This window comes from Pseudochaenichthys georgianus, chromosome 4 (genome assembly GCF_902827115.2).
Source record: "Pseudochaenichthys georgianus chromosome 4, fPseGeo1.2, whole genome shotgun sequence".
NCBI classification, from domain to species: domain Eukaryota; kingdom Metazoa; phylum Chordata; class Actinopteri; order Perciformes; family Channichthyidae; genus Pseudochaenichthys; species Pseudochaenichthys georgianus.
In genome coordinates, this window is record NC_047506.1 from 6,761,485 (window position 1) to 7,049,842 (window position 288,358).

Sequence of the window (288,358 nt, forward strand, 5' to 3'; positions counted from 1 at the left end):
ACACACTCTCCAGTGTTCCTTCAATGTAGCCACACACACCTCCCCATCTTTCCTCCAATCCCTCCCCTCGTCCCTACCAAACTTCTCCCCTCCCTTCTCTTTTTAATTTCCTTTTTTGTAAATACTGTATAATGCATTTTGATATCATTGACATGTTTTGATATGTCAGTCACTACCAATGAATACAGTTGAAAGTAAATTATAAATAAAACTGTCCATGTTTTTTCATAGAGAAAGGATGACTATTTGACACATGTGGCTACATTTCCATTCAAATGTATAGAATACAGTCGACACAATAAATGCAGACTGTATGCTAAAGACTCGTAGGTGGGGAGGACAGGACAGACAGAAGCAAACTGTGGCGTCCTCACTCTGCCCTCGTCTCCTTGTGTTTCAGTTTTACTATTGGCCTTGTTCATCATTTTTTTCAAAGGGCATCTTCTCCCAAAAAAAAAACATGTGACCTCTTACTGCAGTTTTTAATATGAAGGATTTTTATCAATTTAAGAGAACTTTTAAAAAGGTAAAAGTACTTAAGAGAACCTCATTTTAAATTAAGAATAGATCAAAAAGAAACTGTGTCCTTTGCTATTCCTGTTATAGCGTTGTATAGATAGAAGCTCTCTCACTGATCCTCTCTCAGTCCTCTGTGTATATCGATCGTTGGCCATCTCTGTACTTCTATTGTGATGTATAATACTGTACCATTAGGAAGATTTGCTGGTCGGGTGCGGGTGGTTATGTTGAGTTGGGGAGGGGTGGGGGTTCAAGGGAATGGGATATAAATGATTCTCCTGTACCATTCATGGTCCTTTCTGATGACACGGCAGTATTCAATATGAAGCAGTCTGTCTCTTGGGTTTGCTTTGTATTTTCATGGTAGGATAGTTCAGAAATCTTGTCTTAGGGACTTAGGTGTCTTGTGTAGGTAATAAAGATGTTCTTTGTATGTTTCTTTATATTGTAAAGTTTCTTTAGACTGAAAGAAAAACAGATGATTTGCTTATCAAAAAAGAAACAATGCATCAATAATAAATGTAATTTGATTTTTCCTTGTTGTCTCAATCTCTTCCTCTGAGCTCTCATTTAGCTTTCATCCGCTATCCTATGTAGTACACAATAAGAATTTAGTGCAAAGGAAAGGGCCAAATATTTTTTTTTTAAACACGCTTTTCACAATGTGGAATAATATATTACTTGGTATGTCATTATTGTCAACTAGACTAAAGCTAAAAATCAAATCAATTCTGCTATAGATTCAATAAACCTGCATGATATTCCTATAAAAGGTATGGGTTAACTTCCTGCAACTAAAAGGTTCCCTGATTGAATTTTTAGCTTGTTACTATTTCTTTTCGGGCCTCAACCTTTGCACACGTTTCAAAACAGTTATTATCACTGTTTGATTTAGGCTCTCAATGTTATACTTTTTTGTATTATACCAGTTGAGTTTTGACTTTAAATAACACTCAATGATTCTGCCACACATTTTGAATTTGCATTAAGGTCCAAGCTAAAAAATATATGTTAAATATAAACGATAAAGTCATTGTACATCCAGCTGCTACACGCCTACACCATTGGCATTTTGCTATTGTTGTGAGATAACAGCATTAAAAGACACTCATGAATCCATGGTGGATGTAGTCACAATTAGGCTGAGTGTATTATATACTTGAGATATAAGTACAGAGGTTTTTTATTGAAATCTATTTGCAGTCGTCGGAAAGCCCATCCATGAGGTCAAACATTAATATGCATGAAAAGGTCCAATTGAAGTCCACGAGCTCAAGGTTAACAGGAAGCAGATTGTTGGGATGAGCTAGAGACAGCAGCGAAGTCAGTTTGAAGTTGAAGCCTAGCAACACATACGGGTCACGTTGATCTCGCATTGCCCAACAGCAAGCTGACTTCATCAGTGTAACCTGGAGGGGAGATTGTACAGGACCAAAACAAGCCTCTGTACAGATTGTGCTTGAAGGTAAAGTGCCGTTTCTATTGTTAAACGTGGTTATCAAATATGTCGCTCTGAATGACTCGCCCTATCTGAAGTCGAAGTAGGCACTGGTTTATTGCAAGATGAGATAAAAACAGTCCCTTAATATCTACTACTTACATTAGCTAGATTACAGCTAATGCTAGTTTGCTATTGTCAACTTCCTCGGCTAACGCCTGTTAGCATGCTGCTAGCCTCTTGAGCTATGCTCTTGAGGAGCCGTTGTATAACTTGACAGAAACTTCTGGAAAACGTTGGCTTAGCTTGGCTTCTATGTATCAAAAAATAACAAACATACTGCTGTTGAAAAACTGTTAACAGGTGAGTTGTTATGTGTGTAATGTGTTAGCTAGGTGATAACAATATGCAACAAAGTGCTACATTGTTTGTGATGGCAGTCGTTTTTATTTTAAATGCTGTGTTAGAAGCTCACTGATGTATTATTATAGACAGAGGTGAATGAAGTACTCACATTATTTACTAGAGTATAAGTAGCAATACTACACGTAAAGTCCTGCATTCAAAAGTATTGGCATCAAAATATGCTTTGAGTACCAAAAGTATTAATTATTTTTTAAAAGGCACATTTAAACAACATAATTATTGTATTAAAAGTATTGCTGTAATGCTGTACCTCGGAAAGATGGGGTTATTTAGATAACTATATAGGCTATTGTTTAGCTCAACCTATAATAATATATGATGATGGATGTGTCGATTCAGATTTTGTATTAATGACCTCAATTTGCAAAGAACTAGTTACTAAATATCTAAAATAATTGTTGTGGAATTAATAGTACAACATTTGCCAACAAATCGTAGTGGAGTAAATGTATAAAATGGCAAAATACTCAAGTAAAGTACAAGTACAACTTTTTACTTATAAGTACATTACTTGATTTAATGTAATTAGTTACATTACACCACTGATGATAGAAGCGTTACATCTTTGGGAAACACTGCAGTCATGAAGTCAATGAAGTTGCATTCTTCCTAAGTTGTTTTCCTTTTTTCTCATAGTATTCTTCAAATGACGGAAATAGAGGAAAGCATGGACTCCTCGGACAGCCATGACAGTGCGACATCAGGAAAGAAGAGCGGACGAACCTCGTTGCTGGACAGCGGGGAGGACTTTGAGGTTTTAAATGAAGAAGATATTGACGACGAGCCCCCTCCTCTAGAAGATGCTGGAGGTGGGAAGGGGAAAAACACAGATGAGAGGACTAATGCAGACACAGATTCTGATCCTCCAGGTCCAGTGGAAGAATGGCTGGATGTATTAGGTAGGTGATAAAGCCCCATGAGTAACAGGTTAGATTATAGCTGAACATATTCCTGTAGTAATTGTCGTGTCTCTTGGTTTACCATTTAATATTGATGAGCAGCTCACCTCAGCAAGAGCGGAAGTCGTTGCGATTCTCTTTAACAAGGCTAAAGACTCCCTGGAGAGTGATCAATGCTGTAAACAAAATAAATATGACTTTGTTTGTCCCCAGGTAATGACCAGCTGAAGAAAAAGGTCCTGGAGGAAGGAAAAGGGCGAGACAGTCGCCCACAGAAAGGACAGAATGTCAAGATTAATCTCAAAACATGTTTAAGCGATGGGACACTTGTAGAGGAGCAGTCTGACCTCTCTTTTACTCTTGGAGATGGAGATGTCATCCAGGTAAAATGGACCATACTTTTCAAATGGAAAAGTAAAAATGGACTGATTTCACAGAGTCACAAAAGGTTTTACATAGTTTGCTTTATATTTCTGACCTCAGTTAGTTTTTCTTACTCAATGAAATTGTTCTTTCAGGCTCTGGATCTCACAGTCATGCTCATGGAAATGGGAGAGAAGGCCCTCGTCCAGGCCAATGCAAAATATGCATATGGTGAACGGGGGAGGTATGGACGTATTTTAAAGTAACACTGCTAAAGGCTGTTTAAACTGCAGTTTTCATGCAAACCAACAAAACATGTATGTATTGTATGCCCCTTGTAGAATGTTGGGATTGCTTATAGTGATGAAAGGTGCTTTACAAATCAAATGTATTATTATTATTATTATTATCAACATTTCCCATATATTCAACGAATTTCCACCATTAACAATATCTCTTACAAAAAGGCAAGACAATGGTATTCAATAGGCTCTATATACCTACACAACTATACATTAAACGTTGCTTTTCCTCTACCTGTTCAAATCTATTGCTTGTTATTTCCTACTGAAGCTTCTATTAAAAGACAAATTCCCTGTCTCTGCTTGCTCTCCAAGCTCTAACAATTCCTTGTGTCTCATCTAGTGATTGATGCCACTTAATTTCTGAATTTGACTGTGTTTCCTTATCTTTTCAGTCTTGAACCCGAGGTTCCCCCCAATGAAGAATTGTCTCTAGAAGTGGAACTGCTGGAAGCTTCTGATGCCCCGGACCTGGAGCTGCTGCCCCCTGCAGAAAAAACTGCCTTGGCCATTCATAAGAGAGAGAGAGGCAATGTTCATTACCAGCGTGGGGACTATGCTTTCGCTGTGAATTCATACAGCATTGCCTTGACCATAACAGAGTCTAGTTCTAAAGGTGAGAGAGCGGGGGATTTGGGTTTAGGTGAAACGTTTTCTGTCACCTAGCATTGGGATAAGGAGGCGACTAACAGGTGGGGGAACTGAAAGAGTTGATACTCGTGCATTTTTTCGAAGTTTTTGAATCCCCCCCTCAAACAAAGAAGGGCTGTGTGTAGAAAAAAACAATATCAACTACCTTAGACGGTGATAAGCAGGGAATATAACTATTCTTCATTAACTTTTATAATGCATTGATTGTCTTGATACCTTATAACAATTATTTTAAAACTCTTTGTTTGTGTGGTTTCTTTTGCTGCAGTTGACATTACTCCTGAGGAGGAGAGTGAGCTGATGGATGTAAGAGTGAAGTGTTTAAACAACATGGCTGCCTCTCAGCTGAAACTGGACCACTATGATGCAGCACTTAAATCCTGTGTCTCAGCACTGGAACACCAGCCAGAGAACATAAAAGCACTTTTCCGCATGGGCAAGGTAAACATCACGCTTTTTATTTCACTGTCATTATAAGTCGGATTTTTCTTGAACTTTGTGTTTGTTTGTTTTTTAATCAAGGTACTAGCCTTACAAGGGGAATACGCAGAAGCCATTCAAACTCTGAGGAAGGCACTGAAGTTGGAACCAAGCAACAAGGTACTATTGGGCTTTTCACATACTATTTTGGTAAATCAAACCTTTTAGTATGGAGAATTTGCAGTTATTCCCTATCACCAGTAGATGGTGCCATTGGCTAATCATCAAATCTCTTAATTTGTTGTGCAAGGTCAGGTAAACTGCTGACTCATCATTTCAGGGGATCTGTTTTCATGTTGTTGCTGTAAATAGGTCTGCCCTGCACCCAGCCATATCTAATACCTAGCTACCGTTCCTGCTGCTGCTGCTATTACAGTCGGCTGTATGCGGTACTTTGGCCAAACAGGGCCGTTTGACAGAACTGAGCTCAGTGCGTGGGCTTTTTGGATTCGTTTTGAGCTGCAGCAGCATGGTACTCGTGCCCAGAATCCCCCACTTGAGTCCTACACCAATCTGTCAAACAACACATGGTGTGGCCACCACTTAAGCTTTATTACATTTTGCAATAATGCATCCTAGGTAGATTGTAGTGTTGCCTGTGTGGAGGCAATAAAAAGATGCATGTCATTTTTTCCACTTTCTGGCTGTTGTGTCAATGCCTTTTATATACAGTATATGGTCAATGCATAGCTGTACATGTTGTGTATGTGAGATGGCTCTGTGTCAACACGCTTTTAAACCTATAAGATTAGCTGTTTAGCCATCCAACTGGACTTACCTCTCAGTGCTATTATAATGAAAGCTCTCCCTTAATTGTATTCCAACAGCAAGAACAGTGGGTGTGCTTCAGGGACAATGCCAGAACTCTCCCATTATAATCAATGAGGCGGTCTCAAACTGAAGCAGTGACAGAAAGACACTCCATCTCTCTTCTCCAAGCTTTGAGCAACATGCTGTCTGAATTTGTTACTCTGGTGTCGGCTGTTTATACCCTCAAGCTCAAATTAATGAGAGAAAATGTATTTGTCTGGGGTTTGTTTACTTTTTGGCATGACACGCAGGCTTGACAGTTCCAGTTTAGCCTCAGATGCTGCTAGGACAGGATGTTATATGTTTTTTTACCCTATTTAGTCCTTGTCCTTGGGAGTCAGTGTTCTGTCATGTTTGTCTGTTCGGTGGTTAGCTTATTGCATAATAGTGGTGCCAACTGTTCAAACACTTTGCTGAATAAAGGGGAACAATGAATTGGATCCTTATCAAAATGACAATGTGGAATAGTTAATATCAAAGTTGCTGGGGGCACACTATTTGTAAAAGGCATGAATATGTGTCAAAGTATCGTGGTTCTGCAGAGATGTCTACAACATCATACAATCTGTTCTGTACAGACAGAAATAGATTTCTGTGTGGTACAGGTCCTCCCAAGATATCACAGCATGCTCACTTTAATATGTTCTTTAAAGAATATGACGGATAAATCCTCAGGGACACGCATATTGATTAAAGGTAGACATTTCTTAAATACCACTTTAGTGAACATTACTGTAAACTCAATGTTATAGGGCCCCATCACTGGGGGGCATTTTACAAAGCATAAACATTTACATTGTTTCTGAAAACATTGGTTTGCTTAGTCACTCACCAGCTTTAAGAGCGAAGTGACTCAGATCGGAGACAACGTTGGAACAATAATTGAACCCATATACTGGAGTACTTTGTACATGTCGTGTCAATGGCAGGCTATGTTTGTGATTTCTTGTAAGAACACATAATTTCCCAGCATTTATTTATACAAGTGTTTAATCGATGCTTCATCCATCAACGCCTCATCCATATCTTGAAAAGCTTTCCTGATATGTCATTTGTAAAGCTTTCCAGAACGCTTCTGTTTGTTGATGTAAGTGTATTGTTATTTCACATATTTCCATTAACAAAGAAATCATACCTAGGTTGTTTTACAGCAGCAGGACTTTCAATTCAAAACCTTTATTTATCCAGGTAAAATCCCATTGAGATCAATGATCTCTTTTTCAAGGGAGACCTGCAGCAGTAGGTTCCACAAGAAGACATAAAAACATAAACAACAGAACAACAGAAGGACATCATGCAGCAAAATGTACAGGGATTACAATTTACATATTTAACCACATGTACAGGGACCAACAGCATCTGATTTTGTAGCATCCAACCGAGCTTTAAAAACATGTAGTGGTACTAGCTTGGTAATTTTCCATTCTTTTTGCAGACTGTTCCAAGTTAGTGGAGCTGCACATCTAAAAGCTTTCTTCCCTAAGACAGTCCTAGCACTTGGTACATTTAATAAAACCACAGCATGCGATCTCAGGCAATAAGTACTTTCAATTCGCAGAGAGATCAGGGAGCAGATATAAGATGGCAGTTTATCCAACATGGCTTTGTAAATGAAAAAGTACCAGTGACTGAGCCTCTGTACAGTAAGTGATGGCAAAACCGCCTTGTTATACAGGGTACAGTGATGCGTAAGTGCTTTACAATTTGTCCAAAATCTCAGTGCGCTGTGATACGCAGCATCTAACTTGCTCAGGTAATTGGCAGGTGCCTTCATATATAACAAATCACCAGGTAAAAAGGTCACAGTGACTAGCCTTTTCCTGGCCTCAAGCGAGAAACAGGACTTATTTCTGTCAAAGAAACCTAGCCTAACCCTAAGCAGGTTATTTACATGAAATTTAAAAGTGAGACAATCATCAAGCCAGATACCCAAGTATTTGTAACAGGTAACCACTTCAAGTTGTATTCCTTGCGTAGTTACAATATCCAAAGCAGTCTCCGGTGTATTTTTAGCTTTAGCTTTAGAAAAGAGCATTACCTTGGTTTTATCCACATTTAAAATAAGCTCAAGCTCAGAGAGCTGAGCCTGAATAATGTTAAAAACAGCCTGTAATTTAACACCAGCCTCGTTAATCGAGGGACCTGCACAGTACATAACGGTACTTTGTTCCTTTCATGTCGGGATAGCTAGGTTGGTAGAGTAAAGCAAGGTTTTGAGTTGAGGTTTTTTATTTTACCTGTAGGTATGCAGTAAAATTACAAGGTATCCATCATAAAACAGGTTTAAAACAACACAGTCAGACACATTTTTAAGAAGTACCCTGTGTACAAACAAACAAATGAATATGAAAGCATTGCTTCTGCAGCACCTGAGCAATGCTGCTACAACCTGTTCATCCGAGTGATTGCTGTTTTTACGATGCTTTGTTTTACACCTTAGGATGTCGATCTGAAGCCTTTGTCTTGTCTCTTCTGTTCAGACAATCCATGCTGAGCTCTCCAAGCTGGTGAAGAAGAACTCGGAGCAGAGAGGAGCCGAGCAGGCGCTGTATAAGAAGATGCTGGGTAACCCCGCTAGTAGCAGCAGCAGCAGCAGCAGCAGCAGCAGCTCACAGAAACACCGGGCCAAGTCTTCATGGGTGAGAGTCATTGCTGGGGAAACAAATCTGTTCACGTGTTTAAGTGCAAATGGCTCTCTATCATCATATGATGCTCATGCGTTTACATTGGTGGTTTTGAATTGATGTATGTAATTATCAAGGGAGCCTTTGTGCAATAACAAGTTAAGTATACAAATGTTAAGTCAAATTCATATTTTACTTTAGATTTTGACTTTTGACAATTCTTAACATTCTTTCTCTAGTCTTATTTTATTTTCTGCTACTTCCCTAGGGTCTCAGCTGGAAATGGCTCTTCGGTGCCACTGCCGTAGCCCTTGGCGGTGTGGCGTTATCCGTCGTCATAGCTGCTAGAAACTGAACCAAGTCTGTGCCGAGTCTGACCAAGCCCCTGCAATACGAGCCTCAACACAGAAGCACATCTCGCAGCCTTCTGATCTTTGGTCGAGGGGGGGAGGAAATGTCTGTTGGTTGGTCAGATTCCTCTCCACTGTCATTTGTTTCTCTGCTATGTTTGAGAACGAGTTGAAAATGAATAAAACGTCAATATTTGCATATGGAAACTTTCTAAATGTGTAGGTTTATGCATAAACACGCTGCCAGACACTGCTTTCTTTTGCTGCCATTGTTTTCTTTTGCTGCCATTGTTTATGTTGTTGGTGGTAGGAAATTGCTTAATGATCATCAAAGTGTAAGATACTTTACCATAGATTAAGATAGGAGCTATTTAATCATGTTTTCCCATTAAGGAATAGCTGTTGTGATATAGTCCTTTTGTTATGCTATAGTTTAAAGATTGTTTAGGTAAATTAATATTTACTATCCAAGAGAGAATATGTGATTTCACTTTGATTTTAATTATGGTACAATGTTTAATCTTGACTGATGTTAATGCAGATGTTATATTAGAGGTCCACACAATGGCATTCTTTCTGACTTGTATGCTAGCTCTTAAACACTCTCTACAGACTCTATTTATATGTTAAGTGATCAGAAAATAGAACGCACCGGTCCTGTAATGCAACACAACAGCACACACATTTTTTGTTGACTGATGCCAAAGTTTTTTGTGTGTTTTTAATCAATCTTTGTGTTTTGATCTGAACATTGAATCTAACTAAGAAAAAAACTATGAATGCAGTAAAACACAATACAACAAACTGGAGCCCTAGAACGTACCAAGGAATTAAATCATTTCGTTTCTGACGCTGTCAACAGTAACAAACAAACATAAATCAACATCATTGCTCCAGTGTTTCTAAATGCTTGGTCAGAGCTTAAATAGATGTTCTGTTATTGAGGTACAGTTTTAACACAGAACAGAGGAGCACATCGTTTCTCTGTGATGTGGCTATGAGTAACGCTAAAGGAGAGTTTATTTATAATAATTCAGTTTCTATCAATTATACCTCAATTTTTGATGATTAAGACCAAATGTTGAAGGATGACCATTTAAGTACAATGTTGGCTGTTTATTTGTTCTTTCTCTCTTTTGTCCTCTACTTTTTTGCCTGTGAATATTTTTTTTATTTTGGTGTTTATTCCATTTCTTTTGGTTATTGTTTTCTAACACAAGAGTTGAATTGACACTGATGGATCTGTGGCTTCTTCAGAGTAGATTGCAGGCCTAAAGAGCCAAAAGTTGCATACAAATGAAGTAGTTGTGAAAGTTCCCAGCATTCCCTGTATTTGTTAATTTTATATTCATCACAATAAAATATATCTGTTATCAAACTACAGCCTCTTTTTTGTGTCATAGGATAATATATGCAGTGAAATTATGACAATGTATGTTGATTTTAACTACATCCTGAACTGATATCATGTAGAATCCATAGCCCACAAGATGCGTGGCGTTTATGCCTCATACAACTGGCAATAGAAGACATATAAAAGTGAACCAGTTCCAGGTAGACACATCTTTCATTTAAATACGTGTTATATTTATACAGAAACTCAATAATATGTGTTATTAATAAAGACAAGATAAGCATTTACATTCCTCCTATTATTAGATTACAGGTGGACATTCACAAATGTTGTGGATATTCCCAAACTGGAGTTTTTTTCTTTTCTTCTTCAGACATTGACGTTTCGCTGACGCAATTAGATGACCTGTCGTTTCCCACTTCCTATGCATCACTGATGTGAAATGCCCATTCTTAAAAGCTGTATAATTGTTTTTATATTTGTTGTCATCCATAAATAACTATAACATATAATTAGAAAATACAATGCTAGTATATATTTAAATGGTTTTCTCCAAATTAGTTTTACATGTAGGCTATACAAGACAATGATTATTAGTACAACATTTGTTTAGGTCCATTCATTTAGCATACATGTCATAGTATGTATACTATTCAGAAATGTAAATGTAGTTGATATTACACATGTGACTATATAGGGCTTCATTACTGCTCGGTGACTTCATCATCATCATCATCATCGGGGACCAGCCACTGAATATTCATTAGAAAAGCAACGGGAGTTCTCGCTTTACGACAGTACGAGTGCGTCCGTGCGCATGGTGGTGAACGGTAGCAAAGATGGCGGCGCTGAAGGAGGAGCAGTGCTACGGACTGTCCTGTGGAAGAGTGAGCAACGGTAGCAATGTATCCGTCTTTCACGTTAAACTCACTGACAGCGCACTGAAAGCGTTTGAGGGATATCAGGGCAGCAAGGTAAGTCAACATTTTCGGTAACCGTGGTGGTTTAAGTGTGTCTTGTCTCGGCTGTGACAGACAGAGTGAGGTCAGTAGTCTGCTGCGATACATTACACAGCAGGCTGGTTAAAGCTACATCTAGTCAGGCTTGTTAAGTGTTTTACCCTAGCCGTTAATATGTCTCAACTGCTGGGCCTGGTTGTTAGGATGGTTAGCTTTACCCTGACCGATAGTTGAACACCATACTCGGTCATTTATCAAGCTCAGGCAGTCTCACTCAAAATTGAGCCCTGGTAGTTAAATCGTTGTGGGTGTTTTTCTGTAGTTAGCTCTTAAACTGTATATATAGAGTTAGCTCAACAGTTTTAACTTAGCTTAACAGTGTTGTTCTTATACTTAAGTAAAAGTAGAAGTACCAGAGTGTAGGAGTACTCTATAAGAAGTCCTGCATTCAAAATGTTACCCAAGTAAAAGCACAACATTATTAGCATTAAAATATACTACTGATTATAATTATTTATACATAAAAGTGTTATTAAAGGTGGAGCTAGTTTTATTTACTTTGTATGCTGTGAGGTAGATTGAAAATGTTATTCCAGGTGTAACTAAAGTCTTTTTTTTAAAGTGTGATTATATTTCACATCGTTAATCCAAAGCTGCCTCTAGTCCGGCTTCTTAAGTGTCTTACCCTATCCGTTAATATGTCTCAACTGCTGCTGTTAGGTTGGTTAGCTTTACCATGACCGATAGTTGAACACCATACTCGGTAATTTCTCAAGCTCAGGCAACACTACACAAAATGTAGCCCTGCTAGTTAAATCATTGGGAGTGTTTAGCTGTCGTTAGCTCAACAGTTTTAACTTGGTGTTATTCAGAGGTGGAAGAAGTACTCAGATCTTGTAAAAGTAACAGAGTGTAGGAATACTCTGATACAAGTAAAAGTATTCAAAATGTTACTCAAGTAAAAGTACCAAAGTACTTGCATCAAAATAAAAGTACTCATTATAGAGATTGGGCCATTTTATTAAAATATGTATTGGTAACTATATACTGGTGTTGTTGCTAAATTACCAAACCAGAATGTATATACATTTCAAGTGAAAACAGAGCAACTTCTGCTGCGTGTTAATGTTTCCAGAATGTTTGTTAAACTGGCAATCCTAACAAAAACTAGCCGGCAGCTGCCCACACATAATGTTAACAGCTAGTGTTACCGTTGGCAGTGGTGTAAAGTAACTGAGTACATTTACTCAAGTACTCTACTTAAACAATTCTGCTTTTTAGTTCAGTATTTCAATTGTATGCTGCTTTGTACTTTACTCTACTACATTTATTTAATAACCTTTGCAGATAATATTGTGAAATATGAACCACTACACTCACTGTAGTAGTTCTTCTACTACATTACTGAGTACTTCTTCCACCTCTGACCGGTGGACACACAATCACTGTCTTCTCGATTACTCAATTTTGTTCGGTTGTTAAGTTTAAACATACCATAGCTTTGGATAAGAATCAAATGAAAACATAGTGAATAATTTGGAAAAGTACCCAGTTTTCAGAGGAAAGATGGCCATCTCCTTTTCCAACCCCCTCACTGCCATTACAGGTTCATGTTCACTTGACAGCTTTATAAGTGTGTCAATGTTATTTAACAGTGGATTAACACATTTTATGTTCAGAAGTAGTTTTTCAATGAGAGCTTTGGTCCCTGAAATGGCTCTGCTGCTTCTTGTCTGGCTTCTTGTGTAGAGAGCAATAAGTCTGATGTCGGCATCTAGTGTTTCAGCTTCTATAAATATTTGACAGGGAAACCCTGGCAGGCCATGAGGAAAGGGCCTTATCCCCAGCTCCTGTGGCTGTTTACAGCAGCACTGTGGCTGATAAGTGAGAGCAATACAATTGTGAACTGGGGACTAGTAGTTTTAGGAAAAGTGTTGGTGTGACAGACAGAAGATATTAGAGAAATTGCTAAATTGTCATGGTAGCCAAGGTAGTCAAATATCTGAATCCATAGGGCCTTCTTTCTTTAGAGATGTAGTCTGTTCTCATAATTTGAACATTTTTGCAAGAATTAACGTTTGTAACTTGTGTTTTTGCTAAACTGTGTTCAGCTATTGACTTATCAAATCAAAAGAGGCAAATGTTTTGGTCCAATATGTAAAGCATGCAACCCGGGAGTGGACACCTGTGTCAAACTTGCATTGCTGATGTTTAAGGGTAACTATTCAAACGTAGCCTTGATTATAACATCTGCCCCTGCACAAACTGGACTTGTCTTGTGTAAACTAGCTACTAGCCTTCAGGTAAAATTGTATTCCTTTTTTTATTTTTTATTAAAGCATACAGTCGAGATCATTTTTCCACAGCTTATTATTAATAGTGATTCGGATTAACTTAACAGACATTTTCTCAAGCATCTTGGGCCCTATGGAGTTTATATTGGCTGGGCTTTCCTTAAGGAGTAGAGTGCTGCCCATATTTGTAGCACCATTGTTCCACCTACACAGTCGTGTTCGATACACACATGTTCCATTTTATATTGGTAATATCTATCACGCACATATTCAGGAACACAACCTAAATAGTAACTCACCCCACTGGGAATTGTATTCCCGCAGTTAACGTGTACATTAATGACGAAAGAGGCCAGTTGGAATCATGTTTTACAGTTTAGTTGAACATTTTATTGACAATTGACTCTTGTACAGACTTGCAGTTTCACAAACTCTGAATTGCTTATTGTATCACCTTTCCCTACCATTTGAGTTAAAACCCTTACTCACAGTTGCAGAGAAGATATAGGCTATTGAGTAATCAAATGTCTGCATGGTATAGCTGTGGGTGCTTTGATTTTTCAAGGAGTTTCATAGCACTAGGGTGATGCAAACATGTGTTGCACCATTTTGGGGACGTTACACCTTGGCTGCCACACATTTAGGCTGTTTGATTAGGTCTATTGAAGTAAGCTTTATCCAGTTAAACAGACATATTGGTGATACATGAATGATGATACAGTGTACTCTTCTTCTATCGGACACATATGAGGACCACACACCGGCACATGAAGGCTGTTGGCATCTTCTGTCGCAGCTTACTCACTGGATCATCACACGATCACAGATGATGAGCATACACCAAACCGCTTGTGTGATGCAGTGTAATCATGCACAGGTGCTCCACATGTGTATATGCTACAATATGACTACATAAACAGAAATGTCCTCATATTTAAAAGAGGCATATTGAAATTCAAACAACCTACAACCAACAATACGAACACTTAGCAGTGCAAATGCGAGAAACTTTACTCTGTTACTTTACCATAGCTTCACGGTTATAACCAAAAGGTACATCGCGTTTACTTTGATCTATACTGATATCCAGTGGCGGCCGGCCCATAGGGGCGATAGGGGCGCCGCCCCACCTCTTCCCACATACAAAAAAAAATATATTTATTTTTAATGAACAAGGTAAATATCATACACTTGGTATCAGTAAAATGTATAATCTACAATAGAATCTCGTTTAAAATTACTATTAAGTCACATGTTTCCTGCCTTGCCCGTGGCATTAGTTTATCATTGCCGTGCAAGGAGCCCCCGAGCCAAACGGCAGCAACCAGCACGTTGCAAAAGTCTCAATTGTAAACTGTGCCGCCGAAACATAATTTCAGCCAATCAGCACCGTCAAATATTTTGGTCACGAGGGCGCCCACGTTGGCGCCCACGTTGGCGCCCACGTTAGCGCTTACGTGCGTTGACGTGAGTTGTTTTTTAGACTCGTGAGTGACCAAGGTGACTCAGTAGTTGGATGAGAATGGCTTCGTGTGCAGTCGCCGGACCTCGGTCCGCACCCAATTCCGTGCAAGAGCTACTCTCCAATCCTTTCGAAAGGAGAAGTTTGGGAGATAAACTTTTGCTTAAAGACCTTGGACCGGACCAACCCGATTTGTATATATCGCAGCAAGCTCGTGAAAAAGACAAAACGTATCAACGAGGCTTCTCACGTAGCTGGTACACCAGAAAGGCATGGCTAGCTGGATGCAAACAGGTAAATGCTGTCTTGTTTCCCATGCTTGCTCTTCAAACAGCTGGGGACAGATACGATCTGTTCAGAAACTAGACAAAAGTTAAACAATACAAACCACAGACTGTCTGTGTCATGGAGAATACAGTCGCTGGTTTATTTATGTCTGTATAGGTCGTTGTTGTGAGTGTGGACGGTCGGAGCATAACGTTAGCTTAGCCAAGCTCCATTTAGAAAACACGCATTTTAAAAGGGTTTTTCGCCTGCCGTCTGTCTGCAGACTTGTCAAAGTGTTAATTCATGGTTTTTACTAACCGTTATCAGTATGTTGTTAATTCGGCATCATTTTGAAACGTGTATTACAATTAAATCACGGTAAAATATGTTCATCTTGTTGTAGTTGTAGCCCCCTTGCCAGCGGTTCTCTCTAGTTTAGCATACTCAGCCCCACTCAGCCTGGGTGTTCCTGGCCCTAGAACCACGATTTTATGGGGCCAGAAAAACTGTGAATTAGGACCCGCTAGCCGGTACTAGGCCAAGTGGAAACGCAACCAAAGACGGGCGCTGCTCGGCACGCTTAAAGCGAGCTCCGCGCTGCATTGGAAACGTGCCATTACATCACCAGAAGTCCTAATTTAAGGGGTAATTTCTCCCAAAAAAAATGTTTTACTCACTATATCAACAGCCCCACCAAAAATATTTTCCACTAGCCGCCACTGCTGATATCATGTTTTATTTATCACAATTATTAATTGATTTGAGTGAATAAACAAAGTTCTGGTTTAACATGTTTTGCTACATTTCTGCTAATATGCAAATTAGTGCTGCATTCCGATTTCCTGAAAATGTACTCCTAAAAATACGTCCTAAATTCTGTAGGCTACATTTTAAAGTGAAATGCCTCAACTTGGCGCACTTTGACAGCAAACTAAAGAAGGCAGAAAAACCATCTTGTTAACATCTGTTTGCTCTAGTAAACAGTGTTGAATATCAAAACATTGGTTGTTCATGTATGGTAGTGGTGGTGATATGACCTGGCAGAAAGAAAAGTAAAAACCGAAAGCCATCTTCACCGGGTCATTTCCAAGACGCCTTGCTATATCCTGTTGCGGCAAACATGTAGGCATTGAAGAAAAGTGGAGCCAGCTGGCTGCAAGTGAGGAAGAACTTGATTTGATATGCCTCAATTTTCTATAAGTGGTGCACACAATTTACAACTCAATATTGCATGAGATCATGTCAAGTTGTAGGAAATGGGGAACGTGATTAATATTCAATTTAATTTTGCAGCCTTAAGTTCAGATCAGCTTCAGTTCTCCTGTGCTTTGAGAAATAGCGTGTTGCTCTAACATAGAAAAAATAACCACTGTAAGGGTTGAAATGTCATTCCTTATTAAAATTAGGGGTTGACTATTAGCTTTTATTGCTGTCAGTGTTGCTCCGGTATCTTTTTAAGGGGAGCTGTGCCCCCTCCGGCGCTTCCTCATAATTCAGACACTGGCTGGCACCCAACAGCAGCTGTGTGCCGGGAACTCGGTAAAGGAAGAGGAAGAGAGCTACAGAACGACACACGCCTTTTCAATGTAAAAGTTGTGGTGATGCCAAGGATTTAATTAGACTGAGATTGTAATGTTTACGACCCAAATGTAGCTATTGTGTGACTGGAAAATGTGTGAACTCTGGCGGGCCCCTTCTTTTAAAAGGAAGCTTAAATCCTGCCTGGCATATGGCATAATATCTTTAAAAGAAATGTAGACTTAAGCTAACGACACAAAAGTATAAAGCTGGAAAAGTTGAACTCTTACTCATGTCATTGTTACTTCCCCTACATTGTTAAACAACAAGATGCTAAGCTAACAACATCTTGACTCTTAGCTTTTTCAGTCAAGCAATCAATATTATTGTACTAGTAGTTGATACAACATTCTGTGAATATTTCTTATTGTGTTTCTGTAAGTAACTTGTGCAACAAGTCATCAAGTCGCAATACTTCCTGTTTGAGACGTGACTGTCAGCTGTTTCCTCTGTTGGTGCATCTGAGGACAGAGAGAGAACTAGAGCTCCTGCTGTGGGACTGGCAGTCCAGAGACTCGCATGTTCTTGTTTCTTTTTTTACCGGCTGTGACATAAGCAAGGAAATGAGTAATGCTACTTGAGCGTCATCAAGCTGAAGGTTATGGAGAGTACAGATAAAACGTTTATAATGACAAAGGACAAAGCTTCTTTTTTTTAAACAGTTGAATTCTTTTTTTCTTATAATTATCTAAATGGAAAGCCCACAGAATGAAAACTTAAGCAATTAATTAAAGTATAAAATGAACATGGGCAAGCCATGAAGTGACAATACATGATGTGTGCTGACACAGCCGTGTTACCGTGGTGAGAGATGAGTAGTGCCATTTGAATGTTAACATTTTGTTGGCCCATGTCACGCCTTGTGTTTATGTAATTGATCAGGGATTATAAACTGGGAGTATGAGGTTTTACATTCTTAAGGACATGCATCACAGTAGTGATCTTAAAGTTGGCAATTGATGCTGTGTGTTGAGCTTAGATTGTAAGGCCCATTATGATCTTTCCTTTAGCCAGTACTTTTAACAATAACCTGTTAAAGTAAATGTCTGAGGATTTGGTAAAAGACGATATACATGTCAAATGATGGCAGTGGATGCCAGAATTAAATCTTGTTTTATTTCCCGAAAGTGTTCTCAGGAAACCCATTGTGTTTATTTGAAATGGGTTGTTTGTCTTTGAACTACATCTCTACATGTGGGGGTTTCCTCAGTACTGTTAGATGAGTTTATCACACCGTCACCACAGAAAAGTGGTCTGATTGCAATTTGATAGTGGATTCTCTCATTTACTCAGCTTGCACTTTGGTTTCTTTTCCAGGTAAATCTTTCATTACTGGCCTTTGTCTGTTTTCATAGATTTAACGTTGACCCCCTCTCCATAATCAATAAGCCTTTCAGATTATAAATTATAGTATACATTTTTCTAAAGAGTCGAATGCAAGAGGTTTTTGTCCACATGGAGATCAATCCTCAGTAATTAGCTGTGTTGACAGGCTAGATTCATCACTGTGGAGGTCAGTTGTGTTCATGTGCTTGGCTGCACTCTATAGCTCCTATCTCGGCACCTATAGAAATAGTATGGGAAGTAATGGAGACTGGTTGGTTTTATTTTGCTTGATGCTGTTCAGCATGTGCCAGTGCTACGGTTATTTAAGGCATGCTGACCCCTCACTTTTAGCAGATCACGTGACGCAGCATGAGATGACCATAACCACTAAGGCCAAATATGACTCTAAATGTCATGGTGTTATTCTGCCCTGTGACAGGGATGCCACAAGTGACCATGTCAACCTGGTGTCACTGCACTCGGGACAGACGACATGACTTGCTCTGTCTTTTCTAATAGGTCAGTCAGTCAGTGCAGTGTAGTGTTCGATCTTTGGCAACATGCGTTGTGCTGGTGGTATTTGACCAGTAATGGAGCACTGTGATGCTTGAAAATTAGGTGTGTCAAATAATTACATTTTGACTAGAGCCAGAGGACAAAAATTCAAGCACACATAAGAATCTTCTGCGTATAGCCTTTACAGCTTTGAGGATGTTGTATCTCTCAGTAGAGGAGTAATGCAATTACACAGATTTATTTCCTGAAACTTGACTGCATCAGTTCATAAAACTTGAACTAGGCCATGAAGGATATCTCCTAAGTCAATGAGGCCTCTCCTCTTTTGAAATGACTGTTTAAGTAAGGAGATTTCTCTTTTTATCTCTTCATGCGCTCTCTCCTTGTGAATTGTCACGTTTATCTTTCATAGTGCTGTCAGACAGTTCATTTGTCATGAGAATCTCACTAAGAAACTGCCATGTCAAGACTACGTGACAACATACCAAAGGCCTATCAATGACAGATCTATATATATATATATATCAACCTGAAGTTGAATAATTTAGTAGGAGAGCGTGATAAAAGCATATCAAATTGTACAAGAAAATGTCCAGCTGCACTGAAATATTCAGGTAGCAGTAATGAGCCAGAGACACCATTGACTCGCTGTGAATGTCCCGTCGTTACCTGCAGTCAGTGCTAACACCAGTAGTATAAAAGGCATCATACGTGCTTGGCTTTTATGCACGTCTTTGCAGTAAAAATCAATGTACTTAAAACAGTTTTACGTTAGATCCTTTCAATTAACCAGCTTTGTACAAAATGCTTTGGATCTGTTCAGAGTACAGTTGATTGATTTTTTTTTATTTTGTAATGGAAGGAAATAGGTCTCCAAAAAATAGTTTTTTCCAGTCGTTTAAATGTGAAGCTGTCATAAAAATTGTGAAGTGCGCTTTTCAATGTAGTTTATTTGTTTATAACAACTTTATTGATCTGTTCCAATACGTGTAAGTATCACTGCAAGGGGTTATGTGGCACATCATATTCTGTCAAAACTCAATCATTTTATTGGCAGTTTAGTAGTGTTAAACTAGGGATGTTGCAGATATAAAAAACAATACCTCAGATCCAAGTCTATGGTAACGGGACCCTGGTAGTACATTGGTCAATACACATGGAATATCACTAATATTGGTTTTGAAAACAAAATGTCTAGTGTGTCCCTAGTTCACAACAAGCGCAAACAAAATGTCTTACTACACAAAGCGTGAAAACAATGACCTCCTGACATTGTTTTAACAAGTTTACACAGCCTCATTCATGCCAAACCTTTTTTCAGTGACTTTTTTTTTTTATGTTGATCCACAATGTTGGCCCCATCGCACAAGTTTAAATCTTCATAAATCATCCTTATGATGTAGGTTTTTCAGCATCCTTTTTACACGTTTATAATGCAAAATCAGTTTTATGTGTTCATAGTTCACTTTAGTTTTCTGAGAGTCTCTTTTTTTGATAAAGCTGTTAGTGTGTTACCTAGCAGTGAAGAGCCAGTTACAGTATGCACAGTAGTGCTGGGGGGAAACGATTATTTCGAAAACGATTAATCGGGCGATTATTTGATCGATTAGTCGACTAATCTAACGATTATTTTTCTGTTGTTCAATTCATAAAAAACTTAATGTAAAAAAAAAAAAAAAAATTCACGATACTGTGTCTCTGGGGATCTTAATATTTAACAGACTATTAATGTGTTATACCAGATTAACGGAAATAATCTCAGCTAACTGACGATACAAACCATGTTTACCAAAACAAAACACAAGTCTCATAAGAAGCATCTAAATGACCCATGAGCGAAAAATGCTAACGGACATTGGCACAGAACTCAAGATAAAAGTACCCTTATCACTTATCGTAGCTGCACATACAAGATATCCGATTAAAGCTGATACTCCACAGATTATGTAGGTATATAGTATCATCACTGAGTGATCCGGACTCGCGACAGCGGAAGCAAATACAGTCATCACAACACGTACCTTTACAGAGCTTCTAGGGAGATCGTCTCACCACCGTAGCTGTCAATCTGATCAAAAGACGTGTTCAATGGCATTAAAACGAGAAAGAACGCGGCTGAATCGGTTGATCCATAGGTTTTTAACGTCTATGTATAAAAAAATGATTGAATTTATAATCCATAATTCCATTTTTATGTAAAAATCGGAGAGCAAATGCTAGCTGCTAATGGTAGCCACCACAGCTAGCTGCCGCTTTAAATGTTCCAACATAGCCGTTGTGCTTGTGTGATATGCCAACTCCATTTGGCAAAGACTGCAAATGACAATATCTTTGCGTTTTGGACTAACTTTAAAATATTCCCATGCTTTTGAAGACCTAGGGCGAGATGTTTTCGTTTGAGGGCTTCGTGCGCAATCCTGTGAGGAGGAGGTGGCAGCCGTTTCAGTCTCCATTGTGTTTGAAGTGCGATTGCGAACGGCTTGTTGCTTTGTTTACACACCCACGTGTGTGTAGCGACGCGTCGACGCGGAAATATGTCGTCGACGATATTTTGAAGTCGACGCGTCGCTCCAGCACTAATGCACAGCAATCAAAACGTACAATATAGTAGCGTGTTTCAAAAACGTACCCGACAATAGGGCTGCTCGATTATGGCAAAAATCGTAATCTCGATTATTTGGGTCAATAATTGATATCACGATTATTAAAAACGATTATCCATTTACTTTGAAAACATCAATTTATTGGAGAAAAAAAATGTGAACAGTATGTTTTGAACAGTTGATTACCCTGAACTTTAAGTATAATTCAACTGAAAAACCAATTAAAAAGAACATTTATTAAAAAAAAAAAAAATCGTTTTAGTTCAATTACGTTGTTTTCGTAATTGTTGCAAGCCATAATCGTAATTGCGATTTAATTGAGCAGCCCTACCCGACAAACACACTAGTAAACTTGTACAGCTAGTTTTACACACAGGATATGCCCAGCTATGACTCATGCAAACTGTGCATTGAGAGCGGGGACACCCAGTACCATTTCAGACGTGCCCAGTGCTTTTTCCACCTCTGAAATCCTAGACAGGTGGAACATCTCATCAGTGTGACAGTGAGGCAACTAAACACCTGACAATTTGGGTGCCACATTCATACCCATGGAGATTTAGATGTGGCTATTCCTGTGTGCATATACTACAAAACATAGAAATCCTTTAAGGAGTGCAACCTGATAGAGTAGAAGATAACACATGTATAAGGATATGGTTTGTATATAAATCTGTATCAAGAGGCTGGGGATTGTTCATGAGTTTTGCCACATTTCATGTAAGCTTGTATGTTTTTCATTTTTAAAAGTGAATTTGTACGCTGCTAAAACGTATCCGTTGATGAATGTATTATTAATGAGTCAGCTGAAAGCCTGGTGCTTGTTTTCAGTAAGGCTTCATTAAGATTATCTGACAAATCTCTAACTAAACATAGGCTTGTTTTTATATCAAAATACCAAAGTCTGTTTGCCAACAAGACTCAAGTAATTGTTTTAAAGAGTATACTAGAACAACATCTGAGCATGTCAAGGACTTCTTTTTTTTTTTAATCTTTCAAATTTTATCCGTGTCCTTTGCTGTGAAGCGCTTTGAGATTTGTCTTGGCAGATGAGAAGTGCTATATAAAAGAAATGTATTATTGTCAAAAAGGGATTAAACTTAATCTACTGTGGAACATTGTGTATCATCACTAATAATGGACTTCTCTGGTGAGATTAGCCGCTTTCACACCAAGTACTTTGCCGTACTTAGTGCCAGCACTTAGTACCCCCATGGAACTAAGTACAGATCGCGTTCACACCGGAATAAGTTCCCTGAGGGAAGATTACGCAAATGAAGCCGCTGACGTCACTTCTTCTTCTTCTGCTTTGGATTTACTGGCAGGTCGCAAACCACTTCACGGCATATACTGCCACCCGAAGTTCCCGGCCGGAAGTCCCCAGAGTTGGGGACTCCCAGCAGCTTCTACTGAAGCCTTCCGAGTAAATCGCCAGAACGCCATAAGTTATTCCCTCTCCGTTGATCCGCGGGGCTAATGCTAATAATGCTAATGCCAGCAAATACAATGGCGGCTTCACAAAACTTTTTAGAGTTTTACGAGGCGTGGTTTGCAATTTGCCCAGCCAATCGAAATGGGTACTTTTTTCTCCCCAGGATAGTACCACCTCTCTAGTAGGCACTAAAAATGGGGGTAAAAGTTCTTGGAACTAAGTACTCTTTTTGGTGTGAACGCAAAATTCCAGGCACTCACGGAACTAAACAGGAAAAGTACGGGTAAAGGTACTCCGGTGCTTTGCCAGTTCAAAGGTCAATATTTTTAACTTCTAAAGTTTAGAAACTTGACTTTTTCATAACTCTAAGATCCCTGAAGTGCATTGGTGTAAAGTTAGATATACAATGTGGTGGTTGTTTGTGTGGCTAATGTTGGGCCATGAAATAATGTACGTGTTACAATGTGAATACTAATACGTTGTAGATTCTGTTGAATAGTTAAAAGTAGGGATACTCCGATCGCCAATTTCGGGGCCGGAATCAGTATCGGCCGATCTGATCGAGTGGGCGGGGCCTAAATGGAAGATTTAAACATCACTTTAAATCTTCCATTTTAAAGTGATGTTTAAACTCAGTTAATGGGGCTCATTCACTGGAGCTTCCACAAACAACAATCAACTTAATTATTACATTGAAATCATGTACATTATTCAAGTTTACATTCACTTTGGATAATAACAATAACCGCTATTTTACTGTCTTTTTCGGACACCTTAAAATAATGCCAGACCGGCGAAGCCATTTTGGCGAGCTTGTTTTTGCTGCACACAGAGAAAAGTGTCATGTATTTTACGTCATGCGATCGGCTCTCGCGATCGGCATGTTTAGAGAGCACCGATCGGTAGAGAGTGAGTATCGGCCGATATCGATCGGTGACCGATCGATCGGAGCATCCCTAGTTAAAAGCTTAACTCCAGGTTGAAGAAATAGTTGAGATCCATGCTGCTTAGATTCTTTTTATAAACATTTGCTTTGTCAATACTGCAAATGATAAGGTAATAGGAAACAGACATAAACAACATTGTCATCAGTTCAGTTTTATCGCAGGCTGCTGGGCAGAGAGTCCATGCCATGTCCAGCTGACCCTCATGCTGTTTCTGGTTGGCAGTGTGTGTGTGAACATCCATAGCCTTGTCATCGATCCATGGTCAGGACCTGCACTCTGTCCCTTAGGTTAGCTCTGTGGAACATTCTGGGCTCAGGTCCCAGAGAATAGTGACATGTCAGCAGCCCATTCAAATGAACAGGCTGAGGGTAGCACTATATTAGCAGTGCTGGGATGGGGGATGGGGGATGGGGAGGGCTAAAACTGGTGCTGTGTCAAACATTGCAGGGGTAGACCAGGGAGCGTGGCTCCATGAAAGGTCTGGTGTTCCTCCATAGGCTCTGAGCTCAGGACACAGTGAAACAATATAATACTGTTGGTAAGATAAATGAAACGGCAGCTTTCTTCTTTAAGGTTGTATTTGTTTATGCCAAGAGGGTAATTGCAATGTGAATTACTGTCCCAGAGTACACCGTGTCCTCAAACCAAAATCATGACATTGACAATATGGTGATATGAAGTCATGTCTGGCGGTAGCAAGCCTTAGTGCTCAATTCTGATTTATTGCTCAAACAAATGTTGTTGTTATGATCTTAACATTGCGTTTTAAAAATCTCGACTATCAGATAATTTTTAAATGGTCACGGTTCCTTACTGACATCACAGGCAACACAACGTTGTACAATAATAAACGTGCAGTATACTGAAGTCAGCTTTCACAAATTCATGTATGAGTCGACATTTTTGAGCTAATGATGACAACGTTAAGGATAACATGTCCTGTTGCAGTGGAGCTACCTCTGTCAGGAGAAGTTTGTGTGGATCATAAGCCATCCAATAGTGCAATCGGTTTGGTCACAACTAGTGCTGCGTACCGGTACGCCGAACCGGTACTGGACTTGTAAAAAGTTTCGGTTCAAGTCCGGTTAAAACCGGAACGTCGGGAACCGGTACTTGGACTCGCTAAAAAACTAGCACTTACGTATATTCTGGTGTCTGTGGTTATTTAAACATTCCCTGATGAACGTTATTCAGCGTCAATAAATGAGTGCTAATCCCAGTGTGCTCAGTGTAAAACATCACATGTCATTTCACCTTCGATTCACGGTTTGAAAACGTAGCATTTCGCCACATGCTGATGCTAACCGGAAGTGAAGCATTTTCAGAATAAAAGTAGGCCATTACGTTAATAGTGTGAACTTCTGGTTTTTTCAGAATAAAACTGATTTAAATTAAATAGTGTATTTAATTCAAAATTACGCCATATCAACATTGATTTGAATTTCAAACAGTATGTATGTACATCACTATGTATGTAGTATGTACTGTATAATGTACACATGTAGAGTTCAGGGTTTCCGCTAGGATTTTTTCTCGCCGGTCAAATGTCCGAGCAGAATTTATTTTACCGGACAAATGTGAAACTTACCGGTCATATTTCAATAATAATAATAAGAGTTGTGTAGCAGAGTTTCCGTTAGCAGGTAATTACCGGACTATGAGCAGATATGCTGATGTTTAAAACTCAGTTCACGGGGCTCATTTTTATATTGCTTCAGTTTATAATCGTAACAGATCGAAAAATTCAGATTCATTTTTCAATAAATGATTCCACAAACAACATAATTATTACATTCAAAGAAACTACTTGTAGTAGATAACGTACATTATTCAAAAGTTTACATCAACTTTGAATAATAACACGGGAGAAACGGAGCCTCTCTTTTCCCCTCTCCCGCCCTCTCTCCTGACAGCACGTCAGTCTCTCAAGCAGCTCCTGCAGCTCGCTAAACAGAGGGCGGGGCTTCAGGTGATTATGCAGAGCTGCGTGTCTCGGTCAGACTCAGCAGCTGATCTGATCTCTCTCTCGCGTCCGGTTACACTTCACTCGCGTTTATGTCCATATCGATCAGATCCAGCTCTCCTGATCGGCCTTTATAGAGAGCACCGATCAAACTATTAAGAGTGAATATCGGCCGATAATGACCGGTGGCCGATCGATCGGAGCCTCCCTAATTATTACCAGACATTTTGACCGGCAGGTTTTGAATTTACCGGTTTTTAATAAATGTTACCAGCTAAAAACCGGTAATTACCGGCTAACGGAAACCCTGGTAGAGTTGTAGAAAATACATGGTGTACAGACAGTACCGTACACTCTGACTGTACAGTCACTGTAGCCTATACTGTATAGTAGGTGTGTAATGCGTGTAGTCTACTCTACACTCTACCTTTCAGCAACGTTTTAGGGATTTAGGCTCAGTCAGCTCAGGGACTGTTTGGTTACTTTAGTTTGGTAAATGAAATAAATGTTTGAACTTTGTAGTAGTTCACTGTAGTTGCTGTCATAAGTCATTTGTAGACTAAGTGGCAAAAAGTGTTTTTTCTACATTTGTACTTTGTAGAGAAATGTAGACACAAGTTGGAAGGGAGCACAATAAACCTGATGAGTTTGAATTTGAGTTGATTATGAGTTAATTTTCAATTGATAATTAGCTCACAATAAGTTCACTTTAGTTACTCACACAACTTGACACAAGCCATGGGTTCACGTCCGGACCTGAACCTCTGGACTTGAGTCCGAACCTGCATGTGAGTCCAGGTACGCAGCACTAGTCACACAACACTGTAGTTGTAAGCAGTGACCATTTGCTACCAATTGAAACTTTCACTTATTGCAGGGGTGAGTGAAGGGAAGTGGCTACTACTTCAGGTTATGTTAAGAGTTTCTCAGATTCTAGCATTTCTAGCTAAACCGTTAGGCTGTAAACAGACTTTGTGATGGTTTGGGTAGACTTTGCATGCATCCACATCTCAGAAAGGTTTGGTACATGATCATAAAGCTAAGAGTCAAATCTCCCGATAAATAGCCATATTTGTTCGAATTCCAGAGTCTAGCCAGCCCATATTTGGAGCCCAGGGGTTGGTTGTAAATACTCATTTGGACTTTTTAAGTGGAAAAAGTGTGCTTTATACATTTCAGGACAAAAGGTCACCAGTCTTTGTATGCATGCTCCAAATCTCTGGGTCAGGATCAGTCAGGATTTATACAAAGCGCGTTGTGTCTTTTAATGGGCTTGACCTCCCTTAAACGTTATGCTCTCACTTGATCAACTGTGATCCACTAAACCAAGGAAAAAAAGTAAAATACCTTCCTCTTTTTAATATTCAGGTTTACTTCCTACTGTCCTCTTATACTTTACAATCTGTTTCATGTCGGTAGCATTTTCCAATTTAATGTTTCCAAACAAATGATATTCAACACTGAGTTACAAATCCTTAAATCAGCTTCTGGTGTCACAAACACTTCTGAATATACAGATTAAGTCAACTTTTCAAAAACACATTGTTTTGTCTCGATGTGTTCTGTGTGTTCAGTCTCAGCACATTAGCGTAGCAACAAGGTTAGCCTTATTTTTTTTTATTCTGTGAAATGCTCGATTTCTTTGTAGAAGTCATCTTACGGAAATGAAAGTGCTGAGTGCCTCCGATTTAATTGAAATGGAGAAACTGAAACCAAATGTGGAGTTATAAGAAATTCTGATAAATCCATAGCATGGGGTATCCCCCTGGACGGTGGATTTGATAGTGAAACGGCAAAGAAAAAACCCTGATCAACCCTTCCTCTTCTGCATTTCCAAAACAGACCTATCTTACAGAAGTGTATTATATTAAACATGCCATCTTAATTTGCACATTTGACGATCATAAATATATAAAGTGTCTTTGTATATTTGTCATAGATGTAAGGCAATTGTATCTGTTTTTAAATAATATCATTTTGAATAGAAAATGGGAAGATACAAACTTAACTTGGATTTTTGTGAATGATCTAAGCAAAACTTGACAAGCATTTATTATACTCGGTACTGAAATCTGGCTGCATTTGTCTTCATGATGTGAGTTATACGAATGCAGATTGAAATTGCAATAGCAAAGCTTTGAATAGAATCATATTAAAGTTGTGGTTTCTCTGTGGCTAACATCTCCTTTAAACAAATGGTTGAGTGTGTTAAACTGGTTTTTATGTTGGAGCTACATTCAGCTGCCTTTTCTTCGTTACCCTAGTTGGAAATAAAGAAACAGGAAATGATGGTGGATTTAGCTCACAACCATTTATGAACTGATATTGCAGTGCTTGCCACAAGCCTATTGCAATGCTTTGCCTTTTATACATTATTTTCATCCTGTTGTAACTTTTATCCATGTATTTTTCCTTTTTAATGTTTATTTTATTAGCTTTTCTTTTTTAATGCTTAATATCTTTCATTTTTTGTAAAGCACTTTGAATTGCCTTGCGTTGAAAAGTGCTATATAAATAAACTTGCCTTTTTGTCTTTTTTAACTCGTAAACTTCTCATATACAAATACATTTGTAGGCAGTTTATTGTTGGAACCTCAACCTACAGTATAAGATGGATTCTCATTGTGAATTCTTTAATTGTGGTTATTTGAAAATGATCTAACAATGCTGTTCTTGGTCTTTTATAGGTCCTCTCATCACGACCATTGATCAGATTTAATGGAAACCAAGGGGTAAGAATACATTTTTCTCTCTCGCTCTCTCCTTCCAGGGTGTCCGTGGGGTCTTAAAAAGTATTACAAGTTGATAAATCAATTTAGCGAAAATTAAGGCTATTAAAAAATTAAACTGCATTTTCCAAGGTATAACATTTTGTAGCTTGTTTTCATTAAGTATATGAATTGTCCAAAGAGTTTGTATTCTAAAGTGTGCCTGAATGTAATCATTGCGTAGTGTGATTCTGTGTAGTTTATTTATGGCATCCCGTTAGATTTGACGTCATCTGAACAGGACATCGCACGCTCACTGCTTGATAGCGCGCGATGGTCCGTTTACGCCGGTTGTTAAAGGAATGGTCCACTCATTAGATAATTAATCAAAACTTCAGTATTTAGTGAAACGTTATGTTTAAACCATACCCTGAAGAAATCAGCGATATTCCCCGGTAAATAATGATTTTATAGCTCTTTTTTATCAAGACCTGTATATTCCGTCTGGCCGCCGCCATGTTTGCCATTTTCAGTAGTCACGTGATGGTCGTGACGTCATCCATGCGTTCACTTTGTCAACACACGGAAACATGGTGGAGTATTTCAGTTCGGACTCGTCAGCAGAGGAACAAGTTTTGACCAATGTGAAGAGATTGGATGGGGGAATTCAGCCATACATATCAGTATGACAATACGACACCCTCTGTCCTAAGACCCTCACATCGTACAAGGAAAAACTTCCGAAGAAAACCCCCAGTTTAAAGGGAACATGGGAGAAACCTCAGGGAGAGCAACAGAGGAGGGATCCCTCTCCCAGGACGGACAGACGTGCAATAGATGCCGTGTGTAAATTGAAAAGATAATACATTTGCAACATAGGTAGTCCAGATGTTTGGAAATGCATGTGTGTATAATGGGAAGATGATATAAGATACTATATGTATGCATGTAGTACCACCCTTGCTAGCGATTCCCTCTCTAGTTTAGCATACTCAGCTTCGTTGTCCCTGGCCATAGAATCACGATTTTATGGGGCCGGAAAAACTGGGGGGAAATGCACACTAGCCGGTACTACGCTATATGGAAAGGCCACCAAAAACTGTCCTGGCCTGGACGTTAAAACGGGGCTAGCCGCTGCAATGGAAATGCGCTATAACATACCTTATTCTTACTCCGAGCACTACTTCTGCTCCTCCGTCGCTTCACACTTGCAGAGGGCGATTTCTCAACTGGCCGAACTGGTGTCCTGGTCGGTGATGACACCAGAAAGACCGATGGTACTGCATCTCCATTGAGTAATGGTTGTTCTTTAAATCCCATGTTATGTTTGATCATACTCTCAGAGTAGTCGTCCGGAAATGTGAAATGTTCGCTGCATACATGAGCCTGTAAATCTCTCGGTTCGGGCCGGCCACATTTCGCTAGCCACTGCCTCCGAATGTACTTCTTATGCTTACCTTTTGGCAACAGATGGAACCGAGCATTCCGTGGATTGTTCCTATCCGAATTATGGCAATATTTCGCGATACAGTGAGGCATATTTGAAGAGAGAAACTACAGTAGATAACATGGAGATCAACGTGTCTTCGAAAACCAAACGCATGGATTACGTCACGTCCGGGAAATGGCGGCGCCCACAGTGTTGTTATTTCGGTATATAATCAGTTTAAAATCACTGATAATGTCATCGGATTAAAAAAAAAAAGAGAGACTGGCAGAGACTGGTCTGTTTTATCGGATGATAATTTTTAAAAAATGAGTGTCATGAGCATACCATTCCTTTAAAGAACATCATTATGGGGAAATGCAAGTTTGCATCTCTTCGGAACAATGCCTAAATCAAATGCTACTTTCTAATGGTTTATTATTCTAATATACCTTGCATTGGGTTGGTCACACAATTCATTCTCTTGTGCTTTGTTCTATCTGAATTATGATAAGGAGTTATCACAAGCTGTTAAGTTGTGCTATCTTACAATCAATACTGTATATAGTAAAGTGTGTCGCCAATGTAAGCGGTTGGAATTCGAAGTGGGGATGAGGTCTTAAAATGTATGGAAAGTAGGGATGTAACGGTTAACAAACATTTCGGTTCGGTACGTACCTCGGTTTTTAGGTCACTGTTTTCGGTACAGCAGAAACAATTGCCACAAAACATAAAATATTTTTAGTTTTTTTTTAATTATTATTAAACTGTGAATAATGTATTCACTCAAATAAATATAAAATAAACATTAAGGTGCAGCATTTCGATGAACTGAATTAATCTATATTTTAACTGTACTTTACTAGTAAGCAGCCAGTTTGACATCATGACTTGCTTGTCATTGTATTTTCATCTTTTTTTTTTAAAGAGAAATGAACTTGTCCACATTGCTTGCCGAAAGGGCAGATCTGCTGGCACTAGCAATGTCTCCTGCTGTGGAGAACACCCTCTCGCTAGGGACAGAGGTAGCAGATACAGCCAAATGGCGCTTTGCTAACATGGCAACATAAGGATATTTGGCGTTTGTAATAGCTTTGGATCGGTCTGAACTTGTTGCGAGTGGTTGAGGCTTAAATGCTAGCGGGAGTTGGGTTTGCACTTTAGTCTTTTGGTACCGGTGATATTCACGTTCGGGTGACGCCTTTTCAAATGAGTTTGCAAGTTTGATGTATTGCCAGCCGCGTGACCAATTGTAGTTGAACAATGCCGACAAACAGCTTCGGTTCGGTCCACCTGTCGTTGGCCGTCATCCTTGTACGTAACTGCGAAACCAAAATGTTCCCAAACTGGAGACTTCAATGATGCTGGAGGATTTTCGAGCTCAACTTTATCTGCGGTCGCCATTTCGACAGTTCCTCAAATTACTGACTAAATCTGAACGCATCCCTGTGACCAGCTCTCATAGTATGCCTCTCGTCCAATGAAATGACTTGGTCGCTCTGACGCGTTGAAATTGCACTGAACCCACTGAACGCTGCGTTCCTGCAGCCCCGCCCGGAGCATGGGCTGCAGGAACATGCTACTCAAACGCTGCGACGCACCACCTGAGATTACTTCCAAGAAGTTTTTCACGTTCTCAATTGTTTACGTTTAACGTTATATTCGTTTGGTACACACATGTACCGTACCGAACCGAAGGGCCCGTACGGAATAATTTCGGTATGGGTACGTACGTATACCGTTACACCCCTAATGGAAAGGGTCTTAAAAAAGGTCTTAAAATGTATTACATTTGACTTCAGGATTCCTGCATTCGCAATTTCCTAATTCATACGGGCAATATTTTAGTTGGCCAGATGGATTTCAAATTACAGGTGTCTGAGCCAGAAATGAATTTAAATTTAACATGACCTGCCTCACAGAAATTCTGAACTTTCAGAAGAGCATTTTGAAGTTCAAACTCCAACAGGCGTCTTTACAAACGGGCACGTGATCATGCCAACATGGGTATCATTTTCAAGCTAGCTATTTCCTCCACCAACATGACACTCCAGTGCCATGTCTTTAAAGTGTCTTCAAGAGCAGTAGGAAAGCTGCTAGCAAAGCTGCTTCGGATTTAATGATGTTCTTTTTGCCATCATGTGCATTGTCAACAGAACTTTTTATAAGGCACTATTTCTCAGCCTCTCTTGGCACAAGATTTGTTTTATTTTTGCTTTGGTTCCTAAATGTACAAAATGTCAAGTGGGCCTTTTTTGCATGGCAGGCAAAATACTCCCAAACCTATTTATTTTTTAATACATAAGTTCTCACTTGTTAGGTCCCACTGTGTTAAGTGCCTCCGATGTATTATATAAAGCTAAAGGAAGGTTTGTTTGAATTCTTCGTAAAATATTTTTAGATGATGATGATCTTTATCTTTATGCGTTAATCTCTCAGAGTTCTCTAGGATCCAGTATGATGATATTTGGGACTTTTCATATCTTGGAAATCAAATTGGATCAAAGGCTCTTTTGATGATGGGTGGCTGTTTTGGTGGCTGTCAATAATTGTGCTATCATCAATATTAAAGGGCCCATGTCATGCTTTTCTGGTTATTACCCGTCCCCTTGTGTTATGTAGCTTTGTCTGCATGTAAACGGTCTGCAGAGGCACAAACCCTCGAAGTACACCCTATAGCGAGTAAAACTCTAACACAGAAAATACCTGTCTATGCTGCCCCAGAACGCCTCGTTGGAGATTTTTCTTTTTCCATTTGTTTCTTCCGGGAACCAAGTGACGTAACGACGACCCAATGGACCAATCCGCGGAGCCGTTACGTAACACATTGTAACACTTAATCACTGATGTTCCGCTGTAACGGTGGTGGACTCATCAGAACAGAGTGGGCGAGCTGACCAATCGGAGCACAGTGGGCTCACAGGGAGGGGGGGGTGCAGGAGCTCCAACAAGGTATGTAGGACAGAGTGCATACACAGATGCTGTATGAGAAACCAATGTGAGTTTGGAAAATTGCACAAAGTCAATCTATTCTAGTAGACCTCAACAATGGAATTATGATCAGTTGACATGGGACCTTTTTAAAATGACTAGTGATAAAGCGGCTTTAGCTAGAGCACACTAAAAGCGCAGAGCTGCTATTATTCACTACTGCAGCAAAAGTAGAGTTACATCTGCCTGCCACTGCCTCTTTGCTGTAATAGGGGCAAGTCAATAAATGCACACGGTATGCTAAGTGTAGGAACTAAACAAGTTGCAATAAAATAGATTGAGGATCCTTATTTCCCACAATGGAAGAAACTGCCTCCTTTTCTGCAACTGGATTCTGGTTGTTTATGAGAATGACAAATCTCACACGAGGGCCAGTACTCTGAGTACTCTATGAGCAATTGTCTCCTCAAAGACAATAAACTGTGTGTGTGAGCTAAGTTGACATCCACAAATATTGTTCATTTAGTGACCTCCTCTTATGTCCAAAGATTATTTGTGTGGTTCATCTTTGTACAAAACTTGTTATGAGCGGCTGTTTGTAGGCATTACTGGTCACAATGCGTCCAATAGCAGGATTTCTAGCAGCTCTATCCTATGTTTTGACATATATCCTACTCCTCTCTTCCGACAGATTCACTTTCAACCTTACTGCCTACTCTGCATCCTGTGAAGGGGTTGACACTATAGGTTATCAAAGGTCATCAAATATGCTGCAACATGATTAGCACCATATCCAGAAATGCAGGTTGAATGTCTGTCCTTCGGGTAGACGGTTGCTAAATGATTAACCTTTTGTTTGACCTGTTCTTCTGCACATTTCTCAATTTTCTGAGGAGGATCTCAGAGTTGTTTACTCTAAAATGCTTCATGGTGAAACATTAGAATTGCCACATCCTCAGATCTCAGGAAGGACAATGTTATTATTGGCCAAAAGAACAACACTTAGATGAGAGACTCAGCACTTGCTTCATTTTTTTTTAAATTGTTTTGAAGTTGTTTTTTTAATTATGACACGGCAAGATCATGAAGCTGAGTTCATCGGTTTCCCCCTTATTCATTGTTGAATACAGTGTGAGTTCCCACTCTTGGAAAAGGGTGGACGTTTAGGTGGGTGGCAGGTGGCCATAACTATAACATTGGCTTGTTTGTATTGTGACCAAGCAGTTTTTTCTTAAACTTGACACTCATGTCTAAGGACAAACGAGCAAAAACTGCTTGCAGACAGCTGCACTCACATTATAGCACAAAACCTGCCAACACCTCATCTTGTCCATGCTGCAGTGTCATGTCATGTCATGTCAGAGCGAAAAAAGAAGGGGCATCTGGCTGCATTTCAATGATATTGGAGAAAGCAAAGCTGAGTACAGGATTTGTAAAAATGAAAATAACCTTCAGAGCAGGGTTTTTTTTTTTGTTAACCAGGATTTATTGTCAGAGGTGGGAGAAGTTCAGATCTTTTACTTGAATAAAAGTACCAGAGTTTAGGAATACTCGGTTACGATAAAAAGTCCTGCATTCAAAATGTTACAAGTAAAAGTACAAAAGTATTGGCATCAAAATATACTTAAAGTAGCCTACCACCTGCAGAGGGATCTAGATGCAGGTGTTCTTTTCCCCAGAGCCCGCCTCGCTGCACATTATCCCTTGCATAAAGATAGATTGTGTGTCCCTCATAACATGTTGTACACAGTGGAAATAAACATTCTGGTCACCTTAACACCAGGAATCTTATCCATTAAACTCCTTCTGAATCAAACCGTCACGGTAGCCTTACCTTACTGATCCCTCTTAAATTCGAAAAAAACAGAGAAAATTGATTATTAAATTATGAATGTGACTAATAAAGAGCAGTTTGATTATTAAGTATTATTCTGTAGATCGATGTCATTACATTACATTGAGCTGATGCTTTTATCCAAAGCGACTTACAGTAAGTACATTCGACCAGGAAGATACAAACTTGAAGAAAACAGAATCATATAAGTACATCAGGTTTCATAGAGCCAAACATTTCAAGTGCTACTCAACTGGCTGTAGATAAGCCAGTCCTTTATTAGTATACAAGTGCTCTGTTAGCAGTTCTTTGTTAGTAATTCTATCGCTCGAAGTGGAGTCGAAAGAGATGAGTTTTCAGTCTGCGCCGGAAGATGTGTAAGCTATCTGCTGTCCTGATTTCAATGGGGAGCTCATTCCACCATTTTGGAGCCAGGATAGCAAACCCACATGTTTCTGCTGATGGGAACTTGGGTCCCTCTCGCAGTGCGGGTGCAGCGAGCCGTTTGGCTGATGCAGAGCGGAGTGCACGTGCTGGGGTGTACAGTTTAACCATGTAGGAAGGGCCAGATCCATTCGCAGCATGGTACGCAAGTACCAGTGTCTTGAAGTGGATTCTAGCAGTTACTGGAAGCCAGTGAAGGGAGCGGAGGAGTGGCGTGGTTACATTACATTTGGTGAAAAGCACTTAATGACTTGTTTAAGACTCGTTTTGTCAAAGTTTAGGACTTGACTTGAACTTGCCCATCCTGACTTGTGACTTGACTCGGACTTGAGCGCAAAGACTTGAGACTTGACTCGGACTTGAGCGCAAAGACTTGAGACTTGACTCAGACTTGAGCACAAAGACTTGAGACTTGACTCGGACTTGCAAAACAATGACTTGGTCCCACCTCTGGAATTAACTGAATGCTTTCCAGACTCATCATTAAACCTCAGGTAGCAGTAGCAGACAATTTTGTCCAAAATAATTTTTTGGGTGTGCAGGTTGTCTTGAAGAATTTGTAAGATGTTATATATCATATGATCCTTTGTATAGCTCCGAGTATTTTTGTTATGGTCTATGATTTCTACTAGGGCTGCACGATTTTGGGGAAAAAATCTAATTGCGATTTTTCTGACAAATATTGAGATTTCGAATTGCGATATTTGTTTTTAAGTAACCCAACGGAAGTTTATTGTAAAATGCGGCCATATCTCCGACTAGGAAGGTCGTATCAACATACTCCCGTCTCTAGCACCCCCGCAGCCCGAGCTACGAGTGAAAGAACTAAACTTACATGAAACCTCCGTTGGGTTGCTTTAAAGTCAAGCTTCAGTTTAAGACTCACCCTGTAATAGATGTAAAACATGTGATGGAGCATTACTAACCTGACTCAGGTGGTTTGTTTCACCAAAGCATCTAAAGCTCCATTGGAAGCCATTTGGAAAGGGCAGGCACTTTCAAAAATACTTGGCAGGTGATTGGATCAATCTGTCTGCTATCATGGGCCACTTGTGATTGATTAACAATCGATGGTACATGTGGAGCACAGCACTTCTGATTGGTGTGGATGACTGACACACAAGAAAAAAAATTGTAAAAAAATAAAAAGTTTTCAAAAAAACGCAGGCTTTGCGATTTGATAATCGCATCATTTCAAATTTCGATTTAAAATCGATTAATCGTTCAGCCCTAATTTCTACATTGGCAATAGAAAGATGGATGGATGGATCCGCTGTCAGTCTGGTAGATGTTGGAGAGGGTGATAACAGTTATCCATAATTGAAAACACTTTGTCCAGTGTCGTCCTCTTCTCGGATTCTTAAAACGAATCATGCTGCCACCCTGCTTCAATTTTTTTTGTATGAAATTTTGAACAGTTCTGTGAAATTCTACACAGAGCCAGACCCACCATCAATTGTTTCAGTGTCCGTTTTTAAATCTCCTTTTTTTTCGCAGGCATCGAAATAGCACATGTATACAAGCATTACAGGCATATGTGTCGTGTTTGCACAAATCAGACGGTAAACCTGACGTTTAGTATCCAAAGTTCTAATGCTGAAGAGTAAAGGAAGGCATGTATTTTTCTGGTGCAGCCGGCTCGGTGTGTGGAGGAGAATCTGTCACTGTTGTCAGAAGGGAGAAAGTGGCTAAATGACAGAGCAGATGGCCCGGCTGACTGAGCTCACATATATTCATTCACTCATATTCATTCATCTGGTGCTGCTCTCGCTGGGCTCTGACTAAGTGCACACTCGCATAACAAGTTTCCTACATGTTTTGCAAAGGAGAGTATTTAAAGACACAAAACAGGCAATTTAGCGAAAAGTCGGAGTTCAGACTTTAAGTGACAAAAGATGGTGTTAACAACAGCTACATTAAACACGTATGATCAGTAATAACTCAACACGGTCGATGAAGCTTCTGTTAACTGTCTAGTTGGAGAGTTAATGGAAGCTTCAGAACCCAATCAGCCGTCATTGACACTAGATGAGCCTCATCCACAACTGATGTCCATTTAGCACGTTTAATTGTTGGCGGAGGCAGTTGGCTCTTCGGCCGAGCAAATCAACAGTTTACAATAGTTTTACAGCCAGTTTTAATCTCCAATTATGTTGTCTCCCAAGCCAAAAACCACATGACGACGAAGCCAACAAGCTAAATCTTTAAATTCCAGCTACAAATGTTATCTGAAAATTAGATGGAGAGATTGTGTGCGTTTAAATAGTTGTATAATATTAGGCTATTTGAGTTTTTCTTCTGCACCATCAATTTGGGATAACAAATGCAGACTGCGGATAAGTTAATAAACAGAAGACAGAAATTAGGCGACATGAAGCAAAGCTTAATCTTTGATGTCGGCTTTGTGTTTCTGGCCTCTATCAGTTTTTTGTTCTGCCTCTTTGCTCCTTTTCTCTCGCCTGTTCTTGGAGAGAGGACAAGGTGAAGTGCGTGGGGGCATTGTGTGCTAGCTGCCATACAGAATGAGAAGATGAGGCTAGCTGCAGGCAGATTAAGGAGGAGGTGGTTGAACACCTGTTGAAGATCCACTTCCAGCCCTAGAAAAGCTTTCCAAAGGTGATTATTACTTGTAGAGATAGTGTTTCATTGTCAGTCCCTGCCCTTCATCCAGTGTTTAAAGTAGTCTATTTAAAGTGTGCCTTTTTCCATTGCTCCCTTACTTTAGCTTTTGTGTCAACAGCGGGCTAAAGCTTTGATAAACACTTCAACCGATGCTGTTGCATGCGAAGTTTTTAATTTGCAAGTAAAACCGATTTAAAGCTGCGGGTTTATTTGTTTCCTTAGACGAGAAAGCGGTTGGGTTCACACTAAAATAATGTCCGTTTGAGGTTCCCCTGTCCACAACTAGATATTACCTGTTTCACCTCAAACCCCTCGAGATGCACCCGCTACTTTCCAAAAGTCAAAAACATTGACATGTTTCAATGCTCAAGATTGAACATGACAAACATCACATTAGAACAACTCTTTTATAGTCCAGGTGCGCTATACACTAGAGAAAGGCCCAAAAAAAGGAGTGTCAGCTTCCACCTTGTGACCCGCTTTGTAAGTTAGTGTATGCATATAGTGGCTTTCAACACTCGTTACTTAAGCCGGAGCCATTTGGCGTGCAGAGGCGTCTTTTATCCTCTACAGCGTGAGTCAATAGAGCCTCTCCTTTTTGTTGGTTCCTCTGCCTCTTAATCATGTCTGGGTTTACACAATCGATGTTTCTGCAGATCAGCTGTGCATGTAGGTGTCCTTAAACACTGGCATAGGACATGTTGGCATATTTAATGTGTTCAAACTGCCACACGTTTTGTCCTGTAAACTCAGGAATAGAATCTGACTGTCACATTTGACGCTGGGCATGTCCTCTAATACACAAGGAATTGATTGGTCTGTATTGGTCCTGGAATAAGCCATTTATAAATGATGCATTGGGCTTTGTGAGTAACCGGAGTTGCTTCTGGTTGTAGCAACAGTGAAAATATAGAGCAAGAACATGCAGAACTTTTATCATTTTTAACATATCTTTCTTGTTGCCCTCAGGACGTTCTGCTCCTCAGACGTTTCAGATTGTTCTTTGTAACAGGATTTAAGTGTCTTTTTACATCTGCGGCCAAAAATGTCTCTACATCCTGTCATTTAAATGTGTACTACTACTAGCCTGTGTAAATTGTTGGTTATTGTCATAAGGATGATAATAAGAAGTACCGCTGAAGTTGTATCGATTATTGATTTATCTGTATGAGGTAGAGTGCGGCAGATGCAGTAAGTGCGTTATGTTATGGAGCATTATGGAAAACTAAAAGCAAAGGTCTTCCAGGGGATACAATAATCAATACATAATAGGACAGGCACACATAAACGGATATTGTAGTTATTTGTAGTCAGCCATATTATGCAACCTACATGTGTTGGGATTTGAGTAAACAGAGCTGATCTGCCTGCAGTCTGACGGCACGTCTGACTCCCGATGAAGAGGTCAGTGAGTCACCGGCTGAGCCTCTGGTGGAGGCTAGCTCAGCGCTCACTGGTCAAGAGGAGCTGAACTGGGGAACCATCTAATTCAGCATCTTTTGTTACCGTGTGATGCACAGCCTTGATGCTCATGAAAGCAGAGCTGAGCTGGGTTTAGCCTGCCAGGGCCTCGTGGAAACACAACCCTCCGCCTGGCCTGGCCTTACCTGCTCTTAAACTACCTTTCCTGCTGAACTTATCAAATGAATTCACTTGTCAACCCTTAATGATAGGGTGTGAAAATAATTTTGAGGTGACATCAGGTAGACTTAATTGCCTAGGCAAAGTTTCAGTGTCACCCTCGGCTCTCTCTTTCACATTTCTCAGATTACTGACATGCCTCTGTGCACCGCATTCAAATGTTAACCAGTTCACCCAGTGCTCAATGCAAGATGTATTTTAAAGCAGAAAACTAAGCGTCTGCATCATAGTCGTACTTGTCAAATGATTTCCTCAATTTAACCAAATTGTCCCGCAGCTGTCTGATTACTGGTTCGCAGAGTTCGCAGGGAGGAATAAGATGTGCCTAACTATGTTGAGGCTAGACACTGCAGAAATACCTATCATAGTTCTTCTGTTATAGTCATTTACCTGCGGTTCCTCCAATCGCACGTTTGGAGCACTCTGCCGTGCTGGAGGAAGACAAGGCAGCTGATTTTAGCTGCGTTTTTCTGAGGCTTTCAGTGTTTTTGAAGCAGGCGAGAAAATGCCTTGGGCTTACTGACAGATGTACATAGTCTGAGCCAGGTTTTCAAAGAATGGCGCACTGGCATTTGCTTTCTGAATGCCTCAAAAAAGAAAATAATTGTTGCTGTATTGTAGAAGGTTTTAAAGGCTCTGTGGCCCCTTGTTCTGACACTCGTTATTAAAAACGGGCATAGCTCATGGTGATTTCATATTTGAATGTTTTATTCTTCTTTTGTCTTCAACAGAAAATTTCAATACCACGGTCAGAAAATTCCAGTGAACTGCAAACGTTTACTTTCTACTTGTCACATGTGGGCAGAGATAACCCCCAGGGCAGCTTCGACTGCATCCAGCAGTACATCACCAGGTAAAACAAGCACTGACTTTCACTCACTTTTACTCCTTTCTCATCCGATCTGCAACAAATCTTCTGCAAAAAACTGATTTTCTGACTAACATTTATGTAATGCTGTCTTTGAGGTCTTTGTGAATAATCAGCAGTCTTTGGAAAGACGATGAGTGTTTTCGGGTAGACTTTATTTTTATTTAACATTTCTATAACGTGAGCGGAATCCCTGATGCTTAATATCAGCTCTGGTGAGCACAGTTGGGATTGTGGCTGAGCATAGCTGCTACTGTGTGGAAAGGTGCACACATGATGACTACAACATTGCATTACACCAGTATCATGCACATGCCTTCTTTACTTTCAGTACAATAACTTGAAAGGGAAATAAAAGTTTAATACCAAATAGTGCTCAATTAAATGTATAATAGATCTTGCAATAATTGTAAGTTTGAGGGTTGCAAAAATAAGAACACAGTTGTTAAATATATTTGTGTGCATGCATCTTTGTTTTTATGCATTTAAGATCAATTGAAAAGTGTTTAAAAAGATTTCAACTTGGTGCTCTTGTTGCAAGTGTTGTGTCCTTTTAATAGCGTCAGGGGCCGTCCCGTTCTATGCATAAAGCTTGTTCTGCACACTTTCTCTGGCATAACATGCGCAGAAATGTGCTTGAAATAAATAGGACCAGATGTTTGTGATGAGGGGGAAGGAAGTAGAAAACAGAATTGGAAACAACAAAACATTTCTGCGTCTCTGACTCTCAATGACCCCATTATTCATAGAATATTTGTATCAAGTGGGTCAGGTGGAGTTCATCCACATCTCCGACTGGATCCTAATCAACCTTGAGTTCCAGTCTAAAGCCCAAATGACGGAGCTCAGCTTCCACTGACCGCTCCAGCGCCATCTCATTTTCTGCCAAATCCCCATCGGAGTAGAGGGGAATCAAAGAGAGCCGGGAAAGAATGGGATTTGATGCGGCAGTGAGTCGTACTGTGGGAACACACAGTTGGATGGAAATTGTAAAAATAATAGTTGTTCCCTCAGGGTGCTTAATGGAGCTCATCTGGGAGGAATGCACAGAGAACAGACGGGTTATTACAAATGGGGAGAGATTCTAGGTTAATGCCTAGTGGATTTATGCTTTATTTCCCGTCTATTTCAAATGACTGTCAAACTTATCAAGTTGCAACTTCTTAAAAATAAGGATATCCAATCTTTTCCATCCTATTTCTATTGAAGCTACTGGTCACTCGATCCTGGTCTTCCTCTCTCACCGTCTCCTCTTTGTCTTTGCAGTGAAGGGAGCATTCAGCTGGATTGTTTGGGTGGGATCCAGGACAAAATTACAGTTTGTGCCAAGGACGACTCGTACCAGAAGGCCAGGGAAAACATGGCCCAGGTCGAGGAGGAGACTCGCAGTCGGAGTGCTATCGTCATCAAGCTCGGGGGGAGATACGTAGGTGAGGAAAAACGGCACGGATGCAAGCAGATCAACTATCACTCACTGACGTCCTAGTAGTATATTAAACTCACTTCTTCATTTGCTTAATCGGGAGGAGGTATTTCCCAGTGGTGGAAGAAGTATTCAGATCTTATATTAAATAAAAGTAATGAAACCACAGTGAAGACATACTCTGTTGCAAGTTAGAGTCCTGCATTCAAAAAAATGTGTACCTAAGGAAAAGTACAAAATCTAAAAGTACTCATTATCCAAAGTGGCAATTATTTATGTATATATATATATATATATATATTAAATCGCTCGATGATGATTAGTGAGCATTAATGTGTTCATAATTACATTTTTACAGCTAGCAAAGGATGAGATAACATTGATAACTTATTATACTGCCATTAAACTCCATCCATAATGGCATATCATAATGTATTATAAATCATAATGTCCAAATAAATGTGAGTAAAACATTTAACATTTGCCTCTAATATGTTGTAGATTAGAAGTTTAAAGTAACATGGGGAAACTCAAGTAAAGTACATGTACCTCAAATGTCTTGAATACAGTACTTAGTTACTTTCCACCATTGCTATTTCCATTTTAAACTCCATAAGGTTTTAGGGAGTTGACAGACAAGAATAGACGAGAAGAATATCCGAACCGTGCGAAAAGTCAAACGGCTCATGTGTTTGTGTAGCCTTTCTCTGCTGGTGAATGGGTTCATGTTGCAGTTTGAGTCTGGGGCCCAATGGCGGAGGGCCAGAATGCCTCATCTGTAACCAGGACTTTATTGAATTTGATGGTGGTTTGCTTTCTAAATGCTCTAGCAGCTAATGTGATCCTCTTTCTCCCCAACCCCTGTGATTGTAATTTAAACATGCAGAGTTTCTGACTTCTTGTTTTGCTCTCGGACCTGCGCCATAAAACAAACCGTGCTGCAGCAGCAAACCACAGCAGCACTGCCTCATTGCCTGCAAAGAAAGAAATCCAGTGTTGGCCTATTCACTGTTCAGCAGTGAGTCAACACAAGTCTAGTCCCTGTGTGCTGTGGAGCCAAACGCTGTTTCAGGCTCAGAAGAAGGCAACACAATATTAAGTCTAAATCGCCTGAAAAAGATCTCCGTGGGATAAGGTGATAAAAGCTGATGTGTATAATGGAAGGTGAGTACGGGGACGTGGCAGCACTAAAGATCAGTGCCTGATGCGTCTTATCTGAGTCATCTGCAAGTTCCCAAAGCCATTTTCAGTCAGAGATAAAAGATGTTGACAGAAATGTATTTCTTGCTTTGATCTTTGTTATTTCTGTTCTTATGAAAACAAGCAGGCATTGGCTGCCAGCCCACAAGTCACTCGGGTCCTCTGCCACCAGCACTTTTGTTTCAGTGCTAGATTGAAGTACTAAATGACTCCTGCCATTTATACTCAGAATTATGCAAGTCCTAAAAAAGTAGTTAAGATAAATTCAACCTTTCTAATGCTCCTACTTCCCTTCTGTAACTTCTGCACTCTGAAGGTAAAAAGGTTCAGATCCGGAAACCGGCACCTGGCCTCTCAGACGTCGCCCCGCTGCGGAGGACGTCCCGGCCCGTCATCATCTCGAGCAGCACGCTGAAGAAGGGCACGCCTCAACACAGGCCGCTCAGAGAGCGCCTCACACACCTGCTGGCCCTCAAGCCTTACAAGAAGGCTGAGCTGATCCTGAGGTTGCAGAAAGACGGCCTCTTGCCATTAGACAAGGACTCCCTGGATAGCTACCTGCAACAGGTTAAACAAACACATTTATTGCCTCTGTTTTCTCTCAAAAACTGAGGAGTAGACTCACGATTCCATCTTTCTGCTCCCCAGGTGGCGATTCTGAATGGGAAGGACAACACCTTCACATTGAAGGACAATTTGTATAAGGACCTCCAGATGGACTGGCCAGGTTACACTGAAGGAGACCAGCAGCTTCTCAAGAGAATCCTGGTTAAGTAAGTCAGAGATGTGGACCACTCGCTTTAAACGCCCTCATGATGATTCTCAACCGCCGTATATCAGTCAAGATTATATCAATCACATCAGAAGTTTAATTTTATGAATTGTTGCTTTGTAAAACCTAAAATAGTTGGATAAACACTAAAAACCCTTTTACCGAGATTCAGATGGCAGAATTTCTCAATTTATTTTTGAGTGACATTTTAAAAATGTATTAAATCTAACTTGCCTTATGCTGTATGAACCCTGAGTAGAGTTCAGTATTGTGGCAAAGCACCTTGTGTTATTGTTTGTGGTCACTCTGTGGAGAAGGCTAGGCTGCAGGGTGAGTGCTTCTGGTATGTTGGGACTATAGAGCTGCCAAGCTTTGGAGATTTCTGTCTGAGGTTAAATTCTGTACACTTGAAATATATGTGAAAAACCCACCTTTTTCTATTTATTACAACGGCCGGTGTGTCCCACTCCCAAGGAAGTTTTCTGTTTGTTCTACTGAGGACCGTGTTGTATTTGTTGACAGCGTGAGCTACTGGCCTTCTGGTTTCTCAGGATCTGGGACACCAAGGGAAGGCAATCTTCCTGCTAACTATTTATAGGCAGGCAGCAGTGCTCCGGAGCTCAGTTTGTGTTGACGTCAGACTCAAGAATAGCCATAATAAGCTCAGTTTTACCTGTGGTGCACCTTTTTTAAATGCAGTGTCAACACTGAGTGACCAGCAGAATGTAAACACTTAATGCAATAATCCTGCAACATATACTACTTTATAAAACGTAGCTGATATGTCCAGCTTTTGTTGAGACTGCTAACATAGTTGTATTTTTTGTTTTGGGCTGTTGAAAGGTGTTTCTACCACATCTACATGGATGGAGAGCAAAAACGACCTGGCAATATAATAAATGTAACGACACAATCTAGCCTTTTCAAAGTGGCATTAAAAGTGAAAGATGAAATAGACTTTTACAATGTTAGTTTGTATTACAGTTCTACATTTCTTTAATTCCAGTGTATTGTGTTTAGTTTGTAAAGGCATGAATACTTCCCGTGTCCCTGTTTTTACCGTACTTTGAGCTCCGTTTGTGAGTTAATCAGCTGACTAACAGCCACAGCCTCCAAACTAATACCACCCCCATGTCCTCCAGAGTTTTGAGCTAATGCAGGCAGTCACGCAGGAGTAGCACAGCAACACGATAGGAACGCACATGATGCAACGGTGTTCTAGCACATGCTGAGCCGTGCGTGAGATGGCTGCCGGCCAAGGTTCAGCCATATCGGTCAGCGTGCCGTTTCACGCGTAGCTCCTGCCTGTCTATCGGACTGTCCCAGCACACACCCTGATTGAACTAGGGTGGGGCATTGACAAGACTCGCTGTTCCCAACTGCCCCCTTCTGATGCAGTTGTCAGTTGTGACAGTGGCGTGTCTGCAAAGTGCTCTTTAACATGTCAAGTTATGATGGCCTGTTTATAGAATGTATTTGTACTTTAAACCAGTCTGTTTGAGCAAGTATACTGCGCTCTAGCTGTAGTGGTGGAGTTGGCAGTGCTGGAGAAAGAGTGTTGAATTACTCGGGGCTGTCAGGACATCAGATTTTCACGGTTACAAGAACTCATGATGACCATGTTTTCATGATGTTTCCTGGAAAGGGTATTTATTGTTCGTTTGGGGTCTTTTAATGGCAAATCAATTACTACATAATACAAGTATAGGGAGTTGGAGAAAGATTCTGTTACTGTACAAAAGTGTATATTAAAAAGGCAACCAAATGAACTGATTAAATCAACTAATGAAAATATACAAAAGCTGTATTTGTATAGCACTTTCCACACAGTAGCTGCTGCTGAAAGTGCTTTAACAAAATGGCACACATCACAAATTTAAAAGACAGCAATTGATTCAAGTCAGGTCAAAAGTGTAAACCTTTTTGAATAGATGCTGAATATCATGATTATATATCAATTCAAGGAACAAAAGGAGGTAAAAACGGTATTATTCAAAAAGTAAAAGACCACAACCCTCTCAGTCAAACAAAGGAAGACCTAAGCTAAAATGAATAACCCATGCCTAACATCTGCCAATATGATATTATTATGAATTATATCAACATTATGTGTATAATAAAAATGTTTTAAAAGTATTGTGGTCAATATCATTATAACCGGTATATTGCAACAGCCGGAACTCCCTGAATTAAATGAAAGTAAATTGGATTAGACTGCATTTGTTTAAACAAGACTGGTGTAGCAACTTCTTGCCCTAGTTCCGTAGGCGCCTTTATCTTGGTTAAAAAAAAAATTATTTGGCACTGCTCTCTTGTTTTGACACTTCTACTGTGTGCCACATTAATCCGATACATAATGAGGTCTGAGTTCAGTGCATCATAATCAATCTGGGGCCCTGTTGTTCACACCTGACACTAAGATGGTTTTTGGCTCCAAGTACATTATAGAGTTAAGTCGTCTGTATGATATATCCATGTTGCATCGAGTGCATATTGCATTAAGACAGACACACAACATCTATACCCAAAATGAGCTGCAGCACCATATTCTGTCTCTCTCGCTTTCACGCTGCTTTCTCACTCATCCTGAACTAGCTGCCAACATTGTTCAACCATTAATAAACACGCAGCATTGTCTGTGAGGTTACACATGTTCCTCTGTGGAGAAGAAAGGAAGAGTTGGACTCATAACCTGCTATAGAGCTTGTAAGCAGATGTAATGATTGTCCATTTTTCAACATCAAGGTTGCGGTTATGACCAAGTGCTGCTTTTGTCAAGTAGGCCCTCATTTGCTCTGTTGTCATAGCTACCCAACTGTTGGAACTTGTTTTTAATGTCCTCATGCGTCTGTAGAATTAGTGACTGAGGAAATGGTAGCCAGTGCCACACAGTTTGTTTTCAAGCACTTAAAGAGGACATGTGCTCATTTTCAGGTTCATATTTGTCATTTTTTGCGTAATGCCACTGCTCTGATTGGTAAGCTGGGCGGCTCTGTTGTGATTGGACAACCACTTACAGATGTCCTGCCCTTTAGCCTATCATGTACAATGTGCTGGAGTGAATAGAAATGCCATGTCACCTCAACATCTAGATAGATAGATAAATGAGTGTTCCTGTAGTGCTTGTATGCAGGTGGATATATAGAATATTCAGAAATGATATTGAGTGTTTGCGTGTGTCGTCATTCATGCTTTCATGTGTTCACACTCTCTTACAGGAAACAGAACCAGCCCCCCCCTCTGGAGAGCCCGCCCAAAGAGCTGGCCGGCACTTCGCCATCTCAGGTGAGCTTCCTGTTTCCTCGTCTCTCACTTCCTCACACTTCCTTATCCCTAATCTACTGTAGCACTCTCACGTTCCCAGTGGGCTAGTGATGGATGATATTGTAACTGCATAAAACAATTTCAAGCTAAAACCCAATTAATCGTTTTGCAATGCCGGTTTTTATTGTACAATAATATGTTTATCGGCTGTTCAATGCTGAGCTCTCAAGGAGCTTGATGTTAATTCAGTCGAGTGTGAATACGCTCTGCATAGCTCATCTTTAACCAGAGCTTGTTTGCCTGACACTTTTCTGGCTGATCCAATGTAAAGGGGAATCGGGGACAAAGATGCGTCTCAAATTGTTTGTTTGTTTTACATTTACCCCAGGTTTCCTACATTCTGGTTTACTGGGTCGTGCCTGCAGTCTTTTAGCTTCTGGTATTGTTTGCGTTTCCTCCCTGTCTTTCGAGTGGATTTCCTTGCGGCGTATGTTTTCTAAACTGGATCCAGTTCCAGCTTTACACACTTATGGGCTATTCAATATACATTGTTTGTATAAGAACTAAACCAAGTTGCTTCCATATTTAACCTCATTTGACTGAAGCTCTTTTACCCCCTCCTCGTTGCATAATTCATTTTTCATTTACCTTGTCCTGCTGCTCTCTTTTTAAGGTCATTCGTGACTCCAGAGTTTAGCCATTGTTTACACTTCCATTAGGTAGGAGGAGGAGCCGCTCGGTTTATATTAATAGCTCCTTCCTCTCAGGTTCTGCTCACCTCAGACACCTAGTGTACGGCCCTTCCTTTCCGCTCCCTCCCTCAGTAAACACTGTGCACAAGCAAACAGTCCCCCGACTCTCGTTTAGAATTATTAGTATAAAAAGAGAGCAGCGCAGCAGGTAAAGCCGTTTGTAAAACGTCAGATATGTGAGGGATGGAGCCGGGAGAGCTGCAATGCAAACAGAGGACATCCACACAAACACAGATAAATGCCTTGATCTACTGTTAGTGGAAGATGTGTTTATCACAGCCATCTTATCAATTTAACTTTTCTCCGGCACCTCATTCTCTCAAAGATCCCAAAAATGTGTCCATCTGAAAATACTGATGTATAGCGCCTATCTGCATCCATGAAAATATACATTAGAGCCATGTGTTCCCTGTCCAAACTACAACCTCACAGCCTTTTCTCCACATTTCAGTGTCTTCAGTTTTTGGGTGTCAAAAGATTATAAAGTGAGAATTAATGGTAGGGTAGGTAAAAATGGAGAAACCAGCTCGAGTGCGCTAGAATTTGAAAATACACAGCCGAAAATAAATCTGCCCCTTCCTTCAGACTTCCTTACAGAGCCCCTCCTCCAACACACACGAACGCGCACATGACCAATGAGGGCACGAGATGGGTTTGTGCACGAGATGGAAGGCTGACAGGCTGGTCGGCCATCCAGTTACTTTAGCCGGGCCGGCTCAGATGATTGGTCGTACTTTTTACAGCACCACGGCTTCCACAGATTACATTTTTGTATGTATTTATTGTCAAAGCATTTACTTTATTCATTGCTATCGGGATGTTAAGAGCATTCCATGGAATATAACAAAGTGTTTCTGAAGTGAATTACCTACCCCACCTTTAACCTCAATAGCTTATTGTAAAGAGTCTTATTGGAATCCTCCCCGTTTGCCATTACTGTTGTTGTTGTTACAGCAGCCTAAACCCTAAAGTAGTCGTGGTGGGTCGGCCACTCCCAGAGACTTTAGTTGGGCTGGGTCAAACGGAACCAGTCACAATACCAGGGATTATATCAGTCCTTATATTCTCAGTGCTGCTGTGAATACAGATCACCTTTCTTTATACTCTTTCTGCTTCCTCCATCTGTCTGCGTGCACTAGATACTCTCCTCTTCACGCTTCCTTTTGACATCCTCTGATCGGAACATTTTATTATCACGGACTGTTCTTTACCTGCTGCTCACTTATTAATGAATGAATCGACATTTTAGAGAAATGGGCAATATTTTTTCATTTCATTTCAAACCTTTATTTAACCAGATTGGTCCCATTGAGATCATAGATCTCTTTTTCAAGGGAGACCTGCAATATGGTGTAATCTAAAATCACAGGAAGAAAAAAATGTCTTTAAGCCTAAATAATGATTTTAAAATAAGAATTAATTGTGGAGCTGCAGAGATATTTTGTATTGCTTTATACATATCTGCCAGGCTCAATCAATAACAATAACAAACATATGTTGTAATATTAATTTTTAACTAATAACTCAATGTATAAACACATGTAGTAGAGCAAAAGGTACAACATATGTATCCTGGCCTACAAATTATATTCTACAAACTTTATAAAACAAATGTGTTGGTGCAGATCCTCTTAAAAAATCACACCTAAGATATTTATCAATGATAAGAAAAAATGTATATGTTGGAGGGATTATTTTTATGCAGGTCTTGAAACAAAGCAGAGAAATGATGACCGTTAGTGGCCACAGGGCCGAACCACGCCCCTTAGCTGTGATATAATGAGCATATACCACGGCCTGTCGTGAGCTATTGCTTAATCATATTGCAGTATCAGTTAAAATATTTCAAATTATATATTTTTTCTAAAATGTGCAGCCATATAATTGAACTCCTATTGAACCATATATAAGGGTTCAGCTACTTAAACTGTTATTTCTCCGACAGAAACGGCCGGCTGTTGACTTCACCGACCCTCTTGCAAACAAGAAGCCCAGAATATCCCACCTGGCCAGCAAGGCTCCAACAGCCCCAGTGAACGGCAAACTGAGCTCCAACGGGAGAGTGGAGACGGGCAACGGGAGAGTGGAGACGGGCAACGGGAGAGTGGAGACGGGCAACGGGAGAGTGGAGACGGGCAACGGGAGAGTGGAGACGGGCAACGGGAGAGTGGAGACGGGCAACGGGAGAGTGGAGACGGGCAACGGGAGAGTGGAGACGGGCAACGGGAGAGTGGAGACGGGCAACGGGAGAGTGGAGACGGGCAACGGGAGAGTGGAGACGGGCAACGGGAGAGTGGAGACGGGCAACGGGAGAGTGGAGACGGGCAACGGGAGAGTGGAGACAGGTGCAGTGCCTGCAGCAGTGGCGGTTTCCATGGCGGACAGCGGCATGACATCCAGCTCCCAGCAGCTCCCGGTGCTGGACATCCCGCGGCCTTTCGAAGCACTGTCAGATGTCAGCAACGACTCCAGCCACAACGGGAGAGACTGCGACTCTCAGGAGACCGCCATGTCCGAGAGGCTCAGCCAACCGCCGCCTTCGCTGTTCACGGCCTCAACAACGCTCGCAGCGCCCAGCATCGTCACATCATCTCCGGGACACACGGGCCCGGATGTCCCCCGGGACAAGAGTCCTTCAACCTTTATCAACAAGTCCAAGAAGAAGTCAAAAAAACATAAAGACAAGGAAAAGAGCAAAGACAAGGAAAGGGTGAGAGAAAAGGGGAAGGAGAAGAAGAGTCGTGGGGAGCGAGTGCAGCTAGTGCCTGAGCCGAAACCTGCCTGTGACATGAGCCCAGCAAACCTCAAAAGCAACAGTATTCCACACAAAAGCACAGGTGGGAGCAACACACACACACACACCCCCACACACACCTTCTTCTTTTCTACCAAATTCAGTTTCACAGCAAGAGATTTCTGAATAAAAAGTACTACTTTGTATGTGGATGAACAACACTTAGTCATCCACTGTGAGTAGGTGATGTGTCATGTGACCAGTATGTGACTCACTGATTAAACGGAGACCCCTGCTGTTCATCTTTATGCCTTCAATAACCCCAAATACACTTCTGTGAATCCAACTGGAAGCTTACATCTTTAGAGGATATTGTTGTAAACAATAACAATAAAAACCATAATTATCTTTTTGCAGGGTAGCTTTTCCACGGCAGATTTCACACAGACGCGACTTATTCAGATGAATGCCCTTTTATAGCGAAGTGTCTTTGTTTCAGATCTGAATGAGATGTGCAACAGTACCAGTATTCCTACGTCATCACCTGAGGTGCCAGACTATTTATCGTGAGTATTTAACGCAGTTGTTTTCATATTGACAGTTTTAGTCTTTTGAAGTTAATGAATTGTTTCATTGTTTTGTGTCGGTTCCTCTCATAAAGTCTCCCCTCTGAAATAATACATTGCGAACCCAACTTCTTTTGGAAATAAATATTGCCACAAACCTTTTACAGAGGGGCAAAACACAACTCGACGAAGGGTGGGATTATATGGATTAATAAATATGTCCTGCATGACATGTGGGTTTTTGGTTATTGGGTTTATTGGACAGCCAACCTAGTTATTTGAAAGGGATCCTAAAGCTTTTTTTATTTGTTTTTGTGTGTGTGAGCTAGTATCGTCATGTCCTTAATCTGTATCTCTTGCTTGTCTCCCTCTAATAACCCTTATTTCTCTCTCTTGAGCTTTCATGTAACTGGATAGCTCCTCCCTAAATCCCTCAATTATTTTCCTCCTAGGAAGTACATGGTGATCGGCTCTCCGGAGCAGCGTCAGAAGTATAAAACCGATTTCAACGCCGAGTACAGCGAGTACCGGGGTTTGCACGCTCGGATAGAAGGCATCACCAGGCAGTTCACGGTGCTCGACAACGAGCTCAAACAACTCAACCAAGGCACAGACAAGTACAAGGTACATCCCCTACGCAATGTCATTTTTAGCACTACAACGATCCACCAATCAGTTTTATTCTTACACTTTATTCTGTGTTTTCTCTCTCTACAGACAATCCACAATCAGATACTTCAAGAGTATCATAAAATAAAAAAGGTAAGATTAAGTCCGGCGATAACATATATTTCTGTTTTAAAGTACGTAAATAGATGATCAGATTGTGACTGTTTCTCATGTCCCCTGCAGACTAATCCAAACTATAGCCAAGAGAAGAACCGCTGTGAATATCTACACAACAAACTGGCACATATAAAGAGACTTATTGCCGAGTACGATCAACAGCAGCTTTAGAAGTAGTTATTGCACAGTGTTTACCTGTTGTCTCTGGAAACCACGCAGATAAAGGAAAACTCTGGACTCCGCCTGTGCTAAAAAAGTGTTCTCATGAAAGATGCCATGAAAGGAGTATTCCCCTCATTGGGGCCAAAGGCTCTAATGAGGAATAAGCAGGACACACAATCTTTTTCTCTTTAATTTTATTATTTTTGTTTTATTTTTTGGAAGATGGGGTTGTGCCTAGTGTGGCCAGGTCTGTCTGTGTAGTTGCAATGCATTCAGAAAAAAAAGTTCTGTGTGGCTTTGTTTTTCTCAACGGCCCACCCTGAGGTCTGAACGAGACAAACGTGGAAACTTTCCCACTTTCTCGGGAGAAAATCCCCCAAAATCTTTCCTGCTTTTGAAACTGGAGGGAAGGGGGGGGGGGGGGGCAGGGGCGGGGCGGGGCAGACTGTATGCCAAATGCAACTAATTTGTTTTTGAGTAATGAAAGGATTCATCAGTTTCCCCCACATCGAATGGTTATGACGTTGGAGTCTCCGTTTTTGTTATTTTTATTTATTTTTGACACTTAAATTGGGGGAACGAATTTTACACTCCTTCATATCAGTACTTAAAAGCTGTCTCTTCTTTTCTGTCCTCACATCTTGAATGTCCGCCAGTATTTTATTCAGAAGCTGCCTTGCTCATCTAATTGTCAAATCTGTTGGCGTTTAATATATGATTTCTCTTCTAAAGAGATGCAGATATACCTTTTTTGATTAAATCAAGCATCCAAATGCACACAGTCGGACGCCTGTTTGTGCGCTCGGCTTTTCTTTTCTAAAATATTGTGCAGATGTCTTAACGGAGGGGACATGTGAGAAAGTGTCCCGTCACTCTTTAGCGGTTTCCTTCTCCGAACACTGTCCTCCTCACTCAGTCGTTACAAGCTGCAGTGCTTGTTCATCGGTTACTACAGCGGTCTTTAGTAATGGTTCATCATAATGCATCATTGGAAAACTATAATCAGCTCTTAATTGGTTGTCTTTCCACTTTAGGTCATGATGGCTTTTGTAGCAATATGAATTATCCGAAGAGTTTATCGCCAGGCCTACTCTTCATCATGCTTCAGAAGATCCTCGAATTGTAAGGTGATGCAGACAGGGGAGGCTTTTTTCTTTCATCTTTAAAAAGTGGTTTATATCCACAGATTTGATTTATTTCCTAAGTTAGCATTATTGTCCCCTTTAGTTATGTTGAAATGGCGTTTACAGTTTCTTTAAAAAGATCATAATTTTAGTTTTGTCTGCTCATCGGCCCATGTGATAGTCCATCGAGACGACTGTTAAGACGAAGTCATCCTCCGGGGGGTGGGGCGTACGCTCACCTGCGACCAGTTTTTGCCTTTTTCAAATGTGATGTCAGATTTTCACGGACCTGAAATCTATTTCCTGGATAAACTCTAAGAAATGCCGCGTCAAGACGTATCCATGCCGCGTCAAGACGTATCCGCTCGGCGTTTCCGAAAGAAAAATTAGACCTGCTGTATCAGAACTTCCCCTGATGAGTCGAGTTTGGTCAGCGAGTGCATTTCTGATATCGATCTTTTTATGTGAATATGAAAAATCTGCACTTTTCTCCTGATCTTACCGTTACCTGGGGGTTTTGTCCAAATGACACTTTTCTCTTTGTCCATCAGAGTGCATGCTTTATGAATGTGTTACAATGAACAAGTCTTTGTATCTTTACTTGAAGAAGAAAAAAATAACTGCCCAAGGATATCAAAAGCCAAGCAAAGGCCTAGCCCAACTGAATTCAGTTTGTAATCAATTCGACTTGGCTCTGACCAGCATGTATACCAAAGTGCTTACCGGGTGGGATGAAACAAAAACGCTCTACCAAATGTTGGCAAAGGAACATGTCGCAGTATTCTCAACTTCCTGTTATCATTTCAATGTTCATCATTTATCACCCAGTGGACTTTTTCCTCAGTGTTTTTCTTGTGAGAAGTCAGAGGAGGCTCCTTTGCTTCTGATGAGATTTGCATGACTGTACGGCAGGTTTCAGATTATATCGCTCTCCTTTTGCAAACACTACATTTAGGCCAATGCTCCGAGGCTCATCACAACGATACTGCTGAGTCTGGATCTGGGACTTAGTGTATCTGGAAAGGCGTTAAGTTTGTAAAGGGGAATGTCTTGTACAGACACTTTCCACCTCTCTTACTGTATCGTTTCTTCTGTTACGGTCAAAATCCATTGTGAATGAGTTCATCAGTAAAAAACCGTTTTGCACCACAGAAAACTGTTTAAGAGTAACGATATGCCAGCACAGGAGTACCGTTGTATGAGTTGATTGTGCCAAAATGACCTGTTGTATAGGTTTTTTCTTTTCTTTTTCTTTGAGTATATACATGCTGCTGTATAAGCAACGAGGGCTTTGGAGAGGAGTCGTGAAATGTTGGCGCTAAAACCCAAAGCACGCCTTTTTGAAAAACCATAAGGGACTGGGACTGAAATTGATCTTTGTTTCAATAAAAAAATCTTTAAAATCCTTATTTGTGAAATTCTGAACCAGTTGTTGCTGTCAATTATTATTACACGGTTACATTTTATAAGTGGAAGACTTTCGTTGTTTCGAGTATATCTTTTTATTAATCCTATATATTTTTAATGGAGAACATTTATCGTCTTGAACATGGATAGCAATACCGTGAATGACCGTGGTTTTTTTGTAGGAGGAAAAGACAAAAATATGTAACACCTTTTACTTTGGAGAGTACGTAGATCAGCTTATTTCAGCCATAAAACCATTTTCTAAAACAAAGTAAGATGGAGTCTGGTTTCTCCTTTCCATAAAACTATAAAAAAAATTATAAAAACTCGGTAGGCCTATTTGATTATTTGCTTTACTCTTTTCTCACTCTTCTAACATTTGTTTACAATTACTGCAGCCTGTATTGAAAAGGCTGTCCTGTAGATGGCAGCAGTGTCTCAGGTTTAGTCCGAAATGCCTCCACACATGGTGCAGGGACACTTTGTTTTTGTTCCAAAAAAAAGACAAATTCACTAGAAACATTTGGATCGCTCTGCTATCCTCAGTTTAAATTGTTTAACCTGAGAGTTAAAGTGTTACAAAGGGTCAGCGCCAGCCTCTAGAATCTATTTTACTCCAAGGAAATTATGGAAAATGTTTAGTTGACCCACTCCTTTGACTATGTATGGTAATTGGGCAGTATTATACGTGTTCATAGAGACCATCCTGTTATAACCATGACAGCATGCTGTTTACTGCCAAGTCTGTCCTTGCACCGAAATGCAGATCCCAAAATAGGCCCTCGGCATGTGAGTGTGAGCAGAAGATCTGCAGCGGTGCGAAGGAGAGGACAGTGCTGCTGTAATCCGACACACTGTGAACAATCCCAGAAATCTACATAGCGACTGCGCTCCACTTGGCCCTGCTTCGCCTCGCTGTGCTGCTACTGGCTGCTGTCCTAATGCTGGCCTCGGTGCTGCTCAGGGAGCTGGAGAGGGGGGGGGGGGGTCAGAGGGTTCATTGTGGCAGGTTGCCACCTCCCCTCAACATACAGCAGTGCATACATGTATACACACATTGAAAAGAAACTGAGAGCTCAGTGTTTCCAAGGTTTTGCTTTGATTTTATTTGTCTGGGCTTTCAATTTAGATGGTATGCTAACAGAGCGGGTTGGTGCTCTAATGGTGAAATGTAGGCCACGGTTGAAACAAAGGTCAGTCAATTATCCGAGGTAATTGGTTTGTGAATTGGACATGAGGGTATTTCATAATCCATTCTAAAATGGTTCATTAGTCTATATATGTAACCTGCACATTGTACATCCAAAAGACAGAATAACTCTCACTGGCATCCAAACATATCTGACTCCCATCAACTAATTTGTTGACATAAAATATGTAGTCCAAAACAGTCATATAGTCAGAATTAATACAGATCAGTTCATTTAAAATTATGCGAGCTAATGTGATTTCTTCAACATTAAAAAACGAATCAACGTTATCGTATAATACAGAACGACATACATGTACAGGTTTTTTTTTGCCTCCGTTTAGACATTTCAGCGATAGGAGTGACAGTTGTTTTTGTTACTCTGCCTCCTGTAGCATCCTCTGATTTTGATTAATTGTGTGCTCATGCTGCAGAGAATTGAACACACAACATCAGTCGTGCACACTACTGTCCACAGACCTGTGTGCAGGCGAGGGTTCAAAGCACAGCAATAACCAGTTCTGCTGATTTACAGCCAAACAGCTGCAGGCACCTTTTGTCATTTTAAGTGCTGGGAAGGAAAAGTTCAATCAATCTCAGTTCCCCCTCTGGCTTTCTTTTATCTTGTTATTGCCTGTGTTCCTAGTCCTCACAATAAACATGTAACCAATCAAATCCCTATGTTTACCTTATTTAAATGTATCTTCTTGAATACTTCCTTGTGCACTGTTTGTGTTACTGAAGTTGCAGCTAGTTGTGTCTTGCCCTTGTTGACGATGCGTCAGCTTCATATGAATGCTAAGAACTAAGACAAGTGTCATTTTAAAGAGGATTGATTCCCCTCACCGCTGATCTTGTTGTATACACTATATTCTCTTCTGATTACATTGGCAATCAGAAACACACAAAGGTGCAGAGTCAAATGACAATTTTAGGATGTGTTTTCCTTAAAGTTGTATGCATCTGTGATACTTAATAAAAAATATCTTGGTAATGAGCCATTTTGTAGCTGGTCGAGTTGAATGAAATTGGTATGAATATTATCTAAACTACTATTACAACTTTGAGGCTGAGGGGAATATTCTTTTGATCTTGTTTTGCACATGGAGAAGAAAATGCAGTTCAAGGGTTCAACCCGTTTAGGACTGATCAGTCCAGGTCTATTGATCGTGATTCAGGTTTAACCAGCGTTATGCTTTTCGTTATCTTTCACTCTTTCTCTGTCTGTAAATATGTATCTGTATTAAAGGTCAGTTGCCGTCTCTGATGAAAGGTTTATTGGTTCTTAGTTAATGATTAAGCAACATTCATACTATTGATGAATGTTGTCAGTAGGGGCTTGGACTGCGAGCTGTAGGGTCGCCGGTTCAAGTCCCCGACCAGCCCTAAAATATAGAGTGTGGACTGCTACTTGGAGAGGTCCCAGTTCACCTCCTGCCCTGCCGTGGTGCACTTGAGCAAGGCACCGGACACCCCCCTCCCCCCCCCCACTCCCATTGCTACCCGGGCGCTGTACAATAGCTGCCCACTGCTCCTAGCACTAGACTCCTGGTACTAGGATGGGTTAAATGCAGAGAACAAATGTCACTGTGTGCTGTGTGCTCTGCATGTGTGACCATTAAAGAGGGTTTCATCCCTCCCAATTCTATTCTATTCAAACCAAACTTAGCAACATGTTCAGGTCTTTGAGCATGTGTGTTTTCAATCCACTTTCTAATTCTCATCCTTATTTGAGCTTCTTTAGTAATGGCAGTGGATGCATGGGATAATCTTCTAATCCTGTTCAAACCTACTACACTTCCACTGAAGTTATATTACATCTGTAGCACTTCATTTAGCATAACAACACTGTGAACTATTACAATCAGCTCTTTTAAATATGAACAGTTTTGAATCATTAAAGTTTTATTTATTTTTCTTTGTTCTCTTGGATTCATTATTAATTACGTGTATCATTGCATTTTGTGCTTTATTTTGTTCCAATGAAATGGGATTCAGCCCACTTCTTTTACATCCTCAACTCTTTAGGGAACTGCATTTCATTGTGTGACATCTGTGTGATATTAATAGAACGTCTTACTTGGCAATATTTCAATTACCTTACTGTGTTTCCAGCAATGTATTCTTTAACTTTTGTTTTCAGCAATACTGTGCAATACATAAGAGCTTTAAGATGTTCAGGCAATTCAATTATACATTACCAGAAATGCTTTGCAATTTGTTTTAGTTGTTAGCATCAAAATGCATCTTCTAGAGTGAATGCCTTATCTTGTTTACTTAAGTGCTCTGAGTTCAGTATTTACTACTATGTCTAATTGCTTTCAAAGAGAATGATTACAACTTGTATTACAGTCCTAACCAGGAGTAAACTCTCACTGATACACAGAGCTGTAAGAGACTGTGCAGCCCATATTCAGTACTAACAGCTGATATTTTAAATTAGCTCACATCCAAGTGTAATCAACATTAATAAACTTGTGCATTTCATATAGACGTGCTAGTTCTAGGACCCAGGTGTTGAACTGACACACACTGCTGTCTGATGCGTGACCGAAGGTCTGCAATGAGCGAGGGAGGGAAATTTAGATATTATATAACATGATAGATATTGTGAATATGTGTGTTGAATAGCCTAGTAAAAGCAGCTTTTAGCCAAATATGTATGATTTTGACAATACATAAACCTTCTCAGATTATATCATGTGGCCTATAATTAAATTGTAATTTTCTGTTACATTTGTATTCTAGTAGTAGCCTACCTTATGTGATTAAAACGTGCCTTTATAATAGCAGAAGTCCGCATTGGTCACAGTTTAATCTCATGATGAGCACTCTAAATGATGTTCAATAAAGTTTAAGGTACAGAGAGTTTATGCTGGTCTAGTATTTATGAAAGGCTGATTAGTCTTAGTCTTGTTTAGATGTATTTCTTTATGAGAGCCATGTCCACCTGACGTAGCCTATAATATATAACACATAATAAACATGAATTGCCTTTATAGCCTATAAAAACATACAGTTCAAACCCAATGCATACACAATTAAGTGGAATATTTATAAAAAATCTTTATATTAAAACAATGAACATTAGCTATATATATATATTAACATAACATCATAATCATATGATTTAAAAAAAAAATGGTATCATTAATATGAAGACTTTTTGTATCATGAATGTGGATACTGTATTTTAACAATACGGTATTCTGTTTTATGGAAGCCCATTTCCGCCACTTGAAAAAAATAAAATCCCCATGAAAAGTCATGAGATAAAAAATGTCGAAATAATGAGATAAAAAGTCATGAGATAAGAAAGTCTAAATTATGAGATAAAAAGTCATGAGATCAAAAGTCATGAGATAAAAAAGTCGAAATAATGAGATAAAAAGACATGAGATAAAAAGTCATGAGATAAAAAGTCATTATGAGATAAGAAGTGCGCATGCGCTGTAGTGGCGCTGTCTTCAAAGGTCCCTTCATCACCTTGCTGCTCTCCACCATGCAAACGGCATCTAGTCCTAAATAAGGTAACTATTACAGGTGACTTTTGTAAATGTTAGATGTTACATATAGCCTATATTGCAGCTACACTACAACAATGCAGTTTATAGCTTTGACATTACCTGTTATGAATATAATATATATAATATATATGTCTATAGTTGTGTGGTAACGTTCACGGGTTAGAGTTAGAGCAACTCACAGCAGCAGTATGCCTACACTATTGTCATTAGTGGCGTGAACGTTACCACAAAACTATAGGCATATATTATAGTTCATAACAGGTAATGTCAAAGCTATGAACTGCATTGTTGTAGTTTAGCTGCAATATAGGCTATATGTAACATCTAACATTTACAAAAGTCACCTGTAATAGTTACCTTATTTAGGGCTAGATAGATGCTGTTTGCATGGTGGAGAGCAGCAAGGTGATGAAGGGACCTTTAAAGACAGCGCCACTGCAGCGCATGCGCACTTCTTATCTCATAATTATGACTTTCTATCTCATTATTTCGACTTTCTTATCTCATAATTATGACTTTTTATCTCATTATTATGACTTTTTATCTCATTATTTCGACTTTCTTATCTCATAATTATGACTTTCTTATCTCATTATTATGACTTTTTATCTCATTATGACTTTTTATCTCATAATTTCGACTTTTCATGGGGATTTTATTTTTTTCAAGTGGCGGAAATGGGCTTCCATACTGTTTCTCACATTTGTTATTTTTTTTTTTTTTTAATCTGTTCGAAATAAAGATTGAAATGAAATCATTTCCTCAAGGCTTAAATTATAACTTGCAAAATTAAACACTAAGCGTTATCGTCCAACTCAACATAATTCTATCTACATTTAGCTGACAGAAAGTGATTTAACGCCACCTGGTATCACGGTCTCAGTGACGTCATGTCGTCTCTGCCCCCAGTCGCCCCCTGCCATATTTATTCATGCCGGGCAAGATGGCGGCGATACGGACGATGTGTTATTGCCAGTGGACGTAAACAGGCATTTTAATCAAAATACAACCCCTAGTCGGATACAGTTATCAACTTCACCGTGTTGTGTGGGTGTTTGCCCCGCAACCAGTGCCGGCGTCTTTTTTTTTATTTCACGCGTTTCCACGTTTCTTTCTTACAACATGTTCACGTTGTAGCTCGCTCGCTAAACGACAGTCTGGCTAACAGAGAGCAGTAGCTAGCTAGCTAACCACAGCCAAGCCGTGAAGTGGAGAATGGGAGAAAAGCTGGAGCTAAAGCTCAAATCGCCGGTTGGAGCCGAACCTGCTGGCTATCCGTGGCCATTACCAGTATACGTAAGTGTTGAACCTCAAATCCATACAGGTTATATATTGAGATTTAGTGTCTGTTTCTATGGGCTTTGTTAGCTAGCTCTTTGCTAACATTGGCTAGCTGAAGGGAGCTATGGCACGCTCGTCCGGGTAATCACTCATACTGGTCGGGACAGGAAGGTGACATACATGAGGCAGCTCTCATGACTGATCAGCAGAGGTGGGAGAAGTACTCGGATCGTGTACTTGAATGAAAGTAGAGTTTAGGAATTTAGTAGCAAACAATAAAAGTACCTCAACATTGAACACACAGTACCAATGTGTCTCTGTTATGATCCGCCGTCATGTTCATACTGAGACACCAGGTCATGTATTTTATTTGACATGTATATGGTGTACTTAGTCAGCATTACTTGCACATTGGTCTTGCAACATTATCTTGCACTGTTTTAAAACACAGTTTCAAATAGAGCATTAACAACATAAAGCCCTCTCGCAAAGTCTCATTATTTTCATCTTGCAAGAGAAATAAACTGGGGCACATAAGCCCCACATAACATGGATATGCTAAAAACACATGTAAGTGTTAGTACATTAAAAGGTCATGCCTGTGCTCTCGGCACAGGTCCTCCATTCGGACACCAGTAAACACTGTGTGTGTGTGTGTGTGTGTGTGTGTGTGTGTGTGTGTGTGTGTGTGTGTGTGTGTGTGTGTGTGTGTGGTTTTGTTTGTTGATTTCTATACATTAGTGTGATCCCTGATCTGTCATTTCTGAAGTTACTCATTACAAACCATGCTTGCTGGTAGTTCTTTTCTTTAAAGTTGTATTTGATGTAAAATGCTGTCGGCACGTGAGTTTCTGGTTGCAGTTGACTCATTGAAGACAAACGGAAAGGGAAGCCGTTGTCTGTTCTGTGATCTTTTTAGTGTTGTATGGTTCACTTAAAATTGTGCTTTTCATTTATGGTAATTGTGGTGACACATACAGGTCTGACTGAGAGTAGCTGTATTTCTGAGAATGTCTGAGTGGGGTCTGTCTGAGCGCTTTCTCCACCCACACTGAACCCAGATAGACTGGCAGTCTTGTCATCTCGAGATTTAGTTTGTTTTGTTGTTCATCACATCATGATCTGAATGAGTCTCAGAGTTCCTTGCTGATGTGATCAGCCGCTCCACTCTGTTTGGCTGCTGGAGTTGAACCTCCATTTTACACCAGGCCACAATCTGATATCACTTACAGTTCCTCCCTCCTGGATTCACTGCCTCACCCATTTCCTTAGGTTAAGCTCTTTAAGGACACACACAGAAGCAGGCATGTCAGGAACGTATACAGTTTAATCTAAGGTCCTGCTTAATAACTATTTATACTGGGACTCGCTGTATGTGGTGCATTGTATTAAAACAACTGATAGTCCTGCGTTTGGAGTCCTTAGCCTTTTCATGGAGTGCTCTCCTCCTGTTTTCAAAGAGGAAAGACTTCCTCTCTTCCCCCTTCCTCTCATGTCCATATGGTCAACTCAACAGGGAGGAGGATAAGAGACTGCTTCCCTCTAGCAACGCTTTATTAATAGAATTAAAAAACGCATTGTGTAAACTGCTTGCTGGTAACATTTCATTTCAAACCTTTATCTATACAGATAAATCCCATTGAGATCATTGATCTATTTTCCAAGGGAGACCTGTAGCAACAGATCCCACTCAGTAGATGTATTCTTCCCTCCCACAGAGCATTACGATTGCTTATCTCACCCACAGAGAATGCACACAGTGCTGTCAGTGTTGTGATGCACACAACATGGCCGTTGTACAGGCTGTTGCAATATAAGGCGTGCTCTTATTCTAATCCAGCTCCAAGAATGAAGCCCATAAAAGTACTCTTTCTTTCTTTAGCTCTGTGTTTCTTCCCGTCTCCCCATTTCTCACTAAATCCCCACATCTGTGCATCAGTAAATGCTTCCATATGAAGGACACTTCTGGTGTGCTGCGGCTCTCTGTCCATCTGGTTCTGGGTGTGAGCACTATCCAAGCCTATACAACACTTAAAAAACACTCTGAGCTTAGAAACTGCTGAATGTCTTTGTTCGATCTCACCTGGGAAATGTCGCTCCTTCTATTTACAAAGGCGTCTGACTGTCAAATGAATGTCAAAACAGTTCCTCCGTATGATTGTAATCATCAGATACTACAATTGACTGTTGTAAGAATCTCTGTTAAAGAGAGATAGATTTGTGTCTTGTTTTAGATAGTGCTGTTGTGTGAGTTGTATTTCCTGGTTAGAGTAACAGGGTGTGAGTGGCACGCCTGTCATTTGTTTTCGTAGGCTGCTCAGGGACACGTAGCGGAGCAACACGTAGTGGAGCAACACGTAGTGTAAAACCCCGTCTACCACAGAGCGTCACAGTGACGCTAGGAGAAATTGACTTAAAAGGTGATGTAGTAAGGAGGAGTCGTTCATGCGATGGTGTAACCACATTGGGGAGAGAGGAAGGTCTCCTGTTCTTTATGTCTGACTTTCGCTTTCAGTCAGTTTATTTTTAGCTCCAGCCCTGTGCTGGTGTTGCTGTGTGCCGTCTTTGTTTGATCAGATGACACCCCTTCAGCTTCTCATTCGCTCGCTCACACAGTCTCTTTCATATACTCGCACACCTTCTCCATATTTAGCCGAACACAAATATGCTAGTGAAGATTTGTAGGTCATGGTGCTTTTTAGGAACACAGCAAGCAGTTAGCTTGATCATGTAGCTGTAGCCAAAACTGCTCTGTGCTGACACAATTAGTAGATTTCCTTGTTGCCATGCATTTCTCAGTTTGCCCGTGTATTTTTGAGCTTTGGCGTAAGTTTGCGTCGTGTTGGCGGGGGTTATTGCGCGGGAAGCCGTGAGCTCCAGGCAGTGAGCGGTTAGCTTTGGACGCTGTACAGGCTTCAAACAGCTGCCCTCCCCTCCTCTCTCCTGCGCCCTCACTTTCACCAGTTTGTTCCAGCTTTCTTCCTTTCACTTTCTTTCCCTTTCTACCCTCTGGTTTTTACTCCTCTCGTACTTTCCCCTCTTTTCTGTTCCCTCTACCAGAGGCATGGCAGAAAGTGGGTCAGTGGGTCAGCACACAGGCTCAGGCAGGCTGCGCTCTGCCTGTAACTCGATTCCTTTAACTCACACAGAGCTGCTCAGCACACTCTAACTTAGTTAACTAACACACACACACCAGTGTGAGAAAAAGTTTTTAGAGAGTACTTGTCCATGGACAAGTGAGTTTGGCAATGTACTTGTCCGAATACATTTTTCACTTGTCCAGAATTGACAAAAATTGTGGCCACTGGAATCTTCTTCTTCGTCATCGTATTTTTTACATTTTCCCACGGTTTTTATGACACCGCTAACGTAAGTGAGCGGTAACATTTGACTGCATCACACAAAGGGTTGGGTATCGTTTGGATTTTAACGATTCCGGTTCTGCTTTTCGATTCCGGTTATTTTCGGTTCTCGATTCCGGTTCTTTGAGAAGGTAAAAATAAGTCCCATGACAAACTGGGAGGAAAATATATTTATGAAAACATTAAGTCAAATCTGTATTCCTATTTACAAATCACTTCATACTGTTTAATTTCTTACGGTTATTGAATACAATTATATAAAAATAATCTCTGCATTGTTTAGTTAGTTCTAAGTGGTGCAGTTTGAGAATGTACAAAGACTCCAGCTCATTAAAAACTCTGCAGCTAGACTACTAACGAATACCAAAAGGAGGGAACACATTAGTCCTGTCTTAGCTACTCTACACTGGCTTCCTGTAACTTTTAGAATTGATTTTAAGGTGCTTCTCCTCACATACAAAGCTCTAAATCAGGAGTGGGGAACCTTTTTCCTCTCAAGGGCCATTTCAATTTTTTCAACATCCTCCGAGGGCCGTACAAATTATTGACCTCTGCTTAAAAATCACAGCCCATTCATTTGGCCTTTCTTTCATGCTGTGCAAAGAAAAAGCAACCTCTTAATACAGATATCTTGCCATGACTTGCGTATGCATGCACGTGCACGGTGGAGCATGACCACCAAACAGAAAGATATGGACACAAGATGTGTGCAAATGCATTTAGTTTCCTATCCATGTGGACATTATTTAAGTGGGGGGTGGGACCTAACCTCCTGTCCGGGTCGTCCGGGAAGGTTTTTTCATAAATGTTGAAGTTAAAAGCATCAATCTGGTGCACTTTGAGAGCAAAAATGAAGAGATCTATGGAAACATCTCTCAACACCCATATGAAACAGAACTGTAAACAGATTTACTTTTTCTTTATGGATATTTTACAAATCACTCTCCTTTCAAACTGTATTCTTATTTATTAATAACAACTTTTGTTTACTGTCATATAGTATTTCATACCTGTTTACTTTATTCTCTTGTTTTTTTATAACTATAATGATCATATAAAGATGTGCCTTTAACTCACTGGTTGGAGAAAAAGCTTCTTATATTCGTTAGCATAGCTAGCTAACCAGATGCTAATAACAACAAAGTTATTGACTGTATGATCAGAATGACAGATGAACAGATCGCCACTAGGCTTTCAACTAAAGACACAGCCATGCAAAAACTGCGGCATGTGTACGGATTTATGGGTAGGTCTACTGCAATTTTTGAAGTCCCGGAGCGGCGTTCTGGTGCTCTCCGTCAGAACTGCACCCCACGTGATGACACGTTAAGCTCGTGTTGTGTTCAAGGACCATGACCGTTGCCAGGAAAAACAGGCACTCTCTTGTTTAATTATTTTGCGGTCTAGATTTCTTTAATTTTTTGCGTGTTTATAAATTACCTCGAGGGCCATACCAAATGGTCTCGCGGGCCGTATACGGCCCGGGGGCCGGAGGTTCCCCACCCCTGCTCTAAATGGACAAGGACCCAGCTACATTGCTGACTCTCTAATGAACTACACACCTGCCAGAACACTGCGATCATCAGATGCAGGTCCATTAGAGGTCACCAGAAAGAGTCATAAGAAGATCGGTGATGCAGCCTTTGTAAACTACGCCCCAAAACTGTGGAACATGTTGCCCAACAATATTAGGGAAGCCAATACATTAGGCATTTTTAAAAGGCTTAATCTCTTTACCAAAGCATTTTACTGATTTTACACTATTATACTGCACTATTCTCTGGGATTGACATTGCACTATTTCTCTGTTTTATTCCCCATGTTTTTATTTTTTATTATTTTATCCCACTTTATGCTTTGCTCTTGCTGCTTGTTTTACACTGAGTTTATGTCTTGTTTTTTACTGATGTAAAGCACATTGAACTGCAATCCCCTGTATGAAAGGTGCTATACAAATAAAGTTATTATTATTATTATATTTATAGCCTATCCTAGCGCTTTTCTACAACTCAAAGACACTTGCACGCTTACACATGTCCTGCAATACACATGCTGCAGCTGCCCAGCTGCTCACTGTTTGTAAAAGTTAATAAATAGTATAAATAGCATTTCAATAATGTACTTTCTATACCCTGCTTCATAAACAATACTGACATTCCTGTGCTCCTCCGAGTCTGGGGGTCCAGGGATGTGAGGACAGCGCGAGGACACAGACAGGGAGGCTGCTTCACTTCATAAAGGAAATGGCGGTCAATATTAACAACACAGGAGCTAAAACGCTTAATAACCTTCATTACGTGTTCGAGAAAGAACATAAGAAAGTTTGACAAAGATGAGGCTGTTAAACGGGCAGCGGGTCCGCTGTGTGTAGAAAGAGAGGGAGACGCTGGGCTGCTGCACGATCAGCTGATACGGAGCATAGAGAGAGAGCTGCGGTCCGCGGGGCTCGGCCTCGCCTCCTGTCCTCACAACTCTTATTAATCCCGGGACCGGACAATTGTTATTTGTTCCTACTCGGAACCGAGTTTTGCTCCCCAGCCCTGCCACTGTGCTACACTTCCCGCCCCGCCCCCGTCTAACTGTACAGAAAGCGGCGAGATGCATTTCCTTATGAATCGACAAGCAGAACCGAAACTAACATTTCTAAACGAACAATGGCGGACACGGACAATTTGCGAATGAGTTCTGCCTTTTGTAAACTGAATTTATCAATAATTTGTCAATAAATCGGGGCGAAAAACGTCACTTGTCCGCCGGACAAGTCAATTGAAAGAACTACTTGTCCGATATTGTAAATAACACGTCCCGGACGGTGGGACGTGTACTTTTTCACACACACACACACACACACACACACACACACACACACACACACACACACACACACACACACACACACACACACACACACACACACACACACACACACACACACACACACACACACACACACACACACACACACAACACAGACTATAACACCCCTTGCTGTTAAATGCCAACCAACTATGTGCTATTTGTGCACTATATATACCTGGCTGCTAAATCCTAAGAACTGTTACAGGATGTGTATTTTGTAAATTGTGTAACATTTATTTTATTCTATTTTTTATTATATTATAACTTTTTTTTAACTTGAATACTTTTTTATGCATGTAACATCATGTAACATTAAGCTGTCTTTGGCTCTTTTTCTGCTGTAACAATGTGAACGTCCCCTCTGTGGAACTAATAAAGGTATTCTGATAGACTTCCTGCAGGAGATCAATGTAAATATTATTTTATTTAGATTTCTTTTTTCTAAAGTGCCATTATGAACCAGTCTCATTTAAATCTCAGAAATGGTTTGGAATCTTCAGTTTGTGCTGAATCCTTAATCATTTTTCCTTGGTTAGGTGTACTCCAACTTTTATAAAACTTTGAATTAAAAACACAGCATGCCGTTTTAAAGGGAAATGGAAACACTTTTCAAACTGCTTTCCATGCGACAATATTACCATTAGGAAATGTATTTATCTAGTCTATTTCCAATGTAAACGATCGAGATACGCGAATTTACTTTTTGAAATACGTGCCTAATGACCATGGGCGCTTCCATTGCTCCGGGACTTTTCCAGTGACGTCACTGATTGGGTGCGGCTTCCTGGGCCAAAGCTCAATAACAAACAACATGGCGTGCAATGCACCAGTAGTTTACATTACAAGAAAACGGTCGTCGTCAGGAGTTTATTGTATTGCCCCAGGCTGCACAAATGGATTTTATACAAAGAAGGAAGAAGTACATTTCCATAGGCTGCCACTAAAGGATGAGAAGCTGCTCAAAGTCCAGTCTGGATGCCTGGTTCAATACAAAACATTGGATTTGAAGCCAGGATCTGTTCCCACAATATTCGATTTCTCAACGTATGCAGTCGGGAACACCGACCGTCCCAGCACGTCGGCCGCGCAAGACAATGACAGTGTCAACAAACGTGAAGTTCGAGCCACCAAACGAGTTGCTTCAGCTGCCGAGAGAGAGGTACATATTGCAGCACTACCAGATTACTAGCTCACACATGTATTTACTGACACAGTGTGACCTTATTAATTAACGCAATCGCGTCCAAACTAAATGGTAGCTATTATTATGACGCACAATAGAGAATTGGGGGTGTTCTATAGCTCAACTAATTAAACTGGCATACACACGCTCATCTGTCGAAAACAGCCCTAAAAAGGCTAGTATTGCTATTGATGGATGGTATTGCAGGACCCAGAGCGCACGGAGCACAGAGCGGACAGCAGATAACGGAATTGCAGTTGTATTGCTTATAGATTATCAGAACATTTCAAAGGGGACACAGCCCCATTGGATATTAACCTATGGATTAACTACATCATCGTTTTTATCGTTGTAATGCCATTGAAGACCAGTTTAGACCAGACAATGAGGAAGGTAAGCCGTTAGCCTGGCGTATGTTAGTACCTAGCGCCACTTGTTTTGATGTACGTTTTGGTGGATAACCTCGCGAGTTTGTATCTTTCAGTGTTGAGGTGGGCACCGTTAGATTCTGTGTCTCCTTGCGATCATAAACGATGTGTTGGATGTGCGGCTAGGATAAGTAATAAGGGAGCTAGGAGTGATTTTCGGTGCAGTAATAGGTTGGCATTTTCGCTCGGGGCTAATTCAGAGGCTCACTGTTAGCATTGTGTTTTTTTAATTTTTTTATTCCGGATCGTATGCCACTCTATTCGACCGAATCGGTTCATAAGCATAGGCCATGGGATGCCTGGTAACTGTAGATGCTTCCACATCAATGTCATCTCCCGACGAATAGTCAAATTCATCGTTCAAAACGTCGATCTCATTGCAAAATTCCTCCATCGCTACCATATCTGCTACGTTGTGTTGACTTCAGGTGGAGCGAAAACACAGCCAGTGACGTCACCATTTGGGACTCCCCTAATGGCGGCGGCCTGGTCCCGGAATTCCCCACCCGGCCGGCGGATAATTAATTTTCTTTTGGCGAGTAATATCATATACAATAAATATTACGATCAATATCCATTGTAAAATGAATAAACTACCGGAATATTATAACTGTAATTGGTGTTTCCTTTCCCCTTTAAGTAAGGGATAATGTGCAGCGACGCGGTCATTATGGGGAAAAGCACACCGACAGGCTGATCAGGAGCCCGACGCGAAGGCTTATTACATGGCCACATTCTCAACGAAGTAACGACATGACTCCCAATATTAATTGAACTGCTTTTATGGATTTAGAAAATTATTTTATTGATTTAAAAAATAGTTTTATGTAGGGCAGTGCAATTAATCGTATTTTAATCGCGATTACGATTATGGCTTGCGACGATTATGAAAACAGAATAATTGACAAAATACGATTATTTTGCTGGGTGCGCTTTCGCCCCTCCCTAAAAGCCCACTCGGCCACGTGGGAGTGACATGTGTTGTGAGTGTTCAGCGCGAGCAAAGATGTCAGAACCAGAGCAGCAACTCGTTAAAAAGAAGGGTAAAACTTGTTCCACTATTTGGAAGTACTTTGGTCCGACGTAGAGCAAAAACAAAGTACAGTGCAGGATTTGTTACCAGGTTGTGTTGGCACCACACGCTAACACAACCAATCTCTTTAATCATCTGAAATACAACCACAAAGTGCAATACGACCGGGCAATAATACAACAAAAAGCAGATGCCCGCTCGACTTCATCCACCACATCATCGATTCAGGACGTATTGTCCAGAGCAACGGCCTACGTGACGAGCTCGCAGAGACACAGAGATATTACAGGTGCCATTACATTTCACATCGCTAAAGATATGTGCCCAGTTAGCACTGTTAGCAACCAGGGCTTTAAGCAACTTGTCAACATGTTGGACAAGCGTTACGCAATGCCGTCTCCGTATTATTTCAGCAGGTCTGCGCTGCCTGCACTATATGACAAATACCGGGGAAGTTGAGAGAGATGTGGCTTCAGCTGACTACTTTGCCACCACAACGGACCTATGGTCTAGCCCAGGGGTGCCCAACCAGTCGATCGCGAGATGTGTCTAAAAATAGAACAACAATATTCTGTTTTATCGTTAATGTCCTATAACATAATCTTCCTGTGCCAGAATAATGCACTTGAACGCATCAAAGCTTTGTGATAGGCCGGCGTCACCCCATGTGTCGGGGCGTGGCTGGTGGGCAGTGCACTATTTCGCTGATGTTGTCCGTGTCAACAGGAGTGACAGTCCGCACACACACAAGACCGCAATTATGGCAGAAGCAAAAAAGCCCAAAATATATAATTTTCACTCCGAGTGGGAGGATGATTATTTTTGTATCTATTCCAATTCAAAGTCCATCTGTCTCATCTGCAATGCGAGTGTGGCTTTATCGAATAAGGGTAATTTAGGAGCGGCATTTCAAAACAAAATAAATGGTCAATGAATAATCGTGATATCAATTATTGACCCAAATAATCGTGATTATGATTTTTGCCATAATCGCACGGCCCTAGTTTTATATATTGATTTAAATTGACATGCATCCGCTAAGAAAAATAGTCCGTTGTTACTGTTTGAACTAACGTAGCAACGGCAAGAACTGCTTCGATAGCGTTTTTGAGGAGCTTTTTGATTACAGATTTGAAAACATCGTTGCTTGCTTTAAAAGTAGCACAATTCATTATGTCAAACCTTGGGAAGTATCTAGATATCCCTGCCCTAATGCAAAAGTAACTGGCAACTGAATATGTGTCGCCGTCTGATGTATATGTCTGGACCGCTGCTTAAAAAGGAGGGTTTCTGCCCGTTATTTCTCCGCTGTTTTCTTGTCGCTGTTTTCTTGTCGCTCTTGTCTTGTCGCTCTTGTCTTGTCGCTCTTGTCTTGTCGCTCTTGTCTTGTCAGTTAGAAAAGCAAACTGCATGCACTGCATGCAGTTTGCTTTTCGGCCAAACTGTATACAGTTCAATCGAACGGACTTCTTTGTGCAGATGTGAGCGTCCCTAACAACGGTCAATACGTCCTTGACAGCGGTCTGTCTGTTCTGGATTAACAACGTGTTCTGAATTGACCAATCAGAATCGGGTATTCAACTGAACCATGTAATAACTTGAGATAAATGCTGCCAGTCAGGAGATTCACATGGATTTTAGGCCGACAAGCATTAGGAGACAGACAAAGATGTATTGTCTGGACCCCATGAATAATTATTTAGTAATGTGATTCCTAGAATTACAATTTACAACAAAATTGCTGTGGTTTTTTGAGCCCACACTTGCATTTGTTTCCACAAAGCAAGAAGCCAATAGCATTACAAAGACTTGGGCAGAAGGTTATTCCACCCCGGCAACCTGAAACATAAATCCAGGTGTTTCTGAGTGCTGTGTCTACACACCCCTGTATATATGAACACACTGAACGTACATGATACATGATAATTATATTAGAATGCTACATTTCAGAGCCGGCTTCATACATACTGAGAACAATTTGGTGTTAAACGATGAGTTCCTGAGAAGTCTAAACGGCATTCAGGGACATTAGTGCTCATTGTTGTGTCTGAGAGATGTTACTGCCACAGGAGGACCAATCTGATAGTTGTGGTGGCCATGGCACTGTGTTAACAATAACGTGTAATTAAGTTATTTCAGTGGGCCTGTGTTTGTAATTATGCATACTTTACATTAGTTACATGATATGCATAGTAATTAGGGGTGTTGAAATTAATCGTTTCTACGATGCATCGCGATGCGGACGTGGACGATTCTGCATCGATGCAGTGACGGAACATAATCGATTATAGCGTAGTAATGTTGCTTCCTGGTTTTACGGCCGCGGCTTTACAATAAAGTTTTTTTTCTGTCACTTTAATGTCAAATGGGTCGGCGACGCAGAGATCAGGGAACAGACGTGACAGCGACACCAAACACGGAGCAGTCTGCTTTATCCACCAACACAAGAACACCAGTCCAGAAGCAACAGCAGAAGGACCCGCTCTGAATCGGTCCGTGTCGCTGCGGCTCAGAGACACAGGGATTTATGTCTTAAAAAAATACTCGCGTTACAATCTTGTCAGGTCTTTGGTGGATTTAGATAAGTCTTGGATTGCAGAGTATGAATGTCCTCTTGCTATTTTCAGATGATAAATACGTGTGTAAAGCATAGGTGTAAAGTTTGTGAAGGCAGGAGGAAAGCTTCCGCGATCACCGTCTCCTCTGTTCCTCCAAACCCTGCCCCCCCCTGAAAATAATGAGTGACAGGCTGAGTAACCTGATAGAAACTTTATTATTCACTTAATCACTGATTGAGATGATGAAGCTAACTGAATCTCCTACATTCATGGGATTCATGCAACAGTAAGACAGAGAATGTAAGTGTGCACCCACATGCAGTATTTTAGTTTTTATATGCTGTTGTAGGGGTGGGCGATATGACGATATATATCGTCGTGACGATATTAGGTCTCCACGATATGCTTTTTCAGAGATATCGTATCTATCGTGATAAAAAAAAAATATATATATATATTTGAAAAGAAAACTATATAAAAAAACAAACTTTTCCCTTCAGTTATGCTAAATTCTTTTATTGCACTTCAAGTCTAAAGTTTACATTTGAATTGTTTGGCACTGACCCTCCTTTTCATGTTTATTGATGTTCACTGCTAGTGCTACCTCAGAAAGTTCATTTTTATACTGAGAAACTGTGCCTGAAGCCATATCAAAATGTTGAATTGTTCATTCAGGGATTCATTTCAGAAATAAAACTTGAAATGCTATTTTGGTCTGTTACTCCTTTTTGTTTTAGTTTCTGTTACCTTGTAGGTGCTTGTACTGTTAAGTAACTTGAAAAATAACCATAATAACCGACATGAAAAAATATCGTGATATATATCGTCTATCGTGATACTGCTTGAAAAATATCGTGATAATATATTTTTCAATATCGCCCACCCCTATGCTGTTGTAAATACTCCTGTTGTCTGCTGAGTTCAGACTCAAGTCATGTTTGTGATGCCACATGCAGGACATTCAGTGTCATTCAATATCCTGCATTATTATATTCATTTCTTGTTTTCTGGGACACTTCTGTTTTCCATGATAGCAGTAGGAAGTTTAAATGACATTTTACACTCGATGAGGAATATCACAAAAAACAATGCATACCATTTTCCTCTTCCTGGTGCTGTTTGGTATTCTTTATTTTCGGTAAAGTGCTTCCTGTTAAATATATATTTCACGGGGAAAATATACAGACTTTCAGTTTACACTAAGCTTTATCCAGTGCAGCGTAATAAAAAAGTCCTGCTATAAACCCTACTGTCATGAAGGTTATAATGTTTAGTATTTATAGAGATGAAGATTAAACGTCATGGTAATTTTTCCGGCTGTATTATGTCGTGTTTAAGTTTCATATTTTGTTCCCTCTCTCTGTTTTCAGGATAAACACCATGATGCTGCCAATGAAATCGTCGAGACCATTCGGTAAGTGACCTTTCTCCCGTCTCACTCAACTCCCACATGAACAGCCAGTGAGTGACTGACGATGATCTAATTATGTTTGCATGCGTGTTCTTTCTGTAGGTGGGTGTGTGAGGAGATCCCAGACCTCAAACTCGCCATGGAAAACTACGTACTCATTGACTACGACACAAAATGGTCAGTCTTAGGTCACATAAACGGTTTGTGTTGCTATGACTGTGATTTAAAAAGAAAAAAACTGGGAAACATACTAAAGGTACCACTTAATCCCGTCAGGCTAGCAGCTTATATAACAGCTGTTCTAGTATGTCAATCTAAATATGTCGGTTTTCTTATTTGTCTGTTGAATTTCTATCAAAATTACAATCTTAAAGTGTCTGTAAAAGTAAATATCTCTGCCACCAATGACACAATTATTAGTGTTTTTAGAAACATATGAGTGAAACACTGAAATAGGTGTTGGACTGGGATTTTGGAGTTCATCTTGTACAAAATGGTGGTATTCATTGTGTTTTGTTATTCTCACAGCTTCGAGAGTATGCAGAGACTTTGTGACAAGTACAACAGGGCCATCGACAGCTTCCACCAGCTGGTGAGTCCGTATGTGTGAAGGGCCTTCAGTGCTCTGTGTGTGTGTGTGTGTGTGTGTGTGTGTGTGTGTGTGTGTGTGTGTGTGTGTGTGTGTGTGTGTGTGTGTGTGTGTGTGTGTGTGTGTGTGTGTGTGTGTGTGTGTGTGTGTGTGTGTGTGTGTGTGTGTGTGTGTGTGTGTGTGTGTGTGTGTGTGTGTGTGTGTGTGTGTGTGTGTGTGTGTGTGTGTGTGTGGAGTCTATCACAGCTTTGAATCATTGCTGCATATGACCTTCCACTGTCTTACAATAAATACTTTTAATGATCACTCTTGCTACAATATTTGTGTCACAAATGATCTCATTTATGGAATCTTTTTAAAACAAAACAAATCAAGTGTATTCATTTGTCTTTGTCCTTGAACGGCCAGCCCCACTGTACAATATGTGACTCTGATGTGTGGGAAAAGCCATTACGGATTGTTTCGAGTGTGTGAATATGTAAGGGACAATGTCCGTTGTTACTGTTTGAACTATGTTGCAACGGCAGGAACTGCTTCGATAGAGTTTTTTTGCGAACCTTTTTGATAACAGATTTGAAAACATTGTTGCTTGCTTTAAAAGTAGCACAATTCGTTATGTCAAACCTTGGAAAGTATCTAGATATCACTGCCCTGATGCCAAAGTAACTGGCAACTGAATATGTGTCGCCGTTTGATGTCTGGACCGTTGCGTAAAAAGGAGGGTTTCTGCCCCGTTACGTCTCCGTTATTTTCTTGTCCCTCTTGTCTTGTCGGTTTGAAAAGCATGCTTTTCGGCCAAACTGTATACAGTTAAATCGACCGAACTTCTTTCTGCAGATGTGAGTGTCCTTAATAACGGCCAATAAGTCCTTGACAGCGGTCTGTCTGTTCTGGATTAACAACGTGTCATGTGTTCTGAATTGACCAATCAGAATCGAGTATTCAACTAAGCCATGTAATAAATATATATAATCTGCATTTTATAGTGGAAAGGGACGACCCAGCCCATGAAGATGAACAAGCGACCTTCCAACGGGCTGCTGAGACACATCCTGCAGCAGGTGTACAACCACTCAGTGACCGACCCCGAGAAGCTCAACAACTATGAGCCCTTCTCCCCCGAGGTGTACGGAGAGACCTCCTTCGACCTGGTGGCTCAGATCATCGACGAGATGGAAATTATGGAAGACGACACCTTTGTTGACCTCGGCAGTGGTTAGTCAGCTGTTATTTTGTGAACTCAATTATGCTGTATGCAGTGGAGGAAATAAGTATTTGATCCCTTGGAGATTTTGTAAATTCACCAAGTACATTTTCGTTTTGATACTCTCACTGTTAAAAATAAACCTACAATTATAGACTGTTAATTTCTTTGTAAGTGGGTGAACTTACAAAATCGGCAAGGGATCAAATACTTATTTCCTCCACTGTATCTGCATGATGCAACTTGACACAACTTATTTTAACACATTTTTGGTACCAGGTCCTTCACTTTGTTTGGCTTTCCCACTTTGGATAAACCATTGCAGGCTGAGAGCTGAAGCGATGATAGCGGAAACTTCTGTAACATCATCTTCATGTGCTGAGCCTTTAAATGGCAGCAAACCTTCTGTCTGCAGTGTGCTGTGTCCTTTCGGGCTGCCATTTAAAAAGAATCTTAGTGAATTGACTGAATAAAAAAAAATGTCTATTGAGCGCAGCTTGACTTTTTAAAATGACAGGTTTTCAGGGCAATGATTATGTTTTGAGTTGTAGGAGTTGGTCAGGATGCCAATGCAGGTGGGAAAAATCGTTTTCAACAGAATTATTGTCAAGATATAAGTAATGCCTTTTGATGCAAGACATGACCCTATTGTTTTCCTATTTGCAGGAGTGGGGCAGGTAGTGCTCCAAGTTGCAGCAGCAACCAACTGTAAACACTACTTCGGTGTAGAGAAAGCAGACATTCCAGCTACCTATGCAGAGGTGACCACATAATTATGGCAGGACCAGAGGGCTATTCCAGAGAGACAGCGGTGTTGGCGCAGTGCAAATCACCTCTGGAAAATAAAAGCGAAGCCGAAAGGTTTCCGCTGTGTGTTGCCTTTTGCGTCCAATCCGTCTCCAAAGTGGATTTCCTGGTTCATTCTTTATCTTCTTATCATTACCCTGTTGCAACACACCAACACCAGCATTGTGTTGGATAATAATATGCAAATTCTTTCTCTCAGAGCATGGATAACGAGTTTAAGAAGTGGATGAGATGGTACGGAAAGAAACATGGGGAGTACACAGTAAGTTGAATATTATAATACACACTTTCAAAACCTTTTAATATTGTTGTGCAGAGCCACGGGTATTAATTATTGTCTGTTGTGTTGCTTTTAGCTGGAGAGAGGGGACTTTCTCTCTGAAGAATGGAAGGAAAGAATTGCCACCACAAGGTGTTACACCAAACCGGACCGGCGCAACCGTCTGCAAGACACATTTTACAATAAATATTAATATAAATAAGACTATTTATAAGCTGAATTTATACACAGAGGGACTGGGTGTGTTGAACATGTAATGCAAAAGCCCAGTCCCCAATAAAAGCTACTAATTTAAACATATTTACTTATTATTATTATTATTATTATTTATTATTAAATCTAAGTTTATAAAGGTCCAGAGTTGAATGCCTAAAGGTAAAAAGTTAGCAAACGGATCTTCAGGAAAAGTCTTAAGCTTAAGCGTTCGTGTTGTTTGACATGGCCGAGATATATTAGTGAAACTAGAGAAGTCACCTTTTATAGATGTGTCTGCAGAACCTTGCCATAACATTCATCTCTCTTTTTTTGCCGACTGTCAATCTAAAATGTTTTCTTTTCTGTCTGTCTTGCAGTATTATTTTTGTGAATAACTTTGCCTTTGGTCCAGAGGTAGATCACCAGCTGAAGGAGCGTTTTGCTAACATGAAGGAAGGTTAGTATGTAACGGCTAAATACAAGATATGCGTGTGCAACCATGATTAGATTTTCAAAAGGGAATATTTTGTACTTCTTACAATGTATTCACTCAACCATAAGAGCAGTCAATACAAACTGGCCTTTCCCAATCAATTAAAAAAGATAGAAACATGTGGGATTATCATTCTACTGATCCTTTATTCTCCACAGTGAGCTATGTGTAAGTGTGTGTTTTTACATGTCAATCATTGACGTGTACAGAGGAAAAGATCAGCCACAACAAATGGTATGAGGCCTATGGAGTAAACTAATAAAAAGTTGACAAAAAAAGCTTTTAAAGATCAGGTGACAACATTTAATTTGTGTAGAAAAATTCAAGGCCTTTTGTTGGCCTCACTTAAAGAGTGGCTTCCTGGAAACATTTATTCAGCTGTTCTTGTTCATTAAAACCACAATGGCTGATAGAATCCAGCAGACGCTTTTCCCCGACCCTTCGACATCACTGTGTTACATTGTTAGATGTATCTAGTGAGCCATAGATACTATCTGTGTCAACTGTACAACAGTATCTAAAATGTATTTTATATTCCAAATATTATCTATAAATGTGAGTGAAGGAGTTCAAGTATCTCGGGGTCTTGTTCTCGAGTGAGGGAACAATGGAGCGTGAGAAGGGCCGGAGCAGCGTGAGAAGTGCCGGAGCAGCGGGAGCGGTACTGCAGTCGCTTTACCGCACCGTTGTGACGAAAAGGGAGCTGAGCCAGAAGGCAAAGCTCTCTGTCTACCGGGCCATTTTGGTTCCTACCCTCACCTATGGTCATGAAGGATGGGTCATGACCGAAAGAACGAGATCGCGGATACAAGTGGTCGAGATGGGTTTTCTCCGCAGGGTGGCTGTGTCTCCCTTCGGGATAAGGTGAGAAGTTCGGTCATCCGGGAGGGACTCGGAGTTGAGCCGCTCCTCCTTCACGTCGAAAGGAGCCAGTTGAGGTGGTTCGGGCACCTAGTTAGGATACCACCTGGGCGCCTCCCTAGGGAGGTGTTCCAGACACGTCCAGCTGGGAAGAGACCAAGGGGTAGACCTAGGACCAGGTGGAGGGATTATATCTCTTCGCTGGCCTGGGAGCGCCTTGGGACCCCCCAGTCAGAGCTGGTTGATGTCGCCAGGGAAAGGTTGTTTGGGGCTCTCTGCTGGAACTGCTACCCCCGCGACCCGACCACGGATAAGCGGGAGAAGATGGATGGATGGATTATCTGTAAATGTATTTACTGAATCTGTTTTCTCTTGTTTTTTTTATTTCCACAGGTGGAAAAATTGTATCTTCCAAACCTTTTGCACCTTTAAATTTCAGAATAAACAGTCGAAACTTGAGCGGTAAGTAGCAACATTTAGTGGAAACACAGATTTAATGTCTTATACTTCCTTCGATGTGTATCTGACATGCAGCGCTTTGTTTTTCCTCTCCTGCAGATATTGGTACGATAATGCGCGTGGTGGAGCTCTCTCCATTGAGGGGCTCTGTGTCCTGGACTGGGAAGCCAGTTTCCTACTACCTGCATACCATAGACCGCACTATAGTAAGCACTGACGCTCCTGAAGAAGGATCCAAATGCTGACACTAGAACGTCTATTAGAGGAGATCTGGACAAACCAATCAAATGACTGCTGAGGCGGTACAAACACATTATGCATCAGAGACAAAAAACGCACCAAACTCCTGAGATGGGCTGACTCACTGTCTTAATGAGCAGTCAGTCCCAGGAGTGATTCACTTGAGGAAAACAGAGGATAACACATGAGATCAGAGGTCGCGTTAACCGAATATTTCCGATGACGGAAAAATCTGAAAGCATTCCGTCATTTTGACAGATTAGAACAAACTCAGAACAGCACCAAAGTTTCCCCGCAGCGAGGCTCCGGTGTTATGCCGTGTTATGCATGCCCGCCAAAAAGGAAATGATATCGTTTCCAAACCGTTTCAAATCATTGAAATGTCTGAGTGTTTGCTTTACACTGTGCACGTTCCCGTGAGGTGCAGTGGGCATGCATAACCCCGTTGACAATTCACGAGCGTGCTCTCTTCCCCCCGCCCCATCCTCCATCAGAGTTATGTACAGACCGACGGATAATAATGGATTTTGACAGACATTTTACGATCCTGTCCGTCAAAATGACGGGCAAAGTCTAGCACCACCACTGCATCAGATGCATCAGATAACACTGATGTGTGTGTTAATTGGTTAAATGTAATCCCTGTTTACCAGCGTGAAACCCGGTGAGAGAGCTGGCACGCTAACTACAGTGCCAGTGACATCCTTGTTCTGTGTTGTCACCTGAAATAGATGAGGCTGCTCAAGCTTTAATGTCTGGATTAAAGTTAATAACTGGTCAGTAATCATCATAATCCAAAAACATCTCATAATCACGTCAGGTTGGAGGCAAAAGTGGGAAATATATAGATATTTGATCGTAAACAATTTATGAAAATAATATTCTCACATTCACATTTTCCTGTTTTTCAGCTTGAAAACTATTTTGCTAGTCTGAAAAATCCTAAACTCAGGGTAAGTCATGTTCTTCTTCCTCGTTGTATTCAATCATTGTCTTCACTTTATTTTCTGTATCAGACAATGAAATCGTTTCATCTTGGTTTATCAGGAAGAGCAGGAAGCAGCTAGGCGACGTCAGCAGAAGGACACGAAGGACAGTAAAAGCAATAGCACCACACCTACAAAACCTAAAGAACAAAACAAGGTAGGACATGCACAAGACTTTGTTTGGAAAGCATTTCTCTGGGCGAGATAGACGAAGTGCAGGGCTCAAATTATTTGTTGTGTTTATATCCACGAGTGCTTTTGAGCTTACTTGAACCTGAATTTCTTCACCTGCACCAAAACATTTGATTTATTACACCAAGGCGGGATCCTACTGTCAAGATTTGCTTAGATAGGAACATTGTCAATGTGTTGACAAAAAACATCCAACTTGTACATGGTCATAGTGATTGATGACTTTAAAAAAGAAAAAACATTCATTCATTGAATTTACGAGAGTTCATAATTAGATTCACAGCTGAAATGTTCCTACCATGTATCACCGCTTTTTTGTCCTTGACTTTTTTCTCTTGGTTTGTATACGAGGCGATCAAAGGTCACACAGCAGGGCAAGCTTTCTTTCTCCTTGTATGAATATGTACGGTGTGTTTGCCATGCGTATCGCAGCAGGACTCCTGCGGTGAGGACGAGCGTCCTCGCTTGGTGGCCGTGGTCAAGCCCCCTGCCAAACCCCGAAGAGCCCGACTCCTGCCCAAAGTTCGCAAGTTGAACAACAAGAAACGTGGTCGACCCAAGAAGGCCGCCCCGGCTGTGGAGAAGAAAAACAAAAAGAATCAGATTGCGCTGGATCTGCTGCACGCCAAGACCCTCTCTGCAGCCCCCCCTCAGGGTCAGACACACACACACACACACACACACACACACACACACACACACACACACACACACACACACACACACACACACACACACACACACACACACACACACACACACACACACACAATGTGCCTCAAAGTACAGAAAGCTTAGAGATCTCAGTTTTAACAATTATTATTCTCCTTGTGTGCACAGAGGCTTACCGGCCCCCTCAGAGTCCGTTCTACCAGCTACCTCCCAAGGTCCAGCACTATCCCTCCTCTCAACTGATCCTGAGCCCCACTCCTCCCGGGCTGCAGCACCTGCTTGGTGAGCTGAGGAAAACTCACTTCCATTATTTTGTCTGTCAAAATATGTCATAAATATTATACCAGACTCTGTACAAATCTGTATGTAAGATAATAGTGTTAACTATTGCTTTTAGTCTCACATTTAGGCTTTGATATGAACAGTTGTAAAATTATTATATTGAACTCCTTTTTTCCAACCTAAATATAATCCCTGTGTTTCTGTTCTCTTCCTCTCTCTGTGTCCCTGACCTACATCTTCTTACAGATAACATCAAAGTACAATACCTCCAGTTTATGACCCACATGAAGACTCCTCAGTACCGCTCCAACCTGCAGGAGCTTTTAGAAGAGGAGAAGGTGATGAACACTTCCTTTGCAGGCACTATTGGCTTCTGCTGCAGTTTCACTTGGGCATTTAACGGCCATATCATGACAACATATATTAAGTTGCATTAACTAGTGCTGCTGAATTAATCGTATTTTAATCGCAATTACGATTTTGGCTTGCAACGATTACGAAGACAACATAATCGAAATAAAACGATTATTTATTTTTTATTATTATTTATAAAAAATAAATATATTTTTTTATTGGTTTTTCAGTTGAATTATACTTAAAGTTCAGGGTAATCAACTGTTAAAAACACACTACACCTTTTTTTTCAATTGATGTTTTTAATAATCGTGATATCAATTATTGACCCAAATAATCGAGATTATGATTTGCCATAATCGAGCAGCCCTAGCATTAACACAAATTAAACCTTGTTTTTTAACTTTTTTACGCAACCTCTTACATGTAATCTTCTATTTTTCTGTCTCTAGCAAAAGCACAGGGACCTGTCAGGGCAGGCGGAGCAGCTCCACTCTGTTTGTCAGACTCACAAGGACAAGATCAAAGGTCTCTTTCAGACCAAACTAGACGAGGTAGGAGCCGTTACTCAATTTTTCTTCATATACAGATACAATCGGTAATATTACTACTAACTTCTTGTATTAAATAGCAGTTGTATGCATCCATGCTTATAAAGTTATTTTACTTTAAGGTCATTCATAAAATGAAGGATACAAATAAAACCCAAAAACGGTATCATGTACTAAGATTAGCCCTTAATTACAGCTGTTTTAAGGGACAGCCTGAATTACTTATATCCCTTTCCAGGTGAACATGGTTTAAGCTAATCTTTAATGACAGCGAGGCAGATCTTATTTTGGGTGTTTACCTGCAGCGTTGTGTTGTAATGAGAATAAACTTAACACTAAGCTCGTCTGGTTAAAACTTTAAGTCTGTTAAAGCGCATAATATCTCACGCGTTGGGTTGATCAGTGCTGTGTTGAAAGCTCTTACTACACCCAACGGTGATGTGAGGTTACAGTGATCAGAAACAGTTAGGAAGTGCTTTAACAATGAACACAGGGAAAACACAAATGCACAATGATGCTTTTCTTATTATTGACTTAGAACGGTCAGTGGTGTCAAAAGCCCCCTTTGCTTTGTCACTTTATTCCATAAAAGCGTAGTAAAGAAGAACCATTGCCACATTTGCTTTGCTTTTTTACGCTATACCAAACAACGGCTGCATAACGCTTTAAAGATTTGTACTGCTAAGTTGTTGTTTAGGCATTGTGTTTGCTTATATATGATGTGTGTATGTGGTGATCAGCTGGGGGTGAAAGCCCTGACTGTGGAGGACCTGCTGCAAGCCCAGAAGGAGATCTCAGCCCACAACCGTCAGCTGAAAGAGCAGACTAAGCAGCTGGAGAGAGACATGGTCTTACTGAGAGACCATAGCCTGCTTCTGGTGAGCGCTCAGGGCTTACTATGTTGTTGTAACCTCCACCCTTACTACTACATCATCCCCAGAGGCTCACACCTGTCACCATTCCTGCTGCTCTGCATTTGTGTAATGGTGGATGCAGTCCCAGTTCAGCTGTGGTTTTCACTCCACAGCCATGCCCTTCAGGCCCATATGAATCTAGATTTGACTTTCCTTCCCGCTCTCTCTCACGATTCAATAACATCAAGCGTGTATGTTTGTTGTTTTCCAGCTGAAGTCTCGATGTGAGGAGCTGAAGCTGGACTGGGGCTCTTTGTGTCTGGAGAATTTGTTGAAGGAGAAGCAGGTGCTACGCAGACAAATCTCTGAAAAGCAGAGACACTGCTTGGAGCTGCAGGTACACAGTCCTCCTCAACTTTTTGGATTCATTACCTAATGCTTCCATCTCTCTTCCACCTCTGAAATACTCCCCCACAGTTGCTCTGTTCTCTCTTCTATCTTTTGCCCATAAAACTCGCTCTTCAAATAGGTATTCAAGAGGAATTATGCTTGTCACCTAAACTGTATAAATGATAGCTTTCAGGAAGAGCTGAGGATTTCCTGTCATAAACATTTCTTGACATATCAGGAATGTAATGCAGTGCTGTTTCTTTAGTGTAATGGCTCCCCCTTGTGTCTGTTTGTAGATCAGCATAGTGGAGCTGGAGAAAACTCAAAGGCAGCAGGAGTTGCTTCAGCTCAAATCCTACAGCCCCTGTCACGGCTCCCCATACAGAAAGAACCTGGATTCCCGCTCTTCCATGGACATGGACCCCTCTAAGCACGGCATGTGCTCGATCCCGGCTTTTAACGGCGTCAGCATGGAGATCAACGGCACCAGCTTGCCCTGTTTTGACCGGACCAACACCAAGGGGGAACTTCTGTCTCGCTATCTTCCCATCTCTCCATACCATGAGATAGCACCCGCCATCTCTGATGCCCGGCAGAGGCAGCTGAGTTCGTCCTACGCTCTTCCTGATTACACACGCTTCTCCCCCGCCAAGATTGCCTTGCGGAGGCACCTTAACCAGGACCCCAACGCTCACTTGAGAGGTCCAGGACTGAACATGCACAGGTTGGTTGGCACTAAAAGCACCCACATGTCTCTACGTTGCTCCCCAGGGTAGCAAAAAGCTAACCTGTTTCTCCTTTTTCATTTAGGGAATTGGGAGGTGTTTACTCGCCGCTGGGAGCCAAACTGAACTGTCCTTCTCCCAATCCTTGTGATGCCCAGAATAAAGGCTTCGAGAGGGTAACATTTTATTTTTTATTTTATGTACACCTGCACTGTTGATCCGTTTTTTTTAAAAAACCTTTCTTGCCGCTTCTCAATGTTAACCATTATCTACTCTTATATTCTCACATAGGGCAAAGAGAGGAGCCCATCTGTTCAGGGTGACAGCAGCATTAAAAGCCTTCCAATCAGTATTCCTCTGAGCACGGTCCACCCGAGTAAACTACCGGTCAGCATTCCTCTGGCCAGCGTGGTGCTGCCCAGTCGAGTTGAAAGACTGGTGAGTACATCCAGTGTAGTAGTATAATAGGTACTGCTATAGTGCCTTTATATTACGCCCCCTACACACGGCGGCGTGCGTTGACGCTTCAACGCTTCTGCCCGAACTGCATTGTGGGAGCAAAGCGTTGCTCGCTGCAAAAGTAGAGCAATGTTCTACTTTTGAAGCTTCGACGGAAGCGTCAGCCAATCGAATCATATGCCAGTACAAGCTCTAGCCAATCATACCGCTGCTTGTGTGTCCTGGGAGGGAGATAAAGGTGATTGGTTGTTGGTCTAGCTTCAGACATGCCCGCCGGCAAGTGACAACGCACACGCCGCCGCGTGTAGGGGCCGTTAGTGCCTGGCTGCTCCAAGGTTCACTTGTGAAGAATTGGTGAGCTCAGTAGGATGCGCAGGTTAGAGATATGGCGGATATAATTGTAGTTAATTCACCTTAATATACATCGATTTTAGTTTTTAAATGTAAGATTTTGTGTGACCTTTATGCCTCTGCATTCATATGTCTGTACATACGTCCATTCTCGTGAACACAATATCTTAGAAAATCCTTGAGGACACTTCTTTAAATTGTGCACAGATTTCCCTTTTTAGACTTGGAGTTGAACTCAGATTGTCAAGGTCACTCAAAACACATTTTGGGCCCTAATTAAATCATTCATATGCCACTTTTTAGACTTTCCCAGTGGATAAAGTGATGACACTATGTAAGGACATGAATATATATATACTGCAACTTTATCAAACTTAATAGGAATACAGGAATACAACCCAGTTGTAGTCATTTAAGTTTGATATTGTTTCTTTGGATTTTAATTGATCTTTATTTTTTCAGAGGAGTACTCCGAGCCCTGTATCTCAGTCGGGTCAAACCAACGGTAAGGATAACGTTTAATTACTTAATGTATTATATTGACCACACAATGATTAGTAGCTTATTTTTTACTAATAAAATGCATATCATATTTTTATTTTTGACTTCATGTTCTTCCTGTGCATCTTTCTAATTGTCTGTTTGTTTCTGTTTAGGATATTTATCGGGCTCAGGGCTGATGAATGGCGGTCCCCACCCTGAGGACCATAATGGTGCTTCTTCATCACCTTCGCATCCCAACGCTCCCTTGACAGGACCAATGGGACGGGGTGGTCCCATCCAGAGCCCTCCACTGGGGACTGGGGGGGTGCTCCAATATGCAGACGGACCTCCTCGGATTCTTCCGGAAGATGGACAGGATCGCCACGGAGGTGAATCCGACACGGAGCCACAGGACACTGAACTGCGGAGGAGAATCTTCTTTTCTTCTTCCTCCTCTTCATCCTCGTCTTCCTCTTCGTCGGGCAGCAGCGCGGCCGGAGGATTACGCCTCCACCATCACACTGGCAACAAGCAGGGATACCACAGTAACCATGGAAACCATCACCACCACCACCACCAGTCCCCCGGCACACAGCACACACACACACCCACACACACATCGTCGTCACACTCCTCTCACGGCCTCGGCGCTCAGGAGGGCCGTAAGAGGGGGAGACGGAAACGCAACTCTACCGCGTCAGTCACGGCGGGGGGGTCCCCGAAGAGGAGGTCCTTCCCCGGGCTCGCCTCCAACCGCTCCTCAGGGTCTCCTCTCAACATTAACTCCATGGTGAGTCCCCAACAGCATGAAGAGAGAACACACACAGGGACCTGACATGATGTGATATAATATTTATTTTGTTTAAACACCGACAACTTTACAGTCCATGACTAAAGTAAAGGTCAAGACAATACAAAACAGGAATGTACACTTACAATGAATTGAAAATAAACATCTACTGTCCACACGCCAAACCAGAAAGCCTCCCTATTCTTACTCGTTAGCATTAGCCGCTTTTCCACTGTCGCTCCGCACACAGGCCAGCTAGTGCTAAGAGTGGCCTGGGGCAAAGTCGGGGGGCATAGGCAGCGCTTATCTGTCTTTTGGGGGGAAGATGGGATTCATCACTAAAGAATAACAAAAATAAATACGTGTTAACTGTGAAGCAGAGCGTTTTCTTGCGAGCTAAATATGATGACAGAATAAGGTCGAATGATGTTTTCAGAACGAATTGCTGTCTGTTTATGAGTCATAAGAAATCAGCAACAGTAGGAAACATTTCAAGCCTTCATTCAGTCAGTCAGGCATTTTAAATGTAAATGAACTTACCAAACAGACTTTATACCGTCCACTTCGGATTCATTTGCCATGTATCACAAAACAAAAAGAACATACATTATAAAAATCTAGTTGACAAGCAGTGTTTCTGGAATCGCTGAGCAAATATCAAACCTGTGTGACACATCTTACTTTTCTTAATTTGACTTAGTTTACAGAAGAGCTGTGATATCCAAATATCATCCCAAAGTATGTGTCCAATGTCAATTAAAGCAATGTATTTATGGAGACTGGAAAGTAGCTTAGATGGCGGCGGGACCTCAATGTTTACTTTCAGGATGTTCGAGTCGCAGGAGGCAGATTCAGGCGGTGAGTTATTATTTTATTTTGCAAATTTAACAGTGATAGTAATTCAACTGACCCCATCATGGTCTACTTTTATTATGCAGTTTTTTTTGATGGTGCTACTGTAATTCCTGTATGTCAGGTGAATGACAAGTGTGCTGTTATTTATTTGTGTGTCGTATACTAAGAGGTTGCATATAATAGGCGGTTTAAGGGATCAGCTCGATAGAAGTTAAGCGAGTGGTTTTTGTTCTCGTGGCTTGGGGCCTTGGCAGATTTACAGCGGCTGCTGGCTCGAAGATGCCACTTGCTTTCGATGGCCCAACAGTGGAAAAGCGGCTAACCAGGACCTGAGTAGGGTATAAATGCACTACAATCTTCATAAAACTGAAAAGGATCCTTTCCCTATCCACTGTGTGATGTGAGGGTGTTCCTCATACAACCACTTTAATAAATTAATATCATAAAACAGAAGAAAAAAGATTTTCAAGAGTTTAAATGTATTAAAAAGGAATATTATCCAAACCATGAATGAACATGAAGAAGACATTTTGAACAAATAATTAACGTCTTACAAGAATTAGTAAATATGTGTACACATTATAGTAAACAGTGAACATATGTAATATTACATGTATCACATTACTTTGATTAATATGGGTTAATTTGACTGCCTGTATGATAATTTATTTTATTTGTAGTTCAATCATGAATTTTGAAACAATATTTCTAGCTTAGATTTTGTAACATTTTACTCAAAAATACCTCTTTAGTGCATTACCACCATTCTTTCCCCATGGATCAAGGACATTGGATTGCTTTCACATTACTCGAAGCCTTTATGTTCTTTGTCCCTCAGGTGAACAACATCAACCAGCCCCTGGAGATCTCTGCCATCTCCTCTCCAGAGCAGTCCAGCCGCAGCCCCACTGGGCCTGACATGGACCAGCCCCCCGTCCTGAAGAGAGAGTGCCCCCTGGAGCTCAAAGGAGCTGGCCGGTACTCCTCGGCCCCCAGCTCTGACGATGACGACTCAGGATACCCTGCTGACAGCTCCAGTTCACGGTAAGAAACTCGTCATTAATATGACGACGGGGGTAACAACGTGTCCCTGCTGAACTGCCTTTATAAAAGATGACTCTGCTGGTCTCCACTACAGCTTGAGGCTTTCCCCACTTTTTGTTAAGTATCCTAGTGACCAATAAAACTAGTTGCATTTTTTTCTTGACAGTTTATTTTTTTCTTCTAGAATTGAAAGAAAAATTGCCACTATATCTTTGGAGAGCAGAGATGGACCTGGTAGAATAGGGGACGGTGAAAGAGGTAAGAAAAGAAAATGTCATTCCAAATACAAATATTTTAAGGAAATAAATTCCTCAGTGTTTGCTATATTTATCAAGAAGTAAACTTGCTCGTAGAGGCATGGAAATAAATACGACTGAATATCGTGAGTCGGACAAAACTAAACTGTAAAATGTATCCTCATCCATAATCCCATATACTGCTGGTGGAAACATAACTAGTTTAAGAGATTGGATGCAGAGATAATTAATACATTTACTCAGCTTTTTGGTCAAATTAGCTTCAATTGACTACCTTCTAAATTCTTATCTCGAATATTTGTTTTTTAATCTTGCACTTCTTCTGCTTAATGCCAATATTTCTTTCTCTCCTTCTCTCTTTTTTTCCACTAGTCAGGAAGTCTGGTAGCAGCAGCGGTAACAGCACAGGAAGTGACGCCTCCTCTTCCTCCTCCTTGTCCTCCAACAGCAAGTGGAAAGCCACCTTCTCGCCCATTTCTGACCCCAAGCAGCCTCACTCGGACCTGAGGCAGGGGGGCTCCCCCTTCGGCATGGGGGGGTCTGGCCGGGGCACGGACTCAGATTCAGACCACAAACAACAGCATCATCAGCAGGGGAGGAAAGGAGGTGAAGGAGAGTCGTCCAGCTACATCAATCCCAACCCCTTCCTCAGTCAGGAGACAGGGCCCCGGGGTGGAGGCAGCGGCGGTGGAGGAGGGTCCCAGGGAGGAGGGGGATCGGACCAACGCCATACCCTCCACAAACAGAAGGGCCCTCGAGACCGGGAGATGAAGATGAGCAGCAGCATGGCCAGTCAGAACCTCTTCATATCTGCCGCTGCCAGCAGTGGTGGAGGCATCCTGAGTGGGAAGGTGGGGGGTGGTCCCGTAGCCATTTCCTCCACCACAGGACCCTCTGTGGGTCAGTACCTCGGGTCTCAGTTCCCACTCGGAGGGGCCTCAGTCCTGCAGTCCTTGTTCGGGGCCCAGACGGGCGGATCCACGGTGAGTGGGACACCGAGGCTCGTCAACGGAAACTCCGTCCTTGGAAGCTTCTCCAGTGCTGGGCTGGCAGGTGGAGCGGCTGGAGGTGAGTCAGATCAAGCTGATCACGTAGAGTACAGAGGGAGGGTTTGTTCTTAGCCTGGGGTCGATTGATAAACTACGAGTCCAAGATCAGGGAAAGGGCCTGCTGATAAAAGCAGGTAAGTCAAGGTCCATTGCTGCCCGCTCCGTCCTGCTGACTCACTGACTGACTGACTGACTCGCTGACTGACTGACTGACTGACTGACTGACTCGGTGACTGACTGACTGAATCGGTGACTGACTGACTGACTCGGTGACTGACTGACTGACTGACTCGGTGACTGACTGACTGACTCGGTGACTGACTGACTGAATCGGTGACTGACTGACTCGGTGACTGACTGACTGACTCGGTGACTGACTGACTGACTGTGCTACCTTGCTTTGAGATGGGCTTGCTGCTTAAATGCTGAAACACCCTTGGAAAATGTTGCACTTTGAAAATAAGAAATGCTTGAGAATTTTTTTAAGAAAAAGTACAAATCTGAACAAATCATTTATTTTGACATCTGTGATTGACCATGAATTAAATACACATCATTAATACTTCACTATATTGTCATTTTCTGTGGGTGTATCTATTGGAGTTGTATGTCAGAGTCAGTTCACCTGTAAGCAAAAAATAAAAAATTAAATTTTTACTACAATAAGAACCGCTTTAGTACAATTGGCTCTAATTGGCTCCCACATGCTGGGTGACAGTGTCCTGACTCTTGCTTTCTGTGTGCTGGTCTCAGACCTGCTTGCTGCTCTGCACAACCCGGCTCAGTCCTTGCTTCTCTCTTTGTCAACCCCCACCCCTCTTTCTCGCTGTCTTTGCCACCTCTGCTCTGTCTCCACTCTCTCCCCTCTCTCCCCCCTCCTCCGTTTCTGCATTATGATTTGCAGGTATATTTCACCATGTGGGGCCCACAGTGTCCTCCCATCAGTTTGGGGTGAGGCTGCCTTCCTCTGGAGGCCTCGGCTCTCTGCTCAGTCTCTCTTCCTCCCCCTCCTCCCAAATCCAGCATCACACCACCCCCCAACAGGCCTGCACCCGCCTGGTGTTGTCCCCTCTCCCCCTCTCCCTGTCCCATCACATTCGCACCCAGTCGGTCCTGTACAGCGCCTCTCCCCCCACCCTCACCCTGCCTCCCCCTCCTCCCCTGCACAGCACCTCCTCAGCAGCCGCCCACTCTGACGCCTCGCCTTCATCTCGATCCGACTCCTCCCGTCTGTCCCACCACCAGAGAGCCTCCATCTCCTACTCCCCCTCTGTCTCAGTCGCTGCTGCTTCCTCCCTCTCCTCTTCCTCCCTCTCCTCCTCTCGTCCATTCCCAGTGCACTACCCCCCCCGGCTGCCTCCTCCACCTCAGGCCAGCAGCTCAGGTGGAGGCGGGGGCATGTGGAGGACTCAGGGCACGCATGGCACCCACACCACCTCCCAGCCTCCTGGCTCCAGACCTAGATAGGGTTTGGGGAAGGGGGGAGGATGGAGAGGGTAAGAGCAAAGGGCAATCAGAGGAGGAGAGAAAGTGAGACTGATAGGGAGTGAGAGAGAGACAGGATACCTGTTCTAAAGCTGCCTTACGCTGTTGTTCTGATTGAACAAGGTAAGTCCACTCTCAGGTTTTAAAATGTCGGTTTCTGCAGTGAAATGTCCAAAAGTTTACCTGACCTATTCATTGCTATTTTGCTCCATTGTGTACTTTCAAAACAACAATATTTTTCCAACAATTTCAAACCTAGAGAACTTTGAACGGTTGTGTTGGTGTCCTGTCCCCTTAAAGCATGGGTCGGCAACAGGCGGCCCGCGGGCCATTGTTGGCCCGCCAGCAATGCTATTTGGCCCGTAATTATTATTTTTGTTTTTACAACATAGGACCGACAGTCGCACATCAGGGTTTCCGTTAGCCGGTATTACCGTTTTTTATCTGGTAAAATTCATTAAAAACCGGTAAATTCAAAACCTGCTGGTCAAAATGTCTGGTAATAATTAGGGATGCTCCGATCGATCAGCTGCCAGTCAAATTCTGTCCCGACATATCCGCTTACATTCATAATGTCAGCGGAGGGAGGGGAAGCGGCGCTGTGGAAGAGCAGAGTGGCGAGGGAGAGCTGTCATCTTCCCTTTACAAGCTTCAAACATGTATTCATGTGTTTTGGAAATAAACGTTTCATATTCTGAAAGCCAAGACTTTGTTTATTTAAAATCAAACAAAACACCCGAACCCCGAAAAACTATTTTTTTACGCAAATCCACTTTTTTTTTTTTTTAAATGAGCCGTTGCGACTTCCGACTGATTTCGATAGAGCGGGTCACATATGGCAAATGTGTGGTTGGGGGGGAACCAGGTCAATTAAAGTACTTTAACTATTAAATACATTGAGTTTGAGTAAAATACTTGGTTACTGATTAATTTAGGTTATAATATATTAAATTGCAAAGCAAAACATGCTGTATGGGCTAATTGATTTATTTTGTCCTTTGATATTTTTTAAAGGTTTTCAACCTGAAAGAATCCTAATGTGTCCTTGAAAAGTTGAAATAAAGAAAAGGAAAAAGGATTCCAGTTGTCCATGCGTCCTCTGTTGCCCCTCAAGCCTCTCAAATGTGGACAAACACTCAAATAAATGCCAAAAACCCAGAGAACTTGACAATACTTATTAAAATAAAAGTATGTTAAATAACACTGCTAATTCCTCTACTTTACTCGGTGGAGGCTCGTCCATTGAGGAAAGGGAGGACCGTCCTCCCTAAAATTTCAGAGAAAAATAAACTTTGAAGAGAACAATAAATGCACCTCAATTTAAAAGATATGTCTGTTAAAATACAGATAATAGCCCTGGCTTTGGGACTGAAATGGGGCGAGAGAGGACGAGCCTCCCTTTGGGCGGGTCTAGCCAGAGGCTCTGGATTGGGCGCCTATATCATCAGTGAACCAATGAGCGGATCTGACTGCGCATCAGAGTGTTGATGGGGAGGGTCATCAGCGATATCAGAGTTTTTTCTGAACCGGGGAACAATTCCTTGAATTAGGCTTTGATTATGTTCTGGCCCACCATCTTGTGGCTCAGCAAAAAATTGGCCCACGGCCAAACTTACTTGCCCTGCCTTAAAGCATGTGTCAGCGTTGTGATTATCTAAACTGATGGTCTAACCAGTTTAAACGATCAAATGTTATACCGGTTTTACTCACCGTGTCTGTTTGTTTTGGCAAAGAGATAACCTTTCAGATTATTCGGTTCTGTAAAAATCTCTGTTGATGAATAATGAAATAATCATAACAGGGACAAGATGATTTCAATGACGAACTCCCACGACTCCACGCTACTTCACGACGCCACCGTCTCTTTTTAAAATAGTTTTGTGGCAGATCGAATTCCGTATAGCGTTGGTTGGAGATAAATGGATTTTGAAAGTGACAGGATTTGACTTACTGTGTGTCTTATTTGATGAATCTGTCCCCTTATAACAAACACTCATTATCCTCTGTTTCTGTCTTCTTCGATGTTTCAGGTCATTGTTGAATACTACCTCAAAATGAAATAAACTATGCAAATGTCAGAGGTGTGGACCGAGACACTCTCCTCATCACTGGTGCTTCAAAACGTCTGCACTACCCCAACCGCCTCCATGACTGGCTTCTGTACTGGGATCTCACACACACACACACACACACACACACACACACACACGCACACACCACTTACCACCGCTATGGTCACCTTGAGCAGAATCGGTACTGGTCGTGTTTGTGTGATTTTACAATATGGAAATCAGTTCTAGCTGCTGCTCAGCACTGGGTGAACTGAGGCATTAGGCTGTCTGATTTTAATTAAAGGTGCTTCATAGTATGACAGTGTCAGTTTTGTCTTGGCCACTTATCATAGCAACTAGCTAATGAATCTGTTTACTTAAGCTTTCTGATCTGTTCCCTCCAAAGTGTCACTTTCTCCGAGTGCACTCACACACAGACAGACACACACACACACAGACCAGTTAATTGAACTCTGCTCAGATGTCATGCAGTGTTCCTGCTTGCACGCTCTCATCCGTTTTCTTCCTTGGGTGAAATTGTGTAGCATACACAAACATATTTGATAATGAATTTAAGTTAGGAACTTAGTATTTTGGTCTAACTTCACACTGGATGGTAAGATAAAGTTACTCATGTAGCAGAATGTGCTAGTCCAGCCTGGTTTGTTGACACCCCTTAAACTCTGCATTTTTACATTTTCTAAAAATATGATGTACTGTTCAGTCTCTGTTTAAAAGCAAAGAAACACATATGCCATTTCTTTGTTATTAACTTGAGAAAATCCAATTAAATAATTCTCAGGTGTGATTATCTTCAGTATCAGATATTTAACAAATCAGTGACAGTCATTTTTTTATTAAATTACTGTTGTGACGGTAAACAAGCATATTAAGCTCAATGAATGTAAAATATGGACATATGAAGTCCATTCATGTTTTGAAATCTGAAAAAACTTAAGATTTCAGCCTAGATTTGGAAATATTGTGAACTAGCAACTCTTTATTGGGTGGAGATAACGCTGAGCTGAGTACATTTTCATTATTCTTTGAAAGACCCCATGACATTCGATTGATAAAATGGTGCTATCTTGACATTTTTAGCCACTTTCTGTATTTATTCACATTTATTCTCCTTAGTCAATTTGGTAAGTTACACTACTTTGAGGGAACACAGCTTAAAAAAGCAGAAATGTTTTAACCCTTCTTAAGCTAATCATATTCATATGTATCTCTGCTGTTGGGAAATGCAGGTTTAAGTGATTGTTTAGGGCATAAAATGTGGACACGTTTGTTTAACTATACTGCATATAGTTGATGTACACACACGTACACACTCGTGCATGCGAATCCTCACACACTGAGAAAACCATAACCACAACAAACTACTGGACTCTCTTCACACCTTTTTGTTTGCTTTTTTGATTGTGTAATTAGTTTTTTTGTATAAAAAGATTTGTACTGTGAATGTGATTCATTCTCCGACTGTATAGTTGTGTATAATTTAGATTATTATATTTATGCTGTCGGCCTCCATTTGCCTTGGTATTTGTTTTGTTGTTCTTTTTGTTTGATCCTGAAATGTGTTGGCATTTTAGAATACAATGGTGCTTGACTCACAGTCTGAAAACAATGGTGCTACATTTGGACTGTATCTGATGTATCTTATTTATTCTGTGGTGAAAACATCAAAAACAAATCGAATACTTGTTGCTGTACACGGGGACACTTTTAAAGCCTTTTTCTGGCACTTTCTATCTGATATTTAATGTCTGGTTCTTGGAATTCCTAATGGATAGCTGTAGACCCCAATCCGACAGAACGACTCTGCAGCAGCTGCTCGGAGTGAACCGGTGCGAGGACGTTTCTCACGCCACAGTTTCAAACATCAGTCAGCCTCAGGGCGAGCTGCTTATCTGTTAGTGAACATACTCACTGTTTCTGTGCATAACATTGGTTTTCCTTATCATGAACAGAAAGATATACAAAATATGTATCTATATACACAGTCTAAATATATAAGTATATATATATATGTAAATATATATATGAGTGAAAAGGGTTGTTTTGGCATTGTGACCTTAAACTCAGCCTGTTAAACAGGAGGCTTGAAGCCAATGAGAGAGGAGCTTTGACATCACTGGACCTTGTGATAGAAATAGAAACTGAAAAGCTGTGCGTATGTAACGCAGGCAAACAAAGGTGCTGTGGCTTAAACACGACTAGATTTCACTTTTATCAGATGTTTTCACCTCTTTGGTATATTTTTTATTTTTACCAATGCAATTTCTGCAGGAAAAAACGGTGCTTCTGTTTCCAAACAATCGCAATTCTGTTCTGAAAAAAACTTCACTGGTGCATACAAATCCTCATGTCCACACAAACTGTCCGTCGCTAGATATCGCACCACACAAGGCCCTACCTTGTGATGTGAGCGTATTGTGTCAATGGAAAGATGTAAATCTCTTGTTAGGATGTATGTGTAACACTTTGTTGGGAGTGAGAGCATCCAAGCTTCCCTTTTCTCTGATAGTGGGAAAACACTCGGTTTGTGTGCTTTTTGTCCCACTCTCCGGTGCATATCTAAGGGAAGATTAGATTAATAATCAAAGCTTTATTGTCCGCCTGTCCTGTGCACTCAATGTGTTTCTCACCTGCGACTGTTACCAGCACTGAGAGGTATTTTGTAATTATTGTTGATGCTGTTTTGATTTTCTTATTCTTGGTGTTTGATACAATTGCAGTCACATGTTATGCTTTGAATGGTGTCTTCAGATTCCTGTCAGTTTGTAATACTACTATTCAGACCGACAGCACGGTGCTCTCCTTCACTTAAAACAAGGACATTGCAGCTATTGATAAATACTACTCTCCTCCTGTTGTGCTGCAGGGTTTTATGGTTTAATAATCTTCAACACGAGTTTACCAGAAATGTTCTCGAATCTGGAGTGTCGGCGTGATGTATGTGGAAGTGAGAACAGTTTATGGAGACGGCAACAAATGTACAATCATTACAGATGTCAACCAGTTTTATAGCTGCTTATATAATCAGTCAAAGGGATGAGGTGCTGTTATTCAAGTCCTTTGGTGTAAGCATGGTTTAAATAAAAGCCTCTATGCAGTTCTCCCGCATGCTCCATCCTGATGCATTATTAATAATCTGTGAGAGCTCTGCAGTGGAGGCTGTTTACTCTAAATCCTGCCAAAGGTCGTAACTCAGGAACTTCCCACATGGCTTGAAATTATGTAAACAATTCTCTTAAAACTACTGCATGTCATAAACGTATGCTCCATCTCGTGGCATGATTGAGTCCTATTTGTAACCAAACTCAGGACCAGGACAATGCCTGAGTAAGCGAGGTACAATTCAAACCTCAGATGTATTCTCGCTGTCACATACATCCAGCGCCTCCGGTTGAATCCAGCTTTATAAAGCTTTAGAATCCAGATGCTGTGAAATGGCTTTCAGCTTCTTCGTCATCTCACAAATGCCTTCGTCTAAATTTGTCAAACAAAAGGGGTTCACGGTCCTTTTGTTGGGACTCTTCCCATTGTTTGGTGGGCGGACATGTGACAGGATGTGTACAGCGATGTCTGATGGGTGCAGCCAGGGCAGGTTTGAGGTGCAATAACGCAAACCTACTTCCCAAAAGGCCCTGCATTTACATGAGTTCTTACTGTTCGATGTTGGTGCTTTTATCCTAAGATGTTATTATAATGAAACGAATGAAAAACATGGTTCTTTTTCTCCCCTGCGTTTTATGATTATTAATAAAAATGTTTCTTCTAATATTTGAATTCATTGTGTGTTTAGTGGGATTTTTGTCTGATCGAATTGTACTTATTTTATATTTTTAAATGTCTAACAAATATTTTTCAAATATTCTAGCCACTATTAACGATACGATTTGTTATTTGATTAGTTTTGCAAGCAAAATGACACCTTGTAATGAGAATTCATCTGTATATTTAAAAAAGGCTAAAATGTGTTTTAGCTGCCAACTTAATTAGCTTTCATTGTTTTTGATTGAATGATTCACAAATAGCCATACCTGCCATAAACATAAGAATATTTGCACTCGTTCGTACCAAATGTTCCTTATGGAAAAAAAAAAGTTTTCGTCAACACTGAAGATAAATTAGTATGGTCCAAATAGTGCTGTATGTAGATGAGACTAATTAATTATTTTTTACAACTGGAGCTTTTAAAAAGTAAGACACTTTACATATGTTAAAATTCATAAGTAAAAAAACACACAGGTATAATATAAAACACACAATTACATTACACATTCAAACGACACTACAAAAGTATTGATTATAGATGTGTGTTTTTAATGAAAATCTGTTGAATGATTCCCGATTCCCACAGTAGGCCTACACACAACCAGACAATACCCAATACTGGCGGGTGTTGCAGCCATTAGAACATAATGAACTGTTCTTTTCGTTCCACAATGAAGGTTTGTGATGTACAAGAAAGAGCCTTGGTGTTATCTCTCGGGATACACGGCTCCTAAACATCTGAGACCTTGACTGTCTGCACAACAGGAGTGCAGCTGTGAGAGAGATGGTGGGAATGACGACTATGAAAGGAGTCGGGCCTCATGTCTACGTTTTTTATGGGAGCAGGACTTTATTCACTTGTTTTCCAACTCTAGCATGAATAAGAGCAGATCAATTAGACCCATTTAAAAGATAAACATGTTTTATTCAGCTCTGTTATCACCTAGTAGGATGAGAAGAGTGATCCACTCCCACAGCCCTGAGAGCCCAACAAGAGGAAACGGTTGGCTTAGCTCCGGCTAAAAGTGAAAAAACAAAATGAGCCTACCAACACCTCTAAATCTCACTAATAAACATTTTATTTATTGTGTACACAAAATAATGCAGTGTTAGATTGTTGTGGTTTTACATAGGGTCATCAACATTGAATATTTCTTAACCAGTAAGCAGGAACTTCCTGAAGTCTCTACTGGTGGCCTTCAAGACTTCAGAAAGTCCCTGCATCCAGTCAAGAAATAGTCCTGTTAATAACTCCATGTACAACTTTAAGTCCTTGTTGCAGTCTTCAAAATAACGAGTTGAATAGTGAGACGTAGACTACTGGTAGACACATTTTTGTAAACTATGGACAGAGCCAGGCTAGCGGTTTCAAACTGCTTCCATATGCTTAAACTAACTTTCATCTGGCTCTATGCAACACACAGCTATTTTTTAAATCTTTTACACTTCTGTATTTTTTATTTGATTTAAACACAATAGAGTTTGTTGCTGTTTTTTTAATGTAGCTGCTCAGCTCAGGTGTTTTTATGAAAAACAACATTCAACTCATCTGTGTCTTTTCTACATTCAGTTTAAATGAAGCTTTGCTACAATCATGAAGGGTTAAAACACCTTTGGCGCGTTCACACCGGAGTACTTTTCCCACAATAGTTCATCAGAAGAACTCAGATGTATTTGCGTTCACACCAAAAAGCCCCCTGAACTAAATTAGTTAATCAGAACCATTTTTACCCCCCATTCAGTCCCTGCTAGAGAGCAGGGACTTTCGTGGGAGAAAAAGGTTCCTATGTCTGATTAGCCCAGCGCATAAACGTAGACTCTAGAGAGACTAATTTATGGCAACACAAAAGAAAACATGGGAGCGGTGGAGATGAGGAGGTGTCGGCGTTCTGGCGATTTACTCGGAACTCCCAGCAGCTTCTACTGAAGCCAGTCCCCAACTCCGGGGACTTCGGGTGGCAGTCATAGGTGGCAGTATACGCCGTGAAGTTGTTTGCGGCCTGCCAGTAAACCCAAAGCAGAAGAAGAAGTGACGTCAGCGACTTCATTTGCCTAATCCACCCCCAGGGATTTATTGCGGTGTGAACGCGACAGGCCCGGTTCTACGGGGGTGCATAAGGGTGCATTGCACCCTCAGTTGAGTCGTTATGCACCCTCATTTGAAAAGTGAAAAAAAAAAAGAAAAGTGAAAAATATTACATATATAATAATAATGATAATAATAATAATAATAGTAGTAATAATAATAAGTATAATAAGAATTGAGTTGAAATAAAATAAATTGGAATTGTGGTTAAATAACATTGCTGCATTTATTTGGTCAATTTAAACGGTAAGTAACGTTATTATGTCAGGTGCGTGTGACCTGTGCCGCTGCGCGTTCGTCATCCGCAAGGTTCTTACAAAGCTATCAGTGTCAGTGATGGACATCAGAAAATGGTTAAAACAACCAGCCCTTATCGCCAGCAGTAACACTGCATCTACTGTAGGTAATAACAGTTCAGATCATGGGGACATTACGTTACCCGCGGCCATTGTCGTGGACAATAACGCCCGACTCGTCGGCTTTGCCCGCCTCGCCCACGGAGGCGGAGCAGCCAGTCTTTGTTGCCCCAAACACCGCCACCCCTCAGCGGCCCGCAAGTGCCAGAGGACCTCGGCAAAACAGAGCCTGCCCAGGTATATTTAAAAAAGTGCCCAACTCGCCTGTAGGCTATACTCATTTTGCAGCTCATGGTTTCAAAACAGAGATTGGCTGGAATATTCATGTAAAAAAGATGCCATCTTCTGCTATGCATGTAGACATTTCGGTTCAAGTAAGTCAGATGCCTTCACCACAACTGGCTACAACAACTGGTCTTACTGCTCTTATAGGCTACGTGATAAGGGACTGGGAAGGCATGAATCAAGCAAAGAGCACATAGATCCATAGATCTCTTCATTTTGCTCTCAAAGTGCACCAGATTGATGCTTTTAACTTCAATATTTAAAAAAAAAATCTTCCCGGGGGAGCATGCCCCCGAACCCCCCTAGAGGAAGTGAGGACCCTCCTAGAGGAGATGAGGACCCCCTAGAGGGTGTTAGGTCCACTCCCCACTTATAAAAATAGCACTTTACCACTGCACCCTCTCTAATCTCAGATGCACCCTGAGTCATTTTGTGCTGGAACTGGGCCTGGAACGCGATCTGCTTTAGTTCATCAGAACTAAAAGAGTTCTCATGAACTGAGTTCTCATGAACTATTGTGGGAAAAGAACTTGGTGTGAACGTTCCTCTTATCTCTTTTGTGTATAATATATACTTGGATATGCATTTCAGTTTACACACATTAAGCTCCAAACCAACAATATTGCCTTTTCTTTGCCTTTCATTCGCTCCCATTATCAGACTTCAACTTGCCTTTGTGAGGTGAAAGACGCATTTTTCTGTGCAGCAAACAACTAAAAAAAGAATCCACCGTGATATGATCAAGGCCAAATATTTGACAGCACGTGACCACGTTAGTGAGAAGAGAAGGTGGGAGCATATACCTCCCTACCTCCCGAGCTTGAAACATTCATAACATGTGATAAAGATAGGTCTGACCAGACATGTTCAGACAGATAGAATGAAGATGTTTGTGGATGTGTTCTGTGTCGCAGCGCTAATGCTCTGCTGCTCCAGGCTCTCCCACGGACGGCCCCCGGCCCACAGCCCCTCACTCACAGGTCAGACTCTGCACAATGATGAGCGGTTTGTAATAATGAATGCAGTTCTCTGCAATGCCTTTATTTTTACGTTGTGGTGTTTTTATCTGGTCAATAAGTGTGTTTTGGATTGTTTGCATGCCTTAAGTTCTCGTTTATTTTTCAGAATCAGAATTAGAAATACTCTTTTTAACCTCAGCGGGAAATTGAATTTATTAAAAGTTGCTCCATTTTAATATGAAATTGCAATTAAAAGAAAACCAGACAATATATTATGTAAAATAAAATACAATTCTATGTTTCAAAACAATTAATCTAAACGTAAAGAAGTACAAATGTGCATATTGTTCCATAATATATAACAACAATAAACATGTAAACATATGTTTAGCACAATATATGTTTAATAATGTAATTGTATAACAGTCGCTTCATTTGAACATTTCAATCAAATAAAATCATTTATAGAAATGAGAGAAGTCCAAGTAACAATGTGCACATTTGTCCAAAATATAAAACAACTATATATATATATGTAAAAATATGAATAATACAATAGCAGTTTATTAATAATGGTAATGCTGAAAACCAGATAATTGCTCTAAATGTACATTTTAGTATGTAAACTTGATGTAAATATTGCACAGTTGAATAATCTCCAAGGATACATATTATTTTAGTTTGTAATGTTGTTGTATTTTTTCTTTATTCAGAGCACACCACAGTCTCTCATCCCGCCCCTCACTATGCACCGTGCCTTGTGGATGACATATTTGCAGCGCTGCGTGAAAGTGTTGGTAACGATGATGAACTCACAAACTCCAGTGTGTATCAGTTTGGAGTCTGCACGGCATCTGCACGCTCATCAGTCTTACTGCAGCTTGCTAAGGAAACACGCAGAAACCATAGGGATGGATTGGAGGTTTTGCCTCCAACTGGAGGTATTATTGCTCTCTGAACGCAATCATTTGTCTGAATGTTGTTGTTTTTTTTATCTTTACAGCATGTCTTGATTTCTCCATCAGTGATTTTGGCAGAGGAAAATGAAAGAGGAGCGCTCTTGTTGACCTTTGACCTCCCACAGTCTCCATCGCCGAACCCCATGCTGCTCCTGGTGTTTGAAAGTCCGCTCACAGGAGGAAACCTGGACGTCACTTTCTCCAGTCCGTCGCTGCATCCTAACACACAGGTACAGACAGGCCTTCTGTAAATATTGCCTGTTTTAAAACTGTCCTGATGTCCCTAAATCTTTTGTAGATGATCATGGTTGTCTTCTTCTTTCTTTTCTACTACTGTTCTCTTCTAGTCTGTGTGCATTTCAGAGAAAACACAGTACATAATGCTTACAGGAAAAGCATCAGAGGGCGGCGTTCACCACAGATGGAGGATGTCTATTGAAACAAAAAAGCCTGATATGAGTAAGAAGTAACATCAGTAAGACATGTCATCAGTAAGATATGTCATGCGTAGGAAATGGTAGTAATAAGATAAGACATTAGCAAGATATGACCTGTGTAAGATATGACATTTGATATCATTTCTTTTTTCATGTGCCCTCGCCTCACATTTCCTCTCTTTGCAGACCAAAGCCTACGAGACATTCTTATTGGTGGAAAATCAGGAAGTACCACCAGCATGACTCCACTTCTGCTTTTCTCTGGGGAAGGAGGAACAGAAACAAGGTTTTCTTGGCTTTCATGTTCCTTATTGACATGTTACTCAACCATTGCCAGAGAGATGCTCAGCAACATGTTTCACTCTGTTTCTCAGATACCACACTTCATCCCCGGCCTCCTCACAGACCCCTTTTCTCTGTGAGCTGAAGAGGTTCCTGGGTGACGTCCCGCCTCAGGACACCCCTGAGTCCCCCGTCCTGCAGCTGGACTCCTTAGACTCCTTAGACTCCCTGCCCCCCCTGCCGCTCGATCTGTCCTCCAGTGACACCCTGCTTGCTGAACTGATCAACTCCCCCTCCCCGACCATCGTCTCCTTCACCAGCCGGGGCCCCATGTTTCAGGTGCATCTTGGGGAGTTGGCCATGTCTCCTGCTCTGCTGCAGGAGGTGAAGCAGAGGTTGCAGCAGACTGTGACGCAGGTGACGGAGGTCATAGAGACGGAGGGGGAGGTCGGCTGCAGAGCCACAAAGAGGCTGCGAAGGCTCACCGAACTCAGTGCGTTTCCAGAGAAGGAGCCTGCAGCAGGTGATGTGCTCAAGAAAACTCCTAAAGCAGATGTTCCCAAGCTTTGTTGTCAGAGCTACAGACCCTTCAGATGAACTCAAGTACCCCTAATCAAGCCTCCTGTCAGATTCAACAGTGTTAAGTTAAGGTGGATTTCATTTTACATTGAATAATATGATAGCAATACAGTATGTTTCCCATATATTTGGTCTATCAATGTTTGGTCGGTTAAGGTTTTCATTCAACAACTTAAGGTGGCAGATGGTGGATATTTGAATCATTAATGTATTACTTTAAGCTGACATGTTTTTTTTCATCCATTTCAGGTATTTATATATTACCCTTATGGTTAACTAACTATTTCATCGAATCCACACCTTAAGTTTACTTTACTTACTTTTTTAGTAACTAAATATACTCAGCCGTTGCTTTTATTTGCATGTATCCATTGCTCTAGCTTTAAGCTAGACATTTCAATCACTATCTTAAGCTTACTACATCAACTTATTTTCAATGTATCCCTTGGTTTTAGTAATGCTTACTCAACTAGTTTTTATCAATCAATCAATCAATCAATCAATCAATCAATCAATCAATCAATCAATCAATCAATCAATCAATCAATGTTTAATTATATAGCCCAATATCACAAATGTTACATTTGTCTCAGTGGTCTTCACAGTGTGTACAGAATATCAGTATGACAATACAATTTTATGGAATATTTGATTTGATTGGATTTATTTCGAATGTGTAAAACATTAATAAAACATTTTTACATGAGAATTGTTATACAATACAAAACTAATCAGTGTCAAATTAATATACAAAAATATTACTGATTCTAAATTATGTATAAACAAATAATCTACTTAATTACACATCCGAAAAGGAAGAAGTTTACACTTATTTAATCGCACCTCTTCTCTTTCAGGATTTCATAGTTTTTCTTTTTAAAGCATAATTGTTTTTAATTATTGTTCATGGAATATTGATATGCAATATTTGATATTTAGTTTCATAGCTCACTCAATATGTGGATCAAATGTATTTTTTTCAAATGAGTTGAGCTTCTTCAGTCTTGTCACATGCAAAATAACTAAAGCCCCTGGAAATCATAGTCCTTAACAATGTAGACATGTATTCAAGTACTGTTCTGTACTTTTTACTCACCTACATTTATCTGACAGCTTGGGTTACTTTGCACATTCATATACTAGAAAATAAATGAAATAAATAAATAAATCATCTAATAGATAAGAAGCACTATAATTAATAAAGATACCTGGCAGTGTGAAACTCACTTTGTAACTGGTGCTTGTGTTCCCTCTAGAACAGGAGTGAGCCAGTACCGTGCTTTCCTTCTGCTGAGGGCCCTGCAGACGGTGGCCCGTGGATACGAGATGCAGAGAAGCCTGCGATCCACCAGAGACAGCACTGGCAAGCCAGTGAACGCCAACACGTGCGGGCTGAAGAGTCTCACCGTGTCCCTGTTCAAGGCATTCCTGGGTCCCAACACGGCTAGAATCAACAACTGCCAAGGCCCGTGCGTTTTCCCCCTGAGCAACCCCACCTACCACGCCTCGCTGCTCAACTCCTACATCGAGAATGGGAACGTGGAGGAGCGGGCCCCCTGCTGTGTGCCCACAGCCTACGATACCCTGGTTGTGATCAAAGTGAAACCAGAAGGGACTTACATCTGCCTCCAACCAAACATGTTGGCGAGTGAGTGCGGATGTCGCTGAGTATGTTTTCATCTTGTAGTTTTATTAAGACACAAAATATGTTTTGCATATTTAACTTTAAATATCACACGTTACTATCATTTATTTATTCCTGGGCAAATGGGCAATTGCAGCAGAATGAGTACTGTCCAGTTTTGGTGTTTTAAATATACTTGACTATTACTTTTGTAATTTTACGGTCAAATTACTATTTTTATTTCAATAAGGGTTTTGAGTTCTTTGTCCACCTCTGCTTTTAGTAAATGTGCGTGTTCATTCACAGAGGTCTCTTAATGCTATATGCTTTCACATACAGTATAAAGACAATGTATTATCTGCAGTTAAATATAAGTATCACCATATTTTTCTGTAAATATGTTTTATTACAATGTTTTTGAAGGCAAACTTTACAGACAATATAATACTTTGTTACACTGTGGCAGTAAATTACAGTTCTAAATCAGTGATGCTAAAAGGTAGATTTAATGTTTCCTGTCTGACAAATGAAATAAAAAATTGATTAGCATTCTGCATCTTTATTTTATTAAATTCAAGGTACTGTATAATGAAGATGATTTGTGTTCTCAATTTGGAAACATGCTGTTGTGAAAGTTATTTTTTCAAATCATACTTTAGGTTTGGGTTTCAGGATCGACTTGTTGCCAATCGGCTTTTTTCTTCTTCTTATCGCTCCGAGTTCTTCAGTTCCCCACCACCCCATGAAATTGTCCCATAGTGAGATCTGCAGACAGGCAACAGGAAAAAAACAGTCTGAGTTCACAAGTGATTCCTCAAATACACACAATATACCACCACATGAAAGCAGAACATATCTTTATGAATTCACTTCAGTTTTGTTCAGTTTTTTTTTACTTGTACCCTTTAAAAATGTCACGTATATAGTGATGCAATGAGGTGCAGTCATACTTGCAATGCAGTGAGACCGATACTTACCAATAGTAAGTGTGTATCGCTAATGCATTGAACTTATTGGCCTAGCAGCATTGTTATAATTTGTATTATACACTTTTATCCAAAGCGATTTACAAACACTTCAACACTGTATGCATGTCTACATTTCTAAATGATGGGCCTAAGAAGTGTAGAAATGTTGTATGTGAGGGACTACGGATGGAAATTAGCTCAAAGCTAAAATCCAGCATGTTTACATTTTAAAGCATTATTTGTTTTAAATGTTCATCAATATGCATCGTCCCTCTTCAAATAAACGATTAAATGAAAATAAATGAAGTAAATGCTTTAGGGTCTCTTTTTATTTCCATATTTTGACAATCTTTTCTTTAAACTTCTGTAAGCTTGATGATAAAAAGGTAATAGCTTAGTGCTGACTATTGACTGTACGGATCTCATTCACATCATGCAAACGGGATAACATCAAGAAGTCTCATCGTTCAGTATAAAGTATCTTTAAACTGCACACAGAGATTCAGTATAAACAAGGCCTCTATTGATTTATACCACTGAGTAGATAAGAAATATAAATAACATCACAAAAATCTTACCCTTTAAATCACTCAACATAGAAACCAATAGGTTTGGGTAATCTTTGCTAAAGAGAAAGACTATACCTGAAATATTGAACCATCCTGCAGACTTCCAACAAAAGACCTTATTCCTGTCTCCTCAACAAAAGAATCCATTGCATCTAGAAAAAAAAGATATATAAAACACAACAAATTCCTGCTGAATGTAACAGAGGAGAAAGAGTTTGTTGTGTAAAAAATATTAAAATAATACACTGTAACAATAATACATATATGTCGAATAGAGAAGTATCCATGCAAGTTGCATACTGTATTACTGCATAAAGACGAAACAAACAGTACTTAGATCCTTTACTTTATTCAATAAGGTTAGAGTGCAACAACTATCAAAAAAGAACCCGGTTAATAGCTCTTTTCATGGTGTTGTAGAACATTATAATTCAGTTTTTAACACAAACAAATATATATTGTTTTAATGTTACAGTTTGCCAATGTTGAGCCAAATCTAGATACTTTTTTAAATACTGGGTAGATTGTACAGTGCATTGTATTATGTAAGTATATGATGTGTTTTTATATGTACAAAATAGCTAAAAGCTATGAGTGTTACATAAATGTAAAAAGTCCAATATTTGCCTCCAAAATATAGTAAATCAGATGTATATGAAACATCGAATAAAAACACTAGTAAAGTAAAGAACAAGTATGTCAAAATAGTAACTGAGTAAATGTACTTTATCACAGTCCACCACTGAAAACAAACATATTTTTAACATATAAAACGTTGTGTATCATGACTCACCGTGCAGTTCGCTGACTCCTGAGCTCACCAGCAGAACAACCAGAGCCAGCACTAGGCAGCGATTCATGGTAAAACCTTTCCATGGGTTAGGAACATCACTCAAATGTTCGATGGACAAAATACGGTCATAACCCGACACTGTGGACAAACACGAACAAGTCAGAGGCTTGTTGCAATACAATTCACGATGTATTTATTTTTAAATTATGGATATTTGTCTTACTTATGGTGTTTCAGACACTCCAACTCTCCCTCCTTAATTCCTGTACTCCTATATTAATAGCTGGTCACAAAATTAAAGTAAGTAAAGATAAGAAATTTAGTTTTTGACATGCATAAGGACAATTGAAAGTCTAAGTATATGCGCCTGTATTGCTGTGTGCACAGTCTTAAAAATGGTCCAGTGTCTCATAGGCTTAAATAAGCCAGCTTTAAATAGTCACTTGGCTAATCACAATAATGATATTAAATGAGTTAGGTTATATATGAGCATCTTGATACATTAAGAAACGTACCTGATTTGAGCCTTCAGTTGTGTCTCAGTATTGAAGTGAAGGAGGTTGTTTTGACAGTGTTTTCAGTTCTGCAGGCACCAGAGACGGCGTTAAACACAACCTGCTCCTTTGCTCCTTGATTGACAGGCACAGATGACAGTTGTTGAAAAAAGGAAAATGACATTTACAGAGACTGTTTATACTTACCAGGCTATGGGTGGACAAGTTTAAAGAGCATTAAACAGCATTAGCCTATTATACTAATTAATTGCATTTAGTTAGATGCCTAATGGTATAAAAATAATAAAACTATTGCTCTTTTGAGAACATCCAAAATAAGGCTTCTTTTTTGTACCTTATAAGTCTGTTTAGTACCAGTAAGTGACATGTGGAAGTACTTTTACTCATGTACTACACTGTATTGAGTTGCAAATGTGAGGTACTAACATTTACCTGTTTCCATTGTGCGCTATACTATACTCAATTAGATTTCAAAGGGTAATTTTGTATTTTTATATTTGAAGAGTTAGAGTTACCAATATATAAAGGAAGATATTACTTTTTAACAAAAATGATGAGCTATTAATGCATGTTTGAATCGTTAAACTCAATAGTGTGTGGAATAGCTCAAATTAGCTCCACTCCAATAAGCTCCACAATACTTAAATGCTGCATATGGATAAATAGGTTATCCAAATCAACCTCACTAAACACAACAGTTTAATAACAGTTTTGTTACCTGTAAAATACAAATATTTTTACAATTTTGCACGAGTCCTACAGTTAGGTAAAGGAGTCAGGCAGATTATCCAAAAAAAGTATACATTATTATTTAGGCCTACTAGAGATTTCCTCTTACAAGTTAACTATTTTTTTGTTTAATAGTTATGTATATTTAAGACTCAAATAGAATGACTTGTTTCACATGTACTATACGTAAAATATACCATATGATCAATAGGTGTACCAGGAAATTTAAGATTAAATGCACACAATTTTATAAAAAAAAAAACCCAATGTTGACATAATGATTCGTTTTACACAATGTATGTTAAACTAATAAATGTGCTTAGTTTTACGAGTTATCAACGCTTTTAATTTCCCTGCTGTCGGACAAATAAAGGAGTTCTTATCATTACACACTATTTGTAAAATTAATAAATGAGCCTAGTTTTATGTGTGCCTCTCATCCACACTTCTAATTTCCCACAAACAAAGGATTTCTCATTCTGATGCTTTCTTAAGATAAATGTGCTTGTTTATTTATTAGTGAAGTGGTTCATTATGCGTCATATTTTCAGAGCAGTACGTCATTCAGGGCAGGACCCTCCCCTCTGAAATACTGCAGCCGGCTCTGCGCGCAGCATTAGGGTAGAGGAGAGACAGAGAGCCGCTGGTGTGGACGCTGGCCTTATGGTTAAATCTAACCTACAGACGATTTTGAATAGTCATTGTTTTGTTAGAGAAAAAGAGAGAAACTTAACCGAAATGCCTGTTATTGAACAATCCAGTAATAAACCTGAAAGTGGAAGGTATGTTGTTGTAGTCGTTGTGAATTGTTGTCATAAGCTAGCAAGCTAGGATACATTTAAAAGCCGCGGCCTAGCTAAGGGAGCCGTATATTTCCTGGAGTACTATTACTTGGGCTTCTTGTTTACATAACAGCACTATTTATTCAGGTATCCAAATTACATCGTCAACCGCGTTTGGTTTAATACCTTTTTATAAAAATGTCTTAAAATATCCACTCTTCATTCCTGTCATTTATCCCGAATGTTTGACATTCAAGTAACATTGGTATTTATCTAGCAAATAGACACAAATATAATCATCACTGCTGTTGATATCCATGCCCTAGCTTGCTAGCTAATGTGAAATGCCATTGACATGCGTTACCTAAAAGATGAGATGCTAGTTAGCTAACATTTAATGTTGCCGTCTTATACATTCATGACATTTTATCGATGTTAAATATTTAAAAATCTTATGTGTAAAAAGTTTTAATAACTGTATTGTGTCGGTAATGTAGTGTTTGTTTATGTTTGATCTGAACGTTAACGGTTTTAATTGCTAGCGGTGTTAGCATACGGCTAGCGCGAACGTTAGCAGTTACATCAGAGGGATGTTTTCATCTCAGCCGTTGCAGTAACACAAACAACAATACAATATTTCACAATTGAATTAAAAGCATACAAATAATAAAGGCACACTACAAATGTGTATATAATGTTATGTACATGAAGCTTGTTCGTAGTTAAATTATGGCTGAATTGATTATTTGTGGTTTCATGGTTTTTTTTTTCTTCCCATTTTGCTCTCGGGATCAGGTGCTTGCAAGCGTTGCAATTTTGCATCGACGAAATGTTAAAATGAAGCAATTTGTTTCCAACAGTGCAGATAGTTAATTGACATATACAATAACCTTTGCTATGTGCTATCTTAACGTGGTATTATATTAACCATTGTGTGAGCCTCTGTCAGCCATTGGACTCCAGCCGGAGACTGCTTATTTGTTGGGGAATTTCCAATTGAAATGTATTCATTGACTGGAAATAAGATTATAGAGTGGGGTTGACCCTACTGCAAATATGTAGCATAATTGTACACAACCTGTGAGTTATTACCTTTGTGGTGTTTTAATCTATTTCGTGTCCTAACATGATTTTTTGTCGAGGCTGTTTGTGTGGTGGACTCGTAGGAAATTTCCACTGCACTGCGAGGGGGGGTGGTATGGGTAATTTTGAGTCCAGCGATGACTGTTACCCAGGAGATTTTTTTTGCAATAACAGCATAGATGTTATAGATTTTGTAAAATATGTTGCGATCATTTGATACAGTTTTCTCTTTTTATCCATAGTTTAAAGAGCAGGTGCCCTTTTATACTTAAACTGATTCTGTGGTTTATTTTTAGATGAGGCCAGCATGTTGTCCATCTGAAGCAATGATGCTTGCATTATGATATCCCCCCCTAGAGATAAGTGTTTTTGTATGATATTCATACATGACAAAGGTGCTCTTATGCAGCAGCAGAAGTTGAGAGAATCATCGCTCATGTGACCAGAGCAGCTGCCTTAGCCAATACAACATGGGTGTGCATAATGACTTGGTTAGCCTGAGTTATGTGAGTGACAATGTTTTTCACACATCTGCTCCACATATAGCATGGAGGTGACATTTGCGTAGGTGAGCATCAGTGAGTTTGTGTGAGAGCGTTTGCATCGCTGTGGTAGTGCTGCTAATGGGATAGGTTCCCGATATGAACCCTGAGACTAGACCTACCCACAATGCTGTAAATGAATGCAACCGTACAAACAGACATCTGCGCCGGTAAGCCAAGCTAATTCTACAGAGCTCGTTGTCTGGCCTCTGAATTAATATAGCTCATCTCACCTGCTAAATGGTTGTTTGTCTGTGGTAGCCTGGGGGGACATTGTTAGTGCAGCAGTACTAAAGTAGGCAGATTTTTAGACAAATAAGAGCCTGATCCTCTGGCGGCCTTCCTCTAGAAATCATGTGACAAGCTTAAAGTTACCCCACACAAATCTGGTTTTGGAAGTAAAGACGTCAAGCTTCTTACGTGAACAACTAGCCTATTTTTCCAAAGGTTACAGGGATTAGGATTGGGACTTTGTGAAATGGAAACAAAAATGTCTTGAAGTGAATATTTTACCTCTTGTTGACATTCACATGGGTCATCTCAAATGTGGAAGTGTTACTCAAACTATTTCAGCTTCCTGTCTGTGCTGGCGATGAGGACAGTTACTGATTGAACTGTTCCCACCTGCCTTATGTTTAGTTTCTTAGGACTCACTCAACTTTAGCCACTGTTTAACCGTAGTTTTGAAGATGAGTAACTCAACAGTTTAATGTCTAACCCCCGTTGTTTATATCGAGAGTCGGGTAGCAGAACCTCCAGTGAATGCTCCATTTAATAATGGCTCCTTCTGTGTGTGTGTTTGTTTCGCACTCCAGTATCTCCAATCCCAGGAGGTGCTCCCGCTGTTGCAGTAACCCGTGTCCGGGGCCTCTGTGGTGCTCCTGATGCCCCTCTCCCACCCCTGAAGATCCCAGGTGGGCGAGGGAATGACCAGAGGGATCGCAATCTTTCAGCTAAGCCATTCTATTCTGTGAGTTAAAAAGCACTTTCTTAATATTTTTAGAAATGCAGAGAGCAACCTCTTTGAACTATCAACGCAGATAAGTTAATAATACCACTAGGAGAGAGACAAACAACTTATTTGCAGTTCTGCTATTTTCAATCTTTTCAAGATTAATATTGAAGTTAAAGCATCAATCTGGTGCACTTTGAGAGCAAAATGAAGAGATCTATGGATACATCTCTCAACACCCAGATGAAACGGAACTGTAAACAGATTTACTTTTTCTTTATGGATATTTTACAAATCGCTCCCCTTTCAAACTGTATTCTTGTTTTACTGTCATATAGTATTTCATACCTGTTTTGCATGTATTACTCTTCTATTACTATCTGACATCACATACATCGTAGCCTTAAAGTTCACAGTTTATAATTAAAAAAAAAACGTTATAAATAAAATAAAACGTGTTTATTGGGGGAGGGCAGGAATGTCAAATGGGAGGGTCTGGGAGCAGGGGAGCACAGGTTCAAACCCCACTGCAGTCAGCATGTCATTGTGTCCCTGGGACACTTCACCCCAAAGCGCTCCTGTGGAGATTGCCCACAGTATTGAGTATGTAAGTCACTTTGGATAAAAGCGTCTAACAAGTGACATGTAATGAAATGTTTAGTGCGTTTGATTAATCTGGTTCAATACACTGAAATCAACCCAAAATAAGCAACATTTGATATGATTGTGATGCAATAAACTGATCAAAAGGATGCAGAAATAACTAAACCATAATGCTGATTTTTTAAAAGTTGGAAAGATGTGAAGCCGCTCTTCACCTGAGGCTCATCCTGTCTATCAAAGCCACCAATCTACTGTATGTGTATGGCTCTGAAGTTGATTCGCCTGATTGTTTTTATCTTTACTGCTTCTCCCGTTCAGGCTTTCAGCACAGCATTTCTGTAATTTTCATCAAGATTCCTTAACTGCATTTATTTGTAAGGCAAGGCAAGTTTATTTATATAGCACTTTTCAACACAAGGCAATTCAAAGTGCTTTACAAAAAATGAAAGACATTAAGAAAATGGCATTTCAAATCAGTCATTAAAAAGAAAAGATAATAAAATAAACATTAAAAGAAAAAATACATGGATAAAAGTTACAGTGCAGTTTAAGATGTGAATAGTTCAATTAAAAGCAGCGACAAAAAGAAAAGTCTTCAGCCTGGATTTAAAAGTAGTCAGAATTGCAGCGGACCTGCAGGTTTCTGGGAGTTTGTTCCAGATACTTGGAGCATAATAACTGAACGCTGCTTCTCCAGGTTTAGTTCTGACTCTGGGGACAGAAAGCTGACCAGTCCCTGAAGACCTGAGAGATCTGGATGGTTCATAATTTAGCAGGAGGTCAGAAATGTATTTTGGGCCTAAACCATTCAGTGCTTTATAAACCAGCAGCAGTATTTTGAAATCTATTCTTTGACACACAGGAAGCCAGTGTAAAGACTTCAGAACAGGAGTGATGTGATCCACTTTCTTAGTGTTGGTGAGGACTCGAGCAGCGGCGTTCTGAATCAGCTGCAGCTTTCTAATAGATTTTTTAGTGAGACCTGTGAAGACACCATTGCAGTAGTTGAGTCTACTGAAGATAAAAGCATGGACAAGTTTCTCCAAATCTTGCTGTGACATTAGTCTTTTAATCCTAGATATGTTCTTTAGGTGATAGTAGGCTGATTTAGTAACTGTTTTAATGTGACTGTTGAAACTCAGGTCAGAGTCCATGACTACACCTAGATTTCTGGCGTTATCTGTTGTTTTGTATCCTGCATTCTGCAACTTTATACTCTGTCCTCTGAACATTTTGTCCTCTGTCTTGTAGGATACTCAGTTGCTGGTTCTTGAGGAGCCCCCCCCTGCCAACGGCAGAGTGCGCTTCTTGCTCTTTGAGCCCCGTCGCTCGGAGGGCAAGCACTGTGTCTGGAGGGCGGCGCTGAAGGGAGAGAATCTTTACGTGGAAATCCCTCCTGGAGCTTTGCCCGAGGGCAGCAAAGAAAGGTCCGTGGGCTTTTCAACATTTAAAAGAAATCTCTTGTACAAACATTTAAACTTGTTTCTATCTATATGATTGATGGGCGACGAAATGTACATTATGTACTAATTCCAAATAATACGGAGAAATTGATAGATTGTGTCTACACCTAAGGGAACAACAGACCATTAAGGTTTTTTTTAATTCGTTCAGTAGATTACCTAAAACTTGAATGTTAATATAGCAAATAAATGTGTAAAAGATCATTTGATGAGCCTGATTGATCAAATAAGTATTTTAAGTCAAGTTAAGGTTTAAATGCTTTGGTTTTCTTGTTAAATGTTACTCTTGTGCTTCGACCATAATGAATACATATTTTGTAACTTCATTAACATTCCTCCTGTGAAACATTCACCCGTCTGTTTGCTTTGTTTCTCTAGTTTTGTTCTGCTGCTGGAATTTGCAGAAGAGCAGCTGCAGGTTGATCACGCGTTCATCTGTTTTCACAAGAGCCGTGACGACAGAGGTGAGACTTTTGTTTACTGGCTTTTTATTATGTTAGACTCTTAATTTGAATTGCTTTGTTTACTCAAAGCCTGACGGCATTTTGAAGGTGCCATTTCTGGATCACGGCCCTTTATTTACATCCTCTTGTCCCTCCCCAGCTTCCCTGCTGCGTACTTTCAGTTTCCTGGGCTTTGAGATTGTGAGACCGGGTCATCCCCTCGTCCCCTCCCGCCCCGACGCTTTCTTCATGGCTTACAGCATCGAGCGAGACTCCTCTGATGACGATTAAATGAGCAGTTGCAGATGTTTTTTGTTCTTATTTCAATCCATACGCTACACAGCTTTATGATTCTTACGAGAAATGAATATATTATCTAAATACAGTTTGCTTGAGGTTTCCTTTGTTTGCTTCGCCTGTGTTTCAATTATATTTGCACTAGGGTAAGATGTTAATGTACCAGGAATGTAGAGTAAGCGCCCACTTACTATCCGGGCATTGTGTCCTCACCTGTATCCATGACGTGTAGTGCCAACCCCCCCCCCCCCCTTCTCCGATGATCATCTCCACAGTGTGATATTTATGGTACATTTAAATTAATCCTACTCCTGTCAGTAGAAATGTTTCAATAGCAAGTACTAGTTGATTCCTTTTTTGTGTTAAACGTGCGCATGATTCTCATTTGTTGCTTTAGTTCACTTGATAGAAATCTGTATGTTGTAACAACTAAATAAAAGTGCTCTCCTAAGAAAGGGGTGTCTGTGGTTTATCTAATCCTATAAGGTTTCTGACCACATTGTTTACACATGGACACACGTCTGCTGTCACCTAGCCTCCCTGGGGCTGCATTCATGGCGTCAACTTATTTTACAACATAGTAGTGGGTGTCTGAAAAACTCCCATCTTCACAACTGTTGATCTGATGCAGAGGGCATAATCGTCTATTTAGTCAGATACATTTAATGACTCCATCTTGGTGTTTGAAAGAGGTTTGTGGTTGCATATCGGTCTGAAAGCACTTCCTTTGATGCATACTGAGACCTTAAGTGTATCACTAATCTTGATTTGATTAGGAATAAGCATACAATGGAGTCGTTATGGACAGTCATGATCACAATATTGTGGGGGAAACTTCTGTAGCAATGGAGAGTCAGGACTCAGAGAGACACGAGGAGAGCTGGAGCTTTCATGGCAAACACTGACGGTTTATTTGGAGTTACGGCCGGAGAATATACAAAACAGGTGGTGTGTCACGACGAGTTGACACAGCGGTTACCAAATCAATTCTGAATAACTCTTTCTGTAGCTCGAGGTTTTAACTAGTTCGGAGTGTAATAATGAACATTCTTTATCAGTGAGACTAAACATTACGGACCCTGAATCTAACTAGAGCTCTCGTCCATAGAAAATAATGTGCGCCAGGGAACCTACGTCCCTGAACGGTAAACTACCTCATGGCGGCTGTGCTCTGTCATAGACTGGCAACAACAATGTGCCCAAGCTCTTTAAGAGAGATAGCAGCAATACCCAAGGCCGCAGACCTATGCCGTGGGAAAGGAGACAGTGAGAGGAGAACATTATGAACTGTGTCAAACTAAGCAAATTATTCCCTAACAAATATAAGTGTGTGAAATCTCATGGACTCAACATCTATTCAATTCAATTTCATCTAGAGGTATTGCTATGTATGAGTAACTATAACTGATATTTAACACCAAACAAATGTTAATATTACATGTGATATAGAGCTAGCATGTTTCAAATCAATCATATTTTGAGTGCAATATTTAGCGCGAAAAATACACACAAAAAACGTAGAGTAATTTAATTATTTAATTATTTTTTACAATACACCTAATTCCTTCACTTCTAGTAAAAAGCTGCTTGGGAAATACAAATGTAGCCCACTTAATATTAAATATTACAGCAGAAATAAGTGCAGCATTTTATTAAATCAATGTCACATGAAGATGAAGAGCAGTAAGCTATATGAAGAATATCGATGTTTTGTATTTTTAAAGGATGGATTGGAACACCTTTCTCAGTGTATTTTTGACTATTCTGCATAATACAGACTGACAATTGAAATGATCTTGGACTGTCAATACCCGAGAGTGGGCAAAATAATGATTTAACTTCACGATGATCCATCCAGTGACAGCTGACTGGTCACACTCAGGACTGTCTCCGGGTCTGTGAACGACAGATACTGCAGGCACATACAGTCCTCCCAACTCAGTGCAGACTGATCCTGGATCAGCCCTCTCTCTGCCAGCTTCATCACCAGCAGCGCTCGCTTGACTGTCAGCCAGTTGTGCACGGCGGTGGTCATAGAGCCGCTTTGATTGAAGAGCGAGGCTCGTGGCCCCCAGAGGAGAACCTGAAGCAGGGCCACCATGTCAGCCATCTGCGGCCCCCTGCTGTCAGAGTGGAGCAGAGACCCCAGGAAGAGGAGCCCTCTGCGGTACGAGGACTTGGCCAGGGCTGAAGCCAGGCTCTCTTGTGAGTGGAGGCAGTATTCAATCAGAGCTGCAATCTGGGTTTTTATGTAGGTGGAGAGGTGGGGTATTGGAGCAGATGATACCGGGGTTAAGACCACACGAGGGGAACCGTGTGTCCTGCATAACATCTGGATCCCTTTTTCCGTCTTTCCTTCTTTGACCTTCCTGTTGGTAGTGAAACTGCTCTTCATTTCAGAATCATCCTCGTCTTCTCCCTCTTCATTATCCCTGTAGGGCCACACTAAAAAGATGCCCTGAGGTCTGAGCTCAGCCGCGGTGGCTCCGATGTCATACAGATGTTGTGAGCCTAGTAATATCTGCAGCAACAGAGCACATACCTGTCTGTCATAGGCCTCACAGTCAGTGCTCTGCAGTGAGCTGTTAACCTGGACAAAGTCCTCTAGAGTGGCGTGAGGAAGGTCTCTCTCAACACCCACTGAGAGTCCTTTCTGCAGGAGAGACTGAACAGAGGGCAGATGAATGTTCACATGAACTGTGGCACACTCAGTGCTGCCTCCACCTGCTGGTGGAGCAGCACTGCAGTCTGACTTCAGAGGATGAGAGGGAGCTTGAGTTGGTAGTTTACTGGAATCTTCCCTCAGGGCGTTGCTTGCTTGGAAATAAGCAATCATATCTTGAACGTTGACATGCTGGTGTTTGGTGTGAGCTGAGGAGGCTTCATCAGGCTGTTTGTGGACCTGCACAGAAAGACGGAAAAATCCATAGTCATAATAAAAAAACACATGCATTGCAAGAAAATGTATTGTGAAATATGAAGAAAAATATATCTTCTCTCGCCTTCCTGTTACAGTTATGACACCTGATGACAGTTTAGACTAGAGGAAGTGTTTCGGGTACCGCAAGTCAGTGTCACATTTGCTAATCGTGATAAAGATCAAGTTTGTTTTACTGCTAGCAATGTGCAAACCACTTCGCTTTGCAGATGACCTCAATTGCAATGTGACCCAAAGTGAACAGAGAATAATACAACAGAACATTTGACCTTTTTTTATTATCATACAGAACGTACAGTACTCTATTTAAAAGAGTTGTAACCTTACCCTTAAACCAAGCGTCCTCCCGGGTTGCTTGGGGCTGTGCAGGCAGTAGAAACGCGTGTCTCCGATCTGCTTTGGCCCGCTGCCCTCACACAGCAGGAAATCCTGAGGCTGGTACGAGCTCACGTTCCTCTCTGAGGCCTCTCGCTGCAGCAGGATCCCAGCCTCCACACTCTGGGCCACGCTTCTCAAAAACAGTAGATGTCGATTCTGAATCCCCTGAGAAACAACCCTCTGGTCGTCAAATCTACCGAATAGGAAGGGCAGATGTTCATCCGGGGTGTCAAAGGACAGCTGGGATAGGTGCAGTAAAGAGACGTTACTCCCACTGACAGGTTTAAACTCTTCTGTCTCCTCTCTGAAAAACATGTCAGGTATGGGTGCCAGCATGTACAGGGGGTTGTCGAAGTTTTGAGGGTGTCTTTGCAGTGGAGACGGGGGACACAGAGGGGAGAGTGGAGGCAGATTGGAGCAAGGGAGGGAGAGGGTGCGAGCTAACCTCTTCTTTGGGACAGGCGGCGGGGTGCCATCGGAGAAACATCTCACCTGGTGTTGGGAGGGATCTGAAACACAGAGATTTGGGTCAGTGAGCAGAAGCAATACACATGCACACGTTTGAGGAGTGTGTGTCAGCATTAACAGTCTGCCACTCATTATAATCTGTCAGAATACTAAATGAACGCTATTGAAAGTAAGAGTTTCACATTTGAACTTCCTCTCTTTCATTTCTCATGAGAAACACGAACTGAGAAGACTTCATATTATCGTAAGAAGTTTCTCTTCCCATCGCTCTGAGCTGTATCCGAATTAGAGAACCACGCACCAGTAGATGATGGATTTGTTGTTTCAATGACATTTAGAACAATGGAGCACTTTCCCACGCCCTTTAGTCACTGTACCTTCTGTAAACCTACCGTAGTGTATGGGGCACTGGGCTGAGTGACAATCGGTGGGTTCAGGGAAGACGTCGTTGTACGTGTAGTTCTGATGCTGGAGTCCAACAGGGCTGAGCATCAGGCAATCAGACCCAACACTGGAGCATCTGGAAGAACGGCTACTGATGCACAGAATCACAAAAACACAGGTTTGGCATAAGCAAATTAGGGTCCTACCTAATAAATAAGGATCTTATCGAGGATTATGGACTAGATCTAAAGATAACCCAATAACAGGATCTTTTAAATACTCATAAACTTCTATTAAGAGTCAGTGTGTTCCTCTTACCTGTGCTTTTTGACAGGCAGTGCTGGTGGCTGTTCCTCCGCTCTGCTGCCAGGTTCAGACGCCATGAGGAATCTATAAAGTTACAACCTCACCTCCACCTCTCTCACAGTTCACTGCTGTCACTGAAAGCAGTGTGTGTGTGTGTGTGTGTGTGTGTGTGTGTGTGTGTGTGTGTGTGTGTGTGTGTGTGTGTGTGTGTGTGTGTGTGTGTGTGTGTGTGTAGCTTACATGTGGCTAACTCAGTGCCTCTCCGAAATACTTCCCGTTTAGCTCAGTAACTCCCTCTGACACTTTTGCTCTGCCTCTCGTCTGTGTAGTTGAATGTAAATGTTCTGCCCTTATTATCTTTTGCACATATTTTTCTTTTACTTCTGTACTTGAGGTGGGTACCGGAAAAGTGGGGTCTGTTTTGAGGGCACAGCTGTTCTCTGTGCTAACCTCAATTTGACAGAACGAGGAAGAGCAGTTGCAGAAAGCCCCTTCATTTCGCTCTGACGTCTCGTTCTCTCTCAGTTTATTCGCCATGTGTGTGCTCAGAGTGAACTTCTCTCTTTTGTATGACGCAGTTTTAAGTCTCAACAAATGCAACGCCCTCTTCAAGACTCGGTGCTTGCATTTAGGAGTGTTTGCTTTCACTGAATGTAAAGGAAAGGTTACATATTTTAGCAGATAAAGTACAAGCAGCTTAACCTTGACAATATATGGCAACAATGGGAGATACATTCTGCTATGACCTATGATGACATGAGAGGAGTAGTTACACACTATGAAGATGGAAAGGGAAGTCTTTATGTTAAAGGGGCCTACTATGCTTTATGGGTTGTGCTCCTTTCCTGCAGTGTGTAATATGTGCATGTTAATGGTCTGCAAAGGCTATAATCCAAAAGTTCCCTTCAGAGGGAGTTTCACGATCCCCCCCCCCCCCCCCCCCCCCTTGTCTGAAACGTCTCGATTGGACCCCTTTGTTTAACATGTAACACTTGTGCTTCTATTGGCTAGTGCTCCAACACATTATACTTGATAGGATAAGGGGCGGGACATCTCTAAGCGGTTCACCAATGACAACAGAGCTAACAAATCAGAGCAGACTGACCAGGGCTCTGGTTTTGGACAGAGGGTGAAAAGAGCTGCTGCAGCGCAGGCCGTATGAGAAAAATAAAGACCTTTTTGAATATTCAACATTACCATCTTTAATTTTGTAGCACAGCTCTGGAAAATCAAATCAAAACAGCACAAGAGACCATCTTGCGATGATACAACACCTTTGTGACGTCAGCGATCCACAGAAAAACTCCCACGCATGTGTCTATTATACATTATCTGCCATTGTGTGTGCTGTTGCGCTGGAGTGTACATCCTGTGTTCTATTGAAGTGCTCCCATCCTTCACATCCTCTAAGGGTGATAGTCTCTCAAAGGGTTTTCCACAATCATTTCTGCTATATTTATATCATAACACTGTCTCATTTAAATCACAATGACAACGTGTCAAGATGTTTGTGACTGATGTATTTACAAATCTCAAAATATAGAGCTGAAAACAAGCTTTGTGTAAATCAAAATGTCAGCTGCAGTGATGGGCCATTAACCTCCTCATTTTGAAAAGGAAGCACTGGATGGACTTATATTTACAGAGGAGAAATGAAAAATGGTTATGGTCATTAAATAAGTGTCAATCAAATCCAAAATGTCACCAGACCTCTTACAATCCCTCCGGAGGGAGACGGGAATGTTTGAAAAATATTTCATGACAATGAAAAAGACTCTCCTTGATTTAGATTTCTCTATCAATATACATTTATTAAATTGATCGATGTATTGATTGATATTGATTGACTTTTGTTATATAATAAAGTAATTTTCTTGGCTTCCAGATATATACTCAGTAGCAAGTTTATTTGGTAAACTTAGTTAAAACAAATGCAGTTTTAAACATGTTAAGATTTTAATTACATTTAAAGTGTGTGTTAACAGGTTGTACTTTTTTTAAAGAATTATTAAAGCGAACCTCCTCTCTATCCCCCCACGAACCAAGCTCCGAACCTGGGGGGACAGAGCCCTCTCCATCGCTGCCCCCACCCTCTGGAACTCCCTTCCACAACACATCAGAGACTGCACCGACCCCCCCCACTTTCAAAACACTGACCAAAACACACCTCTTCAGACTTTGTGAATTATGCTGTGTTGCTGTTTTAATATTTATTTATTTCTATTCTTTATTCTATTTTATCATATTTTATCAAACCACTGTAAAGCGTCTTTGAGCACCTGGAAAAGCGCTTTGAAATAAAATGTATTATTATTATTATATTACCTTTTTATCTTATTTCTTTTGGTCTTGACGATTTTTTCTTTCCATTATTGTTTTGTAGAATCGAGTGCCTGTTGCATTTTATTTCCTGTATAAATACATTTAACAAATCCATAGCTTTCAGAAGGTTTGAATTTTCTGCATTTTGTTCACCCCATTTAAATGATTGGGATATAATAGCCTGGGGTAAATTCAATATTATAAACACAACACAATACAGATCAAAGATACAGGCTAAATAAAGCATGTACAACTATAATACTTGCTTTTGGGTTTAAATGTGGACTGTCTTATTGCTTAATGTTCGGAAAAAAAAAAAAAATCATCAATCTCTTTATCTTAAGTGACTGAAATGAGCTGTGAATTAAATGGTAGCGGAAACCCTTATGAGGCCCACAATGTGGATGTAGAATCGCTTATATCATGCAAATAAACAAACCTTATGGCGAGTGATTATCATTTTAGATGTTCTTGTGTCCACACACCTATTCTTGTATTTTCATTGCCCTCCACTGCTCCAAGTGCAGAGCACTCTGCATCATAATGATATTTACCCACTAAATCTCAGTGTGTGGGAGTGTGGAGTGCGCAGGGCTCCTCGAGGATGCATTAGTTGACCATCATTAAGGGTCTCTCCACTGACGCACTTCGTATGCTGAGGAGCAACAATTGCCCGAGGGACGAACCAGCACACACTCATGCAGGTTTAGAGATCCAGCTAAGCGTGGAAACTACACAGACGTATTCAACAAGGGGCTGAATAGGAGCCGACAGCCCGAGAGCGAGTGACATTTAAGATCCTGAAAGCGGTGGAGGAATTCATTAACCTTAAACACTATGGTGGATCTGAAGTACTCACTCTGCCCGGAATGAGAATCTTAAAGGTGATTCTCCAAGCTACTCAACACATGAAACAGGAACTTTAAATAAATAAGATATTAACATAGTACACACAATATAAAAGCAGTCTGTTTATGTTGTTTATTATTTTTTAAGTGACATTTTTCACAAAGTTTTCACAGCTTTATCATTCTGACATTTTTGTCAACTCACACAAGACAAATGCTTTGTATTTCACAAGAACATTGGTGTACATTGGCATGTTTTTACATGAATAAATACACAGTTTAAACGTTTAAAACACACTTTGCATTGTTACAAATCAGTCCCAAGATTACATTCTAATGGTGGGAGATGAAGTGTTTCCGTATAACATTGTAGAACCGCTTTTTACGCTTGCCATCTGGTTGTTTGGGTGTAGAAGAGGATGAAACTGTTGTGTTGTTGTTAGAGGCAGCCTTTATCTCTGAAGAAACTGATTTTTCTTTGTTCTGTGAGTCTGTTGATTTTTTTAACACTCTCTTCTTGTCTTCTGACAGGTAAAGGGAGTTGCCTTTGTTGTATACTGTCCTTGTCAGTGGAGTTTTGCTATAAGCGCATGCAGTCTCCTCGCCCTTGTTTAAGCGCCGTAGCCCAGCTTGGCAGAGAAGTGCCTCCTCGCTCGCCATCTGTGGGCTCTGGCTCAAGGTGACGAAGCCGTACGGGGTGGTGACTTTGGCTAAGTGTGGCAGGGAGAGGGCGGCTCTGCTGGAAGGGTCCAGGCAGTGCTGGGCCTCGGAGAAGCAGCAATCATAGGAAGCCTCCCTCTGAAGAATAGATTTCCTGCGGGAATACGGGTCTGAGAGACTCCTCTCGGCCCTGCGATCTGACAGAACCAAAGTGAGGCTGTTGGAAGATGTGGTTGATGAGAGCGTGGAGCAGGCCAGAGACGCAGATAAAGATGACTCCAGATCAGTCCCAGAACTCCCTAAGCCATCATTTGTCTTTGCACTATCCTCGTCTGTCTCTTTGTCGAATGATCTGAAGCTGTTCTGCACAGACAGACTTGGTATAGTGAACTGTGGGATACTGTCAGGTGTCAGGATATTTGGATAAATGTTCTCCCGGCTGGTCTGGAAGTCCGATCCTAGTGAACACCCGAGGGACCGTGCACTGCTGGTAGCCCACAGGAGTGCACGGATCCCTGCGCTGCTGTGTCTGCGTGATGTGGACCAGTCCTCCAGAGCTTCAGTCCTACTGCCAATAGCTCCATAACTGAAGGTCCGTGTGACTGTGTTGTGATCCATCGCTGAACGTCTTTCACTGTCTTTGCAAACAGGCTCGGTTGTATACTGCAAAGGGGGGACAACAGGCAGCTTTTATACATCTCCACTTTGCACATTTTGTCCTCCACCAAATGCATCAACAAAATGTGACGAAAGCCAGAAGCGGAAACGGTTACCAATTAGGGAGCTTGAGGGAGCATAATGGTGGGCCTCGCTCTTAAACCTCTTCATATGCAAACAAGCAGACAGATGCATCATCTCTCTACCTCTCAGAACGTCAGGACAGAACATGTTACTAATTTTAGCCAAATAACCATTTTACTTTTCATGGTTATGTCTATGTTTACGGTTGCAATAAGCTAAATCTATTGACTATGTTTATTAGCAGTAATCTGCTGATTATATTTTCAATTATAGTCAGGTTTGGTCTAAACATTTCTGAAAATAGTTGATAAAGCCTATCGCTCAAAGGGTACAGTTTATTTGTATAATAGTCCATATCACTTGGACTTAATCAATCAATAAATAAAAACCTTATTTATACACATATATAAACCTTTTGTATACACATATAAAGCTGCAACCTGTGGGAAAGGAAATCCTACAGTAAACTGTTTTCTCATCTCTTAAAATGTTTTATCAAGACAAGTTTTGTTTTACCAACATACATGTTCAGTGTTTCCCACAGATCTGAAATATACTTGGGCGGGTGGTGGCAGCGGGCGGGCGGGGGGGGGGGGGGGGGTGGTTGAGGTGACGTGCAACAACATTAACATTAACCTTTCTGTTGGTCGCTTGTTAGCAGACCCTTCACGCGATGGCAGAGCGAACAGGTACAGGCAGGGCCCATAATGATAGCCCTATAGTTTAAATCTACTACCCACACATGATTATATGGAAATGGGTTACTATTTAAAAAATAAATGTATTTATAAATGTATTTAGGAACCTATCCATGTGATTTTTAGTGGGGGTCGACCTCAAATCTTCTAGGGGGTCCAGGGGCATGCCCCCCGGTAAGATTTTTTTTTTTTTGGAGTTAAATGCATCAATCTGGTGCATTTTGAGGGGGAAATAAAGAGACTAGATCTATGGAAACACCTATATTAAACAGAACTGTATACATTACAATAATCATAAAATCATGGCCATAACCAATAACATACCTTTTCCAATATGATAAAAACACTGAAACTTGTTTATTAATTTATTTTTGGTTCATTTATATTGTGAGTGTGTCTGTGCTCCTGAATCAGCCTCTCCTGTCTCCCTCCTCTCCCCCCTGCTCCTCTTTGAGGCAGCAGCAAAGACTAGTTTTCTCTCAACAAGTTTTAAAAGTGTATCTTACCTTTTTTCACCTAGTTAACTTTTTATTTATTTATTCATGCATATTTTACTAATCACATTACATTTCATTTAGCTGACGCTTTTATCCAAAGCGACTTATAATGACCGATTACAGGGACATTCTCCCTGGAGTAACTAAGGACTAAGTGCCTTACTCAAGGGCACACTAGTGGTGGTGTTCCTGGCGGGATTTGAACTCACAGCCTTCCGATCTTCAGCCCACCTCACTATCCATTAGCCAGGGGTTCCCAACCTTTTTTCCCAAGAGCCCCCCCAAATGAAAATTATACATTTCTTTCTTTTTATGCCTTTAATACTAACTTGAATTTTTATTAAAATGTATTAATCAATTGTTTTTTATATTTTATTGTAATGTAGAGACAAGGCTTTAGTGACAATCATGTATTGCCTTACAGGTTGGGAACCACTGCATTAGACCAATCACTACCCTCTCAAATGGAAATATGTGTTTACATAAATGGTGACCACACCGTTTGAGACCCACTGACAACTTAGACTAAGTTAACTTTCTAAACACTCAGAGGGTCCTTTACCTCACCTGAGCTGAGGTTATCCCGAGCTTGAATGACACACAGAGAACAATCAAGGGCTTTGATTTATGATCTGTATGACAGTGGCCATGTCGGCAGGCCACATCATGTAGACATCCAGTCACCCTGTGTGAGGCAGGCCACTTAACAGGCCAGAAGGAGGCGAGATCAGAGCAAGAGAGCAAGGGATCATTGTCCACAAGTTAATCGATCGGAGGTGGCGTCGTGGTCACGGACGAATACAATTTTTTTTATAAAATTTAAAAAATAAATACATTTAAAAAAAACTAAATGGGTCGCGAAATATACTTGGGCGGCCGTTAATATACCTGGGCGGCCCGCCCAAGTATAGTCTATGTGTGGGAAACCCTGATGTTTGTTTTCAAGTTTAGATAATTTAGTTTAATTCATTTTAGAACCTTTATTCTTATCTTAGTTGATAGGTTTTATAGTTATTTTTGCAGAATGTTCACTATGCATTTCTGGGATGATGTGACCTCTTTTTGAATTCAAACCGGTCATGTGACCACCATCTCTCTGGCGGTTGCAGCTTAATTGGCGGGATTTCTCCATTGGTCCTCTCTGATTGCGCCAGGTGCATTCGTCCCTGTTGATTGGCTAAACAGACGCAACTAACCTACATATTACCCTCCAAAACTCACACACACATACACCACCCAGTACTCCCTTTAACGCCTTTTCATCGCAGGCCGGCAGACCCACCAGGATGACTTGTGAAATCCGCACAGAAACCGTGGAGCTGGAGCAGGTCGAAAACAGTCTTACTGAGGTAACGTAATGGTGGAAAGACGCATCAAATCTCGGTGTTCTCCACAAGTGTTATAGATGCTACTCCTAGAGAACATATGAATTAACGTAACAACTCGTATATGGTAGTTCTCACCTGTTTTGTCTCTGCAGGAGGACAGCGTGGTGAGAAGCGGTGGCGTGTTTCGCTCCGTGCTGCGCGGCCTCCTCTGGCCCTTCGGCATCGTGGTAAGAGCTGCAGCTAAGTCACCGTTGCATCCAACTTAGCTTTACATGCACTCTAAAATGGCTCTTACTTACAGGTTTACACATACCGCGGGTTTTGGTGGGTGTTGGGTTACCGGCAGCCGCAGGAGAAGGCCGTCCTCAGCCCCTCGGTCCTCAGCCCCGGACGCCAGAGCCTCTCCGGCCGCAAGCGCCTTCACCGGGTCACACGCCTGCTGCTGTCCGTGCTGCCCCGCTGGGTGCAGAGTAAACTGGGATACCCGGTGTCTAGCAGCATCGGGCTCTCCCTCTCACCAGGTATCAAGAAAAAAAAAGCTTACTCTGTGGAAAGCAGGCCTTGTTTGTTGACCACTAAATTACAATACCAAAAACGTTGCCCCATTTTTATTTTGTTAAGCTCTTATGAGTTGATTCTAATCCAGAGGTGGTAGAAGTTATCCTATCTTGTACTTCAGTAAAAGTAGTACCTAGTGTAAGAATAATCTGTTAGAAGTAAAAGTCCTGAATTCAAAATGTAAGTACCAGAAGTAAGTGTACACTAGTATTTACCTCTGAATTGAAGTTCAAAGTAGCATAACATGGAGATTCTCAAGTAAAGTACAAGTATCTCACAATTGTACTTGTGTAAATCTACACCACTGCTCCCAACTCATGCAACGATAATGTATTGCTAATTGTTCTCATTGGGAAGGATGTTTCCTTTGGCCTCATTAAAGCGTGTTAAGGTTGTTGTTGTTTTTACCAGCTAATCTTAAGTGTCCTGGGGAAGCTGGCTAGTGACTTGAACCTACTGGCTATTTGGCTAGTAATGTTGCTAATTGTTTGCCCTGCTACTTGGGATGATCTTGGTCTATCACTGTTGACAAGTGTAGGAGAAGTTAACATTTAACTAACTACTCAGGAAAACCAGTGCTTGATTTCTGTTCCCTGAAAAGTGCAGCATTTTCTGACTTTGAAAGAAAGCTCAGCTGTCAGTTTTTGCTTTTTTTTTAACATGGCAAATGTAATCGTTTTGTTAACAAGGTTCCCCTGTCAAATCGAGTTCAAATCAATGTTGGTGTAACAGTCATGCTTGACCTTTGGTTTGACCTTTTGATGGTCATGCAAGACCATGACTCTCCCCAGGCACCTTCTTAAATATGCTTGTTTCCCCACAGAAATCAGAGTCTCTCCTACTAAACCTTGTGGAAAGGGCAGCAAGAGAAAGCAGGCTGAGTTGGATGAGGATGAAGAAGAAGAGGAGAGTCAGACCTGGGTGGAGGCGCTTAATCAGGAGCTCGCTGATGACGAGGACCTCGAGGTGGATCCCGACTATGAGGTTAGTGCTAAAGGTCAAGGCAGCGCATGATCTCGGCTCTTTCCAGTTTTTAACTGAGCTGCAAACTTGTGTTTGAAGGATGGTAAACATTTAATTTTCCTCCCATTTCTGAGCGGAAATGAAGGTGTTTCAAAGTGGCTGAATTTATTGCTACAAGTACCACACCTGTGAAATCTATACCCTTTTTATAAAAACAAAAAAGCCTTTAATGGAGCAAACATTGTCCTAATGCTGATAAATCTCTCAGCCCAGTTCTATCGATACTGAGAGTGAAGAGTACTGCTCGCACAATGACACGGACATGTCGGAAAGCGACATTGAGATGCAGGGGAAAGCAGTGCTCATTGAAGACGTGAACACGGTAAGATCGGTGGAGGCATAATGTTTTAACCAGCATCTGAGTGTTTCATTAATTTAATTTGTGTTTACAGGGTGTTGAGCTGTCTACTCCAGATGAAGTGTCTTACCCTGCTGTTTAAATGGGTCATCTCGAAGAATGTTGTATTCAATGCTTTTGTATGTTAATATATTAATTCAATAAAATTGTTATTTGCCTTGACATTGCTCTGGCCTCCCACTAGATGGCAGTAATGAGTTTTCTATTTCACAGTTGGGCAACACGGTGTCGAGATTAGTGATAACATGTTCCTTTCTTTAGGGTGTGTTTAGACAGACATCACATTGACTTCATCTTAAAACCTTTCATAAGTTGGTATGTCAATAGCCCTGCAGTTTACAAACATGTTGAGGTTGCTAGTGGTTTTCTACAGCTTAGAACCAACCACTGTGTGTTGGTGGTATAAAAGCTGCACCAGAATAGTTGCTCTCGGCTTACTTTAACATAATTAAACCTGAGTCTGGTTGCTGGCCTATTTCAGATTTGCCTGTGATCACTGCCACAAACAAATGCATTGACTTTTTGCAAAGCGCACAGAGCCTCATTAAGCTTTAAAGTATCAATATTCAGATCGGGGTTTCAAGGATGTCCGATTCCAAACATTTGTCTCTAAAGAGTCTCGGACCCCTCTTACATTTTCATAATATCACAGTTTTTAGTCTAATGTATAGCATTATTCTTAAAACAAGCACTAAATGTGAAATTACATGATCAAAATGTATGCTAAAGGTAAACAAATACAAGCTTTGACAGGATGACATCAGGTACAATTCTGCAGGGAAAAACAATGGTAAAAGATGTGACGAATAAAGCCTTTACAACCGCCAGTCACTTAGGTTTTAAACATGTCAGACAAGAAGCAGAGCCAGTCGGTGATTCAATAAACGATTATAATTAGTTCGGTGACAGACTGGCTACAATGAAAAGATTTTGGGATCGAAGCAATGTGGGTTCTACTGTTTTTTTTCTTCCGTCGGAGCACTACAGTATGTTCTGTACGAGTTGTAACCTGTCCAAAAGCTTTCCTCGACAGACAAATGTGTTGCATTAGTCCAGCCTGCCGGAGATAAAGGCATGTTTTAACTTGTCTGCCTGTGAGATCCTCTGACACTCGCAATATTCCTTCAATTTAGGACTGCAAATTAAGGTCAGTCAATAACACCAACATTTCTGACCTGTAAGGAGTTATTCACAGATTAATGTCGGATACAATCGATGATCAGATTGTAAATTTACCGAGATTTACATGGGAGGGCATCATTATGTAAATTATTCTCAGTTTTTGAATTCAAATGTTTTCACTTTCAATAGTGCAAATATGATGTGGCAATGGTGTTGAATCTTGTCAGCCAAACAAAAGGAATGTTGACTACACCGCATCACTACCAGTGGATGAACCGGTGCTATTTTTGACTTTAAACATGTGAACCTCTATTGTTTGACCCAAGTGTATCCAAGCAGAAAACCAGTGTTACCGTGAGCTCACGCTGCCTCTGGCTCGCTCACGCTGCCTCTGGCTCGCTCACGCTGCCTCTGGCTCTCTCACGCTGCCTCTGGTTCTCTCACGCTGCCTCTGGCTCGCTCACGCTGCCTCTGGCTCGCTCACGCTGCCTCTGGCTCGCTCACGCTGCCTCTGGTTCTCTCACGCTGCCTCTGGCTCGCTCACGCTGCCTCTGGTTCTCTCACGCTGCCTCTGGTTCTCTCACGCTGCCTCTGGCTCGCTCACGCTGCCTCTGGTTCTCTCACGCTGCCTCTGGTTCTCTCACGCTGCCTCTGGCTCGCTCACGCTGCCTCTGGCTCGCTCACGCTGCCTCTGGCTCTCTCACGCTGCCTCTGGCTCGCTCACGCTGCCTCTGGCTCGCTCACGCTGCCTCTGGCTCGCTCACGCTGCCTCTGGTTCTCTCACGCTGCCTCTGGCTCGCTCACGCTGCCTCTGGCTCTCTCACTCTGCAGGTGAGGCGTTAGCGGCTGCCATGTAGCTCTGTTGTGGCATCGGGAGAGGATTTGAGGACTTTGCCTTTTATGTTTGGTTAACAATTCCAGTAACAGTGGCCATCGTTTTATTACATTCCCCATTTTCAAAAATGTTTACAGCTTGGTTTAAACAATACTCTTTATTCTCTTTCAAGCTTGGCTAATAAGATCTGATTTAAAAAAAAAAGAAGCAAGTCAGTCATCCAGCCAAAATAAATAAATCAGCCTAAATGGTCATTTTATTGAAAAAAGTACATCTCTTTGACTTGCAGACAGGATTATAAAACCATGAACCTCATTCTTAAATGCACCTAGCTGATGGTCTCTTGAGTGTGAACACATCCTTGTCTTTTGTTTAATTTATCCCTCAGATAAAGCGGTTTTGGAGGGTAATATTGTGCTGCCCACAGGGTTGTTCCTTTGCTGTCCACTTGTACACATGCAGTGTGTCTCTTCGGGGCTGAGTGTGTGTGCTGTGGTTATTGGAGTAGGTGGGTGGCTACGGTGAAGAACCCAATGAACCTCTTGAAATGACTGAACTCGTCCTTTCCAGCTCGCCCACGCTGAAGCTGGAGCAGATCATAGTTGGAGGTGTGCAAATGTTGGGCTTTTGTCTATTAATCCTGTGCACGGTTTTTTTTCTTCTGGTTTTATGCACATACCCTTAAGGTTTAAAGTGAGAGGAAGCGCTCATCAACTTGGAGCTCTTATCCAAGAAGCTACAAGGGGTAAGCTACTGATCTTTTGCATAAAGTTTAGTTTATTAGTCAGGAGAAAAACAGCGTTTCCAATCTTAAAAGGGCCCTATTATGCATGTTCCCTTTTCCTGTAGTGTGTTATAGGTATTGTGCACGTCAATGGTCTGCAATGGCTAAAATCCCAAATTTGAGTTTCTCTCCCATACGCTAATGAATAATTTCCCTTATGCTTAGATTACACAGGAGGGGCTGGTGTCTGGTTGAACCACAGCTAAATGATATACTGTGGCAAAGGGCTGTCTCAAAAAGTGACAAACAGGAAAGTTACATTATTATAGGCTTCATTAAACAGCTCTGCCCCACATATAATGGTGTCTGGGCTAATTTGTCTAGTTTGTTAGGAAAGTTCAGAGTTTTAAAACAGCCTAGATCAGGTATGAATGGGAAGTGATTCATCTGTCGACACCGAGATCTGGCTGCCTTCAATTCAATTCAATCCTGAAAGCACATGACGTTGTTTTGATGGTGAACTGTGTGGCTTCTCTCTTTCTTCTCCTCTCAGGTGTTTTTCACCTCTTGACGCTCAGGTGCGAAGGCAGTCGGGCCTTTTACTGAAGCAGCACACTGATATGAATTAAATATTAAATGCTCAGTCTGTGTGTTTGTGGGAAGGGAAGCAGCAGTGAGCGCCAGATACAGAACAGAAACGTCTCTGGGGGCTCTCATGGCTGTCTGAGTGTTTGAAGGGTAGACTGCTCAGCGTTAGAGAGCATCGACCTCTATCTCTGCTGTTTGTAGCCAGCTGGAGACCGCTTCTAAACCTAAAAGCTCTGTTTTTACCTTTCAACAAGCAAGGTGACACACATCGTCTGGAAAGGGGCTGTAAACCTCATGCACAGTCCCAGGTGTCGCGCAGAGCAAAAGCTGCCTGCCTCATGCAGTGATTGCAGTGCAGGTGTTGTTGTGTAATGGCTGGATGCATGCAGAGTGATTTGTCATGTGAGTTAATATGCAGGGTGGGTTTTACAGCTGGGGCTTTCATTTATAGTGGTGCAGTAATTACTATCTTTCATAGGCTGACCTGGCAGTTGAAAATTGTTTTTTGTTTCAACAGGATAATCTCAACATATTAATTCCACTTCTCTCTAAGTAAAAAGCTAAGGCTATAAAAGAATAACATCAAGGTCAAATAACTTCACGTAACCCCTGCTAAGCTAAGGGCAGCTAAAGCTCTTTGTGATGATGCTAGTCTCATTGAGTCGTTTCTGAAATGTACAAGTGCGTTGTTTGCTAACGTGGTTTATGTCGTGGAATAAAACGTGAACGTCTCTAAAGCTTGTGTTAACCACAGACCTTATTTCAAGCATCTGAAACAACATTTGTATTAAAAAGAGTTGACTTCAAGACGACTAAACTGCATGTGGTAAAATGCTGACTCACTTCAGGGTTTTAGGACTCATTCCTGCACCACCTTATGACACACACACACACACACACACACACACACACACACCCCCCCCCCCTAGAGGCTGGACACACCGCAGAGCCACAGCAAGGTGGTGACATCAGCTTTTTGTCACCTTGAATGAATGGCAGCAGGTGCCGGCTGCTGCCCCCCCCCCAGTCTGACCTGCAGGCTATTATCTGCTGCATTACAATGTGCCTCTGTAATGTCAGCAAACAAAAGTGCTCCAAGTCACTCCCCTGGCTCTCATTTCTCCGCTGCAACCTGCTTTACTGCCCCCCTGCACCCCTTTCAACACGGTCATACAGAGAGTCTGGCTTTACCTCGAGCCTAATGACCAGCTGTCCTCATAGATTTCAAAAGTATCCATCATCTTCAGAGAAGTAGATCAGGAAAAGAGGCATGGAAGTGAAGCGGGCAGATCGAGCCTTCAGTAACACTTTGATGCTGAGCACAATGAGGGTTTCTGAGTTCAGACATCCTGCATAGGAATGAGATCGTGTGTAATCAATGTTGATTGAAGCGCTCGGGAGTGAATGTTGTTGGTGGATGAGTAACTGCTACCTCAGGGCGCTGTCTCTCAAAATTAAGTCAATCTTTCACTATAAGACAGAATCGAGTACATTTGTCTTAGAGGTTTTGACACGGCAGCAATGTTGTTGTTGTTGTTGTAGGAGCCATTCGTGTCACCAAGTGGTTTTGATGGTTTATATTTTTGGTGTTTGTTAGGGAATAATTTGCTTAGGTATTGAACCTTCGACCCAGTTCATCGTTTTCTCTCTTTACTGTCTCCTTTCCCACGGCATAGGTCTGCGGCCTTGGGTATTGCTGCTATCTCTTAAGGAGGAGCAGCTTGGGCGCATTGTTGTTGCCAGTCTGACAGAGCACGAGCCGCCATGAGGTAGTTTACTGATCGGGGACGTAGGTTCCCTGGCGCACATTCTTTTCTATGGGCGAGAGCTCTAGTTAGATTCAGGGTCCATAATTGTTTCGTCTCACTGATAAAGAATGTTGATGATTACACTCCGAATTAGATAAAACCTCGAGCTGCCGAAGAGTTCTTCAGAATTGGTTTGGCAACTCGTGACACGCCACCTGTTTTGTCAATTCTCCGACCGTAACTCCAAATAAACCGTCAGTGCCATCAAAGCTCCAGCTCTCCTCGTGTCTCTTTGAGTCCTGTTTCCAATTGCTTCAGAAGTTTCCCCCACAGTGTTGGTTTATTGTTTTGTGATCATAATGGGTTGGACGAGTTCAGTCACATGAATATGGGCAATTGTGTGCCTCTGCTGTGACATGTCTCCATGCTTTAATGTTCAAAAAGGTCTTTATGTTTCTCATACTGCGTGCTTAGTATCACATACAATGTGTTGAAGCAGCCAATAGAAGCACAAGTGTTAAATACTGATGTCATTATGTTACAGAAGTAAACAAAAGACTCCAATGGAGGCATTTCAGGGGAGTGTGTAGGAGAGGAACTGGCATTTTATCCTTTGCGTACCATTTACATGCACACAAACCTATATAACATTTTATAATCACTTTTTTTTATCTCGGAAATGTGTGTTTTGATAGCTCACAGACAAAAGCAACCAGGCCTGACCTCGGCCTCTCAGATATTATTTTGTCCCTTGAAATTGTTTTTATATAATAATCTGACGCCCCTATCACAAGCCAGCTTATCCTCAGAGTCCCTTTTAGAGTCACACGGCAGCATCACCTCAGCTTCTCATCTGGATGAGTGTATTATACGTCTCATCTCTCTCCTTGATCAAACGAGCAGGATTTAAAGGCTTTGCTGCTATCTGTGATTGTGTTTGTCCTTGTCTGCTCGAAGGTCACCAACACCTCGGACTCACAGCAAATTGTGCAGCGCTCCTGCTCAGAAAATCCATTCACACATTTATGAAGCTATTCTGAGACACAGCCAAGAGACGCAGCGAGATTTCTAACAACCAGACGAGAAAGGGTATTCAGAGAAACAGTTCTGAAAGTCAGACCGCTTTAAAATCTTTACTCACAATTAGGAGGTTCAGTGCTTCTGATTTCTTTGACCTTAGACTCTCTCTCTCTCTCTTGTTTAATTTGTTCACAGCAGCTGGAGGTCTTCTGTCACTTTGTGTTAACTACAAGCCAGACTGAATGTGACAGACTCTGAGAGGTCAAATGTCAATCATGTAGATCTCAACAAAACGCTGTATGTCTTAAAGCTTCTTCTCTCTGTTTGGTGCTGTTAGTTTTTGATTGCACTGTTAGCATCGGCTTATTACATTTATTTTCAAGCTGAGAAACATAATTTATGGCACATTGTTGTCCTCTTCGAATGCCTGTTTCGAATGAGCAATTAAGTAAATCACTCGGCATGGGAAAAAACGACTGTAGCTAAGTACAAATTGGAAATACTTCGGATTTCTCTTTTCATGTCCCTTTAAACATACTGTAATGCATTTCTTACAACATATTTGAAAACATTAGTTGCTAGTTACTTTACATATTAAAAAATATTCCTTACAAAATGTATGCAAAAAAGCTATTAAATATTCCTTTATGACATCCCTCATTCATTGAGAAATGGGTAATAATAATGCTATTATATAATACACAATAGTTTAAAAATCATATACATTTTTCTGCATCGAATACTTTTACTCGATTAGTTTTTAAATGCTTTTATTTAAGTAGCATTTTTCAGTGCTAGACTTTTACTTGTAGAATAGTACTTTTTACATGATATTATTATTATGTTTCATTAACTTCACTAATTTCTCTCTGCTTATGCTTCATTTAATGTGTGCCCATTGTGTGAAAAATCAAATTCTAGTTATGTTGCTTTTTTGTGCAAACTTTATTGGACAGGAGAAAAAATTTGACACAAATATGATCCTTTATTTATCCCCCTAGAGAGAAATTCAGTTTCCGCTCTGTTTTTTATATACACATGCAGTACAAGTATATAGATGCAAACATACAAAAGCAAATACCCCATCGTTTTAAACCTACTTGGTAATAAAACCAATTCTGACATTAACATGCATTTTTTGTTATGCAAGACACAGTACAATACACACAGGTGAACACATGCACATGCATTTTGGAGACAACAAGCTGATGAGAGTTTAAAGAATTCACATCCATCATACGGACGAACAAAAATGACTTACAAAATGAACAAAAATGAAATGGAAATTCTTACTTAAAGGTGGGGTAGGTAATTTTGGAGAAACCAGCTCGAGTGCGCTAGAATTTGAAAATACACAGCCGGAAAAAATCTGCCACTTCCTCACAGAGCCCCTCCTCCAACACACACGAATGCGCACATGACCAATGAGGGCACGAGATAAGTTTGTGCACAGGTGGAAGGCTGACAGGCAGGTAGGCCATCCAGTTACTTTAGCCGGGCCGGCTAGAATGATTGGTCGTGCTTTTTACAGCGCTACGGCTTCCACAGATGACGTTTTTTATGGATTTTTTGTCAAAGCACTTCAGATATTCATTGGGATGTTAAGAGCATTCCATGGAATATAACAAAAAGTGTATCTCGAGCCGGTTTCTCAAACTTACCTACCCCACCTTTAATCAGAAGCAAATGATTCCAGGACACTCGTTAAACTCTTTACCTTATCAACTCAATGACACACTTTCACCTGATCTGCTGGTGTCTTATTCCTGAATACTGAGCAGCACTGTAAGCTGCTTTGTCTGATGATGTCTGCCAGAGGAGTAAATGTGAAATACTTAATATCTACATTTATAATGGACACATTGCTATAAAGAGCTTTATTCTCAGGTATATTTTCATTCACAATCCTCTGTTGGAAGGAATCATTGGTACAGAAATGTTCAGTGAAAAATAAATTGATAAATATATTGATAAGATGTGATTTAATTTATTATATCTAGTTTGACTATGCCTTAAACTGTACATTATAGAACTTTAAAGTATAACAATGCACAACATGTCACAAGTAAGAGTGGCACAACGTCTCAAAGTCAGAGCTATAAAAGTATAAAATGTTCTAACTTGGAGAGAAAGTGTCAAATGTCAGCGTCTCAACACGGTGCTGACAGTTTGTGCAGCTCTTGAATAAAAGACGCTTTGGCAGGTTTCATCCCGTGTTATCTTCAACTGTAGCGGAGGTTGGGCATACATACATGTACGTGTTGCAGCTTCTACATTTCTCAGCAGGGTTTAAAATCTGGACTTTTCTTTACATCTGCAGTGATGAAAAACAGGAAGGCATGGCTGAAGTATTCAGAGGAGCTAATTAAGTCATAGTAGTAATTCCTAAAATGTAAAAAGGCTCTCTTAAAATAAAAAGTCCTGCCTTCTAATAAATGGGTAAAGCCCCTGTCACACTGTCCCGAAATTGACATCCGATGGACACACGAATATGGAATTGTGAATTTCGCACGAAGATGGCCCGAACCACACACGAAGGCAACATTTACATTACATTTAAAACATACAACTACAACGAAAGTACGAAAAACAATTATGTTAAAGTACTATGATACTGTACTGATATCTTCAATCAATCAATCAATCAATCAATGTTTATTTATATAGCCCAATATCACAAATGTTACATTTGTCTCAGTGGTCTTCACAGTGTGTACAGAATATCAGTATGACAATACGACACCCTCTGTCCTTAGACCCTCACATCGTACAAGGAAACACTTCCAAAGAAAACCCAGTTTAAAGGGAAAAATGGGAGAAACCTCAGGGAGAGCCACAGAGGAGGGATCCCTCTCCCAGGACGGACAGACGTGCAATAGATGCCGTGTGTAAATTCACTTCAGACTTTGTTCTTTACTTTATCCGTCTTTATATGTAGAAAATATTACGTTTTCTCCGTCATGTTGTTTCCATAACAACAACAACTTCCTGTCAACTGTCCTTCAAAATAATATATTATATCCTTTTTAGTTTCACAGAACACAAATTGGGTTATTTACATAATATGTTTACATGATTTTGTTGTGCAATAAAACAACCCGATGGACACACGATAAAGGAAATGTTCAAATTCGGCTCTGATCGTAGCAACATCGGGCCATTCGTGAGGACATCTTAAGCCATCGTATGATCGCTGGTGGAGTTTCTCAGGCAGCAACTTCGTGAGCGGAGGGAAAATCTTTGGCATGTCAAAAAACAGCCGAAGGACCTTGCGAAGGTTCATTTTCCTGTTGAATTCGTGTGTCAATTTTGCCCTTCGTAAGGCCATCGTTGTTATCATCGGTGCCATCGGGCATTCACCCCGATCAGAGTGAGGGAGAATGCACCGATGATAACACGAAGATGACACGACTTGACAAGATGCCCTCACGAGTGCCTTACGAAGTTGCCGCTCACGAAGTTGCTGCCGGAGCCTGAGAAACTCCACCGGCGGTCATACGATGGCTTAGATGCCCTCACGAATGGCCCGATGTTGCTACGATCACAGCCGAATTAGAACATTTCCTTTATTGTGTGTCCATCGGGTGTCAATTTCGGGACAGTGTGACAGGGGCTTTAAGTAAAACAAAAAAAAACCTCAAATGGTCAGTTTTATATTTGTTCATATCCTATTGATTATTGACTATCAATACAGTAACATCTGAATTCAGAACTTTATTTATCTGAGGGGAAGTTGGGTTTTGTGACAGTTAATCCATTTTAGAATAAAATACAATGAAAGATAATACAAATGTAGATTAAATAAACCCATATAAACATAGTAAGTCTAAGTATAGATGTCAGGGTTCCTACGGTCATTAAAAACCTGGAAAAGTCATGAAATTAAAAATGCTAATTCCAGGCCCTGGAAAAGTTATGGAAAACAATATTTTTCCCAAAGTTTTGGAAAAGTCATGGAAGTGTAACTAAAGTTGCATCAAATATAATTAAATTAAATTAACCGAAATAGTAATACTATAATGATAATAAATACTGTATCGTATAGTAATGAAATGTAAAATGGCATTTAACTGCCGAGGTATTTTGCTGAAGAGATTTTAGTTGCTTTAGCCTGTAGAAGCTAGTAAGCCTACTATTTGATTTCTTTTAGAAACATGTTTCACATTCAGACCTTATTTTCCTGTTCCATGTTAAAATAAACCATTTTCAGTGGTACCGCTGAGAAAGAGTAATTTATTTGGTCATGGACAATTAGGTAAAGGTCATGGAGAAGTCATTGGTGAAAAAGTGTATTACCAGTAATAATCAAATAAATAAGCAACATTTTAATGTAGCTGGTCGAGATAGAGCTTATTATGCTGCTTGGTTGTTAGATACATAATAAACATTCTATTAAGTAACTATACTGTGTAAAAGTTACAGCCCCTGCTCACCCATTAGTCCGCCCACACACACTCTTTCACATAAGCTGTAATTCCTCTCAGGACAGTGTGTGGGCATCTCTGCTTCATGGACACCTCCTCCATGCATCAATTCATTTCGTTTTTTAATCATTGTTTATCTGTGAGGCAGAGCCTTTCATTTGCCCTGTAACTATACAGCTCCCAGTGTCCGGCAGTGTAAAGGTTTATCATTTGAAGTTCAGTAACTACATTACGCTTATTATACCCAATTTATTTAGCGGGTTGTCTTCTCCACAATTTGTATGGACAGTTGTTGTCATTTTGACTTCAAAGAGAAGAAATGTGACTTCAGGGTTCATTTTTATCTTTTGTTTTTGTTGACATTAACGATTTTATATCCAGGTATTACATGTTAATCTGTTAAATACAGTACAAAGCAATTGAAATGTGTCTATTTTCTCATGTATAACAAATCAACTCATTATTGGATTGGGTAGGAACATGATTAAGGAGGAGATTACTACTTTATCCAATGCAGACAGCGACACAGGTAAAGTGCTGTTAATGCACACAAGTAAGTTACTTCCAATAGTTGGAGAAAGGAAATGCTGTATGCTATTTGTAAATTGAATTGAAGGATACAAAAACATGCAGTGGGAGAGGAGCTGCAATTAAGAAAATAATGGAAAATGAGAATGAGCTTTTGTGAGTGAACAACAAATAACGTGATACGAGGCGACATTAGAAGAACATTCCTCAAAAAAAGGTGCAAAAAATAGTGTTTTCCGTTCTTTCTCTGATGTTTCTGTTTGACAGTGAAATTGTAGTGCATGGACCAGTTGGTTCTTTGATGTGATTTATGGGATTGTGATTCTCAAAGGAAGTCCTTCTTGAATATTTTACATCACAGCAGAGTGTTTTTAGGCCATGAAGATTCTACCAAATCCCCCACTTGACTGTTTCCACTGATTACTGTCCATGGCAGCAAAGAGACTAATACGCTCCAACTTCCAGCTGTCCAATTAACCCATATCTCTGTGCTGTTTCTTGTTGTTGTGGAGAAACATTTCTGCAACATGAGAAGAGTTTGTGATGCTGGTAGCAGAATGTAGGACAGATAAATAAAAGGATGGGGGCTGTGATGGTGAAGACTTGTGATGGGGGGGGGGAGGCTGCAGAGAAAACATCCGCTGCAGAGAAAACATCCGCTGCAGAGAATTTCACTCGAGCAACATGTTTTCTGATTTATAAAAACAGTATTTATTTTGTGGTTTGATGTATCTTGCAGGAATAACACATTGTTGTTGTCGCTGCTAGCCTGTAGTGGCATGTTGTCTGTGGTTCGCTGTCTGCTCGCGTTTTTGTTCGTCATTATGTTTTTTCCCCGCAGTGTAGTCCTTTGCTTTTTGAGAATGTGCCAGACACAGCTGAATGACAGTAGTGATAACATGCAGAGTGCATGTTAAGCTTCCCCTTAGTTACACACACACACACACACACACACACACACACACACACACACACACACACACACACACACACACACACACACACACACACACACACACACACACACACACACACACACACACACACACACACACACACACACACACACACACACACACACACACACACACACACACACACACACACAGCGAGGGAGAAAGTAAAATCCTAAACCTGAACATCTTTGATGTGCCCACTGGCACTAATGAGATTTGTCATCTTTTTCCTGACAGAATAATGACTACAGACCTTGTTCAGTGTGTGCATGTATCTCACACACACACACACACACACACACACACACACACACACACACACACACACACACACACACACACACACACACACACACACACACACACACACACACACACACACACACACACACACACACACACACACACACGCACACACACACTCAGGAGGTAAAGGTGCGTGCTGTCTGGCTGCAGCCGGAGTGACTGTAGCTTGTTTGATGACTTCCTATCAGTTATTCCATCACCTATAAATGAAGGTCCCTTGTGGCTGCAGGGCAAATAATGATATAAGACAAAGACGGGCCAGCCTTGCTTTTGAGAGGAACAGATGGATGTCGATGTGTAGGCAGGAAGTGAGGCTGCAGGTGCGTGCACACTCTCTGTTATCGATTTTAAGTGTTATATGAATGTTTCCCTCAGACCTCCTCCGGCTGCTGTCGGTGCTGATGATATCTGTGATCGGTGAGCCAACAGGAAATTAAACCAGGGAGGTAACACCTCATAACATCAGCTACACTTCAAGGTTGAGACAACTCAAATGGCTCCGGGCCACAGAAAATAACAATTCCACCAAAGACGTGGGTTTCTTTTTGGTTACATATTTCTTTGGAGACTCCACTGTCTGGAGACCTCGGCGTTTGTTTTCATTTCTCCTCACCTTGACTGTCTGGCTGCGGTTTATGACCACAGTGAGTTCATACCTCGGATCCTTCAAAAGGGTTTTCAGCTGTGATTGATTTAACTGTAAAAGGTCATGAAGGGCAAACGCCTGTTTAGCCTCTGCCGCCACACTGATGATGTCGCTTTAGAAAAGAGCCTCTGTGTTTTTGTGAATTTGAAATGAGGACAGAAGTGAGGCATGACACACTAAAAGACTAAAGCGGAGGCTTGTCAGGGATGAGTGTGTGTGCTTTAAGAGAGAGAAGCAGTGATGGAGAGTGGCGTCAGAGTAGCTTTGTAGCATTAGGAGCAGGAACAGAACCTGGCAACTGTAGACTTGGCTCCAGCCTCCTTACATAACATAAAAAGCAGGAGGAGAGTCGCATGCGAGCAGGACCCGTGCACTGCTGGGCACGAGTCGCTTCTCATACCTGAGGGCACCAAAGCAGAGGCCACTTGACGGCTCTAAAAATGAACAAGAACAATGTGGTGACAGAGAGAGTGATGGGAGAATTATTATTTGTCTTTAGTTTATCCCCTTTCTATGTGAAGTGTACTCAGGGGCTAAGAGTGGCCTTTTGTGTGGCGTATAGGAGCTGAATATAATCATCAAGCCGAGTTAAGTTTGTCGCAGCGCCCCGCTGTGATCCCTTTTTACCGCTCAAATGCCGTGTTGGAAAATACTTCCGTTACTCAACCTGCGTACAAATTGAAGTATACATAGTTCCCTTTTATGTGACTATATTCCGACTCGATTGCATCTCAGAGGGAAATATTTTAGTCTACTGATCTGACGGAGATGTGTATAAAGATGTGTATAAGGTTAAAATATTTTTAACTGTGAGAGATTAAATCACCCATTATACAAAATGTAAGCTTAGATGAATGGACAATTATAAAAAGATTAACTGGCAGATAATACAAAAAAGAGGTATGACACCATTTTGTATTCACACATTAAGAACATTTCATGGTAACAGCTTCTCAAATATGAGGATTTGTAGATTTTTCTTGATTCAGATTGTAGTTTACTGAATACTTCTGTACCTTTTAGTGATTAAATAACTATTTATTTACAGGGATGGACTTTTGTTTTACTCTGTAATCCCCCTCCACTCTCCCCCTTGCTTCCTGGCATTTGTAGTGATGTTTGTGTGTGCACATCAGGGCTCAGCTTAGCTCCACTGGTCACCCATCCTAATCGGCTCTCCTGGCCTGAGAGCTAACAAAACACAGCAGTGGTCAGCAAGAAAAATCCAGCTGTACGGATATTTTTACCGTGCCGTTTACCCTCAGCTCCGTACATGTGCATGTTATGCAAATGCACAGCCATTGTGTGTTTATAAATCCTTTTTCTATTGCACAAGACATGCTGTAAATCAATATACCGGTAGCTATGGTAAAAGCACTTCATATATATAGCGCCTTTCCACCTTACAGAATCATTTCTTTAGGCAGAGCTGCCTTGCAACCCACTGGCGGGCCCATTGGGACAACTTGGGTTTCAGTGTCCTATATATACATACACCAGCTGCAGCTTCACATTGTGCAAGTGATGAGCAAAACATCCGAGGCCAGAGACAGAACACAATCTCTCTGCTGCTCTCTTATAGTCATTTCAAAAATCCAATTCCTGAAATGTACACTTACTGATAACATTTTTTTCCACTTCAGCAAAGCGCCATGCATGGAACATATCTCCTTTTGTGTTGATCTAATTGTTTTTTATTGTATCTCCCATGGTTCATTCGCTTGTATCATGCGCAGTGAATTGGACTCTTCCTGTCTGAGCTGTTGAAACAGGCTGGAAACCGCAGTAAAGAGAAACATAACCCCAGAGCTTTCTAATCCACCCACCATCCTCTGCTCTGCTCGATATGCATACAATGTGGGAGGCTATTGTGTGAACTCACTGATCTGATGCCACATGAAATATGAGCAACACGCACACACGCACGCACACACGCACGCACGCACGCACGCACACACACACACACCATGTATACATCACTTCAGGGGACATTACATTGACTTACATGCATTTCCTGGAGACTTATCCTAACCTTAACCATAACCAACACATGCCTAACCCTAACCCTTACCCTTAACCTTACCCTTACCTTAACCAAGTCTTCATCCTAAAATGAATGATTCCCCTCATGGGGACCTCCATTTTGTCCCCACACGGGAGGCGAGTCCCCACACGTGACTATGTAAACAGATTTAGGTCCCCACAAGTATAGTAATGCTAGGCCACACACACACACACGCACACACACGCACACACACACACACACACACACACACACACACACACACACACACACACACACACACACACACACACACACACACACACACACACACACACACACACACACACACACACACACACACACACACACACACACACACACACACACACACACACACACACACACACACACACACACACACACACACACACACACACACACACACACACACACACACCATTTAAAAATATACCAAAAGTGTAATCAAGGCCCTAAATGAAGTGCAGTTTTTCTACAGCCTGGAATATGGAATTAAATATGCAGTAAAATGTTTCCTAACTAATAGGAAATACAAATTGTTATTGCACATGTGATGCAAATATGGCCTGAAGCAGATGATACTCCGGGGATGTTGTAATGTAATATAGTTTGGGAACAATATTTGATGCAGTATGTTTTTTTCGCAATAAGATTAAATGGATGGGAAGCTCAGAGGAGTCTTTATGAGCATTTGTTGCCTCGAGCTGCGTGCCTGATTTTGTCTGTATTTATTTATCACGCATGACCTCACTGATTCAAGTATGAGCTGCAAAATAGCTGAGAGCAAAGTTGTGACAAAAATACTGCTTTTACCCTTTTTTTTGTACCCCCTCACTAAGATGATTTCTTACTTACTGCTCAATATCGCTGTGACCACGCTCCCATAATCCCCTCCGACACGTTCCACAGGCTGCATATTTAACATCCGAGAGTTTAAGTTATTTTTGTCTTGACTAAGAGGTTGAAGTCAGTGGCATCACATCTGCAGCTGATTCTCTGAGAGAGGAAATGCATATTCACAAACCATGAAAGGAGGCAGAATTCAGAACTCACAATAATCCACATTTAGAGTTTTCAACCATAGAACATTGTATACGGCGGATCCATATATTTCTGCAGGCTTATCCTCTCTCCTGCTGGCATTAAGAAGTGTAACGTCTCACACTCTGCATGTGTTAGTAGTAAAGGTGGAAATGAGCTGCAGCAGCGCGGGGAGTAATCCTGCCCTCGGAGCCTTCCAGCCACACACTCCTGATTTACTCCCGACGGCTTCAAATTGAAACTGTGATCACATTTTCCCCACTCTTCCTCAGACACGCTCACTTTTAGAGTCGGCCACTGGCCAAGCTTGCACAAGGAAGTGAGTTTTCCCCCCCTGTTGTTTCTCCCCCTGTCTCTCCCTCCTGATGTCTCACTTTCTCCTTATCTCGCTGCAGCCTAGGCTTCTTTCAGGGATTCATCAATAGCCGACCCTGGCATCGTTTTTGTTTTCTTTGAGTCCTGCAGCCTCTCTGTCTCTGTCTATCTCTGGAGATTGGACAGTCCATTTGTTAAGACTGAAAAAGAAGAAGAGGATTTGAGATTGGATTAGGAGAACAGGTGGATTAATCAAAGCCAGTGTGTTTCGGCTACAGACAGTTCTTTCATTACGGCCTGATAGGTGGGAGCAAAGGCTCCTGCATGGAGAGTAAACACTGTCTGTTTGTCTGAACTCCCTCTCTCCTTGACTGCTTCAGCGATTCATCTTAAGGATTGCCTCCAGGAAGACACATTATCAAGAGTAATTGTTGGCTAAAATCTGCACATACACTCCCTCAATTTAACCCTTTACATTGAATTCAGTTATTCTCATCGCCATGGTTGCACATGACAGACTTGGAGACTCCAGTGTTGACACTAAGTGGATAATACATTACATTTTTAGACTGGAACTGATGGCTCTGTCTGAACACACACAGAAACACTTAAAGGGCACCAACATATAAATCCAAAAAGAAGCTAAAAATGCATCGATATCTCCCTCCCTGGCTTTTGTTTATTCCCTGAATAACAGCGGTCTGATGACACACGTTCAGAATAAGAATCAGAAGATTTGTATTGTCATTATACTCAGGTACAACCGCAGGCAGCTAACCAATCAGAGCAGAGGCTGAAAAGAAGTGCTGCAGTATGAGAAAAATAAATATCTTTCAGAGCAGTAGAGGCATAAAATACAAATATGAACCTGAAATGAGAATTATAGGGAGCCTTTAATCTTCAACATCTGTATGATTACTGCCTGACAATGGTCACAGTAGCACCATACTGTCTGTCAAATGCTAATGACATGTGCTTAAGACATGTGTATTACAACTGTGAGGAAACCTTATAGGGTCACAGACATAATGAGGCCAGAATCACGAGTTAATGTAGTCAAAATATAACTTAAAGAGACTACACACAGTAGTATGTGTAATGTGTTTTGCGGTCGGGCAGTGATGGATGCGTAAAGTTTAAACTCGCACACTAATGTCGCTGGTGTCTTCACATCCTCACTCTTGAGGTGATGACAGGAAGCCCTCCTAGAGCCTGCAGACCGAGCATTCACACAGGGCGCCGTGACAGCCCGCGCTTTGTTTGAGTTCTGGCTCCGTGCCCAGACTTGCCCTTGCATGATGTTGTGGACAGCAGATCGAGCGCCTGGCTGGACTTCACATCGCTCATTAGCTGCCCCGTGGCACACAGGTCAGCAACATGGGAATCCAGGCTCAGGCCCAGATGGACTGCAGGACTCCTCATCTGCACACTATCACTCACAGTAATCAATAGAGCCACACAATACAAATGAAGGTAGAAAAACATTTGTTTCGACTTGGAAATGTATCAGTATCTCTCGGTAGTCTGTTGTTGGGATGCAAGTGGTGAGTGTAATTATGGAGTGTATTTAACTGAAGAGGTGGAGCGTACATCTCAGTGGAAGGCCTGTATCAGCGAGAGCAGATGGTGCAAAAAACACAATAATACAAAGATTAATTTGCGTCGTCAGAGGCCAAGATTCAGGCATAGATGTGTCCAGAGGTGGAACAATATAAATAACACATTGTTATTAATGTTAAAGGCTGTTTTATTTGACTTGGCAGCCGGGAGTAACTGCGCTGCTAAAAGTGAAGCACAATGAAAAGCTTGTTGCTTTAATAATGAAAGAGGCTTGTGTTGCTTCAGGCAAATTAATCATTGTCCTCGTCACCCGGCAAAATGTGCATGTCAAGTAAAGAAAGCAGCAATTAAAGGCGACTCACACCGACTATACCTCATTAACACCAAACAGGCATGTTGACGATATTTCCCCTGTGTATAAACAACATGCCATTCTCTGATCCAGCCGTGCTTCGTGGATCAAAAAGCTCAACATCTTTATTGATTGAAAAATGAGCGCTCCAGCAATTGATATTATTTGTATTTTATTTTTTGTGTATTCATAGTTTTTCTGTATCGGGGCAATTATAAACCAATGCCACACTTTACAGCATTTATAGCCCAAGCTAATTTGCAATGCCTGTCTCAAGGACGGTACAAAACACCAACCCGATACGCACTTTAAAGACACATAACTCAGCAAGAAAGGGCAGAAAAAACGTTACATGACACTAACTGATAAAAAAAAGCAACATAATACAAGAAGCACAGATCATTCTCGACAACATGACTGGCCCTTACTTATTTCATGTAGCCTGGAAATAAACAGCAGCGCATTGTAAGTGAAATGTGTCTCAACAATATTTGTTTACAGTCATAGCTTTGCAGTAATGTCAGAGCAGTCTGTTCCGATGAGTGTGAGAGAGAGACACAACACAAAGATGACCTGCAGCTGTCACTTTGTTAAAGCACTGGATGAATAGTTGATGACGTGACGTTGTGTAATTTAATATATTTGGATTTGCTCTTTATACTAAGGGCTGTTTATTCTGCTGCTCCAGAGGTCTTCCTGCAGCTTACTGTATGTTCCTTCCTTCACCTCCTCCTCCTCCTCACTCCTCGCCTAGCTCACTTAATTTCTGCCAACATCAGCTTTATTGAGGCATGAATGTGTGACTGATTCTCACCTGCACCTCCATTTGCTGGCTCAGCTTGTTCGGGGCTAAAAGCATCCCACTTGGATAATCCCAGTTGTTGTGTATTATCCTTGAGCTGCGGACATATTTGTGTAATATTACATTTCATTTTCCCACCAGTTCTGTTTGGGCTGGGTCAAACGTTCAGGACCTACAATGGCAGAGGCCAGATGGATTCAGTCTTTTAACAAAGTTTAATAAAAAGGAGCAACTAAAAAACAATCCACAAAATGAAGGTGGATCAAGTTCACGCCGGTGGCGGCGGCGGCAGGACTCGAGCAGACACTGGAAAAACAGAGGAAAAAACAAGGTTACTCTTCAACAAAAACAGCAAGAGAAAATCACACTAAGCTAGGATACTACGACGTTCAGCTCTACCGAGTGAGACGGAATTATCTGGCACTGGAGTGTGAACATGACCAGGGTTTTATGGAGGAGTTGATTAGATGAGTACAGGTGCTCCGCATTGTGAACCAGCTGAGCCTTCTAACGATCACCACACTGCACAGGAGAGAGAGAAGAGAGAGAGAGAGAGAGAGAGAGAGGGGAGGAGGAGAAAGCAAAACACCTAAACCATAACCAGTTCAACCTTGTATGGGTTATTTTTGTTTCTCTTCATTGTGATAACACATTTTAAACAGGCCCTATTATGCTTTTTGGGGTTTTCCTTTTCCTCTACTATAGTATATGGGTTTTTGTGCATGTCAATGGTCTGTAAAGGCTAATATCCCAGTGTTCCCTCCAGAGGGAGACATACATACAGTACTTCTGTTACATAATGACAGCACTATGCTACACCCATATTGGTTAGCGCTCCAACACATTCCACATGATAGGCCAAGGGGCGGGACATCTCTTAGCGGTTGCCCAATCACAACGCCGTCCAGCTAACCAATCAGAGCAGACTGGGGTCTGGTTTCAGACAGAGGGTGAAAAGAGGTACTGCAGGCAGTATGATAAAAATAAAGACCTTTTTGAACATTAAAGCATGGAGACATGTTACAGTCGAGGCACACAATACAAATGTGAACCTGAAAGTAGCATGATAGGGCCCCTTTAAGCTTGGACTCTCCCTCCTTTCTATAAGATATCTTTCCCTCACATGCTCTTACATATATATACTCATCCCTATATTCATTTTAAAATTAAACATTCATTTAAATTAACTATGACTGTGTTATAAATGATTTCTGGAATTTAATTAGCTAACCTAGCAGGGGAATTACTCTCATCCACAGGGTTTCGTTTCGTCCCGAAGCCTTGACTTAATTAACAAATGCATACGGTGCCTGAGCCGGGCGTTTACTATGTGCGGCATTATACCTGCTATTTTCATATTGCCAGGCAACAATCAATTATTTAACATTTCATTGAAGCCGCCTGCATGGCTCCGGATCTGTGGAGCTCGGCTCACCCTCCCGCTGTCAGCTGCAGACTTATGTAGTTATGCAGAGGAAAAAACTAAACACTATTTGTTCTGCATCTGTTTAATCAGAGATCTGTCACAAATGTGTCCTTGTGTCGCTCTCGGTTCTTCTCCCTGCTGTCGCTGTGGGTGTTTATATGCCCTGTGTGTCTCTGACATTGGCAGGAAGCTGCTGGGGTTATTCATGTGACGCAGTGATGTGTGCAGAGTTTGAGAGATATTCCCAAGTCCCTTTTGGGAGGCATTGACCCTCAGCGGCAGAGGGACTGTCCCTCAAGTGCAGCGACGACCTCCCTCTGTAGCACGAGTCGACTGACATTGACCCAGAAGCATGCAGTCTGTTTTTATTCCACTATTTCATGCATGTGTTGTAGTAGAACATAGAAAGTGTGGGCAGTTCAGATTTCATCCTTGAGGGGTTGAACATTTTCATTTCCCATCCCTGCAGGCGCGACTGCAGCAGGGAAGTGAAATGTGAAAGTTGGTTTGAACGATTTCTCTGCTCGCTCTCTGTTGCTAAATCTATTACTTCAATGGATTTATTTCTAAATTAGTTTTGGTTATTCGCGGTTGCCCAACTCAATTAAAATTGAGCAAGAGGAGAGCGTCCTCAGATAAGTTAATTTGCATGGCTTTCACTCGAGATTGTGGTTCCATAAAAAGATTTGAATGCTCTTTTTAGGGTATAGGTATCAAAATCATAACAGAGCTGAACTGGTGCTTTCAGTGACGCCATTGAAGATATGTATTTATTTTGTTGTGAGTCGTACCTGGTCAGATCAGATTTATTTGTATTTCCAGTCATTTTCAATCTGCACAATGCATCTTTTTAAATATCAATATAAGAAGAGGAGAGAGGTTAGTATACTGTGCTACTTTATCATTTCAAAATAGTCAGTTGTTGTGGGGAGTATCTAACCAAGTGGAATCAGCTCTGGATGTAATGCAGGAAAGGAGACCAGGTTTTATGGAAGGAGGTGAGATTGTCATTTAGGGTTGAAGAAAGTTTTTGCCAGGTTTGAATGATCTGTCTTTCTCACATGTTGGGCAGACATCTCTTTAGGGCCGGAATGGACAAAAAGATTATGGCAATAACCAGTAACTCTTTCAAATAACATATGGACGTGCACATATTGTATTCCTCTGAAATAAACTGTCTTTAAGGCCTTACAATGTGCATGTTTTCATTATGTGTGCTCAGTGTTACACAGGCCTCTGGTCATGTTTCTCCTTCTTGTAAATTAGGACCTCCAAATGATGATTTTTACTCCATACCTCGGAGATATACACTCATCAAAACTCTGCTTTTCGTGTAAAGCAGAGGTCAGAACACCACAGGGTGCCTTTGAGAAGATGTTCAGACTCCACAGCACTGAAAGTAAGTGTTGTGGAGTTAATGATTAATGATCACGCTTATTCCCAGTGGAAACAATTAAACTGCGTTCCTTTCTAGTTTTGTCCGTGCTGATCTGCAAAACAGTCTGACATAATGTAAGAAGTCAGAATCTGCTCGAGGCCCCCTGCAGTCTCTGGTTCCTGTTTATGTAAACACTGAAAGAAAATATAGTGTACACGTACACGTACATGTACGCACACACACACACACACACACACACACACACACACACACACACACACACACACACACACACACACACACACACACACACACACACACACACACACACACACACACACACACACACACACACACACACACACACACACACACACACACACACACACACACACACACACACACACACACACACACACACACACACACACACACACACACACACACTTCAGCCAGAGAGAGCCGTGTAGTCTATTGACTCGAGCAAATATGCTCTCCTGCCCACATCCAAAATAAGTTGTCTGTCTATAGTCTCCAGAGCTCCTCCAAGCTGCCTCTCTTCCTCCTTCTCTCAGAGTCCCACTGGGTGCAGCTTAGCCTCGCCCTTTTGCTCTCTATCTCTCTTTATTCCCCTCATCCTTCATCCTTCCCTCTTTCCCCACAGATCAGTCTCCTTTCCTCTCAGTCCTTCTTCTCTCTGCTCACACATTTCTCCTCTCCCTCTGGGTCTTTGGACTCCCTGTAGACCTCCATCCTCCCCGCCCCTCCTCTCAAAGTCACCGCTAATCCAGTCCCTCGTCTTCTCTATATCACTTTGTTTTTCTTAATGCTTCGGCAGAGCTCTTGGTGAGTCACCAACCTTTGTCCGAGCCGGCGGGTGAGGGACTGTCCAGCCTACACACACAATAATATGTCAAGCAAACACTGAAGCACCAGCATATTACTCATCCTGCCTCTGCCTGGCTGCAGCATGGGAATCCTCACGCAAAGTTATCACATCATATTAAGAAGAAACATTTCAAAAAGCCCACACACACACACACACACACACACACACACACACACACACACACACACACACACACACACACACACACACACACACACACACACACACACACACACACACACACACACACACACACACACACACACACACACACACACACACACACACACACACACACACACACACACACACACACACACACACACACACACACACACACACACACACTTCAGCCAGAGAGAGCCGTGTAATTGAGGAGACACTCCAGTGATAAGCATATCAAGCCACAGGCTGAATTAAATGAAAGTTACATTTAGCAGAGACCTTAATAAAACATTTTTGAATGCATCATGTCTCTAGCTTGTGTGTTACATTTCTTAAATGCTTCATTTGGTTTTGGCTTGTTTGGCGTTGTCACTTAATTTCTGTCCATGTTTTCCTAATCGCTCCACAGATAGCACAGAGGAGAAATCAGCAGTTTACCGCACCAGCTGAGACAGGTGTGTGTGTGTGTGTGTGTGTGTGTGTGTGTGTGTGTGTGTGTGTGTGTGTGTGTGTGTGTGTGTGTGTGTGTGTGTGTGTGTGTGTGTGTGTGTGTGTGTGTGTGTGTGTGTGTGTGTGTGTGTGTGTGTGTGTGTGTGTGTGTGTGTGTGTGTGTGTGTGTGTGTACATTCATGCTTGTGGTGTGATGAATGCACTTGCTGCCGGAATATGTCTGCACTGTCCGCGAACACATGTGCCACCTCTGAGCTCGTCTCACCCGCAGGGAGTCCAAGACGAGCTGAGCAGCAGCGATTACTCACGCAGCCTTTTTCACGATTGCAGTTCAATGTAACACGGTGGTTGCATGCCTACTCACGCACAGACACACACTCACGAACACACTCATTTTCTGTAAATTGTACGATGCTCTTCTTGACAGTGGTTCACAGCTGCAGCAGTCTGGCCGGTCCAACAGGCAGATGGGCTCCGCACAGCACTCAGTGTGAGGCTGCAGGACACACTCCTGAACACACACTCTTGAACACAGACTCCTGAACACGCACTGGTGTGCATGCAAAGCAGGTAGGACACACATGGACACACAACAATTTGATGCCTCATTGCACACCAACTTAATAATATAATGGCATGTTGGACGAGGTCAAATAAACATTATTGTTGTTTAATTATAATGAGCTGCAGCACAATAACCATGCATGATAACCAGTGTATTCTGTAGTTAAGAAAGTGGCCGCTTAAATGTAGTGGAAAGATGAGGAAAGATAAAGGAATGTGGGATGATAAACAAAATATGAAATACATTCAGATTTTCTTTCTCTGTTTCTAGCCAGGCATTTGATGGCAACAGATTACATTTGAAAACAGATTCATTGTTATTTTATCTTATCATATGCTTACCTTTCTTTTCTTTTGTATACCCTGTAACCATATCATTTCTCAAAATGAAAACAGAAATCATTCATGTCCCCCTCAAGAGAAATTATAACACATTCTAGGGCTGCTCGATTATGGCAAAAATCATAATCAGGATTATTTTGGTCAATAATTGATTTCACGATTATTAAATACGATTAGTCATTGACTTTGAAAACATCCATTTATTGAACTTTAAAACAAATACATATAATAATTTGAACAGTATCTTTTTAACTGTTGATTACCCTGAACGTATAATTCAACTGAAAACCAAAAATACATACATACAAAGATACATTTATATTTAAATTAAATACATAATATCAAAAATAATAAATACCAATAAACAAAATCAACAAATATTTTGGAGCGCACTTCCACAAGCTACTAAACATATATTAATATGGTCTAATATAAATTAGATCAAATATGTTGTCACAACCAAGCAAAGCAAAATAATCGTTTTTTTGATTATGTTGTTTTCGTAATTGTGGCAGGCCAAAATCGTAATTGCGATGAAAATACGATTAATTGCACAGCCCTAACACATTCTCTAACTTTGATGAGCATCTAACTTTTCATCTACAGTAGTGTGAACATTTCAGCTTGTCAAATGCTTTGACCAAATGCCAGCAAAACTAGTGATAATCCTATAATCCTATCAACTGCAGCTTCACATTGTGTTTAGATTAGATTAGATTAGATTACTTTATTGTCATTACAAAATGCAAGAACAGTGTAACAAAATTAAGGAGGAAAAACAGTCAGTTATATACACAATTTATCACTAGTATGTACAAAATAAATTATACGAAAATAAACGTAAATAGATGGGAAATGTATAAATAAGAATAAATACACAGATAATAATAAATACAGTGAATACAGTACTGTATAATTGCGCTTCAGCACAGCACACGACAACAACTAGGCAGTATGGGACAGCGTAGGGTTCATTGTCAGCAGTCTGACTGATGAAGGGAAGAAGCTGTGCGTAGTCCTGTTGGTTCTACCCGGGAGGCTACGGTAGCGTGTCCCAGAGCGGGTGCCACGTAGGGGGATAAACAGTGTATGGTTGGGGTGGGAAGAGTCTCTGATGATGTTTTGTGCCCTTCGCAGGCACCGCTTTTCATAGACTGAGGCTATGGAGGGGAGTGGCATCTTGATGATGCGTTGTGCGATCTTCACCACCCTCTGCAGTGATTTCTTGTCCTTGACCGTGCAGTTACCGTACCATACTGATATGCAGGTAGAGAGAATGCTCTCGATGGTGCAACGGTAGAAGTTCATTAGCACCTGGGAGGATAGGGCTGAGGTGTTGGTGGTCCAGGAGAGGTCCTCCGAATTGTGGACTCCCAGGAACTTGAAGCTGGTGACCCGCTCAACCTCTTCTCCACTAAGATGGACTGGGGAGTGCGTGCCGTCTTTGTTCCTTCTGAAGTCCACAATGACCTCTTTCGTCTTCTTGGTGTTGAGAGCCAGGTTGTTGTTAGCGCACCACTCTGCCAGATGCTCAACCTCTTCCCTGTATGCCGTATCGTCATTGTTGCTGACCAGCCCGACCACTGTGGTGTCGTCTGCAAACTTAACAATGGTGTTTGAGCCATGTACAGGTTTACATTGATAAGCGAATATTAGCTTTCCATTATGGTGGACTCTGGACTGCTCACCATCCTAATCCTCCTTGACCTCACAGCTGCCTTTGACACCATCTCACACACACTGCTTATCGGGCGTTTGGCGGACATCGGGATCACTGGTACTGCACTCTCATGGTTTTCGTCCTACCTCACAGACAGGGAACAATATGTCCGTCTCAGCACCCACCGGTCAAGCTGCTCCACTGTCTCACATGGTGTTCCTCAGGGGTCAGTATTGGGTCCACTCCTGTTTATTGTCTACCTGCTCCCCCTTGGCACTATCCTCCGTCATCATGATGTCCATTTCCACTGTTACGCCGACGATACCCAGGTCTACATTTCCAGCAAACCCAACACTGCCCTCCCCCCAACCTCTCTCACCAACTGCCTCCAGGACATCAGGAGCTGGATGAGCAGGAACCTCCTAAAACTCAACGGCAGCAAAACCGAAGCCCAGCTGGTTGGCACCAAAACCACCCTCTCCAAAACCTCATCCTCCCCTGCCTCCAACCTCATCATTGATGGCCACTCCACCCCCTTCTCTGGCCAAGTTAAGAGCCTTGGTGTCATCCTGGACAGCTCCCTCTCATTTTCACCTCACATAAATAACATCACCCGGACTGCCTTCTTCCACATACGCAACATCTCCAGACTCCGCCCATCCCTTTCTCAATCGAACACTGAAGTCCTGGTCAATGCATTTGTCACGTCCCGCATCGACTACTGTAACGCCATCCTCTCAGGCATACCCACCAAGCTCATCAATAAACTACAAATCATACAGAACTCCGCAGCCCGGATCATCACCGGCACCAAGGCCTCCGAACACATCACCCCCATCCTCATCCAACTCCAATGGCTCCCTGTTCAATCCCGTATCAACTTCAAAAACCTACTGCTCACTTACAAAGCCCTACATAACCTGGCCCCCCCCTATCTGGCTGACCTTCTTCAGGAGTACACCCCCTCTCGCTCCCTCCGCTCCTCCTCTGCTGGTCTGCTGACCGTCCCCACCCCACGCCTCGTCACCATGGGTGCTCGGGCTTTTAGCTGCACTGCTCCCAGACTCTGGAACTCCCTCCCCCCGCACATCCGACAGTCAGACACAATCACCTTATTCAAATCCCAATTAAAAACCCACCTGTTCAAATCTGCTTACTCACTGTAGTGCTCCCCATTATATGTTTCATTTGTGTCCACTTGACTGTCTCCTCCATGATTTCCTGTTTGTGTTTTTATCTTGTTCTGTTGCCTATTAGCTTTTATCTTATTTATTTTTTATTTAGTTATTTTTTTTATTTTTATTTTTAAATTGTACGGTGTCCTTGGGTGTCATGAAAGGCGCCTAAAATGTATTATTATTATTATTATGGTAAATTGAGGTGCTGCACATTAACAATAAACCTGCCTCACAGAGCTGCTAGTATGGCTGTCGATTTCTCGGTTTTGTTTATTGGGAAAAAATAGATATTTAGGCGTGTAAAAGCTGCTCAAATTTAACAAGTTAAAGGGGGTACCTTATATTTAGCTATAACTGCTTGCACCTTATAGACATTGCTTCATGATTAAAGGCAACTGGCCAAACAGTTGGGATTCAACAAACCAAATACTTGCATATCTTAATCTTAAGGGTTATTTTAGCCATAGTGTCAAAATTGTTCTACCACAGAATAGCTTGTGTTCAAATACTGTCTGTAACTTTCTCTGAAGTTTGTCAGAATTACGTTTAATGAAATGTAAAATCCCACTGCTGTGTATCTTTGTCCTTCATTTACGGAAATCTGCAGCGTTCCTCCTTGTTGTGCGTTTAGTTTTGAGTGAGTGGGTGTGCATTAATGGTCCAAATGGCTTTAAGTTGCCCAAGGCCATTAGTTTGTTTTTTGTCTCGTTTGAGTGGGTGAGTCTGAGAGATACTGTAAAACTGTCAGAGGGGTTCAGTCAGTATTTACTAATGGCCCTTCAGTAAATGTGCTGTGGTTGTTGATGTTTTAAGAGCAATAATACTGTAGTATTTACTGATTTGTGGAGCTCATGTTTGTTTTCCAGCTTTGACTGTGTGTTAAAGTGTTGATGCTTACTTTAGAGGCTGTGAAGTGTTACATGTCTGTCACTAAGTGCTGATAATGGTTTACTTTTTACTACTGTAGTTTTCTTTCTTTTTACGACTCACTTCCAAAGTCTTTTGCTAGTTAGTTATTCAAGCTGACAGACACTGTACTGCTGATTATAATTCAACTAAATATGACTCCCTTTTGCAGCTGCCCTATCGATTGTGATTTATTTGAGTTGCAGCTTAAAGTGCTGGTTCGCTAGTCGCAAACACTGTAAGACTGATGTTGTGCATAGAAGATTTTTACTAACCCAACAAACTGCTGTGGACTCAAATGATAACCCTTTTATTGAGACAGTGTTTCAGCAAAGTAACAGTTTATTTGACAATCCATTCCTATGATGTGTCTGCCTGTATACAAGGAAGACATCAACACCGAATCAGAAGATCCAGTAAGAATACAAGTGTCCTATATAATATTCACATACAGGTATGCAACATTTAGAAATGCACTTATCCACTCAGATGCATCTTTGATCTGTAAATGGAAGAGTTGAGTAAACTCCTTTAGAAACACACTTGCTCTTTGCAAAATTACAAAACTGTAACTTAATGTTAAAATATTAAATTAATTTAGATCTCTGCCTGAGTGCTACCATGTTTCAATCACAGCACTTTGGCTTTTTGTTCAGCCTCTCACACCCACACAGAGAGAGCAAGCATAAGCAGTACGTATAATTTGACAAATTACTATCGAGCCCTGGAGTTAATGCACTGCCTTTTCGACCTGAACAGTAGGCAGGTACATTGCCTTCATGTTTTATGTATAATGTATTTATCAACACCCGCCCCCTCAATTCTCCTGCAGAAAACCCATGAAAATATTACACAAGAAACCCAGAGCAGACTTGGTTTCACTGCTTTCCTCAGGTATGAAGCATGGTGATTATTACTCTGCTGTGTTGTTATTGTGAAACTACTGCAGAGCTACAACACCAACATTGTGTCCTCCATCTCACAGCAAAGCTTCTACCTTGAAATGGTTGAGGGGGAAATGGCATTCATGTGAAGGTCATCGTAACACTGGATATTGCAGAACAGCAGCTTGGGCGAAAGTTAACAAAACCAGTGGCAAAATTGAGATTCTGTAAAAAACAATCATTCAAATGAAGAGACCACATGCACAGAGACTGCAGCATGCTCCATTGTCTCTTTGAGGACCACACCACAGACCTCAGATCAGATGAAACATGGCACAGCCTCCATCTTCACCTGGATATGACACTCCTGCACGGCCTCAGGCGCTGATTTATGCTCTGAAAAAAATAAGTGGCAGAGAAATGTAAAAGATGTGTGAGGATGCCTGGAGGAAGAGCGTGAGTCTTCCCGTCCTTGTCGGCGTCTGAGCCCATTAAAGAGACTAGCACTTAAGTTAAGAATGAGTGGTGTGGGAATAGTGCCCATATATTCTTTAGTTCACACCTACTTAATAAGGTAATGTAGTCATATTGACTGTCTTTGTAGGCTGTGGTGTATTTTATAATTGTTATGTAGTCGATAATAAAGCCAATATTCTGAATGTATATTTTTTCTTGTATGATAACTTAATTTTGAATCATTTTTGGGGATTCACAAATGTCCTATTGGTTCAAACTGAAAATGTCCTTTAATAATAATTTAGCAGATAACCTGGATGTTTAAAACAAAATCGTAAAACTTTTTCGTCCAAATATATCCTGAGATGCCATTCCCACAGAGATTTAAAGGGCAAGAGCTTCTTCCTCACCATTAAATGAAATTCAATCCACCCTGAACGACCTAAAACTGTTTCAACCACCTGACACAGCTCACCACCCTCTCTCAATTTTCACTGGCGTAAGAGCAGCTGTCGCTCAGTTTGTGGAGTTGGAGGATCTACGGCTCCATCTTTGTGTACTTGAGCAAAACACAGAACCCCAAATTGTACCCGCTGTGTGGGTTTCATTGATCCAAAAAAGTAAGCTACATTTATATAAAATAATATTCAATCATTATTTCCATGTATTGAGATGTCTTTTCAATGCTAGTTTTGTAAAGTTTTGTAACTTTGGGAATACAGTAAACTGAATTGATCCAGGCAGGTCGAGGAGAAAGTCTGTTCAACACTTCCTCTCAACTCTGTGGAGCTCTTAGTATCTTTCGGGTCATTGATTTTGGTTTTACAACCCACAACTTTTCTATTTTGGTTCACTCTGAGCTGCAGGCTACCGATTTCAATGAAAAAAAATAAAAACTTTGTATGGTTTCTGCTTGTAGCTCAATTGTGGTATGTGTAGTATTGACCAATCAATTTTAAGCTGGCTTTTTTTGTATGCAGGTAAACATCCAGTTAGGAGTTCAGAAATGAAATCTTGTAACTCAACTCAAAAATAAAAAATAAAATATATATGTTAGTAATTTAGTTTTTGGGAGAAGGGGTGGGATTAAATAAGTGTAAACTTCTTCCCACCCCTTTTTGGATGTGTAATTAAGTATATTATTTGTTTATACATAATTTAGAATCAGCAATATATTTGTATATCAATTTGACACTTTTACATTTTGTATTTTACAATAATTCCCATGTTAAATGTTTGTATTATTGTTTTACACATTAGAAATAAATCGAATCAAATCAAAAAGCCTTATTATCAGGTGTTTTCGAGGGCTGGTGTAAAGTATTTTAAAGGGATATATTCTCAAAAATGAAATGTGATTCTAAAATCACCTGAAACTAAGAATCGTTGTGTTTTTGGATTTACATTAGGAGTGGGTCCTCTTCACTGAGTCCAGAATGGACAAACCAAACACATGTGCTCTAGACCTCTACATTTTTTGCTGAATGCCACTGTAGTTTTTTACAGTTTTTTACACTGTTAACTGTGCAGCCTGTCCTCCGACAAAAAACGACCATATAGGCCGATTGTTCATGCCCTTATTACAACCCAGAGACACGTTTTAAAGTGTATGTTGTTTCTTACACGACCACTAGAGGTGCTCTAGTGGTCGTGTAAGAAACAACATGCTCCCGGCCCGTTCATTGCAAACGCTCTGGAAAATCCTAAATTGTGGAATAGTTTGGCCATTAAAATGCTTTTTGATTCGATTTCTGGCGAGAAGTGTATATTGTACTCTTAGAATCCACATCCAGTCGATGTGTAGGATCTATAGTTTGATAGATATTACAAAGATGATTTGAGGTCTCACCTGGATAATGTGTATGCAGCTTCCATGTAAAGTTAGCGTGGGTGAAAACAGTTTTTCCGGTCTCGAAGTTTTCATAATAAAACCGGATATATTCCCCTCACTGTCAAATGATTACACAGTGATATCTGCATTACTCATCCACTAAAAAACATCAGTTTATCCTTGTTAATTACACAATATTGATTGGTTTAAATTGTGTACAATGCTTTTGTGTTTTTAACCTTCGATTCATGTTTTTTTTTTTATGAAACCCGCCGCTGCTGCGTCTGTAAAGCCGGTGTGTCCTTGGGCAAGACACTTCACCTGAACTTGCTCCTGTGGGTATTGTCCACAGTATCTGACCATTGCATGTATGATATATGTGTAATGTGTGTATATGTAAAAGCACATTTATAAAATCAAGTCACCGAATGCAAGTAGTTGCCTTAGCTTATTTTGTTATGAGATGTGAATCACTGTTCAATTTAGTTGATGTAAAAATCGTTTGGTTTCTTTTACATTAAAAACAAGTTACAATTTTCAAAAGGTCTTGTGTTTTCTTCGGGGGGAGGCCCTTTTCCAGTTTAGAGCAATAGCCCCTCCAAATGTCTGTGCATGTCCCTGTAGCTAAGGTCAGAAGAGCTTTATTTAACAGCTTGTCTTATGTCTGTGACCCCTCCTGTTGTTCATTGATAAGCCTGAAACATGCACTTGTCAAGGTTCAGATGCACATTTATCAAATATGGCAGTAGCCATCGATCATCTTAAGATAAGATACTTTATTGATCCCAAGTTGGGAAATGCTTTTGTTACAGCAGCATACTACTTTGTTCTACAATTCAGAGGTTAACCTGGTATTTTTACTTCACTACATTTATTTTAGTTACTTTTCAGATTCTGATTAATGATGTGAATTATAAACAACCCTTAAATCAGACTTAAATTATACCTGAGTAAAATTCAGGGAAAGGTGATTGTCAAGTGCCAAAATAAACTATGCAATATATTGGATGTTAAGTACTTTGTCAGACTTCATATTTATCTGTGGATAACCCCAACATTTTTTTCTTATTCAAAAGAAGACCTTAACTTAAAGTATTCTTTAATGTTTAAATAAAGCCTTATTAGTTTGTCTGTTTCGCACATCCTCCTGTTAATATCTTTGGATGTCCTGCACTAAACTGTTTTATTGTAGAAATCACTAAAGTATCTTCTTGATATTTTATATTCTATATTTCTATGATGCCTTCTACTTTCCCCCAATTTTGTATGTAGGCTACTCTTAATATTTAAATGTTTTCATCAAATAAAACTTATTCAACAACAAAATTCAATAATGTGCTTTAACCACTAGGAGGTGCGGTTTAGACCAGTGGTCTAGTTAATAAAACATAATAATATCAAACATAATATGACTATTAACTTTATTGTGAAATTAAAACAGAACGGTAAAGGAAAATACAGTTTCAGTCTCTCGATTTGAAGCGTATGCATTGTACCATGAACCTGTATAGACCTGTAACAGTCAACTGCATGATGAGTTGGAAAGGTAGTTCAGTAAATAATATCTTTAAAAACCCTTTCTATCAGCTGTGCACCGTTATGGTGTAAATATAACCTATCTACCAATTGGATCAAATGTAAAGTCAGCCGAATTAGTTTTGATACTGCAAGGAGACGTATTGTGTGAAAAGAAATGGAAGATGTTGTTTAATTGCTAATATATTTATGATCCACGTCACGTATTCAGTTTTGGCGGCATTTCTTACAGTTTGTCAAAAGGTCTTCTGATCAGGGCTCTATAAATAAATATCTACGGAAGATATGTAATATGTAATGCAGCCGAATTACAATGCCGTTATGTGATGACTTCCAAAGAGAAAAGCAAGAACACTCGGAATAAAGTATTATTTTATTTGAAAAAAATGTTTTTCCGATTTCATATCGCATAAACACCATATCCCGACATGCATTGCGGCTAAAACAATCGATGTTTTAGCCTATCAAAACCTCTGAAAAAAGAAAGGTGTCTCTCAGAATCGAAAGAGAAAAACCTATGGGAAAAACACAAAAGCATTGTACACAATTTAAACCAATAAATGTCGTATAATTAACAAGGTTTTATTATGAAAACTTCGAGACCAGAAATACTGTTTTCAACCCGTAACTTTACATGGAGGCTGCCGCATACCTCAAATCATCTTCGTAATATCTATCAAACTATAGATCCTACATATCGACTGGACGTGGATTCTAAAAGTACAATATACACTTCTCGCTAGAAATCTAATCAAAAAGCGTTTTAGTGGCCAAACTATCCTACAATTTAGGATTTTACAGAGAGGGTTATTTGTGAATAAACGACCACCTGTAACGTTAGTATTCAACGGGAGCACTAGAGGGCGAAAACTTAATTAAAAACGTAATTAAAGGACGTATTAAGCGCTTGAACAAACAACATATTTGGTCGTAATAAGAGCCTGAACAATCGGCCCATTTGGTCGTATGAGTTGGAGGACTTGGCTTCCCATTACTGCATTCTTGTAAAGGGAGGGGTATGCACTTGGTTGTAATCTGCTACCCTATATCGCTAGATGCTGCCCAATCCAACACACAATCTGTTCAAACATTTCCTAATATCTGTTAGGGTAGGTTTAAACAAACTCAATTCCCGCATCTCAAATTGCTGTACAGGATTACAAACGAACACTGACGGACCAAATAATTCCATCATAAGCATATGGCTATTTCAATTTAAATCCTAATACAATACCAAATCAAATGGTACTGTAGGCACATTTCTAAATGTCTCTGTATTTATTCACATATTTATTTAAGCAATCTATTTAACATTGCTTTTTCATACAGTGAGCCCCTGCAGAGTATTGTGAGTAAACCCTCCATCAGAAAGCTAAAGTGGGATTAATTTTTAAATTGAGTTCTCATCTTTCGTTTTCCCCCCACACAATGCAGCACCAAACAGCCGAGTACGAGAGAGAGAGAGAGAGAGAGAGATAAAGAGAGACTGGAGAGAGAGAGACTGGAGAGAATGAGAGAGAGAGAGAGAGAGAGAGAGAGAGAGAGAGAGAGAGAGAGAGAGAGAGAGAGAGAGAGAGAGAGAGAGAGAGAGAGAGAGAGAGAGAGAGAGACTGGAGAGAGAGCGCAGATGAGCCCCAGCCGGGTCCTCTTTCAAACACACACACGCTGACACACATGCAACGCTCTACGTCTCACACACACGTAAATGCCAGGTCACTCATACACATGCAACCCAATAACGAGAGCACCGTCAGTCCGAGCTGCATGCCGCTGTCGGTGGCAGAGCTAACCGCTTCAGCGACACACAGTGCCGGGATCCCGCGGTGAGAGGAGCCGCTGCTGCATTCCTCCCACAAAGAGGAGCGGAGAGGGACCTCATTTGGGGGGCGGTAGATAATTCAACAGCAGTGCTGGGAGGAGAGGAAGGTGAGTGAATGCAGTCCAGTACTACAGCTGCTGTTGCTGGAAGAGGAGAAAGCTCAGTGTTGGAGGAGCAACATCATCCCGCACTCAGACTCAGACAGAGCAGACGGCCAACAGTGATCTAAGCACCTCCAGGCTTGCAGATGGAAGGAGAGATGTGCAAGATCTAGTCCTGGGTGAGCCAACTTCACACTGCACGCAACCACAACCACATACACACAATCATCTGGTGGTCCACTTGATGGCACTTTTTACCACAGAGAGTTGAGAGACATGGGGTGAATCTCTCGTGTTTTTTCCCCCATGCTGCACTCTCCTCTCATCCAGATCTCAATGGTCACTTAAACATGATGACCGGCTGAGTGTAAGATTCACCCCCTGATCACTGTGACACTAGTTCACCCCCTCAGCCTCTTCTCCCTCTGTCATGGTGCAGTCCAGGCGGATCGATTTGCTCTCTAACTCAAATGAACATTTGGTCCTATTATCTCACGCCGCCCGTGCTTTTCTTTTGTCATCCACATGAGATGTTTCATCCATGCGAGCGCAGCCTCTCTGTGTGCCTGCGTGTGTGTCTTTGGTTGCCAGTTCTCAATTAGGATGTAATGATCTAAACGGGGCAGAGAGGGGAAGGCAGCCTTTGATCGATCCCTGCAGTCATCTTAGAGGCTCGGTGCCTGTTATTGCTGTGACACATCTGAGCCTCTGCCTGTGTTTGCTCAGCCTCTCTCCATCTCTGTTAGTGCCTTAACTGTCTCTCTGTTCAGTCCTTTGTGCAGTTCCAGAAATAAACTGTTTCATAAGAAAGGTCTGCAAACAGTTTTTCTTTGATCTCATTCCTCAACTGTCAGGGTGTACCACCGTCCCGGTATTCCTTGCATACATTTGCCTACATACATCGCAAAACATGTCATTAAGTGCACATTTAAATTTGGATTTGCATAGAAATAGATTTGCCTTTGTTGATAGTCACAACGATGAAGTGCTTTTCTTCATGTAGCTTTCGTGGCATTATTAGAAAGTTGACGGCAGAAAGAGACAGGAATTTAGGGGAGATATTAATGTGGAGTGACATGCATCAAAAGTGCTTGGCACGATCCGAACTGCAGAAATTCATGTTGAATGCCTTAAACTCTTTGACTACCAGGGGCTAACAGGGGTCTCTACCCTGATTTTGATGTCTTGATAGAAGGCAGTTCTTGTAGTGTTGCACTTACTTTGAATGATGTCACTGATATCCCTAAATGAGTGCGAGACCAATCACAGTAATGCAAAAACCCACAAATCCACTGAAACGGGCATCTTATAATTTTTCATTGCAAGTACATTTCTGTAATTAAAACCCCAAGATTTTATCATCCTCTCTCTGTTCGCGTCTTGTATGCAGTGAATTAAGCATTACCTGATTTGTTAACCAAACAATTAAACATCTAAGGCATCAATCCTGTGACGTGATTAGGTACACATATGTTGTATGTATGGGGAATTATCAAATTTTTGGGCAAATGTTGATCAGTCCTGTTTGCCATGTTCAAGTATGATTTAGCAAATGACTCGAAAAATGATTAGTGTGTGAAATAATGGCTTAATGAAAAGCACATTGTAAAGTGCTTTCATGTTCAATTACCATTTTTCATGTTTATCTCATCAAGTTAAAACTATACTTGTCACACATGTGTCATTGTCATCACACGCTGTTGAAAGCCACATTAGCTGCTACTGTCTAAAAATGAACATGAGCAAACCAGCGTTGAAGTGAATGCATTTATACAACAGCACTTAATGGTACCCGAGGTGCCACTTAGCCTCTCTATTTGACAGATTTATGTGTCAGTAATGAAATGTCTGCTGACGGGTCTACAGTATGTGGCCCTCAGAGTCCATTGTTGAATCAGACTTGTTAGTCTTGTCCAATACTACTCCTACACGTACCTCCTCATTTTGATGCTTTTTGCCGCACATAAAGCTGTCAGCTGTGCTCAATAGTGACACTAGCTCAACTGAACACTGCCAATGCTCGGCCTCATTGTTTTCAACTCTGGAGTATTTATGAGGGAAGTAAAGCAGCGATGCATCCGCTGTGAGCAAGAGGAGGGTAGTGCTGCTCCTACAGAGGGAGTATGTGGGCTGAGGAGGAAGGACTAGAAGGAGGAAGAGGAGTGAGCGCCCCTATGAGTGGCTGTCAGATACCTGCAGGCTCGCTGGCATGTCAGCTGTCGTTGTCAAGATGTCCAGCTGGAACGATCAAGAGCCCTGTGTGCTGGCCGTCCTCCAACGCACAGACTACTGTAATGCCATTATAGATGTTCAGATGAGGCTGTAAGCTATTGCAGAGCTTAGAGAGCATTTGGGCCTTACAAATCTTTTATTTACAAATTTGATTGCGTCTTTTCATATTTGTTGTGATGATAGAAGCTGGCTGACCTGGTTACCTTAGGGCAGATGTCGACCACCATTTTTTTCATACGAGGTAAAACAAGGCTCTTGTTGTTGTCTTGTTTTAATTTCCTGTAATGTGTTATATAGCTTTGTTGTGCATGTAAATGGTCTGCAAAGACTAACATCCCAAAGAGCAACACCTCAATCAAGTAAGCCCTGGCACTCAGGGTTTTTCACTCCCTTTTAAAAGACTTAGGTGCGTCCCTAGAGCCGAATGAATGTGAAATCAATGTACAGAGCATCAACTAACTTAATCACTTTTCCCAGATCTAAAGAGTATCGTCCACAGTGGAATTCTTTAGCAAGTTCTCTAAACGGATGTAATGGTTAAAAACTATGTGAAAAGAACCAGAAATAGTTCCAAAAAACAAGCTCGGGGCTTTGAAACTTTTATCCACAAAACAATGGGTGAGTACGTCCTCCTTTTATATACAGTCTATCTATATACAGTCAGGAATTAAAGTAATCATTGCAAATGAATTAAAGTTTTTCATTCATTGTTTGGTCATATCTATCGCACCTGCAACTACAGCCTATCGCCATTGTTGCCGCCGTAGAGAATACAACAGAGTTTTTCCAGATTGTAATTTGAAGCTGAGCTTAATATAATAGTTTTTATACAAAAGTAGAGCAGTACAATAATGGTGAGCATACTGCAGGTTTTACTGAGGTTTCTTTAAAATGACTTTAAAGGAGCTAGAAACAGAGTTTTTTTAACCAACTGGATCAAAGCCCAAGCAATACCTCAACTCAGTGCATTAAAGCAGACTAATAAAAGTGCTCTGATGTTGAGGAGTCCATTTATCTTCCACATAATTTGGTTTAGCCTTTTGAAGATTTATGCCAGTGTCTTCTTAAAAGATATATTTCGCTATAATTCAAAACTGCTCTATTTTTCGCTAATATGCATGTCTAGTTGCTGAACCTATTTATAGATTGTATGGCACACACACACTCTGTGTGTACACAGAGTACACACACTGCCACAGTGCTAGAACATCATCCAGCACAAGCACTCATCCAAGCTCTGACCATTTCTGTCGGCTGCCTTACACTTTTTCACCTCTCAATGCTTTCCCCCAGTTCCTTTCTCTACTGTATGTTTCGTAGAAGTCTCTCAGCTAAATTGACTTCAAAAGCCGATGACAGGTTCTTTGTGACTTTATTGTACCGGTTCAGGATGACTAGAACCGTGGTACAGATGGGAAACAGCGAAAAGGCTGAGAAGTTTTTGCTCTTTGGATGCTGCATATTTTATGTTTCCTAAGGTCTCTGGAAGGTAGAGTCGGTGATGAGATGTCCGTAGTATTACGTAAGTACTAAAAGTGAGGCTAAGGAGTCTCAATAGGCAATGCTTACTCACTCAAGAAGGAGTTACGAGACTACTCTTCATCTTTTGCTTTCTAAACTAAGTCATTCTGTTTGCCCAATGCTCCTCTGGAAGTGCGAGGCAACACTGACAATCCTTGTTATGTACATTTACACTCAAAGATCAACACCATATAAGAGACCTTTTATTTTTAAGTCTGGAAACAGAGAGCAAAGCGTCTCAAGCACTGGGATGAAGAGCTGGGTATTTGTGGAGTTTATATACTTGTCTCTCCCTACGGCTCATTTCATTTTATGTATTTCTATTGCTGCTGGCAGCTTGAAGTGATGCAACCGTCCCTCCATAAAACAATATTCTCCGGTATGGATCGACCGCATGAGAGTGCCGCAGAAAATGGAGTTCAAGGCACCTCATCAGAAAAGTACCATCTTTACCAGAAACGTACCGCTTTGAATGGTTTGTGCTCACAGAAGAAGTCGATTTACTTATTTTGACAGAAGTGGGCTGGAGCTTCTCATACATAATCTACTTCAATCAACACCAACACTGCAAGACAGCAGAAATATCCAACTTCTACTGTTCCTCTGGGGGGTTCACATCAGACTCACAACTCTACTGTTGGATGTTACTCTGTTATTGTTACACTCACAAGATAACAGAAGGTAGGAACTATCTAAGCTGTGAGAAGGGGCATATAAATACAGATTATACTTAAAGGTACATTAAGTAGAATTGGCTATTTTTCTGCTTGGCGTTTCACAAGCTTCACTGTTTTTGCATTTTTCCAGGGCTTTGTCCGCCATTTCGTATTGGATGCATTTCTACAATCAGGCACCTGGTTGCTATGTTTTTATAACAGCAGTATCCCAGAAGTCTCCCAAATACAGCAAGAAAAATCAGGCAGAGGGTTGCAGGGTCTCTGAAAATCCAGATGTTTGCACCTTCTTTTTTGATGGGTTAAGTTAAGCCTGTATTTCATCAATAACTGTCAGAGTATTAATAGTTACATTTCCATGTTTCAAAAAGGATATCAATTGCTTATACAAGCTTATATCTCAAGGAGCTTTCAATCACTAGATACTGATTCGATTTTTTACAAACCAAGTGGTAGATAACAGCTAACTGCTCTGTTATTACATTGTGATTAAATTGTGTTCCGTTTTTGTTTTAGCTGTTTTAACTTTTAAATGCACTGTAAGGCGACCTTGGGTGTCCTGAAAGGCGCCTCGAAATAAAATGTATTATTATTATTTATTATTATTATGGACCACAGCTGAACCCGGCAGGCGTGGCTTTCTGCATTTTGAACCACTGAAGAGCCAGCTGTGTCCTACGGGTTGACTCAAGTTACAAACATATTCTATTCCTCTCCATGGGCCCTGCACAAGCCCTTTAATCAGCTGTCTTTAATTAGGTAATTATGAAAAAGATTAAATTAACACGTGCCATGCGGTGTGTTTTTGTTGTAAGACTGAATCAAAGGTCTGAGCTACGACACACACATTCCCACTTCTTCATTTCCTTTTGCCTCAAGCCTGAAATGACAAATGACTCTGTGGCATTTAGACAAAAAACATCCTGAAATGTAATTAAGTTCAGATGCCCGCAGCTGCTCACACACACATGCACACACACATCACGTCACCAGCTTCTCCTAATTGATTTTGAAGCGCTTGACGATCAAAGCTAGCTCTTTTTTGTTTTCGTCGTGATGACCCATCAGTCCTGAACCTACTAATGACTCAGACTCTAACGAGAACTTTTCATGTTGTGGTCAGATGCACTTAACACTGTGGGTATTAGGCGCATTATCAATTGATTATTCTTCAAATGGGTCCTTTCCCAAGAGTGAACAGCAAGTTCGACAATCAATGCTTTCAAAATGTGTATGTGTTTTTGCTTATGTTCCTCCCTCACTCCTGATTAAGAATGTGGCTTTTGAACCTTATGAACCCATTTGCATATCCCAGTGAGCCATCAGTTTAAGCAAAGATTACAGTTCCCTTTTTTTATATTTCATATCAGCCATAACCCCGATGCTCCCCAGTCTCTCTACTCTGTGAATCACACTGTTTGAGCTAAAGCCGTCTTTTATCTCCTTTTCAGCCACTGAACATAGATCAGATAATCACTTGATCAAATCGCTTTCATGAAGTGGAGATCAGAGAACTGAGGGATGAGAGTGAACTGCTCAGTGAGGCTGCTGACTCGCTTTGACTTCACTTGATTTTATCTTCCTTTTCATCGGTTTAAAGTTTTTTTTTTACTTTTGCAAGGTTGCATTAATGGTGCAAACTTTCAAACTTCACATTTTTCCAGCAGCACAATAGATCACCACTGTGTTGTTGGCTGATGCAAATCTACTTCCCCCTTGCATGTGTGTCTCCATTTGGCTGGTAAATGGTGCTAATTTGTATCCTGGTTGCATGTGTAAGATCAAAATCAGTGACCTATTCCAAATTGAAATGAGTAATTCATGATTTAAAAAAAAAAAATGTTTTCACGGGGTTCGTTGAATAAGAGGAATAACACCAGTCTCCATTGCAAATATTCAGATACTGAGCTGGTTAGCTTGACCTAGCTTAGCATAATGCCTGAAAACGGGAAACCGGGAACAATAGCTTGTCTGGCTCCTTCCCAAAGTAACAAAATCCACCTACCAGCACCTCAGAAACTCACTTATTAACACATTATATATTTGTTTAATATGTGCAAAAAACACAGTGTGAAAGGACAATTAGCTGTTTTATGGGCTATTACTTGTATTAGTCACACATGTTCAGGCTTCTGTTGCATGCAAGTATTTTGGTGGAACAAATTCTCTTCTGGTGGAACATACAGTATAGCTACCAAACTACCGCTTAATGCTGGCAAGAGATAATTAGCATCGTCCCTTGAGATTTTGAGCACCAGAGGGATTACAAAGTCTTAATAATGGTTCACCGACTCAAGGTCAGAAATGTCCTGTTGCACTTTAGTGTTCATTGTGTTCATTAGTGCTTTTGAGCTTGTAGCTGGAAGGCGTTAAGCCCATCTGCCAGCTGACAGAAACACATTACTTCATTATGAAGATGTGTTGATATTGAACCAAGTGACCTTTTACTTTGACGAGAAACTGAAGTGTTCTCATATTGCGAAAATGTTTAACTTGACATCATTGGATTCTGATTACATTTGAAGTTGATGGCTGTAATGATTTTTCATACAGAGCGTGCATTATCAAACAGTTTGAATCATATCATGAAAAGCTAATAAAGGGCATCTTATAGCATATTTTTTGTTAGATATCTAAAAAATAATTACCCCTTTTACTGTGCAGACTTCTGTTTTTGCATGCACGTTGTAAAAAGTGAGTCTCTTCATGAAGCCCCAGAGAGGCAGTACATATTTTAAGGCAAACGCTTTTTTCCAGACTCGTCTTTGAAAAGGAAGTCAAAGCGTGAAAAAAATCTCTACATTGCTTTCTTTCTGCATCATTTGAAATGATAAATCTGCAGCTGTATGTGTCCATGTGCAACGGTGACAGATGGGTGTGATGAGTTGGTGCTTCGCAGACTGTGCTTCCTCTTCCTCCCTCGCCTTCTTCCTCTCATCTTCCTCTCGTTCTTCAGGAACATACGGATTTGGTTTGCCTGTCAGAGGTGCTTGATCAAAGTAAATCTGTGAGGAGGATCTTTTCTATGATCACCTGACACCCAGCTGTGGTCAGTTTCTCTACTGTTGTTTATTGGGACCTTGTAGAGGCTATACTCTGCTTGTGAGTTGTCTTTAGTCCATTAATATCTGTGGAGGCGGGTTGCGTGCTGTTTCTGAGAAGTAAAGGGTTATGCTTGTCAGACTAAATCACAATCTGTGGATTTGTGTGTCTATGAATATCTCACATGCATGTGCATGTACCAAAACATGTCTGTGTCTATTCAGTGCCCCCTGTCACATTCCCTCAGTTTGACAGGTGTACTTTGATCTGTGCTGTTTGCCACACTTTGAGTTGAAGAGGACAAGATGCTCCTGGACATCAGGGTTATGAATTTATCATGGGGAGCCGGCAGAGACGCAGCGAGACAGTGTTGCATGGGGCTGAGGGTCCTCTCTTCTTCACTAGCCTTCATTGGTTTGTGATGAATTATTCTTCTTTTTTCTTATAAAAACATTGATCGTCCTGTCTGCATGACAGTCGGCCTGTGTGACAGCTCGCTGCCAGAGCCTGCATTAGATCTTTCAAAGACATCCCTGCCTGCGTTCCTTCCCGTCTGTCCCCTATACACCATATACACTCGCAGCTTTCTTTCAAATCATTTTCTTTTTACCCTCCCACTGCGTCTCGCTTTGTCTCATCAGTACCACTTTCAATAGATTTCTCAAAGTCGGGAAGACTGCTTTTACATGTCAGAGTAAACAGTTTCAAAAGAGGCTGTGAATAATTTCCACATCAGGATGTAGCTGTGAGGTTGTGTCTGTTTGCACAGTCGAGGCTTTTTCTGTGTTTTTGGTGCGGTGCAGTGTGTGTTTCTTACTCTATCCAGCATTCCGTTTCATCCCAGTGCATTCCGATGCTTCGTTCCTGTGTGATGTCGAAGCAGATCTATGTTTAATGTGCAGGCAGGGCCCAATTACTCTGAGCCCATAGCTGTACAGAGACTTTAAAGAGGTCCCTCTGCATGCTAGATAACCACGATGGCGTGGCACAGCGATCCCCTTTAAGGACACTGATTGCTCATCCTCTACTCAGGTATTTTTGACGTTTGTTGTCTGCTTTGGGGTCAATTTCCCACTGAAGTGTGAATTGAGGCTCATGTCTGGGTTCCTCTTTTATTTAGAAAATGTGAGTCTCTGTGAAGAGCACATCAACACCCGTGCTCTTTGGTGCCGCTTCATCTCTCTCTTCCTCCTGGAGGCTTTGAAGGAAAACAACCGAGATCTCTTTCCTCCGTTTAACCTCAATCTGCTCTTCCTCCACCTTCCTTCTGTCTCCCCTCACTCATCCTTCGTCACTGGAGTTGACAACCTGTGTCATTTGACGAGGTTTACTTGTATCTCCTTTCATAGCCTCATCTGAGAGTTTGTATGTGCGTACATTTTTGCATTTAGCATAATTTATGTGTGCATATTTGTGTTTTTTTTTTTTACCATCACCTTGCCTGTCTCCTATTTGTCCGAGTCGTTGCAGGGACAGCAGCGAGTTGATGGAGTCTCTCTTGAGTTAAGGGAGTGCAGCTGTCAACTACCGATCCCATGACACACACACACACACACACACACACACACACACACACACCACACACACACACACACACACACACACACACACACACACACACACACACACACACACACACACAACACACACACACACACACACACACACACACACACACACACACACGGTTACAGTCTGTGTTTCTCTGAAGTGCCTCGCTTTTGACAAATCCATTTCACAGCTCTGTCAGGATGTATAATCCCTCAACACCTTCCCTAAAACATCACACATCTCTGCTTTCTGTTTTCATCAGTCATTCTTCAAACAATTTAAATTGTTCTGTTCTTCTTCTCTTTCTATTTCCAGTTTAATTTAGCGTCCTTGTATCTCATAAATGTTTAAAGGCATTCCCGTTCTCTTTCTTCCTATTTTTCCCTTTTTGCTTTTCATGGTCAACACCTTCATGCATGCTGCTTTCTCTTCCACCGCTTCCTTTCTTCAAACACTTGACTTCCTGCTTTCTTTCAACAAGAACAGGGGTTGGCAACCCGCGGCCCTTTAAGCCCTCTGCTCTGGCTCCCTTGAGTTTAGACAAAAATAAGAAGGAAATAAAATAAAAGTATTTATAGGACTATTTATATTTTGTTGCATGGTTGAAAATGTTTCGTATCTTGTATTTTGAGGTGATACTGTGACACATAAATAAAAAACAAAACGGTTTTAATTAGGTCAACTAAAATATGCGTCACATCCTGCTACGGTCCCGCGCGAGCGCCTTTTCTTGGAGGCGAATAACCTGACCCCCGGCTCGATGAGTGAACTCTGGATAAATCAAAGAAAAGTAGCGGAGGAACACAGGATTTAATTCTGTGTGGACAGAGTTATCTGCTTTCACAGCAAACGATGCTGGTTTACCGGCAGGCCTATGTTTGATATGTAGAGAGAAGTTGTCAACGGTGGTGCAGCCTTTACGTATCGAGGAACAACAAGGGAGAAGAAGACAGCTGACGATCTTCAGTCATAATTCAATGGGGTATGTAATTTATTTCGGAAAACATATTCCATGGAATGCTCTTAACGTCCCGATAGCAATGAATATATTAAATGCTTTGAGAATAAATACATACAAAAACGTCATCTGTGGAAGCCGTAGCGCTGTAAAAAGCACGACCAATCATCTGAGCCGGCCCGGCTAAAATAACTGGATGGCCGACCTGCCTGTCAGCCTTCCATCTGTGCACACACTTATCTCGTGCCCTCATTGGTCATGTGCGCGTTCGTGTGTGTTGGAGGAGGAGCTCTGTAAGGAAGTCTGAAGGAAGAGGCATATTTTTTCCGGTTGTGTACTTTCAAATTCTAGCGCACTCGAGCTGGTTTCTCCATTCTTACCTACCCTACCTTTAACTCTTTTTAGGGTGCAGATATATGTTTTATTTATTTCAATGTGGGCCCATTTTAATAATATTTTGTTTCCCTTCAAATGTGCAGAGGACTCCCCAAGTGCTCTGTTTAATTTATTTTAAAGTAGGCCTGTGTATTATTTTTAATTCTCCTTATAAGAGTTCTTTGTTTCCTATTAGAGGTTAACAGTTTTATATCATGTAATAAATAGCCTAATAAATGCAAAACAACTATAGTTTTTGTCTCATATAACAATAAAAAACAACTATGAAATATGTTTTGCGGCTCCAGACAAAAATTTTTTTTGGAAAAAGGAGAAAAATGTCTCTTTTGGTCAAAAAGGTTGCAGACCCCTGAACTAGAAGCTCCTGGTTGCATTAGCTAATCTCTCAGAAGACATGGCACAGATACAAGATCTACTACCTCTTCTACTTCAGCTCATTGCTATAAACATCCATCCCCTCATTATTCAACCGGCACAAATAAAGAAAATACGTTGTGATTTAAAATGAATGCTTTGGTCATATCCGTGAAAACACAGCACTGCATGTGATATTGATGTTTGAAGATGAATCAACAATTAGCTGCCGATGTGCCATGAGAGTCTCTCTGTGTCTCTGTACCGTGAGAGCAGATTCAGAGCCAGCGCTGTGGCTGGAGAACCTATAATTGCTTCAGAATACTTCCTGTAATTAACAACTCTCGGATAATTATGCCACAACCCCAGTCATCACTGTTCGCACATTATTAAGCTCAGTGTGGAGGGATGAAAACAGGAACACCAGGGCTGCATGATGTGGAAAAAAAGAACTGTCTGTGCTTATGTTGACTAATATTGCAAATGCGAGGGATTATCATTTTTGAAACATCATTGACATTAACATTTAAACATATTAAAGACATATAATGTTAGGTTCATATTTTTATTTTGTGTCTCTACTGTGACACGTTTACATGCTTTTAATGTTCAAAACGTTTTTTTCTCATACTGTCTGAGCTGCAGCACCTCTTTTCACCCTCTGTCTGAAACCAGAGCCCAGGCTGCTCTGATTGGTTAGCTGGCCAGCTCTGTTGTGATTAGTCAACAGCTTAGAAATGTCCTGCCCCTTGTCCTGCCTATGTACAATGTGTTGGAGCGCTAGCTAATAGACGTAAACAAAGGAGTCCAATGGAGGCATGGCAATTTTTGCCTTTGCAGACCACAAAAACCTATATAACAAACAAAATATTGCACTTACTGCGATTTTGATATTGTACTAGTCCATGTTGCGATTCTGATCAAATGTAGGTTCATTGTGCAGCCCGAAAGCACAAGCACAAACATGCGGGCAGTGCACACACTTTACTGTATTGTAACAGTAGCAGAATATTTCCCGCTCTTTTCATTGATGTGAAGGCTGTAAAAAAGTAACAGTGCACTTGTTCCTCATGAACATGGTCCCATTTTAGCCCTGTCTGTTTTTCGACAGGGAGTTGTCCCAAATGTAGAGTTGGCTGTCTTTGCTGCAGCGACATTAAGAAGAGACAGGAAGTGGACAGGGCAGTGTGGCAGTTCCCGATGGCAACAGAACTAGAGGGTGGGACAGTGAAATAGGCCAAACAAACAAGCTTAGCCGGAATATGAACAAGAGACCATAACATAGAGCGGGATGACCCAGGTCATTTCATCAGCATGTCCTTATTCTGTAATCCCAGTACTGTACCGACTGCATGTGGATAGTGATTGGTCAGGGACACTTGTGGATATTGCGTTTTCCACCTTGATGCAGAAGAATACGAATTTGATCACAGATGTGCCCTATTTAATCAGAAACTGGTGTTATAGTGCAAGATTGCTTTTGTCAAGAAATAACAATCCAATTTAAAGTTTGTAGGTATTTTAGGAAACATACATTTAGAACAAAGCTGCAAGTATTTAGATGTGTCTCCTTCTTTCCTGAACAGTCTGTCTATATTTGATTTGATTTTGTTATCTTTGATTCATGTTGTTTCTATTCATTACAAAAATGCAAAAAGACAGGTGATGGGTATGTGTTCTTCTGGTTGTGTGGGCGTTGTTGCAAGATGTTACCGTACTTTTCGGATTATAAAGCGCACCTGCATATAAGCCGCAGCAGCTAAATTGTCCGTCTGTCTTGTTCTCGTTCTGTCTCTCGGTTCCACTTTTACTTTGGCGCGCTACCTGTCTCACTCTTTTCCGGCCTCCAGCTTTTCCTGCTGGAGCCCGCCGCTTAAAGGTAGCGGGCGCGGACCGGTCATAGAGCCCATAGAGTTAAAGGTGGTTAATTTTACCTGTAAAATCCATAGATTTAGGAGGTTCCCTAGTGGCCGCTAGCTGTACAAAAAAATGGGGGGAAAAGTCGCGGCTTATAGTCCGAAAAGTACGGTAATCGGATTGAACAAAATATCTATGAAAGAGCAACACATTTCAGCCTACGATGACATGGGCTTTCTGAATTGTATGGCCTTTTTGACAAGCGAGAAAGGGAACAAATATCGAAAGAAACTCTTATTTTCTTTATTTTTTTTGCCAATCAAATCGGGATGTTCAAAGAATCTTTAACAATGGACAGTGGAACCAGGACTAAATCAAAACTATCCAACTGGAAACTGAAAATTGTGCAGCGTTCACTTTCCTTCAGTTCCCAACCATTGCAGACCAGATGCAGAGGAGATTTAATGAGACGTTCAACATGAAGTGACGTGATACAAAGCAAACTAACTACACAGCACTACGGTTCCTTGCTTTCCAGTGGGAATGATGACCCCATGATGCTCAGAGTCAGTGAAGACAGATACAAATGAGAGGGTCAGATGCCAGCTAGCATCATGTTACAGCTAGAAAGGCAAAGAATAAGCCAGCTTCAAAGCTCTGTTTACGATAATGCCTTATTTCACATAAGCTATTTCAACCTCAATACTAATGGACACAACATTATTAGCATGTCCACAAGGAGCGGACAAAGCACATGTTGCAGTGAGCTCTAACTGTATGTTTATGTCAGTTAATGACTACAGTGATTCTCTCACAGCCTTGGCTGACTTTTTCCCTCATATTGTTGCACTTTTTCTTTACTGCTTTCTTATTACTTACTTTTAAATCCTCTGCTCTAAAGCAATATGTTAGGATTCTTCCTGGAGCTGGCAACAAGACTCAGGGAAGTCATTGGTCTCCAACAACATAAAGGCCAGCACAGTAATTCCCATTATATCATAACATTTTGTTTTTACACTTAATCATTGTATGTATAAAGCATACAACATTTTTCTTCTATAGACTGAGCCAAGCTAGTTTATTTGGTTTGTATGCATTAGTTGTAAAGGCTTAGTTAACCTGCTGCTATGTTTACCTTTTTGTTTGACCGCACAGACACTGTAAAGTGATTACACTCTCCTCTAATAAGCAAGAACACGAATAAGCCTATTACTCATATAATACAAATTGATCTGTAAATTCTTGTTGTCAATTGTGCTGGTATTACCCATCTCACCTTGGCTTCTTCTACTTGGTGCTTACCTCATCTCCACTCACAGTTTCCTGCTCTTCTTCAGGTCACTCTGGTGTCGTGTCTATGGGAGTCTGCAGGCCAGGCAAACATCCCGACAACTAAAGTCACCTCCACAGAGTACAGTATGTGTTGTCACTATGCAAGCTGTGCGTGTTTCAGCATTTCAGTGAACTTGGGTACTTGTGAATGTTGAAGGTGAAATGCTTCTGCAAACTCTCCTTCTGCAAACTTTCTGTGTCTGATCTGGTTTTAGCTTTCATAATGTTGTCTGTTTCAGTTCAGCATCTGTCGTATTGAATCACTGTACCTGTCCTCACAAACTGTCAGTATGTGACATGAGGGAGTTTCATTTTCAGCTTCAGTTAAATCTGCTTTGAAATATACTGTAAGGGAATATATTTTTCTTTGAATTGGTCATAGATTTCCTGGATAGTTCCTTGTTAATCAAATCAAGTTTTATTTATATAGCACATTTATAAACGATTTTTGGTCGAGCCAAAGTGCTGTACATATAATAAAAATAGCCTACAGTAGAGACACTTTACAGCAAATACAACAGCACAGATTGTTCAGAATATCAGTATGAGAAAAAACAACACCCTCTGTCCTTAGACCCTCACATCGTACAAGGAAAAACTTCCAGAGAAAACCCAGTTTAAAGGGGAACATGGGAGAAACCTCAGGGAGAGCAACAGAGGAGGGATCCCTCTCCCAGGACGGACAGACGTGCAATAGATGCTGTGTGTACATCGAAGAGATAATACATTTTACAGCATAGAGACCGAATGTTAGGAAATGCATGTGTCTGTAATAAGAAGATGAATCTACGAATCTATCAGTTAAGGATGCTGAAATTCCAAAAATCAGTATATTTATGTAACAAGTAATGTGTAACGAGAAAGGGCTCGCCCTTACCCACAGATAACTACAGTAGGACATCATGAAGTATTTTATATATTTTTAGCTCATTTAGGTTCAATTTAATCATTAACAAAACATTGTATGCAGACGCAGTAGGCAAAAAGGCTTTAAGCTGCATTCATAATACAATTTGTCTTTGTTTTGCAAGGTTATTCTCATAGCCTTGTGTTGAAAACAGCTAGTTACGTTTCGTCCAATGATTATGTCCACTGCTAGCTACAAACAGCTGTCATCTGATTGATTGCAAGTCGAAAAGGTCAGCGGTAAACAAGGTCAAAGTTGAAATAACTTGAACTTTGAGCGCAGTGGTTGGCGATACATTTGCAGCTCTTTCCATAGAAACACAACGGCATCGCCAGCGTAGAGCCGTGTTACCGCCTATCATGTGAATGCAGCTTTAAGAACACACTATATGATACTTATCCAGCGCAAAACAGTAGATAGACAAAGTTAATGAAGCTGGTGAACATAGTTTAGCATTAAGCAGAAGCATTTGTCAGCCATATGTTTGAGTCAGGAGTTGGTGGAGTCCAAAGCTGAGCTAAAATGAGAGAAAACATTGGACCTTTTCATCTAAAACGACTCAAAATAAGTACAAATGTTGTGTTATTTGTCGTGTCTGCTGATGTATAAATGGGCACTTGTCTGCTTATATGTTTATCAATGTCAAGAAGAAGATGATATTTAAGTGTTGTATTTCAGCTTGCTTCCACTGCCCCAAAATCCCTCCTAGAAGGTATTGGAGGTTCAAGTTTCAGTATCTATCCGCATGTTTTCCATTTAGTTTAGTGAGTTCACTTGCTAGAGGAAGGAGTAGTCTGAGCGTAAAAGCTTAAGTTACTCCAATTTGAGGAAACTTTAGTCCCGGTTATAGAAATCTTTGCGAGCGATGCTTGAATTCTGTCTTATTAGGCTTTCGACAGTGCGTGTTATCCTGACAGGGGCTCAGTCAGCTAATCTCTAGAACATTGCGGACGGACAGCAGTAGGATCTAATATGATGTGAGATACAAAGACTCCCATCTATCTGCTCCATCTGTCTTCCTGCTTATAACAAGTGCTGTGCCCACCTGGGACCCCAGCGGCACAGACTCTGATCTGTCTGATTCAGTGCCTTTTCAAAGATGTCTCTTCCTGGTTTATTACGCAGACAGAACTTTCTCCACCTCTCTGCTGTCGAGTGATGAATTATGAATAGATGTGGATCCAGCAGCACCGCCGGCCGGGCCTGAGGATTACTTTCAATTCGCACACCGCTCCCCTCTCTGCCTCACTGGTTCGCTCAGCTAGTCAGACTTCTTCTCAAGGGACCTCCAAGGCAGTATTAGATTGCCGCCTGAAACTCTAACCCCGCCAATCATGTAAGTTAGAGAAATGAATGTACATGCACTGTATCGTAACACAATGCTGCCCCTGCGTTCGACTTCTACGTGAGTGGCATCTCTTCTTACTGCTGTTAACAATTCTCACTTTCTCACAGGAAGAGGAAGGACAGAGCATGTGTGGCCCGTCTCAGATACTCGTTGACTCCAGATAACCGGTTGTAATTGGCCTGGTTGATGAGCAGGCGGAAGGCAGTGAAAGGGAAGGAGAAAGGACAGGGATCTTTTTAATGAAGCCAATGAGAAGGACATGGAGAGCCTGCAGGCTTCAAGAAGGATTAGGGCAGGCTCCAGCTGATTTAGGCCTATGATGCTTCCACAAGTCTCTCAACCTTGAGGGGCTGAAAAAGGACAAGGAAAGTGACACAGCCAGAATAAAGAACGAGAGTTCACATCTTTTTTTTTTTACAGTCTACGTGATGTGCAACAGTCTATTTTTCTCCTCCTTTGTGATATGTTGATCTTTAGCCGCCCTTCATCCGGAGAGAGGGTAAACAAAATGATTTTTCTAAAGGTCAGTGTCCCCAAGACACTAACCTTTTAATACACAACTCACATGCAATCCTCTGCAGATTGAAGACAGTGTGTGTGTGTTTGAATATGCATGCAAGTCTCTCTGTATCTGCAGTGCATTCATCCGTTTTTAAATTGGAACACGTAAATCTGTGTGTGTGTGTGTGTGTGTGTGTGTGTGTGTGTGTGTGTGTGTGTGTGTGTGTGTGTGTGTGTGTGTGTGTGTGTGTGTGTGTGTGTGTGTGTGTGTGTGTGTTGATATGAAGTGCAAAGGACTGTGAGCTAAAATATCCCGTCTCTGCCTCTCTGGATGTGGCAGGGCGTGCAAGAGTGACAAAGAGTGGAGCCAATTGGCATGGAAAGAGCCATGGCTGGCAACACAGCAGACAAGCCAGCCAGGCAGGAAATAGATGCCAACAGAGATACTGATCACACTCACCTCCACCTCTTGATGACTTTGTCTCTCTGCTTCTGTCACCGTGCCATGTATCTAAGTGGAAACTAGAAAGTGGTTCAATGATACCAATAAACAACTGTAGTTGTGCATTTAAGGGAGGAAGCAGGTGACATTCACGACTCTGTGTTTACAGGGTTAGGGTTGCCTGCTAACATGCTCATTTGAGCTTGTGAACATGATTCTTAGTAAAGGGGCCCTATGGGGTTTTCCGTTTCGTGTTGTGTGTTATATAGGTTAGTGTGCATGTAACTGGTCTGCAAAGGCTAAAATGCCACAGTTCCCTGCCTCAAACGCCTCCACTGGACTCCCTTTTTATGGGATAAATGTGCTGAAATTATCCGTTAACCGTTTATTTTACCTAAAGCATTGATACCGGGTGATGAATTGTCATTATTTTGGGTCTACCGTGTCAAACTAATAGGAATGGAGAAAAAACAACGGAAATATTATGTGTTAAAATTACCCCTAGGTCTCAATTTCCCCGGCATAATGGAAATTCAAGAGGGTATATACAGTAATAGGTTGAACAGGTGCCATGCATACGTACGCAGGCAAGGCAGAGGAGTTGACAACCTACCATTTACTCTGAAGAGTCACAAAGTAATGGCTGTTTCCAAGTCATTACATTTAGAATTTGATCACTGTGCTTTCAAGGACACACATCTTGTAGTCAAATGGCCCTTTTCGCCTTCAAACAGGATTTTGTCATTCTATCAATTTATCAGTTTCTGCCAGACACTAATCACAAATGATATTGTATTTCTTTTTTAAAACAACCCCCAAAGATTTAGACATGGGCAAATGAACAAACCAAGCACACACTATGCGTCTGTTCTACAAGGGCCCCCAATTACGTCCTCTCTGTGCTGTGTCACTAAGTTCTCATCCCTGAGAGAAGCAAGTCGAGTATGTAGCCTGAAGCAGCCTGGGCCGGGGGGTCCGTTTTTGGCTGACACACTCTGTTCACAGGGGCTTAAAGGGAGGATGGACATGTAATACACGTTAACTGCCAGTAGCAGCCTGTCCTCATGATAAGCTGAACAGAGAGCCGGGGGCTGACCCAAGTTGTCGTTTCACTGTGAGACCCAGACTTTCCTGTCCAGAAGCAAATGACGGTAAGAACAAAATTGGTCTAGAACAGTGGGGGCGCCAGGCCTCAGATGATTTGAGGCCCAATATCATATTTAGACTTTTTTTTTTTTTTTTACATATAATTGTAAGGCAATACATGATTGTCGCTAAAAGCCTTGTCTCTACATTACAATACAATATACAAAATAATTGATTAATTAATAATTTTAATAACAATTCAAATTAGTAGCTAATAAAGGCATAAAAAGACAGAAATGTATAATTCTTTCTTTAATAGAAATTCTTCTGCCCGTAAAGTGTCCAAACCAGGCTTTTCTGGATAAGCGCATTTTTAAAACATAGTCATTGTCCATGCCGGTTTCAGTTGGATTATTTGTCACAGTTGCTCCGATCAGATCGGTCTCCTCCATTTTGTAGATTATTTACGACTTTTGAATCCACATAAGCACATCGGCAAAATCCGGCTTACTTTGAACATGTGTTTTAAACAGTTTAATCCCTTTGTGAATTGTTTCCACTTGCGCCGTCCTTTAATGTCTTCATACAGCGGGAATCAAAATGAATTAATCCTGAGTCCAATAACCATCAACATCACTCCAATAGTGCTCCTTGATTACGCTTTCATCCTCCTTTAACAACATACTTCACATTCATCCAGTTTGTGACAGTAGTTGTAGCATTTTTGAGACTTTTAAACTGTAATTCCCCCCCCCCCCCCCTTGTGTGTGTGTGTGTGGGGGGGGGGGCCCAACTTCACTTCAGAAGCTCCAATTGCAACATCAACAAGAACAAATAAGATTACATGAAACAGGGAAACATAAATGTAAGATAACATTACAATCACTGAAGACATTGTTCAAGACCTTATACAAACATTTGATCTGGGTTTTTAATATGAAGATTGACTGGTGCACAAACGAGTGCTTCAGTCTAACCGTATTACATTTGATGGAGTTCATAATCACTGTTCAGGACATGGTTGGGATCAGAGATTAGTTGGAGATGGTCAGCTTTGCTTAGAAGAAAGACCATATTTTGGGGGAAATGACTCACCTAGCTGTTATATTCAGAAATCAAAGTTGTAATAACATGTTAAGTTGTGGGTTTATGTTTTAGACTATGTCTAAAGCTACATCAGACAGAAAGTTATAGGAATATTTGTTACCCATACTGTGTGATGAGTGTATTTTCTGTTTCTGTTTATTTGTCACTTGTTAAGAGCCAGGCTAGCTGTTTCCAGTCTTTATGCTAAGCTAGGCAAATCATCAGGCTCAGGCTTCATGTTGTGTGAGCTGAACTAAAATTATATAATATAGAACATTTCTGCTTAAAAATGACTAGAATGACAATCTATGCTTTTATATTTTGGTGAGCAGTGTAATCCCAAATGTTACCAATAATTTCTAAATTTAGAGAATCCACTGTATGTGGTTGACTACCTAAAGCTTTACAACTTTTTTATCTTGACACATTTGTATGACCCATAATCCCACTTTACTTTAAGACTTAACCAAACTTTCTTTACTAATGTTTTGACTTAACTATATTGCAGAAAATAACATGGTGGGTTTTGAACTCTGCAATTAAGCCAATATCTTCTTAAATGTATTCCTTTGTGGACGAGATCCATTCAGAAATGCATTTTAAATAACTTTTTAACACAAGTTTGATTTCCTTTCAAGAAATATTGTTCTCTCCTATCAAAAGAGAAATTACTCTTGACTTAATAGAAACCACTCAATACTACAAGATCAGCTCTTAGATGTGAATCATTAATTACTATAATTGGAATTTTTAATAAGCATAAGTCTATTGACTGAGCTCTAAAGTCTCATGAGGCCTTGAAACAAACAAGCACCGGATAAATACGTCTGCCACCCATGTAATTGGCCTACATTGTGTGTGTGTGTGTGTGTGTGTGTGTGTGTGTGTGTGTGTGTGTGTGTGTGTGTGTGTGTGTGTGTGTGTGTGTGTGTGTGTGGTGTGTGTGTGTGTGTGTGTGTGTGTGTGTGTGTGTGTGTGTGTGTGTGTGTGTGTGTGTGTGTGTGTGTGTGTGTGTGTGTGAGAGAGTGGGTTGAGCGTTGGTGTTCGGATCAGGGGGTCACATGCTACCACTCTTACCTCAGCCATATGCAGTGTTAATTGTTAATTAGATATATCCCTTTCACACTTACCTAGAATGAGAACGTCTCAAAGAGGCATGGCACTCCGGTCTACTGTGGTTACAGTTATTGAACAAACTCTATAATGAATTTGCTCCACGTCAATACTGGATTGTGGGTCAAACACCTTTTAATGTACTATTAACCCGACATGTCATTTAATTAAGAAATATCCTAATGAAATCAGGTTTGTTATTGATCCGTAGATATCCGGCAATTATAACTTCCTGCTGGTGGGGAAACAGTGATCCATAAGTGATATACCACCTTTGCAAATAAGTCGATTTAAATACCCATTTACGCACTACCATTGAACGGCCGTACAGTAGCTCATGTCTAAATAAGTTGCAACTTGGAGAAACGGCATACATTTATTGAACGTTACAATACTAAGTTTTAATTCAAACTAAGAAATTCACTTCAGGCTCTTCTTTCATGTTGCATAATAATTTGATCGTCCACTTAAAATAAGTCATCCCAGACTTCATGACGACAGATGATCTGATTAGATATTCCAAACATGTTTTGACTTTTAATTACTAAAGAAATTCCTATCACACTGCACTCCTAATACACACTTAAAGTTGTGTGATTAATGAACTCATTAGCAGATGTTGCTCTCAGAGTGCCACACAGATTAATGTGAAATATGTGGCTGCTTGCATTCTTCTTGTTTAATGATGTTTCCGTTTGTTTTGGAAAAGGACACTTTACAAGCTGACAGCAGGTTATTATGTCTGAACAGATGGAGGATGTGCAACACTCAGGTCTGTGTAGCATGAATAAATGGGATGAGAGAAGCAGACTGTGTCAAAAAAATCTTTATTATTCAGACCTTGGTCAAAACTAATGTGTCTACAAATTGATTCAGTGATGACTGACAAATAGTCACAAACTATTTTGATAATTGTTGAATGTTTCAGTAATTATTTTGTGCAAAAATTGCATTAAGTGTTGTTTTTTAGCCTCTAAGATGGAGTTTTATTTATTGTATATTTATATAGAACATTAATTGGAGAAAGTGTGTTGGCCATTTTTTTCACTGTTATGTAATTTTACAGACCAAATAGTACAATGGGGGGGGGGGGATTCTTGCAGCAGAATCAGTTACTGTAACATTATACGGCTGAAGTTTGATCTACCATCAGTCATGTACTGCAGGTCCGTGATGTATCAGTGATGTTGAATGTGCTTGTCTCAGTTTGTACATCTATAAGCTCCTAAACAGTTCTCTCTTATTAAAGATTCAGTGCACATGGCAGGACACTTAATCACCTCTTTGTGTCCTCTGGTTTCATTGTTCATGCTTTGCATAGAGCAGAAGTGCAATTTAAGACCTCACTGTAATCCATTATTATAATTAAAATCCCATTTGGCACCTTTTAAATAGTGTTCCATATGATTACACATGCATGTGGTGCATTGGTATAATGGGAGTTTCCCAACATATCTTATCAGCTAACTGCAACAGTTTTATTATGCAGGGCCAGAGGACGACACCCCATTTAATTAGTGGACTGTTTGCACACGATGGCCCTCGTCCATCTTTTTCTGACTTCTACTGTCACCTCAGGGTCCACAGCTGCTGGTCAAATATTTACACATACTATACTCATGTAAATGCATAGACACGCTCATACTGTACCCCAGCTTTCTATTCTCCATGGGGTTTCCTTGCACACACACTCACAGTTTGTGCTTATGTAAAGCAATATGAGTGGGCATGGTTGAAATCAGTGTGAGTGCAGCCATTTGAGGAGCTTTTGTGGATGTGATGCTTCGGCCTGTGTGCCTTTCGGCGTGAATACACCTACACACACTCTAAAATACACTTCCTGCTCATTTGTCATCTGTAAAACCTGCAGCATGATTATCGTTCCGGCAGCCTTTCCCTCTTTTCTGCTGCTGTTCATTTATCCAGGCCCTTTCTTGTTTTAAATAACACACACACATATATAGAGTGCTATATACATAGAGATATATTAACGCTTGAATTTGAGCTGTAAAGCGGCTAAGATGCTTGTGAACAATATTGTACACCGTTGTGATTTTCTTAGACTTTTTTACTTAATGTCAATGAATCCCCTGAAAGTAATAAGAACAACTAAATATAGCTTATTCCATTGTGCCATGGAGCTCCCAAAACTATTAAAAATACATCAGTCCACCACACTGTTGCACTGGCTGACAGATTCCTTCATTACTATTAACATGGGAACTGCAGTTTATTTTGAGTACATCCTACATATATCAGCCTGCTGCCGGAAACACTCAATAAAGCACCACGTGTGTTAATTCGCACCTTAAAATAATCCCCAAAAATGCATTATTTCTTCCTGTTTAAGTCATGTTTGTTAGAGTGCCATGCTGTTTTTTATTTTTCAAATATTAAGCTACATACCTGTGACATGTTTTTCAAGATTTTCAACAAAAGGGCTTGGGGCTTAAAGTATGACGAGACTGACTAACGGTTGTAGGTTTTTGATATTTTCATCTTTTTTACTTCAAACAATTGAATATTGCTTTCTCCTTTAAAGTCTCACATAACACGAGAACAGCCCACACCGCTCTGTATTTGCTCACACAGGCCCAGTCTACTTGCTGCTCGGCTGCATTGAAATCCTTTGTCATTCTACTCTCACACACACCGGTTTCATCTTATTAGAGAAGCTTTATGCATTAGTAGGGTGTGTGCGTGTTTAATGTGTACGAGTTGTCTAAACTTCAGCACTGCCCTCTGTCTGATCCCATCCTAATGTCCTCATGTTGAAACATGTGGGGTTCTCACCATCTATTATTTTTAATAGCCGAGAAGGAGCGTTTGCATGAAGCACATTAGCTCAATTTGCTGTCATTCAAGCCCCTAATGGTGTCTGTTTAAACAAAAAGAGTCTGGTGGGGAGGTAAGGCTGGAGTAAGGGTAGTCTCAGGAATAAATAATGTAGGTGTTTGTGCAGGGAAAGCTGGTAAGGGGGAAGAGAGATGGCAGAATAATCGACCAAGCCCCCTGCCCTTGCAGCTTTAAAGCCCATTTACTGTCTAAATCTGGCTCTGCTGCTGTCTAACCTGACTTTTATTTTAGCTAAAAGGCCACACTCCTTCTCCCTCTCTTACTTACATTACAGGGATTTGGATGGTAATTGGGCTGCGGTCAGAGAACACATGAATACCGGGTCAGCCACTCTGCCATCTGTACTTTACAGACTCTGAGATCCATACGCAGAGAGAGTGGACACCTGGCTGGAGGAGCGGAGGCGTGTAATTGCTGGATGATTGCTAACCACTCAGGCAATTAAACAATTCACCTTCCACTGTAATCAAGGAGGCCTTAATCAGCATTTTAATTTAGTTGCACAAGGATCAGAAATAAACTAAAAAGTGGAGTTATAAATAATAAAAACAAGACTAAGAATCTAAAGCCATGCTAGCAGCTCAGTGACGATGTCCTGAGCACAGCTGTTTTAGATCTAAATGATAACATCAGCATTTAAACATGCTCATGTAAAAATGTAAAAAAAGTGGTGGACCCAATACACTCAGCGGGTGATTTAGCTTGACCTGTTCTGTGAAGGTGACCTTTATAATCACATGATCAATTGTGAAATTACTCTCTTTATTCAGATTAATTCGAGTTGAATACAAAAATGGCTCAGGTTAAAGACAGGGTCATAAAGGCCCTTTGCATGTAGATGACACGGGGCATTCAGGCAGATAAAGACACTAACAACTAATCATCGCCTTACTTTGCATGAGTAGCTGCAATTTTCGGAACGACAAAATGAAAAAGGGGCAATCAACAACTGCTCTTTTCCTTAATGACATTTTAATAACATCATATTCCCAGTTGTTTTATCCAGCTCCTGACAGAAGACTCTGTTGATACCATGGCAATCACTGCACACCCAGACATGTGCTGAATATTGTATATCAGCACACGTCTCAATATAACTGACATATTCATATTCATGATGTCACTTTAAGTAGGATTCAAACAAATTTAGAACTGTTGATGAAAGTCCCACCCGGTTTTTCAGTCGGTCTAGTAATATGTTGTGGTCAACAGTGTCAAACGCAGGGCGTTGTTACATGGTGATGTCATTATGTAACGGAAGTAAACAAAGGAGTCCTATGGAGGCGTTTCAGGCAGTGGGGGAGTGTGTGGGAGAGAAAGTCAACTGGAGGAAACCATCTACATGCACTAAAACCTATATTATATATATATATATATATGCTATATATATATATATATATCATGCTATATATATATCCTATATAGACCTGCTGCATCACCACACCCCTTCCCGCTGCCTCCGCTCATCAGAAGCCAACCTCCTATCCATCCCCACCCGCATCAATCACCGGACCTGGGGGGACAGAGCCTTCTCCGTCGCTGCCCCCGCCCTCTGGAACTCACTCCCACAACCCATCAGAGACTGCACTGACCTCACCACCTTCAAAAAACTTACAAAAACTCACCTCTTCAATCTGGCTTTTAATGTGTGATTGTTTTTGTATTATTTGACTTTAACTTTAACTATATATTTATTTGTTGTTCCTTTATTTTATTTTATCTTCACTATATATGTAAAGCGTCTTTGATCACCTGTAAAAGCGCTAACAAATTAAATCTATTATTTTATTATTATTATTATTATTATTATATTACACACAGGAAAGGAAAAACCCCCAAAAGTGTAACAGAGCCCCTTTAACTGTTCCTAAATGTTAATGGAAATCATAGGATACTTCCGCATGAGAAGATGTGAAAGAATCTTTGACTTTCTGTACCGTGGCTTTTATTTAGCCAGAAACATTCTGTTCCCTTTTAAGTACTTGAATGCTTCAGGCTACACAAATGTGTTCCTTGTTGCTAACATGTCACCTACATTTGTATCACAAAGCTAGTGTGATCTGCAATTCAAGCGTCTGCAGACAACAACAGTGTTTGTCTTTGCTCGCATGCTGTCTTTCATTGTCAGAGTATTTTCCTTTTTATATAGGGAATGTTTCAGGCTTTAATATATCCAATATATTTTAGATTGCACTTAAGAGTCATCATCTTTGATCATGGGCCTTTTTCACGGCAGACATTTTGTCATGTACCTGTAGAAAAAGCACAGGTTTTAATAATGGCTCAGTTGCATTTAGCTATTTCAGTCTTAAGTTCCTTGTATTTAGCATTTTGGCTCACTTACACACTGCAATGGCTTACAGGGAAAAATGGTCTATTAGCCTCCAAGCTCAAAAAGATATTCGAAGTAAAAAAGCTGTTAAACTTTCATAAACTCAAAGTCCACAACAAACTATTCGGTGATGCTGGCCGTGTCTTTTTAAACATTGAGGCATTACAAAGTCATTACATAAATAATTTGAAAGTCAACAGCTGAGATGCCCAAATATGTAAAGCTGGTGTGACTAAACCGTGCATCATTCCTAACAGAAACAAACAGCGGTTTCAATTCAAACCACCCCCTCGTGTATAAATATTGATGTTTTTCCAGAATAGAGCATTACTTCGGGCAGTTTTTCTAATAGAAAGTACTGGATGAGTAAATGTTGCCTGGCAACCGAATGATAAGATAAAGAACTGACCTTTTGTCTAATGCTACAGGATGAGTGCACACAATATGCACTGACAATGATTTTGCATTGACAGTGACAGCAAATGTTCTTTTCATCACAGTTTTTGGGCAGCAGGTGACCTAAATATGATCACAGAGAAGATGCAGCAGGTAGAGTCAAGGAAAGAAAGCGAGTAAACAGGTACCACAGCCTGAAGGCAATATTCCACTCTGAGATTTTCATGAAAATACTAACCTAGATATTTACTGAAGTGCTAATAAAGGAATGAGCAGCAGCTGTGCAGGCAGGTGGCTGCAGACGAGACATTCAGGTGAGGTCAGCGCACGGAGGAGGAAACTGGTGGACAGGTGTTTTTCAGACGTGTGTGGAAAATAATATACTATGAAGAGAATTTGAAGCTGTAGGTGGGGGGGTGCAGGCATCTCCATGACAACGTTAGACACCTACAGTATTGTTCTATCGAAGCTGATGTGCAGTTTGTAACAGAGCTGCATATTGATTGTGCCTGCCAGACATGGCTGGTGCAGATTGGAAAGTGAACATCCTGCAACTTCACTGTCAAGCTTTCATGTACCTCAACTTATTCAGTGGTCGTGATGTTTTGTTAAAATATTGTTCCCCCCTTGTATCTTGTCTTCAATATTTTTCCATGAGGATGTTGCAAATGGAGCAAGAAAAACGTCAGACGTAAGCTGACAATAAAGTATTATCGTATCTGCAGTAAAGTACAAGGACTAAGAGTGAAGGTGTTGTTAAGACACTCTTTTCTCAGCAGTTCCTCAACTCTCTGTCTTCAGTGTCAGCTAAGGGTCAGCAGGGTAGACTATGGTTGTGTTCCTGCTGTGCAATCAAAGATAACAACAATTATTTTTGACTTCAGCTCAGTAGCAGGCAGAGTTGGGTGTAACGCGTTACAAAGTAACGTGTTACTGTAATAATATTACTTTGTCGGTAACGGAGTAGTGTAACGCGCTACTTTTATAATTCAGTAATCACACTACAGTTACTAACATTGCCCCGGCACGCGTTACTTCGTTACTTTCTAAAATCAGTCATAATCAAACCTCAACAAACACCTGCAAAGAACACATGCTAAGGTGAAGCTAACGCACATAGCTGTTGTTTATTTATGTCACTACCCGATCCGTCCCCCTGCCCGATCGGTACTGCGCATGTGCGGGATGGTCCGCCATATTGGACAAGTCCGGACGGCAACCCAAGATGGACACTTGACACAGTGGCTTTTAGCAAAGCTCAAAAGGAAAACTCGAGAGAGAGATGAGTTATTGTTATTACATCGTGACTTCCCTATTATTTAACAACTCTTTTTATTGGGTTCTTTTATTTGGGGTTAAGTACATTGTCAGAATAAGTGAGGAATGAATTTAACTTCTGTTAGACAGCCATATGCCATACATTTTTGCATACATTCACAGTAAATATGTATTCAGTATGATAGCTGTCTAACAGAAGTTAAATCCATTTCTTACTTATTCTGACAATGTATTTAACCCCAAATAAAAGAACCCAATAAAAAGAGTTGTTAAATAATAGTGAAGTCACGTTGTAATAACAATAACTCATCTCTCTCGGTTTTTCTTTTTGAGCTTTGCTAAAAGCCACTGTGTCAAGTGTCCATCTTGAGTTGCCGTCCGGACTTCCGGACCATCTCGCACATGCGCAGTACCGATCGGGTAGGGTGACGGATCGGGTAGTGACAGTCACTACCCGATCCGTCACCCTGCCCGATATTTACTGTGAATATATGCAAAAATGTATGGCATATGGCTGTCTAACAGAAGTTAAATTCATTCCTCACTTATTCTGACAATGTACTTAACCCCAAATAAAATAACCCAATAAAAAGAGTTGTTAAATAATAGTGAAGTCACGTTGTAATAACAATAACTTATGTCTCGCGAGTTTTCCTTTTAACAATAACTTATCTCTCTCGAGTTTTCCTTTTGGGCTTTCGAGTTTTCCTTTTGAGCTTTGCTAAAAGCCACTGTGTCAGATGTCCATCGTGGGTTGCCGTCCGGAGTTGTCCAACATGGCGGACCCTCTCGCACATGCGCAGTACCGATCGGGCAGGGTGACGGATCGGGTAGTGACAGTGACAATTTATATCACACACGTAGTCTGTTCTTCTTCTCTGTTTTCCGGTTGTTGCCTGTTTTGAATGACGAATACACACTACCGCTGCCTGCTGGTAAGGAGAGTTATTGCCACTTACGCATGCGCAGTTCGTACGTGCTCGGCTGAAGTATTTGCGGTGTGCTCCAGTCTGGCTCCAGTGCAACACATGGCCAACACGCAGGAGAACACGCTGACGCAACAGCGTGAGCAGAGATAGACTGCGCAAAATATACAGATAGCAGGATCATGTACAGCAGAGTGCACACTGCCCCATCCACCTGCTGTTGACCTGTGCCTATTGTTGAGTGACTGCTACCAGATATGTGTTATGAAAACTGGCCATGTGAAGTGGGGGCTGTGGGGAAGGAAGTTTGTGGTTACTTTTGTAGTCGCTGCACACCTGCTGTTTACTGGAACACATGGTTATAAACGTAGGAAACTTCTTAACATTCAGATGTCACTGCATCTTAAAGTGCTTTAGTTATTGATTTCAGTGATTATAATGAAACTCATATATATACAAATGCTGTTTTATTTGCTGTAAAGTGTCTCTACTGTAGGCTATTTTTATTATATGTACAGCACTTTGGCTCGACCAAAAATTGTTTATAAATGTGCTATATAAATAAAACTTGATTTGATATATATATATATAAACTGTACATAGTTTACACATCAACGTTAGGTCTTTCAAACTGACTTTCTTCACATAAATTGCTGTACAGAAAGGGATGTGGGCAGAAAATGGAAAATCTGTGGGTGTGGAGTTCGAAAGAAGTGAATTTAGCAGATCTGTGTAGCCTGCTCCTCATCTCTGCTTGAGGCTAGCAGCCCAGGATTACATTGCAGAACTATGGATACTCTTGCATGGTGGATAGGTGCCAAGTTGTGAAGAAGAAAGAAGAATGTGTGGAATAAAACAAGACACAATGCCTGAGCTTTCATGTATGATCATTTATAAAGAATGGACCAAAACACAAGGACTGCTTTTGAGTGCAGAAATAGCATTTTCTTATTCTAGTGGGCCTTGTTAGACTACAGTGATAGACAAAATGTGTGTGCCGCCTGTGAAAGGCTGTCAGGCTACACAATCTGACACATGGAAGTGTGTGTTGGCAAAGTACATTGCTGCCTTCCACAATGTCCTTTCTGATCCAAACAATGGGTTTGTTAACAATCTGAGATGTCCACATTTTGTGCTTTAAACTTATTTTTAAAGGGGCTTATTTTCAGAGAAAGAAAACTCCCTCTGGAGGGAACTTTGAGATGTTATCTTTTGCAGACCATGCACAAAAACCTATATAACACACTACAGGAAAATGAAAACCCCAGGAAGCGTAATAGGGCCTGTTTAAGGAATATTCGGCTCATTTTAAGCCTTCTATCAGCAGTTCAGAAAGTTAATTTAATTCAGCGGCAGGTTGGGTAATGGAAATATTCATCTCAGAGCCAGGTGTATTGTAAATGTGTGGAGGAGAGGGACTTTAAATCTGTCATGAAGTCATCTGTAACAGTAGCAGCTGTGAATTTAAAACCCTTTAATACTGTCTCCTTATATCTCACAGTAATAGATGTGTCTATTATTACTTTGTAACTGATGAGTAGGGCCCGGCACATTTCTGGTAACATTTGTGTTTCAATGTGTTTGTTTCAATGAGCACATGTTGTGTTTCATTTTAGTGACATAACCAGCACATATTGAAGGTCAGGGACCTCCTGATGTGTGAACCAGTTATAGTCCCACTGCTCAGTGTTTTAACACACTGTCAGCCTCACCACTCAATAATGACGATGTTATTGAATATGTTTTCTGGAGTTTCTCTCCACCATCCCACTAGTTGGTATTTCACAATGGGCTTTAAAAGGATTAGCACTCTGCTGCCAACAGCCACCAGCAGACGGAGGGGTGAAATTGTGTGTGTGTGTGTGTGTGTCCGTGTGTGTGTGTGTGTGTGTGTGTGTGTGTGTGTGTGTGTGTGTGTGTGTGTGTGTGTGTGTGTGTGTGTGTGTGTGTGTGTGTGTGTGTGTGTGTGTGTGTGTGTGTGTGTGTGTGTGTGTGTGTGTGTGTGTGTGTGTGTGTGTGTGTGTGTGTGTGTGTGTGTGTGTAGGTCCGTGTGTGTTATATGAAACCCATAGGCAGGTCTGGATCCTCTCATATAAGCCTCATGCCTCAGAGACTTATGCCGATGATGTGATGGACTGGGCTTTTGTGGTGCACTCAGTCGTAGCCTTCTGCTATGGCCAGTGACCTTGTCAGGCATTTACTCAAAGATATACTGCGCCATACGATACAATCTGTTGATTGGATTGTTCATTGTCACTGTCATATTTTATTTAGCGTCTTTACATACAGGTATTTTCTTCTCCAGAGACTTTATTTGTTGATATTCTACCTCCCCACGGTGTATAAATGGACCGTTTTGTGTGCCTTTTGCAGTGCTAATAGCTGTTTGTGTTTATTAGAGGCTGCAATTGTTTTCCTTTTTTATGCATTTTCAGTTGTCTCACTATGAGGTCTGATGAATATAATGTATTTCCAATGTAACTGTTTTCATTTACAATGCATGAAATAACTAGAGAGCAAAACAACTGTCAAATATAAAATTGACTCACAGCTATTCCCTTTTTGTGTGTGCTGGCATATGACTACTTGTGAAGCACAGTCCCCCCCATTGTAAATCAAACTGTTTCAACAGAATAAAGACTCAGTCCTTTGAGAATTAACTTGAGCTCTAGCTTTAATTTAGCTGCTGTGCCGGGTCAATTATATTTTATAATAGTAAATCCTCTCATTTGGAGTGTTTGGAGTGGAATTGAGTTCAATTAATTTGTCTCACTGTTGGTCTCCTTGTCTCTCCCTCTCATTCTCTCTATCCTCCCTTTTGCCCTCCCGTTCTCTTTTCTCTTCCCCTCTTCTCTTTCTTCTCTCAGGTGTCTGGCCCAGTGATTCAGCCCCAGACAGGAGCAGGAGGAAGCCGTGTAAAGGAGGGCCATGGGGGTGAGTCTGGGCCAGGATGTAGGCTGGCTCCTGCCTTTCCTGTTCTTGCTTTTCATGATCACAGTGTCACCCAGCCATGCTCAAGGATGTCCCCAGCGTTGTGATTGCATTGCAAAACTCAAGACTGTGTCCTGTTTCGGCAAACGCCTGTCCTCACTGCCAGATGGCATCCCAGGGGACACCAAGACCCTGGACCTCACCGGGAATAAACTTCGCTGGGTGGAGCATGGTGACCTGCTCCCATTTACACGTCTTGAAAAGCTGGACCTGAGTGAGAACATGATCAGTGTCCTCGAACCGAACGCTTTTTCTAGTCTCCAGAACCTCCAGTCGCTTTCACTGAGGAGCAACCAACTGAAGCTGGTCCCCATGGGGGCTTTCTCACGTCTCTCCAACCTGACTTCATTGGACCTCAGTGGGAATACGATTGTAATTCTTTTGGACTTTACTTTCCAAGATTTGAAGAGTCTGACCAATCTGGAAGTTGGAGACAATGATTTAGTTTATATTTCCAACAAGGCCTTCCTGGGTCTAGTGGGGCTGAAGGAGTTAACCATTGAGCGGTGCAACCTGACGTCTGTGTCCAGCCAGTCTTTGTCCTACCTGCAAAACCTGGTGACTCTGCGCCTGCGCTACCTCAGCATCTCCAGCTTAGAGGACCAGAACTTCCGTAAACTGGGAAACCTGAAGGGCCTTGAGATCGATCACTGGCCCTTCTTGGAGCACATTGCCCCTCACAGCCTGCAGGGTCTCAACTTATCTTGGCTGTCTATAACTCACACTAACATAACCACTGTGCCCACCTCTGCCCTACGCAGTCTGGCGCATCTCACCAGCCTCAACCTCTCCCACAACCCCATCTCTGTGCTGGAGTCCTGGGCGCTGCGGGACCTTATTAGGCTGAAGGAGCTGCATCTAGTAAACACAAATCTGGTGGTGGTGCAGCCATATGCGCTTGGTGGTCTTAGGTCCATCCGTCTTCTTAACTTCTCCAATAACGGCCTGGTGTCCCTGGAAGAGGGAGCCTTTCAGTCCGTCAACACTCTGGAGACGCTGCGTTTGGACGGGAACCCTTTGGCCTGCGACTGCCGCTTGCTATGGATCCTCCAGCGCAGGAAGACTCTTAATTTTGACGGCGCCTCCCCAGTGTGCATGTCGCCCGTGGAGGTGCAGGGACGGGCGCTTAACGCTTTTTCCGACTCAGCTCTCTTTGATCACTTTACCTGCCAGAAGCCCAAAATCCGCAATAGGAAACTGCAGCAGGTTACTGCCCGCGAGGGACAGGTGGTGTCTTTCATTTGCAAAGCAGAAGGTGAGCCGGCACCGATGATATTCTGGATCTCTCCTCAACGCCGCCGCATCACCACAAAGAGCAGTGGCCGCCTCACAGTGTTACCAGAGGGCACTTTAGAAATACGATACGCACAGGTGACAGACAGTGGGACCTACATCTGCATAGCTAGCAATGCTGGTGGCAATGACACCTATTTTGCCACACTTACAGTCAGTGGGCTGCCTCTAGATGCAGCTCTTATGGCCAACCGCACGTATTATGCTGGAGACCTTAATGACACAAATCTGAATGACACCAGAGTCTTCTTGAAGTTTACTTTGGACCTACAGACCATCCTCATATCCACGGCTATGGGCTGTATCATGTTCCTGGGGGTGGTTCTCTTCTGTTTCATTCTGCTCTTTGTGTGGAGTCGAGGCAGAGGGCAGCACAAGAACAATTTCTCAGTGGAGTATTCCTTCAGAAAGGTGGATGGACCCGCTGCCAGTGGAGGGCAGGGTGGGGCACGCAAGTTCAACATGAAAATGATTTGATTATTCTGGACTGTTTCTCTCATTAGTGTTGTTTACAAGCAGTTCAAGCTAAAGGGACAAGACACTGGATTAGACTTTGTGCTTGAAAATAATTTAATACTGTTATTTATAGTATAATACTGACATTGTATTGAGGAAAAGGTTTGTTATCAAAACTATATACAGTATGAGGTCAAGAAAATCTGCATGGATTTGATACGTGTATTTCTATTGCTTAGTTGTGTGTTGTCATTTATTTGCAGAAGAAACCTGGATCATTAATGTGTAAAAGATGTCTCGAATAGACTGTTAAAAGCAACACAATCAGTCCCACCAGTCTTTAACCTCGACAAATCTCTTGCCAACTCCATCCTCCTGCCCTACAAGGAACTCTGTCCTCTTCATCTCGCTGCTCCATCTGAGGTGATGCAAGGTCTCCAAACTCATGAATACATTATAACAAGGTGGTGCTCAATGAATGCCAATAACTTGCCAATATGTATTTGAATAGTTCCAGCTATATACTGCATATTTAGACATATTTAGAGTCAGGACTTTAGAGCACTTTTGTCACATAAATACAGAAGTGCTTATTTTTTGCTGATGCTAGGTTTGTATAGATTACATTATACTCTGCAACACTGCCAATTTGACTGGAAAAGCACCATGAAATGTGATAAAGGGAAGTGACTTCTCATTGGATACCACTAAAAGTTGGTCCAAGCCGTTTTAATCACAGACAGCACTCTGCCGGTTAGGTTTTCAATAGTTTATTTAGTACACTGTGCTATCCTCCTGGTATAAAAAAAAACGTTTGTAAAACAAAAACGCATGTACAGAGTTGGCTTCTTACTTTGTGTATTATTTGTATATTTAAGACTTGTTGGGTTGCGTTCATCCCTAAGCTGAGTATATCATACTGTATAGGTAGAATAAATATATATATATACTGTAGATGATGTATTATATGTTTTGTTATCATTGACATTCTTGTGATTGTTTATAGTACTGTGATCAAACCGATGTTTCAATTCTACTGTAATTCTACCGTTAAAATATCTTTTTGACATCATTGATGTCCAATCCACCTTATCATGTCCTCAAATCCCTGAGCTCACAGAACAAATCATGAAGGGCGTTTACATCAATTTTCCGCTCACTTGTCTATTTTTGGTTGTAGATGACAGTGGGGAACCAGACTGACCAGTGAGATGTTAAGTGGGTTCTCTTCAGGACTTTCAGTCACGCAGGCGTACAATTAAAATATGATGAAGGTCATAATGTAACAGAGGGAGGAGAGCTAGAGAAGGTGACATCGCTTCAATAAAACAAAGGGCTGAATGGTAACTTGTAACAACATCCTGATAAACTGCAAAGCATTTTGTAAAAGTAACAATGGTTATGTAGATGATTACAAACTGTTTCAAATATATTGATTAAAATAATACAAAGAATGTAAATCAGTGTATTTTGTTCCTTAGGATTAATAGTTAGTCCTGGCATGTACAGTACACACATGTGTCAGTGTTGGGCCTTCCAAAGCAATTTGTGGTAGTTTCAATACTTTATGAAAGGCAGAAACTGGGAGTAATGCAGTGTCCTTCATAGTTCAGACAAAGCTTAGTGAGAGTGAGCACAATGAGTTCCTGTTAATATTCTCACCTCAAATAATATCTCTGTCGGAGTTAGGAACAAATATTCTGCAGCTTTAACAGCGTTACTCTGCTGCTCTCTGTTGCTCAGAGACGGTACTGCAGTGGAACTTTTAATGGAATTTGACCTTCCTACCCAGCAGTATTTCAAAATAAATTGATTCCTTCCTTGGCCTATGCTCTTTCACTAAGTTTCATGAAAGTCTGGCAGGTATATTTTCCGTAGTCTTGCTGACAAACACACACACAAACCTAAAAGAATATGTGTTCATACCCTATGGTTCATACACATACAACGCACAACAATTTTAACAGATTAAATTCACAATATGGATTTAAAGGTGTGGTAGGTAATTTTGGAGAAACCAGCTCGAGTGCGCTAGAATTTGAAAATACATAGCCGGAAAAAATCTGCCACTTCGTTACAGAGCTCCTCCTCCAACACACACGAACGCGCACATGACCAATGAGGGCACGAGATAAGTTTGTGCACAGATGGAAGGCGGACAGGCAGGTAGGCCATCCAGTTATTTTAGCCGGGCCGGCTAAAATGATTGGTCGTGCTTCCACAGGTGACATTTTTTAATGGATTTTTTGTCAAAGCACTTAAGATATTCATTGCTATCGGGATGTTAAGAGCATTCCATGGAATATAACAAAAAGTGTATCTCGAGCCGGTTTCTCAAACTTATCCCAACTTTAATAATTATGAACTGTAAATATGTTACCAGACTGATTTGACATCAGTTAAGTTTTAGAAGTGTAAAACAACAAAATACTGTTCATTGTCCTCTTCTGATGTCATCCTGTAATTATGAAAACCATTGGAAATTGTGCTAGACTGTTTTGTATTGTACTGTTTTATAAAAATGAAGCACACTCTTTATAAAGCATGCTTAATGTCTGCCATGGTGATGTCTTTGCCCTGTCCCATTTTTATAGCAGTCATCTGGTCACGCAACACCGACATATAAACATACACCTGTGACCCCGTCACTGTGAAATAGTGTTGCAAATTTGTATTTTATTTCCAGGAGTTCTTCATATTTAAATGTTTTAATCAAATGGATGGATGTCCCATGTACATGCCACATTAAGATATACTTTCATGATTCACTCAAGTTAGTGATGTTTGTATAAATACTGCATAGACTTTATGAGAGGAGTTATTATTGTTCATTTTCTATGCATTCATCATAACAAAAATGACAAAAATAAAACACATTTTTGTGAGCACATAAAAATAGTGTTGCATTCTTGGTTTTATGTGTTTATGGATCCAGACTGTTTGTTTAGCGTTCAAGTTCAATGTATTGGAATTAGTGTAACTTATAAAACTGAACTAAGCCCGGTGAAGTTAGTTTACAGTGTACTGATGTTCTGACTGGTAAAAGGTCACTAAAAGACACATTAAAACGTATACACTTCAGCAAACATTGATGAGGAAGTAGAGTAAAAGAGGAAGATGCTCTGCCCCCAGTGCTCTTATATGTATCTAAATCTGTTCCAATGATATCATTTTTAAAGTGCATCCACCCAAATGTGTTTTGATTATTGTTTCTTACCTTACATGTTTACCTAAACTGTACTGAATGATGAGTCCCGCTAAGATCCAAGTCCAATATGCAACTTCTGATGTTAAAACTTGACTTAAAAATGACTACCAAGTAGACCTCATGGTCTAGTTGCATTCAAATATGACAACACAAAATCTCCTTCAGTCACAACGAAAGTCCGAGCACATGATTCATACATCACGATCATCAGTCAGCGACAGCTCGTGCCCTGTGGGTGGGGGTATTGCCACCATATGAACAGACCTCTAAGAAATATTTCACCAAATGAAGATGACACTATTAACTTTGTTTTGCTTTTTAATGACCACCATCTTATGAGACCAGGGGATCTAAACCAGGCCAAGAAAGGCCCCTCAAGGATTCACACATGATCCGCCCTCTTGGTGCTCGACACTTTAGCACCCTCCGATACCTCAATATGACTCATCTTAACATATTGCTTTTTCCCAACACCTCTAGCCCGTGGTTTTTGCACCTCTGATGCCTCAGGTGTCACTTATATCATCGCTTTCTTATTGTCTTGATCCAAAATCAAGCCTTCTCGGCATATTTATGCATATAAATAAACCTTAACTGTACTGTGTTTCAGGTAAAATCCAAGTCCAATATACATATTTATGCATATTATATGATGTGTTGTCTTAATTGTATCCCTGCATTGAAGAATCTGTTATGATTCTCAACTCATTTATTTAAGTCTCTTTTAATAGCAACATGTAGTATTCTAACAGCAAAAGATAAGAGATCATTTTGTTAACCACTTAAAATGTGTGAAAAAAAGGTGCTAAATGTCTGAACATGATTCTTCTCAAAGCTGCCCTTTTTGTAGATAAGAGACCATGAGTTGTTGCTTATGGCCACAGCTTTGTTTAGTTAGAAGAAACCATTTATGATGATTCACTTAATGAATTGATTCAATTTTTTTTTTGTAATTCTAAGTAAAACATCTGAAACTCCCCCCCTCTTTGTTAAGAGTTGACTGTTGTCTTCTATGCTGAAAAGGTTCAACTCTCTGAAGAGGAATTATCATGTGTCACCAACATTTCAGATGAACCACAGAGAGATGTGTCATCAACACGCAGACACGTCAGACTTTAAAATGTCATTATTACGATGGATTCATAATGTATTTCATTTACTTACTTTTATTTGGTTTAGAGGGGAAATGTCAGGATGCACTTTAACAGACATAATCTCTATTTATCTAAAGCTATTTCCAGATATACATGGGAACATTGATGGGCAATTGAAATGACGTAACTAAGTGTGTGTGTGTGTGTGTGTGTGTGTGTGTGTGTGTGTGTGTGTGTGTGTGTGTGTGTGTGTGTGTGTGTGTGTGTGTGTGTGTGTGTGTGTGTGTGTGTGTGTGTGTGTGTGTGTGTGTGTGTGTGTGTGTGTATAAAAGGCTTGTGTCTGTGGGTAGTAATCACACCTTTTGTGTTACCATGGTGTTGAACGTTGGTGGTCTAAATGGGATTGTAGTGGTTAGCAGTTGCAGAACAAACTATAAACCTGAGAATAAAGAGTGCACATATTTTCATCAAGACATGATCTGCTTGAAGATCAGTTGATATGCTGCATGCAATACATTTAGTCTTTTAATGTACTCCTTTTAAATACACTGGATGATAATGAAACCACATAAATCCCTCTTACTCTGATGTATTTCATATCAGCTGCTGATGAACCCCAGATTTATAAATGTCTCTTTATGACTTACAGTTAGTTTTGCCATAATGACTTAAATGTCATGCAATTAATCTCTATTTACAACTTACTGTAGACCCATCACACACTGTTTAGTTTTGGTTTCTGAACTTAGTCATTAGTTTCACAAGATGCAGTGGTGACTGGTGAGGTGCAGTGAATTATCTGCCACATTAACGTGCTGGTGATGGTTGCAACATTTGAATGAAAGAAATCTTGTAGAGAAGAAGTAAAACAGGTAAGTAAAGGATTTGTATCCATCAAAACTTGATTTATATTTGTAGTTCATGGCCACTAAATGCAAAGATCCTTGGCCTCTTATAACTGAAAACGGGCCCAGACTTCTGAGTTTTGGTTAAAAAACATAAAGATAAACTGAGCAGCCTTTTAACATTGACAACAAAGATCAGCCAAATGCAGATTTAATTGCAAAAGGACACTTACCATTTTCATGTTTTAATATGAATGTCTTTCCTTGCATACCAGTAGTAGTAATGAACAGGAACAACACTGGATCACTGCCATGTCTTCATATTATAAGTCTGTTTAATAAGACACATAATGCTCAGGGCTTATGCTCTGGGCCATTAGGGAGTCTGAGGTGCCAAGAGGGATTTCAACTATATTTATATCAACTTCAAGTTAACAGTATTTTAGCTTTATTGGACTGGGATCTTACCCTAACAAAAGTATAATAATGCAGCATGGCCTACCCAGCAAGGACACAGCCTTTTTCAACTTCTATAGTCATGTGAAAGAACAACATAAGAGATATAATAGAAATATTTTAGAAATGTAGCCTATAACACGTAAATGCAAATTCTACAAGTTTTACATATGTTAAGTGGGACCACCTTTGACCAAGCCTATAGATAAAAGTTAACTTTCCCTGGCCCTCACTTAAAAAAATACTGGCTTTTGGTAATCACAGAAAGCAGAGATTTAAACCACTATTAAGACGAAAGCAGCCACACCGACCTTTATTTGGCAAGCTTTGTTTTGGTAAAGTAATATTTATATAAAAACAAAAAAAGAGAATGCATATATTCAAATTATTTTAAAGAATCCTTCTGGATTACCATTTTATCACCAGCTATTTTATAGCTATTAAGTATAAAAACACACAGGTGGCTGTTTGATTCCCTACTCTACTCTTCAATGTAAACTTGTTTGTACACAAAATATACAGTATGATATTATATTCTTGAATACATAAAGGAAAAATAAAAACTGAAACGCACTTTACCGATAGGTCAGATGAACCCTTACAATTAAAGATGGCGACGACAACATTCTAAATGAAATTTGCCTGGGCTAACACTTCCTGCTCCTCAGCTCACAGGCTCCTAACTGGGATTACAGCACAATAAACGGGTTTAAAAGATTTTCAAACATCCAAAGTAGAAGACCAACATGTACAGTTTGGCCCTCTTCGGACTTGTAAGTATATATCTCACTTTGACTTAATTACAATAACATTTTCAAGAAGTAAAAATGTGTGTTCCTAGCTGTTAGCATTGTGAAGTGTATGCTAGCTGCTTTTTAGGAGTTAAGCTAAAAACACGTCACCTTCAATTGCTGAACTCTAAATGAGGTAGAAGCTAAGGGTTATAAAAACATACTAAATGCAACAGTTAAATATAAATAATTTAAGGGAATTAAAACAGTAGTTTGAGGGTACCTGTTTGAATATTTAGCACTCATGGTGTGTCTACCAAGACTACTACCTTCTCAGACTAACATCAACAACTTGTACCTTAAGTTTATAATGCCTGTAAAGGTACATCAATTGGTTTTGTAACATAGAAAATTACATTTTTAAATATGAGGTGTGGAAGAAAGACATTTGAATGATAACATGTTAAACATGGAGCTGTTTTTATCATATCACGACTGTTTTAAATATCCAAAACACTCAACAATTTATTATTTTATTTTTCATTCCACATCCATGTACCGGTACCCCTCTATTTTCATGCAATATTATCAGCTCCATTTTATCAAATCAATTGTGTTACTTCCACCCCTCAGATTGTACCACCTCCAATTTTTTAAAACATGATAAGAAATGTTTGATAGTCCTGGCCTTAAACACAACTGTTATATATTTCTAAAACACTTAGTAGTCAGCTGCTCTCTCGTGCCTACACTCCAGAATTTCTCTGTGTTTGTCTCTGAGCGAGCAGCAATTTCGCCATCAGTGCTGTCGGGCAAAGAGCCAGAAACCAGCTGTAGCCCCGGTGTGTTGCTGACTCACAAATAAACTGAAAGAAACAACAGTTGTCAACTGGAAGAAGAGAGCCATAAGCTACAGTCTGTGTTACCTGTTGGTCTCTGGACCGGGGACTATATATTTTCAACAAGCCTTCAGTCTCCCTGAGGCTGCAGAGCACTGATGAGTTAACCTCTGTAAGACACAGCTTCGATGTCCTTTTCTGTTGGGGAAAGCAAGTGACATTTTTGGGTTATGGAGGAAGTGAGGAGAGCTTTTCTGACATTATTAACAATCAGGTTTGTAAAAAACAATGTAGACTTCAATATTGAGTTGTTTTAAGCTTGTAATGTTGTATATTTAACACAATGTCATTCCCAAGCTTATCGGAATATTAGAAGATTCAAACACACTTTATGTAGGAAGGTGACTACTTCTGCCCACACAGGAAACCCAAAGAAATGCCTCATCACTCTTCACTGTTTCCATTTTAAGGGAGGTTGTAGGCAAGTGAAACCATGTGATGTCCTTTTTTTTTTAAGTCAATGGGTTTGTCTTTTTAAAATCAAAATAAATGTGCATTGTAAGATCTTTTCAATTGTTAAAAAGGAAATGATTGTTTGTGCATCTTGGATTGGTTGGATAGTTTTTAGTCTAGTCCTAAGTGAGCTGTAATCTTTATAACACACAATTCGACATCTTCTCAACTTTGTCATTAGAGCGCTCGCAGAGAAAAGCTGAAGTAGCTTCAGGGCTCTATTTTTGTGATGCGTTGTTTGAACTTATACCTGAATGGAATCTATTTGAACACCTACTTACATTTTCTGCCGTAATGTTCTTAATTAGGCTGTAGTGTGTTACTTTGTAACAGTGCTTCTTTGAATGCATTATGCACTATTTATTAACAAAAATAAAGCTCTTAAATTACAGTCAGCAGGAAAATGCGTCTGTAAATAAAGCGAAATTTAAGAATTTAGTTTCTCAGTCAATATGTAGAGTGGACAAACCTTTGTGTTTTTGGATAGAGAAGTTCCGATGGAATTTATTTTACTTATCGATACCTGGACTTTAAAAACTGAAATATATGATGATATATTTTAACAGCTGTATATTACTAATCCTATATGGCTGTGATCATTGTTATAAAGCATTGCTCAGGTTAAAGCTTTGTAAAACATTTACAACAACATACACACAAAATGAATGCCAAACAACTGAATATTTTTCACACTCATCTCTGGTGAGAGTTGAATAAGCAAAGTAGAGAAGAGGGCAGTGAGTTTAGCTATATTAGCTGATAAATGATAAGATAACATTATATCGTTTTACTGAATGGACTCCATCCAGACAGTATACTCCACCAATACCAGATCCAGCATTTTAGGCTGTAACCGAGGAATACAGGTATCAGTATCCGAGCAACTCTTGGAATCGATTGTCAATCGGACATGTATTGTCTGGTTGGAGAGTAGTTTCTATCCCCTCTGGAGGTGATTTTGCCAGGTGGAGATGGCCAGGACCGGGACAACACCACAGGGTCCTGCTGCTCCTCATCCTCATCTGAAGCAACTTTGGTAGGAATTGGCCTCAGGAGGGGAGCTCCAGGACGGGATGAGGGCAGGAGATCTTGAGAGAGGAGAAGGGGAGATAGGAAGCCAGAACCCGTGGTACTGGACGCGTTCAAATATGAATAGCCTCTCATGGCATGGAGGGCATAAGCAGGGATGAAGAGAGGGTGAGGTGGTTGGTGTCTGGGCATCACAGGGTCTCTGCCACCCCAGTAATGGTCCCTCTGAAGGGCCTGGTGGTGTGTGTGCAGGTGGGGGTTTGGGTGAGCAGTGTAGGCTACAGAGGGGACCAGGCCAAAGCGCAGTTTGATGGCCATTAATTCAGCACTAAGTCTGGTGTTTTCTTCTTTCATGGACAGGAGATGAGTCTCCAGCACATAGTCGTTCATCCTTCTCTTCTCCCGAGACCGCTTGGCTGCGTCGTTGTTCTTCTTTCGTTTCTCCCAGTAGAGGTCATCCTTCTTCTCGTCAGGTATGAACTCTCTTTTGCGACGAGTTCCCTTAGGAACCAATCCCTCTGTCACTTGTAAAATGTGACCATCTCGGCCTCCATGTAAGAGTGACGACAGGGTGTCCATGCTGGATGCAAAAGGGAGTAACAACCAACCTGAAATCAAAGGAAAGTTGTGAGTCTTCTGTGGGAGGTTGAGTAATACAGGTACTTCCGTCTTGTATAATAGTAACCTTATCTGATTTGCTTTTACCTCTTCTTATCTTGGTTTGCCTTCGATGAAAGCACCGTAGTATTTCTGAATGCGGTGACGGCTGAAGTCTGAGAGACTGTGGACACGTGATATCCACAGCTGTCTTTAAAAGGGGGAAAAAGGGTCATGATGAACAATGAGTCATGTTGAAAAATGTATTCCTTATGACGGCAACATTTCAACTACTGCATCTGATGGTTTTGAATGTAAACATCTAATTGGATTGTGTTGAGATAGAATAAGTCGAAACAGGGGTGATTTCGGCCCACACATCTTCCGTCGCAGACTGAAAACCCACATGCACCTTGGCCAATACATTTAAAAAAATAGTTTCTGTACCTGTATGTCAAAAGGACTGTATTTTGTCTTTTAATGTTTATTTTATTAGCTTTTCTTTTTAATGACTGATTTTAAATGCCATTTTCTTAATGTCTTTCATTTTTTGTAAAGCACTTTGAATTTCCTTGTGTTGAAAAGTGCTATATAAATAAACTTGCCTTGCCTTGCTATGAGGTTGTGTTTTCTCTCAGAAAAGCTGCAGAAGCTACAACAGCTCACTCAGTTGCGCCGACTCTGTCTAGCGCCTCCAGCATTCAAACCTCCCCCCTTCCTGACCTCACCTCACCTTCTACCTGTCTAGACCACACGAAAGAATGTGATGCAGACTGAGAAAATGTGTTTGATTATCAATATTCTCGTAAACATGTAGTTGTTTCTGCTGCAACATGCATAGTTAAATATGTCAAACAGAGGCTAATGTACTAATCTGCACCACAGGTTGTTGAGAGCTCACTTTATGCAGGTTAAGTTCATTCCAAAATATACTTAGAATTATGCAGAAACCTTGTCACTTTGCAAAGTCAATTTGTTTAAATTATTACAGCATTTTTTGATATTCCAGATAGCATTTTGAGTATTGATATTGAACCTAGCATATGATTCAGTTGAGTGAAGTGGGGATACTTGAGCTTGTCTTATAGAAATGATGTACAGGTTGTCATCAAGACTTTTCTGTAGTTGAGTTTGAGTCTAACAGTCTTTGTGTTTCTCACTTTATCCACCCAGTCACCACTTCCCCCTACTCCATCTCTTTTATCTACTTGCCTCTCTTTACTCTTCTAAACTGTGGGGAGAAAAAGCAGTCGGTAAAGGTTTGTCCGCAATGTGACATACGGCAGAACGTAAAAATCTAACTGGAAGACATTATTGAATAACGGGTCTGAGAGGAATGCATGAAGCTTCTAATACAATCTCTTTCATTTGCGTGGGTTTGTGGCTGGTTTCATTGGAAGCTGTGCAAGAAAGATGAGCAGTGTGTTGAAAACCACAGCCAGCCCCCTGTGTGTGTGCAATAAGCAGAAACTCACACTGACCCACACACACTTTACGCTTACACACGTGCCTTTTACCTCATTGATGTTCTCCTCACACCTTGTTCTTAGTCTAACAACGGATAAAGTTAATTTTGATCAGACATCATGCTGCACTCTATTGCAGCTACATGCGTCACCTCAGAAAGGAACTGTGCAATCAACTGTCACTCATGATTTCACACATGAGGAACCAAATCTCAAACGATAACCTCACGGTCTACTACCTCAAACATTATCATCCTCTTTCTGAGTAATTTCTCACTTGTAGTTATGTGATTCACACTCACGCCAGTCGGTCTGCTAAAAGCATCAAACCAAAAGTTTCAAAGAGGCCATGCAGCCCCTGCGGTGGTGAGAACACACATCAGGTTAAAAATATTCAAGCATATGCCCAGCAAGAGCGAGGACCCGAAGCCCGAATGTGTTTGTCTGAGTGACATGTACACCTGCATATGCGTGACACAAAGACTTTGCGTTGTATGATGTGCTAGCAAACCCAAAAAAGCAACAGCAGGAAGAGAGAAAACAATAATCACACAGGGAGACAGAGAGAGAAAGAAAAAAAGAGTGGGTTCCTGAATGAAATCTCTCTTGAGGCTCGGCCTGCTTTCTACTCTGCTCAACATGTGCACCTGTTTCTTATTGACTAATTCTAGCTCGCCTGCTTTTCAGTAAGGAACTCTCAAACTTCTTCTTTTTGAGTGTATCCGTTTTCTCATACCTAACCATCTGCTGTTGTGCAGCTACTGTTAAAACAACTACCTTTTAGGAGAAGGGATTTGGTCATTTTGTGGCCTTCCCTCTTCTATGTTCATGTCTATTTTTAACTGCCATTGTGGAAGTTAAAGTACATCGGATGCTCTCTTTAGGGAATAACGTTTTTTCACATAGTTATTGACTAGAATGTTCTGTTAAACGCATCAATTCATTTAAGGGCATTGCTATTAATTCAAACTTTGTCCTGCGCTCGTCATATATTGTAAATGGAAGGCAACATTGAAATATAACGTTTACTTTTGAAACTGATGGAAAACTACCTGTAATGTATTTACGGCATCATAAAAAGACGAAACTAGTACAATATGGTCCTAAACCATCATGTATTAATGCATGGTTGAACAGTTCACCATCATATCAAATATATTTTGCACTTTATTGAGTTCAAGATTCTGCTTTTAACCAATTATCCTATTTTTTTTCATCAACATACTGTACTGTAGGAGGCTGATTTATACTTTGTTTTCTTTTAAATCATCAGTCTGAGATGTAAAGCTCTATACAAGACCGAACCTCTTGAAATAGTAAAAATAACTTTTGTAGCTTTTATTCGGTAAAGTACAAGAGCTTATGTATCTCTGAGTTTGGAAAATGGCGGTTGCGGCATCTATAACGGTTATGAAAAATGAAACGCTGCGTCTCATGCGGTCTTTGCAGCCGACCATAATGTGCGACTTCGAACATTGTCTTATGCAACCAGGACCAAAATATCCTGTAAGAAACGTTTGTGACTTGTGTGATACTTGTGCACAGATATTAACCCCAATAAGGCCCAACAACAAAAAACGTAAACTGTTCACTCATGTTGTGTGTTGGACATCGATGTTATGAATGGTATATTCTATAATAATGATTATTATCATCAAATTGGGATCAACATGCCTGTCACACATGATCAGCTTTACTCTACTTTTTTTCACTCGATAATACGGCGTACACTTTACACGACAAACTTTTGTGTTAGGAGCTTCTTCTGGTATCCTCAAAATGAACGTTGATTTCTTTTAAGATAATCTCAGATCATTTTTCAGTTGTAAATAAATTGTAATCGCTATTTTAATAGTTGAGTAACTTTTAAGGTAATTCTTCAAGCAAATGAGAATGCTTAATGTCTGAAATATGTCCTGCTTTTCTCTGTTTTATGTCATTAAACTAAATATCTTTGGGTTTTAGGCTGATGAAACAAGACATCTAAGATATTATCTTGGACCTTGAGTAACTCAGATTGACTTTTTTGACTATTTATAGATCAAATATCAAGAGTATAATCAATTGATTAACAATAGTTAGTTGCAGCTCTGCTAAACAACCCTTACCAGATAACAAGATAACATTTTGACCTTCGGTTTCCTGTTCATCTATCAAGATTATTATGTTTCATATATATTTTGAATGTTCAGTACTCTACCCAGTTAGTAATTTTATAAAAACATAATCAATATTTTACCTCCTTGTAATTTATCTTGATATTTACAAGGTAGAAACACTTCCTCTTCCTCAAACAATCATAAACGTTTCCTGTTAACCTACTCTTTATTAATTGATTTTGATATTCAATACAAATATGAAATGTGAGAAGCTTCACTTATATTTGAAATGGTTTTAATGGTTATAAAAGTTTTCAAATTCTAACACCAATTCTAACACCAATTCTAACACCAATTTCAACGCGTGAGACATTGGGTTGTTTGGCTGCACAAGAGACTGATGAATACATGTGTGAAAAACATTCATCATCAAGTCACTGATACCTAAACTATCTCCTCTCTTGAATACATTAACTGACACACATAGTCCAAATCCCTTTTGATTTGAAAATAAACTCAAGATTTTACCTTTTAGCTGCTTTGTGCAGAAAGTCCTCTGTCCGCAGAGGAGCCAACGACCTAATGCAGAATGATCTCGCTCTCACCCGGTGCTAATACCCAACTTAACGCAGTGAACTGTCCTTTGAGACTGCGTCGTGAGATGGATGTTCATAAACAGGGGGGCTCGTAAACGCTTGTCGCTTTTTCTGTCCTACCCTCTCCTCTTCTTAGCCTTCTCTCAGTCTTTGTGTTGTTTTCCTGTCTTTAACTCTGATTGTCCACCTCTGCTGTCACATGAGAAGTGTCTGACTGGCCCCCTTGATCTTGATAGAGTCGTGGTGTCAGTGGCATGCCCACACAGGGGTCTCACCTGTTTAACAGGGGTTTAACACCTACATATATTGTGTATTGTATTATTAAATTACTTGAGTATACAAACTAAATTAAATTACTTGAGTATACAAACTAAGTAATATGCATTATCTCATGAAGTAAACACATGCATTTTATTTTCTTTGAATACAGTAGTTGCATTATAATGTGGTGTGTAGTAGTAGTAGTAGTAGTAGTAGTAGTAGTAGTATTATTAAAAGTAGAAGCAGCAGTAGTAGAATTAAAAGTAGAAGCATAAGTAGTAGAATTAAAAGTAGAAGCAGTAGTTTTACTAGTAGAAGCAGCAGTAGTAGTACAAAAAGAGTAAAGCATATCTGATATGAGTAAAGTGTAAGAACTGACATTGTTGTGATAAGTTGTGTATGTGTCAAATAAATCTTTGCCACCTCAGATGAACAAAAAAGAGAAGTGTTTGTCTCTTATCAGTTAAGACGTCGGTGGTGTTGAGATAACTTGTCTGAATACTTAAATCCTCACTGATCTGAAGACAATGCAGGAAAAACTCAAATTCCCTTTGCAATTACAACATACTTCTGTCATTACATTTTACTTTAACCCCCTTTTTTACTTGTAGACATTGTCACATGAAGACAAGTTAGATGTTTGCTTCCTGTTATGTGCTGAAGCCGTTTCAATTGAGAAAAAAGAAAGCACCAGGGTTTAATGTGAACATGCTTTATTGTTGTTATAGGGCACAGAGGTCGCAGTCTGATCTGTACAACTACAAAGAGATAATCAAACTCTCGTATGTTGCCCTGACACCTGTATGTGTTCAGTCTTATTTGTATTCAAAATGCCCCTTTCCGTCTGAGGGATGTATGTACAGTAACTGTGACAAAGTCATCTTGTAAAAACCAGAAAGTATATTACATCATTGTTCAAATTCAACACCATTTTACATTAAACAAAGTGTATTCCTGAACTATGACCCAGAATAGATTATTGTCTTTGAAAACAGCAAAATGTGACATTAATGTGGTGTTTAAGAGTTTCAAAATTGCACAATAAAGTCTTATAAAATCTTCCTGACATTCCTTGTGTCATGTTGCAAAGCTTATAGGACAGCAAAAACATGTTAAGGAGATTTTGTTTGCAATAACAAGTTCAATGTTATTTACAAATGATTGTGCACAAAACCTGTAAAATGTTTTTTTTTTAAAGACTCAAGTACCTTTCCCAAAAAGGATGACCACCTTTCCAGCAGGGTGATAACAAAAAATCCTAATAATCCACAGATAAAATATATTTTGTTCCAACTCACCTTTTTTTGTTTGTATAAAATCCGTGCAAATCTTATATATATAAAAAAAGGCATAAATACAAATATATGCTCATACATACAGGATATACATGGGCAGAAAGGTCGGCCTATTTGTGTTAACAAAAACCACATATTTTTTAAATACTGTGTTGTAGCGCCATCTCCTGGTAGCTTCAGGAACATGTCCTTACATGATATGACCTGAAAACCGGGAGGAATTAAAGGTGGCGTAGGTACATTTGAGAAACCAGCTCGAGATACACTTTTTGTTATATTCCATGGAATGCTCTTAACATCCCGAGAGCAATGAATATCTTAAAGGTGGGGTAGGTAAGTTTGAGTAACCGGCTCGAGATACACTTTTTGTTATATTCAATGGAATGCTCTTAACATCCCGATAGAAATGAATATCTTAAATGCTTTGACAACAAATCCATAACAAAATGTCATCTGTGGAAGCCGTAGTACTGTAAAAAGCACGACCAATCATCTGAGCCGGCCCGGCTAAAATAACTGGATGGCCTACCTGCCTGTCAGCCTTCCATCTGTGCACAAACTTATCTCGTGCCCTCATTGGTCATGTTCGCGTTTGTGTGTGTTGGAGGAGGGGCTCTGTAAGGAAGTAGCAGATTTCTTCCATGCTGTGTATTTTCAAATTCTAGCGCACTCGAGCTGGTTTCTCCAAAATTTACCCCACCTTTAAATTAAACAAACACTAAAACTAAACCTATAAGAACAGAAAGAAGCAAATAATTTGAATGTTTTAACAAAACTTTGTCAAAACTTATAAGATATGTTAATAATAATGTAGGCTTTCTCCGCTGTTTTGTTTTAGAGTGACAGGGCAAGAGAGAAGACTTTTCAAGATGGAATACTACTTTTAGTGTTTCCTTTACATACCAATGTTGCTTTATGCATCTATATGGATATAGGCCTACATTTAAAAAGGCTGCAGGAATAACCGATATTATTTTTATGTTGGAGCATCACGCTAAGATCTTTTGACTTTGGAATTAATTTAAGCGTTTTTAAAGGACCTATAGGCATAGGCGGCGCGTGAGGCTCAGGTTTGGGAAGGCTAAATCACTTTTTTTTACCTGACGCTGTACGCCTCCTGCGTCTGAGATCAACTCAGAGAAAGCACCGCCTGCTGAAAAAGCAGAGCTCAGTGTGCGGAGTTTAAATCTATCAAGTCATATTACAGGATAAAGGAAATACAGTTTAAACTGCTGTATGCAGAGAAGACGCCGACGTGTCGCACTTATCATTCATATCACATTCAATCAGATCATCGATCATATAATATCATAGCCTATATTATCTCCTTATCTGAGTCAGCTGAGCCGTATCTGGCCGTGCAACACTCACAGTGTCACATACTGTACTGTATGCAGAAGTATTATTTTAAGCAACACATTATTGACGAAACACTCAACTCAAATGTAATTAAAGTCAGATCTACTCGTGTCTTAGATGGGGCAGTGATATCATAACACTGTTACGCTTTCAAACACTCGGTAGTTTATTTATTTTGTAACCAGTTCTGTATTCACCTTGCAGGTGGCTTGTATCCTGGATTATTATGTTTAAGTCATGGATGACTAATATTAGACAAATATGAACTTTAAAGTTCATATTTGTCTAATATTAGTTTACTTTTCATTAATGAAGTATGACGCTGCGCTGTCAGTACACTTGTCCCTGTTTGTGATTGGTCAAATGTTGCTAACCCCACCCCTTTCACGTGAACGCGCTCTCAGCTGGTGAGAGAAACCCTGGCTTGATTTACCGAGTTGATATTAACCAGCGTCGAGATCTCGTTTGTTAGGGTTAGTTTAGATAACTCAAACATATCCAGGGTTTGAACTGGCTTCGTAGTACAGGGCACAGGTGGCTGCATAGCAGTGCTAATGTCAAAGACACAAACATTATACATTATATTTTTATTTTACCAGGATGCAGACACAAATATTTGGGAAGGCTTAAGAGGCTTCTCAATACTCAAATGTCCCCTCCTCTCTCCTCGGTTCCCCTCCTCGGTCCTCCGCTCGCATCTCCTGTGGGCGGGTCTAAGTATCGAGGAGGGGAGTCGAGGAGGGGAGTCGAGGAGGGGACATTTAAGAATTGAGAAGCCTCTCTAGCCTTCCCTAGCCTACAGCACCCGCCGCCCATATAGGCCTATGATCTTAAAGTATTCCTAACAATATTTCTTCAAGAAACATTTTCAAGAGAGGTGTTTTTTATTTGTAAGTGCTTTAAAACAAAAGGTTTGTACGCATGAGGACATGTTCTTATTGATTTAAAATAAAGGTAGATATGAGCAGATGCAATTGAGGGCGGGGTCTCGTGATGTTGGAGGTCTACAGATAAACGGTTTGATTTTCCGCTGAATCAAATTTTGCTGGGAAATCACGCAGTGGGGATAAAGGGGAACCCCAAGCCAACAGCAACCTAGTTTCGTTGGCTTTGTCAGCATGTTTTCCACCGCAGATATAAACCGTAAAAAAATCACATCATTCTATATTATCCCCTAATAAACCCCATGTCTTGCTACAAAAAAAACTGGAATGATTTTTGTTAGATTCTATTATTTTACAGTCGCATTAAAAAGTGAAAACTTACATTTATTTTGGGTTTTTGACAGGGCTGTTTCATTCTTACAATACAACAGTCAGAACAAACATTTGACTTGCAGTAAATTCGCATTTGAGACATGGATTTGATATTCTCTGCAGACTATATTTTGATAAATATGCACACTGTAATTTGCATGTTCTTCTCATAATGTCAAAATAAAAAATCGAACGGCCTGTTGCATTGAGGCTTGTTCAAATGAGCAGATGTAAAGCATGTTTTGTATCCATTGGCCTCTAAATAAACGGTAATAAGCGCACTGACAGTCGTATAGCGTCAATCAGGACTGAGGTGCATCCCGTCTGCTGAAGCGGCTCTTGAATCCCCCCAGCTGGGTGTCTGCCTCCACACCGAGACCCTGGCCTTGTCTCTCCTGGATGTAGAGAGGCAGGCCGGGATAGACACCCGGCGGGGGCAGGTATGAAGACCGCCACGGCAGCAGGAAATTATTGCACACTGCCGATGGATTCATGTGGGGCAGCAGCCAGGATCGAGGTGACCGGATGGAGGCATGGTGGAGGTGGTCCGGTGGGGGCAGAAAGGCTCGGAGGGCAGACGCATCGGTGGATGTGTGGATGTCGTCGCTGGAGGAAACCTGTCGCTGAGCTTCCATCTCTGCCTCTGGAGAGAGGACACGGGGCCCGGAGAGGGGGGAGAAGCCTTGTGAGAAGAGGGAACTGTGTGGATGGAAACCACCCACACCTGTTGAGCTAAAGCGAGGAATCTTGGCCTCTAATGAAAATGCATTGCTGCCGTTGTTGCCCCAGAGCCCTGGCTGGAAAACGGCAGGTGATGAGGGCACATTGGATGTTTCAGAAGCAGATTTTCTCCTTTCTGCACCCAGGCTGCTGTGGTACTGCATGCTGAGCAGCTTAGCCCGCAGCTGGGTGTTTTCCTCGCTGAGAGCCAGCAGCTGTCCATCCACCATCAGATCGCTCAGCCTCTTCTTCTCCCGGGACCGCCTGGCCGCCTCGTTGTTCTTTTTCCGCTTCACCCAGTAGTTTGAGTCCTTTCTCTCGTTGGGGATCATCTCCCTCTTGCGGCGGGTCACGCTGCTGCTATACGCCCGTGCGTTCAGGAGGTGTCGAGCCAGCACGGAGCGGGACTGGGTCACCGGGAGGAGGAGGCCCGGGTCAGGCTCCGTGCAGCCGCTGCTCTCCACCGAGGAGGAGGAGGGCTGACACGGAGCCCCGGCCCCGGGACCGGCACGGCTCCCCGGTGTTGACATGGCACTACAGGAAAAAGTTTAAACAACTTTTGTTCCTTTTTATTAATAAAAATGACTCCTTAATTGTTATCTTAAAAGACACTAAAACCTTTAATTTAATAAATATATAATGTGCAAATTAACAATAATACATGTTTAACTTTTTATTTTGAGTTAGCTACTTTATGGAAATTATAAAGGTATTATTCTAATGTCATTGATTATACTACAACACATTAAGTTAAAACAGCAGCGACATTAAATGTTGCATGTCTTTCAATGAATATAGCTAGTTCAATAACATGAACTATTTCAATTATGTTGAAACACAAATAGTTCGCCTGCATTAAACTTAATATTCAATATGAGTACTTTTAAGTCTACTTTAGCACACTGTATAATTGCAGGATGTTAGCATTTAGTGAAGTTTTGCATTGTGGTATGTAGCCCACCTGAATGATCTGAGTACTTTTGCCCTTAAATAATTATTTTCGGCTTAACCGAAAAGATGACATGAAGTGTCTTAGCCCAATATTTATTTTTGAGACATGGTTACATTCAACCTCAAGTAAGCTTAAATAGCCAAAGTAGGCCAGTAGTTTGATGGCAGCAATGTTTTGTCTCAGACTCCCACAAACCAATGCTGAATGTTCGACAGTGTTACAGAGATAAACCCGCCGCACTGACCTGAATGATTAGGATGCCACCTGTGAGAGGATTTGGAGGAAACGATCAACTTTGCGAGAGCTTCTTCTAATTCTGCAACACACACAGTTAAGTACAGAGTTTGACGTTGCACTCCATTACATTTTCTTGGTTATTAAGAAGTGTGTGGTTGTTGAGACTGCGCTTACCTGTCAATCACAGACTCATCGGTGCTGAAGAGAGCAGAGCTGCGGGGCCGTGCGCATGCACATTTACTGAAAACACGCGGCCAATCGCGTTGTTTCCTCGCGCTGTAATGCCGTGGAAACTGATCGCAACTTCACTTTGGAGAGCGGAAGTCCAAGACAACCGTGTGGCCACGATCAAACCAACAGGTGATAGTGAAATTAGTCACTTTGGATCAGCTGCCCTACTTTTGTTTTTGTTGAACTATTGCACATTGATTCGCTCTTTAATCCGCACATTGTCTGCACAACAGTGCACGGTTGAAGCTTTATTTACTAAACTGTACTTATAACAGAGTTTACAAAAGGGTTTGCATTAAAACCTTGATTGGCGATGAATAAAGTAGTAATTTCAAATATCTTGTAAAAAAAATATACAAATAAAAAGGGATATACCACATTTTTCCTAATTAACAATGTTGATTTAATGAGGTAAATAAGAGTTAACCTGATGGCACTATAACACATTATTAATATCCTCGACAGTTGCTATACCACCATGCTGCCACAATGTAAATGCTTCATCTTTAATTCCTCCTCTCTGAGGCATTGCATAGTCTATCCCTTTGGTTTTTCCATCCGTCTAAACAATACTTTAAAGAGTTTATGTTGACCTAAAAACACATGACAGTTATTTTAACTTATTATGCTTAATGTTAGATGTACTAATGCTAAAGAGAGAGATCACCCCCAAAATCCCCAATCCCCAAATACATATTATACCTCTTAGAGATATCAATATGATGGTTTGTTGTGTGTTATTGTGAGCTATTGCCTTCTTTCATATAACATTTAACCACATGGCTCTTACCTTGATGCTAAGGGTGCCAAATCGACTGCAACGTCTCTTTCCAGAAATCTGGTTAAAGACAGAACATTCTGACCCAAACTCACCTTTTTAGATGCGTTTGTGATTGATGCCGTGTCCTTTTGATAAATGTGGTTTTATTGCACGATTTTAAATATTTGTATCTTCTTTTTTTTGTAAAGCGTCTTTGAAAGCGTTTGATAAATAAAATGTATTATTACTCAAAATAATCCTCCACCCTTGTTTTGAGCCGTTTTGTGTAGCAACTATTACCACTTTGCAGCATTACACTTGCTGCAGCTATAGTGGAATAAAGGCTCATAATGGAGTGAGAAGTAAACATTAATTGCGTCTTTCATCTTTCATAACAAAACAGCGTCTCCCCTGCAGTTGTGAAGACCCCTTATCGGAATCGCACGACCACACTCAAAAATGAACTGAAATGGAAAACCACACTCTTATTGTATAAGATCACTTTTTTTGCAGTTTAGATTTAGCGGTGGTTTGCTGAGTTTGGGGGCTGTCCTCATCAGGTTGGAAGCTGCACCGTCTGCTCGGTGTTTTTATAAAACTCCAGCAGAATTTTCTGTCTGACTCACTGTAACCACAGATGCCAAAGTCAACCATGTTCCAACAGTCAGGTTAATCTTTGTGTAAAACCTAATCGAAAGATTTGAAAAGAGTCCATCAAATATCAGATTAACAAAATAAAGAAGCAGAAAACAAGTTGTATTTATTACTATTCCTCCTCCAGGTGTATTATACATGTCAAATGTTTCACCTTTAGGGATGAATTAATAAGAATGCAGAACAAATGTATCAAATTATTCAACGTTTGCCGCACTGACGTTATCTGTGCCCTTTGCGGTTGACTTATTGTCACTGTTTCAATTAACTTGTTTACAAAGTATTGTGGTATATCAAGGTATGCCTATATAATTTGTACCACCGCCACTTTGTCATTGTCGGGCACCCCCCACATCCTGACTGCATGTTGCAGAGGATTGCTCTGCATGTGTGGGATCTATATTGAGCAGTATACATTTCCTTTAGGTTTGGTAACAATAGTTACGTTTCTCAATTATGGGACATTCCCGACTACACTTAGCTGCTTGTTACCTAAACATGCAGTGGGCCTTCCCTGCACGCCTATGTACTGTAAAAGGTAACTGCTGACTTTATAATGACACTTTTGTTATTGTCAATTAGTGCCTTTTTAAAAGACCAAAATCAACAAATCTTTATTATTATACTTTCTCTATAGTTTGAACACTTACTTTCCCAGCATAAGACACTGAGCGCATGTGTTCACACAAAACATATCAATCTTTGAACAGATCGTGAATTTGTTAATTAGAAATGTAAAAAGGCTCCATGATTTTTTTTGGTCGCTATAATTGTTAAACAGGAATGTATTTACTTGGGACTACTCTCAAAAGTGGATTAGGCCATACCCTTTTTATGTACCTTGTATATATTTGCTTTTCATTTAGCCAGTATTCCTCTTAGGCTGCGGCCCCACAAGGACGAATTCGGTCGTTTGCGTTACTGTTTAGTGTCATATAGACCGTTCGGCCACACGAGGACGACCGAATATGGCACTAAACGACTGAGGAAACGACAACGGGTCCCAAGGTGGATAGAAATGCATACGCCACTCTCTGGGGGGTCAAACAGCTCCGTGTGTGCGCCCTATACGGACATTTTCAGATCACTGATAGTGATTGCGCAATAGCCCCGCCTCTCCCCACCTCTTCTGCTCACCTCCGCTTACCCCGCGCCAGTGCTGAAGTGTTTCGCCACCAACAACAACAACAACAATGGCGGATCGCAGAGTTGCTATCGTGCTCCGGACGCTATTGACCATGCTACAGTTGTTTGTGCAACATCTACAGCAATAATGATGAGGCAATAGCCCCGCCTCTCCCCACCTCTGCTGCTCACCCCCACGTCAAAGTAAACTGCACCCTGAATTCAGATTATTTATCTTTCTCTCGCGAGTGAAGTCTAATCTGACAGGACGGAGACACGCAGCTCTGCTCACCTGCAGCTCCTCCCTCTGCAGCAAAACACACACTTCAAGTCAGATCATCACCCTTAGCTATTTTAATTACCTCTCAAACTCCCTAAACTAGTTATAAATATGTTTATTTTTACAGTCGGCCGGGTCACTGATTACTGAATGAGCTGCTGCATGAGACAGACACTGGCGCTGTCCGAAGAGAGGGAGGAAAAAGAGAGGCTCCGTGTATTTTATCATTATATATAGAGTCGTTATTCATTTGTTTTAAAGCTCAATAAATAACAAAGAAGACCTTTGACCGGCACTTTTATAATTTTGTCCGGAAGATTTCAACTTTAATACACGCTGACTGGCGAAAAACTCTGCCCGGTTCCCTCGGCCCCCACCGCGGAGAATAAACAGAAGGGCAACCATGACAACCATGCTTCTTCGCTGCTTTTGTGGAGGAAGTTACAGCGCCACGTAGAGGCTCCTGCATATGTACTGCAGCTTCTCCAGCGGTTGGAGCTAAACGGAGCGGTCTCGTGTGGGCAGACACTATCCGGATAATTATTGCATGTGGACGGAAGCCGTTTGCGATTGCGTTTGCGTTAATCCTATGCGTTTAGCCGTTTTCGTCCTCGTGGGGCCGCAGCCTTAATCTGTGCTTTTGCTAGCACTTACTATCCATAATTAGTTTGTGTTAAAGTGGACCTATCATGCTATATTTGAAACATATATTGTAGGGCCATACCTATATAAATATAGTTATTTTTTCCAAATACCAAACGGATCCTGCATTTTAGCCATGCCTAATTTTGCTCTATATTTGCTCTTTCCAGCCCTGTTTTTGCAAGGGGCTGATTCTGTGAGCTGCAGCTGACGACGCCCCCCTGCAGGAGAGTGGAGTTGGATATCTAGATATCTAGATACTTTCCAAGGTTTGACATAATGAATTGTGCTACTTTTAAAGCAAGCAACGATGTTTTCAAATCTGTAATGGAGAAGCTCCTCAAAAACACTATCGAAGCAGTTCCTGCCGTTGCTACGTCAGTTCAAACAGTAACAACGGACTATTTTTCTTAGCGGATGCATGTCAATTTAAATCAATACAACTATTTTTTAAATCAATAAAATCCTTTTCTAAATCCATAAAAGCATTTCAATTAATATTGGGAGTCATATCGTTACTTTGTTGAGAATGTGGCCATGTAATAAACGGGATAATGTGCACATTGCACATTGCATAATGTGCCTTCATGCCGATCTAGATCCCTCCGCTTCGCGTCGGGCTCCAGATCAGCCTGTCGGTGTTCTTTTCCCCATAATGACCGCGTCGCTGCACATTATCCCTTACATATGATTATATAGAGTCATTATTCATTTGTTTTAAAGCAGGATGCGCAAACGCTTGCCTCGGGGAGGGAGAAAAAGAGCCACAGCGGAGAATAAACAGAAGGGCAACCATGGCAACCATGCAAGGGAAGTCTTCTTCGCTGCTTTTGTGGCAGACTACAGCGCCACTTACAGGCCTGGCATATGTACTACAGCATCTCCAGCGCTTTCGAGCAGCAATGGCCGGCCGTGGCCCAACCTCTCATTCCCCTGATAGGTGGAGAATTGACCAATAGCCGTAGCGCCACTGTCCTGACGTCAGGACAGTGTTCAATCTGGATCAGTCTGTATCAGATCCATTGCAGCCCCTTTTTTTAGAGATGTGGGTATGAAGGAAAAGAGAGGGTTGTGTTTTCTGACACTTGGTGAGTGGAACACCGGGGACACATTCATGTATAAAAGACATACAAAAGTGCATTTTGCTTGATAGTTTAAGCATTGTGTTGAGCTATTTTCCATCATTTCCTGGTTAAAGTATAATGTTTGTTTATACTCTTCAGGCTTTCCAGTAGTTAAAGTGAGTGCCAATCAAACCTTATCTTCATGCAATTGTGATTCAATTTGATGTGATTTCAACACAATAGGATTCCACTGAAAGGTTATAAACTTTTGAATGAATGCCTTGTACTCGATATAGAGGAATACTGTTTATGCTTTTCCGACAGAAATTGGAGTCATCTCCAAGATTTAGTCAAGTTGCATCCGACCAAAGCTGTGAGAAACTGTCAAAATGACTCGGTGACTCATTATTGAGGATAGGTATTTTCACTGTTCCTGTGAACTTTGAGGCTTGTTTTGTCACCCCCCCTCCACACAACACACACACACTCCCACCCAAAAACCACCATGTTACTTGACAATCTGCTGTACATTGAAACACCACTTCAATGTAAATACCGCTGCTTTGTTTTGGCTTTATCTTAACCTATTTCCCATCTCTATGTATATCATGTCAACCCTTATTTAATTTGTTTTTAAAGGGGTCTGCTGGCTTGATCGCTTCGTCCTTAACTCATGGCTGACTGTTTACCACTTCTTCTTTTGTTTTAAAGGAAGTTAAATTGAGGGTCCTGCAGTTTTGCACGCATACATTGGTAATATAAGGCCCTGGGAAATAAGAGCCTTAAGAAGCTTCCTACAGACCAGGGCTTTCTCACACTCACTGAAGTCAGGGTGGGCCTGAGGGTAATGCACTGCTCAGATCCTGTGAGATACAGAATCAAATGAGAACAAGCCCGCTAACATTTAGCACGAGGTGGAAACTTGGCCTGTATTTTTAGCTGTGTGATGCGTTGCATAGAGATGATTAAGGTATCTGTTTTGGGTGGGGTCTTGTCGATCATGCTCGAGTGTAAGGTTTGTATAAAGTGCTGATCATGATGCGGTTAAAACGTGACATTATGCGGTGCTCCTCGATGCTTTCTTAATTCACAGTTAACGGTAACTTAAGAGAAAGAAAAATATTTAGATCATTGGTTAATCTGTGTGGACAACAGCACGGTGATAACAATCAAGAAACAAACCTCACTGTGCTTTACTGACATGACATGTTTGAACAGCTTGCTCTTATTTCCATTTTGTAATGATCAAAACATGAGGAAGTAGCACTCGTCATCCTTTCCTCTTGTGTTTGTTCTCACTGGCTTCTGATGCTGCGATGAGAATGTTGATCTTGATGTGACCTTGAATTTTTTGAGTGTGACGTTTTGTCAATTGGTCAGTTCCAAGAATCTAAAGGTGTTGAAATATGTAAGAAGTATTACTAATTTTAACAGAGCTCAGTTCCTATTGTCCGAATAATGTAAGATGAACTTAAGGTATACTGTTTGACCTGGCAGTTACTTTTTGTACACACACTAGCAGAAACAAACTGTTCACACACATGGTTTATATGTATTCACTTTTCAGCTACAAGGGTCCTAGATGTGGCTAAAGGTTATGATCAAATGTTTTAAGTCTCTCGCGATAATAAGGTGTTCATTCCTGTAAGAAATAATTTTGTCTTGACTTACTGTGAAGAAGTCCCTTTCTTATGCGAATCCGAATAAGTGATGAAGGGAACAAATCATATCAGGCTTAAAAGATATCGATATAATACCATAAATATATATTGTTTTCTGCAAATAAGAACTGTGGATAGTGTTCCCCATCTCTTACATTTGAAACATATTGGGAAGGGAGCTTTACATCAAGTATTATCAGGAGACACATTTAGAGTACAAGCTCTTTCAATGTGACAGTATTGTTTTAAACTATTAAAGCATTTATTTAAGCATTTTATTTATCAGATCTTTTTGAATCTCTTTTTTATATTTAAAGCTATTTTAATAAATATTTCAAGTTGTTTAATTTAATGTTTTCTATTTAGCTTGGTTGTATTTTTTTTTTTTTTTTATTATTATTTTAAATTACTGAATGAAATGTGTAGTACATACATGTTTCATTTAGCTCTATCCTTTGTCTTTCCCCCCATATTTGCAAAGTAGATATTTGACAATCCCCCACAGGCTTTAAAGGCCTGTTCTCCTGTGTGTTTAATGTTGTGAGGTAGCCAACGGTTAAACTGTGGTGGAAAAGCCTGGCCCGTTGAGCACCATCGGCTCATCTCCCTAACCACTGTGCTGCACAGACAGCTGTAACATCAGATAGGAAAGATCGCCCTAGATATGCACACGCTCACACACACACACACACACACACACACACACACACACACACACACACACACACACACACACACACACACACACACACACACACACACACACACACACACACACACACACACACACACACACACACACACACACACACACACACACACACACACACACACACACACACACACACACACACACACACACACACACACACACACACCTAGAGACGTAGAGATGTAGGATACACACCTTTAGCTGTTGATTTGTGGGAAGAGAAGAGACAAAGATATGAAACCACAAATAGTACATTTAACTGACATTTAGTGAACCTATACATTCAGTAAGCTTCCTTTTTTTCCAGACATGCTATTGTTGTCAAATTCACCCCCTGTGACCTTCATCTGATGGTTAAACTGTAGTGGATGCTACCCTCCACCAGGTGGCATTAGACTCATGAAGAATGCACATTTGAAACAACAGCATGTTAAATTGAAAATCCATGGCTTGAATTTGTCCAGTTTCTTAACTGAGGCACTTTATATACCGTATGTTCCGTAAGATCCTGTTTTTAAGGGCATATTAATTAAAATATGCTATTTAAAAAAAAAAGTTAATTCAATGTTTCATACTAATCAGACAGTACTATACATCACAGATTAATGTAACACTTTAATTTCAGTTTTTGAGTGTTTTTGACAGCACACTGTTAATAGGGTCTGGGGCTCTTGCTTATACAAACAACTGCTAGACTGAATCCAAGGGTTATTTACTCTTTATTGCACACATTTGATTCCTATTTAGAGTATGATTATCATTTTTAGTAAGCGATTGTGGGAAAATAGACCAAAAAAAGCAGTGGGGGAGAGCAGTGGTTGTCATGCCTGCTCAGTCTGAATGCACCGTGTCGTACATTCCTGTAAACCAATACTCCCAGATTACCATATTGTCACAACAGGCTTTCCGTGACACCGTTTAATGTTAGTTAGAAAGGTGAGTTTATCTTTAATCTTGGTTTGCTTCCAAAGACTAAACATTTCGTCATTGTTATAGCTGCATAAAATAACCTAAACAGTTCAGTGATTTGTTCTGGTTTTTCTTCTCTTGTCTAGGCGCCCCTCCTCCACTCCTCTTCCCCTCGTCAGGTGAGGTGCACAGTGTGCGATACCTGAGCCTTTACCTGGGAGCGAGATGAGGGCGGGGCCTGAAGCACACAGTCGAAGAGGGGGATGCGTGGAGCGAGTTTGTTTTTATGTAAACCAGCTGAATAATGGTTATGAATACAACCGTGTTACATCGGTGGACAGTAGAGCTTCATGATTGATGGCTCTGCTTTGTCGCCTGGCTGCTAGTACTATACACTTCCCATGGATAGCACTTGCTAACAACGCAGGTAAGTGTGTGTTATTTATAATCTGCTGCTTATGGTTCATTTCAACAACACTCCTAACAGCTTTAAAAAAAAAAGGATTTATAAATGAGAAAATACTATTTTAATGTCCTTTTTGGGTTTGAATTGACAAATGTATTACTTGAGAGGTAAATGGTGTGTCATCAATTACAGTTGATTTATCTCCACGTTAATCCTTTGCAGGTTTGATTCAGATGTTGGACCTGAGCAGCCTCAGTTGTCTCTCGTCGGGATTGCTCACCCAGCTTCCTGCAGATTTATCCAGAGGAGTTGTTACATCTTTGAGCATTTCATCATAAAGAAAACAAGCCTTGAGTTGCCTCTGTTCACTTTAGTAACATTTTGTTTGAGTGGTGAATCAGGGATGGGTAAGGTTTGTAAAGTTACAACTAGTACGGAAGTCTGATCTGGACAGCCATACTGATATTTTAGCCTTTTGTCTGTTGCATGTTAGCATGGTAACAGTGCAATGATTTACAAGGATTTTGACTAGAAGGACACAAGCAGCCCTATCACTCTGTTGTCTCCTTCATAACCTGAGTCTACAAGCGTCTCTTCTGCATCATTTCCATGGAAGGATTTGAATCTGGTATGTTTCCTTTGATATCTTCCATTTCATATTTTGTTACTCTCCACCTGCTGCTCACTGTCGCTTTATCTCACTGTTGACTTTGAATCATTAGAGGTACCATAGAGGTATCAAGGCAAGGCAAGGCAAGTTTATTTATCTAGCACCTTTCAACACAAGGCAATTCAAAGTGCTTTACAAAAAACGAAAGACATTAAGAAAATGGCATTTAAAATCAGTCATTAAAAAGAAAAGATAATAAAATAAACATTAAAAGAAAAAATACATGGATAAAAGTTACAGTGCAGTTTAAGATGTAAATAGTTCAATTAAAAGCAGCGGCAAAAAGAAAAGTCTTTAGTCTGGATTTAAAAGTAGTAAGAGTTGCAGCGGATCTGCAGTTTTCTGGGAGTTTGTTCCAGATATTTGGAGCATAATAACTGAACGCTGCTTTACCATATTTAGTTGACCAGTCAGAAATGTATTTTGGGCCTGAACCATTCAAAGCTTTATAAACCAGCAGCAGTATTTTGAAATCTATTCTTTGACACACAGGAAGCCAGTGTAAAGACTTCAGAACAGGAGTGATGTGATCCACTTTCTTAGTGTTAGTGAGGACTCGAGCAGCAGCATTCTGAATTAGCTGCAGCTTTCTAATAGATTTTTCAGTGAGACCTGTAAAGACACCATTACAGTAGTCGAGTCTACCGAAGATAAAAGCATGGACAAGTTTTTCCAAATCTTGCTGTGACATTAGTCTTTTAATCCTAGATATATTCTTTAGGTGATAGTAGGCTGATTTAGTAACTGTTTTAATGTGACTCTTGAAACTCAGGTCAGAGTCCATGACTACACCTAGATTTCTGGCTTTATCTGTTGTTTTGAACATTGCAGACTGAAGCTCAGCGCTAACCTTTATACGTTCTGCCTTGGCTCCAAAAACCATTACCTCAGTTTTATCTTTGTTTAATTGGAGAAAGTTCTGACACATCCAGTCATTGATTTGTTCAATGCACTTACTCAGTGTTTGAATTGGAGCATAGTCTCCTGGTGAAATTGTTATGTACATTTGTATGTCATCCGCATAGCTATGGTAACTTATTTTGTTGTTTTTCATTATTTGAGCCAGTGGTAGCATGTAGATGTTAAAGAGAAGAGGCCCCAAGATGGAGCATTGAGGTACCCCACATGTCATATTTGTCAACTCAGATGTGTATTTACCTATAGAAACAACCTTGTTTCTGTCCTTTAAGTAGGATTCAAACCAGTTTCCGAAAGTCCCACCCAGTTTTCTAGTCGGTCGAGTAATATGTTGTGGTCAACAGTGTCAAACGCAGCACTGAGATCTAATAATACTAACACTGAAGTTCTGCCACTGTCTGTGTTTAAGTGGATGTCATTGAAGACATTACATTACATTGCATTTAGCTGACGCTTTTATCCAAAGCGACTTACAATAAGACCTTTACAAGAGCAGTCTCAGTGCTGTGGTTTGGACGAAAGCCTGACTGGAACATATTGAAACAACTATTTAAATGCAAGAAATTACTCAACTGTTGAAAAACAACTTCTTCAATTATTTTACCTAGAAATGGGAGGTTTGATATGGGCCTGTAATTGTTCATTACTGAAGCATCTAGATTATTATTTTTTAAGAGCGGTTTAATGACTGCAGTTTTCAGGGCCTGTGGAAAAACACCTGAGTGAAGAGACTTGTTTACTATATGAAGTAGATCTGAGGCCATGTAACGAAAAACATCTTTGAAAAATCCTGTTGGAATAATATCAAGGCAGCAGGAGGAGGATTTCAGAAGTTGAATAATGTCCTCTAGGTTTTTATCATTAATCTAATGGAATTGTGTCATGGTGTTTGAATTGATATTAGGTGGACATAGGGACAACACATTTGCTGTACCTGATGCAGAGGCACTGACTGCTTGTCTGCTTTTCTGAATTTTGTCAGTGAAAAAGGAGGCAAAATCATTGCATGCCCTGGTGGATAGAAATTCAGAGGCTACTGACACTGGGGGGTTAGTTAGTCTGTCGACGGTAGCAAACAAGGCACGTGCATTGTTTTTGGTAATGATGTCAGAGAAGAAAGACTGTCGTGCGTTTTTCAATTCCAAATTATAAAGGCCAAGTCTCTCTTTATAGATTTAAAAGTGAACCTGGAGATTTGTTTTTCGCCACCTACGTTCAGCTTTTCGACACTCTTATTTCTGCTCTCACGGTCATGGCCTTTCTCCATGGAGATATTTTCTTCCCAGTCACTTCCAGTGTTTTTTTTATTCAAAATGTAACCAACTTTAACATTCTCAGCCACTTACACAAATTAGCAGTGTTATATTTACGTAAGCAGCCTGCATGTGATCTTTTATCTCAATTGAAATCTACTATAGGGGCATCATGTTTCTCCACCATATGCTATTAGACATCTTCGCCTTCTTGAGGCTCTGACTAGGCAATGCAAGAATCCCTTTGAGATGTATTAACAGTGAACAGCAGTACACTACTTATGCCTGCACATTAAAATCCATCTGTTGTCTGCTGTAAATGATACATTACGTGATTGCGTGTAAATGTCTCTTAGAGCTAATTTTCAGGTCCTTCCTTCCCACAGCGGTCAGACTATACAACCAGCACAGCCCCTAGTAGAACCCCCCCCCCCCCCACACACACACACCACAACACAGACAATAACACCCTTTTCTGTTAAATACCAACCAACTATGTGCAATATATATATATGCCGTTAATAACTGTGTAATATATACCTGGCTGCTAAATCCTTAGAACTGTTACAAGATGTGTATTTTGTAAATGTTGTAACTTGCTGCAGTTAAATACCATCCAACTATGTGCTATATGTGCAATATATATATTTTCCGTTAAAACTGTGCAATATATACCTGGCTGCTAAATCCTAAGAACTGTTACAGGATGTGTATTTTGAAAATTATGTAATTTTTTTATTATAACTTAGTACTTTTTAATGCATGTAACATATATAACATTAAGCTGTCTGGCTCTTTTCTCTGCTGTAACTACGTAAATGTCCCCTCTGTGGGACTAATAAAGGTATTTTGATTCTGATTCTGAGTGTGTGACAGGCCTCACGTGGGAGGTGAGGGCGAACGACAGAAAGCATCACAAACAGATGAAATCCTTTCTGTGCTTCCGCTGGGGGAGATATGCGGTGAGTCGGTGCTTCCTCCCCTCCACACGGTAACCTAACACCTGTTGGCATGCTGAAACATTGAGACACATGTTAATGTGCTAATACATACGTCTCCCTTGTGTTTTTCTCTTTTGCTGTTCGTGTCTGTTGCCAGGACAATTTGGTCCGCAGCTACAAGTACTCCCCCCTGACCTTCCTGCCCCTGATGCTGTTCGAACAGTTTCAGCGAGCGGCCTATCTCTACTTCCTCCTCATGGTGGTGATGCAGGTCAGACTGCCTCTCTCTCGCTGTCTCTAGTGCTTTCAATCTATAAAATATGTTATTTATTATTGTTATTTTACAGGAGCAGCTTATATTTTATAATATTGTGGGATCAAATGTTTTTTTTTATTGTGCAGACAATCCAAAGTTATGAGAATTATGCCAATATGTTTATTTTATTGTATTGTTTGCAACATTTTAAAATACACAGACCTAACAAATTATAAACAGTGCAGGAAGAGGCAAACATTTTTTATAAAATGTGAACATTATCGTACAGCGGTCGAATGTTTTTTCCGGCGATTGAGGTACATTATTTAGTTGTGTATGAAAAGCCATTCCAGATATTTGTTATTTGTTGTGAATGTGATATCTCAGAACACCTTAAAGGAATTTCTTCTAGTTTGTCACAGACATCAACTTGCACCCAGGTTGAACTGATGATATTTTAATGGTCAAATTCATTATAATATCACAAAACATGTTTGTGCCATAGCTCATGAATTCAAATACTATGACATTTCCCAAGATAAATGAGGAAGTGGTCATCTTTACACTTGGATTTAAACTCCAACTTGACTGGTTGGTAGAGTTCAGCCTACTACCATCTAGAAAATATCTCGCGTATTAAAGACCTTATGTCCAAGCAAGACCTTGAAAAACTTGTCCATGCATTTGTTTTTAGCAAGCTTGACTACTGCAACAGCATCTTCACAGGCCTCACAAATAAATCACTCCGTAAACTCCAACTAAATCAAAATGCTGCTGCCAGAATCTTAACCCGGACAAAGAAAACAGATCACATCACTCCAGTGCTGAGACCGCTGCATTGGCTTCCAGTTAGTGAGAGAATTGATTTTAAGATTTTAATGCACACATATAAAGCACTAAACGGGCTAGGACCCAAATATATCAAGGACCTCCTTCAGTGGTATGAACCCAGCAGACCCCTTAGTTCTTCAGGCGCAGGCCAGCTCACTGTTCCATTTGTGAGATCAAAGCGTGGGAAAGCAGCCTTCTGCATCTATGCTCCTAATTCATGGAACAAACTCCCAGAACATCTGAGAATGGCTAGCACTTTAGAATCATTTAAATCAGGTCTAAAAACATTTCTTTTTAATATGGCTTTTCAAATTTAAATGTTCTAATTTTCGAACTGTTAAACATGGTTTTCTTTCTTTTAATTAATTATTTTGTGTGTTTTGTATTTCTTCTCAATGTTTGCTCTGTTTGATCCTGTAAAGCACTTTGAATTGCATTACTGTATGAATTGTGCTATACAAATAAATTGCCTTGCCTTGCCTAGTACCTGGAGGGGGTGATTCCCGTACTGTATTTAAAGGAGGGTAAGAAATTAGCCTCTGAAACAGGATGTCATGCTTTTCAAACACTTAACTTAAATTTGCCTCATGTAGTTTGACAGAAATCCTCTAAATTCAAGGTCTGCTTTTGACTGTTTAGTCTATTGTGTGCGTATGGTTCATACAGTATGTGCGACTCCTTTCCCTTCTGTGTTTTCCCCATGCTTGTGTGTGGTTTCCAGAGTGTCCCTGACATCTCCTCCGTACCTTTCTACATCACCATCTTGCCGCTTCTCATCGTCCTGTCAGTGAGAGGGCTGAAAGACCTTGCCAACGACATGGTAAGACCACCAATCACTCCGTAGTAACCCTTTCTCTCCTGCTGGGTGGAGTCCAGGGCCGGACTGGGACAATAAGTCAGGCCGGGAATTATACACCCAGCCAGGCCACTACCAGCTTTCTTTTGTGCCATTTTCCTGGATTTATTTGTCAATATTTACAGCGTTGCTGCCCATAGTGATAGCCCTAAACTTTAAATCTACTACCCCAGAATAAACATATGGACATGGGTTTATTTAAAAAAAATGTGCCAAGCTATTTAGGAACCTATCCATGTGAACATATTTTAAGTGAGGGTGGACCTCAAATCTTCTAGGGGGGGTCTGGGGGCATGCTCCCCCGGTAAGATTATTTTTTTAAATGTTCAATCTGGTGCATTTTGAGTGGGAAATAAAGAGACTACACCCGCCATATGAAACAGAACTGTATACATTTAAATAATCATAAGAACATGGCCATAACCAATAACATACCATATCCAACATGGAAAAACCTTGAAACTTGTTTATTTATTTGTTTTTGGTTCATTTATAGTTGTGAGTGTGTCTGTGCTCCTGAACCAGCCTCTCCTGTCTCCCTCCTCTCCCTCTGCTCCTCTTTGAGGCAGCAGCAAAGACTAATTTTAGCTCTCAACACGTTTTTAAAGTTTATCTTACCTTTTGTAGTGGCAATTTCTTATATTACTTAATACTTACTTTATATGGTAAAACCAAATGATGATATTATGCTTAGAAACTGTTTGGTCAACTCGACCTGTTGTACCACACGGTAGCTTCCTGCCAAGGTCGTACCTGGAAAATGCGGCTCTCCCTATGAGAGCATTGTAAGATAACAGTCAGGAGAAAGTCTTATCTCTTTTCCTTTCTGCACAGCAACAGTCCTCTATAAAACACACACACACACATTATACCCTGTGCACACTATCCTATACTCTGTGAGCCGTTGAAGCTTCAAATAAATAACCAACAAGACAACGCTGTTTGCTTTCACCAGTTTATTATTGATTACTCTCATTGTACATCTTTGCAGTATTGACGAGTCTAAAATATCCACAACACTTTTTTCACCTAGTTAACATTTTTTATTATTATTCATGCATATTTTACTAATCACTCCCCCCCTCCAATGGAAATATGTGTTTACATAAATGGTGACCAAACCGTCTGAGACCCACAGAGAACTAAGTTAACTATCTAAACACTCAGCAGAGTCCTTTACCTCACCTGAGCTGTAGTTATCAGTCTCTCAGTCTGACAGCAGAGGACTCTCCTCCACCTTGTTGACGGCTCATTATATATCCGTTAGCGCAGCTAGCTAGCACCAGATGCTAACAACAACAATACACGTAACCGGTGCGCGCGCTTTCTCTCGCTCGCGCCACACACACACACACACACACACACACACACACACACACACACACACACACACACACACACACACACACACACACACACACACACACACACACACACACCCTACCGAGCTTGAATGACACACAGAGACCAATCGAGCGCATTAGTGTGTGATCTGTATGAAAGTGGCCATGTGGGCAGGCCACATCATGTAGACAGCCAGTCACTCTCTGTGAGGCAGCGTCAGACCCACATTTGCGCAGCGTTGCGTTCACAATACATACAAAAAAAAAATCCTCAGGCCAGCAGGCCACTTAGCAGGCCAGGCCATCGGGAAACCTCCCGGTGCTCCCGATGGCCAGTCCGGGCCTGGTGGAGTCTAAGGAGGGGGAATATCCCCCCTGTGATGAATCCACCCACCCTCACTCACACAAATGCAAGATCTTAAAACGCAAATATACGACCGGCCTCACTCATGCATTTATGCACCTGGCACTTAAGAATGTGCACACTCTTCCCTCTCCTTCATTGTCCGCATTGACTCCTTTTTCTCTCCTCATTGACAAAACCAGTCATCCCAGTAGCATTAATTTTCTCTAATCATTAAAGCTTTTCCTTTTAAATGCAGGCGTGATGTTTTGCATGGAGAATTCTCTGGTTAAGTGCATCACTGAGTTACGGTCGTTAACAGCTCTGGGTGAAACGCTTGCTTGACCCCTCTCTATTGACTAATCATTTAGTGGAGGGTGTAAATCTCCCAGCTGGTGTCACTGTAGAGCCCCGTAATGGCGTTTCTCCTTTCTTCTCTCTCCTGTTCAACCTTTCACAGCCACTCTCATTCCCTCTCACACGCTCCCTGTCCATCACTCTTTTTCTCCATCTGTGTCTCACTTCTCTATCTATCTCCTTCTCTCATTATCTTTTTGGGTCTCACTCTGTCCATCTGTGGTCCAGGCGAGGAGGCGCAGCGACTCTGAGATTAACTCCCGACCCTGTGACGTACTCGACTCCCAGAGGTGAGGACAAAGACGATGTGTTATTCTCTCAGGACTTCCAGTTTGAAACGGCCCTCTAATGAACCTCTAATGAAGTGTGAATGAGTGAATCCCTATATGGCCCTAGAGCAGGGCCAGAACATTTTCCACACTTATTGGAAGACATGAACTATGACCAACCTCTTGATGACATCTTCTCCCGTCTTCAGGGATACTGTTGCCTCGGTTTATTCCCTGAGAGTGTTACCCTGCAGACGATATGTCTTCTCTTGGGGATTCAGACATCACTTAAAAAAATGTACACTACCCTTAAAAGTGTGGTTAATGCTTGAGAGCTGCAAAGAAGAGAATATTTAGTTGTTTCTAGTAACGGATAATACGTTTTTCAGATTAGATGCAATTCATATAATAATAAGACTTGAATGTATATTATTTTAATTAAAGGCCTGCACAGACCATGTTTTGCTACACTGTAAACGTGTAAAGTCACATAAGTAAAGAGTTTACTTATCGATAAAAAGTAAGCGTTTTTTAACAATAATATAACATACTAATATTTATAATAAAATGGCATCCATTTGGGTTAGGGTGATTTAAAATGTGATAGTGTATTTTGTTTACACTTCTGTCTGTTAATTTGTGTTGTATGTATTCATGGTAGCATTGTAGATTTGTGAACAGCAAATTATATAAAAATAAAAGAGCTTGTTTTGTTTGTTCCCCATTTGCTCCTTCCTCATCTGTTCTGCCTCAGTTTCAACAGAGCGCAGTGGAAGGATGTGTGTGTGGGAGATGTGCTGCGGATCCACAAAGACCAAGTCATCCCTGTGAGATTTCTAAATAATGAAACATTAAATTAACAGAAGTATCAAAAAACTAAAAATAAATCTGACAGTGTACAATAAGATTTCATGAATAAATTGTTAACCTACCCTTTAGGTGGCATATTTTATAACTTTAAGTGAGAAATGTCGGCATTAGAGCTGCTAAACTTTTAAATGATAAATATCTCTTTTCTCTCTTTCCTCGCAGGCTGACCTTCTCATCCTGTGTAGTTCTGAACCTCACAGTCTCTGTTATGTAGAGACGGCAGATATCGATGGGTACGAAACTCTTTCTGCTTTTTTTATTAAGCTTATTCTGTAGAAAATGAAGGATTTAATTCATCATGTAATGATAACATGCATGTTTTTATGTAGTCACTTTATGATAAATATACACGTTTTAGTAGTAACAAATGGATACTACTTTTTGTTACAAGTTTAAAACGGAAGTGCTTTAAGGTTTATTTCAGAGTAAAGACATTTCCACATTTTCATCTATGCGTGTAACTGCATACTCCCTTAGCTTCTCATCATTATCTCTTGTACTAAACTATTAAGTGTTAATACCACTTTTATTTTCTTCATTCAGAGAGTGTAATCTCAAGTTCAGGCAGGCGCTCAGTGCTACACACAACCAGCTGACCTCCCACCCCTCAGAGGAGACCCTTGCTGCCTTTGATGGTGAATAAATGTTTTTCCATTAAGGAAAATCTCATTTAAAACTAGACGAGTAAACTTCTTTAAGACTTGCGTTACTTGTCTTAAGAAAGAACGCGTTCAACTTTGAATTTTCCAGGTGTCGTTCTCTGCGAGGAGCCAAACAATCGCCTGTACACCTTCAGAGGCCAGATGCACTGGCGAGGAGAGAGTCTTCTGCTGGACAACGAGCACATCCTCCTGAGGGGAACCGTCCTACGCAACACAGACTTCGCCTATGGCTTGACCATATACACTGGTACTCGAAGCAAAAACGTATTTAGTTTGGAAAAAAGAATATGAACATATATTTCTGTGGAATGAGTCAGTTAACGGAAAGATTGTATTTCCCTTTAGCAAATGGTTAGTAGAAACTGCCCAACTAGTCTGTTGAGTCTAAACTAGGAAGCAGACAGGAGGAAGAGAAACCCTGAGACGTGGCATTATGCCTCATAGAGGTGTTTGATAACAGAGATAACACTATTACAATATGTGCTGTGTCCATGCCACCTATCCTCATTTCCCCTTCTACTGTGGCCTCCACTTGTTTCAATGACAAATTGTAATATGTGGAATGCATTATACTGCTAATTATGGACAGTACTTAACTCTTGCAGCTGTGTCTTAAATGTGGGTCTGTTAACGTCGGGCAGATAACCGGCTGCTTCTGTCTTTTAAGTGATCATTGATCGGATATTACTGGACCATGCAGAGGTGTCATGGATGACCCTTTCAGTTCGGGTGGAGCAGATCAATAGATCAAATTCTTCCAGAGATGGGGCTTATGTCATTCATCAGAGACTGTCTATCGGTGTGACCCCAGTTCAGCCTGATTATAACTCTTTACCCTCCTCACACACACTTGACACAGCCTACTTTAAATTATGCGTGATCAAGGTTGAAGTATTGTTGTTGTAGGAAGTTTGTCCCTGAACATATTTGAAGACATGGCACACACATTTGTCATTTTAACTTTCAGTAGTCTGAGAGTTGGAGACAACATCACTGGAAAACATAATGTGATATCATATTTTATTGATCTTTGCAAGGGAAATTCTCTCTCCCCGCTGACCCTCTCCACAGCCGGGTCAGACACCCCCGGAACTGGTAGAAACTCAGCTTCATGCTCAAGGGCACGTCGGAGGATGCTCACTGACACAAGGGCTTGAACTTTCACCCTCTGGCTGCACAGCGGTCTCCGAACTTGCTCGGACCAGCGATAGCATCTAAGAGTTTCTGCTCCGCACACAGGCGCAGACAGCAAGGTCCTGAGGAACTGCGGGAAACTGAGAGTGAAGAGGACTCGGATGGAGAGAGTTTTTAACCAAGTGGTGATCGGGGTGAGTGGGCAAAGGGCATGTGGGGTGACGAGCACAAGATATCTTGTGACTTTAAGATACACACACACACACACACACACACACACACACACACACACACACACACACACACACACACACACACACACACACACTATTCTAAACTGTTTGTGTGTGTCTGGAACTCAAGACTTACTGTTTTTAGTAGAGAGGCAGACAGTGTCCAAAATGTTAAGAGTGTGTTGAAGACCTTGCTTTTTAATAAAGCCTATATTTAGTAAGAGTTTTTCCTCCGGAGTCCTACATTTTATTGTATTTTTACTGTCTATATTTTATTTTATGTCGATTAAATGCTTTTGTATTTCACATTCTATCATGTTTTTTATAATATTTTTGACATTTTAATTATCTTTTAAAACCTCTGTGTTTGTTAATCTGTAAAGCCTATACAAATAAAGTTTAATTTGATGTGTAGATCGTCCTGTCCATGCTGCTGGCAGCTCTGCTCCTTGCCATCGGCGCCGGCGTATTTTCCAGCTGGGTCATGAGCCACATAGGGCCTACTTCTGCTCTGGTGATTAACGGCAACCCCGTCTACACTGGGTTCCTCATCTTCTGGAGCTACATCATCCTGCTCAGCCCGGCCATGCCCATTGCGCTCTACATCTCGTTAGTTCCATCTAAGATGATTCACTCTAGCAGGGTTGATACAGCTGTGTTTACTGTCTGACTGTGTGTATGTGTCCTCCATGTGTGTGTTCACAGGTTTGAGGTGATCCACATGGTCCACAGCCTGTTTATCGGCTGGGATATGGAGATGTATTGGCAGCAGGCCAACAGACCGGCCCAGGCCAGGAACACTTCACTGAACGAGGAGCTCGGCCAAGTGGGATACCTGCTGAGTGACAAGACTGGGACACTGACCCAGAACCGTCTGCTCTTCAGACAGTGCTGCATAGCTGGGGAGGTCTATGGTAAAACATGTTTTAACTAGCTAGTATTTTTATATTTGACTGATTTGGGTAAAATGTCAGATTTTCACAACATGATTTTCCAAAAGAAATCCCAATAGCAACATTGCAATGTCTATAAAGACTTTTAAAAAGAATGCACAGAAATGTATATTTCACTTTGTTTAATGTGTGTTTTATCTCTTTTTTTCACAAAGGAAATGCACTAAACATATGAGTGAAGGAAGGCAGAGTGAGTGTGTAACAAAAATTATAAAAAAAAGAATTGGATGTGCCGCATTATTTACTAATAAATTATCATATCTGTTGGAAGATAACATCAACCCCAACTCCAGCACTTTTACTTATTACAAAACAAAGCATATCTTTGACCTTACGCTGCATGGCTAGCTCTAAAAAAAAATTCAAACCACTCAACCACTAAAATGATTTGAAAGATGAGTTTGACATGTTATCCTTAACCTCTTAAGCCCGAGGGTCCGCCCAGTGGACCCCTCCCACCGTTTTTTTACGAGACTATGGTTGCGTTCCAATAGTCCATTTAGCTTAGGAACCTTCCTAACCAAGTGAAATGACCCGGAAGTCCCTCAGTGGCAGCCATGATAAGTGCCGTTCCAATTCTCCAAATGAAAGGAAAGGAGGTTTCAAACTTCCTTTATAACCTCCTTTAGCTTAGGAACCACTGGACCTCCCTAACCGAAAGGAGAGGAGAAAATGCTGCACCACAATGCATTGCAGCCGCAGCATTTGCCGTCACTCAACAGTCGGCCGTTCACGGAAACAATCGATTATGACCGAGAAATTATATCATGAACGTTACGGTGCTTATTAAGCATTTTAAAACATAGGTGGTAAGCTGCCAAAGTGCTTTGTTCTGAACGTTCGTCAGTATTATAATCAAAAAGAGAAATATGAACGTTAGTTTTTACTGAAATGATCAACTAAAGTCAACATTTCACAGTCTTTACTGAGCTGTGTGGGGTTTGTTCAACTTTTAAAAGATGTTTGAATGGTGATATACACAGTGATAGATGTTAAGGACTAACGTTTATAATAAATACATTTGTATCGATTTTAAGATCTTTTCATAGTTCATACAATCATACGTATTGGGATCATTTGTATTGATGTGGACCGGAGGGAGAGGGTGACGAGCATAAGTTTCACTTTCCTTTTTTATTTCAATTCCAACTTTGGTCATGAAGAATATGTTTCTCTGTTGTCCACGTTCATAAAGCAAAAAGCAACAGCATCAGAGCACGGTGCAGAGTCTCTAGATGAGTTTACAGTAGTCCCTCGTTCTTATTAAACATCCATGTTGTAGTCCGCTATAGAAAACTGTAGTTTCCATAGTTTCCCCACAGCAGCAGACGCATATTCAGGACGTCCGCTGGCGCATCATAAACACGTCAGATAGTGAAAGTGCATTCGGATTCTCTAAAGTACCGCAGTCTCTTCTCCTAAGTCCTTTTGAATTATCCTATCCACTATCCCTTAACCCTGTGACGTTTCACTCAGAGGTCAAGGAATAGGAGATAGGGTTAGAATTTAGGAGCTGATTTTTGGATTATCGGAACGCAACCCCAGTCTCAGGGCTTCTTAACATTTATGAAACTATTAATGTTCCATACCCTTTTAACGGTAAGAAACTCAGCTAACTGACAATATGAACCATTTTTAGCTAAAAGAAACACAAGAGTAATACCAAGCCTTTGAATTAGCATGGAGCGAAAAAATGCTAACTAATGCTAACGGACTTTTGCACAGCACTCACAGTAGAAATGCCTTTATTACTTATCGTAACTGCACAAACAAGATATCCGATTAAAGCTGAGACTCCACAGATTCCACACACGTAATGTCATTACTGTACGACCCCGGATTCCTGGAGCTATCAGCCAGAAAAGAGAAAGTAAACAACATCTGGTTTCAAAAATATTACAATAATTACGTCTTACCTTTTTTGATTTGTGATCAAAAGTTGTGTTCAACGGAATAACAACGCCGCTCAAGGTTAATCCAATGTCTTTGTGTCACGTAGAAATGTGTACTGATAATCTATCATCATATTTATGGCAATATACTGGGTATAAAGTTTTGCCGTCCAGGCTTGTACTTTCAGGTATGCTTCATTTGCTTCTCTATTACGATTTGGGAACTGCCCATCGATTCTATTGGATGTAATGGTTAAGAAAAAGGTGTAAATCACCCAAATCGACCAATGGGTTCCAGAGATATGGTCCTGTGTAAAGTATAAAGAATGCCAGCCAGCTTAAGCACATTACGCAGCAGACTTTACTTATTGTTTACTACGTAAGGAAGCAGGAATTGCAGGACCCAGAGCGCACGGAGCACAGAGCGGACAGCAGATAACGGAATTGCAGTTTTATTGCTTATAGATTATCAGAACATTTCAAAGGGGACACAGCCACATTGGATATTAACCTATGGATTAACTACATCATCGTTTTGATCGTTTTAATGCCATTGAAGACCAGTTTAGACCAGACAAAGAGGAAGGTAAGCCATGTTAACCTAGCGCATGTTAGTACTTAGCGCCACTTGTTTTGATGTACGTTTTTGTTGATAACGTCGCGAGTTTGTATCTTTCAGTGTTGAGGTGGGCACCGTTAGATTCTGTGTCTTTACGATCATAAACGATGTGTTGGATGTGCACCTAGGATAAGTAATAAGGGAGCTAGGAGTGAGTTTCGGTGCAGTAATAGGTTAGCATTTTTCGCTCGGGGCTAATTCAGAGGCTCATTGTGTGTTTTTTTTGGGAAAAAATGAAAAAGATCAGTTAAATGAGTTTTTTCCCGTTATATGGATATAAAATATTCATAGTTTATTAAATATTAAGGTTCCTTAGACGTTGTTTCCTGCAAATGACGCGATTTCAGCCCCGGAACCGGGTCCGTGGGGCCTAGGATAACAGTATGTTTTTTATTTTATTTTTTTCACAACAGTTGTATTTGGATGGAATGAATACCTATAGGGATAATTCAAAGTAATAAAATGATTTTTACAGTGAAAAAGGTCAAATGGAACTGATGATTTATTTTTCTAAACCTCTCTTAAAAAGGTCAAATTTCACTTGTTTTGCATCAATCTTGATACAGGGTACTTATTATATGTTATAGTTTGGATTCCTAAAGCTTTTAGTCTACTAACCCATCATTCAAGGGTAGTTTTCACTATAAGTAATGGGGGGTCTTTAGGCGGACATTAGAATTTACATGTTTTTACTATGTTCCATCTGAATTTACTTTAAAATAAAAACATCTATATTGATTCTGACACTTCTACATCCAACTCACGGATGTAACCTTGCTTTGAGTGAAAAGATTATTAATGTACCCCTTTTTAGAAGTGAAGATATAGTCTTTGTTGAGTTAGTGGCATTTTCGAGCCTGAAATCTGAAAAACAAGCTCAGGGCTTAAGAGGTTGTTAAACAACCTTGTCACATGAGTGCAGTAGTCATGTTGACTCTAAAGTTAAGACAAATATGAGAATTATTTTTCCCATTTTGAAAACAGCTTCACATTAGAACTCATTCATAATATTAATCAGATGTCCTTGCAAAGAACAAAGTGAACAATAGTTGAATAAAATCTCATTAAAAAGGACAGATGGTGACCACCCCTATCCATTAGTATATAGTGTAATTATTGAGATTATAGAGTAAACTTGTTCACACTAACTAATCTTTAAGATGACACAATAATAACACACTATTCATATTTATGTTGACTTCACTAAAAAAAAATCCAGTCTTTGTCCAAATTCATGTTTAGAGCAGATTGCATCCTGTTATTTGACAAAGTAATTTGCTTCCTTAACAATTTATGTAACAGAGTTTGATAATGACCCCAGAGACAAGTTCCCTCGCTGACTTTCAGTGGAACAAAGACTTCCTCAAGAGACCCAACAGGAGACACTAAACATGCTCTCATCAAACAAACAGCGACTGATGAATGGTTAACCTCGACTCTCCTCAGTGAAAACAAAACTAGTTAAAACCTTGTCAGAATCATATCAAACCATATGTACGTGCCACTACCTGGTTCAGCTGTCATTATTTATTGAAAATGCTTTTTGTTGGTCAATAAATAAAATGAAATGATCTTCTTTTACAGGTGATGCATCAAGCAAGGCAGAAGACACAGAGGTACCATAGCACTGCTCTCAAATCTGGGTCTTTGAATCGTTTTCATTTCAACCCGCTGCAAAGATGTCATGTTCTTTCCTCCTTTTTGTAGTATATCTTCTGTTGAATAAGTGCCTGTTTTTCCGTCATCATTTCTGTAACCATTTGGCCATGAGACTGTCTTCATGTTAGCCACAGTTGCAACACTGTATAATATTAAGCTTTGTTTACAGGTTGCAGCTCAAAGTTGCTTCAACAATATAGCACACAACACAGAAAACAAGAAAGCCTATTCAGGTCAAATATAAAAACGTATTGGAACACATATATAGCCAGGGTTGGGTTGTAACGGAATACATGTAACGGCGTTACGTAATCAGAATACAAAATTCAAGTAACTGTATTCAGCTCGCGTTACATTTAAAAAACGAGTAATCTGATTACAGTTACTTTCGTAAACCTGAAGTGAATACATTTTGGATTACTTATTGGAATTATTGGTGGAAAGATTTCCTCTCAACATGTAATATTCATTACTAGTAGCTACAGCCGATTCGAATCATCAGAGCCGCCGCAGATGGGTCTGTCTGCAGACCGCAGCAAGGAGGCGTTTCCTATAGGGGCGTTTCCTGTAGGGGCGTTTCCTAACTTTTTTTATCCAGCTGCTTTTATAAATCCTCGCAGAAGAAGTCATTGTTCTAGTGATGGGAATTCCGGCTCTTCTTGCTGAGCCGGATCATTCGGCTCACCAAGAAGAGCCGGCTCTTTCGGCTCCCAAAGGGCTCTTCAGTTTACCACATATTATACCTTTTAATCAAATCAAATGTAGCCCTGTTTTGACTAATTATTTATATGTGTACACATATATCACTTAAATTATTCAAGACATCCTTTGTACTAAAGTATTCAAAAGTAAAAATTACATGTTTAATATAAATGATTTGCTGTGGCCAATTGTTTTCATTGCATTTACAGACCCGTGTAACTCTCTGATACCACCCAATTAATGCCTTGACTTGCTTGTAGAACCACGCTACACAAAACAGATGGCAACACCTATAAAAACTATTTAAAAAAAGGGGCTACTGTATCAACCTATATAAAGTATATAAATATAGTTTTTCTCCCTGCAGGAGAGGGAGCGTGCTTTGAGATCAACTGCTAGGCTACAGCGGGGAGAAGAGGGGGACAAAAAGTAGGAAGAGAAGTAATGGGTCAGAAACCCTCCTTTTTACGCAGCGGTCCAGACATAGACATCATAGCTACTTTTGGCATTAGGGCAGGGATATCTTTCAAGGTTTGACATAATGAATTGTGCTACTTTTAAAGCAAGCAACGATGTTTTCAAATCTGTAATCAAAAAGCTCCTCAAAAACACTATAGAAGCAGTTCCTGCCGTTGTTACGTTAGTTAAAACAGTAACAACGGACTACTTTTCTTAGCGGATGCATGTCAATTTAAATCAATACAAAAAACTATTTTTTAAATCAATAAAATCTTTTTCTAAATCCATAAAAGCATTTCAATTATTATTGGGAGTCATGTCGTTACTTTGTTGAGAATGTGGCCATGTGTAATAAGCGGGATAATGTCCACATTGCACATTGCATAATGTGCCTTCATGCCGATCTAGATCCCTCCGCAAAAACAAAACAAAAAACGTCTCGTTCGCTGGCGAGAGCCGGCTCCCGTCGTTCACTATAGGAAACGCCCCTATAGGAAACGCCTCCTTGTTGCGGTCTGCAGACAGACTCTATTGGCAGATGGACCAAAAAAGCGTTTGAAAAAAAATCGCGGGTCCGCTCGCTCAGTGAAACAATAACAACGAAACATGGAGGAACAAAAGTCTGCGTTTAAATCGCGTGTGTGTGTGTATAGGTGTGTGTGGTTAAAACACATCAGCCTGCGGTCGCTCTTTAGCCTTTAACTAATGATTATTTCTGAAGGTACACACAGTGAAGGCGGTGCGTGAAAGGCACTGCGCAGCACGCTCGACTTCTCAGAGGCGGAGTTAACCCTCCCGCTGCCTCCTGGCGCTGCAGAGATGTCATGAAGTGAAGCAGGTTTTCCTTCTATAAAACAGCTGCGGGCAGCAGATACTGTGAGTGTCACGGACATGAATTCATAGATCAAGGCAGACTGGTGCACACTCTCCTGTTTTGCCAATCCGGTGCTTAAACAAATATAGCTCTACACCCCTGGCCGAAATGTCCTTAAAATGAAGTCCGAGTTCGACATTTTAATTCATGTCCTGCCAACACTGGCAGGACAGAAGGCGACACGCCCGTTCTAAGCCGTGTCCCTCTCCTCACATCCCAAGCTGCATCCCCAAAACGTGTATTATGTTGTTACATCGTTTCAGATGTGATGTTGCAGATGTGATGTTTCAGTGTGCTCTTGATACGCCATTAAAACAGTAAAAACACGTTCAGTTTCCTTTTGCTTTTTGTGTCTCCTGTTCACCAAAAAATACCCAGGAAAAAGAAAGTAATCCAAAAGTAATCTAAAAGTAATCTGATTACGTTACTTTTTTAAGGCACGTAACTGTAACTGTATTCGGATTACTTTCAGAGCCATGTAATCAGTAATCAGTAACTGATTACATTTACAAAGTAACCCTCCCAACCCTGTATATAGCATACTGTATGTAATGTCAAATAGGCAAGAGAATAAATATAATAACCCAAAAGTTCACACAACAGATAACCTACTCAGTATAAGTAATAGAGATATAAGACAAAATTAATTATAAGATAAGAATAATAAGACTTGTAGACTAATAATGTCAGTGCAGATTAACCTTGGATGCACCATCTTCCTTCTGTATGTCTGCAGCCCATGGACCTAAGCTGGAATCCCTTCTCCTGCGGGGGTTTGTTCATGTCGGCTCCCAGCCTGGTGCAGAAGCTCAGAGGACAGCAGTGTCCAATCAGCTGCCAGTTCCTCAGAGCGCTGTCTGTCTGCCACACTGTCATGGCCATATGGAAAGAAGGTTGTTTCTGTGTGAAAGTATCAGTTTTTACTGTGATCCAGATCAAAGTAGCTCAGTTCTCATCCTACATCTGAGAAAAGTGCTAAACCTCAGGTTATACCTCAGACAGCGCTGGTTTATTATTTGATGAGATTCTCAGCGTGTGATTCATGTTTCCACTGTTTGTTTGTATTGACCTGATGGGGGTGCTACAATTAAAAGCCAAAGAACCTGTATGTGAACTTCGAGGCACTGCTTTTCAAATGTTGAAATAAGAACTTGAAAGGATGCTCACATTGATTCTACATCCCCATCGCTGGTTTGACCTGATAATAACATAATATTCCTTGCAGACATCATGTTTACATCCACCTTGTGTGTTCCTCCAGAGGCTCCAGTTTACCAGGCTGCGTCCCCGGATGAGGAAGCTCTCGTTGGGGCAGCGAGGGAGCTGGGCTGGGTCTTTCTCTCCAGGACACGAGATGTTATCGTTGTCTCCGAGCTGGGTGTCACTCGCGAGTATCGGCTGCTCGCTCTGCTGGACTTCACCAGTCACAGAAGACGCATGTCAGTACTTGGTGAGAGCAAAACTCGTAATACACACTTCAATCTTACAATCTTTTATAATTTACAAGTTCAACTTCTTTTTAAATAAATTATACATACTGTTTTTATTTGTTTTCTCTCAGTGCGGGAGCCTGAGGGTGGGTTAAAGCTGTACTGTAAAGGGGCCGACCTAGTGATCCTGGAGAGACTGCAGAAGGACTGTCTGCATCAGGAAAGGACTGAGCGAGCCCTGGAGGTGAACTGGAGTTTCTACTAAATGTGTGCCGTTATTGAGCATACTACTATTTTTATGACACTCTGTTAGTATCTTTGGTCTCCATGGCAGTATTAAGAAGTTACACAATTAAAGAGTTCACAATCTTGGCACTGTGCTAAGCATGTTAACAAGTGTTGAATATCTCAATACGCTAACTTCTAAGGTTTTCTTTGTGGTAGTGCTGTATGAAAAGTCAGAGAATCAAAGTTATATGTCAGGGTGATATTAATGTGCTAGATTTCACGGACCTTAAAGGTGGGGTAGGTAAGTTTCAGAAACCGGCTCGAGATACAGTTTTTGTTATATTCCATAGAATGCTCTTAACATCCTGATAGCAATGAATATCTTAAGTGCTTTGACAAAAAATCCATAAAAAAATGTCATCTGTGGAAGCCGTAGTACTGTAAAAAGTACAACCAATCGATTGGATTGCCGCCCTGTCTGTCGGCCTTCCATCTCGCGCACGCACAAATGTATCTCGTGCCGTCATTGGGCGTGCCGTCATTGGGCGTGTATTGCAGCAGTACTCGCCTGCAACAGGCGGCCACTTTCACCAGTCTGCTGACGTCATGTGTGCGTTCATGTGTGTTGGAGGAGGTGCTCTGTAAGGAAGTCTGAAGGAAGGGGCGGATTCTTTTCGGCTGTGTACTTTCAAATTTTAGTGCACTCGAGCCGGTTTCTGAAACTTACCTATCCCACCTTTAATACAGAGAATTCACTGCAAACTCAAATAAAAATAAATGTCAAGTTCACTCCTATACAGAGTTGGGTGTAACGCATTACAAAGTAACGCGTTACTGTAATAATATTACTTTGTCGGTAACGGAGTAGTGTAACGCCTGCTGGTAAGGAGAGTTATTGCCACTCACGCATGCGCAGTTCGTACGTGCTCGGCTGAAGTCTTTGCGGTGTGCTCCAGTCTGGCTCCAGTGCAACACATGGCCAACACGCAGGAGAACACACTGACGCAACAGCGTGAGCAGAGATAGACTGCGCAAAATATACAGATAGCAGGAGACAGAGGACAGCCACGGTCAGATATGAAAACATTCAGGATCGAGTAAAGTAACGAGTAAAGTAACAAATTACTTTATGTAGAGAGTAACGAAGTAGTGTAATATATTACTTTTTTTTAAAGTAATATGTAATATGTAATATATTACTTTTTTTTAGTAACGACCCCATCTCTGCTCCTATAGTACATTTCAACAAAAACTCAAATCTGTGCTTTATACAAAACATTACAATCAAGAGTAAGCAACTGGGAACAGTTTATAAAAGCTAATTTAAATATAATCATTTAGGAGACAAGTGATGTACAAATAAAACAAACAAAAATACAATGACACAGGTATGAGACCAATTAATACTAGAAACTATAGGTTACTTACGTAACCCCAGTTCTCACAGTAACATGAAGTGAGATGTCTCACTATGGGATGCGCCTCATCGCGGAGCAAACAGAAGCATCAATCTCATTACGCCAATCCTGATTGGCTGGTGATCTTGACGTCAACGTCAGGGGAAATCACCCCCTATAAGTAGCCTGCGCCACGACGCATGCGTTATTCAAAATAAGCACCTCTTCTCGCTTCACCATAGCAAGGAGGGCCGTCTGGTGAGACATCTCACTTCATGTTACTCTGAGAACTGGGGTTACGTAAGTAACCTGTAGTGCTCATTCATAACACTCCGTTCGATGTCTCACTATGGGATATTGTAGCTCCCGTATTACCAGACGAGCTTATCTCGAAGATCACCGATCAACCAGAATTTAACAGGTGGAGTCCCGACTCAACAAGGTGCCCAGCACTGCTCGGGCCACGCTTGGAGCGGAGACGTCTAGCCTGTAAAAGCGGACAAAAGTGAGCGGCGAGGACCAGCTTGCCGCTGCACAGATGTCTTAGATGGAAACACCCTTGAACAAAGCCCAGGATGTAGCCAGGCCCCGAGTCGAGTGAGCCCCCAGACCCGAAGGTGCTTGCAGATTCTGACTCGTATAGGCCAAAGCAATCGCCTCCACGATCCAGTGGGAGAGCCGTTGCTTAGTAACAGGCTTACCCTTGTGAGGTTTAGCCCAGGACACGAAGAGTTGGTCATTAAGACGAAGCTCTTTTGATCTGTCCATATATGTGTGTAAAGCCCGGACTGGACACAACAGATCCTGCTGCTGCTCCCCGGAGGAAACCAGCTGCGGAGGAAATGCCTCAATGTCAATTGGGGTACACGAACCGACCACCTTTGGTGTAAAGGCAGGGTTGGGTTTCAACAACACTCTCGTTTGCCCTGGGGCGAACTGAGTGCATGAGGGATGTACAGACAGCGCATGGATATCGCTGACCCGCTTGGCGGATGCCAGGGCCAGTAACAGCACTGTCTTGAGTGACAGATGTTTCATGTCAGCTCCTTCCAGGGGTTCAAATGGGGTCATTTTGAGCCCATTTAAAACCACTGCCAGGTCCCATAAGGGCACCAGCGACCTGGAGACAGGGAGGAGCCTGCGCGCTCCCTTCATAAAACGGCAGACCAAAGGATGTTGGCTAGCCGTCTTACCCTCAAAGCCCACATGGCATGCAGCAATAGCAGCCAGGTACACCTTGATCGTGGAGAAAGCTCTGTGTTTATCGATCAAGTCCTGTAGAAATGATAAAATCACCCCGACAGGACATTGAAAAGAGATGTGTCCTTCTTGAAGGCACCACTTCTCAAACACCCTCCACTTACAGTCGTAAAGAGACCTGGTGGAGGAAGCTCTCGCACTCTGAATAGTGTTTATCACCTTCTGAGGGAGTCCCACTGTATTCAGATTGTACCACTCACGGGTCAGGCCCATAGTGCCCCGCACTCTGGGCGTGGGTAAAGGATCGCCCCCCCCCCGCCTGAGACAATCTGTCCCTGCGTGGTGGGGGCTGCCATGGCTGCCCGCACAACAGCTGATATATCTCCGCCAGCCCGTACATTGCGGGCTAGGGCGGAAACATCAGAGTAAGTGTGTGGCGTTGCTCCTTCACTCAGAGTTGGGGGTAACAGAACCAGGGGTGGGAACGCGTACAGAGGACCCGGAAGTCGATCGTGTACGAGTGTGTCCCCGCCTAACAGTGCGTTTAAATCGTGCATTAAAGAGAACAGCTGTCATTGAGCATTTTCTCCTTTTGCGAACAGACTTAACGCTGGCTCCGCCGTAACGCACCCACAGCGGACTCACGGTCCTTGGATGTGGAGTCCAGTCTGCATAGAGTGGTGCACCTCTGGACAGTAATTCTGTCCCGAGGTGCATAACTCCCGGTACCTGTGTCGCTCTCAGAGAGAGGAGACGTCTGCCGCTCCAAGGGATCAGTTTGTGTGCCAGTGTGTGTGACTGGAGACAACGCAACCTCCCCTGGCGGTTCATACACGATATCGTGTTGTCTGTCCTCACGAGGACATGGTGTCCTCTGAGAGAAGGCAGGAAGCGTTTTAGGGTGGGGAACACCGCTAAAAGCTCCGGGTAGTTTACGTGTGCCCGCTGGAGGTCTCTGCTCTAGGGACCTCCCACCGGGCGACCTTCGTAAATCCCCTATCCGCCTGTCTGACCTGCGTCCGTGGTGACCACCTTCCGTGAAAGGACAGCACCCGTAGGCGCGTCCCGCACTAGAAAAGTCGGGTGTAGTGCCACTACGCATTACATAATAACCAAAACTCTCCGCACACCGTGGCGCGCGGGGTTTAGTTTTATTATGAGCCCCATGTTGAGCGGGTGCTTTACGAGGACATTTTTCCCCGTAATCTGACTCCGCTCGGTGGGCATTATAGATAAAACCCTTCTTTCTAGGAGAGAGAGAACCTCTCTCTCCAGAATGTGGGTTGACTCTCTCTGGGTTTGTGAAAACAGATAAAGTATAACTGTTTTGAGAAGCCCAGGCAGATGTCGTGAGTATCTCCTGCTGTATGCTCCTTAGAGCCAGCTGAGATGTCACGCTTACGGCTCCGGCCGGCACTGCGCAGGCACGTGACGGAGGTGCCCTTACAGCTCCAGCCGGCACTGCGCATGCGTGTGACGGTGGTGCCTTCACAGCTCCAGTCGGCACTGCGCCTGCGCGTGCCGGTGGTGCCCTTAAAGCCCCAGCCGGCACTGCGCATGCGTGTGGCGGTGGCTTCACGGACCCGTCAATAATCCGCCTTTTGAGAGATGCCGTAGCTGCTCTCAAAAGGGGAAGGATTGGCGGGCTGTCCTTTACAGCTCTAGCCGGCACTGCGCATGCGCTTGACGGTAGTGCCCTTAAAGCCCCAACCGGCACTGCGCATGCGCGTGGCGGTGGTGCCTTCACAGACCCGTTTATTATCCGCCTTTTGAGAGAGGCCGTAGCTGCTGGATTTATAGTTAACGGACTGTTTATTGTTTTTCTTTTCATTTTTTTGAGCTGCGCCCTTGGCCGAAGCCTGGATGCCTCAGCGGAAAATGGTTTATTCAAACAAGAAAGATGTGACATGTGTTTTATGCGGACTTGAGGATGACGTTGAGGCATCTCTCGAGGCGGCGGGGACACGTTTAGAGCCGGGGAAAGAACTTCCAGCTCTGTCACAGAGGGGAGAAGGAGGGGCTGTCAGGCCGCTCGCTTCTTCTTCCCCGACTGCTGGCCGAAATTCTGGGTTGGCTGCGCCTGGGCTGCAGCCGGAACCGGAGATTTTCTAGGCCAACTCGCCCTCGTCTCCTGCCTGGGCTGGGGACTCGGGGTGGGCTGGGACCTCTGCTGTCCTGGTACTTTAAACCTACAGTAGCAGGGTTCGGTGCAGCTTGGGCGAAGGGCCGCTGTTGCGAAGGCAGCGGCTGGACCCTTCGAGGGAGACAGAGGTGGAGGGCCTCGTCTTCCTTCTTTTTCGACTCGCACTTCCTCTGCATGGAAGCGAGAGCGGAGCCGAAAATCCCCTCGGGAACGATGGGCATGTCAAGCACATCTTCCTTTTCCCGGTCTGGGAGGTTGGTGAGGTTGAGCCATCTAGCTCTTTCCTGCACCACCATGATCCCCATTACCTTGCCCGTGGCCTGGACGGCGCAGCGTTGGACACGGAGACAAATGTCTGTGACCGCGGCTATCTCGTCCAGAGTGGCCGGTCCAGGATTGCTCGACAGATCCTCACAGAGCTCCGCTTGGTACGCGGTTAGCATCGAGGAAACGTTCAGAGCCCTGGCGGACAATGCTGCGGCTCTGTAGGCCCGTTCAGTCATGGTCGACTGGAATCGGTCCGTTTTTGCTGGCAGCGTGGGGTTCCTGCTTGGTGACGGGCCCATCCTCGGTAGGAGGTGGGCTGCCACCAGCGGTTCCATAGGCGGTATGCGGAGCAGGCCGAGCCTCTCCATACCGTCACAGTCAAGGGAGGAGGCACCCTGGATTGGGGCCTTGTTGCTAAAGGGCCGGTCTCTCCACGAGACCGACACCTCATCCAACATCTCCGGGAAAACCGGAAGGAGTTGCCTCTTCGTCCTCGTTGTTTGGGAAAAATGTTTCCCCTCGTAACGAGACCTGGAGGTCTCCTTGGCCATTTCGGGCCACGGGATGTCGAGCCTGGACGCATCGCGCTGACACACGGCCTGCAGGTCCATGCTTAGACAGGGCGAAGCTGGTGTGCTATCGCCCGGGAGAGCAGCCATCGCTCCCGGCTTTGCAGCCTGAGCCGATGACATGAAGATGTCGTCTTCCTGCTCATCCGAGTCAGACAGGAGGAACTCAGAGGTATCCTCTTCGTCCTCCATGTAGTCTAACTCTAGGACATCTTCCGCGGGTGAAACCATGGTGAGGTCCAGCCGGGAGCCCCAGCTTGGTAAAGCGCGGGGCCCCGTTCCCGCGTCTCTTGCCGCCACCGGGTCTCGGCCTGATATGGCGCGGGATTCCGGTTCTGCGGCTGCCGCTGTCGATGAGCCCCAGACCGACCCAGTGAGGGGCTCCATCTCTGCAGCGGACGCCCCCGTGTCTTGATTGCCAGCCGGCAAACCAGTGGACATGAGGGGGTCCCGTCCCGACAGGCTAGCTTGTTGTGCTAACCTTCGGCGGAGGCTCTTCATAGTGAAGCGGGCACAATGCCCGCACGAGCCGGGGTTGTCAATGGCCTCCTGGGCGTGTTCCAGCCCGAGGCAGGACGAACAGATCTGGTGTGAGTCTGTGCCTGACACTTTCAACCCGCAGCCGCAGAGCCGAGCCTCCGAGTTCCTGACTCCTCTGGTGTGAGGGAGAGAGGCGTCCATCTTATAGGCTGCGTGGCATGAAGAGGACCCGCTCGTAACAGGTACGTCGAGAGAAAAAATGGTTCCCCACCTGTCTTTAATCCGTAGAAAAAGGACGGTGTGGGTCTTCTTTCTCAAAGAATATTATCTGGTGTAGTAATATCCTTTTAATCCTTTTTCCTCCTTCGTGGAAGGGAAAAGAAAAGAGGTCCTCGCTACCGTGGTGTCGGCAGTGAGGGAAAAAAACAAGCTAGCAACGGGTGTGTTGCTAACTTGAGAATCAAAACCTTACCTTAATTCCAGAGGAAGAACGGCGAGGTTGATTATAATACTAACTGGTGTGTTAGTACTATACTCTTCTGCGAGGCAGAATATGGTAGCCGGCTAACGCCCGTCGACCGAAATTAGCTTTTGGTTCAGTCTGTGGACTGCTAAGCTAGCCCGGCTACCATTAGAGATGTGCTCTGAAGCGAGAAGAGGTGTTTGAATGACGCATGCGTCGTGGCGCAGGCTACTTATAGGGGGTGATTTCCCCTGACGTTGACGTCAAGATCACCAGCCAATCAGGATTGGCGTAATGAGATTGATGCTTCTGTTTGCTCCGCGATGAGGCGCATCCCATAGTGAGACATCGAACGGAGTGTTATGAATGAGAACTATAGATGGGCTAAAGGAAAAGTCAGAAAATGAAGTCATTAGGGTGTTTTTGACTGCATCTGGAAAGTCTCTACAAATATATTTAAAATGTGCAAGGTGTTGATCCAAATATAGTAATTTGTCAAACAAATCGATGTTTAGATTGTCTTTTGTATGATTATCTGTATGCGTCACATTGTACTGAAGGCACAATATCTTCCATCAATTCTATTAGCTTTGACACACTGCATGGATCATCTCAGAGTTGTTCAAAGTTCTTGATCAATAGAGTCTGAAGAACTTATCAGGCCAGCGATCTCCTGCTGAGAGTTAAAGCATTCCTGCCAAAACCCAAGGGTTGATCTCATGTTTCCTTTGAATAATATACAGCCTGCAGAGATGGGAAGTAGTGGAGTACAACTACTTGGTTACTGTACTTAAGTACATTTGTCTGGTATCGGTACTTTACTCCACTACTTATTTTTCTGATGACTTTTTACTTTCTACTTCTTACATTTTCAACACAGGTTTGTTACTTTAGTTTTAATCTGTATTTTTTGGTGGCGTGATCATTATTACTTAGAGTAATTGTGTGCCTATTGATTTGAACACGATCCGTGTATCCATCATTTCCTGGTCTTCTCTAAAGAAGAGGGACCAATGAGAACTTTGTCATGTTGCCGTTGTTCAGCATCGAAACATTCATTAGCTAACAATCACATTATTGTTCTATTAATATAAAGGGAGGTCAGTTACTCTTTAAAACAGCTGGTAGTTATGGGTACTTTTGACTTAAGTACATTTCGAAGACCTCTTTACTTTTTCTAGAGTAAAGCAGTTTAGTCAGTACTTCTACTTTTGAAACACGAATATCTGTACTTCTACTTGAGTAAAGGATGTGTGTACTTTTGCCATCTCTGGAACCTGTAATAAGTTTAACGTGTGAACTCGTCTCCTGTCAGCTGTTTTCCCAGGCCTGTCTGAGGACTTTGTGTGTTGCGGTTCGATCTGTTCCCGAGGCATCATGGGAGCAGTGGAGTAAAACTCTGGATCAATCTGCAACCATGGTTACCTCTGACCGCGACGCACTGCTGGAAAAGCTTTATGATCAGATGGAGATAGATCTGCAGGTGGGCTCCTCCTCGGTGGGATCTTTCATGTTCATGTCACAGGATATCTTTAAATCAAGCCTGTCATTATTTATTTCTTCCCTTTTTCTTTTCCCGGAATCCCGAAAACAGGCCCTATTATGCTTGTTTGGGTTTCCCTTTCCTGTAGTGTGCTTTTAGGTTTTTGTGCATGTAATAATCTGTAAAGACTCAAATCCAAGCAAGAGTTGCGCTCAACATTCTGTTTCCATAGCAACACTTTGACACTGTCCAACTGTTACTGTGTTAGTGTGACCGTAAAAACATCCCAGAATAGGCAAATAAGAGGATTGCTAGCGTTTCACCACATACAAATGATGTCCTTAGAGCCTATTACTGCAGAAACGTTACTTTTCAAAGCAAATAATGTGCATTTTCCATGTTATCAACCTTATAATATTTGTTTTTATCCTTTTCTTGCTACGTAAAAAAGCCAATATCCTTCAGGAATGCTTAAAGATAATTTGTACTCTTATGGTTCGTAGCTTATTGGGGTGACAGCGATAGAGGACAGACTTCAAGAAGGCGTTCCTGAGACTATTGCTCTGCTTCAACAGGCTGGACTTAAAGTATGGGTACTTACTGGGGACAAAAAAGGTATCGTGTCTTCCTGTAGAATCATTTGAAGTGGCACCGCTTTTTTTACGCTTCATGTCTCACTGTGGTTTCTGTCTTTCCTGCCCCTTCGTTCTTCTAGAGACTGCAGTGAATATCGGATATTCTTGCAAGTTACTGGATCCGGATACCAGATTACTGGAATGGCAGGAGCTCAAGTTAGCAGAAATACACAAACACACACATGCACACACTCACACCAGCTCATTGATCTTTGTATGTTTTTGGCCCTGCAGACAGATACTCCAGTCCCCAGACCCAGGGGTAACTTTCTTCAAGGCCAGGCAGACAGAGCTGTGGGCTGTAGACAAGCAGGCGGCTGAAGCGAAGACTGCTTTGGTGCTCACTGGACCTGAGCTGGTAAACACTGGACATACAGGATAGAGGTTACACATTTATATGATGAATAACTGTCATCATATAGTTTGCCGAAGATTTGGCTGTGTTTGAAATTGCCTATTAACCTTCCTTTCACTCTTTGTTAAAGTACCCGTGTAATGGCTTTCAACTGGACATAAACCACATGTAATGTAATGCTGTAAAGGCCGACGGTTTAAATAATTAACCTCTTGATTCAATTATTACAAATGTCGGTGAGGTACTTCAAGGACATTTTAAGGGGCAAAGAACAGGAGCCTAAATATATAATGTACTATTAAAAAAACATATTTAACACTAAAATATTTATTAATTCAAACATGCTTGAAAATTCTGAGTGTAAGAGTTAATGTTGATTTGGTTTAGTGATGAACAATTTTCATTCAACTGTACCTCGAACAAGAAATGTGACATATATCATTACAGTTCAACATTTCTTGTGAAGTTACTGTTAGAAAAATATCACTTGTCACCGACTTGAGCTTCAATATGAGGATACATGTATTTATTATCCTTGCAAGAATGGAAGTAGTCATCACACACAGGGCTGCATGGGACAAAATAGTTCTCCGAATAGTGTCCTTGACATGTTTATATACAAGAGAGTGTGTTACAGTCACAAGATGGAAGAATACCGGTTCAAAGCAGTATTCTGGCCACAGTTCAGATTAGCTAAGGCCTGCGTAAGAAATAAACATGACAGTCATATGCCTATCTCTCTAGGGGCTGAATCATCATGTCAATCGTTGTCACATAGCTATCGTATGCCTAAAACAGTGTGTCATGACGCTCTTCTAGGTAATCATACATCCGGTTACGTACACAGCTACGAAGGGCCTTTGTTATCATGCGCTACACTGATATTAGAAGAGTATATTCAGTATTTTCCCAACAGTAACTATGACCTAATCTGAGCTGTTTGATGGTGTTGTTCTCCAGGCAGAGTTTGACCAGAAGCCTGAGTGGGGTGCTACGTTCATGAGGCTGGCGGAGCAGTGTCAGTCGGTGCTCTGCTGTCGCGTGACACCCGGACAGAAAGCTGACATCGTCTCATTGGTCAGGAAACACACCCGCTCCATCACCATGTCCATCGGGGACGGTGCCAATGACGTGAATATGATCAAGAGTAAGTCCGGTTAAACTCACAATAGCGTCGTTTGAAAGTGGATACAAAGTCAATTTAAGACAGCTTCTGGCAGACCACAAAGCTTACTCAAGGAAGATTCTATCAAATTAACCAAACTTTAACCAGGATTAATATTACAGTTTTGGTTTGAAATTATCCAGATTTTTAATGAAATAAGAACACAACTAAACACTACTATATAGATCTACTTGACTCTTAACACCCTGTCCCTGTGTGCTTTCTGCTTTGATGTTCTTACATGTTCTTCCTCTTTTTCAATGCCTTTTCTGACTGTTGCCATCCCCAGCGGCTCATGTCGGCGTGGGCCTTGCAGGAGTGGAGGGGGGTCAGGCCGTGCAGAACGCAGACTTTGCTTTGTCCCAGTTCAGATTTCTGCAGCGGCTGCTCCTGGTCCACGGCCGCTGGTCCTACAGGCGCATTTCCTTCTTCTTGCGCTACTTCTTGTTTAAGACCTGTGGCTTTGCTCTGGTGCACATATGGTTTGGTTTCTTCAACGGCTTCAGTGCTCAGGTTAGCTATACATGGATGAGACTGAATGTTACATAATGAACTGAACTCAAATATGGAGATAATCATCCTGCATTAACTCCACCATCTATTCTTCTCTTGCAGTCTCTATATGAGACATGGTTCATTGCTCTCTACAGCCTCTTCTACACAGCAGTCCCAGTTATGTGTTTGGCCTTCTTTGAACAGGTGAGACAGTTAAGGAGATGCATATTTTTATGTATTCAATAATCAATCATATTTTAATTTTTAAAAACAGGAAATGTCCAAGGAACATTTCAGGCAAAAATGCAAGTCTAATGGGATCAATATTTCATGTTGATATTCTAAAGTCATAAATATGCAGATACATGTTACACCATAAAGAAAAGCTGTTAGGGCCACTATGAATTGGTTGTTCTTTTATTTTATTTATTCTTTTGTATTTCAATTCAGAAATGATTAGAATTGTGATTGTAATATTGGAAATCATTGAAATACCTAAAATGTAAATCATAATGCTTCATCCTCCCTCTTTCTGTTGTAGGATGTGAATGCAGAGAGCAGCCTGAAGTGGCCGGAGCTGTACCGGTCAGGACAGAGACAGGAGCTCTCCAGCCCTCTCATTCTCATCTCATCGCTCCTCTATGCCGTCTACTCTTCTCTCGTCTTCTTCTTCATCCCTTTTGGAGTTTTTCACAACACAGCTTATGACTTGCAGACCATGGCAGTGACTGTCGCCATGGCAGCAACGTTCACTGCCAACGCTGAGGTAATGATCACATTTTGTATAGATGCAAGTGAACCACAGGAAGATTTAATCATAATTTAAAACATGTTATAAAACAATATATTGTGAAAACACAGGGGGAATGCTATAAAATATTATTATTATTGCACAATCCACCATCTTTGCACCCTCAATGACATTACATATTATGTGAAATTGGATGTTTTTAGTTCATATGCAATAAATACATCTTTCTCTACGGAGCTTTTTCTCCATTTGACATTTAAATGCAGTAAAACACAAGATGGTGTCTGTGTATTAAACATTATAAACTGTATTACATACACACAAATATTTATTTGTGGCTGACTAATATTCTCTTGTAAGTCTCATTTGATCACATTTAGAAAAGAGAACTTAATTGATATATTTCTTCATTTAGAAATTATGGAATCTACTTTTTTAACTTCAGCTGCAGTTGCCAAAATTGAGAAGAATCATGATGACAATTAAATGATGAAATTGTGATGAATGATCACTTGCTTAGTCCGTGAACTCATGAGAAAACGAAGCTTTATTAAAAGTTGGGGTAGGCAACGTTGGAGAAAACAGACAGAGTAGTTAGATTTTGAAAGTAGCAAACAAACAGCTCGTCCTTCAGGCCTACATGCAAAGCAACAAACACTTGAACACGCATTGCCAACTGCTGCTGGAAGACAATTTCGCACGTGTTGGGTGCAGGAGCGCAGCTTATCATTGTCATCGCTTACTGTATCCAACCACCTTAGATTATAGGCATACACATATTTGTTACGATATAACAGCTTGGTTTGGGAACCTTAAATACAGAAGCAGGCTGGGGAAGTTTCCGAATGTGGTGGTCATTCGAGAAATCTTACGGCTAGTTGGGGACTCTTTGGGGACGGGGCGTGAGGAGGAAGGCTGTATATCAAGATGACAATATTTCTGTTTGTGTTTTAGATTTCTCTGGTCACCAGATACTGGACCAGGTTGAACGTGGCAGCGGTGTGTGTCTCTGTGGTGTTGTTCTTCATCTGTTCCAGGATCACCCAAAGCACCCGTCTGTTTAAAGCTTCACCCATGGACTATTTCTTTCTCGGTACACTTCGACTCATCTCACCGCAAGCTTACTCTATTCATTTCTGTCACTTGAGCGATGTTACTCCAGGCTGTGTTTTTTTGTTACAGCATGAACTTCTGCACTCTTGGGGTCAAATAATATAAAAACAATTGTTGGACCAAACATACATCCAAACACAGTTAAAAATGCTATTATAGTAAAATGTTGATCTGATGTGTAACCACCCCTGTGAGCTGGTTTGATTGCTCTGTGTGTGCTTTTCATCAGGAGCGTCTGAGAGGGCCTTCATTGATCCACTGGTGTGGCTCACAGCTCTGCTCACCACCTGGACGGCTGTGTTACCCTCAATGACCACTCTGGCTATCAATGTCATCCTCAACATGCACGACAAGCACAAGGTAAGACTGCATGAAAAGAAAAAATGTAATTTAGAAACAAGGATGCAATGCAAAAATTATCCAATTTGTGATTTATTTCTTAACAATATGGTATGAAATAAAGCGTTGAGACTAGTTTATAATAATGGTTATGTAATATTTTGCTCTGTGATTATTTTTATAGTTGTGTCGATCTTACTGTTTTTTAACAAGACAAGTTAACAGCAAATTTAAAACTATATCTGCTTGACTTGAGGACCAACTCGATATGATTTAAATTTTGGACCTGTTAGCGTGCTACCAATCTTAGCGTCTTATATGCGATGGGGTGAGTTGTTTGCCATTCGCCTAGGTATTGATTCCTTATAAACACAAAGCAGAAGCAGTTGTAAAGCTGAATGTTGACCGAAGTCTCTCTCACCTGGCTGTGCTGCAGGTCCACAGTGCGTCCTCTCAACCGGTGGAGCTGAGGTCGAGGTTGACAAGAGGAGCGTCTCTCCGCCGCTCGTCGTACGCCCTCTCCCAGGGGGCCGGGGCCGGGCGCCTCATCTCTTCAGGAACCTGCATCCGCAGCACCGTGCTGACGGTGGATGAGCAGGTGACCGCAGATAATAACTCACTGACTCACAGCTCCAGATCAACACGAAGAACAACATTGATGCACCAAATCACACATGAATAATGACAATGGTACATTTAAGGTTTTGATATAGGACAATATTGGATCATATATATTCTTAGTGCAACATATTATTGAAAAGATTACGTGTTTTCTACTTAAAACAGGCAACTCTGTAGAGCCTGCACTGATCTTTTGTAAAGCTGTAATTGTGCAATAAAGTAAACAATTGAATATACAAAATACATTATGTACAATACATTTTGTCTATTGTATTTACTAGACAGTTTACCTCTGCATGAATATCTCCTCTTTGTTATTGTTGTGGTCGAAATCTCATTTCCATCCGCGGGGGTCACAGGGGACTTCCTTTGAAGATCAAACCAAACACAATAAACCGACAGCACTGCTTTTGTTTTACAATTGTTTTTATTTGTTAATTTATTTCAAAACACGCAATTTTTACCCATATTATCCTTTTAAGTTTTTATTTTTCTGTAACAGTTATTACTCAGATTTTTTTTCCTTCACAAAAGTCTCGGCTAGAGTGAAACTAAAAGTCCTCCACAGGCTCTCCGGCTTCTGCAGTGGGAGGAGGGAAAAGAGGCTTTCTGACCAGACGTTGTGAGTGGGTTTATCCCGTGTGTGTGTGTGTGTGTGTGTGTGTGTGTGTGTGTGTGTGTGTGTGTGTGTGTGTGTGTGTGTGTGTGTGTGGTGTGTGTGTGTGTGTGTGTGTGTGTGTGTGTGTGTGTGTGTGTGTGTGTGTGTGTGTGTGTGTGTGTGTGTGTGTGTGTGTGTGTGTGTGTGTGTGGTGTGTGTGTGTGTGTGTGTGTGTGTGTGTGTGTGTGGTGTGTGTGTGTGTTTAAGTGCAATAGGTGGAATGTCCTTGTTGCCTGTAAATCACAGGACCCGTACAGCTGAACATTGTCTAGGTGTGATAGCCAGATTGTCATACCTCTGATTTCATCTTTGGTTTCAGCAAACACTCTCAAAAGGCAGACCCACCCTCTCCAGCATGTGTCTGTTTGTGTGTCTGTCGCTCTGAGTGCAATATAAGCCACCGTCTCCAGACGACTTTGTAAACTTAAGTAAGTACAATGTAAGTGTCTTTGCATTGATTGTGGCCCTTCCTTGGCGCTGGGGACAAAGACAGTCGAACATTGTAGAACAATGGAGCCATGAGCGGGGGAGCTTGCAAACATCAACATGGACTCCATTTTGATGTTAATGGCAGTTTGGGGCATTTATGTAAAGCTGTGTGACATCAGTGTGGTGGAATGGGGGTTATGGAGGTCAAAGTGTGAGGGGGAGTGTTGAAATGTCAAGGGGAGGGGTTGTACACTCTGACCCAGCAGCAACGATTAAGATTGGGGGGGTCAGGTGTTTGCATAGTTCTCTGTGCAAAAGCCACCAACCGGAGCCATTTGTATTCCTCGCGGCTGATTACATCATCATTAGATTAGCAGGAAGTTGTGATGGAAGTGTGCCTCTGCACCACAGCTGTTGTTCTCTACTCCTGCAGTGCACTACATTGTGGCAGGAGGGTGAAAAATGACAGGGGATGAGGAGGGAGTGAATTCCAAAATGTCGAATGACTTTTGAGTTAGGTCGAGTTTGATGTGATGGAAGGCGGATGTTTTGCGGGTGCGATGGGGCAGTCGTTTGGCAGTCGGCCACTACAGCTCGTCAGGATTCAGAGAGCCTCTTTTCCCTTGATTTCATTCTTCCGTCCTCCCCTTCCTCCTCCCCACTGGCCTGCCCTCTCTACCTTTTTTCTTGTTTTGAAACTGATTGTCTTCTACCATCACAAAGACACTTGGTTCTGATTGATTAACAGGTAACAGAAGAGGGAGAGCACAGTGTGACTGGGGGTGTCTACATCAGTCCCATTGGCAACACTCGATCCCACGGTGAAACGACACACACATATGCTGTTTGACAGTAAATGCTGGGCGACATTTCGGGTCGGATCATCAGTTGCCAAATGGTACTGCGGTTGGTTGGTTGGTTGGTTGGTCGGTCAGTCAGTAAGAAATGGTTTTCAAATTTTCGCATGACAAATATTGCAACCCATAGGAAAGGAACATAAAAAAGAAACACTTTGTCTTCCACATCGGTACAAATGAACACACATTCACAGATTGAAGAAAAGCATGTAGACAGACATACAGGTTATTCAAGGCCGCTCGGGCCTGTGTGTGTCCCTCTGATTAACTCCAAGTAAACAGCCCGTCTTTGGAAAAGCAAGACACACATTTCAGGACCCGAGTGAGGACCACAAGCTGAGGAATGAAGATTGAATGCTATTGATTGGGAGGAGAGGAGTTTGACCTCCCCCAGCACACACTGCCCCCTACTGTCTGGATTTATATACATCAAAAAAACATGGGGAAAGGGTTGCAACAACACATGCACACAACCAGTGAATCCAACAGTGACGGAAATTCTAAAAACAAGGACCCCTCCAACGCCTAAAACCCAAATCCTCCCACCCCCTTTTTTTTGTTTTGATAACCAAAATATCACCCTCCCCTTCTCCACCCACTCCCAAGTCTTTCCATTCTCCTCCTCTCCCCACAAAATCACAGGTCATTCCTGTTGGTTTCTATACAGTTATACAATATCCATGCACAAAAGAAAAAAGCGCACCTTCTTTTCAATAGGAGGTGCTGGTTTTTAATATTCTAAGAACATCAGGAGCACTTGAACACACCCAGGAACCTTCAAAAGTAACTGTGAAATAGTTTTTTTTTCAGAGAAAAGACAAATTAAAGGCAGAAGAAAGCTAACAATGAGTAAAAGGTTATTCCTCCTTTGGTTTAACATCACATTTTTGGTAAAGACTTCAGCCCAAATCATATTTTTGTCCTTTTTTTTTTTCTTGGTTTTGTTATTTTCCTTTAAACATACCCGCCTTGGACAGAGCTTTGAACTAAACATCTAAAGTGAGTTGCGCTCTTGCTCCTCCCTCTCTATTCTAGCTTTCTCTTCTGTCTCTTCTTTTCTCATGTAACCCTTCACAGAAACATTCACAATGTCTTTTTCCTTTATGAAAAACAGTAAGTACATGCCGTAGCAAAAACAAACGAGAGAAACGTACGAGAAAAATGAGCAAACAAATAAAAAGGAATTTAACAGTATAAAGCTTCAAGTCACAAGTTCCAAAACTAACTATCATAGTATCATAGTTTCATAATCATTGTTATCATTAGCAGTATTATTTTCAATCTAAATTACATAAAGTTTACATGAAAGGTTTTTGAGGTATTTCAGAATTAATTGTCAACACATGCCTACCGGGTCTTAGTACTAGCCAGGGGGAGAGGTCGACTGGACAGACAGTGTGGAGGGAGGAGAGAGAATTTGTGTCTTTACACTGTCAGTGAGTCTTCCACACTTTTATAGTGCAGCCTCTGTGCTTGCACGCAGTGGAGAGAGACATTAAGTGGTAAGATTTAAAAACTACAGCCCTGCGAGTGCTCTGAGCCTCGGCCTTTTTACCTTCCCCTTTCTCTGTTTCACAAAAATATCTCTGATGCGAGAAAGGTAAAGTGGCCGAGAATCTAATCACACCGGGCGGGAATAAATCAAAACATGAAGGCTGTGAGCTACTAGAAGAAACACTCAGAAAGACTGACAGATTAAGGAGCAACATATACTTTTGTTTCAAATAAATAGTGTATAGAAAATGTTTTATAGACTTTCTACATGATAAAGTGCTTGTATTCTAGTGTATCAAGATGGAAAGTCAATATGGGAGAAAATGCTGACACAGCCCCCACTCTGTGTCCCCCTCTCTGGCCCCCCTTTGCTGTCCATCCAATTACGGGTGCGTTGTCTGAATGTGAGTGCATGTTTGTAAAAGGGTGTGCAGCTATATGCATGGACCCACATGGCTGTGTGTGTGTGTGTGTCCAGTGCAGTCCCACCCGTGGTTGAAGGGAAAAGGCACTCAACTCTGTCTGCATGGCGGCCACCTCCTCCACGTGGCACCATGCAGTCCGACTGCACTGTGTGTATGAATGTGTGTGTGTGTGTGTGAGATATCAGTCTGTAATATTTTTGGGCAAAGAGGGGGGGCTTTTTTTTTTTTTGGTTTGGTTTCCCCCTAGGCAGTTTGGGACCGGTAGGCTGCAGTATCTTTGGTATTAGTGGCGGTTTCACAAACCACTCAGCTTAGTGAGGTAGCCACATTGGTTCTCACTACAAACACATGTCATTTTCTCAGCCTAATACCTAGAGCTGAATCTAGCTATTCCCCTATGCTCACTGAACTGTATGCCACAAATCAATCAGCTCATCATCCTTTGGCGACGTCGACTCACTGCTTACAGCAACGTGAAGTTTGTCAGTCTCTCACTCAGCTCCTCTACAATGACCATCTTTTTATCTAATCTGCACCGCAAATCAGACTACATTGTTGGAAATGCTACAGTTGCATCTTAAGACCATACAGATAACAATTGAGTCCCGAGCATTGCCCCCGCCCTCGGATAAAACAGCCGAGACATTTGGAGGTCATGATTTGTCCCCCTCCAGTTTGCCCCGGTCCTTGGGCTCAGCTTAAAGGGGGCTGAGAGTAACACAGTTCTGACACGAAATGCCAAAAGAGAGAGAGCGTCCGTCATTTATTCGTCTCTTCAGCAGCTCCCTGTTTTTCTTTTTCTCCTCTTTCTCACGGTAAATGTCTCCTTCGAGTCTATATTCACATAGAATGCAAAAAAAAGAAAAAAGACGTCCTTCATCGGCCTCTGTCCTTGCATCCCTCCTTTTTTTTATCCTTTTTAAAAAGTCCTTCCTTTTTTGTTTTTGATTTAGCAACAAGGTGCCTTACTTATGCACAACAGAGCACAATAGTAACAAGAAATAGAAACTGTGTGTCTATGGAACTAATTAAATACCCGCATCAATATAGAGAGGAAGAGAGAAAGAGGGGGGGGGCAATGGGGTTAGAGGGACAGAGGAGGAAGAGAACCAAAGATAGAATGAGAGATTTTTTTCTTCTGCTTCAAAATGTGTCCAGTTATGCTTTGGAGACATTTGTATTTGTAACACATACTGTATGTATGGTATCTTTGTCATTTGAGGTTTGGTTATTGTATGCCTTAACATCTGATTCTTTTTTTTCATTTTTTTACTAAAAAAGTATATTTTAATTCAGATAAAAGCTGATTGTTGGTTGCTATGGCCCACACCGCCCGTCATCAGTGGGGCGCACTGTAGCTGTGTGTGAACCCTAGTACCATATTCTCTGATTCGCATTAAGGCAGTAAGCATTGGCACTAATTATTGTAGCATTTTGACAGCTGAGTGTGGTGGTTAGCTTTGGGTTAGCTACTGATAACCCTTGTGTGGGAATAACCAGGAGATTTGGTTTGAGTCACATCTGTTGTGACCTTTTCTTTGCAAACAGATGGGATGGAAGAATGATTTGACAAATGAAGCCTCCCAAAAATAAAAGGAAATTAAACCTCCGCTACACTTCAAATGTGTCGCTCTCAGTAAGCCTTTCTGTTACTTTTTACTCTGTTGTGATTTCTCCGATTCTTTTGGATCTTGATTTGGATTGGCTAAATAAATCCCTGCCTTTGCTAAATCCCTGCGTTTCCAGCATTCAGTTGAACCATCCCCCTCCTCCGGCTTCACCAGTGCTGGTTGGATGAGGAACAACAATAGGATAATGGTTAGCTATTGATCTGCCTTCAAAGAGCTGCGAGGGCCTGAATGTGTTGTGCCATGACTTCCCCTCAGCATCTAGTGGCTTCTTCCCTCCCTCTCCTCCGCTCGGAGCCCCATCGCTCTGCTGGATGCAGGTGTCTGCTATCGGCAGCAGGGGGCACTGTTGCTCTGCAGAAACCGGGTTGATCTGGGAGGGAGATGTGCTGCTGCTGCTGCTGCTGTTATTAGGCCTTTGTGTCCCCATCTCCAGTGGGTTCCATGTGCTCCTCTTACATCCTGCTTTTCATATGCAGCTGTAATGTAGTTGGCTGGACGCCCGAGCGTGTTGTTGTCGCTCGGTTCTCAGTTATTGATCAGAGAAAAAAAGCTCCCAACAGAACAAAGAACATGTCCAGACATCTCACCCGCCTCTCCTGTTGGTCAGAGAAACACAGACTCTATGCTCAGGCGTAACACATGTCTCCCTACAGGTCTTCCAACATCTGTGCAAAAAATATAGACCTGGGCCTGGAAGACCTGAGTATCTCTACCGCTGAGCATCTTGAGTTTCACCTTCAGGAGGGGTCAAGGCCCCGCTCTCTCTGTCTACATCGATTCATTTTTCAATTCATTAGTTTGCCGTATGATCAGGCTGAGCTGCTCTCTGAAATGGCTGGCCATAAGGGAATACCTTTGGCTGAGGAATGAAGGAGACAACAGGAGGAAGGGGGAGGTAGAGGCGGAGAATTGGAAAGCCTTGTTGTTTTTTCCATAGGCTGCGTTGTTTTCTTTATGACAGCCTTGTGTGTGCGGGATGGGGCTTGGATAATAAGGCTATGTGCTGTTCTGTTGTCAGATTTATTGCCGTTCTTTTGCCCTTGTTGCTTCCGTGTGCCGGCGTGGAGGAGATGAGAGAGAGGCAAACTGAAAGGAGGTGAGTTGGGAGAAAAAGCAGAATCAGTGGCTACTTGTGTGGTGATGGAGGCCGGCAAAGTGTCTGATAACTTCCAACAAATACATCAAATCTTTGGTGTCTCTTTACTTTGTCAGATGCCATAAAAATGATTTTCTTTCAAAAAAGACAGAATCAATGATTGTCCTTTATCTGAGTTACGCAGAGTGGACCTGACTTCACAATTCACCTTTTTTTTTAGATTATTCTTATTTCAGGTGAGAGCTTGAAATTCTGACTGACAAAAAAGATGATTGCATGGCACAAAGGATTTCTTTTGGTGTGAGGACACATTCAGACGGTCCTGGCCAGGAAGGGTTGTCATACGCAGGTTTCACAGCCAGTCTTCCATGTTGCATGCTGCTCCAACCTGGTTCCCCGGCCCTCTGAAGGTCCTCCCCTCCTCTCAGGCCTTGGAGAAGGTGGTGGCGGAGGTGCCCGGCTGCCCGGGGCTGGCACCATGGTCGTCGTGCCAGCGGTCCACGCAGCGGCGCCGTGCGTTCATAAAGAAGTTGCTGACGGTGCTGAGCTCCAGGCCGAGCTGCTGGGAGATGGTGATCTGCATCTCTTTGGAGGGACGCTTGTTCTCCTTGAATATGGCGATGAGTGTGCGGCGCTGCAGGTCAGTGAAGACGAGGCGCTGCTTCTTGGGCGCCGTGTTGCGGTCCTTGTGTTGCTCCTGTTCTTTGCGCTTGCAGGCTTGGTGTGGATGGCAGCGGTGGGAGGGATGGGGATGAGAGTGAGAGGCAAAGAGGAGAAAGAAAACACAAAGCAAGGTAAATATACAAAAGTGATTATTTTTCAGATTGGACAGCAAAGACAGAATGTGGAGGGATGTAAAGTAACTACATGTAGCATTAGCCAATACTTAAACACATACACAACTAGTTTATACACCAGCACCGATTCTACAGCTCCATCTCTATTGCCATATTAAAGTTGATGTAAAGCTAATCCATGCCTCCTGCCCAGTGGGAATATTCCTTCCATCCTGCAGAGTGCAGACAGGGAGCCAGCCTGCGGTGAGAGAAAGATTGGGTGAGGAGGAGGAAGGGGGGGGGATGCCTGGCTGTTGCCTGCTAGCTGGAGACACTGCTGTTTGATTCAATATTAATGCAGTTTGAGTCGCAATGGGGGACTGAGTGACTGTTGCACAAAAGTAAGCATTTTGTGTGTGTGTGTGTGTGTGTGTGTGTGTGTGTGTGTGTGTGTGTGTGTGTGTGTGTGTGTGTGTGTGTGTGTGTGTGTGTGTGTGTGTGTGTGTGTGTGTGTGTGTGTGTGTGTGTGTGTGTGTGTGTGTGTGTGTGTGTGTGTGTGTGTGTGTGTGTGTGTGTGTGTGTGTGTGTGTGTGTGTGTGTGTGTGTGTGTGGAAATCAGAGATAGAGGAGGGGCTGCCAAAGAAAAGATTGGAGAGAAAAGAACATAAAAAGGTGGAGGAGTAAGACAAAATGTGTGTGTGCATATGTGTGTGTGTATAGAGCCAAAGAGAGGAGCCGAGGAAAGGAAGGAGGGGCGGCAAGTGAAGGAGAAAGAGAGATATTGACCGACTTTGCTGTAGGAATTGGGGGGTTCTCTGTAGGGACTGAGGTCAGAATCCCCCCCAGCAGGTCTACAGTCTGCTACTTCAAACAGAGCCCACTGGAGCCCACTCTATTGAGCTCTGAGAGGGTATTTATAACCCACCCACCCCTCCCTCCCCAAACACAAACACTCGAGAGGTGCATGCACCGGCTGCTATGAGACCCTTCCCATACACAGAGCAATTTTCAAAAGAAAACACAGCAAGTGTATACTGCTTGACGTTTGGGAGGGGGGGGGGGGGGGGGGGTTGTGGTGAGGATGTAGCCAGCAAACACAGAAATGAATAGTTAATAGAGCGCTGTATTGTGGGTAAGTGTTGTAACTCAAAGTATTCGTAGGACACGGGTGGAAAGCAGCAGACAGGTGCAGGGTAAAAACAGAGAAACGGCACCCTGTGTGTGTGTGTGTGTGTGTGTGTGTGTGTGTGTGTGTGTGTGTGTGTGTGTGTGTGTGTGTGTGTGTGTGTGTGTGTGTGTGTGTGTGTGTGTGTGTGTGTGTGTGTGTGTGTGTGTGTGTGTGTGTGTGTGTGTGTGTGTGTGTGTGTGTGTGTGTGTGTGTGTGTGTGTGTGTGTGTGTGTGTGTGTGTGTGTGTGTGTGTGTGTGTGTGTGTGTGTGTGTGTGTGTGTGTGTGTGTGTGTGTGTGCTTGTGTGTGGAAGCTGTGTGTGTGTGGGTGGAAGCTGTGTGTGTGTAGGTGGAAGCTGTGTGTGTGTGAGTGGAAGGTTAAGGCACCACCTCTGCAGCCACATGTTCCCCTGCTGGCTGAGGATCGAATCCTGCCAGAACAGACTGTGTGTCCCTCTCAGCTTCCCTACTGTCTCAATAAAAAGCGAGCAAATTGGAGCGAGAAAGATGCCGTCCCTGTGGGGTTTACACCTGCTGCCGATGCTATTGTCTGATACTTTCATACTCTCCTTCAATAATGTCTCACTCTCACGCTGCGTGTGTGTTGATGCATTTAAGGACAGATTTATTTTTCTCTCTTTAGTTCTACTTGTGTGTGTGGTGTGTGTGTTTAGGGGGGGGTTTGATTATGCTGAAGTGGCTGGAGCCAAGCAGTGGCGCTGTGTGTCTAATTACAGTGGAACAGAGCCCATTGATCAGCCATTGCAGTCCAATCTGTTTACTACAGATGTCTAACCTGCACACGGCTCCATAGATTATATTCATATTTCACATCAACACTGCAGCTAAATGTATCGCACACATGCTAATATGCTACGTACACATTTGTCTAAATGCATGCTTGTAGGAACATTATGTATATCATCGTATACATTTGATTTATTATAGGATTAAGGCTAGTCATGACGATGAGGAGGATTATCATTTGGACTTCATGCTGAGGTCTCAGGAGGTCAGACGCTACAGGACGGAGTATTAAAGCTGGGAAGAGACACAACAAGGTTTTGTTTGGGAATTATTGACACATATAAGGCCTATCACTACTATAAGGACTTTCTTACCCTGAACGTGCATTTCTTCGAGTGACACCGACCTACCGAGCAATATAATATCCTTACATTTCAAGAATAAATGTTATCAGGCCAATTTATATGATGGATATTTTAGAAATTGTTAATTGTTATTAATCAACATGACAACATCTTGAATCTTTGGTTCTGGTCTCAATCTACCGCAATACATGTTTTTATAATTAATTATTAATTAAACTTTTCTTTTGCCTGTATTCTCTTAATTCAGGCTAACTTGGAGAAAAAGCTTGTCATTTTTTACTTTTTTGGGATGTTAGCTTTTGGTGTTGACATCAAATATTAGACTAACAAGGATGCTCCTCAGATATATAGGGTGCTTTTTTTAAAATAATTCTACTACTTGTAAATCAGACACTGATGTATATCAAATATGTATATATAAATATGTATATACGTCACACACACACACACACACACACACACACACACACACACACACACACACACACACTTTATGCATAATGCAATGCAGCTGTTTGTATTATTGTGTGTCATTAATAAATGTTTAATCATGTTTCCCAGTTAACCCTGCCAGTGTGAATATAGATTACATTAAACCAATTAAGCAGAAATGAAATCATCTTTAGGTCAAATTGTTTTACTCAGTTGTGAAAATCTATCCCAGCGACAAGCTGCGGTTTAATTTGTATTTTGGTATTTCAAAACCAATGCAGACACAGTTAAAGTCACTATCACCAACAACACATCTATTCACATCTGTATTCAAGAAACAAAACCTAAAACTGGTCAAACGTTGGTTGGGATTGTGCAGCCTTGATGGGGTTGGAAACAGTTTCCAACCATTTCTCCTTCAACACAGCAAGTCAAATTGTTCTGACACCATAGTGTATTGGCACCCCCTAGTGGCAACAGTCGGTACTGTAGCTTTAAGGCAGCAAATCGCGCGACTCTCCTTCTTGTGTTTTAGTGTACACAGCAAAGCCATGCGGAGCACATCGTAGCTCAGTTCTATGCCACAGATCATTGTTTTAATCCTTGGAGTAGATCTGTCTGTAAGTATACAAACGTACCTGTGTGCCAAGTTGTGTTTCAAAAATGTGGTTTAATTGATTGTCTGGTTTCAATGTTTAAAGCTAACTAGCTGCTAAGCTAACGGACATAGCTCATTCTTAGCATAGGCTGTTAATTATACTGCACTCTATTTGCATTATGTTGCCCATGTATTATTTAAATTGTGTAACTTGTGTTGTATTTTCCTGTTTATTCTTGCAGTTTTACCATTTCAAGCCTCAGTAAATGGTCAACTCAACAACTGTCTTCTGAGTCTGCTATCTGTTAAGCTATGCAGTGCGATGCATACGCAAGGGCAGAATAGTAAAAAGACACTACTCAGCTGGAAAGGCAGCAAAATAATTCTGTGATCAGCACGCTACTACTTCAACCTAAAGACTCATTCATCAGACAGCAGTAAGATGAATGACCAGGAAGAAGAACTCCGGTCTGTGGAGACCAGGTTCCGGGCCTCAAGTCACAGGTCATCAACAAGGTCAAGCAAGTCATCTGCCAGTGCTGCCGCGACAAGGGCAAGAGCTAATGCCGAAGCAGCAAAAATAAAGTTATCCTTCGCAGAAAGGGAGGCAGCCATGATGAGGCAGAAAGCAGAGGTGGAGGCAAACCTTTATGTTTTGAAGCTGGAAAGTAAAGCTGTGGCCGCATCTAAAGAGGCAGCCATATTTGAAGCAGCTGCAGCAGATTTGGAAGAAGGACATCTTGGTGAGTTACAGGATGTAGCTCAGGAGGATCCAGCAAGACGCACAACAGAATACATTGATAAACATTCATTTTTACAAAACACTCACCAACAGTTTCAAGACGTCGAAACACAGAAACTCACTTCTCACAACAACGGACAGCATTGGCCACACAAGGATGCAGATGAGCACAAACCCACTGAGGACCTACACTATGCATCTCTTCCTGTCTCTCCAGCATTCGTTCCAAATAACTACTCAGCTCCAACTCCAACTCCTCATACTCCTGATATTGCTCAGTATCTCGTGAGAAAAGAGATGGTGAGTTCTGGGCTCCTTGCCTTTGATGATCGTCCAGAAAATTACTGGGCATTGAAATCATCATTCCAAGCAGTTACAAGGGAGCTGTATCTGTCTGACCACGAAGAGCTGAACCTCCTTGTCAAATGGCTTGGACCGGAGTCAGCAGCACATGCAAAGCGGATAAGGTCAGTGCACGTTCATAACCCCACAGCAGGTGTCAATATGAAGTGACTTGTTCTGCCTCACAGTCTAGCTCAGCTATCAAGACAGGGGAACCAGACAAACAATGCCCAGTGCATAACAAGCCTCATCCACTGTCAAAATGCCGTTGGTTTCAAGGAAGACACCTTGATGAGAGAATAACCTATTTAAAGGAGAAATCCATCTGCTTTCGATGTTGTGAATCCACAAAGCATATTGCCAAAGATTGCGAGGCAACACTTAAATGCAAGGAGTGCGAAAGTGACAAACACACCTCAGCCATGCATCCTGGTCCAGCTCCTTGGTCGTTTGGTATGTTCAGACCTGAGAATGAGCAAAGCGGCGAGTCTGGAGGACAAAGGCCACCTGAAGTAACTCCCATGTGTACAGAAATCTGCTGTGGTGCTCCCAAGCCCAGATCGTGCTCGAAAATCTGCTTGGTGAATGTATACCAGGCTGATTATCCCAACAAGTCACACAGAGTGTATGCAGTGCTGGGTGATCAAAGTAATTATTCGATCTGTTTGGCTTGAATGGCAATGCATCTCCCTATACTCTAACAACATGTTCAGGCAAGACAGCAGGAAGAAAAGCATGCAACATTATAGTGGAGTCACTTGATGGGAAAACTAAAGCAGCACTCCCTCATCTGTTGGAATGTAACTTGCAATTCCAAGTATGCTGGAGATTGGAACAGTCCTTCGGCGGCACTCGATGACGTAGTATCCTTGAAATATTGGCTTGGAAGCCAGTTTCCTCGCGATTGAGAAACGGCCACTGTCAACGTCTACAAGACCCATGTCCTTCAAAATGGACGCCCATCCTTTCTTAAGCCGTGCACGAACAGCATTCAGGTGAAGGAGAGGTTAAATGGTCCAGCCAAGCATCATCTTCCAGCCCCATCTCACAGCCTGGAAAACATCCTTAATGGAAGTTTAGATTGTATAGGAGAAAGTGTGTTTCGAAAAACTCTAAGGCTCTAGTAAAAGGTATGGCAACGCTCATTCATGTAGCCAAGTCCTATTCCAGCAAGTCTCACACTGTAGAGTGCAATGGATGGCATCACTGCAAACAGTCACACACCTCAGTTTCAGAAAATGTCCGATCTGCCTGCTGACAGACTGTCCATGGATCCACCTTTTACAGATGTAGGGCTTGATGTCTTTGGTCCATGGAGTGTGATAACTCGTCGCACAAGAGGTGGTGCTGCTGAGAATAAAAGATGGGCAGTCATTTTCACATGTCTCAGTACAAGAGCTGTTCACTTGGAGGTTATTGAAACCATGTCCACCTCAAGTTTCATTAATGCTTTTAGGCGCTTCCTGTCAATTCGTGGACCTGTCAAACACCTAAGGTCAGACAGAGGCACAAACTTTATTGGAGCATGCAGAGAGCTTCAGATAAACACGGACGATCCTGAGATCAAGGACTATCTGCAAGACCATGGTTGTACATGGTTGTAATGCACCTCATTCCTCACATATGGGTGGAGCTTGGGAGAGGATGATTGGTGTGGCTCGATGGGTCCTTGATGCACTGCTGTTGAAGAATAAGGATAAACTGACCCATGAAGTGCTGGCCACTTTGATGGCTGAAGTTATGGCCATCATGAACGCCAGGCCATCTCTTATGATACAGACCTTCCTGAGATACTCTCACCTGCTACTCTTCTAACCCAGAAGGCGAGTGTGACACCCACACCCCCGGGGGACTTTGAACTGGATCATCTATGTTAGGTACAGTGGCGCCAGGTCCAGAGCTTGGCGAACTCCTTCTGGAAACGGTGGAAGCAGGAGTATCTGGCAACTCTTCAGCCTCGGAGGAAGTGGACCGAGGAGCAGCCTAATCTCCAGGACGGTGACGTTGTTTTGTTAAAGGACATTCAAGCACAGCGTAATGACTGGCCTCTTGGTCTGATAGTAAAGGCCATTCCAAGTTTGAACTGCAAGGTGCGAAAGGTCATGGTGAAGACCTTAGGTCAACGGACAGCTAAAGAGTACCTTAGGCCCATCAGCGATGTGGTGTTACTGATACCAAGGGTAAAGAGATGTAAATAGTGGTAAACAGGTTTACCAAGCGGGGAGTGTTCTGACACCATAGTGTATTGGCACCCCCTAGTGGCAAGAGTCGGTACTGTAGCTTTAAGGCACCAAATAGCGCGACTCTCCTTCTTGTGGTTTAGTTCACACAGCAAAGCCATGCAGAGCACATCGTAGCTCAGTTCTATGCCACAGATCATTTTGTTTTAATCCTTGGAGTAGATCTGTCTGTAAGTATACAAACTTACCTGTGTGCCAAGTTATGTGTTTCAAAAATGTGGTTTAATTGATTGTGTGGTTTCAGAGCCGGCGCCAGAACAAATCTAAAGGGAGGGCATATGATTTTCATGGGAGGGCACACAAAACCGTCATGTGCTGCGGGCCTGCGGCACAATATATATCAAACAGCCAGGCCAACAGCATTGCGTAAAGACGCACACTTATCGCAAATACATACACAAATAAAGGACAACATAGAAACCACTTTTGAAACATTGTGTGCGTGGCAGCACAAACACTGGTAAATCACGATCGCACACTGGTTAAGGATGGCAGCTTCCTCATCGTTGCACTCGGAGAGAAATAGTAGAGACGGAGACGATGAACTGTTTAGCCCGCCTTGGGCATGGTTTATTTTCCTATGCACTGCAGGTGCATCCTTTCGCTCAGCCGAGCTAACTTAGAACAATATTTTGGCCAACTGCATCTTTGTGCAGCGTATACTCAAACAGCGATAGAAAGAGCCCACTGCCTGACTCGGACATGCTGTGGAGTGAATCGTGGTCACCTCTGAGAGGGAGTTGGTTGACAGCTAAAAAAAAAAGCTATAATATCAACGACAGCTGACACGTAATAACGGTTCCGTGCCAGCTGATCTGTGTGCACCAAAGTACTCATTTCCTTATTTGTTTCCTCGCGTATCTCTCTCTCCACAAACTCTCACATGAAATGTGAGAGTTTGATGCGGCATGCATTAGCAGTCCTAATCAGTCTGTAATGCGTGTTTCCAGTCGCAAAAACCTTTGACAGTAAAAGCCACATCAGATGAAGACGTATTTACTTTAAACTGTCTACAGGGGAAACAAAAGGCTGCGTCTGCTTTTAACGAATATTCAAGCCATGGTCTGTTGTTGTACCATGCAGTGGCAAAAGTGCGCTTCTTTCCTGAAAACAATCTCCCTGGATAACGAACCAGTTTCACCTTCTTGGGTCTATTAACCCCAAGATCATCTGGGGCTGTTGGTCTTTGAGCGGTTGCTGGCCCAATAGTAGCTGTTGATGTGCTGCAAGGTAGCGTCTGTAGTGGAGGAGGAGGAGGAGGAGGAGGAGGAGGAGGATGATGAAGCGGCGGCGGGTGTGGTACAGGGTGTGGCAACGCAGGTGGTGATGATAGGGGCACAAGGAGCTGTACCTCGGAGGACTGCGTTGGTGGCGGTCGCCTTGATGAGTCAAGGCTTGGGCTCGCTAACTCAGCCCCTGGGTTTGCTGAGGTCAAGCTTGTGACATTAAGGCGTGCTGCTGCAACGGCAGGTGCAGGGTCGCCAGCACCTGCATCGGCTGCAGTTCTTTCACCGCTATTTAGTTTTAATAAATCCTTAGACCTTTTAAGCCCATTTCTGATGTCCATTTTGTAATTCAAACAGAAATGGGAGTCTACAGAATGCACAATACACAATAAACAAATCCAGAATAGGCGGCAGAGTTTGACGCTGTGATTGGTCTAAATGTGGACTAATCACAAATCACAACAGACACATGAATTTATTTGACGTAGCCTGCGATTCCTTTTTATTTACTATCTGACATCACATATATCGTAGCATAAAAGTTCACACTTTATTTATAATTTAAAAAAAGATGTTTTTAAATGTTATAAATAATAAAAGAAACGTGTTTATTGGGGGAGGGCAGGAATGTCAAACGGAAGGGCCTGGCGCCTGGCATGTGTTGTATTTTTCTGTTTATTCTTGCAGTTTTACAATTTCAAGCCTCAGTAAATGGTCAACTCAACCACTGTCTTCCGAGTCTTTGTTCGCTATCTGTTAAGCAGTGCGATGCATACGCAAGGGAAAAATACAAATATTTATAATTTACCAAATAATATACCTACATTTCAGACCAGAGTAAATTATGTTTGACTTTTTCTAAAATCATATGTGTAGGTAAATATGTGAGGATGCTCTGCTTGTTCCACATGTAGGGACTCGCTCTGCATCAGATCCCCACTGACTGAAGAGGAGCTCTGCTCAGCAAAGACATGCGATCCCCTCCGGCTTTCACTTGTGTGGAGGAGGATTCGTTTCCCAGCAGGACAATGATCCGAAACATGCAGCGAAGTGTGTTTGAAGAGCGAGGAGGAGCAGTGAGATGTGCTGATGTGCACCGGCTTCCCTCCACAGCCACCAGACTGCAACCCAACGCAGGGCGAACTGAGTTATTATAAAAGATGAAAATACAAAATATTTGACCATTTTTTTTGTTTTCATGTCTTTTTTTCCACATAACTTGTATAATTGTTATGCAATATTGATAAAACGTTATATTACTTTTGATTGGACTTTTGCTTTTAAAAATTAAAAACCCTCTGGAGCAATGCAGTTAATATTATTATCAATATAGGTTTATTACTTTCTCAACATTTCCACACTGGCTTTCCTTTTTTTTGGTACAGCTTCCAGTTGCTCTTCCCTGCAGTGCCTGACCTTTTTCTTCTGTGATTTGTTCATGTGTGACCTTGCACAGGTATGCATGTAAACACACGCACACACACACGGAAAAAAATACACACACTTTGGCGATACAACTGGAATTGTGCTTTTTGGTATTTATTTCCAATTTCGCAAGAATATATTTATTTTCATCAAAGACGCTGTATTAGTTTAACATCAATTCATTCACTTATTTCATATCATCAAGTAGAGAATATTTAATTTCATGTTTATATAGTCTCACTATCACTTTGGTTTCAGGCAGTACAATCTAGTAAAGAGGGCTTTAACAACAAGTATCAATATATTGTTTTTAAGAAGACAATACATCTTCAGGGTAAACGCTGTGAAAACTAACTGCTGCACAACATTTTTATTTACATTTTTTATGGCCCCTTCTATCTCTATAAATCCCCAAAGGTCAAGATAAATAGACATAAATCTGGTGTTTTCTGTTCATAATAAGCGAGTCTTGGGACCGGAGTCTCTCTCTCTTAATGTGGCTCCACATCAGCTCAGACAGTCCCAGCTTCTCTCTCCACATCCCTCCACCGGAGAGGCACGTCCCCCCCCCCCCCATCGACCGCTTGCTTTGTGCGGCTGCGGTCGGCAGGTGTCGCTCTCTCCGTGGCCCCGGCTGCACGGGGCGCCACAGTGCGCTGCCTTTGCTACAGGCGCTGGATTTACTAATCAATATCGATCGATCGGTGAGGAAGGGGGCCCTGATTACTGAACCAAGCTCGGCGTAGAAAAGGAAAAAAATCAATCATTGCAGCTTTTAGAGCTACAGTAGGCACCGAGCAGAGAGACGGACATAAACTCATGCACAAAGAGCAACCGGACAAGAGCAGAAATCCCGGTTCTGTGTTGAGTGTTTTTCGGAGGTGTTACGCCCTGCTGCTGCCCAGCCGGACACAATGTGATTTCTATGACTGCCTGTATGCAGCTGTGAGCAGGAGCTGACCTACTTTTAATGGATCCCTCAGGCTCCTCACAAACATACAAAGACAGATTAACAAAGACGTGTTTTTCATGGGATTTACTATAATATTTTATTTCCAATAAATACAAAGCAGTTTCTTTATTTATTCAAAGGCCTCCTGCATTCTCTTTCATCGTAAACTATCGAATTCCTGAGTGATTTTCCAACTAACTCCTTACCGCTCCGATGATAACGGGTATAATTTAGGCCTATTTCTTCACTGATGACATTAATATTCTTTGCTTCAGGACAAACCAAGCGAGGTTAAGAGAAAGGCCCTGGGTGTTCAATATCGATCGATAGATTCGTGAATAATTCGTGTGTGAAATTCAGTTCGTCCAATTAATTATGCCTCGGAGGGGTGGGGGCCGAAGAGGAGATTCATGGACGGGTGGAGAGAACAAATCCACCAGGAAGAAATGGAGGAAAGGAGGGAAGGAACCGTGATTATCGGGACAAAAAAAAGAAGATGTGTTGGAGATGAGTAAATGATGATCACCTGTTCTGTGTTTGCTGTTCACAAGTCTCAGGTCCCTGCAGATGTGAGTCCATCTCCAGCATTAATCATGTATTGATCACCACTGCCCTTCCTGCTCATAATGAGAAAGTCAAACGGCCTAATATTATGCCCATAGTGTTTTATGAAACCATGATTACACATCTGCATCTGAAATTGTACTCCTCCAAACCTCCTCTCCTGCAGCAAAGCCCTGCGAAGCTTACGAGGTCAACGTCTGCTGATTTAATTAATTTACCAATAAACATGTTTACCGGTTACGGCTTAGCGCGTTCACACACACGCACACGCACAAACTCTGCAGCCCGTTTTAAAATCATCACTATTAGTCTATGCACAGCCAGTTTGCTTGTAGTAGGAGGCTTTAAGGGGGAGCATACAATGTTATGATGACGCGTGATATGGTTGCAGGAAAGACTGTAATGTAACTTGGGTCGAAATCAGATGTTTTTCAGAAATTATTATTTTTTATTATAAAATTGTAACCACGTCAGTGACACTTAGTGTGTTACTAAAACAAACACCAAGTTTATGATATTCCATTTTTCTTTTTTAGGGAATGAACACTTTAAATCTCATTAAATAGCTGACCCCCCCCCCCCCCCCCCCCCTAACCACCATCACTGCGTGCACTCTTTTCCAGATTGTAGCATGATTGGGTAATTTGATGTTGAGGCTTCAGTGTTTTATTAAGCAACGCGCTGTTGCTTTAAAGATTGATGTATATCTTCTTTGTATACGGTGGCATTTATTTTATTCTGTGTGCAAGGCAATGCCAAGTCCCCCCCTTCCCATCTCTCTCTTTCCCTTGCCAGGCCAAAACACTTCCAGCTCGATACCCCTTAATGTAATGAGTGAGAATTGGTGTTAATATACTGATAAAGCGACACAATTTGTTTGTTTGCATTCTCCAGCGACTCAGCTGCAAGGCATTTATTCTGCAGCACTTCAATAACACTCAACCTGATCTCAGTTACACCTTCGCCCACCTCAGTCTGAGTCTCAGCAGCATGCAACATTTTACTTTTACATTTTCTCCACCATTCCTGCATGCACATTTCATTTTAAAAAACGATCATGTCTTCTGCCAGTTAGAGAGAAATATCATTGTGTGCAGCTCTGTTTTCATTCCAACCTGTTATTATCAACCCAGTGGTAAACCTAAGAAATTGCGAAGTGCTTTAAAAATCCAATAATCAGTGAAGGCTGCTGCTGCCTGCGATCATCACACTCCTTATGAGGTTTTAGATAATTAGATGCACTCAGCCATTTAAGCGCATGATTGAGGGAAAGCGTATGACTGAATTTTAACCCACATTATTTATTTATTTTTTCGCCAGTTTAATAGCAGCCTTGGTCCGCATGCATGTGCCAGGAGTGGCTCCATTGTTAGAGTAATACTCTTATCTGCGATTATCATTGATTTCATTCATAATTGCTTTGACCATGTGTGATATAGCAGTAATGATCATGATGCTGTATTTTGGAGACAGGCAGGGTTTAATTCCCCCACAAACAACAGGTGTGTGTGTGTGTGTGTGTGTGTGTGTGTGTGTGTGTGTGTGTGTGTGTGTGTGTGTGTGTGTGTGTGTGTGTGTGTGTGTGTGTGTGTGTGTGTGTGTGTGTGTGTGTGTGTGTGTGTGTGTGTGTGTGTGTGTGTGTGTGTGTGTGTGTGTGTGTGTGTGTGTGTGTGTGTGTGTGTGTCAGAGATACAGTGTGTGTTTTTACGTTATTTATTAATTTATTTGGAGCTTATTTTTATTAGAGGAATTTAGACGAATGTATCCTGATTGTGCTGGATATTTGGTGTGTGTAAAAACCGGACTAGTTTTTTTAATAAAAAGGGCTTGCGGACTCTCAAACTATTGCTTTCATAAAATAATAAATAAATAAACTCCTGACTGTTACATTAAATTCAACCCATAAACTATTAATTGAAATGAATTATGAATGAATTAACATTTAAATAAAAGCCTCTGGGGTTTCTTCTGTGTGGTGTGGTGTGGTGTGGTGTGGTGTGGTCGGTCAATAAACACTTCTGAGGGTTCATGCGGATGTGAAACCGTGTATACCAGGACTCAAACTCCCTGTAAAGATTATTATTTTATCTGCAAAAAAAACATTATTTGTATGTTATTTATCGTAAACCCAAAACAAACGAATGTGAGGAGGAGAATTTATTAAGGACAATAAGAACTAATACATATTGTTATTGAGGATGCCTCTCGATTACAGTTTTCAATAAGTCATTTATCTAATTTATTTAATACACTAATGTCAAGGTGTGCAGGTTCAGAAAAGTGGCATCAGGATTTATCGAAATATGCTCATATTCTCCAAATGTCAGCTGTCACAGCTCTGTTAATTTCTTACTCGTCGCAGGAGAATCCGGCACTGATCTGCAGTCAGAGGATCTGTTTGCCCTCCGCCGGGAGACAGACAGGTTTTCAATATGCAGGAATTCAGAGATTCAATTCAATACAGTTCTCACTCAATTATGAGGAGAAGAGTCAACAGAGAAACTTCTGAACCAGCCCTTATTGTGGTTACACCTAATTGCATTAATATTGTCTCTTTTATTGTTTTTCTCACAATGTTAAACAAAGAGAATTAGATTTCAAATAATTAGTGTTTTTGTTATTCTTTGTCTCTTCAGGGTTTACTTTTTCATTAGGGTTTATTTAAGGGTGTGTTTTTGCGAAGCTTCAATTTTCACACTTTGCAAATCAAATTAGAAATGTATTTTAATTCTTAGTATTTAAAATACATTGTAGAACAGTACACAGCTATATTTGAATTTGTAAGTGATTGTGTGCAACAATTCTGAGCACGTATGGAAACTGATATTATACCCAAAATAATAAAATATCTATTAAGGATGTAAGAAAATGATCTAACATTTTAGTATGAACATTATTAAGACTGCAATATGTTACTGTGTAGTAATTGTTCTTTTTATCTGACAGAGGTACAACATTGCAACAACACACACACACTTTGCAAAACACCTGAATAACCAACTGAAAAAACGAGTCAGCGTTTTCACATCGGCTCAGTAAAGCAACAAATTATTAATTTAAGAATAACCCGCAGCAGGCTGTTCGTTATATTTAATAACGTGTAATATAAAGGCTATATGCGCTCACATCGATCCATTCATCAATTGATTTCACAGTCGTTTTGTTCCTTTGTTGATCTGTGTGGGGTTGCCCAACCGGAGTTTCGGGTTGCATCTGTGGGTACGATAAACTGTGTGAGTGTGTGTGTCTGTGCGCAAAGCCATGCACGTGTGTGTGTGTTTGCGGTTTTGTTGAGATCGACCCTGCAGAAAGACTTACAGAGAAGCTCCGTGCAAACCATCTGCAGTCTCACTTAAAAAAGACCCCGAAACAGTTTGACAGCAGGAGAAGTTTAATATTTCTGACTATACCCCTATTTTATATTTTCCGATATTAATTATTAAAACCAACAATTAACCGACTGCGGGCTGCTTAACTGGCAATTCAACACCAATTTGTATCATAATTTGCCTCAAATGAGTGAACAAGAGCTTTTATTTCATATAAAAAAATATTAAGCCTAATTCTAATGTTTCGCAGAAAGATATTTCCTCTTTTCTATTTCATATTTGTTTCCAGAATTAAAACATGACTCCCCGTGAGAAATAAATTGAATACTCTGTTTTCTAAATGAAATAACACCTAATAGTGGATTGGATGTCTTCCTGCTGTTTTAGAAAGCTTACAGTGTTCAATGAGATGTGTTCCTTCGCTTCTCTTTAATGGCGTGGACAATGTCCTTGCCTTGTATTCTTAAACTGCACATTAAACAAGCCATTATGGGACCTTTAATAACCGATGGCCTGTCAGGGCGTCAGATAAGCAGCCAGGACACACCACTGCTGCTTCGACAAGCACTGGACTCAGACTGTAAAAACCCTCCCTAAAAAAGTAACTTATGTACCTAACTTTAGATATCTCACTGCGAGCATTGACATCTGACACTTAAATCAGCGAAAATCTGATCTGATACCTTAAGTTAAAAGGTAAATGTTTGTTCAGCAACAATAACATCTGCAAAGAATGAGGATGATCAGGAAGTTGCTACTACAGGTTGAAGTAGAAAAATACTGTAGGCTACAAGTCAAATTATTTATATCAAACTCTTAGTCTTTGTAGAAATTGACTGAAAGACAGTGCTACGTGAGTACAGGAGCAGACCCAGTTTTTTGGGGGGCATCCCTGTTATATAACAGCTCCATCGACACAATGCTAATGCTCTGGTCAACATTTTAATTGCACAACAGTCTGCTCTTTGGAACGTCCCCATGCTTGGTGCTCTTATGTAAACCTCTGCAGATTGTGGCGGGTCAAAAGCCACGTCATCTGTGTCTTCATCAGCCCCACATCTTACTCCGGAGTGCAGGGACGAGTAATGAGATTTAATTATGATTATCTTGGGGTTTGGACTCCTTTTGTATTTTTTCTTTTTGCCTGGGAAATGAGGAGGGGGGCGCACACGGTGCCATTAACCCTTTGATGCTAGCCTCGTGTATTCAGTCGACTCTGCCAGCAATTTGATTTAAAGGTCATTCTCTCATATCGATCCGGTTTTGCGAGGGGGCGACGGAGTAGCGTAGGAATTGATCATCTAAAAGAGAAGAGACGGTATTCGAAACTGTACAGAGTCCAGACCTCTGCTGCATTTATAATTGCTCAGCATGCCCCCCCCCCCCCCCCCGTGTGAATTGGAGCAGTGTGTGTGTTTGCATGTGTGCGTATGGCTAAAAACAGAAAAGTGTAAAGATGTGGGAGATGTGCAGACTCCTGTCTCTGTCGCTAATCCGATTTCTATTGAAATTACATTATTTTGAATAATAAGGTCGACTTGGTCAGTACAGTGTGGGTGGCATGTATAATGAGGGGAACACCTCGGTGAACTGCCAGTCGTCTGGTGCTGCTAATCCGCCTCTTACACAAATAAAGCGGGAGCTACTAAACCTCCAGCAGTGTAAAGTCAGCATTTGCTTGTATTTTTGACCATACATCGTCGTGTGCTGCAATCCAGCGTGAAAGCATGCATTTATTAGTCATTCTGCTGTGTGTTATGAAGGGTGAGCTGTTAATGGGAGAAATGGTGTTGCATGGTGGAGATGGGAGGGGGTTGCATGGCGCAGCTCCAGAGATGGAAAGCAGAGGCCGGGGAATGGAAATCGATACAGATCCAGGGCTCGCCAGATCGGCCTTAACAATGTGGCGCAGACATACTCTATATCCCGATCACATACACACAGGAGGGAAGGAACGGGGAGGCGACACATAAGCAGGCTGTAGCTCGTGCTATGATATTGTCCTGTGTTATGCAGGCATGCAGTGGTGAGAATATAGGAAGCTGTGCCTCAAACCCAATCAATCAGGATCGGTGTTTTCCCCCACCCCATAACTTCCCACGATGCGTCCACATGCGAATATCCATTACTACAACAAACAGTATTTAATTTTACATTCTGTTCTTGTTTATCTTCTTCTATTTTACTTAGACTCTTGCATTTACTTGTTCACTTGTACACAATTCTCCGCAACATTAAGCTTTTTTGTTTTTGCACTATTTGTATTGTTTTCTAAATTAGTTTTTATCGTTTCATGTCTTTATATTTATGTTGCTTTGTTGGAAGGACTTAAGATTTCCATTGCCATAAATACACAGCTATTGTGCAACCCTTGAATTTTTTTTTTTTATCGTATCACGACTTGATGATTTATGCTAATGTTAAAGTTAGATTGACTGACTCCCCCCCTTCAGCACACACAAGCCTCCTCCAGATGCAAGGCGTGAGATGTCATTTCATCTGCTCTGAGCTGCACTGAAGCCGGGATTTAAACCAAATAGCCTGGAGCTATAACCTCAAGAAAATGGCTGTTGCTCTCCCACCACAGGATTTCAAAGGCGATGCTTGTACATGCGTGTCTCAGTACATACAGCACACGTTGCTGTGCTTAACGAACAACGAGGCTCTGAAACCGCAGCTGCACTGTTTATCCCCCCTATCTTCCCCTCACACATCAATTATTAAAGTACCAATCGATCATTTCGCAGGCTAACATCAAGCCATCTCTTCATGAAAAATAAATCCTGTTTTAGATTAACCCGCATCAATCACATCTTAATGCCCTGTCCAATTAAACCCATTTTACCGGCTTAAATGACCCCAAAAGAGAAGCTTCACTGCTGGCTATTTTTGCTGCTCTTGGATATTTTGGTGAGCATCCCAAAATAAAAAGAGCTCCAGTTAGAATTCTGCAAAAAACAAGAAGACGCTAGAGCTGTGATTTAAATGGAAACCCCAGTTGGTCATGCTGGACTGGAAAGTATATGCAGGATGCAGGGTGTGATTGACGCCATTGTGGATTGTAATATTGATCGATGAGTGGAAGCTGTTGGATGAAATAATGGTGTTTAAGGCCTACAAGAATGCTATTAACTATGTATTGGTAAAACTCCAGTTCACCACCTTGAACTGTCCTCGAAACAGAGAGAAGAAGATAAGCTGCGGTTCAATGTGCACGATTATTTCAGCACTTTGGACAACGGCTTGTAACGTTAAACTATGGGATTGACTGTGCTTCCATAACAAATTAGAATAAGAATAAAACCTTCTTTGGATAGGATGACCAATCTTTTTTTCTTTACATATATAAGCAATAATAAATTCCCACAATATGTAATGAATGTCATGTTTTTGGTATGTCTATATTTGATGTAAATATTTCTCTATATTTTAATCTTATTATAGTCTTTTTTTTTTAAATGTTTTTTACAATTGTTTTATTTGTTGGTCCTTTTCTTACAATATCTTAAACACCATATTCCATAGCCACCAATGCAAATTCCTCGTATGGCTTAACCTACTCGGCAATAAACCTATTTCTGATTCTGATTAAGGCAACTCAATACTTAACAAGGAAAATAAAAGTAGGCCTACGCATTGCAGAGATGCATGCATGGGGGAATTGTGCAGTCACGGGGATGAGGGGGGGTGGTGGTGGTGGTGGATTGCTCCAGGATTAGGACCGTGTAAACTGCGTGTAGTCCATTGAAAGATGAATAGAGGCCCCCCACCCTCATTCTCAACAATGTTTTGCCTCCGTGGCCCGTGGGTCTTGACCTGCACACCCCGGCACGTGCTCCGGCCATTCAAATGGTAATAAAGCAACTGCGCTTTTTTTTTAAGACAGGGGGGACCCTGGCATGCACCTCATCACTGTCACCTGAAAGGATAAAGGCGAAAAAAGATAACTGCTATCAAATGAGAAGTAGGGATGGTCTTTTGTGGGAATATTCCGGATTTTGAAAGATATAACGACTATTTCTGTGTTTTCAGCATTCTTCTGTTTGTGTCTAATAGGCGTGACTAGTGCAGGAATTACCGTATAACCCAAACCCCACAGGGCAAATAAGAGAGTGCATTACACACAACAAACGGAACATGATTACAGCAAAGGAAAAAAAAGGTGTGCAAAAGCGGTTTTTTTTTTATAACAGCTGTCCTCTTTCCTCCTTGTTCCGGCTCCCGCCTCCCCCCTCTGCTCCAGGGGAGAGACCAATGGGAGAGAGTGCTGAGGCGGGATAATTGATAGATGCACTGGCTATCCTTATCGATCAGGACTGTATTGACCCGACCAAATACATTGAGATGGAGTGTGGAATTCAACACAGATGCAAAGACGAATTGTTTTCATCGTTAATGCGATCTTTAAATGCCTCCCAAACATTTGCTTCCTTATTTGTGCAGCTTTACAATCAAGTTGCCTGTTTATGTACAGTCGTGGAAGAATACTTTAGTTTTGATAATCAGCTAACAGAAAGACACACAAAGGTTAAAGCTGGCCCGGGTGCAATGAAGAACACAATAGGTGGGATGCCTGTGGGTCTTTGCCCTCGTTGCATTAAGAGATGTTGAGCGTGAAGGGCAAACGTCCCGCCCACCCCCCCAAACAGCTAAAAGCCCATCTCTGCTCTGTTTTTCGTTTCAGGGCTGGATTGTCATGTGTGTGTGCGCAGACACTGGCATTTTCACATTAGCTAAGCAGGGCAGCTGCATTGATTTGTGTGACTGTGATGAATTTGGAATAGTAATTTGAATTTATTGATTGATGTGGCCGAGCGAGTATGGCCCAGCCTCACTTTCAGCATCACAAACCCCCCTCCCAACTCCCACTCACATGCGCACCGAGGATAATGGTGATTTTAAATGCAATAAGTAAAATGTTGCTGTGCACATTTACATACCAGTCATTTGTCATTTTGCCCAACTGCCTTTTTTTGTGGCTGCAGGTTAATACATAATGCATAAAAAGTGCACTAAAATCAGCTGTTGCAAGACAACAAATACACATTTATTTATTGGATATGTACTATAATGCAATATATTTTCAAAATAAAATAATGAATAACATGTCGCGCCTGCATCACATTAATAGTGCAGCCCTAATTTCCATTTTACAACCAAATACGCACACACGTACACGCGCCTCACACCTATAGGCTACTGTGGCCTGACCACGGTAAAATATGCAGAAGGTGTAGCACTCAGGAGTGTGCCACTCCAACATGTCAATTTAATTGGGGGGGGGGGGGTTATCCTGATGCCGGGTGTGGAAGATATAAAACCCCACAGCCCAATTAGCTTTAACAGCAGTGGCACTTAAAGAGACAATTGTGGAGTGTTTAAATCTTTATTTACCAGAACCCCACTAAATGCGCAAAGGAACAATTTACATGCCATTAAGTGCTTTTCAATAGGGCATTGACTGGAACTAAAATATGCCACTATATCTGCTTAATTGAACTATTCGCTGAAATACGACACAGAAGAGCTGATTGACGTTTGGAAGCACAGCACGTCTGAACGAGACCTTTACACAAACATCAATGCGAGGGGAACTCTCATTCACATCTCGGTTTTAACCTCAGCGCGTCTTCTCGGCTTTTCATTTACGTCCTCAGGTGATGTGTTAAATGGTTTAAAGGGGCGGGAATGTGGGTTTCGAATAACAGCGTTTACGCAAAAGCACTAGAATGTATACAAACAGGCGACAGCAAGGATTCGTGCCACAATTTGTCTCATAATGAAGGGATGCCTTTCTGTTATAATTTCCCAATAACCCCACACATGTTATCTGCCAAACCACAACAATCTCCGTTTCTTAGTGTCAGAATTGATAAACAGGCCATCAACCAACTTTGGAGAAAAATATACCCCAGAGTGCAGAGGAGATACGGGCCAGAGAAAGACGCATCTGTTTGTGTCTCTGTCTTTCAGATCCAAAATCGATCATTTATCAGTGTGCTACTCTGAAATGGGACGCCTGGACCTGAAATATTGATCCATAGGAGGTCATGCTCCCCCGACTCTTTGGCTAGGCCTTAGACGATCCTTGTTTGCGACGACGTGCTTATTTGACAGGGGGAGTGAAAGATTACATCAGTGTGTTTTGATACAAATGAGTCCAAAGTTAAACTGAGTATTTGAGTTAACTTGTCTCCATGTTTGGTTTGCCATCAAAGTACTATAGCTGTAAGATGCAATCAATTTTGATCACATCCTGATTTGATTTTCTTTGTTTGGTCTCTTTCTATGTGTTTTTGTGTGTGACAGAGAGGGAGGCCGAGTGAGGGGGATATGTGTATCCATGCTGTGCGTAAAACCGCTGTGAGTGAACAAACATCAGTGCGCAATGCTGTTTGCACCTCGTCTGCTTTTGAGAGAGGCATCCTCTCTTTTGTTTATACCACATCCAGTGTTGCACAGCGTCTGTTTACACTATCATGGATTGTAGCATCAATCAAAATATAGATTTCCCCCAACATTTAACACCCCAACTGTCGTGATGAAGTTTTACTCGATACAATCGACTAATAACTTCTAGTAATGTCTGTTTGAGCAGCTATTGACAGTCTTGCCACATTGACTTCTAATTGATCCCTCCACATCACTCAGGTTGGGAGCTGTCTCCTCACTCACCTGCAAGCCTGAGCGCCGACATCCTCTGAAACTCGGGCTCCTGGAGCCACTTCCACATCCTCCTGAACGTCTCCCGGCCAGACTTGAGTTTACTCCACGGTTTAGGATTCCGCAGCAGGTCAGACAGAGTTCCCTGGGACCGGCACAAGATCCTCTGAGCAAAGATGGCCTGGGGGATGCTGTAGCGCTTGAGCTCTGCCGTTATTCGCTGTGCTACCTCCTTGGTGTTTATCTCCTCCACCTGCCCTGACCCACCTCCCTGCCCTCCTCCCCCCACCGTCTGCCTTTCCCGGTCTGACAGCATGGACCCGTTTGCCTGAGAGTGCGGATGGCTATGATGGTGCATGCCGTTCAAGGATGTCATGAGTCCGGCCCCATGGCCCCCGAGACCCCGGGCAAGGTGCTCCTCGCCCCGCGACAGCATGTGGGACTCAAACCCCCCCGAGGAGATCATCTTGTCGTTGGACAGGTGAGCTCCGGGACCGTAGGCGCTGAGAGTCTGCTGGGAGCTGTGCAAGGACCCGAGCCCGTTGGACAGTGGGGACAGAGACTGCCCCATGCCGGACATGTCTTTAGGGTAGTGGCCGTAGATGTTGCCCATGGAGGCGAGGCTGCGGTCGTCCCTCATCAGGGTAAAGCTGCCGCTGACGTTCCCGGCGGAGAGTCGCTGGTGTGCCGGATGATGGTGAGCATGTGGGTGTTGATGGTGAAATTTATCGGAGACCGTGGAGATGGGCGGCAGGTGCTGCAGCGGCGTCAGTGTGGTGTAGGTGCTGCTCAGGCTCATCCCGGAGTCGCACGACATGGTCATGGCCGGGTGCAGGGGGCCAGACAAAGCGTGGTCTGTGCGGTAGTCCCCCGCGCCCTCCAGTATCGAGGCCATACTGGACACCATGGCTGACCGTCCGTGTGACACCAAGTTCCGATGCGACGACTGGCGCGCGTGTTGAGAGTTCATTAAGTCGCTCGTCTGATGGGAGTGAGACACACCGTGCAGATTTCCAATGTTTTCCATTGTAAGCTCCATCGTTGAAAAAGGATCTTTATTTCCACCCCTCTCGCCACTCACTCTCCCTCGCTTCTCTCCCTCTCTCTCTCACTGTCGCTCTAATCTCACACTCCTTTCCAATAAATGTTGAACGATTTCAAAGCCAAGCCATTGATTGTAGTTGCCTCTCTGCAGTCAATCCAGCATGGTTTTAAAAGATCGGGTCCCTGCCGCCACACAAACTGCGCCTCAGACCTCTGCTCAGTGTGGAGGAGGATTTCTCTCGCTGTGGAGCACCTTCTACTAAACCCAAAGCGCTGCTCTGCTCTCTGTGTGTATATTGACGTGCCTGCGCTCATGTTAAAATGAGACCGAGCATGTGCGCATGTGCGCGTCCCCGTGGCGTATTCTCGCACTCGCGCACTCTGTCTGGGGCCAAGCTGACGTCACTGGCCCCTATGTCATGGGCAGGGTTGAGAAGGTTACTTTAGAAATGTAATCCGTTACAAATACTAGCTACCTGTAACCTAATCAGAGTATCAAAAATATAAAAGTAATGTTTTCTGATTACTATTGGATTATCTCTATATCAAATGTAATGGAAATAACAAGGGAAATAAATATCAATAAGGGGTTTTATTTATGTTAGACAACAGAACAATGTAACCTTAGAAAATAAGATATTTAGTATCAAAAATGATTGTATTCATAGGAAAACTTGCCTTCCGCATATTCTGGCAGTAACCTATACACCAACAATGAAACATGAGCACATATTATAGTTTAAATAAGCCCAAATATTAAATTGAAGCTAAAACTTAAGCCCACAAACAATTTCATCACCATATAGGTTGACCTATACTGAATTTAAAAACAGAACAAATGGCAATCCCTGTACTCCCTTACTCCCCAAACCTGGTCATGGGTTGTTCATGTTGCACACTGAACCACGAATTCCTGAAAAAGATTGCATTAGTCCCTGAGATAAAACACAGAAGTGCAATCATCTGCAGTGTGTGCAACATTTACACTCAGATAAGGAGGACTTGGTCCTTGTTTTTTCTGATAAAGCGTTTGACACGGCGCCAACAACATGTCTTAGAGGTTAAATATGAATTGACATGTGTCATCCGGCCACGAGTGTAATGAGAACCACACGTTATCTTTGAGGGGAGGTCACAGCTCACAGCCTTTGTATTTTATTCATCAAATTGAAGATGCATCATATCGTAATGATAGCAGATTTTATTGTATTCTTTATAAACATGAGATTCTCAGCTTCAGAGTGCATGAATGACCCTTGAGACGTTGAAATGATAACCAAACCATCTTAGCAAAGAAATGTTGTCTCTAAAAAGTGAACGATCAGATGTCTTACCGTTAACTTTCACTCATAACTTTTTCTCTTCTTCAGCTAATACTTACTGACTAAATCTGTCGAGTTTCATTTCATCATCGCCTCTAGGTTTTGACCCCTTTCCGCATCTTTGCTCCTCGAGTTCAGGCCTACAAAAAATCAAATTCCTTCACATAAACTCTCACATGATGTTTCGTGCATCTCAAAACTTCTATATAGAACTTGCTGCTCGCTGACGTCAATCCAGGTCAGCAATCCATCAATGTCAAAGTATGGATCAGGAGATGCATCGATAGGTTGGTGCTCTTTTTGCAGGAGCCCGCAATATGAATGCAATACCAGCATGTGGAGATCGAGGCATTGGATTCTGTTGAATTCACTCGTTTTGGGTGCAAACTGAGGAGAAAATGCTTTTAAAAAGTAAATATAGCTTTATTGGTTCCAGGTATTGCTTCCTGATGGGGTGCATACAACGTCTATAGGCACCTGCACAGTCCAGCCAATATTCCAATATTAAATTAAAAAGTGATAAGGTTGCAAGATTTGGTACTGCATTAATTTGAATGGTAATGTAAGGTGCTTTATGTTGTTGTGTCCCTATATGGCTCCAGAAATGACAACATATGCTCATTATAAGCACCACACACCTATAGGATTTATTGCATGGTGTTTGCTTTGGGTTATTAATAATAGCCCAGCATGTGCAGATATAGGGTGAGATGCATGGAGAGCAACACATGAGGGATTACTGAGAGAAATCGCAACATCAACACCTCTGTAACATGTTTGAGACATGTTTGGACACACTGGGGAGTGTCACTTTGTGTGTGTGTTGCAACCGATCATCACAGCAGCCCTCTAGATATGTGAGCACAAGTGATCAGCCCTGGCATTCACACCAAATTCATGTAAAATTAGGTCATTAGGATTTCGACCTGAAGCTGGGGAAAAAACTCCAACAGTTCAGGAAGTGGCATCACTTATCATTTGCAAATTGCGTAAAATAATTTCCATGACCAGTGTTTACCAACAGTTAGGTCAAAGCTATCCATAACTGCACTGATGAATTGTGATATCAGCGCGGCCTTGGCACACTGCTCCTCGCCCCCAAAATAATGACCCTAAAAAGTGTTTCTTTGCTGATTGCCAACGGGGGATGGTGGCTTTTGGCTTGTGCCATCAGGAGAACAGCAGTGTCCGCTTGGGTTAATGTCCCTGTATTGATCCCAGCAACCACTGCTATCGAAAATGAATTACCGAAGCCCGCACAGCAGCGAATCCGTCATCTGTGCTCAGCCAGCCGGCCAGAGCAGCTTATTGGTCGCGGTGGTGATGGATGTTAACTTTCATTGCTGGCTCCTTGCTCCTAATTCACCAGGGTTTACAACCAGAAACAAACGCGCTGAAAAGTTTTATACTTTCACCAAGAACTTGTAGACTTCATAGCCATCGCCTTCATGTTCTCTCCCCTCATTTGTTTTTTTTATTCTCGACGGGCTCCTGTGTACAACGCGAGGTCATGTAACTCCACAGATAAAAACAACAGGGCGACCAGGGCGTGGGGAACTGATCAGTGTACTTTCCCCAATTTCCAATCAATGTTGTTTTCTTCTATTTTATGCAGCATGGTCAAATCGTTCATTCAGTCAGCCAAAATAAAAATCTGAATGCAAAGTAAACACATCTATTTTCCCCCATAAAAAATCCATGTGTCCGCCTAGAGCCCAGTTTTAATTTGTATTTTAATGTACTGTTTTCGAATACTTAAATAAGCATATCCTATGGCGAATACAATATGAAATATTAACTGTGTCGATATCTGCGGTGTGACTGGGGCGATGCCGCAGAGACCCGGTGATTTATTTCATATTAATAACAACGGGCGAGGCGGTGGCCTCACGTTGGCATCGACTTTACACACCCCATACACACGCACACACACACCCACACATACACAAACACTCACACAATGCAGTGATTGTGCAGAGGTCTTTTTTGTGTTTTAATGTATCTTTCATATATGAAACCGTGTTCCAAAAAGTTATAATAAGGACTTCAATTCAATATAAAATGTTTGAAGTCATTGGTTCACCATGACTGTGTTTTATGAGGGCCAAAGCATTTTGTTTTTATCTTTAAGCACTGCTGTCGTTTGCTGATCAACTAATCAATGCTGAACCCGGAGCTCCGCTCAATGCATTGCTAAAGGATCGATATATTTCCCAAAATGCACTGTGCTAAAATGCTTTAAGTCAGGTGTGTCCTGTCATGTGTTTGACCTGTCTCAACAGGCAGTTTCATTACAGGAAATGACCACATAGCACTCAGCTGAAAAGTTAACGCTGAGCTTTTCATTTGGCTGAGTGCTGCAGACCGTCAGTGTAAAAAACACATTATATTCAATCTATATTTGCCTATTGTAAATACTAACTGCCGTGTAAATTATTAATATTATTGGTGGTGTAATTATAACTGAAAATATT

The 288,358-nt window shown here is 41.3% G+C and overlaps 11 protein-coding genes and 1 long non-coding RNA gene across 17 annotated transcripts in view; 9 read left to right on the forward strand and 3 right to left on the reverse strand.

Moving 5' to 3' along the window:
• The window catches only part of ssbp4 (single stranded DNA binding protein 4), a 104,748-nt gene extending 103,694 nt beyond the window's left edge, over nt 1–1,054 (forward strand). The window contains exon 17 of the mRNA XM_034081517.2: nt 1–1,054. This exon is cut by the window's left edge and continues 1,867 nt beyond it. The gene's annotated coding sequence lies outside the window, so the exon portion shown is untranslated.
• Nucleotides 1,055–1,832: 778 nt separating this feature from the next.
• Nucleotides 1,833–10,240, forward strand: fkbp8 (FKBP prolyl isomerase 8). 2 transcript variants are annotated; one of them, XM_034081432.2, is made up of 9 exons: nt 1,833–1,984; nt 3,020–3,282; nt 3,496–3,665; nt 3,801–3,889; nt 4,343–4,563; nt 4,867–5,039; nt 5,121–5,198; nt 8,369–8,527; nt 8,781–10,240. In XM_034081432.2, the coding sequence occupies exons 2-9, from the start codon at nt 3,030–3,032 to the stop codon at nt 8,865–8,867; spliced, it is 1,230 nt and encodes a 409-aa protein (XP_033937323.1). In that variant the 5' UTR covers nt 1,833–1,984; nt 3,020–3,029; the 3' UTR covers nt 8,868–10,240. The 2 variants fall into 2 exon arrangements, with proteins under 2 accessions (XP_033937323.1, XP_033937324.1); XM_034081433.1 differs by lacking the exon at nt 1,833–1,984 and adding an exon at nt 1,991–2,320.
• Nucleotides 10,241–11,007: 767 nt separating this feature from the next.
• On the forward strand, nt 11,008–52,098 carry ell (elongation factor RNA polymerase II). Its single transcript, XM_034081322.1, has 12 exons — nt 11,008–11,190; nt 28,251–28,295; nt 39,901–40,022; nt 41,304–41,467; nt 42,977–43,227; nt 43,309–43,433; nt 46,651–46,717; nt 49,394–50,285; nt 50,682–50,748; nt 51,201–51,372; nt 51,466–51,510; nt 51,601–52,098. Exons 1-12 carry the CDS (start codon nt 11,056–11,058, stop codon nt 51,703–51,705), a joined length of 2,190 nt encoding a protein of 729 aa, XP_033937213.1. The 5' UTR covers nt 11,008–11,055; the 3' UTR covers nt 51,706–52,098.
• A 7,765-nt stretch (nt 52,099–59,863) lies between these two features.
• Nucleotides 59,864–95,811, forward strand: dot1l (DOT1-like histone H3K79 methyltransferase). 2 transcript variants are annotated; one of them, XM_034081885.1, is made up of 29 exons: nt 59,864–60,239; nt 73,018–73,061; nt 73,161–73,235; nt 73,587–73,650; nt 74,634–74,862; nt 75,518–75,612; nt 75,858–75,920; nt 76,015–76,070; nt 76,511–76,590; nt 77,881–77,949; nt 78,046–78,152; nt 79,098–79,139; nt 79,234–79,329; nt 79,797–80,019; nt 80,205–80,318; nt 80,565–80,656; nt 81,125–81,226; nt 81,964–82,101; nt 82,349–82,474; nt 82,764–83,191; nt 83,278–83,368; nt 83,484–83,630; nt 84,465–84,507; nt 84,659–85,275; nt 86,969–87,174; nt 87,359–87,432; nt 87,804–88,499; nt 89,385–90,088; nt 91,996–95,811. In XM_034081885.1, the coding sequence occupies exons 1-28, from the start codon at nt 60,159–60,161 to the stop codon at nt 89,945–89,947; spliced, it is 4,761 nt and encodes a 1,586-aa protein (XP_033937776.1). In that variant the 5' UTR covers nt 59,864–60,158; the 3' UTR covers nt 89,948–90,088; nt 91,996–95,811. The 2 variants fall into 2 exon arrangements, with proteins under 2 accessions (XP_033937776.1, XP_033937778.1); XM_034081887.1 differs by lacking the exon at nt 89,385–90,088.
• Nucleotides 95,812–99,374: 3,563 nt separating this feature from the next.
• On the forward strand, nt 99,375–103,915 carry amh (anti-Mullerian hormone). Its single transcript, XM_034080641.1, is given in 8 exon segments — nt 99,375–99,506; nt 100,199–100,426; nt 100,511–100,674; nt 100,792–100,903; nt 101,068–101,167; nt 101,256–101,655; nt 101,658–101,686; nt 102,999–103,915. Coding segments are annotated over 8 exon segments (1,545 nt in total). The 5' UTR covers nt 99,375–99,406; the 3' UTR covers nt 103,411–103,915.
• LOC139433700 (uncharacterized) lies at nt 103,752–108,669 on the reverse strand. The gene is made up of 6 exons (XR_011643087.1): nt 108,651–108,669; nt 106,212–106,325; nt 105,920–105,979; nt 105,697–105,834; nt 104,979–105,055; nt 103,752–104,131 (listed from the first exon to the last, which is right to left on the reverse strand). It is a non-coding gene; the product is annotated as an uncharacterized lncRNA (long non-coding RNA).
• On the forward strand, nt 107,549–113,560 carry oaz1a (ornithine decarboxylase antizyme 1a). The gene is given in 6 exon segments (XM_034080642.2): nt 107,549–107,722; nt 110,163–110,229; nt 110,231–110,317; nt 112,154–112,329; nt 112,744–112,829; nt 112,969–113,560. Coding segments are annotated over 6 exon segments (666 nt in total). The 5' UTR covers nt 107,549–107,603; the 3' UTR covers nt 113,100–113,560.
• A 1,181-nt stretch (nt 113,561–114,741) lies between these two features.
• LOC117445183 (inactive tyrosine-protein kinase PRAG1-like) lies at nt 114,742–117,906 on the reverse strand. 2 transcript variants are annotated; one of them, XM_034080644.2, is made up of 4 exons: nt 117,592–117,906; nt 117,282–117,421; nt 116,371–116,930; nt 114,742–116,007 (listed from the first exon to the last, which is right to left on the reverse strand). In XM_034080644.2, the coding sequence occupies exons 1-4, from the start codon at nt 117,654–117,656 to the stop codon at nt 114,946–114,948; spliced, it is 1,827 nt and encodes a 608-aa protein (XP_033936535.1). In that variant the 5' UTR covers nt 117,657–117,906; the 3' UTR covers nt 114,742–114,945. The 2 variants fall into 2 exon arrangements, with proteins under 2 accessions (XP_033936535.1, XP_033936534.1); XM_034080643.2 differs by having other exon boundaries at nt 117,282–117,424.
• Nucleotides 117,907–124,551: 6,645 nt separating this feature from the next.
• org (oogenesis-related gene) lies at nt 124,552–126,795 on the forward strand. Its single transcript, XM_034081858.2, has 6 exons — nt 124,552–124,694; nt 124,826–124,900; nt 124,975–125,194; nt 126,055–126,215; nt 126,463–126,576; nt 126,647–126,795. The coding sequence occupies exons 1-6, from the start codon at nt 124,632–124,634 to the stop codon at nt 126,692–126,694; spliced, it is 681 nt and encodes a 226-aa protein (XP_033937749.1). The 5' UTR covers nt 124,552–124,631; the 3' UTR covers nt 126,695–126,795.
• A 34,150-nt stretch (nt 126,796–160,945) lies between these two features.
• Nucleotides 160,946–196,998, forward strand: lingo3a (leucine rich repeat and Ig domain containing 3a). Of its 2 annotated transcripts, none has more exons than XM_034080488.2 (2): nt 160,946–161,387; nt 192,264–196,998. In XM_034080488.2, the coding sequence occupies exon 2, from the start codon at nt 192,325–192,327 to the stop codon at nt 194,155–194,157; it is 1,833 nt and encodes a 610-aa protein (XP_033936379.1). In that variant the 5' UTR covers nt 160,946–161,387; nt 192,264–192,324; the 3' UTR covers nt 194,158–196,998. The 2 variants fall into 2 exon arrangements, with proteins under 2 accessions (XP_033936379.1, XP_033936380.1); XM_034080489.2 differs by having other exon boundaries at nt 160,946–161,214.
• Nucleotides 196,999–200,395: 3,397 nt separating this feature from the next.
• Nucleotides 200,396–271,771, forward strand: atp8b3 (ATPase phospholipid transporting 8B3). Of its 2 annotated transcripts, XM_034081627.2 has the most exons (30): nt 200,396–200,512; nt 221,874–222,154; nt 222,356–222,761; nt 225,851–225,936; nt 226,073–226,186; nt 227,724–227,822; nt 230,130–230,191; nt 230,925–230,997; nt 231,203–231,273; nt 231,584–231,675; nt 231,791–231,949; nt 232,942–233,030; nt 233,485–233,678; nt 233,775–233,983; nt 238,118–238,149; nt 240,964–241,120; nt 241,489–241,677; nt 241,789–241,901; nt 249,720–249,887; nt 250,391–250,502; nt 250,603–250,678; nt 250,757–250,880; nt 251,838–252,024; nt 252,332–252,555; nt 252,658–252,741; nt 253,079–253,303; nt 254,243–254,381; nt 254,631–254,761; nt 255,177–255,338; nt 271,500–271,771. In XM_034081627.2, the coding sequence occupies exons 3-30, from the start codon at nt 222,743–222,745 to the stop codon at nt 271,530–271,532; spliced, it is 3,423 nt and encodes a 1,140-aa protein (XP_033937518.1). In that variant the 5' UTR covers nt 200,396–200,512; nt 221,874–222,154; nt 222,356–222,742; the 3' UTR covers nt 271,533–271,771. The 2 variants fall into 2 exon arrangements, with proteins under 2 accessions (XP_033937518.1, XP_033937519.1); XM_034081628.2 differs by lacking the exon at nt 271,500–271,771 and having other exon boundaries at nt 200,397–200,512; nt 240,964–241,000; nt 255,177–255,602.
• onecut3a (one cut homeobox 3a) lies at nt 262,376–284,557 on the reverse strand. The gene is made up of 2 exons (XM_034081629.1): nt 283,531–284,557; nt 262,376–262,668 (listed from the first exon to the last, which is right to left on the reverse strand). The coding sequence occupies exons 1-2, from the start codon at nt 284,555–284,557 to the stop codon at nt 262,376–262,378; spliced, it is 1,320 nt and encodes a 439-aa protein (XP_033937520.1).
• Between the last annotated feature and the right edge of the window lie 3,801 nt (nt 284,558–288,358).

What these genes read in the sequence shown, in the direction of transcription:
- onecut3a (XM_034081629.1), bottom strand. Translation starts at nt 284,557, where the DNA reads ATGGAGCTTACAATGGAAAACATTGGAAATCTGCACGGTGTGTCTCAC. An exon ending in GTCGGCGCTCAGGCTTGCAG is followed by an intron (nt 262,669 to 283,530) that starts GTGAGTGAGGAG and finishes ATCCACACCAAG; the next exon opens with CCTGCAAGCGCAAAGAACAG.
- fkbp8 (XM_034081432.2), top strand. Translation starts at nt 3,030, where the DNA reads ATGACGGAAATAGAGGAAAGCATGGACTCCTCGGACAGCCATGACAGT. An exon ending in AGTTGGAACCAAGCAACAAG is followed by an intron (nt 5,199 to 8,368) that starts GTACTATTGGGC and finishes TCTTCTGTTCAG; the next exon opens with ACAATCCATGCTGAGCTCTC. An exon ending in ACCGGGCCAAGTCTTCATGG is followed by an intron (nt 8,528 to 8,780) that starts GTGAGAGTCATT and finishes CTACTTCCCTAG; the next exon opens with GGTCTCAGCTGGAAATGGCT.
- ell (XM_034081322.1), top strand. Translation starts at nt 11,056, where the DNA reads ATGGCGGCGCTGAAGGAGGAGCAGTGCTACGGACTGTCCTGTGGAAGA. An exon ending in CTCAAGAGAATCCTGGTTAA is followed by an intron (nt 43,434 to 46,650) that starts GTAAGTCAGAGA and finishes ACTCTCTTACAG; the next exon opens with GAAACAGAACCAGCCCCCCC. An exon ending in AAGGCACAGACAAGTACAAG is followed by an intron (nt 51,373 to 51,465) that starts GTACATCCCCTA and finishes CTCTCTCTACAG; the next exon opens with ACAATCCACAATCAGATACT.
- dot1l (XM_034081885.1), top strand. Translation starts at nt 60,159, where the DNA reads ATGGGAGAAAAGCTGGAGCTAAAGCTCAAATCGCCGGTTGGAGCCGAA. An exon ending in GAAATCGTCGAGACCATTCG is followed by an intron (nt 73,062 to 73,160) that starts GTAAGTGACCTT and finishes TTCTTTCTGTAG; the next exon opens with GTGGGTGTGTGAGGAGATCC. An exon ending in TCGACAGCTTCCACCAGCTG is followed by an intron (nt 73,651 to 74,633) that starts GTGAGTCCGTAT and finishes TGCATTTTATAG; the next exon opens with TGGAAAGGGACGACCCAGCC.
- LOC117445183 (XM_034080643.2), bottom strand. Translation starts at nt 117,656, where the DNA reads ATGGCGTCTGAACCTGGCAGCAGAGCGGAGGAACAGCCACCAGCACTG. An exon ending in CCAGTGCCCCATACACTACG is followed by an intron (nt 116,931 to 117,281) that starts GTAGGTTTACAG and finishes TCTGTGTTTCAG; the next exon opens with ATCCCTCCCAACACCAGGTG. An exon ending in GGAGGACGCTTGGTTTAAGG is followed by an intron (nt 116,008 to 116,370) that starts GTAAGGTTACAA and finishes CTTTCTGTGCAG; the next exon opens with GTCCACAAACAGCCTGATGA.
- org (XM_034081858.2), top strand. Translation starts at nt 124,632, where the DNA reads ATGACTTGTGAAATCCGCACAGAAACCGTGGAGCTGGAGCAGGTCGAA. An exon ending in TCTGGCCCTTCGGCATCGTG is followed by an intron (nt 124,901 to 124,974) that starts GTAAGAGCTGCA and finishes TCTTACTTACAG; the next exon opens with GTTTACACATACCGCGGGTT. An exon ending in CGGGCTCTCCCTCTCACCAG is followed by an intron (nt 125,195 to 126,054) that starts GTATCAAGAAAA and finishes GTTTCCCCACAG; the next exon opens with AAATCAGAGTCTCTCCTACT.
- lingo3a (XM_034080488.2), top strand. Translation starts at nt 192,325, where the DNA reads ATGGGGGTGAGTCTGGGCCAGGATGTAGGCTGGCTCCTGCCTTTCCTG.
- atp8b3 (XM_034081627.2), top strand. An exon ending in TGCTCACTGGACCTGAGCTG is followed by an intron (nt 250,881 to 251,837) that starts GTAAACACTGGA and finishes GTTGTTCTCCAG; the next exon opens with GCAGAGTTTGACCAGAAGCC. An exon ending in ACATGCACGACAAGCACAAG is followed by an intron (nt 254,762 to 255,176) that starts GTAAGACTGCAT and finishes GCTGTGCTGCAG; the next exon opens with GTCCACAGTGCGTCCTCTCA.